The sequence below is a fragment of the Python bivittatus genome, unplaced genomic scaffold (genome assembly GCF_059951505.1).
Source record: "Python bivittatus isolate LINGU-HERP-01145 unplaced genomic scaffold, Pbiv_v1 ctg000850_np1212, whole genome shotgun sequence".
Lineage (NCBI taxonomy): Eukaryota > Metazoa > Chordata > Lepidosauria > Squamata > Pythonidae > Python > Python bivittatus.
In genome coordinates, this window is record NW_028277112.1 from 22818448 (window position 1) to 23106805 (window position 288358).

Genomic DNA, 288358 nt, shown 5'->3' on the forward strand with positions numbered 1-288358 from the left:
CGCTAAAGAACCAGTCATTCAAAATGTGGTAGGAATTACGAAATAGAAAAATGTTTGCTTTGTGGAACTGTGCATGAACTCATCCGACCCCATTAGCTGATTACAATAGGGGTTTTTCCATAGAACAGCATTACACTGGATCCATTTAGAAACCCCATGCCACTGGGGGTAGATTTAGAGTCATGGTTCATTCTGCGGGTCTAAACAGGGCTTTCTGATGACTGTTGCTCCTCAGCCCCATCCAAATTTCATTGGTTTCCCAACATTTTGAGCCAGGAGACACTTAAAATGGTGCTGAAAGACATAGAATTAGGCTGAACACATTTTTGAAAAGGAGGAAAGCTCTGTTGCACCAAAGGGGGAAAGGAAACTCTCAACTTGCCCATATGCATGACGAAATTTGAGTTTTTGGCAACATTAACCCCTCCCACACTATGGCCTTTGCCTCTGCCCAAATCTTAACAGCAGCTCCTGGCCTCTAAAGTATTGCTGACTCCTGATCTATGGGAAAGAAGTTCCACAGATATGAGCTACCACCATCTCTTGTCTTCTGTTTCAATTACTCCTACTGAAGCAAGTTCTGTAATTAATCTTAATACCAAGACAAGCTTATATGGGCATTCCTATGCCCACATCAGCACCAACTGTTTGAACTGAACTTGGAAGAGAACAGAAAGCGAACACAGCAGATACAGAATTGATGTACTACAGTATGTCCTGAGCACTTTGTCTCTACTAGCAACAGGATTGCCACATTTTACAGTCATGGAAGTTTCTGAACTATCTTCAAAGGCAGCCCCACATGAAATGCATGACAGTTTTCTTGTCTGGATTTGACACAGAAATTACAGTAGTAACTGAGACAAGGTTTGCTGTGTCCAGGTAGGATACCAATGTGTACATTAAAATGTGTATTAATATTTAAAGAAAACTATAAATATAACAGCTGCTTGCTGTGAATTTAAATCTCTGAATTTTACATTTGCTAAGATTCTGCTGTACCATTAAAACTGCCTTCCAGCTTCCTTCTGGTAAAGTATACAGAATACTGAGAAATATCAATATACACATCTCTGCCCACTTTGCAGATAAGTGCAGCACTATTTCTAAATACTTAAAAACAGGTGGGAGTTGAATGGAGCTCCCATTATGTTGGGAGGGGGAAGAAAGGGCAATAGCTTTTGTTTTTTTTAACATTGCTCCTCATTCTTTCTACTTTTGAATATATGCTATTTTCAGATAGAGGTTTAGTAATTAGATGGAAGTTTGCTTGAACTATATTAGTTCTCCAATGACAAAGCCATCTTTTTCTGGCTATTTCTGTGATAGTGCGGACATCCAAGCATCCTCCTAAAGACTGGCTGTTTAAAATGTTTGCAAATTACAATGGAAAACCATAGCTGATTTAATACAGAGTCCCTGTCCTATATCTACTTAAGCTGTCACTTCCAAATGACTTGTGTTTATAAATCACCTGGTACGTCTTACAATGGGGATTAAATACTTTTTGAAGAGTTTGGGTTTTTTAGATGATTTAGAGTTTCAGCTCATAGAATGGCAGACCCATCTCTCCATCTTTGGCCAGTGTTCTATATCTACCAATATATTTTCTGGTCAGGTCTGCATATATCTGAGTCAGACTGATATATCAGTATGATCTCTTCATACCTAGTAGTTATGAATAATCAGGAAAAAGAAACCATTAAACAATGACTGCGAATTGTTAAGTAATCTTGTGCTTTGCACTTCAAAGGTAATAAGTTGCATTGATTCTCATCATTCTGTGATAGATCTTTCCATCTCCACAAAGTTCATAGCTAGTCATCCGTCTTGCAGCAGCTTGAAGAATTCAGGTAATAAAGAACCATCTTTTAAGGCCTGCAATATCTAAGTAGATTTGAGAATGCCATTTGGGATTCTTTCAGTCTCCTCTTTCAAAGAAATGCCATCTTTAAGCATACTTAGATGGAAGTTTACTGCATGATTACATAGGAATGTAGGAAACAACCGTATGCCAAGTCAACTGTTAGTCCCTTTACCTCAGCAGTGTCTCTATTGATGGGAAGCTGTTGCCCAGAATTTCATGCAGGAGTCTTTTTTAGCACTTGGAAAAGCCTGGAGATTAAATCTGGCTTCTTCAGCCCACAAAGCATATACTCAATGTCTGATTTATTACCTCCCTGTTAACAGAAGGATGTCAAAGATACTGAATGGGCAGGCAATCCCCTCCCCCACCCCACATTCACTGACAACCAGCAGGGTGTGAGTCTCAGTACATATTTAAGATGACTGAAGCATGGCTGGAGATCACATATTCAGAGAGATAGCACAACCCCCTCTCTTTTTGCTAGAGGAAAACTTTTTAAAACAAAGGCAGAAGTTGGAAACCAACTCTGAAAAGAGATATGGGATTCATACCAGCTCCTTATCACCCTCAAAATTAATGGGCTGGAATTTCCAAGGATCTGGAGAAGAAGTCTAAGCAGAACTGAGACAAAGGGAAATCTGTTCCAGGACTTTTATTTGCTCTTTGTGTCTAAGTCTAATACTTTTTCTCTGGTACTGATATTTTCTCTGCAAGCACAGTAATTGTATGCTTTATTCAGCTTAGAATCGCTTTGCAACAGAGTTGTTTTTAAAATTAGGAGCAGATCAGCATGTTCTTGTGGTCTGCCCAGAGCCTATTCATTTGATAGGGGAGATGTTTTATAAGTTGCTATCTATGATTTGAGTAGCTATATATAATTTTTTTACTCCTTTTGCCATTGAATATTTTGCTTGGCACCACTTTTAAAGTCTACAAGGGATTTTTTATAGTCTCTCTTTTCCTTTTTTTTTTTCAAATAAAGTTTGATTTTATTTAGCTCTTGTGAGAGATTGGTGTATCTCTCAAATGGGAAAAGAAGGAAAAGGGCTTATTGCCCTAGCCTCATGCCTCAATACTACAGGCCCAGGAGGTGGCTATAGAATTGATTTTTTCTCATTTTCTTCTTATAAATTTTCTAGGTTAGTGGAGTTAGTGGGGAGGACACTAGGTAAGGTCTTCCCTAGAAGATAGGTAGTGGCAGGGGAAACTATCACACAAAGTGGAAGGCAGAGTTAGACTGTGTAGGCCAGCTAATTTCTGGGACAGGAAATTTGATACTTTCAACCTTTCTCCCTAAGAGGTCAGCCATGCTACTACAATGACATAATCAGCTATATTGCAGCTAGTACAGATATAGATATTTAGCTTTCTAATCTAAAAGTCTTAAAATTCTGCAAACTTAAAAAAACAGCCTTGTTAAAAACAAACTAATTTAATATTCTATTGGAAATTGTGATACTCTTTTTTAATGTTCCATTTAATTGCTATCTATCCTATAGACAACTCTTTCTCATTCTTTCTCTGCTTCTGTTTAAAGCTGAAACAAGGTGATTTTTAATAGGTACTGTCTATAATTTTTACTCCACATGGACTGAAACAGTATCATTCCTCTGAGCTTCCTCTGAGCCCCAAATACAAGAAGAAGGGATGTTAGTAAGGATCACAGAAAGCATGTCCTTGATTGTATTCAGAGAAAATGTCTGTTATACTAAATCCCACTGTGTCCATTGTCTGCTTTGAAATGTTTTCTTTAAACAAAGAGGAAAACCTGGACTTAAGAGTTGCCAACCTTTCCCTTGAATAGTAAGTCAGAGATTTATGCTTTAGTAAAACAAAGCAAAGGGGAAAGGTTGAAGGCTGATGTTTGGTAAGGAATACCAGCAAACATTAAAGAAGCACAACACTATCAAACTAGCTCACTTATTGGCTTTGTATCCTACAGGGATATTCCTTAACAGATGGCCTGTACAGCAGCTGTTCACCATAGTATATTGCAGCACCGTCTCCACTATGTGTCCAAATAACTTTCAGAACACAAGTGAGATACTTTAAATTCTTAAGTGAAAGAATAGCTCCTCCCATATACTTTAGAATGGACAAGGGTTAAAAGGAATGAGGATGAATATTGTTAAAAGGGAAAAGGCCAAATGGAGAAGATAGGCCTCCTGTTGAATGAGACAACTTAACTACTCAGCCCTGCATGATTTTCTCTGGCAGCAGGTGTCCAAGGTCACTTACAGAATTCATTTCTAGCTTTGTGATTTCAGATCCTTTTCAAAGCAAGAGATACTAAGGATGAGACTAGGGATCTTTTATTTGCCCAATGTGTATTCTACATCCAGTTACTTAGAATAGGAGCAGGAAACTTATGGCACTAGGATCACATCCAGTCTTGAACTCCCCCTCCCCCCCTTCTCACCTTCTGTGGCATCCTGGAAACCATTTTAATTTATCAGCATGGTTTTCTGTCATTTTAAGGCTGGAAGCACATAAAACCAGAAACATAGGGCCTCAAATAGGACTCTATTTGAAAAGTAAACAAGTAAAAAACAAAGACCCTAGTTGGATTGGTAGAGTTCTTTGGGAATGGTTTTTAGAATGCAGATGTTTCATTACCCTACTAGTAAACATAGTCAACAATGCAACTTGCTAAGCTACACATATCTACTACTATTTCAAAGACCTCAGTCCCCAAACTGGCAAATCCTAGCTTCTCTCACAAGTATAATGCTCACTTTATTGCCCCACTCATTATGTATTGCTGAAACCTCGCTGGGCGAAGGTGTGGATATCACCATCTTGGAAATTTGCTCAGCTGAATTTCAGTCCAGCACCAGACTCAGTTCCAGAATGGCAGGGTGGCACTGACCTCTTGTGAAATTTTGTCTGTGACCAGAGTCACTGTTGCTGAAATGGTGGGGTGTGATGTCTTGCATTAGGTTGGACTCAGGAACAGTTGGGGGTCCTATTGATGTACTGGCTGTCTGCTGGTAAGTTGGAACCATCCCAGGGCTCCTGGACCTGATTGCTAGGCTGATGGTTGAGTCCCCCAGCCTGCGGGTGTCAGGGGATTTTAACTTCCATGTGGTGGTGGCTGGGTCTGGGACAGCCCAGGAGTTCATGGCCTCCATGGCACCATAGGCTTGTTCCAAATAATCTCAGATCTGACATACATAGGTTGCCACATATTAGACCTTGTTTTCACTTTGGGGCAGTTGTGCGATCTGGATATTCTCATCAACCCTTTATCATAGTCAGATAATTTCCTGGTCGAGCTTTGACTGATGGCTTCCTGTGACCTCCGCAGCTATTCAGATGGTCTGCCCAGACACCAAAGGTTTTCTGGCAGATGCTTTAAGATTTTCCTGACAATATGATGGGTGAATTTAGGACCTGGCCTGTCACTAGCAAGGAGGTGATTTGGGCCTTTGAAGAAATCACTCCTGAGCATCCTCTATCTATTCGTCAATCCTGGGCAGATCCCTGGTTTTCCAAGGGTCTCCGGGAGATGAAGCAGCAGAAGTAACACCTAGAGTATAGGCAGAGGGGGACAAAAATGTCCCTATGGAACAAAAATGTCCTTAACACTTTCCCTCCAGAGATTAGGATGGCCTCAACTCTGCTGGCCTTTTGTAAGACCCTAAAGACCTAATTCTACGCCCAGGCCTGAGGCCCCAAGTGTGTGAAGGGTCCCATCTCCTGGTTGTGCTAACAACTGTCAATTGTGACATCTTTCATGCCTGCTGTGTATTTTAATTGTTGTATTTATGATGGGAATTGTTTTTAAGAATTAAACATTCACTGCCCAGAGTCACTTGTTGAGATGGGCAGCCATACAAATTGAATGAATGAATGAATGAATGAATGAATGAATAAATGAATAAATAAATAAATAAATAAATAAATAAATAAATAGTGAAAATTACTGAGCATGGGTAGATGCCCAGGTTTGGGCCTCTTCTCTCATATTACATCAGCAGGCTGTCATGCAGCAGCCATTTTAGGGTTGCTAATTCATTTTTGGGAAGCAGCTAATTGTGAGAGCTTCCCCCTGATGACTTGGCATAGCATTTCATTGACAAAGTTGTTCAGGTTTTGACTCTGCTTGGGTAGGATCTAGAGTGGATCCATTGTCTTGTCAGGTTATCCTTTTTTTTGCCTGGAATCTCTGAGAAAGTAGATAAGGTGTTCTCTGGGATTATCTCTGCCACTTGTGGTATGTACCCTTTCCCACATGGCTTCTTTGTATTGGATCCAGGTTATTATTAATTTGTCTTTGCAGGAGGAGATGTTACTGCCAGCCTTAAAGAAGGCTCTGGTGCACCCATTCCACAAGATGCCGTCCCTAAATCCAGAGGTGTTTGATCATAATTGCTCACTCTCCAAACTTCCCTTTTTAGCAAAGGTTGTTGAATGGTGGTAAAGGACAAACTGTGCTAGACAAAATGGATTATCTAGACCCTTGTCAGTCAAGATTCAGACTTGGGCATGGGACAGAGATAGCCTTGGTCGCATTAATGGGTGACCTCTGTTTGTATCTGGATGTCCAGAGGATAGTGTGTCTGTCCTGATATTTTTAGATCTCTTAGCAGCTTTCAATATCCACTGACTATGGTATCCTTCTGGGCCAACTTTGGGGTTGGGTAGTGGAGGCATTGTTTTACAGTGATTCTGTTCCTTTCCCAGTGGACAGCTCCACTTGGTGGTGGTAAGTATTGTTAGGTTGTCTCAGTAGCTGCTTCCTTGTGGAATGCACAGGATCAGTCTTCTGCCTCTACTGTTTAATGTGAAACTGTTGGGTGAGATAATTTGTTAGCTAGAGGTCAGTTTCATGGATATGCTTATGATACCCTACTTTACCCTTCTACTCTGGTGAGGCTGTTGAGTTCCTGTCTCAGTATCTGGATGTATTGAGGTTCTGTATGGGAGAGAACAGGCTTAAACTGAATCCTAGCAGATAGAAATACTGTTTGTCCATCAGGGTGCTCAAGAAGCTCCAGTTGTAACTCTTGATGGGAAAGCTTTACTCTGCAGGAACAGGTCTGCAATTTGGAGGTCCTCCTGGACTTGTAGCTCCTGCTGGATCAGCAGGTAGAAGCCATGGCCAGGAGGGGCTTTGCCCAGCTTTGGCTAGTGCCCCAGTTTTCACCCTTCATAGTCACCAGTTGGTCAGACTGTGGTCTGTATGCATAATTCAAAGATCATTATAATGATCATGTATGACAATATGCCATTAATGAGATCTTTTTTCATTAGGAAAGTATTACATTGCAACCATACTCTTGGAAGAAGCTAGCTCCTTGCAGATACAAGATCAAGTCTTCTAGTTTGTAATCCATACTTTTATGGACTCTATAGCAGAAGCAAATGACCCCTGACTGATGACATAATAATATAAATGTCACAAAGTATGGGACACAAGTACATATCAGAGCATTTGCATATTATGTCATCACACATGTCTTGATTTGGCATCACTGCAATTTGCTACAGATGCTGCTGCTTATTTTTCACCATTTGATGAACTGATAGACATTCAAGGTCAAGATAACTTAATCAATTGTTTGATTGGACTGTTAAATTATTATTTCTTTAGCGATCGCGTACTTACTTTAATAACTCAGGCAACTGTCTGCTCTTCTGCAATGTTCCCTGGGGAAAATAATGAGGTCCCCCCCCTCCCCGGATTTATGATTGATTGCAGATGTGTTATAAAAGTTTCTTCCCACATGGGGCAAGTTCCAAATATGAACTGATCTCCAGCTGACTGTATATTTATACCTGCCTACCTACCTACCTACCTACCATCTATCTATATTACTTGGTAAACAATTATTTGTATTCAGCCTGTTTCCAGAACAGCCGTCCCTAATCTGTTTTCCTTCACATATGTCGGAGTACAGTTCTCAGAATTCCCAGTCAAGTTGGTGTGGAGGACATCAGAAGTCTGATCCTGAATATTGTCAAAGCCTTGTAAAAAAAAGTGTTTAAATATAGATGTTGGAATGTATTTTTTATACAGAGTTTTTTCCATTTAGAGTTTTTTTAGAAAATTTTATTCTGGTGTTACTTAAGATAAAAAGATACAAAGCATTCCCTGTCAGGCAATCTTGCACCATTACAATTCCTTACATTTCTAGGTGTTTTGTTTAGCTAGTTCCAAGATGGATGAAGATCCTTTTGAACTGGCTAACTGAGGGCAAACAGAGAACACTTGGGAATAAAGAAGTGCTTTATTAAGTGTTAAGTGTTTTCTAATTCCTTTGCATTTTGGATGGTAACTGACCAGCATTACTACAAAATAAGCAAAAATCAAGCATCACCAGTAAATTGTACAAGCTTAACTTGTGCTAAATTGCAATTTAACGCGAAATGACTTATGCTGAGCTGCAAGTCTGGCAGGTATAAAAGAATGACAGTTCATTTTTCTTGGTCCCCATGCCTGGGTCAGGTCCCAACCCTGACCACTGAGAGAAACAGGCTTACCTTCAATCTGCAGATTTCTATGTCCTTGCCACAAGGAGACATGGGGCTGACGGTGCATTTATGCTGAGTGCTGTACACAACAGCAATATAGGAAAAGAACATTAATTAGCTCAAGTGCTGGCAGAAAAAGCTCACAGAATGATGTAACATTTTCATTTTGGCTTCAGTTTATGTAACAGTGTGAAATAATACAAAACAAAAGGTTCATTATGCATGTGACCTTCTTCTCGAGTATTTTTTCCTCAGGTCTTTCCAGAGGCCACCTTTTACAGTAATACAAATGGGCTTGTCCACTTTTATCATCACAACAGGATTGTGAGAAACATTCAGCTGAGAGACAGCTCAGTCACCTAAGTTTGAGCATCCGAGAAAGCACTCTGACCATGTACATCTCCTCTGAGTATTATTCCTGGCAATATTGTCTCCCGTGGCTTGATGGTGTTAGCCTTCCAGTAAAAGGCAGTGGCATCTACCGGGGGAGAAGGGGTAAAAAAAGTCAAGATGGCAGCTATGATTATGTGATTGAAGCCTCACCCCTTTTTATATGCATCATTGGTATGACACATAAACAAGGAATGGGACTGCCATACAGTCATGGCCTCTATCTTGATTTTATTGATCTCCCCTGGTCATTCTCTTCAGTCTAAGATATTTTATATTGTGCTAGAGTGGAGATGGAAAACATGTAGCCCAATGAGGAATGATGGGAGTTGTAGTCTGGCAACATCTGTATAGCTAACATTGCCTAGTACTAGAGGGAGCAATGTTTGTATACGTATGAGTGTGGGGTTTTCTCACTAAAGAAATGGGCTGACTGAATGTTGTCTTTTTCTGTCATGTGAATGTATAACTTGGATAATGAGCATTTCGCTGGTGCCACTTACTCCATTTCAGCACTATAGTATCATGGCACCTATTAATGGCATTCTATCATACTGTACGATCAATTTTCAAGGCCAGACCTTGGCAGCAAAAATTATTTTCCCCACCTCCACCTCTGTTTTTCATGCCAATATTTCCATCTAATAACTGAACTCTTTGAGGGAAGAGTTTCAGTTCCCCTCCCCTCCCCTCCCCCCCCCCGTCAAACCCTTCTTGCTTAATGCTGCCCTTGTTTGTGACCTTGGTTCATCATGGACAGTGTGAGCCTCATTCACGGGCCCCATATAAAAAGTGTTCAGTTCATGAGGAAGAAAAGCGTTCACAAGAGTATTGGGATTTTGATGTGAAAGAGAATTTATCAATACCAAGCAACTGTGAGTGAAAGGAAAACAGCTTCCAGTTCTAACCATTTGTGAATTGCCATCCCCTGGAAGACTGGCCTGATATTTGATGTTCTCTGGGGCCAAGGTCAAGAGATCTTTTTCTTAAAAAAAAAAAAAAATCCAGGATATATATTTTTCCCTTGTAGATTGTTTTATGATGCTGTCTCAGACCTGGTCCAGAATTCACCATAAACCTCCATCTTTGATCTAAGAAATGTGAGAAAATTACTGCAATGGAAATCACTTATCATAGACCAACTAATTTATCATCAATGGTTCTAGAATAAGGTATCATTTTTATGTATACTATATATATTAATCATCCCATTAATACCACCATAGTTGTCACCTATGGCTACTTTTTTGATGATGATTTGCACAATGAATCCAAAAGTATTCCTGAAGGATCTGCAAAGGTCTAGTATATCAGAATTCATAAAGCTCAGAACAACATTTCATAGATTTGCTGACTGATATGGAAGCCATGAAAGCTTGTGACAAAATGTGATAAATTTCTTAAACTGTAAGGCTATGACTGATTGATTGCTGTTGCAGCATGCTAATATAGGTACTTCAATGGGCAATTTTATTATACCTTTTATGGTTTTAATATAAAAACCATAAACTGTTGGTTTCTGTTGGGCTTGAGAAACGGAAGGATTAAAATACCATGTATCCGATAGGTCAGCACTTATTGATTACAATGATTAGCTATAATTATTAATTGAACAGCATATATAGTGCTTTCTCAGCTACCGAATCAACCCTATCACTAGCCTGGAAACTGACCAATAACCAAACTTTTGAGACTAGCATGATGTACTTCCAGCTGCAAGGCTCAATGAGGATTTCCATATTCATGATTTATAGCCTCATCCAGCCACCGCTGTGGTGATATATCCCTAATGCTGACAGGGTTCATACTGCTGCAGCAATGGCTGGGTAATGTTATAAATTGCTAGTATGGAAATTTTTAGTGTTTTAACTGCCAGATCAGGATAAATGGAAGTTCCCATATTGCCTTCAATGGCAGCTCCCTACAAAATGTATGTAATAATGAAGCTAAGTTGGCTGGTATATGCAAGCTATGAAGATCACTCTTCTTTTTAAGAAAAAGGTAAATCAACTGAAAAAAAGAAACTCAGTGTGATAGCCATCACCTAAAAATCAAGGAGCAGTGCTGATCCCAGGACACCTAATCTTTTGTGGAAGTATGAGCAGGCAGTTTTCTTGATGACCAATAACTATGCTTTTTGGATGAAGTTTTCTTTACTTTCATCCAGCCTACTGCTAATTTCAAGCACCTATCATTCATATGTATCAAGACCACTTTTAAAGTTTAAAAGGTTTTATACACAGAAGGCATCTTTCATCTCTTAACTAGAGTAAAACCAAGAATACATAGTATCCATGTGAAAACTACATTTCACTGATATTTACTTGGGTATATTCATATCATATATTTTCCTTTTCAAAACACTTTATGTGCTGAGAAGTTTTGAATACCTACTCATTTTTTAAAAATAAAAAATGATCTGTGATTTTCAGGATCCATATTGGCCAGAATCTGTGAAAGATACTGAGAAGCATAACTTTTGAGACACGATTCTGCCCTTAATATCTCTGTCTCTGCCTCTTTTCCTCTTAGGTACACCAAACTCTGAATGACAGCAGGTAGATACAAAAGATGAGACAAGTAAGTAGGAGCAAAATGGGTTGGGGGAGTAGTACTGCCTAATATACTGATACACACTTATTTATAGAGCAGGTACAGGATGATAGGAACACTCTAAACAATATATTTATATTTACAATTATTGATCAGTAAATAAACAATTAATATAGCAATACAATGAATAATTGAGCAAGGAAGGAGGGCTATGTAAAGTAACTGAGAAATGATTGTCTTTAAAAACAAAAATAGAAGATTAGACTATATGATGAAAGGAAGGAGGAAGGAAGAAAGGAAGAGAAGAAGGAAGGGAAGAAGGGATGGGAAAGATGGATGAGAGAATTAGAATGTTACATAAACTAACTCTAAGAAGGTACATGAGAATGGAAATGAACAAAATGAATTGAAAATAGAAAAGCCAGATTGTTGGTCTTTTAGAAGAGAGAATGCCATCAAACTCAGAAAGCCAGTAACAAGGAGTTGTGATTGCATTGACAGTGAATATATAGACATCTATGAAACCTACGATATTGCAATTCTTTTGGGAGCTCATGCTGTCCCCAGTGGAAAGTAAAGCCAACCTGCTGATTGTCTCTGCCACTCTTTGTAATCTGTTTGCTGGCAGATGGGGCTGCAATGGAAAATCAGTTTTCCAGTGACAAAACAAAGGGCAGGAGACCAACAGCCATCAGGGCATTCCTCCTGATGAAAAGGTACACAGAGGGAAAGAAACTCAAGTTAGATGTTTTGCCTCCTTCCAACATGCCTTCACTGGACTGCAGGTGGGGTTTGTGAGAACAGTTAGAGTTTCCAGGGGTTTATCCCTGACTGCACTTGAGTGAGCAACAAGACAGACCCGCTGATCTCTGAATCCAGTATTATTCCTTCTTCTCTCTGCTTTCCCTCCCCACCAAGATATTTTGCAGACAGCCCATCAAAAGTATTATTTCTAGTTTAAACTCCCTACTTCTCCTTCTCCTTCAGCATGTAGCACCTCCCTTTTCAACACCCTGAGCTCCCAAAATAAATAGAAGAGATTGAACTTGAGAGAGGATTTTGAATAAAAGTCAGGGCAATTTAGGCACCTCCACCCAACTCTGGATCATGTTGTTCAGGGGGAGGCAGGCTTTGCTCTTAGCTGCAGCACAGCCCTAAATGAAACTACCTTAAATTGCTGTACATTCTTATTCATTAACTAATGAGAGACTTTAATCTGTTAACATGTTAGAATGACATAAAAGAAAATAAAAATCCAATAATCAAAATAGAGCTAGAAGGGGCCATTTAAGCAAACAAGTCCAGACCCCTGCCCTGTGCAGGAATCCAGATGTAAGCATTCCAGGCAAATGTTTGTTTAGCCTTTGCTCTAACAGATTTAATGGAAGGGGAACCACTTCTCTGGAGAACTCATTCCACTATTCTGTTAGAAATTTTTTCCTAATAATCATTTTGGAGCCTGCCATCCTCTAATTCAAATTCTTTATTCTCTATCTCTGAAATGAGAGAGAACAGGTCTTGAGCTTCTTCTATCTGATATCCTTCCAGGTATTTCAAGAGTGGTATTACATCTCCCTTCAGTCTCCTCTTGTCTTCATAGTTTCTAGCCTCTGATCTTCTTTGTTGCCCTTCTTGAACCTCTTCCAGTTTGTCTGAACCTATTTCTCCTGTTCCTCAATCAATCCCTTTTTAAACACATTGATGGAAACCCTGTTAACTACTGAATATTTTGTAAGGATCGGTTACAAGTTCCAAAGCTGAATATTTTTTTTTTCATATCTAGATCTCATTGATCAGGGCAATTATTAGCAATTGATTTATTGCATACATTGTACATATATAGATTCCAATATTGGATATTGCATGTTACTTTAGGCCATAGAATTTTTTTAAAGTTATTTCAGTAAATTGTCTTTGGAGGCAATGCCCAGTTCATCAGTTGTTCATCAGTTCTTTTGATTGAAACTTTCTAAAACTATTGGAGAAATCACTTAGAAGTCTTTCAGAAGAACCTAGCTGCAGAAACTATCTACCATTCCAATAATCTTCTTTGTTAATTCTAAGGCTAGTTACTGTACCTGTTATTAGTGTGGTCTTCTTTATATCTAACTTTAGTTCCATTTTTAACTGTGCTCTTTGACTTTCATTATGAGACTTGGCAGATCATTTACATTTTCTGCTGGCAGAATAGCATCATCACCATAATATGGGTTAACATTTCTTCCTCCAATTTTAAAACACACTCATCTTCTTCCAATTCAGCTTTCTTCATTATATATTTTGCATATAGTTTGAATATACAAAGGGAATATATAGCCTTGTCTAACTCCTTTGCTAATCTAGAGACAGTCTGTTTTGCCATGTTTCATCCAGACCCGTGATTTCCTGACCTGTGTATAGGTTTCTCATGGGAACAACAAGATGTTCTAGGATTCCCATTTTTCAAAGTACATTCTACAGCTTGACATACTTGACATAATCAAAGGCCTTTCTTTAATAAATGAGGCATATATTGACTTCTTTTTGGTATTCTTGGCTTTCTCAGTTATCCAGCAGGCATCAGCAATAATATCTCTTCTTCCTTGGCTTTATTTAAAGCCAGCTTGGACATCTATTATCTCCCTTTCCATGTAGGGCTCTGCACTGGATGATCCTAAGCATGATCTTACTATTATGTAAAATTAAAAATATTCTATAATAATTCGTACGTTCTGTTATGATTCCTTTTTTTGGTATTGGTATGTAGACTGGTATGTTTGAATCTTTTGTCCACTGTGTCATTTCCCAGATTTGTTGGTATAGTTTGGTTAGAAAATTTCTGCAGCCTAATTTTATCTTCTAGTACTAAAAGTTCTTTTAAGTATGGAATATCTTCTAAGATACCTTGAATGTTGACACTGTACAGAATTTCAGTATATTCCTCCCATCTCTTGAATCAGTTACTCTCTGTCTACTGACTTCCTTTAGCATATCAGTTCAAGATTGGAACTGCCTGCTGAGATTGGAGATTCTTTAGAATACTTTCTCTGTTTTTCTGTGTCTGTTTCTTCAGTGTATTTACAGATACTGCTTCTTGTCTCATCTAACACCTGTCTGAAATTCTTTGTTTTTGTATTTCTTGGTTTTGGTTTCTCTTCTTAGCAATTTCCACCATTTGTTCTGACATCCAGTTTGCTTTCTTCTTTGGCAGTCTCTTTTCCATTCATCATTAAAAACTTATTTTATTTCATTCCACAGCTCTTTTGGTACCCTATCAACAAGGTTCAGATCTTCAAAGCAATTCCTGATGTTCTCCTTTAAAATGATGGGTGTATGATCATATCATGGAAACTAGTTGGCTTTGTTCTACTGCTTTAGCTTGACTTGGAACAGTTTATGATCTGTTCCACAGTCAACCCCTTGCCACATATTTGCTATTATAACTGAGATCTTCCACCTCCTTGAACCAATAATACGGAGGGAAGGAAGGAAGGAAGGAAGGAAGGAAGGAAGGAAGGAAGGAAGGAAGGAAGGAAGGAAGGAAGGAAGGGTAGAGATGGCAGAGAGAGCAGGAGCATGGAAAGATTGTCTCTCTGTTAGTTGGCTGGTTTAGCTGTAGCATTGGTGCCTGTCTGGTGATCAGTGGCTGGGAAGCATTGGAGTGGAAGAATGTTTAGGCTGACTCCTACCTGGATCTGGACCTCTTTAGGCCATATTGCTGGAGGACAGGTCTGCATTTGTTTGCAACATCTTGGGAGGACAACCCACATGTTTTCTCTTCCCCCCATGGTTTCTTTCTGTTGATCCTTGGTGAAGAAGGTGTTTTCCTGACCAGCGGTGGCATTTTCCTGGCCAGTGCCAATGGGAGACTGAGCATTTTGGGTGATGGCAGTGGCACTGGTGGCAGAGCCCAGTCACAAGATTATGACAACAGGTCTTTTGCTTGCTGCAATGGTATGTGGCTCTGTCTGCCAGAGCTGGGAATTGTGTCTCTTGCAGTTTTCAACTTTCAGCTGAAGGACCTACCAGGATTTTGGAGTCTGCTGGTGGTGGCTAGTTGGGGGAGGGAAAGCAATAGAGTGGCAGGCTACTATGGATCCCCCCCCCCAAAGGCCTTTTTGCCTTTTTTTTTTTTTTTTTACTAGGCCTACAAGGGGTGATATGACACAACAATGGTGTGGGCTTCATCTGCTGGACAAGTTGCCAATGGTTATGGACTGTGGATTGTGGGTTTCCCACTGAAGCACTGATTATCTCCCCTGGATGAAAGTTAGGGAAGGGATTGGTTGGGCTGGGTGTGAATGGAGAGGGAGCTCTGACCAGCCTGGTGAGAGTGGCTGGGAGGGGTGATTGAATTGTGAGTGGAAAGAGGAGGTAGTTGTTGGATACCCTGATGACTCTGAGTGCTAAGGCTGAAATGCCTTGGGGGACTCAGCTTCCTCTCCCTGGGATGGATGGTATTAATGACAGGGGGAGATCCCTGGCCTTGGGAACTGGGAGGGTTGGTTTGGGGGCTGCTGATGCCTTTGGGGGCTTGGGGCAGGTCAGAACAACATGGTGGTGATGGGCATGGGTAGGTATGGTGGGAGATTGGGAGTGGGGATCCTAGAAAAATAAATACATTTTCTGCTGTCACTCACAAAGAAAATGTTAAGGAAGGAGAATATTGTTCTAAGTCAGAGGGATGTGATCTCTTAAATGGACTCTTTCCTGTGGGTAGGAAGAGATATTCTTCAATACCAAGAATACGTTTCTTGGACTCAGAGATGGATAACTCTGTATGTGACTGAAAACTTTTGCCGGTACAAAGATTCATGTTATCATTAGTTATCAAGATTGATTGGGTTCCTTTCTCTTCCCCACATATCCTGGATATCATCAAGAACAGAGCCTGGGAAATAGGCGGCTTGCTCCTGAGCAGAAGCCCTACTCCATAACATCATCTTTTTCCTCAATTCAGGAAGAGACAGGAAGTGATATACTCCTGTCTCATCCAGGACAAGAGAAAAGCACAAAATACAATAGGATTCCATGTTTCCCTGCCTCATCCTTTATGGCTTTTTTGGGGGGGGGGATTGGAGATTGGGATCCTTGGGGAATGTGGGCCTGGTGTCTTATACTGGTTTCGCGTTCCAGCTTCCTGATCTCAACCTCTGTGCCTGGTCAGCAGACCTTCAGAGATTCTGGGTGCTTCAATCTACCTTCTCTGGGGTTGGGGTCAGAGGCAGCTCAATTGGGATTGTTGCTGCTGTATCAGCCTCCCTGCTGTGTAGCAACCTCCCTGCCTGAGCTGCTGGACTCCATTGCCAGGCTGATGGTGGAATTTCCCAGACTTATGGTTCTGGGGGACTTCAATCTGCCTTCTCTGAGTTGGGGTCAGAGGTAGCTCAGGAGTTCATGGCTATCATGACAGCCATGGACCTATCCTAGGTCCTCCAGAGCCCAACGTGGGATAGTAGTGATCTGATTTTCCTGTGCAAGCAATGGCAATGTGACCCGGAATTGGGGGAACTTCTGGTGTCCCCCTTGCCATGGTCAGATCATGCCCTGATTACCATGGGGTTCTCTGGTGCCAGAGATGCCTAAGATGTCAGTGTGTAGTTGATCAATTTTATTTTTTATTATGTTGAGCTTTCCCATGTTCATGCTTCTTGTGTTTACATTCCCACTGTAATTCTGTCTTTGCAGCTTCAGATTTTCTTTTCTTGCATGGCAAAATCAGCAAATCAACATTGTGAAGGTTTTAATCAGGCCAAGACATAAAACTGTTAGTATTCTGAAAGATCCTCAGCAGCATGGTGAGTCCATACAACCTGAGAGGCCTATCATCTGGCACATATTGTGAATAATTTTGTACTGCTTATCCATGTGATTTTCTTGATAAAGTGTAGGAGTGGTTTATCATTGCCTTCTCCTGTACAGTATGAAATGGTGCTTTTGCCATTGTTGCTAAAGTGATCACCCACTTCCAGAATCTTCCTATATTGCTACTACCCATTATAAGTGCCAATTACTTTTGATTCTGTTTCAGTGAGTGTGTACTGCCATTCAACACTCCCAACCTGGGTCACAAACAGCATTTCAAGATAAGTTGGAGGTGCCATCATTTCAGGTTTACAGATACTAAAAACTGAAACAATTGTAGGTCACAAAGTCCAGTTTCCCTATAGATCAAATGACAGGCATTTTGCTTTCAGTGATGCAGTGAACCTAAGACTTTGATTAAAGAACCATAAATGGTAGAGGCACTTACTTTTAAGTGTCCTTTTTGCTCTAAAGTGTCATCCAAATAGATTGCAATTTGTACAAATTTCCTGGGAATGTATATTATCATGCTATAGTACATGGGACATTTGAATAAGTAGAATTGTGCAACAGTTGAGTTACATAGGGGGTCCTTTATGAAGAGGAAGGAAGACCTCACATGTTTTTGGACTTTTTCTAGTTGGCATTTTAAATTATGCTTGTATACCATTTGAGGACCATAGCTCATTTTGAATGGCAAGTTCCTCATCAATGAGGCTCAAATATATTTATGTATATTAGAATATTTCAAGTTTCTGAAAAACCATATACTGTACGTGTATCTTTATCATATTGAGAAAACAGTAGCACACAAACCAACTAAAGCAAACAACTGTAATCAACTGAAGCACATCAAGTAAACTGTAATCCATCTAAAGCACATCAACCAAACTGTAATCCATAATCCAACTAAAGCACATAACCGTAACCAACTAAAACACACAACCATAATCAACTACAGTACACAACTGTAGCACACAAAATAACTAAAGCCCTCCAAAACATCTTAAGTAAACCAAAAGACCTAGTAGCCCAAGAAGAAAAAATAGGAGTGTAAGGGCTGTAACAGCCACTATGTAGGACAGACATGCAGAAAACTAGCAGAGCACACCCATGAACACTAACTAGCAGTCAGAAGACACAATGAAAACTCCTTAATCTCACAAGACATGGACAGACTCAACCATAGTTTCAACTGGGAAACTGTGAGCATCCTAGACCAAGGTAAATCCAAAAAATGCTAGGGGATTCCTGGAAGTTTGGCATTCATACAGATCAGCCATCAATAGATATATAGAGACAAACCATATTTACACACAATTCAAAAGAGACAATAAAAAAGCTAAGAAGGAAACAAAAAGACCAGAACACATCCTCTCCAGCAGCCTACACCCAGATACGCAGGGATTAACACCAAACAAACAATCAAGCAAAAAACAATACCCTAATCAAGAAACTACCAAAGAGAAAACCACACCCCACCAATACTGGCAGGGCAAGGTATGTATATAAACAGGGAGCAAACCCCACACTCACTAGCACTGATGATGTTACCTAGTCGGGTAATGAAATGTCTGCAAGCAAACAACCAAGCTCGGAGAGCACCAAGGACTCCACATATTGAGAAAGCCTCCATTTGGTGAATCTTAATGATGTATTCATTTCAATTATGATCAACACACCCACCACACTGTATTCAAAAGTTTCAAGAAGAGGACATGTATATTTTCTAATTCTATCAACTCTTTTACATTGAACATTCAATTCAAATTGAAAGTATCTCCACTCCCTACTTTTCTAACAGCAACAGCTATTTCTAATTTCCATTAGGATATTGGAGGCCTTTGCCACTGTTCTAGCAGCTGTTGCAAATGGAGCTTTATTGTTGATGTATACTGAAAAGCAAACAAATAAAGGTGAATGAACAAATCATATTAACTATGTGGAATGACACCTTGGTTATAAAGAAGAAAATGCCCAAGGTTAACCATAATATACTGTCACTCAGCGTAAAGAATTTTCTATAATAATAATAATAATAATAATAATAATAATAATAATAATAATAATAATAATAATAATAATATTCTACTCAAGAAGTTAAGGTTGGAGAAGTTCATCATCATGATACATCTAGATGGCAGTTTATGGTCAACATCTGCTTTGGATGATGGCTCACAGAGAAAATAGACATAAATTCAAATAAATAAATACCAAAAATTAGTTATCTCATTTCTGGCACTTCTCATCTCTTTATTGTTTTTATAGGTGAAGCCAATAGATGGTTCCTTAATTTGCAGAGCCACTAGGCTTGATTCATACCAGTGAGAGAGGATTGATCAAATCAGACTTCTATTTTAATGTAGTCCCTTAAAAATTCAAGTTCAAATCTAATATAATGTGATAATTTACATATTGTTTGCCTGTACATTATTCTTCATTAGCTGATTATTTAGTGCAAAGTTCTATATTATGTAAAAATAGGAATCTGATTAATATATTTGTCGCAGAAGTTATTAACCTGAAATTCTGATAACTAACTCCTATAAATCTAAACCAGCTAGCACAGCAACACTAACAGCTGCTTCATAGCAGATCAAACCGGCTCTCTGTTAGGTCAATGCCCACGCTGAGCAAGAATGAGGGGGGCAGGGGAAGACAACTGTATTATGGCAGTAACTCTCCGGCATTTCATATAGAAATCTTTCCCAATAATTGCTATTGCACATTGCACATATTGTACCAGTTGTCAAAGCTGAAGGCCAAGTATGATAATCTACAAAGGTTTGAGATTCTTAGACTGCAACAAATATGTGCGCAAGAGTTTTATTTAGCTTGGAGAGTCCCAACATATGCTACCAAACTTTCATCCATGTTCCTTGCTCTGTCACTAAGCTTTCAGCTCTCCCGTTCTTACATGAGCCACAGAAGTAGGGGTGGACAACTTTTGGTGGATAGGGGGTGGGGTGGGGTCTAGCCTTTAAAAAATAAAGGTGACAAATGGCCACCGTGGATGTGTGATGTTACTGAAGTAGGCAAGATTGGATTTCTGGCTCTTTTTTTCTGAAGGAGTATTTTCTCATGAAAAATAGTAGGAAATTACGTCCTTATATTATAGGTGTGTATAAAAGAAATTCTGGAGTTTCAGGAGTAACTTTGGAGGCCACAGAAAGAGCTTATGCAGTCTGCATAACCAGCCCGTTTCCAATCCCAGTTTAGTGCACTGAAGTGAAACAGAATGGTCTGAGAGTTGCCCTTTACAATCCTGTAAAAGAGAATTACTCTTAGATTATGGTACAGTAGCCACTTAAAGCAGCAAAGTAGATTTATTTGGCAATGCGGGGCTTTAGTCTTCCCTGTAGCTCCAATAATGAGCTTAATTGCTATAATAACAAACAGGGGAACAGAGGAATTATAGGATGGGGTGTAGGAAGGGCTAAAGGGCTTCCAAGTTAACACTGAGTATAGGTCTAAAGCTTAATCAGTTGGCAGTGGGGGATGTAGTTGGAAGGGAGTTTAGGCAGAGAAGAAGAGGAACATTTGATTTACATCAGGCTTCTACAAATATAGTACCAAGGTTTGGACCATATATGGGACTAGTCATTACTTGGATGGAAAACTGTTATATGCCTCCTTGAGGTAAGGGAGGTGGAGACAGACATATAGATATAGATTTGTAAGCCCATAGAGGTGAAGAGGAGATGAATGTTCAGAAAAAAATAGCAATAGAATCCAAACATGGAGTAAAATATATTCTTATTAATGTAAATATGATATGGTAAGGTGATTTTGTGTTTTCTAATGTTACGTCAGTAGATGTGACTAGAGCATGTTATATTGGCAGTTAAAGAACTCTGTTTAGAAATAGATTCTCCAGGGCTAACTATGTTGTCTATTTATGACTTCAGAGGTCAAGATGGTTTTTTTCATACTTTTGAATCTTTTGCACCAATTTCTATGCCTGGTTCAGAAATACAATACAGCTGGAAGATTCATTGTAGATGTACATTTTCCTTTCTTCTTTGTCTTGAAGATACACAACAGGTGACAAATAACTCCATTCTAAAGGAAAGATGGGGTACTTTAGAAAATGGAACCCTCTATTAGTTATAACCTCATTCTGGTGCATATTATACCAAGCCTATAAGGAGAGGGCTTAGAATATATGGATTGATTTCAGAAATGTGAATTTCTATTTTTGGCATTTTGATTCATCTTGGGAAATTTATCTGAATGCCAGAGGCAAATACATCATCCCATTATTTGAGCAATGTTCAGACCTATTTGTAAAAAAAAAAAAGTGACCATAGAAAGAAATGAATGGTCTTTAGATAGTTTAAATGTTAGGTTAAGACAAGAACTATCCAGGATGTTAATTGTAAAGGACAATTCACCAATTCAGTTGGTGGGTTGAGACTGATGGTTTATATGTACTTCGAGGAGAAGGGGGGAAAAAAAAGAGTAAATGATATTTCCCTTTGGTAGCTAGAGTTTGGAAATGAAGGGAAGGTCAAGGGCAAAATTCTACTGGTTAATTTCATTGAAGTAAATTCCAGAAAGGGTTAGATTAGATAGTTATTAGATATTTTGTATATTTTGATCCTATTTTGGAATATTAGTTTTTTTCGATCATTTGAAAATTATCACACACACACACACACACACACACATATATATATAATTTGCTTCAAAACTGATGCATGTGTCTTTGTGTGTGTCTAAAAATAAAATTGACAATGATATCCCTAATGTTGTATTACAAAATTTGTTTTGTCCTTATGTGATCTAAAGAGGGAATTAGACAGAAATATGCTATATCATAAGATGGCTAGAGAGATCCTTGAACTACCTCTAAAAACATCTTGTTTTCTTCTTTTTTTTCTGTGTTGCCAAGGGAACCAGTTTAATGTAAAATGAATTCTTTGTCTCCTGCTCTTTGCAAAATTGTTTGAACCATCCCATCTTATAGAAGATTGCTTCCTGGCTGATTCCAAGCAACATAAAGTCTGTGTTTCTTTCTTTCTCTCTGTCTAGAGTAAGAGAAGAATGTAATCTCCAATTTGATGCCTCAATGAATAAAATTCCATTTATCAGAACCTTGAACATTTTAGATTATATTTTTCTGAAAAATGATAAGATTATATTCTCATTTCTGAGGCATATATGAAATAAAGCCTGTTATCTTTCTTATATTCATTTTTTTTAAATAACTGCTCTTTTTGTGCACAAACCAATGGGCATGGAGTGGAGGAAATCGTTTAAATTTTCTCTGAAGGATTTTATCAAGACTTTAGTACCAGGAAAAGAAATACCCATTTATTTCTTCCTGCTTATCAAAATCAAACTGAGCAAGTGAATAGACGCAGTGAACTTTATTGTTTTATAAGTATGTAACTTATTCATGTAACTTCTTACCTGCAACAATAAATCTAGCAAGCAGAAATAAAGTAAAATTGAAGCTATGCATGACCTTTTTCTTGATTTCAGTGTCACCTGCTGGTAGAACATGCCCGATGAACCTATCAAGTCTGTATATAATGGCCACCTCAAGCTTTCAGGTTTGAATTTTTGTCATGAATGTTGACCTTCTAAAGGTATCTGTAATGCTTCTGATCCTGAAAGATTTTAGAATTTAGTGGTTTTTCTGTGTAAAAGATTATTTCTACACTTGAGGCTTTCTTCATGAAACTTGTGGATATGTGCACAAACCTGATTCTGAAAAACCTTTGCCGTGCTGACTGGGAATTGTAGTTATAGCACAGTTAGGAAGCACCAGCCTGAGGAAGATAGGCCTAAGGCTACAATGGTCAACTCTAAACTTTACCAGTCAGGCACACATTTCTTCTAGTCAAATTTGTATTTCTAGAATGGTCTCAAGCAGTTCCTAAATAAATTCAGTAAAAGGATTTACATGGAAGCAGGCAAAATGGTGCTATTTAATATAGTGAATAGGGTACTGGCAGTCATAGATATATTATGGATACTTACTTCCAAAATCAACAATTTGATTACATTCCCCATCATTTCCTTTCATAATAGTGTCTATACAAACATAGACGTCATTGCTACTGAGAGATTGAATGTGCTTACATACTAATATTGTGTGTATGGTAACCTACACATATGACTCATTGCTTGTGGTTGTCAGGTATAATATCGACAGTATAACCCTAGTTAGTGATATGTTCCTATAAGATGAACTTCTTAGTCTGATGGATAAAATATGGCAAAGAGATGACTAACCCAAAGTTTGCATATCAGTGATGAACTTGCCTAATTAAGAGAGATGCAGATGGCTGTGCTACCTAGCAATTTTCACCTCACTTACTCAACTCCAATTATAGCCCTTCCCTGCAGACTTACACTGTATAAATTATGAAGTCAGAAGGTACATGACGATGCACCTGTTTCTATTCATGAAGAAGTCTAACACATTCTTCTTCTTTGCAAAACGTGTGATTGTTGCTTTAATATCTCTCTGGAAAGAGCATAAATTCATTTTTAAAATCTAAGAAAAGAAAGAGATTAACAAAACTCAGCAGATAAACCCAGTAGCATAATGTTTGTAACATTTTATAGAACATAAAGAGTTCAACCTCCTACTGTGCTTTTTTGATCTACTGGAAATGCTGGGATGTTGTAATAATAAGTATACATTTTGCATAATTCAAAGAAATTGTGTTGACCCATACTTATAGCAACTGTGCTGCTTTAGTCAGGTTGACAAGTAGGTAGTTATCTGAAAACAACCACCTGTAGTGTCTTCCTCACATATTACTTCTTTGCCATAATTTCTAGCTCATTCTGTTCCTATGGTACAATTGTAGTAAAACAAAAGTTATACCTATACTCATCTCAGTCTATATCTATGTTTAATTTTTGTTGTTGCTGTCCTTGTATTTCTTTCCATATACATGCTTGTTTCTACTGGGTAATAATGAAGGAAAAGTATCCCTCCAAATAAAGAGATATATCTTGACAAAGGAACACAGAAGCCAAAAAAGAGGACATTTCAAGAAAAACAATTAGAACTGAATCTTGCCATTATTCAGAAAACTGCAGATTCTGACCCAAATCATTCCAGTTGTCTATGAAAGCAGGGAAGTTGCCATCTTTGACTACTCAAGCCTCAGTTCCAAATCAAATTCTTTCCCCAACAAAATCTAAATCTTGGCCAGCGTTGATATCTTTGCTTGTATGAAGATCATTTTCATACTTGCATTAAATGCTGCAAAATATATTTGGAGAACTGAGATAAATCCATAAAATACTGTATACTGTATATTTTTAAAATCCTGATTTGCATACACAGTAGCTCCATTTTTTTTTTAGATGGGTATTTCCTTCTACTTCTCCAACACGTGTGAGTGTGTGTGTGTGTGTGTGTCTTACTTGGCAGAAGCCAAAGTAAGAAAACACCCCCCCCGCAATGATGAGAGGCAAAAAAAACCACAGGTAAAATGGTGTAGACCCCTCCCTTTTTAAAAGGGAAAATTTTCTTGCTCCCAATTGGTTGCTTAGAGTTTGAGTTTCCCAGGTTTTGATGTCTCTGCCAACAGCCTAGATTGGCAATTTTTAATTTAACTCTTTTGTATCTGAACTTCTTGGAATGTTAATTCTTCCTTCACCACAATAATCAAACTCAGTTCTATGGAAGCTGTTTTAAAACTTTTGCAGAATTAAAAAAAGTTATTTGATGATTTTTTTAGCAGTAATTTATTCAACTCAGGCACTTATTAATTGGGTTATTTGCTCCAGATACCATTATTGTGTCTGGAATTCCATAGTGGTTGGATGCTTTAGAAAAATCAATTGTGTCTCCTAAATCAATTGTCTATTTTTATAAGAAGTTAATAAAAAATGATATTGTTTATTTAACATCACCGCTGGTTTAATGAGCTTGAATGCCCTGTCCTGGAAAATTACCTGGGAGCTGCTTTAAATTATATGGAATTAAAGAAAGGATGAGGACTTGTTTTGTGTGTATTCAGGTCCCCACAGAATGTTTAGTAAGGATTGGCTGCAATTGCCTTGCTGTTGGAGATGCAGTCCAGGAATTGGAGCATTAACTCATGTATTTGGACTTTGGGCTGAAATCAACAGGATTGTTAATGTGACTCTAGATCAGTCACATTAACAATCCTGTTGATTTCAGCCCAAATGTCAGCTCAAATTATGTGTTAAGGATGCATATGCTTTTCTTAAATTGTGGGTTTTTCAGGCACTAGCAAGTTGATGTCACTGGTATTCTTCTCTAAATAAGGACCCATCTAGCATTGCATAAGTAGTCTTTCCACTTCTGCTCAAGAACCTCTTCCTTCTAAAGCTCCGTACTCCTTTTCAATCTATTCCAGATGATTTCCTTATTCTATGGACCCAATTTTTGGCACAGTGGACAGGAGGGGAAAGAATCTGTTTCACATATGCTGTCCCTTCCTCTGGCAGATGAGCAGGAGTGAATAAAACCCACTGAACTGTGATTACTTAATAGCAGTTTTAGTATGTTAATACTATTATGCAAATGTATACTAGTTTGCAATGAGCATCCATATTTCACAATGACATTCTAAATGTGAATCTCTTGATGATGGCCATTAATACAATAAATCTTTTGCCATTGCATTGATTAAAAACCTGATAATCCCACTGTTTTTCTCCTGCTATCTTTGCCCCACCTGAAGAATTAATCCAACCTAGAACTGTTGAATAATTCATTCTTTGCTGTGATGTCCCTTTAGTTTTCAACAAAGAAAATGCTTCATATTTTATTATGTTCTCTTGATTCTCATTTATCTCCCCACTTAACTGGGTATACCTATGATAATTTGCAGTTAAATGAAGTTACTAAGACAGTGGTAATGTATTCTGGTGTCCAGTCAGAGTGGAAGGCTGATTAGGATGAGGAAGCTGGAATTTTCCCTCAACATGGGGTTTAAACTTGACTTTCAAATATGCATGTGATATATCTTCATTTCTACTCCAAGGACTATCTTCTGTCCATGAGGCTCTTGGACAAATAGGTTTTTAATGGGAACACTTGGAATGACCTACCACTGGAAGAGGTACTCAAGTGTAGTTGGAAGCTGCTAATTCATTGTTCATAGAGTGTTTGTCAAAGAACTGATAATAACTGACATACAATAAAAAGATCCAATTACTTGATAAGACAGGCCCAGGGCAGGACTCAGCTGCTGGGCTCACAATGGAACCACAGTGTTTGATCTATGATGCCAGATATTGAACCTTGTATTCTGTGGAGCTTGAAATGGTGACCCAGATAACTTTGCTGGTTGGTACACTTCTGCACCAAATATTTTTGACAAACTCAGAGAGAAATAGCCTTGGGCAGGGTGGGGGTGGGGGGAACACAAACAAAACCAGAAATTAACTGTTGTCATCATCTACTGGCATAACTCTGAGATGAAGTCCTTTCCTCACATTGGTTAGATTTCTAAAAGGCCCCCATCTGTATTTATAGAGCTTTGCCTCTTCCAACAGGTCAGAAAGTAGGGAAGCCTTCTTTAATGTCACTCTTCATGTATTATAGGTGCTATATTTATTTCAAGTGTTCAATAGATATCCATGATACAGTATAAGAGAGTTGCATTTTTTGTCAATATATATGAATAAAATATATGTGAACTCTATGCTTGATGTGTAACTTGACACTGCTGTGAAGCAGTTCTTAATATCATTATTCTGCTTATATAGTCTCTGATGTTGTTTCTAGCAACATTGTTTTTCCATAATATCCTGAGCAATGAGGGAAAACTACCTTGCTTCCTTGCTTCCTTCCCAAGCAAAAGCTATCACCTCAACTCCAAAAGAGCCCAGAAACACTTTGTGATAGCAAATATTGGGCTTTTTCATCTGATCTAGAGGGGGCAAAGTGTTTGGTAAACACAGAAGATTTGAAAACTGTGCTAGTTCTAAAATAGTCTAAATCCCAGGTTTTTAAGCTGACAGCAGATGTTGAATTAAGAGTATGTTTGGCCAGGATAAAACAGCCAACATGAAATGGATAACGTGGAGTATGAATTAGAATACTGGACAATTAACAGAGGAAACAAAATAACTCAGGTATGTAGTTAAAAATTGTTAGGATAAAATAAAAAAGAGGATTTTATAATGTACTACACTTGGAGCTTGTTGAGGAAATTCAAGGCATAAATGAATATATAGAAGTGTACAGAGATTACGATGTTAAGTTTGCTCTTAAAAGGCAATGATAGGGGGTCTGTAGCAAAATTATGTCAGATACTCTTACCTTAAGCATGGCCACAAAAGGATCACAACTGCAGTTTCCCCTTGTGTATGTAGTTGTTAATGGCTTCCACCACCCATTGCCTTATAAAAGAGATCCTTTAAGTACTTCCCAGTTGAGCATCTGTGAACCTACTGTTTTCCTGTAACATCTAAATGTTATACTCAGAGAGCTGGACAATGTCCCCTAAAACAAATAAATCAAAAATATTATGACATGTGAAGGGTGTCATGGAAATAAATCACAGATATCTTTTCCCTTGCGTGCACCTGCTCTCTCTCTCTCTCTCCAATATTGTACAAATGTTGAAGCCTTAAGTGTAATTTCTATGTACAGATGTGAATTGAGACTGTTATGAAATATGCTTCTTTTTCTAACTTATGTAAATGCCCTATGGAAATAGTTAAGCATACTCTATTTTTTCTTGGTTGGATAATTTGGAACACTAGAAATGTAAATTAATTGATGTTTATGTGGGACTTCAGCAAAGTAAGTACTTTGAAAAAAATCTAGGTACAGACATAATTTTGGGGTTTGCTGGTTTTGGTGTTCAGTGCTTCAAAAAGTAATCACAGATAGATCACAGTATGACAATTTTATATGTGAAGCTATTGTTCAGTTTCATTGAGAGTCAATGAATTAGAGTGAAAGCAGTTTCTTCAGGTAATTTTGCATATCACTACTCTACCCAAGGAAATGTGTAGTTTCAAATCAAGGTGACCGTAAGTAGCTGCACCTTATGCTACTTCGCTCATGCATTATTCATGCATTATGAACTTGAATACATTGTAAGAGGCATCAAGAGGAAAACTTTCATATACAACCTTGGGAAAAAGTCAGCTGTGTATTTTGTGATATTGCCCTTGAAAATGGAAAGCTATATCCTCCAATTTTCAATTCTCCCTATTCTTGTTAGTTAAGGATTTATCAAGGAATAATGTTGATGCCTCCAGAAACACTTCCTCAGTAGTGTGTGTATGTGAGCATGTTCACAGGCCTATGGAATGGGCTCACAATTAATTCTGTATTTGTACATTGTTACTGTGAAGCACATTCATCTAACTGGATTTTTAAATCCATTCCATGAAGTGTATTTATGTGTAGGAATATTGTAAGTGAGAAAAAATGTCGAGGTTTTCTAGGTCTCATTAACTATCATATTGATGGATTGTCCTGGAAAATATGATGATAAGATATTGCATTCATTAGGCCAACTGTTGAGGTACAAGACTGCAAACATTTAAATTTCAGGCATTTCCTTGCCTGAAGTAACATGGCTAAACATCTAGGGGAAAAAACTAGGGGAACAAAAAGGAGGAGACGTGTTTAACCTTTGTCTGAGTATTAAGGAGTAAGTATGCAAAGCCGGCCCTATCAGATGTTAGATTCCACCAAGAAATTTCATAGAGCTTTTTGGGAAGATGAAACAAGGAAATAATTGTTGGCTTCCAAATGTTTGGAAATACAATGTTAAAATGTTAAAATCAACCTTTCCAGCCTTTGTAAGACATACAGCTCCTTTACTGGGGGAAAAATTGAAGAGAACAATTGGACAGCCTTTATCTTAACAGTACTAGGAGATAATTTAACATGTACAAGACAAAATAAATAAGGCAACAGATAAACCAGGTAGAATTACCAGCTTAGGAGATGTAGCAGTTCCTCCTCCTTTATAGAAACTTAGTGCTGAAGGGTGAATGTGGTAACTAGGCAGCATTTGATTTGTTCCTATGGAGCTTTGTGTTGCATGGTTCTCTCACACTGTCCTTTCTCTGGCAATTTTTTCTGGTGATTCACTAACAAGTGGACATCTATTGGAGAACCATGGACTGTGGTGGTTACAAATTATTTCATAACCGTATCTTTTTGTGACACAGTGACCTGGTTCACATTTTGCCCACAACTAGGGTTTGCTGAACCACCATTTACTGAATAAATCACTATTTGCTGGGTTGGCACATCATACTGATCAGTAAACCATGGCTGGCAAAGCACAATTCACACATTAAGCCAAAACCAACAAACCATGTTATATCTTAGTGGGCTATGTGAATCCATGCAGTGAGCACTCTATTTTGATTTTAGGATGGGAAGCCCTGCATCTGAATATTTAGCACTTAATTTTTCTTCTAGCTGACCGGTAGAGCGTCTCTTGGGCACTACTGCCCTCTACCAGGGCAAATTATAAGCACTTAAAATAGGCGGGGTACAATTTTATCTCTTTTTTGCTAAGACTTCCATTGTAAATTTTCTGCTACTGAAAAAAAAACCCATCAGTTTTATTTATTATTTAAACCTACTTTTATTTATTTTTGTAATTCTGCAGGGTATGCTAATTTATGCCTTTTTTATGTGTAAATAAGAGCCGGGAGACTAAATATAAAGTAGAACAGTCTGGTTTTATTATTTTGTCATCAAGAGCCTTTCCCCCCCCCCTTTCCTTGCCATTTTATTTCTTTCGTAAACACTTCAACTCTTTCCCCCCTTTTCTTCTTCTTAATTTTGTTTACAACATACATTAAACTGTGAATCTGATGATGTTAGGAATTTGTGGAGATGTAGGGAAATTGGTGACAACACAATATTTTTTACAACTTTACAACAAAAGAGAGAGTCTGACTTGGTTGCATCTACCAGTGTATACCAAGGGTGGAAAGAAAAGGCACACGTAGGTCTAAGAACCTTTACACGCAGAGGGGTAAAAATGGGGCAAGGGGCAGGAGGAAAGACATGGAAGGGTCTGAACAGTAAACAAAACAGATTAGAATAAAAAATGGGCATCTCAAGGTGAACCCCGTCATTGGCGTGATGTATATTATAAAGGCAGATCCCTGAACAAAGCTGCAATAATTCTTCATTTCTACATTACAACAGGCTGCTTGGCTAAGATGTAGCAAGGAGGTGCCATGCCCTTTAGAATTTAGGGACTGAGCTTCAAGGAGGAAAAACAAAACTCTGGTTTATTTTTCATATGAATCCCTCGCAGCTTAGGAAGAGACCATGGGGTGGTGGGTAAGGGGAAAACAAATGAAATCCTGGAAAGAAGCATTGCTTTGACTTTGCTCTGCACAGCTCGCAGAGTGTGTGAACAAACAGTGAACAAACTGGTTTAGCTCAGGAGGCAGACCCAAAAGGAGAGCAGAAGCAGGTACCTTGGGTTCTGATCATCCTGATTTTCCAAATGACCATCTGTATGCTGCTACAAGCCTGAAGATTTTCCTTTCCAGGGAAATCATTCACAAATGAACTCCCCCCAGAGGCAGCAAAACCAACCCCACTGGAGTATAGAAACATCTTCTCTTTCAAAACCTTGTTCCTCCTTCCCAAACATTCTGTCCAGACAATATCAAACACGCACATCCATTTCTCTCTCTTTTGCCACAGTAGGTTGACGTAGGTATAATGACAGTTCAAAAGCAAAATCTATGCACAAGCAACCAAGATACTGTCAAACCACACATTCCTGCGCACACTCTGCCCCCATTTTCCCCACCCATCCATACAAATGAAAACAAATGAAAGCTGGATTTCTCTCTTACAACAAAAAGTGTGATGCACCATTTGTCTGGGTTTGCCTTCCTATTGCAGTCACTGGGAACCAGCAGGAACCAGCCTGCTTTATATTCATTTCCATTTCATTCCATGCGCTATACAGGTGTTAGGCTTGTGTGTCTGGTTTTTTCCTGCCAGAATGCCAATGGCACACAGTGCTTGACTTTGGTGATATGCCACACTGCTGGCAATGGGAAAGGATAGGTTTCCATGCTGAAATGATACCAAAATATTCAGGTAGAAGGATACGCTGTCACCAAACAGCATCTATACTGCCAGGATAGCACAAAGGTAACTTGAAAGCCAAGATGGGCATGGTTAGGATTCACACCAAAGCAACGGATATTGCCACCACCTTGTCTTCTTGTGGATCAGAGGGCTATTAGTTCTGCAAACTGAAACATGAAACTGTGCGTCCTCCAGTTCTCTAGGGGAGTAAGAGAGGGTGGAGATAAATATCTGATTTACTCTAAAGAGAGGGGAACGATTGTACATACTACAAGCTCACAAATATACACAACTGAGGGTGTAAGGCACAAATTTACATGTGGGAAAAAAATAGATGTATTCCCATCAAAACAAACCCTGTGTAGTAAAACTAAGTTACACATGGCAGTAACCAGTGTATGGATGAATTTGCACTGTGCATTTTTGTTCACTGGTTTGCCATCTCACATGCAAGGGTGAAATGAGATGGCAGAGATCAAGTCGCTGCCTTCACAGAAAGGATTAGCTAGCAACAAAAACCATGTTCATGGCAATGGGGCATGGAAGTGCAGTGTTCAGAGAGTTCTTACAGAATAGACATTACTTTAGGAAGAAGGGAACTTTGGGGAGAGAATGGCGTGGTGGGAGGTTTCTTCCTTGGTTTGCAACCTGACCTAAAGGCTGAAAGCCAGCCTGCAGAATGGACCAATATTGAAATAAGCATTCTCCTCTAGTTTGTTTTCCAGAAAGACATCAGAGAGTTCAAACACAAAAGTTCAGAATTTCATCTCCAACTTATTTAACTCAGTGAATTTATTGGAAAAATAAAAAGAGTTTTAATTACTCTAGTTAATGGGGTTTCACGTTAAATAGGCATAATTTTCAATGTATTTTGTTTTTCCTTCTGGAAAGAGTTGCTTGTATGATGGTAGGCAGAAATGATTTCCTTAGGAATTTAAAAAAAGACAAAAAAGATGAACAATAAATAATAAGAGTTATTTGCGTTAACAGTCACATGTTATTCATTAAGAGAGAAGAGTAGCAGTAACCTATGACAGAGTTGTTCTTGCCCAACATGGCAAATCTGCTATAATCAAAAGGTTGTAACACTGATGGGCTTTCACAGTACCTGCATATAGTAAGAGTCTGCCACAGTTCAGTAAGAGTTAGCTTAAACAATGGGTTCCTTTTTTCCTTTTGTGAGTTGCTCCTTTCTCAGGGCATTTTTGCTTTCAAAGCACTCATTTCCCAATTGTAGGATGCTCTGTGCAGTTAAAAGTGAAGGATCACAGTCATCTTTCGTGTAGTGTGCTTTTGGCTCAACGTTTGCGGTTAGTCTTTTGAGTGAAGAGCTGTTGTGTTGCGGGGGTGGGTCCTACAGTTGCAAACCATAGACTGTATGGCCCGATTCCTTAAAAATATTCCACTTTTCCCCAGAGCAGTAGGTCCTGCAGCATTGCCATTTCCTGGTCAGTTGAAACTAGCATTGCTGTTGCCGAATCCTGGTCTTTAAGGATATACTCTGATCACCAGCTGTCCCCCCCGCACCCCACAGTGATTATGTACATGCATCATTTGGCTTCATGGATGCTGAAAGAGGGGAAAAGGAGGGCTTGGGGGGTACATCTGGTTTTAATGATGGTGTACGTTTCAACCCTGATCTTGTCAGCGAGTTGTATGTGGTGAGACTGGGCTGCCTAGAAACAGTCACAGTCTGACCCTGAGCAGCATGGACTTGTATGGAGTCCACTCTTTGTGGGGCAGGAGGAGGGTTGTCTCCCCTGCCAAAACTCTGATTTCTTGAAAGGTGGGAGGAATTAGAAGAATTAGTGTTATTTCTTTTGAGCGTTGATGTTTGGTGATTTCTCGTAAGCGAGTTCGTAGGGTAGTTTCTCTTGTAGTCCACGTTATAAGCAGAAGAATGCATCTCCAAGCGTTTTCCTAGACTGCTTTGAGCAAGAGAGGACCCAGGGGGACCAAGAGAAGCTTCCCTCTGGGGGACTTTGGGTGGCATGCTATCCAGGTTTTCCACAAGATTCACCCCATGGTTTGGGCTTTTGCCACTGAGATGCTCTTTTATGGTTTTGTACTCAAGGGTGGCATTTTGGTCCTCCATGGCCATCTGGGCCACATCACTCATTTTAGGCTGATCAACATACTCATGCTGATAGCCTTGCTGAGAAATAGGCAGGACTACAACGCTTGGGATGTGGCTGGGGGAAGCCCTGAGAGGAAGGTCTGTGGGAATCACAGGTGATGCCATTGGGGGAATATCTTTTGTGCAGGCATTGATGAGATTCTGGTTTCTCTCCCAGTCTCTGCTGCCACGGCTGGGCTTCCTCTTTTGCTGCAGTGTTGGGGTGGACTCTGGAGTAGGTAGAGCAGCCAAGTCCAGATGATGTTGGTCGGCTTTGATGAGCATCTTGGCTGTGCTTCCTGGAGTAGCAAGTTTACCATTGTGCATGAGGGGAGTGAGAATGGCTTCAGGTTTTGGGTCTTTGGACTGAGTGTCTCCAAAGAGGCCACTGAGCTTGGTGACACTGTTCATTGAGCCTCGACGAGATTGGACCAGCTCCTTCTCTTTCCTCTGCACGATGGTCACATCTCGACGCCGATGGTCACAGATGCAGTACACTATGATCCCCGAGAAGACAGCTCCCATGACAAAGGCAAGAATGACTGCTATAGCCAGGAGGGTGACAGGCACCAGCTGATCGTGCCCTTTGAGATAACTCTCTCGGATCACTCCTGCAACAAATATCACAAAGTGGTAAGCAGAAAAGTACATGCTTACATAGAAAGAATCAGTTTAAAAACATACACTAGATGCCTCTCTGGTGCTCTGGCAGAATAATTGGTTTGGATTATGTCACATTTTGTCAGGTTCAGCCCAAAGAACTCCAAGAGACAATGCAAATACAGTTCTGTTGCATTTATTAGCTACAACCTCCAGACAGAAAATCTCCCCAGACTGAACCCTAGTTCCCAAGCCAGCCAGTCACAACACCATGAATTCCTTAGGGAGGTGCCAGCCTCATCTTCTTGAACTTCCCACGCTCCTGCTGGGGGCTAAGAACATGCTTATCTCCCTGAGCCTGGCCTTCATAAGTCCATTCCATCACACATTTTGATTGCAAATTCCTCAAATGGTGCTTTGATGCCCCAGTATGGACTGTGCCTCTACTATCCAATAACTGGCCAGGAACCAACCATGAGATTTTCAAACAAAGGCTGGATAGTCACCCATCCAAAATGCTTCAGTAGATCTGCACTGCCCAGAGAGCTGGACTGGATGATCTGTGAGGTCAGTTACAACTCTGTGATTCTAGGGCTATATAATGACAAACGTTTGCTTAAAAATCTCATCGTATTTTGAAGATCATTTGAATATGTGTAGTAAAAATCCACACTGCTGTAATTAAATGTAAAAAATATCCTTATGCAGCACAGCAACAATGAAGCTGATTGTCCTAGATGACAAGGCTTTACAGAAAACCCAGATTTTTCACATAATGAATTAGAATACTATTTTAATGGAGTTGGTACCTCATTATTCACCATGCAACAGAACTGTTGTCCTTTTATAAAAGTGTCATGCAAGATGCATGGTATATTTACATACAAAGTGAACTTTATGATTTTAGAAGCTGAAATGCTTTTCAAAATTTAAGGCTGATTTTAAAATTAGCTCTCTCTATGGAAATTATTATGCTGCAATAAGCAATTTACTATTTCATATAAGGAGTAAATAGCTAAGAATAAACTTGAAGAATAAACTTCCCTAACTCTCTCATACTCAAGTATCATCTCTGAATGCCCATTTTTTTCCTTAGATGTATGTCCTGGATTTTTGTTTATATTAGCACTCAGGAAGGCTAAAAACAAAACCAATAAAGACATAGAATGTAAAATACGACATTAAAATCAATACATTTAAAATCAAAGTCAGAATCAGTATCATTGCAATGAATTAATAGTCAAAAGTTTAGTCAAAAGTTTAGTCAGTGTTTTGGCCATTTTCCTAAATAGGAGGCAAATGGGGCCAAAGAGGTCTCCTTGAGGAGAGCCCTTCTAAGCCTGGGAGTCATACCTCCCAGACAGCCTTGTCAGAGGCAAGTCACCTCTTACGGAGAAGTGACAGACAGCCCTGGCACTTTCTATGAATGGTCTAATCCTCATTTAAACCCATTGCCACTCTCATATACTGTAACAAGTCCCGCCCTATTAAGTGCATAGGCATGTGGTGAAAAAGATCTTCGTTTTGTTTCTCCTGAGCCTCCTGCCAATCAATTTCATCAGACAAACTTGGCTTAGGTGCTTTGAGAGAGGGGAAAAATGTTTCTATCTGCTTCCAATGGACAAAGGAGGATCTCTCATGCTTTGTTAATTTGATAACAAAAAACTAATGTTATATTGAGGAATCCAAGCAGGCAGTTCTGCAGTATCATTTTAGGTTTTGGATGCAGTGGGGTCCTCTTTAGTGCACTACTTTTACATCTGTAATACATGATGAACTCATCATGAATGGATCACTTATTCATTCTACCAAGTGGGGCCTGGACTTTTGTTCCAAATTCCTGCTCTGTCACTATTAGTACAAGTGGATCTGAAAGAAAATGGAATTCAGGATTCCATGTGCCCCATTCCATTTTCTGTCCCCTCCCATTTTTTATTTTTGTCCCCAGTTGGCAGCTGGTATTCAGTTACCACGGTGTATGCTCAGTCCTTGTTAAGCTTTTTTCCCTAGTCCCTACATAAACAGCAGTACTCCAAATATGGATACAGGAAATAGATGCAATAATACTTCCTCTATCTCTCAGCTTCCCATGCTCAGCTGGAGGCTGTGCAGAACTTCTTGATCGGTGCTGGGGCTAAATCATACATAGGACTGATTCTAAGTATTACTTTAATTTATATCACCACCTTTCTGCTCTAACAAGAACTCAAGGCAGCTAAAAAAATGTGAAATTGGAAAAGTAAAAAAAACACATATTAAAACCAACAAATTGGCAACCTCTGGATACTTTTCAAAGATACCATCAAATAGAGCACCATGCAGTAACAGTAGTTAGTAGTTAAATATATATGAGCCAGTGTGGTATAGAAGCACCCACTATAAGGAACAGGGAAGTAGTCATCCCCGAGGCACAGAGGCCAGCTGGGTGAATTGGGCTAGTCACTCTTCTTCAGCGCTAGACTGGGAAGTCAAGAAACATTTATCTAGCAACCTGCACTAGACCAGCATAGTAGATTACAGTTCACAGCCTTCAATAGAGAGGCCTTCATCCTGCAGTGGACTGATTCAAACTGACAACGATTGCAACAACAGTAACATGCACACATACATACATACATACTTACTTACATACAGAGGGAAAAAGAGAGAGAGAGAGATCATCTACTGATAACTGAGGATGAAAAAGCACTTCTAGACTATGAACCTGGCAACCGACCCCCCCACCCAAACATCCTGATCCTTAATCGTCAAATACATTTGTTTATCAACAGTATCTCATCTTGTCTGGAAAAAAAACCTTCAGTTTGTTTTCTCTCATCCAGCCATTATGGGATTCAGTCAATGTTCAAATTTACCAACTGCTTCTTTGGAACTGGCTACTGAAGACAAAAGGTCCCCCCCCCCGCCCCCCGGCCCGGCCACCAAGTTTCATGTGGATAAAAAGCTTTGTAATGGAGAAGTTAGACAGCGGGAACAATTACCCACAGAGATGGGGAGCTTCTCTGGACTAGATGCATTCAAGCAGAGGGTAGACAAGCATATGTGTGGAATGTCTTAATTTGGATTCCTGCACTGGGCAAAGAGGTTGACCTGATGGCCTAACTGGACCCTGCAAATACTACAGTTTTAAGATGGAGCCCTCCAGATACCTTAGATCAGTGTTTCTCAACCTTGGGAACTTTAAGATGTGTGGGCTTCAACTCCCAGAATTCACCAGCCAGCATGAGAATACATGAGTTCATCATGTATTACAGATGTAAAACAGCAGTGCCCCAGCATCACCTTCCAGATATGACCCAACAAGAAAGGCTGGGTCCAATGTAAAAACAGTGCCCCAAGGCCCAATCCAACCAGGCAGTCCTGAAGGACAGCACAGCTGATGGTGTCAAAAGTCACCAAATGATCTCAGAGAAATGTCGCTGATCTTAAGGAAACAGCTGGCATCATGTACAAATCAACTGGCTGATCCAGCTGAATTTTACAATACGATGGCTTTGTTCACTTTGTAAAATGTCACTAGCTTCACTGTGTTCAACAATACAAAATATCCTGTGGTGCTTGACATTTCTCACTAGTCAAGTTATTAAGTTATTAACATAGTTGAAGCAAAGAGAGCAATGACTATGGGCTTTTCAAAAAGGATCTTTAAAAAAGACAGACAGACAGACAGCACTGAGAGGCAAACTTTGTTCAAACTCATGACAGACTTGCTTCTGAAATCATAAATAGAAATGGCAAGTTACCAACAGAACCCTCGATGTCTGGGTTTTCTAAAAACAGACTTTAGAGAAGAGCAGATGGGAAAGGCAAGCCAAGCCAAATGGAAGACCAGTTTGGGGTCATTCATTGGTGAATGAAAACAAACAAGCTTGTCTTTGTGAAATTATTATAACTATAGGACAGCTGACTGATATAAATGGGGACATTTTTGTGGGGCCATTTTCCCCAGCTAGGTGCTCTCCAAATGTATCTGACTTAAGCTCCCATGATTCCCAGCCAAGGCAACCAAAACACATCTGCATAAAGGCATCAGATTAGAGAAAGATGGCATTCATATTATGGTGGTAAAGCTCCACTTATCTCCACAAAAGGCAAATTTTGCCAGTTTTCTTTTTTTCCTTCCTTCCTTCCTTCCTTCCTTCCTTCCTTCCTTCCTTCCTTCCTTCCTTCCTTCCTTCCTTCCTTCCTTCCTTCCTTCCTTCCTTCCTTCCTTCCTTCCGTCCCTCCCTCCCTCCGTCCCTCTCCCTCTCCCTCTCCCTCTCTTCACCCTCAAGTTAGTGTTGACTCCTGGTGACTGCCTGGACTAGTCCCTGTAGTTTTCTTGCCAAGATTTTGGAAGTGGTTTGCCTGCTTCCTAGGGCTAAGAGAGAGTGACTGGCCTAAGGTCACCCAGCTGGCTTTCTGCCTAAGGCAGGACTAGAACTCACAGTCTCCCATTTTCTAGCCTGATGCCTTAGCCACTACACCAAACTAGCTCTCTTGCCAAGGCTTACTGAGAGACAAACAGAGTTATCTCTACAAAATGGGCACACGTGCAGCATAAATAACTATATATTATTATCAGTGATGTTTGATCCTCTTTGTTTCAGTCTAGACAAAATATTTTTATTACTTTATATTCAATGTTACATGCATGTCAACAAAATGGTGCTAAAGGTGCCTATTATTTTTGTGATCCCATCATTCACTAAGGGTAACTCTTTGTCTTCACAGCTACAGCAATCCAATGACCCCAGGGACTGCGTAAAGTGGCCACGGTGGTTTCCACAGTGGGGATCTGTCACTGTGTCCTTATTGTTGAATCTAATATGGAGCAGATGTCAAGGCAATAACTTTTTTTCCTCTCTGCAAATGCTGGAATCCATAGAAATGGGAGCAAGGCTTGGTAAGTGAAATACAATGGGATTTTTGGAAGGGGTGATGAGGAAACTTCTAATTAGTGTATAACGTTTCAGTAACTACAAGTGCTGAGCAGAAATTGTACGTGAAGAGAACATGGCAGCAATTTTCAGCTTCCCATCTTGGAATGATGCCTGCTGTGGTCGGCTGAGAAGTGTCTCCCATCCACTTCCCTTACACCTCCAGATCTGAAAAGATATCTTCCAGGATGTTTGTCAGTTCTGCAGCTGAGTGACTTGAGGCTAGTTATATTGCTCCTTTAGTTTATAATGGAGAAAATAATTCATTCATAAAGTGTCAGCTTTATTGTGTTAGAAGCATATCCCTATAGACACTATAATTTCATTTCTGAAATACAGTCAATGAAGGTTTTAGCGTATCCACTGATAACAGGATTGTGCTCCCATCACAAGGTCTGCCTGTGATTATTTTGGTTCAGGAAAGTGGTGTATTAATTTGGAATTTTTCACACTTCTCTGCCCCACCCCAGGATTTTCTATAAGTGTAAATTTAAAACAGATTTAAGTCTTATTATGGAGAGACAGGAAATGGAATTGGATGTTTTAGTTAAACTGAAAAGTCTGTAAAAGCTTAATACACATTATAAGACCTTTCTGATATGGCTGGGATAAAATAAAACATAGTCAGCTATTTATTTTGGGAGAGCTAAAGGCAGCTGGTATTCATCAGATTTAGATTTGAATATGTGAATATGGTTCATTGCCATTTCTGGATAATTGTAGTTCATCTCAGCTTCATTAGTTCTTTTCAGAGTATGGTATTCCTCTGACAGTATAAAACTAAGGCAGTGCCCTTAGTAACTTTTCTGTGCAAATGTTAGGGCTATCAGATATGGCTAAAAATCTGGATGACCACTAGATGAAAACAAAATATTTTTCCAAATCTCTTTGTCACCTAATAGTCAACTGGAGTTCTGCCATTCAGAACTGGTAGCCCTAGCAAATGTAAAAAATACAATTTCTGTATGCTGGATTTCTGCATACAGTTTTAAGAAAAAGTATTTACCCTCTTTCAAATTTTCTGAGTTTTTGTATATCTTTGCCACTAAATGTCATCAGAGTTTCCTGTGGACCCTACTGATTATTAAGGAAATCTGAGTGTACTAATGACGCTAAGGGTAAGGTCCATTTATTGTTTCCTGCACTTTGTAAACAAAGTAATCCAACATGGAATGTGCCTGTGTGAAAAAATATTTGCTCCTTTAGATTTAGTAACTTGTAGGAGCAACCACTACAACCAAGCTCTTCCCATAACTGATGATCAGTCTCTCATATAACTGCATAAGAATTCTCACCCATTCCTCCATGGTGAATTGCTTCAACTCAGTAACATTTGAGGGCTTTCTAGTATGATCCACTTGTTTCAGGTCCTGCCCAACATTCTTCGAGCTTTAGATCTGAACACTGACTTGGCCATTCCAAAAACCTGCATTTGTCCTTATTCTCTTACAAAAGGGTTTGCATGGGTGGAGATCCTTGTTTTGCTAGATGATCCATTTTTGCTTCAGCTTCAGGTTAAGTGGACTGATATTCCCCTGTACAATTCTCTGATACAAAGCAGAATTCATGCTTCTTTCAATGATGGCAAGTCACTCAGGTCCTGAGGCAGCAAAGCATCCTCAAGGCATGACATACCACTTTCATGCTTGACAGCTGGTATGAGAGTCTTATTGCATAATGTCTGTTTTCCACTAAACATAATAACATCCATGTGGCCTGAAAAGTTCTTCTTTGGACTTGTCTGTCCTAGAACGTTCCTCAAAAAATCTAGAGGGTCATCCTGGTGCTTTTCTGGCAAACTTGAGATAAGCATCATTGTTCTTTCTAGGGAGAATAGTTTCTGTCTCACTTCTCTCCAATGTATCCCCTTTTTACCTCTCTCATGTACACAGTCTTTAGCTAAAGTGAGTGCGTGCTACAAATTCCTGGATGTTCTTCTGGAATCTTTTATTACTTCCTGGATGATTTTATACTGAATTCTTGGAGTAGTTTTACAGTATAGCCAGTCTTGGGAAGATTCACCATTATCCACAATATTCTCCCTTTGAAGATTATGTCTCTGACTGTGGATTGGTGGAACCCCAGAGCTTTAGAACCTTTTTACAGACATTTCTTGGGAGCAGCTCATGAAACATCTCTAGAATCTGCATGGTGAGAATTTATTTGTGAGACTTATTTAAAGCAGGGCTGACCCAAATCAGCTCTGATCAGTGAATGATGTGCTGGCACAACTGGCCTTGTTTTCCATTTAAATGAATTGATTGAAATAGGATGGGGAATAATTTTTTCACAAGGGCTCAGAACATGTTGAATGACTTTGGGTGTGAAGTAAATGAAACAAACACCAAACTCCAGTGTTATTTGTCCACTCAGACTCCCTGGATAGATCAAGAAGACCTTCATGGATTTCTGATAATGTTCAAAATCAAGAAATGCAAAAATTCAGAAAATCCACCAAAGGGTGAATATTGTTTCACAGATCGGCAGTATTAAGAAAACTATGGAAAGTTTGTTGTAGAACCTATTTATTTTATTTTAAGAGGTACCAGAGTGAATGGATAGGGGATTATTTCTTCTATTTGCTTGTCCCAGGTATGAAAAAAAGATAGAAAACAGGGTTGATGTAGAATGCATTGGGATGTTACTAGCCAGTTTGGTGTAGTTCTGCAAACTGCTTGTTAACTTTTCCCTACACAACTCAGCAATTCTGGATTGAGGCTAGCAGCTGCCAGCAGCCAAAGTGAGGGTGCATGAGCTGCTTGCCACATGGGCCCACCCAGACCCATCTTTCTTCTCCCTCTCTCCTTGCCAGGCAGGCATGCAACCAGTTTAGTGGTAGTATTGCCACCTGGTGTTCCAAGCTCCTGGCAGCAGTGTTGATTCTGAAACTGCAAATATGCACAAGAATGAGAGAGAAACAGGCACTCCTTGAGAAGCTCTCCAAAGCAAAACTACATGGTAGATTAAACAATGTGATGAACAAGCAAACAAACGAATGCATGCTTAGAACTCCTACTTTTAGGACCAAAGCACAGGTTTGAATGATACACTGTTTACAAAGTGTGTTTCAGGAACATACTACGGTACAGTATTTAAAAAGAATGCTTATCATTGAAGCTTTTATTTGAAGGAAATACCACTCTCACAATACTACTCTTCAGGAGACCAGGAGAGGCAACTAATAGTGGGGGTTGCATAGAAAACTCTCTTTCATTCTCCTACCTTGCAATGGGTTGGACTGAAGCTGAGAAAACCCTTTCCTGACAAGCAGGAATACCCCTGTTGTGCTTAACCTCTTCCAGGCTGCACAGAGAGGATGGGGTGGAGATGGGGTATTATCTAAATTAGGCAATATATCGGGCTAATACAATAAATTAACACTGACAGATTCATACATACATTTATCACTAACATGATAAATCAGTACACTGAGACACATCTGTAAACAGCACTTTGTGCCTGCCATACTTGCTCACCAGGTGACACATAAGCGTAGCGACATGAATCCATGTTATCCATTGCCAAGTATGGCCACAAAAAATCCTACCAATAGATACCTCTAAATCAGTGTTTCTCAACCTTGGCAGCTTTCAGATGAAAGTTGCCAAGGTTGAGAAACCCTGCTCTAAAATATCTTTATCTTCTCTCCTCCATCATACTGAGCCATACAAAATGAGAACAGATTGAACTAAATATCTAACCTTGATTAAATAACTCAGATAGTTACTTAATAAGGCTGGACCCTCTTGAGATTCTTGGAAAAGTATTAATATGCTCTCAAGAAAAAGAAAATTGAAGGACAGACCCTTACTTATGGCATTAACTCTCAAAATATTCAAAAATGTTTGATTCATAGTAAATGATGAGTGATTTATGCAGTCTAAGAATGAAAAATCAAATGCACAAAACATGCTACTGAAGATATTTGTTGGGTATTTGCAGACAGATAGCATGCAGGGTTGCTGAGAGGTTAATCTGCTTTTCAGGCACCATTATGATAAAAAGACAAGCTCTCTTCTTGGATGTGTGAGTGTATCTCGGGGCAAGTCAGAAATAAACCCAAAAATTTGCATTACTGTGCAGAGGAAAGGATGACTGAACTTGTATATTAAAGGGCTATGCTTTGATTTTTTAAAATTCTCTAAAACATTTCCATGACTTCAAATGCATTTATTGAATCCACAATAAGTAAAGCTGAGAGCAAAACACACCGAAGGATAACAAGAATATAAGAAGCTGCTTTGTAATGAGATGGCCCATGCACTGTTAACATTGACCAGCAGTGGTTCTCTGGGGCTTCAAGTAGCAATTTTTCTCAACCCTTTTTGGAACAGGTGGGACATGAACCCAGGGTTTTTTACATGCAACTATTCAGTCTGCCACTGAGTCATGGCTTCTGAAGTGTGGAAACAGCAACAATATGCACATCTTCAGGGCTTAAGTATTTATCCTGAGATGCTAAGTCTTGTACACAGCAGACAATCACAGAATCAATGCGTTCATCAAAAGCAAACAGATGCAAAGGAACTGGCTTTTAGCTAAAATTACTAATCTGTTTCACTTATACTGGAACTCAATGAAAAGTATATGCTTTGCACACAAAATCTCCTAGGTTCATTGTCTAGGTTCATTCTCTTTAGCTTGGTATTGGGACTTTGGCCAACTGCTACTTGTAACTGTAGACCAGTCTTCCCTAACCTAATACCCTCCAGAAGTGTTCACTGCCAATCTGGTTTCTGATTTGGGAGGTTAGTTCAAGGCATGTGGAGGTAAATATATTGAGGGTAGATAATACTGAATAATACAAGTTAAAAATCAGTTTATATATCTCTATAAAAAAAAAATAAAGAGGGCATCCTGAGTGTATACTTATCCTGAAGGTTTAATTATGACTTGAAAAAATGAGTAAGGAATACTGCTGAAACATCCTAGAGTTCTAAGTAGTTGTCTCTAGAAGTACTGTAAGTCCCCTGAATGCTTAAGGGGCTCTGCATGTTTCACACAGGATTGAATTTACTGCCCATGTGCATAAGTGCAACTGATTCAGGATAAACCTTCCACTCTGGATTTTATAAAATTAAGGATGAGCACATGTTGTTAGAGAAATAAAGTGTGATTAAGCTAAAATATCTCCAATGAGAGGAGGGAAGAAGCACATCTTGAAATGAGCTTTACATATATAGATAGACATATTATGATTTTATTTCATAATTAACTATTCTTAGATACATTCAAATCATCTGACAAGAAGTTTATGCATCTAACTGTATAGGCATCTATTCTTTCAGCTACTTCAGGCTCCAGAAGTACCTTTAAAAATGAAATAAGGTAGAGCTGGAAGCCCAGAAGGTACCAAGGAAGTTCTCCACAGACACATGGCTACTCAAAGGCCTAACTATTCTGAACTCTGATTCCTACATCTGAGAAGAGTTAAAGATTAAGAGCCTGGCAGAGGATGGAATTGTTTCATGCTTCTCCAAGAGAGTCTGCATGCACAAAACTATGGAGTTGTAGCTAGAAGATAAAGCTAGAAATTAAATTTCTACTGTTTTGTTAGCAGATTGCTCAAATGCCTTTCTTGCATCTAGTGTCAGTCAATAACTGTGCTGTTGGCTTGCTTAAAAAGTTGTTTGTGTTTGGCAAATACTTTGAATAAAAGCCATCTTTGGAACAAAGGCCTATTGGTTTGTATAAATGAGTTGGAGTAGGGCTGGAAGAACAACATTTGCCAAGGCTTTTGTTATCACTGTGTTTCTGGATTAGTTAATGACATTGATAGTATAAGCTATTTTATCTTAGGTATTTATTTTCTTTCCTTTTTCTCTGTGTTTTTGAAAGTACTCTCATGTGTTCAAAGAAAAAAATAAACAAAAATAAATGATATAATCCTGGAAACTATTTTAGAACTTGGGCGTTAAATAGCTCAGAGGAAAGCGTAAGCCAGAGACTCATTGGTGCATTAGGTTCTGGATCACTTTTTCTGATGAACACCTTTAGCATTGTTCACAGAGTATGACTGCATATGTGCTGAATATGCATAAGGGGGATGATACTGAAGGGGAAACTCCTATCCCCCAATTCCCCAATCCCCCAGGTCTTAAAATGTATATTGTAAGACATTCTACCATCAATAAACATAACTAGATGAGAGATGGATCCCAAAGATCCTGATCTACAGGCATTTATTTTCATCTCTGAAATGAACTTAAAAACATCCATCTGATTGGGAAACCTACACACACTATCTTGTTCCAGATGGTGGAGATACAGTCATGGATCTCTGTGCCAGCTGGGACATTAGAAATGCAACAGGTTATAGGCAGACACAGCTCAACATCTCAATTGTTAGCTGGATGACAGTTACAGAAAGACAATAGAACCCCCAGGGCAGGGCAGTTAAGAGTTCCAGAAGCTTTGTAGGCACATACTTTTCTGCTGCTTCTCACCAGCTCTAAGTATTTTAAAGATTCTACCTGAGTGCAGGGGCATGTCCTAGAAATAACAAATGTTTAATTGTTAACCATATTTACTGCTCTTTGATCAGGAAAAATCTTAAAGAAAAGTACAGTGACAGTGTTAAAATCCATTTTGGTAGAGGCAATTTACTCTGCTTTTGCAGGTAAAACCAGCAGTTTCTTAATCTGAATCTATTTTTGGAATAATAAAAAAAAAGAGATTTGTTTTGTAAAATGTTGACACTCTATGCACAGTTTTTAAAAAATTTTCTTCTCAACCCAAAAACTTCATTTTTCTAGTTGTTTTATGATAGCTGGAAAACTTCAGAATGGATCACAAACATCAGGTGAATATTAACAAGCTATAATTGCAAGTAATGCATTGATTGACTGTTTGGCCTTGCAACAAAAATGTTATCATATTTCTGCACCAAAATCAGAAAGACTTGATTTGGGGTATAGCAACTCAGATGGTTACAAGTATTATGGCATCCCAACACCTTGAGATTGCTCTGCTAAAATTTGTGGCAAAATTTGAGCAACATGATTTTAATTTTTTTTACCCAGTGTTACAATTCCATTCAAGTTAGAATGGAAGATGTTTGCCTTTGAGGGCTATCCCACCCCACTATGATTCTTAACTCCTACTCTGAAAAGTGGAAAGAAATAAGACACAGAACTTCAGCTCCACCCCTTCTGGTAACATCACTACATCAATGCGGGGCCTCCATCACCCCTTGGAAGATCTGAAAGATGAACTACAGCTCATGATCCTTCAAATGGTACCCATCCATAGAGTGTACGATCATCTGTATCATCTCATATATGTTTGGGTAATATGATTAATGGCAGATGCGACAAATGCTGCACTCATAACTATAATTTAATAATTGTGATTGAAGTGTAAATATATATTATACTGTTATACTCTTTGGCATAAGAGATGATGAAAAACAAAATCAATAGCCTTTCTTTATGAAGCTGCTATATTCTTGAGAACTATCTGGCCATTTACCCATTGTATAAATCTGCTGTATTACCATGTTTACCTGAAAGGAATACAATCTTGAATTTAAGACAATCTCTCAATAGGAAAGAATAGATAGAAAACATTATAAACGGACAAAAGTCCTGTGCAATGCCAATTTCCCCAACCTTGTCAACCTAGGATTCCTACTCCAGATGAAACAATCTTGTAAATTTCATCCTCCCCAATAAATATACACGTGCATGCAAACATGCATATATCTTCCTGAAGAAACACTCTAAAAAAAGCACATGGCCAACTGCATTACAATTAATTACCTGTAAATAAAGGTGTTTCATTTATAAAATTAATTGAACCCATTGCACATATCAACCATTTATTCATACACTAGCTACTCTCAAACATAGAAATTTTCAAGTTCACACAGTCCCTTCCTTCTAGCAGAAACAACAAAAAATAAAAGAGTACAAAGATGGAGGGATAGTAAGGGATAACAGCATGGGGGGGGGGGGAGGGATCAGATGGGATTGCTGCCAGTGTACCAGCCTCCTTACCTGAACTGCTTGATGCTGCAGCTGGGTTGATGGTTGAGTCACCAAACTCAGTATTGGGAGACTTCAAGCTGCCTTCTCTAGGTGCAGATTCAGAGGCAGCTTGGGAGTTCATGGCTACCATTGACCAGATCCATCTAATTGAGGACCTGACTCATAGTGGGGGATACACATTTGATCTGTTCTTTGTCTCAGAGTAGTGGTGATGTGATCTGAATTTTGGGGATCTTACCATCAATCCCTTGTCATGGTAAGATCACCCAGCTTGGAGTTCTCCCTGGCTGCACTCCACTGCAGGGAGGACGGGCCTATACAATCAATTCATCACAAGTGTCTAATGGACCCTGTTGGGTTCCAGAGGGAACTTAGGCTTGTCCTTGAGGCTCTGGTGCACACTTTGGCTGAGACCTTAATTGCTGCCTGGAATAATGGGATTATGACAGTCTTGGACTGCATTGCCTATCTGGTGGCTATTTATGTCATGGATTCTGGAGCACCCCCTGATTTTCAGAGGAACCTTGGATGATGACGTGATGTGTCCTAGAACACTGGAGGAAAAGGAAGAGTGAATGTGACTGAGCACAGATAAGAGCCTTTAAGAATTACCTTACAGCTGTCAATGGTTCTCTGATTTACAATTATTAGAAAGATTTAAAGTAGACAAAAGAGTTTATGGTTTTGAACACTGTAAGACTGAGTCTGAAATAGAATTGAATACAAATGATGAACATGTAACTGATAAAATGTATAAACTTCTATTGACATTTGAAACAGAAGAACAAGTGAAAGTATGTATGATAAAGTGGGCTAAAATATTTGGTTATAATATACAGATGGAACAATGAGAAAATACGTGGTTGAAAGGATTGAAATTTACACTATGTTATAATCTTAAAGAGAATTTTTATAAATGATGTACTGTTGGTATATGTCAACAGAGAAATTGTCTAGAATGTATAAAGGAACTTCAAATTTATGTTGGAAATGTGAACAAGAAGAAGGGACATTTTATCATGTTTAGTGGATGTGTATAAAAAAACTAGAAAATTTTGGATTCCAATACATACACTGATTCAGAGGATTTTAAATATTATTATACAATTGAGACCAGAGGTCTTTCTTTTGGGACTGATGGACAAACAGTTGAAAAACAATTATGGAACTTTGTTTTGTACATAACTGCAGTGAGATTATTGTATGCACAAAGATGGAAAGATTTGGCATTACCCACAATGGAGGAATGGTTGGTGAAGAGGATGGAGCTTGCTGAGATGGCTAAATTGACTTTTTTGATCAGAGAAAAGACAATATCTACATTTATTGCTGACTGGAACCCCCTTATGGACTATCTGCGTAAGACAGAAAAAAAAAGAACTTATGATTTATGATTTTGATGATTAGACAGGATATATTATAGAAAGAAGAGAGTTATGTTGTAACCATAGAGTAAGAAGTAAATTTATAATTGTACTTATTAACTGCTGTAAAGAAGATTGGAAGCTACTTTGTATCCTTTTTTCTTTTCTATTTTTCTTTTACTTTTTTCCCTTTCTTGCACTTTTAGCTTTCTCTTTGATTTCTTTCTTTTTTCTCTTTTTCTTCTTTTATATTAGTTTGTATTAGTTCTTATCTTTCTTTTAAAAAATCTTTAATAAAAATAATAAACACATGGAATTACCTTGTAGTGACAAGGACGGGAAAACACCTTTATTGCATCTGCAGAGAGCTGGCTAGCTGCCCTGTTTAAGGTGACTAGGGCCCTTCTAGATTAGGAGGAAACAGAGGAACATTTACAGGCCATTCTGAGGACTATTCTAGGTATAAATCTGTCAGAAGTCATTTGGATTTGCTGAGAGTTAGACTTCAGCTGGCAGGTCCTATGGAGTTAACTGAGGCACAGTCATGCTTGGTTGCCCAAAAAGTGTTTGAATCTGTTAGTCCTGATGAAGCGGGCAGTGTCCTCAGGAGTGTGAGTTTAGCCACCTGTATTTTAGATCCAGGGAGAGACATGTCTCTCCTGGCTGTTAAGGTCCCTCAGGAGATGACATGTGGATGGACTCATGTGGTGGTGCTTCTCTGAGGGAGGGAGTAATTCTGCCAGGTCCGAAAGAGACTGTAGTCTACCCCCTCCTCAAGAAGCCATTGTTGGATCCCACAGATCTGGACATTTTCCATCCATTCTCCAATCTTCCCATTTGTTTATTTTCAACAGCATCTTCTGTTCTTCTAAGGTATGTAATACATGCCTTGCTCCCACTCACTCATAGTTTGGGGAAACCATCTCTTTTTTAAGTAAATAAGGATACTCAACAAATAGGATTTGGTGCTTATTTACTCTGCATGAATAATTTTAAAAAATGGGGGGAAAACCCACCTTGAATATAATCTTAACCAGACAAATCTTTGGGATTTCAAGTACTTTGAAACAACTATCAATTATTACACTGCTTTTAGAATTTGCAAAAAAAAAAAAAAGTGATTTTAATTAGATCATCAAAATAAATCATAACATTATAAACCCATATTAATCACTCAGACTAAACACAAACCACAAAAATGCTAATATAAAAATACAAATTATTTAAATATCTTCAGGAATATGAGTTGGAAATGTGACTAAGTACTTTTTATTCTTTTTCCAAATAAGTCTGGGAGCTATGGTTCAGCAGAAAGAGCTTGATAGTCCAAACAGCCTAAGTAAATTGCGTCTACAAATAGATCTATTATTGTGTATGTGAATGCATGTAAATCAGTTAAAGTTAAGCATATTTAAAACTCCTTTATTTATGTACTTTCAGCTCCCTCTCCTAAATGGGACTGAATTATTTGCTTTTAATTTTGCTAATTAGAAGCCACATGCAATGCTTTGAAGACCACAGACAGTTTACCTTTTTATTTCTATACCCTTTCTGAGATGTAAATTGCCTGGTTGAAGCTGCTGCTAACTCTGTGGGGGGAGGGGGAAGGGGGAGCAAGTATACAAACTGTTGTTATGTGTGGAGCAGAATTAATAATTGCTTTGGAAGATGGTTAAGCTACTTTTTCTTCCTGATACTCAAGTATGCCATTACCGTTTATAAAAATCTTTCATGACTTATGGTTTAGTTCAAAATAATTTCTCCAGTGGAGCTGGAGGCATAGATATATGGAAACAAGACCATGTCTTATGATTCCCTAATAACTTTTAAGCATCTGGAGGCTGTAAATGGTGCATTCTCTTATGGAAAACCTTGACTCTGGAGATCCAGAGGGCCTCTTCTCTTATAGTTTTTTGAAGGGCTTTCTTAGAGCATCCGATTACTGATGAGGGAGACTCACTTTTCTACCAGAATTTGTTTTGTTTTGCTAAAATGGGGTTGCCTTAGGTTTTTGAAGGATTCCACATGTTTGTAAATGGCTGGAAGTCTGTATGAGGTTGATGGTATATAAATACCATAAACAAACAAAATGGTAGGAATTGTATCCCACTGTGGTACAGCAAAAGGGAATAATAAAAGAGGAAATTTCAGTACAGGTACCCACAGCCAAAACCTAGAAAAGTTTTTGGCTCACTTTATCTCAAATAACAGATGTATCCTTAGAGCAGGCTCAGCGCTCCAGTGCTTGTATCTCTGCCTATGATCCTTCACAAACATGAACTACCTTAAATTAGAAAGGATATTAAATGCTGAACCTCAACAAAGCCAGTACAGTTTGGCTGTCAGTACTCAAAGAAAAATGTGAAGTGTCAGCAATTGCCAATAGCTATTATCTGAGTTTTTCTAGATTACCTGTGGTATGCCTTCTAAAAATTAAAAAAGGCTATGTGAAATTGATCTATACATGTAACGACTGTTTTTGCTTATTCTAGTTCTGCATCCAGATGTCAATGCAAGTCAAATAACTAAGTAAAAATAAATATATAGGGATATAATACAATTTAGCATTTAAGATGTTGGACTATGGACACCTATTCTATATTATGATGATGCTAAGTGACAAAATATGCATTGTGATATCATGATGGAAGCTCTGCCCTTTAATATTAAGTTGCATTGACACAAGCAAATACTTGAGTGGAGTTGACACACATTTTATCACTTGTCTCTTCTGCTCCTTTGCAGACTCTTATGTGTTCGGTCAGATCTGGGGAGATCCAAATTTTAGATCTCACTCAGTCAAGCAGCTAACAGGATGACTTTGGGACAGTCATTTTCCCTCAATCCAACCTACCTTATAAGAGCTTTTATGATAGAAATAAAATTATGGGAGACAGATACATACATACATACATACATATATATGATGTCTGTTTGCATATGTATGTTATGTGTGTCTCCTCACCCTAAATATGCTGACCCACATATGTTAGCTTGCTCAATTTGAATCTGGATTGGTGGTTGATGGAATGCTCTGTGATTGTGTAGCCTGCAGTAGTATTATTATTTAGTCTTTGTCTAGTTTTCTTCATCTCCACAAAATTTGTATGGGTTGTCTTTCTGTCTTCTTCACAGTAAAGCTACATGTACTGTTGTAGAATACTGCTTTTAAACAAGATTTATGTCAGTTTTGCATATTCTCAAATTTAACTGTTTTCCTACTGTTTCATACAAATGTTTTGTTTCAAGTCTATCTTTCCACTTTGGCTTAAATCTCCTACTTAAAAATAAACCTTTTGTGACACACATGAAGGATGTTTACAAAAATCAGACTATCATTCATCAAAGAATATACTGAGAAAAAGAACAGTATAGGGTGTTATTTAATTTAAACAAACTTCTGCTTCATTGCAAAAAGTAAAGACATTTATGTCTCAATCTGAAAGAGGATGCAGCAGGTTAAATATAAGGCAGTTCATGCAATTCAATAAAAAACCAATATGTATGAATTATTACTTGGATTCCAATTACAGATCCCTGCCAGATGTTGAAGAAACAGCGGAAATGGAGAGAGACAGGACTAATTCTGCTCGGTTATGCTACTTGGAAACCCCAGCACCCCAAGCGTGAGAAACTCATTGCTGTAAAATCCGCACAACAGAGAAGAAAATCTGCTTTCTTTTTTTAATGTCACATACTCAAGGGTTTGCTTTTGATGTTGGTTGTCAAAATGGTTTATAAAATGAGAATGACTCCAACCACATGCATCTTAAAAAGAGTCCTGGTTCTTTGGCCTTCAAAGATGGAATTGATTATAAAGTCGCTACTTGGCCTGACAGATTTTTATTTGGTCATTTATCAGTTTTACATATCCTAAATGGGCTGTAGAGTATTCAGATGACCTTGGAAATGGTATTTCCAACATCCTTTTAACTGAAATCTATAGTGACTTTAAAACCATAAAAAGTGAAGGCATTAATACAGAAGACCTTGCTTAGCAGTCATTAACAGATGTTATGCAGAATTTCGTTTAATATCCTTAAATATATTAATGAAAGTGAAATTTATGAGTGCAAAAACCCAAGCACACAAATGCTGGAAAAGGAATAAGAAATACCTTTTTTTCTCTTTTCAGGTATACAGCTGTTTGGAGGATTTAGCTACCATCTTTTTCTGCTCCTTCATTAAAACCACTTTTGCTTCTTTAGTTCAGCTTCCTTGGCACTATAACACTTTCCATGCAGCTTTAAGAGAGGAACTAGAGTACCACCAAAGATAAGGAGCTGGTATTCTGTGCATGTGCAGATATAAGTTTGAACACTTCCAACTTACAGATTTTTTTTTTAAGTTGTGCTGCTCTCATCACACACATACAAACACACACATTAAGGAGATTGTGTTTCCTCTTGTAAGTTGGAGGAGTTTGATTTTAAGCTGCTTTTTATGTTTGTCAATATTATATTCACAATATTGAAAAAATGGGAAAAGGATTAAACAAGCTTTTTGAATTTGATATAAACTTTATAGTATTTATTATTTTTATATTTATGCTCCATTTCTCAGACCTTAAACACCCAAGGAAATTCAAAATGACTGCAAATAATTTCAACTTAGCTGTGAATTTACCCCCAATTGTGCCATCCTTTTAAAATTAGTATCTTCATGGGACTGCTGTTAAAATATCAAATAAGACTGAAGCTCCAAAGTAATTCCACTCATGAATATAAACATCTGATTTGAGCTAGCAGAGCCAAATGTGAGAAACACGAAGACTATTTAACACCATGCTTTAAAAGAAGTTGTCAGGATTACTTTCACCAAAGATCATTTTTCTTTAATTAATTTCAGAGATGATTTTTCAGCCTGTGGAAAAACCCAAGTCATTTCTCTGTTTTGACATGATGGGAGCAGCACAACTTCAGAAAAAATAACAAAGTTGGACCTGCATCTATGCTTAAAGTTCAGTTTCTGGCCTAAAAAGAACACCTTGAGAAGTTCTAGACATCTGAGTAGGCTGAAAACAGCAATCGGAGAACACAGAATATATATCAGGAATTTCTAATGAAGAAAAAGAGGTAACAGACAAGGAACAGGAGGCAACAAAACAGCAAGGGCTTGTTATTGCCAGAGAATATTATTCTATTTTCTTCCTTTACATTCTTTCAGTTAGTAGAATATTTAAACACAGCAGTTAAATACTACTTTATAGTAAATAGAGTTGAGCCTTGGAAATTCCACAGGAAGGGTTTTCTATTATGGAAGCAGGCAGGGGGAAAGACTGTGTACAATGGTAGCAGGAGGGAGGGTTAGACTGCAATGTGAGAAATACAAGCTTTAATAAAAATGAGAACAGACAGAAATAAAAGGACACTACAAACACCGCAAAAAGCAAAAACCAAACCAAAACAACAAACAAACAAAAAGCATACTCCGGAAAAGTATGTGATAGCAAAAGCTGCACATTTTTGCCAATTCAAATGAGCAGAATTGTTGCATAATGGGGGAGATTTTTCAGTGGTCAAAATTCAAACCATAAAGAAGGAAGGCAACACAGAGATTATATGCTATGTATCACACTCTTTGTTTTTCATCTTGCCAAAAATTGTGAGGCCTTCTCCCAACAGCACTTCTGGAGTATATTTGGTGACTAAAGCTGCAGTGTGCACGAATGTCACATTCCCATGCGTAAAACCCATTTAATTAGCCCCTCCTTCTCAAGATATTCCCATAAGATATTTGCGTAGAATTAAAAAGATGAACATATGGATGTGACATCATCAAGGCATCAGTGGCATTGGAAACAGAGCAGCAAGTGACTGAAGAATTAGTACAATTAAAGGCAAGTCATTTTCGAAGTGTGGGAAACAAAGTAAAGGAAAGCACCTTCCACAAGAATAACAAAAAAATCACCCACAAAGCATTTTGCAAAACAAAAATTCAAGGCATGAAAAAAAGTATTTGCAAGAAAATAAATCCACAACCAAACTGAACACACAGAAGATTAAGCATAACACTCTCTTTAGAAATTGCTTAACATCTCTTTCCTTTGCCCTTGAACAAGTACGAAGCTGCAAGTGGGTCTGGGGTGGGCAAGATTGTTGGTTTGTTTTGCTGAAGGTGGGTCTGGGGTGGGCAAAGGAAGGAGGAATAGCACAGAGATATGTGATAATGGTAAACAACCATGCAGACACCTCTGCCACCATTGTTTGCTTGCTCTAACGTGTACAGACTGCTTCCAGCTTTGTTAATATTCCTAATTAGACCCCAAAGATTCCATGACATTTAAATAAGCAAGTCAAATTCTGACAAATTCCCTCTGGTAAATTCATTTGGAGAATTCCAAGTCAAAATAATTATGACCCAATCAGCTTTTTACTTATGGTAAATTCACTAAAGACTTTTGAAATTTGGAAGTGAAAGGTAGACAGCCTGCCCATTAAGACAACTGCTGTAACGTCTAAAGAAACCACATAGAACAAGAAGACTTTATCAATTTCTAAAACTTTATGCTTTAAATTTAGAGCTTGATCTACTGGTTGAAGGTGTTTGAGTTGATCCATTGTATGCCTTTTAATAAAACAACTGAGTTTCTTTTAATATAATTGTATGTAATTAAAATGTGCATTGCTTCTAGCTCCAGCTTTGTCCTTGAAGTCCTGGGCAGCATGTGTCACAAGGACTGCCTTTCTAGAGTAATCTTCAGCTCTCAATGGACAGAGCTAGCCTGATCACATGCTCTAGAAATGCTCCAGAAATACACAGGCTTGATGATATAATGCACTCTATGTACGGCTTCCTTTTGAAGATTGTTTGGAAAGCTGCAATGACTTTTGATATCAACATCTTTGACAAGAACTTTTCTTGCTTCTGGACTATGTCTAAGACCTGTATACTATAAAACTGTTTCAGGTACTGAAATCAAGCTGCTATCAAATCAGCTTGATTATAAAACAAGTTAACCTCCTTAAAGTGTTTGCCTCTTTGAGATAAGGTGAGTGAGAGCCAGGGAGTAGGTAAATCAGTAACTCTTGCAGCCTTAATTTAAATATGGTAGGAAAATGGCCCCAAATTTTTCTACTTTCCTCTGTAACTTCCTATTCTTTAGTGTGGGGTTTGAACAGAATTTCACCTCAGCCTTACTGAAATTCACAAAAGCTGTATGGGAGCAGTAATGCAGGAGATTATATTCTATAGTTATCTTGAGAATTTCTTTTACCAAAAACGAGCAGAGATGAAAGCATATTATTAATTCATTAATGCCGCGAGTTCAGAGAGGAATTTATGGAACTCTTACTGAATTTAGGGTACTGGCTGTAACCAAATAAAGACAAAACAGCTGAAGCTGCCTGTTGAGAATCATTAGAGGAACTGGACTGAATTACTTTCATGATCTGAGCATTTATGATAACCATTCTGTATAAAAATTAGCAGACTCTTTTCAATAAGAGTAAGATTGAAGTCAGCAGTAATTTATGCATCCCAAAGCACCTTTTCTCTCTAGTTTTAAGTACAGTATGTACTCTTTTATGGCTTGGTCCTATCCCACTCTAACTTTTAATGAAAAAGGAATACTAATTACATATAAAAAATACGGCTACCTTATGATTAGCTGCTTGAAAGAGAGTGTGCTAATATAGCTGACAAGGGGCGCCAAGCCTCTTAATGGAGAATTTAAAGAGCTTAGAAACTTAATACAACTCTGAAACTGAAATTTAAAAAGCCAGCAGAGAAATGACCCTCTCCACTATCAATTATTACTTTTTTTAACTATAAAGAAAAAACCCAACCAAGGTGGCATTTTGCGGTAGCCATTCATCAGCAACTGTGTCTAATTCCTTCAAACACAATCTGCTCAGAACATTTGTTTCAAAATGAATTGAGCCACCTCCAGCTGAAAGTCATTTCAGTTGAACTTGCATAGTGGAAGCCCTTGCAGACTGTACCTTTAATTTCAAATGATTGTTCTTCAATGTTACTTCATGGCTTGAACGTGCTGCTTAAATTAATTAAACATCAAAAGTACTTTTGTGCGCTCTACTCCACTGGAAGTGCAAGTGGGGATTAATGTGAAGCCAAGGCTCATCTTTTATCATCATCATGGTTACCATCTGAGATGAATTAAACCTTCCCATCTTGTTCTCAGACATGCTCAAAGTTTATAGTCTTGCATTTGTTCTGTGTGGTTTTTCATTGCCACTGAATGGCCAGAATAGATTGTATTTATTTTTTTAAATTGCTTAATTTGGGGGAGGTGTGACAAGATTTTAGTTGCGGGATAAGACTTTTACTTCATGATGCTGTGCAGTAGCTGGAAGCAGTTACACTGAAGTCAGTCCCCCTCCCTTGCCCCCCCAGGAAGAATGATTTCCAAGGCCTTACCCTTTTTCTCTTGGTGATTATGGGACGAGACAGCCACATACGGATTGGTATTCTCAGATGAGCCAATGTGATCCTTCCAATTTAGTATGCGCCCTCCAGCATCATAACCCTGTTGGGCTGGAGAGTCTGAAGTAGTCATGCTGGGAAGTAGGGAACTGGAGTGTCCTGTTTGCACCATAAATACAGTTAAGGAAAATGAGAACAAGCAGTCTGGCAGCAAGCAACATTTCTAAGCGTATTTGTACATCCAGGATCAAGAAAGGAATGTGTATTCTTATAAATCAAAGCTCTGCACATCTTTTATTTTAAACATGCAGAATAACATCTGACAGAAAGATAGGATAATCTGTGAGCTACATGAATTAGTTGAAAGCTGCTTTATGCAAAAATAAAATGTGTGTGTGTGTGTAAAAATAAAATGTATATGTGTAACTCCTGATTCTGTAATAATCGTACAATTATGCAAAATAAAACAGTGGCTGAAACCAGCAGAACATTCTGATATAATGGATATGAGCAGAGTCAAATGAAATAAAATAACATGGAAAAAAAATGCGGCTCTTACAGACTTTAATATCATTAAAGACTGACTTACAGTCTAGGGCAGTGTTTCTCAATGTTGGCAACTTTAAGATGTGTGGACCTCAACTCCCAGAATTCCCCAGCCAGCCATGTTGGCTGCCTATTGCCAAGGTTGAGAAACACTGGTCTAGGCAGAGACAAACTTTTCATAGCTTTCAAACTTTTCACAGGCCACATTCCTTCAGGAGTAATCCTCTGTGGGGCACAAGGCAGGCAGGACTGAATCAAGCAATGGGTGGGCACAGAAGCCAAAGTGGAGAAGCAGACTTGTTTTCTCTCCAACACTTCTTTTTCTTTTTCTTTGTCTTTCTGACATCCCATATCCCAAGCCATCCCTGACTAAAAATTTGGCCATCATCTTTTGCAGAGGGATTTTCAAATTAAGCCAAGGGCTACAAAAAATTCTTTTTGCTCCATGTGCTTGGTTTGGACATAAATACTGCAATTGATATACTGATTTATATTTGATTTGATTTATATCCTCCCTTTCCATGCTATCAGGTGGATTATATGTTTTTGGGATCATTACACAAAGTAATATTGAAAAGAATTACATATTTATGCATACATATGATTAAGAAAGTGCCTGACTCCACAGAGTTCTGGGTGGCTTACCATTTTAAAATCAGGAGACAATAAAAGAAGAACATAGACTACTTGTGTCCTGAAGGAAACTATACACAGCAGACCAAAAATTCCACAGGGCTCACAAATCTCCCTATCCCAGGGCCTGGGAGAACAGCCAAGGTGGGAACTATTGCACAGATTTAAACAAAAAGTAATCTGAGCTATACCTTTAAAACAGCAAACGTGGGCCTTACATGGTCCTTTCTAAAAAGTGGGTTCTAGAGCTGTTGCAGCTGATCACAGAAAATTAAAGCTGCCTTCAAATGAAATGTGAAGGAAGATTATGCCAAACAATCTCATAAAATACAAGTTGGGAATAAAAACCCAATCAATGTAGCTAGACTCTATTTAAAAATAATTTATGCTCAGAAAACCGCAAGAAGCCGGTGCATGTCTTATGCCTTGGGCCCACATATCTCCTTTTGCCAACTATCCTCCACCCCACTGGAAGCCAAATGCTGCATTTGTATGAAAATGGATACAAAACAAAATTTTCAAAGTTAGCCTGCTATGTTTAGAGGATTACATCTGCTGGCATAAAGAGTTACAATGGAATGTAGAAAATGAGATTTTATTTTGCAGACTAGACAGAAACATGTATTACAATCCTGGACATAAACAGGACTTGAAATTTCTAGATTTGGATGAATTTGCACATTTGGTGCAAAACCATTCATTTAGCTAATGTGTCTTGCTTCTAAGGACTCCATTAACCTCAGTAATACCAAGTGATATGGCTTGCTTTGGGATGATCAGGCCCAGCAGGGATTCTGGAAAGTCAAGTGGACTGACTAAGTAATATGTGGGGAAAGGAGCAAAGGAGGAGAGCCTTTAAGTAGCTAAAGGAGGAGGAGAGCCAAACCAGCAGGATTTATAAAATGTGAGTCAGGTTCCCTGGGGTCTTCATAGCTTCCAAAAATCCTTTGGCTGAAGCTTGTACTAATTGAAGTCCAAAATATCTGAGAAGCAGCAGATTGCTTATCCCTGCTCAATGCCAGAATTTACAGAATTGATATTAATGCTTCTGATATAATTCATATAAGATTTCTCTCTACAACTAAGGAACTCTTGCCATTCCTGATTATTAACTAGATATAGGAAAACAGGTCAGATTCAAAGAGTTTCTCTTTAGCTGGAATCATCAGGAACAAAAGCTAATCCCTGATATATCTGGATATATCCTTTATCTGGAAATCACACTGGCAAGAGCACTATATTATTCTTTATCATAATAAGGAGTCTAGTTTCATCAGCTCCCCATTAATAATGAAATCTAAGGGCTGATAATTGGAGTTTTCGGAATATTAAATTATTACATAACTATCAAAATTATAATTCCTTAAATGTGAAGATGGGGAGATACAGAAAATAAAGTTCATATTATTTATCTACAAGTCATTTGGAAACATAATTCCAAAGATGACTGTAAAGGAGAAACTGAATCTTGGCTTCAGGCCTTAGCTACTATTAAAAAAATTGAAAACACGTGACTTCTATAAATGGGATTACTGCAACTAATATCCTTAAAAGTGAACCCCATAGACATCCTTGGGGAGGTATAGGTAGCATGTGATGAAACATCTGTCACGATTGCATACAAATACAGAAGGAGCATTATTTTGATCTCATAGAGGTTAGGAAGGGCTGCTTATGCTGAATACCTATCAGTTTCATGTTCCATAACCACAGTCTTAAGACCAAGCTCTAAGATCATGATTCGCCATAAAAATGTGTCATGAATTTTTCACTCAGCCTTCTCTGAAATAACTCAGTGCAGTTCTAACATTTGTTTACATCTTATCTATCTATAAATGGGATGTGGTTCTCAGCTCAAGAAAGTAATTGTTTCCAAAAGAATTAGAAGTGCATGGGGTTATTGACAAGTAGTACTTATATTTTATATCTGGATTTGATATGTATTTTGCTCCACATTCATACAGAAATATTCAGTTAGCTGAGTTCTATAGGCCATTTTATGTTTAATCAGTACATATAGTTAAGCAAAACCTTTTCTTAATGTGATAATCTAGAGGAAATATTTGCCCAAGGGACACATTTTGTGCAATAAATGTCCCCAAACCATATGCTTCAGCTATATGCAAAACTCACTGATAATGGAAAGCTATAGATATGTAAAGAAATTAATGAGTACCAGATGGTAGCAGAGCTAGAAAGAGTTTCACACAAATGTGGAAATTCAGGCTTTTCCCTCTGTTACTAATGCATTAGGGCCTAGTTGTGTAACACCTCTGAAATCTTGGCAAGTTTAGGGTCCAGGTACACTAAACAAGGATCTTCATTTCCAGCCTTGGAAGCTGCCAGGCACATTTGGTTATTAACAGGTAAGTGATTACATTTTGATCCTGAATCACACCAGAAACAGACACTGTGGAATAACCCAAATTTGAAAATAGTGTGGAAGATGTTCTACTGGAAAACCTTTGAGAGACTGCATGTTCAATATGTTCTATAATATTCACTTGGCAATATATGCAACTGAAACATTGTAAAAATTTTGATTAACCAGATGGCCTGGATGCTCTAAGAGACTCCAAGCTATCTGCAGTTTTAGGATGCAGTGCTTGAATGGTAACCAACAATTCAATTTTATAAAGAATTTAAAAAAATAAAATGAAAGTTAATATTAGTTATATATTTCAGTTGTGGAATGAAAAATTGAAATACCGAATTTTGGAGAATCAGTGGAGCTAGGTGTGAAGAAATGTGAAATATGCTTCTTATGATTTTAAAAATGAAATTAATTCATCAGAAAATATTTCGTATTTACTGGATCCCCTCAAACAATATCTGAAAAGGCATGGACATTAGATTTTTTAAATGTTGGTTTTATAATAAATTTGAAGGTTCTTTAACTCATATGATCAAGTCTTGTTCAGCTACAGCCTTATTTTGGTTTCAAAGTACTGCATAGGTCAGTATAATTTTGGGAATAAATATTATAGTTAGGGAGCTTAATGTGATGTTGAAAAATAATCTTAAAATATGGAATTTGTCATTTCATGAAGAACTTTGGCTCTACTGAGTGTGGGACACAACTTTCTAATTTTAGATATACTCTCCTGATTTTAAGCAATGGATCCAGAATATGCGCTTATCTATTTCTGAAAAGTTTCAGTGTTCTAAAAATGAGAATATGATACAATATGTTTCTATATGGTCTAGATTTATTGATAAACTTAAGGACTGAATTCATTTGATATCATTATCTGTAGTTATTACATGAGTTTTTTCAGGGGCATTTACTTTATTTTAATCATGATAATTTAATTAGATTTTCTTGGTCCACCATCTAATCACTTTCTTTTTTTTGTCGGTATTGTAGTTTTTTAAAATTTCACTATTAAAAATAAATAAAAAATAAAAACAATGCGTTAGTACACTGCACACTGAGAAATTATTCTCTACAGATCTTATTGGTAATCAAGATAAAATCTCCTTCATCTTGGTATGAAATGAAGAGCCAGAAAGAGAAAGGGAGTGCGATGAGACTGGATTACACAATTTTCTTTTCTTCTTTGGACTTATGCAGTTTTATAACTGGCCACTACTGATCTTGAGTTGCATTAGCAACCTACTTATTTTGGTAATACGTATCCTTGGAATATTGGGTTAACACAAAACTGATATTCATTATTTATATGCATTTCTATGCAGCATATAAGAAATTACTTAATGCCAAGTCAGATCACAGTTCACTGAGCAAAATGCTGATAACAAAAACAGCTTTCTAGGATTTTAAACAAAGATACTGGCTAAGAGTGCTGCCTGAGTTCTTTTAAATGGCTTCACATATGTTTGGCTACTGATTTATGCTTTTGTACCTTTTATGATGCAGGTTCATTGTATACATTTCAGAGTGTAAAAAATAATCCCTCTGTAGACTAGTTATTCACTGCAATGGAATTACTTGCAACTTTCAAGGTTGTAGCTTGAAAGGAGTCTAAGGAGTTCTTATTATTGTTTATTAATTATTTGTGGAAAATAGCATTAGAAATTCAGGCACAATCCATACTTATATTAAACAACTGGAAATTCCTTCAGTTTAATTCCTTTATGGACTTAAACACAATTCTCCTACAAATAATTAAAATGTACTATATTTGAATTTTTACAAAAAAGCTATTTCAATGCGTATCAGTATTATTTTTCAAACATCACTGTTCTCAATGTCAAATTTTAAAAACGCATGCTTTAAGAGCTTTTCAACAGTCTGATTTAGAAGTTTGTATCATATATTGTGTTATGACAACAACAAGGTATACAGTTCATTAGTTATAGCAGTATACAAAAAAGAAATTAGATTTTGTTAGAGCACTGAAAGGTAAGGATCTGGAAAATTTATCTGTAGGTAGTTACATGTTGCAAGATGGCAGGTATTCAGGTGCCCAATGCATCATTTTGTTAAGTGATTACAGCAACCAACAGAAACAAGAAAGTTAAATCATCAGTGCAGAGGGAGGGGGAATGCAAATGTAGCATGGAGGCTTGGTTCACTAAAACTGATGAAGATAAGAACAAAGTCTTACAGGAAGAAAGCCTGTTGTATCCTTCAGTTCATATGCACATGCAGTTGGCTTCTTGACAGAACAGGTACTTTGACTAGTTGGCATGGTTAGTCTGCCAATCACTATGCAAGAAAGATCAGATGTGCAGCTTTTTTACTTGTATCGCCTGTTTTATAAACAACTATTGGAGTTTGATCTTCCAATGCAGAGGCCAAAAATATAGAGCCTGAATAAGCAGGGAAGTGACTACAGTGAGCAAAAACATCTAAGGGCAGAAAAACATTTATTTGCTTGGCATTTGGAAACATACTATGGCATGCTCTTCCGTCACTGTACTTGGTTCCCCAGCAAATAAGCCAAAAGAACTATGTGAATGCTCATTGAAACAGACATAATTTCTTTATGATTTAAATATATGTTCACTTTCACATGGTTGTAGGAGAAAAAAATAAAACAATTGCATATTAGGCATCATAAATGGATTTATCTCATGAAGGGTTATACCAACTGACGGGAAATAAGCTAATTGAATTTAGTGATATTTACTTCTTATTAGATAGCTATAGAATTGCACTACTGAATGATTGTCAATATTGTGATATTTAGCTTTATTAGTAATACAAGAAAAGAGCTTGTCCCTGATCAACTCAGAATCTGGCTTGACAGGAATATATTTTCTGAAGTACTTTCTGTGATACTTATTAGGGCTGACATGCTTAAAAATGATTCAGAATAAATGCTGTAAGAGCCTGAAAAAAGATGTGGTTGCTTTAAGAATTGGGATCAATTCAACTCATTAAAGCAGCCATGTCTTTTTTTCAGGCTTACATGGAAGCCTGAAAAAAATGCAGATGCTTCAATGAGAAGTGCTGAGCTTGAGTGACAAAGCAATTCTTCCAAATTGTTTTTGAAATGTGTACAACTAATAATTTTAACTTCAGCAAGTGATCAAAATAGCAGTTGAAATCTCATCTATTGCCAAACAGTTCAATGGACAAAATTAAAAACTACATTGTCTTTCTTGATTGAGGAGTTTCCTGTTTTAGAATTTTTTTTAATATATAAAATTCTAAAACAGGAAGCAAATATATATATTTGTTTCAACTGATTGCATACTATGAATCTTGTAGCTAACATACTGCAGACAGCAACTCTAAGAGAGATGAATTGGTTATTTGTGAATAAATATTTATATAATGTTTAATAAAAATATGAAATATTATCCATAATATGATATCTAGGAAGTACACTTCTAAAAGGGAAATTGCAGATTAAAAAGTGATGATAGTTAGAATCCAGGGTGAGGAGGAAGATGTCCATTTGGATAATAAGAATTATCCTTAGTCTTCTTCCCCCTTCCCTTCCCATATGTCTCAACATTTGCTTTGCAGCTCTGGGAGACACTCTGGAAGTACTTCTGACTTTGTGAGCATTGTTCCCATCCAAAGCTGTGAGTAGTAACTAATTCTATTGAAAAAATGAATAAAAAATGAATAATTTGATTGCACTCTGTGTTCCCTGTGTCCTTCAAATACTCCCAGGACTGTGGTCTTTTTATTGGAACTACATTGAATTGATTGGTTCCATCCACCTAGTTGTATTATTTTGCTGCTATCTATTGGTAATCCAGATGTTTCCAATCCAGATGTTGTACCCCTCCCTTTTTTTTGGTGCCTTCGAGTCAGTGTTGACTCCTGGAGATTGTCTAGACTAGTCCCTGCAGTTTTCTTGGCAATATTTCTGGAAGTGGCTTGCCATTGTCTTCTTCACAGGGCTGGAGAGAGTGACTGACCCAAGATCATCCAGCTGGCTTTATTTCTAAGGCAGGACTAGAACTCATTCTCCTGGTGCCTCAACCACTACACCAAACTGGCTCTCATTGCTAGTACTAGTCAAACAAATAGCTTTCATAAATGGCTAAATTATTTGTGTATTGACTACAAGATTATCTACAAGAACATGAGAAACAAAGCTTTTGGGTACAAGGGTTTAAAAGCTAAATGGTATGGATGAACTTCTGCTTTCAAAGCTATAACAGACTCACAATCTCAAACTTTTCTCCTTTTCAACACTCAGTGTTTTGATAATGCTGCTGTTTGAGCACACAATGTAGAAAAAAAAAATCCTTCACAATGATAGATTGATCAACCAGTATCTAGGAACAATTGTATCTGTTCTGCGCCATAATACCTCTCCCATACATATGAATCCTTTTTTCTATACCATATAAAGGATTGTAGACCAACATCTTTATATATAATGTTCTGACTTGGCTCCATAAATCGTAATGGTCTTAATTGTATCAAATTATAAATTCTGGCCATTGTTTGTACACTGAAGTATATTGTATTTCTAGTCCCTAGACCTTAGTCTGGGGAATAAAGTTGCCACACTTTTTAAAGTTCTGTGGTTGAAACATCTGAATTTCTACAGTACTTGGCTTGAACCTGCATTAAGTTCAGTGGAAATTTTCCCATAGGGGAATGACTGAAATAATTGTAACAATTCAAGGGATAATGGAATTTTGTATCAGTTTAGTGAACAAGGCCACAAAATGGAAATGACGCTATCAGCTTTAGGACTGAAGCTAACACTATGACAAGAAACTGAGCAAAGATTATTTGAAAAATCCGTAAACTGACCATACACTGTAGTGTAAGACATTTCATGGTCTGAGGAAGGAGATGAAATGTCTATGAAAAAAAATATGGCACAATATTAAAACAATTAAAACATGGAAATATTTGACAAGATTGTAAACATGATTCCTCTGAAACTGATCTGCACAGACAGGTATCCATACAAAATTACTAGGGAATTTCCTTACCATTCAGTGCTACGAACGAATCTGAAAAAAGAAAAAGGAGAGGGGAGGGGAAGGAAAAGGAGGAAAGAGGAAAGAATTATTTCTAACATCATTTTAAATTCTCTTTCCACAGTTACTAATTTACACACATCCTTGCTATTGTTTGGTGATATTTTAACAATAGCCAGTCTTGAGAACAGCCTATCAGAATGGATTATTTCATAACGTTTTAGAATATTTTTGTTGTTGTTCAGTCGTTAAGTCGTGTCCGACTCTTCGTGACCCCATGAACCATATCGCACCAGGCCTTCCTGTCCTGTCCTATTTTTACTGCGTCTTAAATAAAATCTTGGTTTTTTTTTATTTTTTGTTTTTTTGTTTTTAAAGAAGTGTAAGGATCTTGAATCAAATAATGAATCATGTATTTGAGGAGATCTTGGTTCTATCTGAGGGACTGCAGCCAGTGGGAAAATCAGTAATACTCCTTAATCTCAATAGAAATATTTTAGGAAGATTTGGCTCAGTGCCTCGTACATGGTATACATGTCTTCTTGGATTGATACCTAAAAGCTCTTTTCAGTAATGCCTCTTGTTATTTTATATATAGATCATTATATGATCTATGGTTAGCTTCCATGAGATTCTGTACTAAGGATTCTCACTCTTAACACTACACATTTCTTTGTTAAAATATTTAATATTAAAATATTGAAATTGTCAATCTTGCTCATTTTACAATTGCTGTAACAACATCCTCTTGGCATGACCAAAGTACAGTTTATGAGAAACGGCACCTGTGATGTAGCAAATCATCTGAATATAAAGGGATGCTTGTACAAGACATTGTGGTGACATTGGGTGGGCCACTTAGGCTTTAAAAACAAATGTACTGCTTTTATACTCATCTCATAATTCATCCTAGTTAAATTATACAGTGTAATGCTGTGGTACCTAAAATTTAGATATCCCCTACCCCCAGGAGAGAGAATTCTGTTCTCAGATAACCCTTTTATCCCATGAACTTTGATAGTGGCTGATGTTCCAAGAATAGACACACTCTAAGCATGGTAGAAATACATACCAGACTGGGTTCCAATGAAGAAGAAATTGAAAAAATAAAGGGTAGAAAAATAACATATGTTGTACTGATCTTTCCTCTCCATTGCACTATTGTTCTGAGCCTAGAAAGCTTTCAGTATAAGGCCTTAAAAACAAGAACTAATTCTGAACCACAAGCAGCCTTTCCCATTAAAAAAGCTGTGTTAGGTACCCTAATAGCTATAATAGGCTAACTTCTTCCAATGAGTATTAAAAAATGGGAGCCTATAGTGCTATGGGAAAAGACATCTCTTCAGGTTAGTCATGTTCCTTACATGGCTAAATATCAAGTACTTTTCAAATAATCACATTCATTTTCATGGAATTTATAGTAAATTTGGAAGTTTGAGTAAGTTTGGAATATAAAATCCATTTAAACTTGTATGCAATGAAAGAAAGGTATGTGATGACAATGTTTTTGTCTCAAATTCCAATGTAAACAGCTATGAATCCCAGGAAATTATTCAGTTTTCATTTTAAAGTATTAGATAAACCTTACATGGGGGAGAGAGACCAGGACCATATACAAGAATAGTCCAATTACATATATAGCTATCAAACGGGATTATCCCAGTATATGAAACCTTATTTAGAATTCATGAATGAATATTTTGCAAAATGCTAAATGGCTTCCAGATTCCTTGACCTGGAATAGGTTGATGACAAAGAGACAAGTTCACTCTTGAAAATCAATTTGTAACAATTATTTACAAGATAGAATATACAATATGAGTGCTAGTGGTATATGTAAAAAGTGACATTGGCTATGAGTCATTGTCTGTTAAGGATTTAAGTTTTATTTATCCAATGATACAAATAGGTTTTATAAAACAGATTTATCTGAATCCTGACAATATGCATTATAGTTCACTTAATAATTTGAGAGCTTCTATGTGATTATTTGAATAGGGAAATACTTGAACAGAGCAAACAATGCAGATATACAGTGGTACCTCTACTTACGAACTTAATCCGTTCCGTGACTCTGATCGCAAGTCGAGTTGGTCGCAAGTCGAAGTAAATTTTCCCATAAGGTTCAATGTAATTACCGTTAATCTGTTCCGGCGTCTGCGGACCACGCATCAGGGGCGGAAAAACGGCCACTGACCATGTGGCAGGGTGGAAAAAATGGCCGCGGACCACGTGGAACGGGTGGAAAATGGCCGCGGACCACGTGGAATGGGCGGAAAATGGCCACGGACCACGTGGAACGGGCAGAAAATGGCTCGTAAGTCGAGGCGAATTCGTAAGTAGAGGTACATTTTTGGGGTCGGAGCTGATCGTATCTCGAAAATTTCGTAAGTAGGGGCGTTCGTAAGTAGAGGTATCACTGTATAGCATGGCTTTAAAGATGACAAACTCAAGTGGGATGACTGGGGATGGTGAAAAAGTCAAGATGGTGGCTGTGACCATGGCATCTAAAGCCTACCCCTTTTTATGTATGCTGTGATGCACGTAAAGAAAGGATGGGGCTTTGCACAGATGTGACCATCATCTTGACATTTTTGATGCAGCCTGCAGACATTACTGAACTCAAACCATATTTAAAGTACTCCCATGGACATCAGTAGAATCAGTTTGGTCAATTTGTGGATTAATGTGCTCAGGATTTGAATGAAAGGTTTAAATCTCTAAGTAAATTTCCCCAAATCTTCATATACTGCATGCTTGTTTAGGATCAGGCTAGATGTATGTCAAATGTATAATGATTCATTTTTTTCTCTGTTAAATCACATATTATGTGTCTCTCTTTCCATCTTAATTAATTAAAAACAATGTTATGAGGGGAAAAAATTAAAATGATATCATAATGTAGCTTGAATTATCCCTAATTGCTGCCGAAGGAATTAGGAAATGGCTGGTTGGTGAGAAGCCTTGGCACAGGAGCAATAATTTAAAAGGCTTCTGGCATATGCACCTCTAAATGTTTCTTTTGAGGTTAATACCAATAGGCCAATTTTAAGGAAGAGTTTACTTCTTTAATGCAGTTGATGAGTTTTGAATGTTAAATAACTGCTCATTTTTTTTAAAACGCCAAGGGTGTTTTCTAATCCGTTTACATTATCTTCATTTCCTTATTCCACAACAGGACTACTGTAGATCTTTTTGTGGCTTCTTAAGAAGCAGGATATTTTCAAGGCTGGTTAAAGACAGCAGAATAAATTCATATTTAGAACACTGTAAAGGGAAAACTGGAACAGTGAAAAAGCAGAAAGGGAAAGTGCCAAGTAACTCTGCATAATCTCTGCTCTAAATTTCCCTCTTAATATGCAACAGACTTTCTAACTGGTAGTATCATCCAGATGGTTTGAACTGTAACTTTGAGAATTCATAACCAGCATACATATTGATCATACAGACTGGGATTTCTGGGTGCATAAGTCCAACCCATGTGGAAGGCACTAAGGTGGGGAAGTAGGGTTTTTTTGTTTTTTGTTTTAGCATTTAATTAATCTCAGAGAATACTTATGATTACTTGCAGTTGTACATTTATTTTTTGCAATAATTCAATTTTATTGTTTGTAAACAGACTATCTGATCTTCTCAGGGACGTGCATATTGGAAAATGTCAAATATATATGCTCTAATCTTGCCATAATGTCTAGCTATAGATGTATTAGAGGTGTGTAAATTTCAAACTTCAGCTCAAGACAGCTGTTCTGACCTGACTAGAAGTGTTCTGGTACTCTGCCAGCCTGACTGGAAGTGTTCCCTCCTTGAACTGTTCTTTTCCCATTTTAAGGTAAAAGCAAGCAAGCAAACAACAATAAACAAACAAACAAATAACCTTGGGTTATTTTGAGGTTGGTATACTTTTGCTAAAATTAAAACAGTGCTGTAACACTTCCAGTAAAGTTGAACTAACTTGTTTTGAAGGTTTGCATTTAAAACAAGTTGCAAATCTCTAAATATTCATAAATTGTTTCAAAGATGTTAAGAGAAATGAAGCAGCCATCACATAAATTGAAATTGCTTTGAAACCCAATTGTCAGTTTTCTATCCTTTGTACTCTAAACATATTCCCTCAGATAAAGATCATTATTCTATCATGAGTGTTAAGTTAAACAGTCAATAGACTATTACTTAATAGAGTTCTTATTTTTGTGCCATTTCCTTTTCACCCATATTTAACCCTATTCACTTAAACATAAACCTTGGCTCACCCTCCAACTCATTCTTCCAATTCAACAAACCTAACTGGTATACTATTTTTCTGCTGCCATGAATGCAAAAATCGATATAACCACAAACACAGAAAAAACACTAAAATTACCTCAAAACATTAAACTACAGTATAAGATAAATACAGCTAACATAAAACTTTAGCATAAGGAGACATGGCAAACTACATTTCTCTGAGTAAAAATATAATCCAAGTCAAAACAAGTCATTTATTTGTTTAAATCAGCATTAAACAAATGTACATTTGCATTAAACATCTGTAGCTGGAATCTGACTCTGAATACATGTTTATTTCACTTTCACAGGGCTGAACCAGAATGCTTAGAAGTGAGCAATTCTGGCAGGAAAGGGAAGTTTTCAGAAGATCCAAAATACCTCCCCACAAAACATTTCAAATTTCTTTGTTGTGCAGGAGGTTGAAGCCCCAATCAGGGTCAGCTGCCCTTCCGCATGAGAATTTGCCCTGTGTTGACACACAGCCGAAGGGGATTGGTTCTAAGAGACCCAGGAACAAAATGCCATTCTCCCACCACTATGTCCTATTTTAGGGCCACTTTTTAAAATAATAATAAAAAAAGAAAAGAAAACAATATACCAATTATTTTTATATTACAGTTTTCTTGTTTTGATTCGCCAGGATTGAATGACATATAGATGTCCTTTGATTTCTCTCCAGTAATCTGGAACACTGGGGGGGGGGGGGGGGGCTAATAGTTGCCAGAGAATGGTAACCTCATGCTTGGTGGGTTTTCTCCTGCAAAAATATGAGACAGTGTTCTTTTTCACCCACAGTATTTGAGAATGATTTAATGTCAATTCCAGAAAATTCTATAGTACACAAAATGATGGGCCAAAAAGGATAATGATGATCTTTTAAGATGATGATAATAATAACAACAACAATGGTTAACAACAATAACATGGGATCCATAGCAAATGCCAGAACCTCCCATTCTCTTAGTCTGCAACAGCTGCCAGAGTATGTCTTTGATCTAGAGCACCACATTGTTTTGTACAATGTCACAAGCACCCCCCAATTTTTTTTTAAAAAGTTGCCAAAATATGAGACTCCAAATTAGAACATAAAGATCTTAAAAGATTTGATTGCCACTATTGTTGTTGTTGTTGTTGTCGCTGTCATCATCATCATCATCATCATCATCAAAAAAAAAATGAAGGTCAATGGATGAAATCTAGGATCATCATGGATGCCTATATTGCTGACCCATTGTTTAAGCTAAATCTGATTGAATTTTGTGATTGTATTACTGTTGCTAGAAAGACAAGTATATTTCAAACTAAAGATAGTATTAAAGTATATCTTATCAAGTTTTAAAGAGCTCACTGTCTCCTGTGTCATAATCTGCATATCAGGGATTCTGGTTTCACTCATACATAAAAAATAAAGATGAAAGAGCTATATCTGTTTTGTTAAATATGTGCTCCCCTTCCTGATGGCTGCATAGCTCTACTTTCTTGTTCAAACTTCAAAAGCAATCACCATTATTAATTCATGTTTGACACACAACTTAAGGGAAATCTCTAAATTTTCTTCAGAGCTAGATTTTAATTCCAAAATGACTGCCATCTGAACATATGGTATTTTTGTAAACCCCATTTCCTTAAATGTTTCCTTTTTAAAAAAACAAAGTAAATTGCCTTGTGCTGTTTCCATTATTGCTATGGATTTCTTTTTTTATATATTTTTCTGCCGTTGCTGATTCTGGGTTAACAGCAATGAAACATTTATACAGCTTCTCTCATGTAAAATTAAAATAAATGAGTAAAATGCTTTTGCTTACTTTGGCAGTCACCCAAGCCATCAGTATTGCCATGTTCTATGTCCTGCTCAAAGGCCAATCTAAATAACAGAAAGAAACAAAGAATAGTGTAAATTAATATACATATGTGCTCCACCACATAGAATTCATAGAAACAACAAATGAAATAAGAAAGAAAGTTATGTTTTTAATAGTTGCACAATGCAAGTGCAAAATAATTCATTTTGCTTTACTCTTCAATTATTCCTTTAGGAGAACATTTCTATATGAATGTTTTTCTTTAAAAATACAAGATTGCATTAAGAGCTTTTTCTTGCCACCAGGACTATTCCCAAAGGCAATGGAGAAAAGGAGAAAATGTTCTTCACCAGTTATATTTCTCAATGTAATTCACTCCCAATATTTTTCAAGGTTCTCCAAAGTTAGAGATGAGCAGAGATACAGGAGTCTTCAGAGAGAGGGAGAATTAGTGAAGCTGTTATTCCAATAGAATGCATGCATGGGTATGTGTGGAGAAAGAGATGGAGGGACAGGTAAATGTTAAGATACACAACTATCCTTTAACATCCAAATTAAATAAGGAACCATCCACGTACTTCTCAGCTGCTATTTTCAGGTGATATTTGATATGGCTGCTATGTTAAAATAATCTAAGTTCAATACTTTAGACATTCACAAATGAAAGACAAATGATACCTGCCTAAAAGGAGATGGTAACATAAGCTCTCTTGAAGCAGAGAGATTCCTGTCCATAACTTTTATTCACATGCCAAACTTCTTTTTCCAGAGAAGACTGTCTAGAAATTGGTAGTAAATCAACTACAAAGGATACTAGAGCAAATTGATTATCTGGATCCTTGCCAGTAACAGGACAGAAACAGCATTGGTCACTCTGGTGGATGACTTTCATTGGGATCTAGATGTAGGGGTAGTCTTGGTGGCATTTGATACTGCTGCCTATGGTATCCTTCTGGACCTCCAACAAGTGCTGGGGGTGGGAAATCATTCCATGGTGGTTCCACTTCTACCTAGTGGGTGATTCTAGGAAGTGGTCATGGGGGGAAAATGCCTGAATTGATGGACATTCCAGTATGACACCTGTCAAGGCTCTGTGCTTCTCCCTGTGCTGTCCAGTATCTGAGAGAAGTCATGCATTGGCTCAGAGTGAGGATGATCCCCAATTATGCTTTGCTACTCTGGGGCAAGCCAGAGATGTTATGGAAATCCTGAACCAATATCTGGAGGCTGTGAGGATCTGGATGGGGCAAAATAAGTTCAAATTTAAATCCTAACAAGATTAAGCTGCTGTCAGTAAACATCTGAATGATCTGACAACATTGACTCTAACAGTTACTCTGAATGGGTTCATGCTCCCCACAAAAGACATGGGTTGTGACTTGGGGATCCTACTGAACTTTCAGCTCCTTCTCAAGCAGCAGATGGAAGCTGTGGCCAGAAAGGCCTTTACCAAGCTTTGGCTGATGCACCAGTTGCAACCCCATGTGGACCACCCATGTCTTGATCACCAATCAATTAAACTATTGCAACACATTCTGATGCAATCTTTGAAAACAAGTGGTGCAAATTGGGGCTAGACTACTGGTAAAACAACTTGCCCATATGAATAATATCAATTATAATTTTATATTACTCCCCATGTAAATGTCTCCAAGTAGCCTAGAAAGAACAAGCATGACAGGTTTAGGGTTAAGGTTAGACTTTATGATGTTATAATTTTTTGATGAAACTTGGCAAACTTGAAATGAACACAGCAGCACTTATCTTCCAAAATCATAGGGCATCCAAGGCTCATTTTATGGCTTACGTGCTCCAAACAGGAGACAGGAAATGTTAGAGACTAGCAAGTCAGTATTAGTCTTGAGCTGGAAAAACTGAGAACAATCTGATTTATCATGAGAGGACCTTTTAAACTAGATGAAAAACCCAAGCAACAAGCCAGACTAGGTCAATCCTATGTTGAGCTAATACAGCACTAGTTTCTTTATAACAATGTTGTAATGATGAAGATGTAAGAGGAACTTTCTAATTCTTATCTCAGTTTAGACTGTGGTTTAGTTTTTGTTTTTTGGGGTAACGTTTTTTGATTAAAAGATGCAGAACTTATTGAATCCAAAGCACTGCACAGCCCTAATATTTATGTATCTTCATCCTTAATCAGAAAGAAGTCTGTGTGAAATACTACTCTGGAAGCAGAGACAATAAAAATAATACAAATATTCCTTCCTTTTTTCCCCTTTTTTGTCAGGCACATTTCTGTGTAGGTTTTCAGTGAAGCTTCTAAGTCATGTTCAAAAGTGTGTTGCTCAGTATTATAACTGAAATGTATACATTCTCCCAAGGCCAATTAAAACTTACGTTGCTCCAGGTAGAAGCTGCATGCATGCTCCACTTTCTTTCATCCATCCACAGTATGGGTCCCTAGAAGCTATGCAGGCCCTTAATGGAGGAAACATGTATAGATCATTCTAGACATTCTTTGCTATTACTACTTCTGTGTCAGCATCAACATGTCAATGTATGTATTGAGGAGGAAGCGATATCAAGGAATACATACTTTTTGCACTTGCCATGACGCTCACATCTTCCCAGAGGAACTCTTATCAAACAGTTTGAAAATGCTACATAGAGGGCACTGCTTTGCTTGTCCAGTTGCATACCCATAATTCTCTTGTCTTCCACCCCATCATAGCTGCACCTAATTTGGATGAAGGGGAAACGGTCATTTCCATCACTCTTGAAAACTGTGATTATAAAAGAAATATTTCTAAGAAAGAATAAAATCAGTTGCATACACATTTTCCACTTAGAATAATACCTTTGGATGACCTAATTCAAATCCTTTATTATATGAGCCAATTTTTTTATTTGAAAATTTAAAGAAATCAAATAAATGGGAGGCAATGTAAATTGTTAGAGAGCCACAGATATGATTTGTCTTTCCCTTCTGGTATCGATCTGGGACAACCTACGGAAGAAGGTGCTGGGGAACAGGTAGGAGGAAAAGGATCTATTCCTCACCTTTCACTCTGCAGCCATCATATAATTGAGCCATATTTTGAGGAATATCCTAATAAACTCACAGCGGTCATAAACTGAGAAAGGGAATGGCTTTGCTTTTCATTCTTCTACATGCAAAGGAAGCCTTTATGAACCATTTTGGCATAAAAAAACAAGGAGCAAAAATATATGTAGTCTTTATGCATGGCCAAAATCTCTAGTTCACTCTTTCAGCCTTCACTCTAAGAGCTAACTTCACAACTATATGCAACAGTGTTTATCAGATCCCTGGGAAGAAGGGACAAAGTATAGCACTGATGGCCAGTATGAAGGCAAAATGCAGAATGGGAGAGTCTTGAATGGAAATTTGGATCTAAAATAAGAGAAAGTGTTTATACAGGCTGACTCCAAAAGTAGAGGACAACAGAAAAGGAGCAAAACAAAATTCTCAGAAACTTTTTGGACATGTTTATGTATTGTTTTAATCTGTCAATTAAATAAACTGGCTTTTCAAGTCATCTCAATGTTCCTTTTTCTTATTCAGGCCAAAAAGAATTAGTCATGCTATTAGTAGTTCTTCGTAAATTTGGAAGCACATATACCTTTTTTCCAGGAAATTATCTATGGTTATTGAGAATTGCATGGCTGTGGGTATATGGGAGGAGTTGAATGGATTGATTGTCACATAAATGAAGGCTTTGCCTCCTGACAAAGCTAATGACGTACCCTGACATATGACATATCTTGAGGCCCCCTTAATACCCTCAAATTCCCCTCTGGCCTTAATGGGTGTTTGTAGATGCCACTTGGTTTGTAAACATTCCTTAGCAGTTTAGGCATTTGTTTATATCCTGTCTTTACCCCAGGGACAATTTTGTTTCTCACAATGACCCTGTTGGGCAGATTGAGCTAAGAAAGAGTGACTGACTAGAGTCAACCAATCAGCTTCCGTGGTTGAAGATATACTTGAACCTGAGTCTAATCCAACACCTCAACCAAGACACAAGTTTTGCTTTCTCTTCAGTTGAATACATGGCATGAAAGGCAGCCTAAAATATATATATTTTAAAATAAATACATTTTTTAAATGGAAGTGGAGACAGGAAGCAATATACTGATGCCCAGTAACAACTGGAGTGAAGTTCAAAGAAAACCCAAATAATTTTCTCAGGGATGAGAAGGAATCTCTTTGAATGCCTCACATTCTACTATTTGCATTTTACCTCTATATGTATACACTCATTTCTGTAGTATAATTATTTACTGGGAAGTTTGCTTTAAACCTTTTTTTCCATAAGGAAATTAAAGTCTATAACAATACAAAAGAGAATAATGTATTTAAAATTAAATCATAAAAAATAATTGCCCTAGGGATTCTCCCCCTTGAGGATAAAAGCAATAGATAAGGAATTCAGGACTATTTTGTTGCTAAATAATGTAATGAAAGAAATAACCATTGATACGCACTTTTCAGAATTGTATATGCTCATCTCCTCCAGAAAAAGGCTGTCGTTTAGAAAACCACTGTTCCCTGTCCTGACCAAGAACTTCAAAATAATTCCTTTCTCTGATCCAAGGAAAACCACAGTATGATTCTGATTTGGGCCAGCAGCATTATCTACAGCAATTTTCGTCAAACGGTATCTGGAATGACAGCATTATAGTTTTAATTGCCACAATAGTCTCTCTTGAAAATCTACTCAGACATAAACACAATTCTACACTTAACATGGATAGAAATTCTTTTCCCAGCACAAAATCAGGTCTAGCCTGGGTCAAGATGAAACTATCACAAGATTGATTTATCTATCTATTCAGTGCTGTACAACACATCTGAAGAGTGTTGTATTATAACTTTTGACTGTTTCCAAGTTTGACTGAAGTTTATTGCATGGATTTTTAGACACACAATCTCTCTGATAAAGGTGTTTTGGATCATGCATATACACCTTCATTTTATCAGTCAGCAGCTGCTTGAAGGAGCAATGTGCAACACCTTTGCCTGGTTTGAATCAAAATGCTGCACATCGTGGAAATACAATATGAAGGGCACACGTATGTGCAAAACTATGCTTGTGCTTTACAATGTGAAAATGATTAACATATTTTTAATGTTGTTGGATTCTTAATCAGAAAACCAGTTTCTTCAAACCTGTATAAACACCCCCCCCAAACTATCTTTAAACACTTTCATATATGTGAATGTGTATGAATAAAGCAATGTGTAAATCTACTTGTAAAATAAAGTTTACATATCAGTTGGTATATTTTCCAGATATTCTAAATTACAGATTCTGAAGGCTGCTGGCTTATATATCCTTGAAGGAGGAAAGTCTTGTTTTTTTCCTTATGCTGACACAAGACTATTTGGATGTCAACAACACCCTCTGAACATTTGTGTAAACATTGGAGCTTCCTTAACATATCCTGACAGACCTTAGTACATCCTGACAACATCCCACCAGAAATTTTATATCCGGCCAATGTTCCCTTCAGCTACCTGATCGTTTTATTCAGAATTTTCTATTTGAGTCATTTAAAATTATGACTCAAATGTAAACACAGAAGTTAGTGTTTCCTTTGAGATATGGTTTGAGGGAAACCTGGTAGAAATTAGTAACATTTTTCTAGTCACTACAGCTTATCTAACAGTATTATGACAATCACCTCATTCCTATTCTAGCTCATAAAAACTTGAAACCTGTCATAATTGACTATTTCAATGATCCATCTATTTCAGCATTAGATTTCAAAATATAGCCAGTTCAGTTGAGAGAGATTCTATTAGATCTCTTTGAAGGCTTCATGGGATTCCAGCATCCTGAATAATTTGATCACATGTATATACTTACTTTATTGACTTCAGATTATTTTACAACAATATTTTAAATCATATTGATCTCAGAACTGATTTTTAGGGCTTCCACCAGGAACTGCCCTATTTGCTTAACCAATTATCAATTAAGGTCCTAGATTAATGACAGACATGTGGGAGTTCTAAATTAAGAGTGCAGTCTCAGATTTGGGGGTAGAACAGAACCCCCAGTGAAAGAAATAGGAAGGAAAGCTATTTACCTGACCATTGTACGCAGAAACCATGGCTTGTTGACAATTGATGGTACTGCTTCATCCATGAGAGAATGTGTTTTGATAAAGTTTAGTGTGTCATCTGGGAATTCATTGGAAGATGTGTATTTTTCAAGTGATGTGGAGCCTGCACAGGAACCTGGCCTAAATCAAAAACAGGTTGGGAGGAAATATGATTATGTTGCCTCTTAATGCAAATATTCTGCACAAACTGTTTTCGTGAGCATCTGCTATTAGCTGAGAATATGCCAGAGGCTTTGTAGAAGAAACTGAACAATACATAAGGCTTCCAGTTGAAGCACTCTTGTATTTCTCTTTGGTCTAGACCAGTGTTGTCCAAACTTGGCCACTTTAAGATGAGTGGACTTCAACTCCCAGAATTCCCCAGCCAGTATGGCTGGCTGGGGAATTCTGGGAGTTGAAGTCCACTCATCTTAAAGTGGCCAAGTTTGGACAACACTGGTCTAGACATTCCATGATGCTAATTTAGCATTCAGCAGTCACTTCCATGAATACTAAATGTAGGACTATTAATAAACATATCTTTAACAGATTATGAAGTTTGTAAAGATATGCTCACCGTTCATCCATCTATATGGAACCCCACAAACATATACATAGTCTGGTAATGTTCTGCTCACTTTTAAAGTATATTTCAGATTTATTTCTGTAAAGCTCTTGGAATTAAGATTACTATGTTGAATGTAGAAGGGAAATTTTACATTTTTTTACTGGAAGTGTAAAATCAAGCTGCTTTAAAAACACAGCTTGAAGGGCAAAGGGAAGAAAAGAATCATCTTTTCTATGGTTCCCAAGAACATTTTATTTTTGATGCTTATGAAAACTTGAGCCTTGGAAGCATTAATATGTAGGGCCTTTTAAGAAGGCACAGTGTTATCTTGGATTACAGTACAAATGTGCTTGGTTTATTACGGGAATCTCCCCATACTTTTATGGCAATTGAACCAAAATAGTGATACGCTGGCAGCAGAAGAATCTGTTTTCCTACCAGTTGGTTCCCTGTTTTGTAGTTTCTTCTTGTTTATAGTAATGCTGATTGTCCCGACTTTGAACTGCGGGGGTGGGACGGTGGGGAAACCCACTGCAAATCCACCCATCAGACTAACTACAGATACATTTGAATTAAATATAAAGAACTTGTCTTCTTTATAAATTATAACTGTATATGATATATACAGTTGCAGTTTTACAGAGATTGAAGTATTGGATCTCTCTCTATTATTACACAAACAAAAAGTGTACGTGCATGAGAAATCTGCAGAGGTTGTCACTCGAATCAGTGAAGGGCAAAACTGAAATGACTCAAATGTAAATATCCTAAGAAGAAAAAGAAAAGGTGGAACAAAAAGAGCAGTTCCTCTCTGTAGGTCAAGGATAAAAAGCAACACATAAAAAAATTGTTTCTGCTTGTCTGTATTATAGTATTGCTTGTTTCCCCTTTTTTATAATGAACCATATTAATAACAATAAAAATGATTAAAAATTAGAAGAAAAAAGGAGTAACCTCCTCTTAGTTGACAATAAGAATACATATGTAATCTTAAAATGAATTGCAAAGATTTTAAACATCCCGATTCAACAATTCTATGCAAAATGACAATTGTTTATATAAAAGCAAATACTTTGTTAATGTAGCTAAACACGGATATCAAATTTGAACAAAACAATCCTTAATAGAAGAGTTCTTTCACTTTGGATTACTCTCCAGTACAAGTTCCCTGATCATCTTCACTGCCCTTCTCTGAACGTAATCTATTTTGTTCGAATCCTTAAAATGTGGTACCCACACTTGGACATGATATTCAAGAAAGAGTCTAACCATCACAGAATAAAATGGAATTGTTATTTTTGTTATTTGGAAATTATACTTCTAGTGACAGAGCCTAAAATTTCATTTGCCTATTTTGCAGCCTTATCACATTGCTGACACACATTCAATTTGTAGTCAACTATTCCAAGACCTTTTCAATCAGTATTATTGACAAACCGATTATCCCTCATTCTGTACCTGTGCATTTGACTTTTGTTTCCTAAGTGAAGAACTTTGTATTTGTCTGTACGATTTCTTTCAGCTCATCTTGGTAACATATTTTTTTTCAGCCCATGTTTCTGCCCTAGCAAAATAATTTCTGAAATGTACTTCTATCATTTAGGGCATTACTTACAAATAACTTAGTAATACTTAGTATTACTAATTTATTACTAATTACTTACTAGAGTATTACTTAATTTTGTGTCACCTGCAGATGTGATAAACATTCCTTCTACCTCTTAATCAAAGTCATTAATATAAATGTTGAAGAACACAGAACCTAGAACTTAACCTTGATGAGGGACCACTTGAGAACAAGCTATACATCTACTTTATTGTTATGCCATCAAGCCCAAATTTATCTAACTTGTAATCAGAATGTGATAAGGTACTTTGTCAAAGGTTTAACTGAAATCAAGATATATTGCAGTTATAATATTTAAATAATCTACTAAGGAGGTTAACTAATAAAAAATTAAGACTAGTTTGACAGGGCTTATTTCTGACAATCCATGCTAACCTCTGGTAACGCCTGCATTGTTTTCAATAATATGCTCTAGAATTTTCTCTGATACTGACATCAGACTGATGGATCAGCAATTCCCTGTATCCTTCTTTTTCCCCCTTATGAATAGAGACAACAAATAATCTCCTCCAGTACTCTGGCTCTTCATCCATTCTCTAGGATTTCTCAGAGATTACATCAAAATTTGGTCAGATTAGTAGCAAGTTCCTTCATTACTTTAGGGAACAGTTCACTGGTCCTTAAGATTTAAACACATTCAAAATAATGTATCCTCTAAATATCACCTTATTGATGAGTTCTGGTAAGTTTAGTAAGAAGTAGCAGGGCTTGTATAATTTGAAATCAAGTTGGAATTTGTGACCAATTTTCCTGCAAATAATCGTATTTCTGATTCTATAAATTTCTCTATCTTCCCATTGCATGTAGTTTTATTGATTTATTTACATGCTTAAATCAAGCATCAGGAATGAGAAATTGTTTCCAATTTTCTTTAGATGTATATCTTACAGGATCCAATGCTCATTCAGTTTGTACTCATTAAACATTATTTGTATTCCTAAAAATATGAATTTTCATTGAAAAAGAACTGTTGAGGACATGATATATCTGATGCGTGTCTCACCAATTTTTAGTTGTAATAAGGGAGAATGTTTACCCTTCATGAAAAGCATAGCTATTCCTATGGGATGCATACTTAGAGGGCAGGTAGAGTGATGCCTAGTTGATAACATTTGGGGAATTATTCTCAGGTAAAAGACCATTGGAAATGCTTTAAGATTGAACTTAAAACAAACTGAAAAATAACTCCTTCTTTCATGGAATTTGAACCATTGGCCTGGATAACAGAGCCTGGTTACTTAAGGGACTGCCTATCCTCCATAGCATCTGCCCAGCTGTTTTGATTCTGCAGGGTTGGTTTGCTCCAGGTTCCTTCGATTAAACAATGTCATCTGTCAGGACCCTGGAAGTGTGCCTTCTCTGTAGCACCACCTGCCCTCTGGAATGAAGTTCATTCTGAGATCTGGATGGCTCCTACTCTGCTATTGTTTAGAAGAAGTGTGAAGACCTGGCTCTTCACCCAGGCCTTTTGTGAGGGAGAGTGAGACCCCTTGCTTCATTGTGCTTGCCATCTTTTATCTTTTATCAATTTTTATTGCAATTTCTTTGTTTGATTGTTGTGAGCTTCCCAGAGTTGTTGAGAGTGCAGTATCAAATATTACCAGTGGTTGATTCCTCTGATCATGAGGGAGTGACTGAGATTAGTGGATTTTATAATTTATTTCACTCCCCACCACTAATATTTTTCTTTGGGGCATAAGCTTAAAGATAGCTGCATGCCTGGGACAGTATTGTTTCAATAAATGCTCCTTGAAAAGATTTTTACTATTGTTGAATCATATCTTATGACATTCCATGTATTGGCATTGTCCCTTTCCTAGAACCTAAGCTGGGGAAGAGCAGTGGACAGCCTCATAAACAAAATTTGCTGTTGGAGGTAGATTGCCTGCAGTGCTGCTAATTTGTTGCTTTGTGAAGTGCTACCAAGATAGTGAAAGGACTTGAAACCAAGTCCTATGAGGTACAGTTAAAAGATCTAGGTATGTTTAGCTTTCAGAAGAGAAGGTTGAGAGGGGATTGGAAGGGTTGTCACACTGTAGAGAGTTCGGACTTATTCTCACTCGCTCCAGAGGGCAAGACTAGAACTAATGGGATGAAACTTCGAAGATGTAGATACAGATTAGAGATTAGGAAAAATTTCTTGACAATAAAAGCTGTCAGTGGAATAGGTTACTGCACAGAGTGGTTTCTTCTCCTTTACTGGAGTTTTTCAGACAGGTTGTATAGTCATCTATCATGGATGGTGTAGTGAATCCTGCAGTGTGCAAGGAGTTGGACTTGATGACTTCTTAGGTCCCTTCCAACTCTATGATTCTACGATATGGGAGTAAGAATTGCTACATGGGGCAACAATAGCAGTAGTTTGCATCTGCTCTGACCTCCTTTTGCTTGACTGCATATGAATGTTAAGACCTATGCAACAGCATAAAGTGGCTATGTTTTAAAGCACGTGCAGTGGCAGTGTTTTGGGGGCAGACATCTGCACAAATAATAAACTGCAGAGCTTGAAAAGGGGAAAAATTTCTCTCCCCATGAAGCAACAGGTTTGCAGACCATCCCTTCTATTGCTAAAGCAATTAACCTATTGCTTCTGCCTATTAATGAGGATGGCTGAGAATAACCTACACTTGAGGCATTGTTCTTACCTTTATATTTTTCTTAGGAAAATACTGAACTTTCCTTTATTTTCTAAAAATGAATTATACAGATTGGTTGCCTGCTTACCATAATTTTTCTCACTTGCCTGACCGAATCCTTTATCAAGGGTGAGAGGTCTTAGTTTTTGCCTTTGTATGAGTCACACTTTGATTGCTTTTGCATTTGCCTCCACTTCTTAACTCTTGTATTTACACTATATATTAAATCTCCCATGAAATGAAAACCAAAACCAAACTTCTAGCCCTTGCATCGCTGCGCGCTTAGCAGAGAAATGTACCTGGGTTTCGGCACTCTTTCATCGGGAACTGGTGTCCATATTGAATCTGGAGACTTCTGTTCTTTGAATCTCCCAGTAAATACACTGGCAATGTCGAGAATATCGTAGGCACAGACAGCAGAGCCAGGGATGCTGCAATGTGACATTTCCAGAAATAGTTACTCATTCTGAAGTTATGCATTTTTCTTTTTTCTTTTTGGTCTGAGAAACATGCAGCATAGAAGCCTTCCTGTCATAGGCCATTCAATTCTGAATCTTGCAACCTCTGGGTATTGACAGTAAAAGGCTGCTCCATGAAGACATTTCTACTGAAACATTCAGCAGGCAGCCAATTTCTATCAGTTTTCTTCTTCAAAAGATTTTTTTTTTAAAAAAGTAAAAGCACACAACAATAATTTTGATGACTCCAAAGATGTTGAGATATACTTCTGGTAACTTGAACTAAGAAATTACTGTATTATCAAGTTATAACCCTCTTTCTGGAAGAACCTCATGTTGAAAATTGAACACATGCTCAGTGTGATACTTTCTGAGCCCCCAGTGGTTATCTAGTTGCATTCTAGAAAGCATTCAGGTGTTGGAGCAGATATATTTTGCAGAGGGATGCACATTGCTCAGTCTCAACCTATTTGGTTGTTGAAGTTGTGAGTGTCATTCCATTTTCCTGGATGTTTCTGGTTGAATTCCTATGAACAGGGATTTGCTTAATTCAGTCAACTGTAAAGAAGCAAATGCAGTTTCATCTTACTCCCAGTCCAATTTAAATTTGGATTTTCTGATTATTTGCATGTAACATAATTATAGTAATCATCAAATATAATTACAATCTTACACAAACACTTCTGGAAAAGCTTTGTTTTTTTGGTCAATGGTTTTCATGTATGAATTATTTATTGATCTGTCTTTATTGCTTACACAATCTACTATATTAGTTTTGTGTCTGATTTAAGCTACATACTGTACTTCTCATCAGATAATACATACAATCTGGCTCTATGTCAAATAATTCTTATTTATGAAGGTGAGTTAAGATCAAATATCCAAACATCTATGTAATTTATAAAATGTGACAAAATGCTGGAATCCAAAAGTTTACAAATACAATAGTGGTTAGAAGTCTACTTCAATAATAGCTGGTTGCAACAGCTCCAGATGGAAAGCAAGTTCTTTAAAAGCAAGAAATCAAGGGAAAAATGACTTGTCTGATAAGTTGCACTGAAGAAATAATATTACTAATGAAACTCTGCAAGAATATTAAATCTGTGATTAATTAAAGATGCAGCAAGGAAAACATTAAAGAATGTCAGACCCAATTCTACCAAGTCTTTTTAATCCTTCTTCTTTTCCCTCTGCCCTCTTTTGGCTAAATACATTTAATTTTGAACAATGATTGCCTTCCAAACAAAATATGTGTATTTCTTGTGTTTGGCTGTATTTTCAATTCTTGGCTTAATCATTCCCAAAGCAGCTGCTTTAATTAGGTTGTCAATAGGACCTATTATGCTGTGTTGCCTGAATTTCCTCCCAATGGAAAATGACAGGAGATCGACCATTAACTTTGCTGAGGTCATCCTTTGACTTCAGGTAGCCAACATGCAATGGTGTATGAGTACACCAACCCCTCCCTTTTCCCTCAGATGTCTTGTGTAATAGAAGACATGAGAAAAGAAAGAGATTTGATCTCAGCCATAATTTACTTTAATTAGCTAAAATTTTCCAGAGAATGTAGGAACAGGAGATCTTAGTATCTTTCCATAAATGAAAAGTATATGGTAATATACCAGTGCTTACACAATCTTAAGTGATAAGGCAATGCCTTCAAAGCCTTTTATTACCTGATGTCAGAATCACTTTCATTTATTTTAATTTTTTGGTTGTACTATGGCAGAAAGCAAAGGACATAGCCACATTCAAGCCATCTGTTGTGCTGGGTGTTGTACAAGAAAGGCATATCCATTAGCAGGAAGGAAACTCATGTCCATGAGGAAGGAGAATGATTTTCCTTGGCATGCTCTATTTCCCTGTGATTCACAAGGAGTACAATCTGCTAGAGGCCTGCACAGGAATGCATTGTTCTGTCTACAAACTCCATTTGTTTTTAATAGTGCCTGAGCAGAGGATGCTCGCAATGAATTGTGCCAGACATGCTTGAGAATTGTTTCACACACTATGTAAAATGGTTAGAGCTGAAGCTTCAGTGATTCATGCAATTTAATTCTTACACATCACAAATTAGCATATCTCCTTTGTGTATGATACATAGACTCCAAATGTAGATGCAGCTGGCACAAGAAGAGGTTCACAAAGATTCTCTTTCATATTTAAGAAAAAAAACCCAAGATGCATAATCATATACATTTTTGATCTTGCCATTATTATAAATTGTGAACCAAATTATCCTGAATGAAATATATTACTGATCCAATTTAATGAATTTAAGGGTCAACCTGTAATCCATGGTTCAGATGCTACTTCTGCAAACTCCCAAAGATAGTGCCATCCAAAATTGTAAGAAATCACCAGTTTCTAACAGTACAATTTTTTTTTTTTTTTCATGAAGAGCAAAAATATGTGCATCAGGGTTGCAGTATGTTTTAGCCACTATTTTTCATTTTAGAAACAGACTGGGAACCCTATTGTTTGGAGTATCTGGAAAGGATGAATGAAACCATGATATATATTTTGGAGGAAATGGTTACTGTGGAGACAGCTTCAGAAAGATTATGAATCTGAGGTGGGATCCTCAAAGGAAACTCTGGCTTCTCATGGCATCCCCCCCCCCCTCCTTTTCATATGCTGCCAGTGTTCAAGAAGTGGGTTAAAATGATTTGAAGTATGGTTGCATGAAGAGAGACTAGAATGGTAGAACAGATATCATCTTATGAAACAATGGGATCAGATTTTTTTAAAAGCATGTTTTTTATTCTGGATACATATACTTCTTACTTTACACCCTTGTCAAAGGCCCCATACAGCTTTTGACAAGCTCACAAATTTTACATGTGTCAAAGTGAAAATGTTGTGCAGCTCTGCAGCATCTGAATGAACTTCCAGTCTCCTCTCTCCTATTTTAGGCACTAGTAGACCAACACAACAGGCTTCCCATGACATTTAATTTGTGAAAGTGTAGTTTGTTTAAATTTTAAGTAGTGAGAACCAATTTCAAACAAGTAGTAATCTGTGATCATTACCTATTCTAATCAAGGCTTAGCAAACCATAGTTCTTAGAGCCTTAATGTCACGCAAGATGGCCTGTGATTAATTCAAATTTGGAAGCAGATGTTATCAATTGCCTTCTATGGTGTACAAAAGATAACAATACAGGAAACAAGGAATATGTGAGTTCAAAGCTTATGCAGCCTGAGATTTACTTACAGACTCCCTATTGACAAGTAAACAAACAAGCAGGTAAGCAATGCAGTTGAAGATTTTGACAAGTACTGTAGAAGTATTTTAAATAATAATAATAATAATAATAATAATAATAATAATAATAATAATAATAAAAAGAAACCACTCCAACCTGGATTACCAAATACTTTTTCTGGCTTTTCAAATCATTTTGAAATGTTAGGAGAACAGGCTGAAAACCCTATACTCAACAATAAGAAGAAAAGGAACTATGCAAATTAGTAATAATAGAAGATTTTTCTAATGGGTACAAGGAGAAACATGCATTCCCAGTGGGAAGGAAGCAAACAAGTCTTATATGCTGAAAGATAGACTCGCATTCATTTATTCTTCTCAACAAATTAGTACAAGTTGAAAGCACACAAAATTCTTGACTATAAAGTAAAGCTGAACATGCTTTAACTCATATTTTATGTGAGTTAGTATATAATAATCTGATTCTCTTTATTTATGGCAATGTTATCAAGTGGGTTGAAAATAGCCACCCTCTATTAAAATGATTACCTGTTATAAGGGGTAGAAAAAGTTGCTAAGACAATGTCCCGGCCATTAACATGGATAACATCGGTAACTGCCTGCAGTATGTTGAAATAGAAGTGCGAATCACCAGGTACTGAACAGTTCAATCGTGCCTTCAGAAAGGAAGTCCATTGCTTTTCTAGCACTCGCTGAGATCCACCCATGTCATTCTTGCAAACCCGAGCTACTCTGGGGAAAACTACCTGCAATGCGGAAAAGGGAATAAAAAATCTGTAATATATTTTTACAAGAATTCTGTTTTTTCCTTCTTTAAAAAGACAGAATTGGCAGAACTGGGTGCTTAATTGGATCTCCTGTTTCCTATAATCTGTGACAAATAACAAACAGAACAAAATTCAGCTTTGGAACTGTGTGCTATGAAAGATAAGCTTCTGACATTTCACATCCAGCCATAAATCCTTCAGGAGATTCATTCTCAGCCCATGTAAAACTCATTTCTATGCAGGCCACTCAGCTTTCTCTTCCTACAAACAAAAGGACATTCTGTATTTGCAATCCATGTGGCCCATACTGCCAGCCAGAGTCCCATATCCCCAGCATATTTTATTTTAAAAAATATGGAAGACTCATCAAGCTTTTATTCATGCTTTCTCCTTTTTAACCTTGTAAGCCTTTTTATACATTTATTGTGGAAATATTCCTTAAAACGTCTTTTCAGTAAAGGCTTTCATTGTGCTTTATCACATGGCAAGACTGGAATTTCTTCTCATTTACTTCTGTTGCTCATATGAAGGTCTTTCAAATGCAGCTGCTCCCTTGCTTTAAAGTCAGTCTTGTAATGATTATTTGGAGCTTTGAATTAAATCAATTTGCCATATGTTTTACACTTTAATGGGGTACTTTAAAAAAAAAAATTGTTGTCATCACAAGCCAGAATGTTTTATATTAGCCTTTCCCTAATCTGGTGCCCTTCAGATTTGTAGAACTCCCACTATCCCTAGCCATTATGGATTTGTACTCCACCACAGAGAAAGGTGTTTTATATCAAGGTAACACCATGCCTCATTTCTAACAGCAGAATCTTTCTTACAACAGTGACCTTGTCATTGTGATTTATAGCTCTCATTTCAAGGTTATTCCCCTTACCTTTCCCATACTGTGATATTCCACTGCAATTTCCCGAAAGAAGAAGTAGATATAGTTACCATAATCTACTGCATGAACAAAATATGGTTCTGAAAGAAAGACAACATGTGCTCATAAATATGAAAACCTCTATCATACAACAAAATCAATCTAATCTGGGATAGTATTTATCTTCTGTTTTTGTAGGAAGTATTTATTTTACATTACAGGCCGATTATAAAACAACAGGATCTAGGCATGAGACTGGTCAGACAGAAGCAAATAAGTTAGTTTCATGCAGGAAAAGAAAGAAAAGAGCATGAACACGGATACCATCTATCACTCCAACTTTTAGTTATGTATTCAGAAACCGAAAAATGCCTCATTTGCTTAGATACCCTTAAGAATTATGTTGGCTGTAATGAAGCAATGAATATAATATTCAAGTGCAATTCTAATTTTGGCAGTGAATGGGTGACCAAATGAAGGCCGGGCCATTAAATATCCTATAATCTATCTAAACATTCACTTAGATCCACCTGCTCACCTATGTGTATCTGTGTGCACCACAGACATACAAACACATACACACATGTATATATGTACATGGTGTTGAAATGATTATATGATTGAGAACTAGGACAGAATGTTCTAAATTTTGCTTAGTTCTAAATTTCTAATGTTCTATTTCTCACATGATTACCAACACAATCACCAGTTCCAACCAACAACTTGTACACCGCCTCCTTCAAGTTACTAGAAATGACTAGTAGGGAGTTCACAAGTTACTGATATGGTAAACAACTAGTACCAGACTCATGGATAAGAATTTCACTCAATAGGGTCTTTTCTGGAGGATGAAGCAAATTAATCTCTGTCTAGAATGAAAGAGAGGACTCCTATTGCCCAACCTCCAGGATACTGTATGGTCCAGAATGAAGACTACAAAAGACTCTAAATTAAGTGCATTGCCTTGACAAATTATTAACACAAAAATGATTAAAATGAAATATGAAAAATTTTGAGGCTTAGTAGTGTATTATACACAGGAAGATAGTAAAAATAGAAACTGGTGGGAATTTAGAAAAACACTCACAAGGTTATAGATATCTTCTTTAACTCTTATAAATTTAGGGAAGAAATTGGAAACATGTGAACAGTGTTCAACATCTGTAAATCGTAGCAAGATAAGCTGAAAAACCCCATTCCTAATGGACATCTGGGGATCAAATGTTTGCCTTGCATTTTCAATGGCATCTTTTCTTTATTCTTGTCCCAACTGATCTATCCCCAAATTATATATTCTTCTTCCCTTGTTTGTCCCCTGTCCATGAGAAAAAGAATCCTTAACTCAGATGGCAGAATAAATTATGCAGACCTATAAATCAGAGATACAAGTATTTCATTTGCATAATTTACTCCATAGATGGAATTCCAATTCTCCTTATTTGCAGACACAGGGTTATTCTTATCAAAGAGAATTAACAACATGGTCACAAACTGAAGTCATAAAAACTCACTTGCCTATACAAATGCAATAATTTGAAAGAAAAAAACTGGAAGTAACATCATTTGCAGACCGTGCCCTTTCTCTCTCTCTTTTGCATTTTTGTCTACAAGCAAAAGCCCCCCTTTTCACAACAACAGAATGCTACGTGGCATTCATTCATAATGCCATGGGAAAAGAATGAATGGCAACATTCTTAACAATGAGGTTATTGAGAACATACAAATTGCCTAATTCAGCAGCACTCATTCACTACTTCTTGACAATAAAATGGAGGTTTTGATATTCTATTTTTTATTGATGTATCTTAACACTGCAGAACAAATTCTCTACACTCCACAAAGCCTTGATTGCTACCTACTCCCATCAGAGGGAAGAGCTGATGGTGCCATCACTGTTCTAAAATAACTTGTTACCCATTCCTTGTCCTCTATCTTTGGTGAAATATCTAGCCTTTAAAAAATTAATTGGATGCTATCCATTTTGGTGGCTCTTGTGATTTTGTATGAATACCTAGTAACTCAAGAGAAAAAAAAAATCAGTGAAACAAATGTACTGTAAAAAAAGGCAATTTAGTGCCTCTACCTGCCAGAATGCATTGCAAAAATAAAGTATGGTTTCTTTGTGCTTTCAACATCTTTTCTTTGAACAATCACTAAAGGACTAGATTCTGAAGAAGCATAGTAAAAGTAAGTAAAATAAGACAGCAAGGTCTACAGAGAACCCAAGAGTGTAATCCAAAATGTTCCCCTTCTTCTTGTAGCTCTTTATTTACCTTTCAACCACTTTGAATCATGTTTGACTGTCCGCAGAGTTGGGCTGTCTCCAAGGCTCCGGTAAATGACCGCATCTATTGCAAGGAAGTCTGTCACAGTGGCAGAATACAGCTTTCCCTCTTTGGGGGTGAAATTGGAAATGGGGGTGGGGAACAAGAGAAAGAGTAGTATAACTCTATCTGCTAAGTAATCATGGGGTCTTATGGCATGAAAATTCTGTCAACATTATAAAAACCACACAATAAAATAGTTCTCATTTGCGAATGTAAACTAAAATGCAAAATTGATTAATCCTAGATTAACAAGTTGATAATTAATTAGATGCATAGACTATTTAAACATTGCTCTGTTTTCAGCAACCTAAGCAATACTACTTTCTGATGCAAAAGCTAGTGGTCTACTTTTAAATAAAGAAATACTATTAAATGAATATTCTTCTATTCATTACACTTTGATATTCACAGGCAGTTAAAGAGAGGGATGACTCCACATACTCTGGAAAGGTGTGGATGGAAAATGAACAAGAGCCTTATTATCCTTGGCCTGGGAGGATGATATAAGAGATGGGAGTGGGGTCGGGGGAGCTGAGAGGGCAGGGAAAAACTCCAGGACAGTGACAGGCAGAGGAAGATGTGGCAGGAATCTGGGGGTAGGCCGCACTGGGGGACATTGGGTCTGCTGCTTGAAAGTGGACCTGTTGTCATGCCCTTGGTTTCCATCTGAATGCCTAGTTATTGGATCTGTGATGGCCCTGGGCTCCAGCTGCTGCTTTGAAATGCCAGTTCAATATGTAATAAGCCTGCCCTCATTCATGACCTCATAAGAGTTGAGAATAGTGACTGGCATGCCTAATCAGGACCTGGCTGGACACAGAGGGGTGTGTGCCTCTCTTGGAATTATGACTACCCAGGTTTCAGGATCTGCATCAGCTGAGAACCCCATGGGTGGGGGGAGGACACTGTTGTAGGGCGCTCTGGTTGAAGTTGGGCTCCAGAGAACAGTTGAGATTGCTGCTGGTGAACTGCCCTTCCTGCTGCCCAGCGTAATCCCTGCCTCCCTGCCTGTGCTGCTGGATTCCATTGCTGGATTGGCAATAGAGTCCCTGAAGCTATTGGTGCTCAGAGGTTTCAATTTGCCAACTGGTGGTGTTGAGTTTGGCAATGTAGTAGTCCTTCCATGGCAACCATGGATCTGTTCCAAGTAATCAATGGCTTGATGCATATCAGTGGCCACACATTAGATGTTTTTGTCTCAGGGGAGCTGCAATGTGATCTGGTAATGGAGGACATTAACATCAGTCCGTTGCCATGGACAGCTCACCGATATCATCCTCTCCCATGGTGAGATAGGGCGCAAAGCATTTCCAAAGGGAGCTTGGGATTTTCCCTGACAATCTCATGGGCAGCTCAGCTGAGGCCTTAGTCGCTGCCTGGAATACGTAGGCAGCTGGTGACTTGGACTGTATCACCTCTATGTGGCCTTTGTATTTCTGCCAATCCCAGGGCCCACCTTGGTTTACTTGGAAAATGAAGCTCCAGAAAAGAGGCCCAGAATGTTGTTGGAGGAAGACTCAGAGCCAGTCTGATTGAACAAGGGCTAACAGCTCATATTAGGGATTATCTTGTGGTGATAGGATAGTGAAACATCAATATATTTATCTTACTGCATTTGCTGATAGTGTAGAGGCCTTATCTGAAATCTGGGTCCATGATGTGGTGTCAGGCTCTTTGAGGGAGGAGGTGGCACCTCTGGCTTTGAAGGAAATGGTGGTATACTCTCTCCTCAAGAGGGTGTTCTGGGGCGTAATAATTTTAGATAACTATCATCCTGTCTCCAACCTTCTCTTTTTAGGGAGGGTTGTTGAAAAGGTGCTCAGACTGTACAGTAAATGCACAGAACCCATTTTAGTTATGTTTCAGGCTGGGATACTGTACAGAGACAGCTTTGGTTGCACTTGTTGATGACCTATGGTGGAACTGGGATGGAGATAATACATCCATTCTTATACTCCTTGATATCTCATCAGCTTTTGATACCACGGACTACAGTACTAAAATCATTTAATAATTAAAAGTCTGGCTGAAGAAATACATCTTTACAGAGCAGGATCCAAATGCAACTCCCAAAGAAGAGTATCCATAGCCTGGGAGCAATGTAGGACAGGCCCTCTCCCATGTGCAAAAAGGATGGGCCTCTGGCAGCAGGGCAACTTCAGAAGGACCTCTTCTGCAATTTAGCAGGTATGTAACAGTCCTTTAAATCAGTGTTTCTCAATCATGGCAACTTTAAGAAGCGTGGACTTGAATTCCCAGAACTCCCAGAATTCCCCCACCAGCATCCTTAAAGTTTCCAAGGTTGAGAAACACTGCTTTAGATAGCCAGGCCCTAAACTGTTTGGACTCTGAAGGTCAATTCCAGTTCAAGCAACATACAGAAATATGAGCTTGAAACACTTCTGGAATGGCTGGAACCACCTGTTTTGAACATGAAACAACTGTTTCAAACTTGAAACTGAGTGTTTTGAGCCTGAAAATTATGTATTTGAAGTATGTTGCATACCCTATTTTTACATGCAGTCAGCAGCTGTCTGGATATCAGAAGCCCTTCCCCTTCTCAGCACTGAGAAAGGAGGCAGAGTGAAAAAGAATATATTCCTTGGGCCATATTCCACCTGCAGGCTGCAGATTTCTCATGCCTGATCTAATCATAACAATAGAATGTATCAAGATATGTTCCTAGTAATGCAACTAGATAATTTGAGAATTGGGACTTAACACTCTTATGTCCATCTCCTTAAAACATAGGTCTGAATTCGGTTGTGAAGCATAGAACTAATGTTGCATAATTTTGGCTGGAAAAAACAATACATTTGAAAAGAAAGTGAATATAATACAATGAATATCTGTATAAGTATGTTCTTACTCGACTATTATTTCTAATTAAGAAGAAATAATGCAGCATTGGCGACTTATGAAACCTGATAGGTCCCAGCATATACATATGCCAGAGGTGTTTGCTGCTTCTCCATCATGTGCTGCTCCCTGGTTATTCACCCATCTCTGCCTACATCTATCTAAGCTTCTATTCTGGAGTCCATCCCTGCCTGCCCTGCTGAATATCACCCTCCCTCCCCGCTGCCCCAAGCCTATCTTATATAACCAGCAATGCTGTGCACCAGCCTTTTTCTATTTGGTGACTTCCAGGAGTATTGAACCAAAAATCCCAATCTTCTAACCAGGATTGCCACTGTTATGATCTGTAGTCCAACATATTTGTGCCAGGCTGAAGAAGGTCATATGAGCAGTTGAGTAAATCAACCTGGCAAGACTGGGAGTGAAAGTAAAGTTCCTGCTTTACTTTTTTGTGACTTAATATACTTTTATGAGTCAAGTGCATTTTTATATGAGCATTTATATATTAATACAGCACTGGCTATCCTAGAGCAAGGGCTTGTGAAAAATAGTCCCAATAGTTATTTGAGGTTATTTCCACAATGCTACTGAATATTTTATGGCTATTTTGAGATGGGATCATAAGGGTTGATGCTAACAGAATTTCAGTAATGAGACAATTTAATCTAAAATCTATAAAGAACAAAATTCTAAAATGCCATTCTATAATCAATGGCCCAAATTAACCCCACTAACACATACTCATGTTTTTAAACTACTGCAAAAAAAATTAAGAGTTAATTGCATTTCCTTGCATGCATAATACATCATGATTAAATCCACAGTTGCCACTTCAGTCTCCTCCCTTGACTCAGCTGGTGACAAAACATCAAGAAGCTTAATCACACCAGGATTCTCCTTTTTTCTCCTTTCTATTTTAGCCATGAAAGAGTAGAAGCCACATATAATAGCTTGTTATCATAACAGCTAAGATAAAGCATTGTATCTTATAAAATAAATTTCTGCCTACTCTGATTCAATGCTACATTAGTATGCTTTGCCACTGTAAGCATACAACAGAAAATAAAATCATTTTCAAAAGTGAGAATCCCATGTTTGTTTATTTATTTGACTATAAACTAATTAGTTCAAGCCATGTGATGCCCCATAAATGGATAATTTCACCCCCTACCTCCCATAAACGTATCTCAGGAAGGAGCGTAACTGAACTACTCTAAGCACCTCATTATAAAAGAGTATATTTTTCTTCTTTTCTATTACCTGCGAACAGTGCGACATTGGCATGCTTTGCATCATAAGGACACCTAGCCATTCCACTGAATTCATCTCCCAGAAACTCCAAAGTATCCATCTGAAAAACAAAACAGCAGCATTTCTTTACAAACTAATAGGGCTGGCAGTAATCTTGCATGAGAATTGTTTGAAGAGTTCTTTTTCCACCACTATTGTATCAGAGAGTCCACCTACAAGGCTGTATCTAACTGACCTTGGCTATTTCAAGAAGCTAAGCAGGGTTACACCTAGTTATTACAGGTAATCTCCGGTTTAAGAATGAGTTCTGTTCCCACAGTCTGTCCTTAAGTTGAATTTGTATGTAAGCTGGAACAGTATTATAGTATAATACTGTATAAGTAGCATTGTGTAATTAACTCGGAACGTTGTGCATTTAACTCGAACCACTGTGTATTTAATTCAAATGTTGCTACAATAAGTTCCATTCTTAACTATGGGTCATCTGTAAACCATGCGTTCTTAACCTGGGGACTACCTGTACTTGGACAGGAAATCATGAAGCAATTTCAGTGCTGTCAGCTAGATTGGAAGTTGAAAAAAGTTCCTGGAAGAAGGTCATGGCAGACCATTTCAGAAAATTACATGGATGTATCCATGATGTTATAAGGAATTAAGTCAGCATGAAGGAGACTTACTCTTTACCTATGCTGTGTAAGACCATTTTAAAACTACAGTAATAAACTGTACAAACATTGAGAAAAGGTTCATTGATTAGAAGTTGCTACCTTTATAGCCTCAATTCCTTGGTCAAATAACCTAGGTCCCACCAAGATAATTGGTGCTAAAGCAGCATTTGCCACTTTCAGTATAGTCTTCCCCTAAGCCCAATACCAAAAATATATCCAAATAATTAGAGATACCCATCTTATGCTAAGCTGTGGGGTTTATTTTTCCTCCTAAACTCAATAATTTCAAAGGCTGCTTGGATTCCAGGAAACATAATACTGAGATAATCAGTTTGTTTTATCTCAGTGTACTCCAGTGGATATTGGCTGCTTTGCTCTCCTCTGCTCTTCTTTCTCTCATGTGCTCTCTCCTAATTTGGGGAGGGGAGCCGTGTCTCATCTGAATTACTACTGCATACTACCAGTGGTATAAATATGCCTGGTTGAAGAACAGTGTTGTGTAGCAGCCCTTTAACTTTCAGAATTCAGGTATTTGTCACATTGTGGGGGACAGTTCCTCAACACTGAGTGATTAGAAACTACCGCTGTGCAAGGCTCACAGGTGAGAAACAGAACAAACAAGCAGTGGTCAGATAATCTATCCCAACAGATATACTGAAATTAATCAGGGAGAAACAAGCACAGGCATCACACTGCCTTAGTTTCTATCCACTTTTCATTCCAATCCTGTACATGTCTGGAAATACCCTGTGGAATTCTGAGTCTAAGAAGATTGCCCAGTGCAGTTTTAGCGTCTTTCTTGAGCTAGCTTGTACTCTGAGTAAAGAGGCTTGGCTAACATTTTGCTATGAACATTTTTTGTTATTCCTGCTACTGAATTGTAAGTGAGACTAAGCAAACTGTGATTGTGGCAAATGATCAAGCTCTTATATGATGATAGGGGAGGCTTGTTCATCCCAATACTGCATGCAGGGCTTATGACCAAAAACAACAGCAACAGCAACAGCAGCCCTATTTTTTCATGGTTCCCAATCATTGAAGGTGCACCCTTCTTCTTATTCCCCCATATAATTTCCAATGAGTCTTTTTTTTTTTTTAATTTCTCTTTCAGGGGAACATTTACAGTATTGGTTTGAACCAGTGTCATGTATAAATCATCTTTCCGTCTGTCAATAATTAATCTGTGAAGTACTTAAAATCTCAGCTTTAAGTGCAACCCCTGGGAAAATAATATTCTCTCAAGCAGCAATAATTATACAAAATAAGCAGCTCAGTGCAAAGCAGGTTTACAGTGGAAGCCACAGGGAAAAGTGCAAAGCCTACAGGCTTAAGATTCAAGTGTGTTATGATTACTCGATGGTGACTTTTGCTTTACTTCAGTTCAGATCTACCTAGCAAATTTAATTTACTTCAACAGAGTAAAATATAAGATAAAGAATCTGAAAAACTAGTGTGGATAATAAGGCATCTAAGCATCATTAGTCTCATCCAATAAAATGCCAGTCCCATGGGCTGAGAGACCTCTCTCAAGCACTGGATGATTTGTCATCATTTGTTTCCTGTCATGTATCTTCTCTCTCTAGGCTTTCTAAATGGAATCATTTGTGTTTCTGTTAGAATGGAAAAGTATTTAAAGGGAAGGTAAAAGGGAAGGAGCTTTGTATAGTGCATAACATTCCAGGCCCAGCTGTGTCTTCATACAGAGTTCTGAGACATGACAGTCATGTCAAGGCCTGCAGATCAAATGTTCTAATATCTTAGCTTAAGTATTCCATTGGCCTTCTAAAACCTCACAATGTATTACTGGGCAAACTCTCTGACAGCATGGCAGCAGGTGAAGAATCTAGCATGGATCTATTTATAAGGGGAAATGAAACATCTGCAGAAATAATGAAAAGGCTGTTAATATCCCTCACATTATCTTTCCATCTCCACCATCCTCCTAAAGATGTATGTAGAAAATAGAGTTTCTCCATTGGGAGGCTGCCTGAAATTTGTCTGACAAATTTATTTCATAGAGCACCAAAGCAGTTTCCTGAACTATATGTGCAAAACATTTTGAGCTTGAAACATTCAATGGTCAGAATAACTATTCAGAACTTGAAAAAAATAAATGGAGTAGTATTCCACATTGAATGTTATTACTTCCCAAACTTCAGAAAAATTGACCAAAGGAAGAATGGAAGGAAGATATATCTATATGTGTATCTGTATCTATATTTTCACATAGCAAACAATGGAAACAAAAGTTAAGCATAAAATCAGTCAGGTTTCTGCCACATGAGTACGTGTTTTTTTAAAATAAACTTCTTGACCAATTTTTTTAGAGAATGAATGGTAAGTAGCACTCAGAATGGACTGCCACCCACCTAAATTTCTGACCCTAGGACAAAAAACATGTTTCCATTGTTTCCAATGGGCAAATAGTAAAAATATTTCAAATTTTGCATTAGTGGAATACAGCTGATTTAACATATAGAGACATCATATTTTGAGTTAGACTGTAAGCACTTCCCTATCCATTCCCTTTAAGTTCCTCAAAGTTAAAACAAAACAAAACAAAAAACCCTAAGCACCCACAAGATCTCACATGGAAGAGATAGACTTCGATACATACTCCTATGAACAACCATTTGCTAAAAGAAAACAGAACAGCTTTTATGGGTCCACAATAAGCTTGAGGATGCCAGCTTTTTTTTCCCTTGAAGAGAATGTATAATGTGGAGTCCATGGGGTTCTCTGAATACTGTGATAATCAGGCAAACCCCATTCCATTCTAGCACTGAAGATGTTACCTAGCTGGGTAACAAAATGTTTGCAAGAAAACAACCAAGCTCAGAGAATCCCAATGACTCCACAGTTCAACCCTGAGCTACAGATATTCTCTTCTATTGGTAGAATGTGTAATGCCTGATTATCACAATATTCAGCTGCACTGACAGTCAGCCTAGATTCTAATTTCAGGCTCACCCAAGATGTATTTTTCAGAGGACACAGAGGATAATGTAAAATCACTTCTAGGAATAGCCTGCACTTTTCTTTCAGGATTTTACTTCACATTTTTAAGAATCTGAGGCCTAACATTAATTGTATAAGCATTATTTATGTGATTTTAGAAAAGAGTATTAGTTAATGATTAAGAGAATTAGTAAACAAGAATAAAGAAATATGTTATGCCATATGAACAAACTATTCTGTCTTTTATCACCATGCTTATTTCCTGCCTCCCTCCCTGACAATCAGTATTATGTGGCCATTGAATGCTCAGTATACTCACTCCTTAGTAGATTAATTTGGGAGTTAATCCCTGAGTTTTTTTTAAAAAATTTTAAAAAATTTTTTGCAAACCATGGGGTTTCTATGGTTACCCCATTCTGATTGTAATCCTTTTTGTATTCACCAGCTGAGTTCACTGTTATGATATTCAAGCTTCTTACTCTACGGAGACAGGCTATAGGCTTTTCTTTAGAATCTGAAATGTTTTAAACAGTGTGTTTTTTTTAATTTCTCAAATACTGAACTGGGTGATCTCTAGGAGCCTGATCCTGGAAACAGCCTCAATCCATCACTTGTTATAAGTGAAGGAAGAATTAATTCAATACTTGAAAAGCTGAGATTAAATAATAAGAGGCAGTAACAGAAGAGAATTTTATTTGTGTTGTGAGAAAGTATTATTCTCTGAAGAGGAAAGTGGCTGGCTTTATTATGAACAAATTTGGATAACTGACCAGTATTGCTGATGAGTACTGACTTCTTCACTTTTGAACAAGCCAATTTCCTGTTACACTGTCTTCTCTGTTGGCTATGTGCATGACTGCTGGGCTGGGCATAAAGCCACAATTAGCCTCCTACTTCCATATGTTTGGGTTAACTGCAGATCCTTTGCTCCAGGCATCTACTTTTAGGTCTCTGCATTTTAATTAGCAGCAACCAGAGAAATAACCTGAGTGTACTAAATTGCAATATTATGTTTTATGAGACAACCAAACATGATCTGGGTTATACTGCATTAAATACAGACTCCAAAAGGATTGTGAAAAGTTTTTCAATTCCTTCAGGCAGTAACTTTCCTTTCAGTTCAGGATCAAACATTTATATATCAAGTTCCATGCAAGCACACCCCTTTTCCTTCCTTTCTATATTGGAGGGTCCTCTCCATGAGCTGAAACTTCCTCAACCCTGCAGTGCATGAAAGCAATGGCTCAGACTGGGAGTAGTTCCACTACAGCAACCTTACAAAGTCTTGTGTGACTTTCTCTGTACTAACTAGTTGAAGAAACAACATTCTGAGGGAGTAGGAATTTCACTGAACACAGTTTCGGGGATATCAGTGCTTTCTGGCTGTCTTGCCATTATGAAAACTAATGGCAAAATCTCTCCAATTACTTATACTCTCTTATAAATGCAATGCCTACCTTATAATTCCTGCAGGAAGGACTGAAGGCATTTGTCCCACAAATAAATAATGTATCATCATTTCGTTTTAGAAGAACTTTAATAAAGTTATGACATTCATCCTGCCAAAAGGATTAAAAAAAAGGAAAAGAACTGAAATACTGTTTCAGCAATTAACATCATAAATGTTTGATACAATTAAATAAACTATACCAATTTGTTTGTTTCAGCAAATTTCCCTGCCTTTTGAAAAGCAAGGTAGCAATGGATTTCCTGCTAGTGGTGTTAAAGCAACTTGGCTTTGGCTGTCAGGGATTGAGGGATTATGCTTGTCTTTTTCTGCTGCTGTTTATTAAACAAAATATACTTTAATGATAGTCATGAATCAAGAATAGGACCTCAGTATGTATTTATGCAGTTTATACACTAATGGGTCCTAGGCAGCTTACACATTCAATCATTAAAACTAAGAGGGGAGACTGTTCCAGAGGAGGGGAAATGCCACAGAAAATGCTCTCTATTGGGCCCTTTCCTGCTACACCCCCGTTAGGCAGGATCTCTTTTGCAGATACTGAGTCTACATGGGAAAGGCAATCTCTCTGTTACCCAGGCCCTAAGCCATATAGGACTTTAAAAGTAGCAACCAGCCCCCTGAATTGCACTCAGAAACACACTGGCAACCAGTGCAGCTCTTGCAGTAGCAGTGTGACACAGCAATGCTGGGACCAGTCCGTAAGCATGTGTAGGCAGCTGCATTCTGTACCATATGAAGTTTTGTGATGGCCTTCAAGGACAGACCCATGTAGGGTGAAATACAGTAATCTAATCAGGAGATGATAAGAGCATGACTGACAGTTCTTGAACATCCTGTCCCATGTCCTACCTAATAATCTCTAGGTAGAGTGAAAAAGAAAAGCCCAGAAACTACATCTAATCTAGAGTTATTCATAGTTAATTATATTTTACATTGCTAAAACATTTTCCTAAGATGATTTGTTTATCTCCTATAAAGACCCAGTATTATGTCAGTTCCCAGTGGAAAATGAGCAGGAGTATATTCCTGCAGATTCTAATCCCTTCTGCATTTCACAATATTGCGCTTTCTTTTGTCATAATGTTTCATTACATTAGAAGTAAACTATTTCTTGCAAATTAAAACCTTCAGTAAACTGTTGGGAAAAAGCAATGACTAGCTAAGAAATGAACGGCATGATCCAATCTGCATCACAGAGTGGTGTAAGATAACAGTCAAGAAACTGAACAAAAGTGGCAGCTGCTAGAGAAATGGAAATTGCCTACCTTATGTTTTCCCTTCATTCTGCATGTGTCTACATCAAGCTGTCTGGATTTCCATGTCAATTTCTGCAAGGATCAAGAAAGAAATCAATTAGAGCCCAAGGGTGGTTGGGTTTAATTTCAAAAGAAAGAGCCCCCCAGGAAAACTAGCTGCTGGATTATAAACTTATCAAAAACATTCTATACTTGTTCTGTGCTTGATTTACTCTAGCACAGGAGCCTCATGGATGTTGAACAGCTACTTAGATTTGACTGCTATTTAGTAATCTCTAATTAGATATCATTTTCTTAAATGAAAATAAGAAATTGGCTAACAGGGAAATATTACGAATTGATACATGCTGTTTGTTTTTATCTGTTGGAATCAACTGTGTATATGTGTGAATATTTGGAGAGTCAGAGAGAGGCAGAAATGTGTATGTTTATATGCATATGTCTGTACAGATCTGTGTGTACGCGTGCATGTGTACACACACACATACACACACACATATATACAGAGATAAATATACAGACATACACATATAGACATATTATTCTCTATTTTGTTTTAACAAAAATTAAAACATACAGTGGGGAATTCATTCACATAGATAAAATATTTCCTGTTGTTTTGAAGTAATATTTAGTCAAATAAAGTATTTAGTGAAATAAACACTACTGAGTTAGAAAGGCTCTTCACTGATTCAAAGTTGTGCCAGCACGTTATTTGAGCTCATTCTAAAGGAACAAAGAAATCTGATCTAAGTTATCTGCTAATTCAAAACTGGAACACAGTCTAACAGGTTCTGATATGAGTGCCAGAGAACAACTTTGCATGTGAAAAAAACCCACATTCACAGGTAGGGTTGGAAAGACCACGGAGCCATTGCTAGTCATTATAAATGGTCCTAACCTAGAAGGCCAATGGTTTTGCTCTGCCTAAGGCACTTTCAGTAGATTTCACCTATAAAGAGAGTTCTGTGGAACTCTAATAATGAGTCAAAAATTTCATGCCCCTAGACAAAATTGCAACAGACTGTTTGTCAATGGATTCTGAATGAGAAAAAATAATTAAGAATTGGATCAAAAAGTATCTACCGATGGTGTTTTGCCATCTTAGTCAAGAAATGTATACCCTTGCCAGTTGTCACTGAAAAAACAGAGCAGTATCTGAATCTCAGTTAAACTGAACATTTCATATACTGCTCTGATTTTCAGCAATGACACATTTCAATGCAAAGGACTATCACAAATTTACAATAAGTTTTAACATTTATCTTACACAGTCCTTGGCCCCAGTTCCCACAAAAAATGGGGAATAGAAATAGCAGATACAATATTCTATACAGATTTAACTTCTCACAAAGATATGCATTCCTGGCCAAGCAAGCAAAGCAATGTTAGAAGACTTTTTCCACTGTTTTACTCATGCATTTTTCAATCAGAATCCATTGCAAAACTTTTTTTTTTCAATTTTGCTGGTTGGCTTTAAAAATCACTCAGATTTTGTATACTATTATGCCTGAAAATAAATTTCAGCCTGGCTTATTTATTGCTGTGCTCGATTTTAGCTCATGAGCACAAGTTTTATGTTACTTGCTTTTAAGTGAGAGAGAAATATTGAAAACTGGAGCCATTTATAGATACACAGTCTGAGTAGCTTGATGTAATAATGCTGAACAAATGATGTATAAAATGCCATTAGAGCCAACAGTTATATTAAGCTTCTGGACAGTATTTCCACCCAGATCTATAATTCAGTGGTTAAGCAATTTTTGCAATTAAATATTTTTCAGTGATATTGCATCATCCTTCTTCCCCTCAGCTGTGTCATTTTACCCTTAGTTTTAGCTGTAGCATCTATCTTGAATATGATGTAATAGATCACATCTAGGATACTAAGAAGTGTTCAAGTACTGAAATGAGGGGTTTTCTTAACCTTTCCCTAACTATGGCACATGTACATATCCTATCAGTTTTGGAATACAGTATTTAATGCAGCATACTAACAGAAAAAAAATGTTATGGTTTCCTTCTTAGTTTATCTCTGATGTAGTATCTGTAGTCTTGAGGAAGAATTATAGAAATAATAAGATCATTTTGTTTAGTATCTAAATGTCTATCTATCTACTTAATTCCTTATAAACATGTGATCATTAAAGTATTTAAATAGAGTTTATCTAATGCCCCTATTTCAATATAAGAAACTTGCCTGTGATCTCAGCTAAATTATTAATCCAAAATTCATAATGAAAATGGCAAATGTATGCACTTTGCTTATATGATTAATATACATCCTCTTACATGATCACTGCAGTTTTGAAAGCAGGTCTGGAAAACCTGAGGAACAAGGTATTTTTTTCTGATTTATCTTCTGCTTTTTTATTTTGAGTGTCCTTGACTTGTGAATAGCAGAAACTACTTACTTTGCTAAAATAAATCTCTTCGGTATGTGATGAATCCATATCAACAGTATAAATATGGTCCCTGTAAACAAATGGGAAAAAGAATGCCAAGATAAACTCAGATGGTTCATTTCTCACAGGAAGAGTGCTTTGTGATCAGATAAGTCCTTGCCCCTTAGTCAGGAACTAAGGATAATATCAAAGAACACCAGGCAACATACCTTATGTTTTCTCTGTGCTATAAAAGAGAACTAATCAACACAAATTCAATATGAATAGTTCTTTCAATTACATGTGCTATGAATGAACAAAAGGTGTAAAAAGGAATTATTTATTTATTTATATTTCAAATTTAGATACTGCCCATCTCACAAAAAGTGACTCTGGGCGGTTCAAAATAAAACAGCAATAAATATTAAAATACAATAAAACAATATAAAATACAATAAAAATAGAATAAAAACCAACCACATAAACAAATAATATCTTTCAAGATGTTGATGGTCAGTAAGATGTTAACATATGAGAGCATCTTCAAGGTGCTAGCCACCCCCAGGGTTGGTTGCCCTCTTATGTGCCCCATGCCAGTTGGCAAAGCCAGGTCTTGACTGCTTTCCGGAAGGAGAAGAGAGTTGGGACCTGCCTCGCCTCTGGGGGAGAGTATTCCATAGGGCAGGGGCCACGACAGAGAAGTCTCTCTTTCTGGGTCCCGCCAGTCGACAATCTTTCATCGATGGGATCCGCAGCATACCCTCCCTGAGAAGACTGGGGTTCCCTAAAACCTTTTAGGTACATATGATGCTTTCTGTATCATTTTTGCAAGTACAGAACAACTCAGCCTGGAATATAAATTAGGATACACTGCAAGATATTTGTAAGGTCTGCATGGTTTGGCAAAATATTTGACTCTTATAATACTTCAACAATCCCATCATCATTAAAAAAAATCTGGGATAGATATTCCTATAAAGAATTGTGGCTCCTAATATGAAAACGTGTATCTGGACTGATCATGTGTTAATGGACATCCTGTTCTTTAACTTTGGGTCCCCGCTCCTTCACCTATTCTTTTGTATTATAGTCCAGTAAGATTTGAGCAGGTGGCAGATTTAAATGATTTTGTCTAAGTCTGGAACCTAAGCAAACTCAGGCCTGGTTAGTATTTGGATAGGAGAACAATGTGGAATTCCAGACCTGTCGGCTAATTTGGAAGTAAAAAAAAAAGTCCTGGGAGTGTCAAACCACTTCTGTACTACTGCTGAGAAAATTGCATGGATGTATCCATGTAATCAGAAATCAAACTTAATTCAAGGGCCAAGTCCAGTAAGTAGATGAAAAACAAAACAGTTTTCTGCAAGCTGATGACTCTTCACTTCTGTTGTTTTGTAACAGTGGGATGGGACCAAGTAACTGGCACAAAAAGATAAAACTTCAAATGGTCCAGGTTCCAATAAATTTCTTTCTTTCATAAGAAAGAAAACCCCATGATAGGGTCCCAAAACTTTTTGGCCCAGTGGTAATCTGTACTACTTCATCTTCCTTTTGCAATTTTTTTTCTGGGCAGACGGACATGGTTCCAAAGTACTGAGTTGTACCAGCCCTCACTTTTTTCTAACAAAGCCTCTGGGGAATAAATGAATGAATGAATGTTTGTATTGTGTGTGTGTGTATGTCTCACTCATGATGAGACATATATGAAACATATACTGTGGAAAGTAAAGGCCAAAGTGGCCCCAGTGGTGGTAGGAGCACTGTGGTAGGAGCACTCAGGGCTGTGACTCTTAAGCTGGGAGAGTGGCTCCAACAGATCCCAGGAACAACATCAGAGCTCTCTGTCCAGAAGAGTGCAGTGCTAGGAACAGCCAAGATACTGCGCAGAACCCTCAAACTCCCAGGCCTCTGGTAGAGGACCCCCCATAGGGGTGAGAGGGGATGGATGGATGGATGGATGGGTGGATGGATAGATATGGATATATAAATTCCCCTCTCACCCCTATGGTTGGTACGTGTCTTCCTCAATCTCGGATCCTCTACCAGAGGCCTGGGAGTTTGAGGGTTCTGCACAGTATCTTAGCGGTTCCTAGCACTGCGCTCTTCTGGACAGAGAGCTCTGATGTTGTTCCTGGGATCTGTTGGATGGATGGATATCTATATTTGTATCTTTATCTATATCTATATCTATATCATCTATATTTATCTATCTATGGATATGAATAAATATATGGATATATATAAAACAAAGGCTATACATTCTGAGCTTTCCATTTAATTTATTGAATCTAAAAAATAAGTGGGTCATGGTGCCTGGCATGTACCAGATTAGAAATCAAAGCTATATGGGGATATTTTCAAGTCATTAATTCTATAGATGAAAAAGGAATACAGGCAAAATGCATATATACTGTAACGAGCAAATGACGTGTTCAAGCGCATCTTTTCCTCTTTCACAAGTAGATACTGTGCACATAGTAAAGCATTCTGGTACATGAAGAACTTTGAAGTGCATATCATCTCTCTGCCGCAATAGATCACACAGGTCACACAGATGTTTATTTTTGTTCAAATTCTTGAAGATCTTTTGTCAGATCTTTTGGGTGGCATTCAGTGAGCCAGAGTTGCCCATCAGTGTATACAGTGAAGCTGGGGCTTTATTTTTAAAAGATCTTTTTCCAAATTCAATAGAAGTATTATTTAATCTATAATATGAACAGGGATAAAAGCTGACAATATCCAATTTTTTTTGTAAAAACATTTTTCTTTTGCTGAATTAATAAATGAGTTAAGCTTGAAAAGTTACCCTGGAAACATAAGAAATTTTTAAAATGTAAGTTGCTTGTGTTCCCCTTTTTTCTTTCTTTGAGAGTTAAGTTTCTCAAAAATAAATAAATAAAATTAACTCTCAGTTTCTCCTTAGAGACAGAAATTAAGATCAACAAGTATAGGTGTGATATTCTTATACAGCCTCTTATATTATGTGAAATACAAGGGGAATATCATCTTATGAGATAGGAAACAGCATTAGCATAATCAAATCTTGAAGGATCTACTATGAATTGGGAACAAAGAATAGGAGAATGAGATTGATAAAAAAAAGAATAAACCTGTAAGCAGAATAACACTCTCCCTACTATCTGTGCAGGAAAGATCTGTTGTTGAAATTGGGGATCTGCTATTTTAAAGAAAGATCTTGACAGAAGAATATACAATGAAATCTCTTCCATTGATACTAGCTTTTTAAAATCTATTTGGAGGAAGTAAGGTTACCTTCTGACTAAAGCAGATTCAAAACATTTGCAGCAAGCCAAGATACAAACAACATTTTCCCCACATAGAGAAAAGGGGTGTGTTAACCTGATTAACAAAATCAGGTTTTCATGAATTTTTTATGAGTTTCCTCCCTTTCGGAAGCAGATTTCTTTCTAAGAAGCCATGCTAAGAAACAAAGGGGTATGTGTGTGTTTATTTTTATACATTCCTCAATCTTCTGCAGAAACTGCCATTTACTTTTAGGACAAGCTTAATGCTTATTATTTCTTTGACTCCATTGGCTGAACTTTGATCCAAAGTTAATACAGAGCTACTCTTTTGTTTGATGCTTATTTCACAGATGAAAACAGTGTGTCCTCTTTGTGCTCATAGATTTTCATTATTGTACAGCTCTGGCAAAATAGACCAATAAGTTAAAAACAAAAACCTGCCTTTGAATGGCAAATTAATAAGTGATTATTATCCTTCGACAATCTCTAAAAATGTTTCATTTACCCTCAGTTAGCAGTTATGTATATATTAAATGCCAGGAGGAAAAACAAAGAAAAAGAAAACTGTAAGATGCATCATAGCATTGAGTTTAATTCCCTTTTAACTGAGGAACCCCATAATGACTTATGACAAATTTGCCAGTCAATTCTTAGAAAAAGGAAAAGCCAGAATTCTGTATCTATGTGAACTCCAATTTCTAGAGAAGTGACAAGCACTTCCATACTTGTTACTTGATCCACAGCTGTTCACATACAAGACCTGCCAAGTACTAGTTAGGTTCTGCTAAACTAATAATACAGGTCTGTGCTGTTTTGCTTTTGCTGAGGCTCTCCGTCATCCTGCTCTTGCTAATTCAGGTTTTTTTTTAAACACAAATAAACCAATTCTAGCACTTCTGTTTTTCCCACCTCCAGTTAACAGTGCCACAGATTGTTATTATGGCACACTTATGTATGGAAAGAAAATTTTAATAATGCTGCCTCTTTTTGACCCTCAGCCACAGCTATGGGCATTAAATGGATGTTATGATTCTGGTGTGCACCTGGGAGGTATGATGAATTACCAAAAGGTGTTGTGGGAGAGAGAAAGGCAAAATGCACACCTGAAAAATCAAGTGTTTTTGTGAAGAAGGCAGGAGGAAAGAAAAATCAGTCTCCTCATGTAGCTATTATAGGAAACATTATTTAATTATTCAAATTCTGCTTGTCTTTCATGTACTGTTCTCTTCAACACTTGCCTCATGCCATCAAAATGATCTAACCTCCCTATGACAATTTTTAAGCAATAGCATATAAAGAATATAGAGAGATTGCTGCTTGGCCCTTGAGAGTTTAGATTGTAATAGTTTTGTAAGGCTAACCATCCAGGGCCCTTTGCAGCTTCCATTTAATGACATAAAGCGCTCCAAGGAATCACTACCACTTTAGAAGATTTCACGTGGGAACTATTAGTACATGTTACCAGCTTGGAGAAAGACACGTTTACTGGGATTTCTTCAAGCTAGCTAGAGCTTCTCCGAATTTTATATTTAAAGATTTAGTAGTGCTTGTTTTAAGCCAGACTGCAACCTGGCAATCTAGCATCCTAGTATAAAGGATTGTCGTGGGTAAACTTGTATGGGATATAGCCATGGTCCTGTTACATATGCAAGTCTCAAAGCTGAGAAAGAATGAATTGCCTTTGAAAATAATGAAAAAGGAAGGAAATACATTGAAGTTTATCTTTTCTCAAAACAAAATGTGCATGAGCTAGCAAAGCACTAATCAGGGAAAACTGGAACCTTGCAGATGTTTGGCACTCCTATTTTAAAGGAAGGGATGAAAGCTCAATTAGATATCTTAAGATTATATATCTTGCCTACAAAAACACCCATGTTCATCTTCCCTCTCCAGCTAAAAGATCAAAGAGGAAATTTTCTGCAAGACGCTGGGGAACAGCTACAATCAGTGTAATGCAATCAGAGCTAGATGGACAATAATATAGTCATATAAAGCAGTTTACGTCTTGATGGCTCAGATGTACCGATGGAGAACCAGAGATTTTTCAGATGCTTTGGAATTACAACTTATAGCAGCTCCAGCCTGGTCAACTAAAGATGAAAGATGCTGAAGGCTGTACTTCAGCAATATCAAGAGTTCAGCAATGGGTTCCCATTTCTGACCTACTACAAGGTGAAGCTATGACTTTCAAACATTTTATCCAAGAAACACTTTCCACATTATGTAGTCTTGATTATCATCCATCTGCTCCCAGCAAACTGCCAAGGATTCTGTCATCTATTCTAAGATGAACATTAAGTTAATTCATGAAACTGGCTGATCTTTAATGCCTTTCCCCTCAAGTTGGAGTAGGATGCTAATTAACAATGAGTACATATCTTTCTGCAGTTGCACAGGGAAAGAAATCATATTTAACATGATATTTATCCTCAGTAGATGATCCTTCCATTCAGTGACTCCTGATAAGCTGTTAAGCAGCCTCAGGGTTTGTTACAAAATGCAAACAAACAAAACCTACTGGGTTAGATTATTTCTTCCTCGGCAGAATGGTGGTCTGGCAGGAAATGTTCCATTGCTTAATTTAACACATTGAAATCAGAGCTTGATGTGTCTATCATTAAGTTTTATGCAAAATATGCCTCTGAAACACACAGACAGCCATGCTCTACACAATATTCAAATACACTAGTAGAGACACAAAAACTGCATTTTCATGTAGATACATTAATGCTTTTGAGCAAGAGGAAAATGAATTTCTTGCCATGGAAGTGCAGTAGAGGAAAGGCTCTGAATCATTGGTCCAACAAATGGGTAAATGGGTATACTTTTATTACTCTATGAACCCCTTACAGTTGCAGTCAAAATTATTCAACCCCCATTGCAAATCAGGTTTATTGTCAAAATGTACAAACTTTCAGCTCTTTGCAATGAGGAAATCAAACAAAAGCAATTGAAATAGCTCAACACAACGAATGCTTCAAGCGGTTTCCCCAAATTCAACTGGAAATGCAACTTATGACTTCTCCAGTCTCAAAATTATTCAACCCCCTGAATATAACCCCTCACAACAGCACAAATATGCAAAACAGGTGTTGTCTCAAGCACACCTGATACAACTAATCAAGGGCTTCATTAGTTGCACCAGGTGTACTTGAGCTGGAACACATGAAATACCTGAACTGGCTAGGGGTCTGGAGTGTCATGTTTGACTGCAATGTTAGAAATATGGCTAAGTCAAAAGAATGGTCCAAAAAGCTAAGAGAAGATATTGTCGCTCTTCACAAAAAAGGAACAGGATACAAAAAGATAGCGAAGGCACTGAATGTTCCTAGAAATACCGTTAGAAGCATAGTTTGCAAGTTCAAAGTTAAAGGAACAGTGGTTGCACTACCTGGACAGGGCAGAAAAAGCAAACTATCAATGGCTGCAACCAGATTTCTGAGAAGGCAGGCTGAGAAAAACCCTCCAGTGACTGCAAAGACCTGCAGCAAGACTTGGTGGCAACAGGCACAGAGGTTTCAGTGAGCACAGTAAGGCGTGTACTAAATGCAGAAGGTTTCCATGCCAGAACTCCAAGACGTACACCACTACTGACCCAAAAGCACAAGAAAAGTCGGCTCCAATATGGTCAAAATCATATAAATAAGCCACAGAAGTTTTGGGATTCTGTTCTGTGGAGAGATGAAACAAAACTGGAACTTTTTGGCCCGATGGATCAGCGGTATGTCTGGAGGAAGAAGAATGATGCATACACTGAAAAGAACACTCTTCCTACAGTGAAGCATGGTGGTGGCTCAGTGATGCTCTGGGGCTGCTTTGCATCCTCTGGCACTGGAAACCTGCAGCGTGTGGAAGGCAAGATGGATTCATTGAGGTATCAGGAAATCCTAGGAGAAAATGTCATGCCATCTGTGAGGAAGCTGAAGCTTGGGCGTCATTGGACCTTCCAACAAGACAATGATCCCAAGCATATCTCAATTCCACCAAGGCTTGGTTTCAGAAGAAGTCCTGGAAGATTCTACAGTGGCCATCACAGTCACCTGACTTGAACCCCATAGAAAATCTCTGGTGGGATTTGAAGAAGGCGGTTGCAGCACGCAAACCCAAGAATATTACTGAACGGAGGCCATTGCTCATGAGGAATGGGCTAAGATTCCTCAGGAACGCTGCCAGAAGCAGGTGTCTGGCTATGCATCTTGTTTGCAGCAGGTCATAACAGCAAAAGGGTGCTCTACTAAGTACTAAAGATGTTTGCCATGAAGGGGTTGAATAATTTTGAGACTGGAGAAGTCATTATAAGTTGCATTTTCAGTTGAATTTGGGGAAACCACTTGAAGCATTCGTTGTGTTGAGCTATTTCAATTGCTTTTGTTTGATTTGTTCATTGCAAACAGCTGAAAGTCTGTACATTTTTGACAATAAACCTGATTTGCTATGGGGGTTGAATAATTTTGATTGCAACTGTATCTTAAAAGCACCTCCTTTTGCTATCAAAGAACAAATGAGACTCTCGGAACATTCACATAATCTGGAGCACAGATTGTGGCTTTCCTTAGGGCCTGTGCAATAGCTGCAATTCTGACATCACCAAGCACAGCACCTAATACACCTTCTGCCAAAAAGAAAAGGAATAACACTTTTCTGGGACAGACTATCAAAGGATGAGAAATAAGAGATGTGGCTATCTTTTTTTTTTTTTTAATAATGGCAGTATTGGGTATATCTACCTAACAAGTAACCATATAAACCTGGATCTACCCAAAGCCAGTAGAATAGAGGTAAGTTTTAATAACTATAAATATGTAACATTAAAATATACTGTCTACTTTAGGTAAAGAAATACAGTCTACTCTCTACTAATTTTTAGGGCTATGTACGGTTTTAGATTTGAACAAGAGGCCAATATCACTAGCAATTCAGTTTCTGCTTTACAGTCACCTTGGGACATTATGCTCCCAAATGCCATGCAAATAAATTGTATGTAGTTAATTTTCTAGGACATGCGTCCCTTCAGACTTGAAAGGATGAAGATGCTTTGGAGTATGCATGGGTGCGCACATGACACTTATTGTCAACCATTGCAGCTATTGAGTGATCCTGGCAAAGACCCAGCTTCTTTAAGGTATTATAGACAGATGCTCTGTTCATGTGTGCTCCAAAGCATCGTTAGGGTTCAATCTCCATTTCTATAAATCAATTTTGGCAGCTAAGAGGATGATGCAATTATAATTTCTAAAGTCCTAATTATTCATGCTTTTTTTTCTGAAATCCAAGGAAATCTAGGTAAGTAAGTTTCAGTCAGTCACAGTACTGTCACCTTCACAAATGTTAGTAAATTGTTTTTATTGTTGTCCTTAATTGAGTACAAATGTATATTTAATATCACTTTATTCAACAATAGGAAAAAACCCTCAACACCATGGAAAGGAACATTTAATATTGTAACTCAAGCATTTATGCCGAGAACAGTTTCAATTAATGCCTTTATAAAGTTGTTTGATAAAAACTTTTCGCTGGATTCATATTTGCCACTGTGGCTTTTACACCAAACTGCCAAAGCAGTAGCTATACATTTTCATTCACAGTACTTATCAAAAGATGATTCACTTTTTTAGTTTATTATCTAAAGATGAAAGTGACTTTTGCTCCATTCTTTCCATGTTTAAAAAAAAGAATAACTTTTGGAATGGAAAAGTTTTTGTGTAATTTCAGTGCAGAAAAATGTGTTTTTGTACTGACGAATGTTGAATGGTCTAAAACCTTCACTTTGACATCTTTCCAGGTGATAATCTTCTTGACCTCTTCTTCTGACCCAATCCCCATAAGTGCTCAGAAGAATAGAAGAAAGGATGTAGAGAGGGCTCCTCCAGAGCTAGTGGGATGGTGTTCTTGTCATTTATACTCAGAAGGAGAAGAGAAATGACAGTATCACAAAGAACAAGAACAGGGCCCTCCAGTGATCAATAGTGGGCCTCTTTACGGAAAAGGGGGTTTAGGAAATGATCAGTTATGCCAACTTTCAATATTGCCTTTCTTATAGGACAAAAAGTCACAACCCAAACTCTCATTACAGAGCGCGAGAGATGGAATGCTAGTTCTAAATCATAGAAGCAGATTCTAAATGAATGCCAGAAAAAAAGTTCCCAACCATAAAAGCAGAGGTTGGACAGCCATCTGTCAGGAATACTCTCTGAGCAGCTGTTGGAGTTTTGACCTAAAAGGCCCTTTCCAATTCTATAAAAATACAATTAGTCTAAACACAATTTAGACACGGTCGAATGCTGATTTTTCAGTTAATATATGATGTTTGCATTTTCAGTGTAATTAAATACTCGATACATGATTGGCTTATCATAGTTGAAAATACTCATTAGGTTTCTTTAAAAGAAATTTATTCTACTGAATGATACCCAAAGGTCCAGCATATGACAAGAACGTGGGATAACTTTTAACCTACCAACTAACATCTTCACATATTTGAGTTATTGAAACAGCCTTTCAGCCATTTATTTATTCTAGTGCCCCTGGTTTTGAATAATACTGTTCTGGAATAAATTTTTTACTAATTCCATTTTCAGTTGCCATGCCATGTAACTATTTTAAGCTGGCTCAACTAATTTTTAAATAGAAAACCATGTTAATTCTTCTGTAATCAAATACAAATTAACATATGCTCGCATTCAGCTCTGGAAGAGGTTGCTGCTAGAAATCCTTTTGAAATAATTTACCTACTTTTCCATAATAACTGGTCATGGGAAGTGATCACTAGACACAAAGTATTTGCACGCAAACTCAAATCACCCTAAGTGAGTATTTGTAATGAAATGTGTGGTGAGATGTCTACTGCACATTAGTTTTCCATGCACAGAAAGGAATGTACACAGTTATTTTAAGTGACTGCTGCTTGTCTCCAGATAGTCACACAAAACAGTCCTTATACGGAAGCTCTTGAGTTTTTTGGGTTTTTTTAGCACGGTAAAAAACACACTTTGAACTAATTCAGAAAACCCATCTGACATGTCAAAGAAGAGTGTTAATACTGATCTGTTAAGCAGTTGGCTTCTTAATTCAAGGAGGGTGGGGGCTACCTGCCCCAGGTGCAGGCAATAGGGGAGATGCTGATGCTGGACATACAAGGAGGCCAGTGGTGGGTGTGTAGTTGGGTTGTTGCTGCCTGCGTGGCAAACAGCTATTTGGTGGTCAGTGGTGGCATAGCAGTGATGAAGGGGAAAAAAAGAAGTGCCTTCAAGTCAGTTTTGACTCCTGGTGACTGCCCCCTGCAGTTTTCTTGGCAACATTTTTCAGAAGTGGCTTGCCAGGTCCTTCTTCCTAAGACTGAAAAAAGTGACTGGCCCAAGGTCATCTAACTGACTCTGTGGCTAAGATGGAACTAGGACTCTGAGACTCCTGTTTCTAGACTGGCTCTTAGCACTGAAGCGGGGGTGGGGGTGGGGGTGGATCATGAAAAAGGATCTGCTCTGGGTGTCAAATATGCTAGCTACACCACTGCCTTTAGGAAGTTAGCTACCTGTGACTGGTCAAGATGCCGCCTCTTATATGAGATTTTGAAGATAAAACAAAACAGTTCGTTCATGATTTGTACAACACAATGCAGATAAACTTCAAATGTGCCAAATATGAAAATACACATATTTTCCACTCTTTTCTGTCTGGCTCTTTGTTTGCTATAATTTTAAAAATAAATGGTTGATCTCCTACCATCATTAAAATTTAATTCTATGAATTTGTGGAATGTGGAATGTTGTTGCTTATTTTCCATAACGGGCAGTTAGCTGTGTCTTTAGAACCAAAAATTATTTTATAAACACAGGAGATGATTCCAATATTCCTAATAAATGAACAACTATTATGACTATTTACTGCCTCTAGGAATCAGAGGCAGCACACCTTACATACCAGCTGCAAGGTAGCAACAGTGAAAGAGAGCTACTGCCTCTTGTTCAAGTTGCTAGGCCTCCTGAATTCCTAAAATGGGCCATTGTCCAATACAGAATACTGGCTTAGATTGGCCCAGTGGGGCTCTTTCTAACTTCTTATGTACTAGATAAAAATGTAAGCTGTGTTGGTAACAGCTGAAGCTATCAGCTAGTGCCTTCCGATCAGCAGTATTACTGACTAAGGCAATACAAGTAAAGGCATACAAATGCATTCTGACTAACATACCAAATGCTTGAGTTGGAGGGGGAGAGCCTGATTTTTTTCACTTTATAGAACAATTGCCAATTGTTCCTATCTTTCAATTCTGAGGAAACATTCTCCTTGCACAGGATTAGGCAACTTGGTACTTTGCAGATTTTTTTGGACCTTAATTCCCATCAATCTCAGCCAGCACAGCTAATGGGAAGGAACTGTAAAAACTTTCATTAAAAACATCTGGAAGGCCAAGAGTTGTCTGCTTCTGCCATCATAAAACTAGTGCTACTTTTTCTAATATTTCTAGCCATAGGCAGATCTTTTCACTTCAGATACAGATTAAAATAAGGATGGGCAACCTGCCATCCCCTTTTCATAGCCCATGAAAGACCCAACATTATGCTATAGAAGCAAACTGCTAAATAATTGTAATGCAATCTTCCTTAGCTTGGGAGTCAGAGGAATGAAACTGATGCACTAAGCCTTCAATGGCCTTATTGCATCTACTTAAAAACAAACCTAAACAAAATGAAAATCTGTTGGCCCCAGTTTCAAAAGAATATAAAGCAAAGCAAAGAATGAAAGGCATCTTACAATCTGGCCCAGGAAGCATTCACTAGTTATCTTGATCCTACCAACTGGTACTGGAACTAACAAGCTGTTTCTATCTAGGTCAGCCCACCTGAAGTTCTCCAGATGTGCTGGACTGCAACTCCCATCTCATCCCCAGCTGAAGATGATGGGAGGTGTAATCTAAGCCATGTGGAAAATGTCAGGTTAGGGAAGAGTATCATAAATCAGTGGCTTAGCTCTTTACAAATAATTTCTTAGCACATATATCTACGACTTAACCCTGTAGTGAATGGGCATGAAAGAGAAATTCTATGCACTACCATACTATTTCACTGTGAAGGGTTAGAGTCCCCATTTGTCCACTGTAACATGCAGAGCACTTCTCATACTACAAATCCCAGTAACATTGACATCAAAATCTTCTCTCTTCAAGGAGTATTCATGTGAGGAACTATGATATATGGTATCAATGCTAACAGAAGCACAGAGAAAAAGCAGCAATGTGAACCTAACGTGTAGACTAGGTCTGAGTTGGAGGTAAGCTTGAAAACACAGGATATGAAGTTGATTTATGCAGTGATTCGGGAACAGCTCCAAACTATTCTATCCAAACACAGGAAACTAGAAGACTTCATATCGTCTGTCATATATACTGTTCTTGTTTTGAGTTATAAAGAAATCTAACGGAGCATTGTGGAATCCAGCTACATGATTCCTTTAGCAAATGTTGCTTGACAGAATAGATTGGTTCAATTTTCTTTCCCTCCCAAGGCCACCACATCCTCAAATTATGCACTACAGAATTCTTAAATCTTATGAAAAAAAATGTGGCCCATTTACACAGGTGAATATTGAATTTATGTAAGTGCTGCCCCCAGTGCCGTGGGGCTTGGGAGAAGCTTGGGAAGCTGAACCAAGTCCCAGAGGAAATACCATGAATACATTTTTGCAGTGTTTCCTTAGGAAGTATGAGGCAAACAGCCTTCCAGTGGCCAGAACTCCCTCCTTCTTGCTTTAGGGGTCAACTCCTCATAAAGAAAACAGTTGCCATCCCCCTTCCCCCATAAAAAACAAATGTAGGGGGGGAAGGGAAGGGAAGGGCAAGAGTGGGGCTGCAGCTGACCTGCCATTTTAGCCAGTTGAAGAGGGCTTAGGCCAGCAACTTGGGAAAATGGGACACAGGCTGAATTATGTGGAGGGCTGTGTTGAAACACTGCTTTAGAGCATGTGAACATATGAGGGAAATTAAAAAAAAGGAGAAACATTCAAATTTTGCTAGGTGTTGGATATCACCCAAAGAAAACATTAAATGAAGCCAATCCCCAAAATTCTGCCTGTATACATTATAAAAAAACAAGGCATTATATGGAACAATACTGACCTAGCAGCAATGTAGAGGGATCTGTCCATTATCATGAGCAACTGGATGTCCAGTCTGTGCCTTTGTGGAGTGTTGTGTCCTGGTTTGTGACCCACAAACACTGGATACTGTTTTGTATCTATAAAAAGCAGAGAAGATTGAAAGAAAAGCCAGAAAAAAATAAGGACAGTGATAGATTCCTAGTTGCTATAGTTAATATGGTTTTGATTATAGTTAAATCACACAGCAATAATCCAATTGATCACAGTCTTCTGATTTGTAAGGAGAGTGGCTTTTATATTCTTTATCATCATCATCAACATCATCTCCTTCAGAAGACAATGCCCTTCAGAAACTCTAAAGTACATCTCCTATCATTCTTGACAACTATCTATAATGCCTAGGGCTGATGGTATTTGTAGCTCAACACATCTAGAGTGCGTATGTTAAGAAAACTTCCTTTAGGCATTTCAATATTTAACACATTTGGGTTTCTTGTCAGTCTTTGCAGCATTCTAAATAGCTAGATTTGGCTTAGTAAAGTTGATCTGTCAGGATAAGATGTCTTACAGGAATCTATCAATTACTCTAATAGCCACTCTGTCTTGTGATTAGAAGAAATGGACATGACTACAGGTTGCTTGCACAGGGTGACATACTAACCATGTTTCTGGAAGGGATGAGAGGGACTCATTCACTGAACTTCTCAATAATTTCACAGTTCTGTACCAGTAAAGACAATTTTTTTAAAAAAAATTCTTTGCAAACTGTCTTGTAAGGTTTATATTGGAAAGTTAATTATATTCTTTTTTATTTTATTATTTTCTGAAATGTCTGAAGTGCCCTCAAATGGAGGCTAACCTTGTAAAGTTTTAGAAGCAGTAGATAATCTGTCCAATTCAATAGGTTTGTGTTCATACACATGGGTTATGTACACAATAACAAAAATAAATCCTTTTTGGCTACTAAAAAAAAAAAACCCAAACAAAACCAGAAACCAAAAACATTTTGATGACTGTTAATAACTCAAAATGCAAAGAGATGCCTGAATAGTGAATAGAAGTAAAAGGGAGATTGGCATGACTGATAAAATAAGGGAACTAAGGAAATTCCCCTGCAGTTCAGTAACTTATTGGTTCATGCAAGGGTGAGGTACCTGCAAACACAGAAATGATACCAGATCATACCAGTCATGACCATCCAATAAAACACTAGGCCTAGTTTCCTACAATTCTTAGCAGAAAACAGTTAAAATTGGTGTGCAAGGTTTGTTTAGGTTTAATGCAGAAAACACTCATTCACCCATTCTCCCCCCACCTCAAATCCTAGTTCCATTCCGATGTCACTACATTACCTCTCTGTATATAAAAAAGTAATCTGTAGCTGAAGAAAAATTTCCCAAACCTGATTTAATGGATTTATTTCTTGCCCTTCTGCCTTAACACTGAAGTACAGAATCAATAGAGCGGAAAACGTCAATTCAACAGGACCAGGATTCATTTCTTTCTTACACAACAGTGAAAAAGTTTAGGATTTGACTTGCTGTAATGCTGGTTAAAGTTCAGTGAAATGTTTATGTCTGGAATTTGGGTGAAATGTGGATGCAGGTACTTTGAAAGAGTTGATTTCCTTAATTTAAAATACAACAACTCAGACCTCCATATGGATTGTGTGCCTTGAATTAGGATTAAATAAAATGAGTTGTGCCTATTCCTTCCTTCACTTGGTAAAGGTGACTGCTGGCCTGATTAGTAAATAAATTTGATCTAAGATGCACCATGCCAGAAGACAGCAATCAGCTATAACACATACTCAGTTATTCAAGCAAATGAGTTTGGTTACCCAGTATAACATGCAAATTTTTTTGAATAAGCAGACAATATGGTCAGGAATACAGTTAATGTTTTCTCAAAAATTAATCTGGCAGATTATTTCCCATCACATCATTCAAATGAAAATATCCTAAGCAGAAGTAAAGGCAGGAAATAAGACAAGCTCCAATTAAATATTATTAATACATTTATTTTAATTATTCAAACTTAAGATACAGAACATTAGCTTGTTTCTGCATCCCTTCCTTTTGTAAATTAAGCTAGAAAATTAAGCTAAGCCCTTTCACTTCTGTCTTCCAGCACCATATCTCACAAATCAAATTCAGTGTTCGCTTTTAGGACTTGCACCAAATACATCCTTATGGGGAATCCTTCAATCTCTAAATCTGAGAAAGCCCAGGACAATGTCAAACTAAGTCTAGTTTGGTGGGTCTACTGTGTCTTTAAAGGTCAGTTAAAGATTGTTTCTTCAAAAAGAAGTTTAAATCCATGTTGCCATGATGAAATAGAATCTTCTGAGATCTCCAGTGTCTGTCTGCGACTTCTCCTGTATTATTTTATGTATATCAAAGTAAAAAACATTTTTGACCCTTCATTTATTATTTCTCTGGAGTCCTTGGGGTTCTCTGAGTTTAGTTGTTTTCTTGCAAATGTTTCGTTACCTCACTAGGTAACATCTTCAGTGCTAGAATGGGATGGGGTTTTCTCTCTGTTTATATATTGTGGCATGCCCTGCCAGTGTTGGTGGGGGTGGGGGTTTTGTTTTGTTTTATTTTTTCCCTGTGGTAGTTCCTTGATTATTGTTTACTGCTTGATTGTATGTCTGGTGATAATCTTGGTGTTACTCTCTGCTTATCTGGGTGATGATTGCTGGTGAGGAAATGTTCTGGTCTTTCGTTTTCCTTTTTATTGTCTCTTTTGAATAGTGTGTCAGTACTAGTTGTCAGCATCTTAGACCAAGCTAAATCCAAAAATGCAAGGGAATTCCTGGAAGCTTGGTATTCAGACAAGGCAGCCATCAACAGGCACAGAGATAAGCAAGGACTCCACAGTTCAACCCTGAGCTACACATATTCTCTTCTGTTGTATTTATTATTTTGTTTAAGACTATGAACTATGAAATACTTAGAAACTCCTCAGTGCACTCCGGTGCGGTTCCTAAGTACAGTACTTAATTTGTAGTATTTACTGAGGGGGTACTCAATTTGTAACACTTGTGACAGTGAAGTTCTACATTAAGCATTTTATGACCTGCCTTTTTAAAGCTAGACATTGCAAATGCTTTCTCTTTGACGCATTTGAATCCCAGTGGGGAACAGAATGGTGTACTAACCTTCTTCTTCCAGGCAAACTGCCGCTTTCACATGGATTCAAATGGAAACTATTTTGTTTTCTTTAGTTCTGTTTTACATTATAATTGCAAAGGATGAGCAAGTGGTATGTTTATTGCTATTGTGAATAAATAAATAAACAGCTAGATAGCAAGTTAGTTAAATGAATAATCATTCAATTCTGAGTAGTATGTTCAGAATTGTGCTGGTTTGGATCAACAGCAAAGCTTAATTCTACTTGTTTCAGGGAATGGAGCGCTTTTGTTTTGACCCTCTCATTTTGGTTATGAAAGAAATGTTGCCTAATCCTTTTCAAGAAAAAGATGTGCCTGGAAAGTTTAACATGCTGAGAAAGAGTGACATGAGACTGAAGAAGAACAAGATTTAGAGATATAGACAATAACTAAAAGTTCTCCATTCATAGACTGGCCCTGAACACAGCGGTTTTGTGAATTGCTTTGCACCAACCAATCGGTAAGGTTGTGACTAGGAAGGTGAAAGAGTCTGGTTGTTCTGAGGGGACGCAGAGGAAAAGACAATGTTTTTGTCCTGCTAAAGCTTGCAGCCCTTAATCTTGCTCAGCAATAAGCTATGACCTGATACTGGGAGGGGAGGGGGAGAAAATATTCCTGCTATTTCCCTGCCTCTCCTACTTACAGTTGCCATGCGAAATACTGATTGGCTCAGGATCTTCTGGGAAATCAGCCCCAGCAAAGTGTAGCAGTGTGAAATATAGCAGCAAGGCTTCTGACCTCATAGTAGTTCAACTGGGAGACTATTCCTTCACTTCACCCTGTGAAAGACAAACAAGAGAATAAGAGCTTTTTTATCAGCTGGTACTTAGACACTATAAACAAAGATATATCCCCCAAAGCCATTAAGTAACAAAGGGGAGCTTCTCCTGCCTTTTGGATATGCACAGTAAAATATTACATATATTCATTTTAAAAGAAAAAGACTGGCCAAACAGTAAGTATTAACACAGAGCAGCAAAGGCATCTTCTCTGCCCCTAGAAATTGCTACAAACTATCAGAGAATATTTTCTGTCTGCCATTGGTGTTTTAGTCTCCAGTAAGAAACTCTGTCCTCTGAGGGTTAGTTCCCGTAGCTAGTTATAAAAGCCAAGTCAGCTCTAGTCATTGGATTAACCTAATTATCTTCTACTTAATGTATTAATTTTAATTAATTTACTTAATAAAAAAATACAGGGAGTGCTTTGTTACACAAATTCTCATGTCTAAAGTGATACTATACAGAGGTTTATGTGCCTCGGCAAACTTCATGGGGGCGCTGAACCAATAGGATAAATCAGTATGGGAGGGGTTTTTAGTCCCATTCTGTTCAGTTTTCATTATTTTCCAGAATTTTAAAATTTTAAGGAAATTTTTATTTTTTTCAAGAAAGTTGTTTTAGTTTGTGCTTGCCTGTCATTCCAGATTTATGGAAAGAAAATTAAAGCTTTCTAACTAAGTTTGAGAAAGTCCATTTGGCACATATAAATTGCTAGCTTGTCCCTTTGAAACTCTATCTAATATTAATACACATGTGTCCTTTCCTTGTGTCAAAACAAGCATTAATAAACTCTGCCTTATTTCAGAATGAAATTTCACAGCCAATATTGGCTTATTTGTCCAGTTATAAACAGTGATTAATTCTGTGATTCAGGTATATACTTTTAAATTAAAACACCTTATATAGTCAAGGAGAAGAGTTGGATATTTCTTAATACTCTGTGAAGAATCTTAAATTATGCAAGGGAAATTATATTACTTTTAATTGCTTATGTTTAACCATAGACAGTTTTAAAATTACCAATCTAGGAATGCATGTAAAGGAGATATGTGAGTGGGAACACATATTTTTAAAGTCATGTATGTTCACACCAGAGGAAAGCAGCTGTGTGAACAATCACAAGAAATGAATTTAAGCAACTTAAACATGCACAAGAGTCACCCATTCTTTGCACGTAATTAAAATAAATTACCTTTATACTTAGAACTACAAAATCTGGACTGCAAAAATCCAGATAATCACAAGAGGGCAACAAGAAGTTATAGTTTTGTGGATTTCTTTGCTGTCAACTAGTTGATGTCTTGGTTTTTGCAGCCTAGATTTGTAGCTCTACACATACTGGGAATAACTCATAAGCAACTTTTCAGTTTTGACATTACATCAGCAGACTCCTGCTTCACAGCTCATACATTTTCAGCTTTCCTAACCTAATGTCCCAAACTGATTAAAGTCCAGCAGACCTAGAAGGTTCTGGGTTGGGGAAGGAAGATGTCTATCAACATGAGTAGAAAGTCTTATTTATATATATATAAGTTGGCAGTTGCATAAATAGTGCCCTCCAAACCCCTGTTCAGAAAGGGGGAGCAGACCTCCAGCTCAAGCTACAGTTCAAAATGCTTTACACTATTTATTTAAGCATGGGAAAAATATTGCTAGCAGTAATTCCACCCCACTGAAGTTGGATTATGCTTGAGATCTCACTACAGTTCACGTATGCTTTTGCTCATTTATCAAACTATTTTTCTTCCATTACAAGTGTAGTAAAGTTTCAGAATAAAAGGATCACAAGAGTGTTCATACTCATAGGAGCACAGCAGAGACAGTGGGACTCTATAGAATAAGTGACCTATTAAATATTAGAACAATAATCACACTATATTTATTTAAACTCTTTATGTCCTAAGAAACAATAGCTTGCTTTTGCATAAAAAGTTCATTTAAGAAATTAAGAAATAAAAGCAAATACGAAATATCACACTTATATAGTTTAAACTTTTTTTGGGGTGACTTCTGTGAACACATTTTAGAGTAACAATTTTTTTAAAAAAAGCTTTTCAATTTTTTCTCCCTTTGGACAAATATCATACTCTTCTGGAAAGCGAATAGAAAGAAGGATGTTTATCCAAAGAAAATGAATCAACTCACTGATGTTTTAATTATAAACATTTTCACTCACAAGATTAAGCTGACTATTAATGACTATTAATTCCTATTAACATGGGATATAGGGAGCCTCCAGAGAGAAGGACAAGTACTTTATGTTGATTTTGTCAGCCCATGAGCTACCTAACTACATGCTTAGGAGAAGTATGAAGGTACTTTAACTCTTAAAAAAATAAGGTAGAGCAAGCATGCAGAACATGGCTTCTGGAATTGTTTTGAATCCCTTAATAGCAGGTTGATTCTGAGACACATTATCGGGATGGAAGAGGGCTTAAGAATGGAACTGTTGGAAGCATTCCAAATCACTGGCCAAAACCCTTTTCCATATTGAGGGAATTATTTTCTGTGCAGTCCTCAGTTTTAGGCTCATTTTCAGACTTGACCCCCCCCCCCGCCCTGCTGGCTTCTTCCAGGATAGCCCTCCAAAATCATTTTGATTTTGGAGGGCTATCCTGCTGACAGATAAATGGTCAGACAGAGTCCTAGGCCTCCTTACATAACTTCTTCCAAGCATTTGGCTGAGTTGGAAAGAATAAATTAGGGAAACCATACAGAGCATGACTTCTAGAATTCTTTCTAAACCCTTACAATGGCTCAAATTCAGCCTTTCTTTTGCTGCTTCCTTTTGTCATATGAAATTTGGTCCCATTCTGTTCAGTTTTCAGAGAATTCTAATTTATTTCCAATGTCCTGTTGGACTGGGGGAAAAAAATCTGCTGTATGATGCAGACTACTTCTTCCTTGCTGGACTTTCTGTATTGTTCTAGGTAAACATGGTAAAGACAATCTTGAATGGAAAATGTCATCGTCATCGTCGTCGTCGTTGTCATCATCACCATCATCTAGCTTATCCTGTTTCTGGAATCATTTACGTTAAACTATTTCAAGCATTATACAATTTCTTCATTTATTTACTGTCAGTATTTATATGCAACTCTGCCTTTCTTTCTAGCATTCCCCTTTCTGTTTCACCCTTAAAACACCTGTATGTATACCAAGCCCTTCAAGACAGATAAATGCAGGAAACAAGAATAGACTTTTGAAAAGATTGTTATTGCTAGCTGAAAGCCTGTCAAAACCATTCCCCAGCTCAACTTATACCTAGCAGAGTCTCTTTCTCATGCTTCTCCCTCCTCTGGCTGAGATCTCCCCTTTGCAACACTCGTTTCCTCCCTGTATTCCTAGGGCCTGCTAGACATTCCAGCACAGTGTATATATAATACTCCTCTCTCAAGAATATATTACCTCATGGTGGACTGTGGTTCACAATAGTGAATCTGGAAATAAAATCACTATCCTATAAGATGCTGCAAGAGTTTACTTCTATTCTCCATATGTCACTATTCTATTATTTTCCCAAATCCATATTTGACATGGCATGGTTCCAATCTATTATTCCTAATCCAACTCAGTCAGAAGAGCAAAGAGAGTTGGTAATGTATATCACTATCAAGTGTATCCTTATATTTGCCTTCAAGATATATAGCAACTTCCTATGGATTCTTTTGGAAATAGCTTGGGTATAAATTTCCAGTTCCTATAAGCACAAGAATTTTCCACAAAAAGATTAACATGACATTTTGTTACTGTTCTAAAAACCAGCACTATAAAATCCAGTGGAGAAGTGCTGAAGACTTTGGACAAGTTATTTGGTCTTTTAGTACATTGTTCAAATATATTGTGTTTTGGAAAGTCAAAGCAATTTAATGCTTCTATTCCAAATCAATCATTGTGACTCTCACAGTTTTAATACTTTTCTTTATGTGCTTAAATAGGAAGAAACTAGTGATGGAAATAATACAAATGCACAGAGAACTAGACAGATAATATATTTCAGACTAAGCAATATATATTGTGGTAACAAAAAAGTAATATTAGGCTTTGAGGATGCTCAAGCAAGGCTTTTATTGACATTTACACGTTTTTATTTTAAGGAAGAAAAACTGTTTTGAAAAATCCTCATCATAGCTGGATCTATGACAAAACCTGTTTCCAATTAAATGTCCCCCCACCTGGCAGAAAACTCAGATAAAGGTCAAACAGTAATTTTCAAGTGTTATTAAATAATTTCTTTGCAAATATGTCTGATAGATTGTACAAGCTAGTTATTATTTTAAATGTACATTTAAAAATAATTTCTTTTACCTATTTTTTATTTTAAAAAAGCAATTTCCAGACACAGAAAATCTTTTAATGAATGTGCATTACAATCTCATACTTGTTTATTCACAAAACACATAGAGTTTTAAATGAACCTTATTTCTGAATCAATATACATAGGGTTTTGGAGAAAGGTTGCAATCCTAAAGCATATTTTCTTATAATAACTGCCTTGGGATTTATTTCTACATAACCAGGTATAGGATTGCACTGTATGTTTAGGATGTCAGCTTCCTAATGCTAAGACAAACATTAATAAAATATTTTGCAGATTTATTCTGTATCTTCCTCTTGAAGCAAACAAAATGTGGATAGTCCTTAGCATTTTCATAAGAGGTTGGTCTGAAAATAAAGACTCACTTTTTATCACAATTATTATCAATTGATAGGGCTATCTTCTTTTACTGTAATTATTATACTTCTGAGCTAGAATCATACATCTTTTAACAGTACTGTAAGCTGTATGTGGTAATGTATGTGTTGCATGAAAAAAGAACTTATTTATTTTTTCTAAGCCCATTTCTGAGCAATTTCACTGGATGTGGTCAAGTTCTAATGCTTTGAGAGAGTATAATTTCTACAATTTGCTGTAGTCTAAACCATTCTAGATCTAACGTTTATTTTAAAACATAAGTCCTTTTGTCCATAAATGTACTTTCATTAGAGAGGTTGGTATGGGAGACTGGGAAAAAATAAAAAAAACAAAAAACATATCCAGCTGTTGGAGATAGATCAGAGACAACCATATCCTTCTAGATAAATTTGTAATTCAGTTATCATCTGTGCAAAAGGAGTATTTAGACAGGTGCAGGGACAGCTGAATAGTTATGACTATCAGAATGTTCCTTTGCATGATGTGATGGAATGGTATATATGGGATTCCAAAAACCTAACCAGATCAACAAAATGTAATGGCTTCTTGGCATACTTTGGGGCTGATTCTTTAGATTTGTTTAAGTATTGCCTGGTGAGTTTAGTTAATGGCAGTGCTCATCATTGTATTCTCTAAATTCTTGATAAGAAACATTACAGCTTTGTTTAAAAACTAGATCTTACTAATAGTGTTTACAGAGCTGGTTTCATATTTTTGCTGAGTATGAAACATGCATTTCCTTTAAAGCAAATGTTCACTTAAACAATGTTTTGGCCTCTGAATAGTCCATGATATCTCAATGCTGGCATTGACGAGACTCACACATCCAGCCCATGTTTGGCTTACAGCGTTTGTCATGTTATATAAACCTAACCAATGTGATTTGTATAACATGATTTATGACTTAGTATGATATATGGACTGGGCCAATTGTGGCTTATGTAACAAATCAAGGCTAAGTAAACCACAACTCAGCATGCAATCCATAATGTATTTGGTCACACACAATGGTCAAATTATGATTTAGGAAGTGAAAAGGTAGATTGAAGCAAGGGACTTAGATGTGACTTTTATGTTGAAAAGCCATCATGTGGTAAGTGTTTTGGACTATGAAGCCTTCTTTGAATGTTCAGGTACAAGTCACATTAACTTTAAGGAGTCGACATCTTAAAGCAGAAGCTTCTTTTGGGGGGATTTGTGAGAAAGACTGAAAAAAGACGAGTTGCTTTAATGAACAGCAGAGAGATGTTGTGCTTGTATGAATTCTACATCACTTCTGCATCCTTTTTGAAGCATACTCAGTCCTAAGATCTCCTCATTAGCTATTTTAGTTGGAGAGATACACAGGGTCTGATCATCCAATTCTTAACTCCCTGTTCCAATCGTGAAATATGCAGGCTATGTGCTATCCTTAATAGTTTCTTGGAACAATAACAGCTGTAGACAGTGAATGTAAAGGATAATAGGCCTTCCTATGATTGTTAACAAAGTCATTTTAAACTAAAATTTAAGATAGTATGACAACTTATCCCATCAGCATCATAACAACAGAAATTCAGATAACTGAAAAAGCCTGCCTATTATTTTATTTTAAGATAGCTACTCCATAGCTTTTCTATCAAGTCACTGATGCCATTTCTCCATTAGCATTGTTCATTCATTGGCACTACAGCTGGAAGCTCTAAAAGGTTGTGGCCAGAATCAATAGTCCAAAGTCCTTAGTAACTTTGGTTCTATTTGGTAGGTAGTTGTCAGCGATAAGTCATTTCCTATTATAGGAATGATACTATAGCTTTTAAAGCTGTGTCATATTCCTACAGTGATTATCTGGAGTGCTATCTCTATTCTTGCAAAGATAACTTCTGCTCCAGTTTTGACAATTTCTTTTTAGTTTAATCTGTATTAACCATGCACGCACCACTATGATTTAGTTTTTGGGTTAGAGGAATTAAATATCAGAGGCTGAAATATCTTTATAATTACTGAAGTCACATTTATGCAGATATAAACATACTGTATTACTAGCAAATCCCAGGTTGTTTTGACACTCCACTTTGTGAGGAATTTGAATTATTTTTTTCTGGAAATAAAATAGTTAATTTGTCCCTTATGCTGCTTCCATACTGATAAGGTACATTTTCTAAATAAAGCAAAATCAATCCTAGCATAGTATTTCCCCTAAGGATAAACTAGTATCTTTAGGAGCAACTCATGGCAACGGTGAAAACAGTAAACAATCCAATGAAAATAGTAGCAGAAGATTCTTAACTTAAATCAGTGCTAAATCCTTTATTTTGTGACCATTCATTGCATGTATGATCGCTGGATATACCACACATGTACAAAGATACAATGGAAGCAGAAATAAAGGCCAGAATACATTAAAAAAAAAGAGCACTGTTGTTCACTACTCTCTTAATTCTTAAAAAGCTGATGCTCCAGTTAATCTAAGAAGTAACATGCATGTTATCTAGAGATATGCAACTTGATGTTTTGGGCTGCATCTCCGATCATCCTAAAAATGGACTATGGTAATTGAGACCTATGAGAATTTCAGTATAGCACATTTGGAGGGCTCCAAATTGTCTACTTCTGAAAACAATATGCAAAATATTGCTTTATTACAGGGTGAGCGTTCATGTTGGGCTATACTTATTCTGACATACTCAAATATTGTTTCATTGCTGGCCATGACTTTCCAGAATCATATGGCCTAAATCTATCCTCTTTAAAAAGTAGCTTCCTAAGATTTGATCTGCTGGGACTTGGCTTGGCCTTAGTCTAAGTGCCAGTTAATGCAACCCATGGGCTATATGCTGTCTGTCAGCACTCTGTTATTGTGCCACTGAAATTCAGCAGCAAAATAACAGAGGTATAAACAGAAATGAGAGACTTCTGGAAAGCATAGCAGTTCCATATCTCCCTTTAATTTCTACCCATCTATTCTCACAAAATGTCCTGAAACTGTGTTGCCAAGTAAAGGTTTTTTGTTGCTCAGTTTCAAGTGTCTCCCAGCACTAGAGCTGCCTCTCCTGATAGGCTGGATATATAAAGCTTGGTATTATCAGCATACTGATGGTATCTCACCCTATGCTGATGAATGACTTCCCCCAGTGGTTTCTTGTAAATGGGGAAAGTATTGAGTGCTTGAGTGCACTACAAGGAAGTACTAAAGGTTTTATCTCCTGGATTAAGTTCTCCTCCTGGAACTGCCCACTCAGAAAGGAGAAGAACCACTGCAGCGCAGTGCTCTCCAATTCCAATCTTTGAGACAATCCAGAAGGATCCTATGATAGATGGTACAGAAGGCTGCTCAGGGGCTCAGCAGAACAGTCCCATTTCCCTCTATCCACCACAAATCATCTACAACAGCAACCAGTGTCCTAATATCCAGACTACAAAGAATCTAGATAATCCACTTTATCCAGAGCCCAGTTGCTATCCTCCACCTTCTCAACAACCTTCCCCCAAAAGATGAGGCTAGAGACATTAATTATTTCAAACAGCTGAGTTGAGGGATTTTATCTTGAGCAGAGGGTACACCACCACCTCTTTAGATGGCATCACCCCTCCTGCAAAGAAAAGTTCACTGCAGCTTGACCTCCTTTTCTCCCTATATCTGTCAGCTTTCACAAGCCAGGTACAACAGAGATAAACTCCACAGGTGGCAAAGCTGGCCTTACAGAAGTCCCTGTCCACTTCCCTGAGATCCACTGGCAAGATGTCACCTCTAGAGAAACTGTATGTTTGAGAGTATTTAATTGCCCTAAAATACTTCAGTAGACGAACTCTGCCAAACATTTAATCTCTTTCTCCTCACTATGTCCAACTGGAACTGCACACTCAGAAAGGAGAAGAACCACCACAAAAGCTCTTGCTGACAACTGCCTCCTTCGGAGATGGAGGAAGGGGCAAGGGCATCAGATTTTCTTGACTTGATTCTAATCAATAAAAAAATTACTAAACTAAGTAGAAGAGTTGATTGAAGACAAGACTGTAATAAATACAGAGCAATATTAAGTAGCATTCAACTGTAGGAGAAGCTGATGTGGAAAACAAGTACTAAAAACAGAATTCCAAACAATTCCAACAAAGAAAAAAAAAGAATACAACAGGAGTGGCTGCACAAAAAGAGTAGCGAAGACCTGAATGACAAAAAGAAGGCAGATAAGAAGTGGAAAAAGGAATCATCAAGGAAGATTATCTAAGAGTAACTTGGATTTATAGAGATACTATAAAGCTAAAACTGAGAAAAAGCTGAGGTTGGCGAATAACAAAAAAGAACTTTGGATATCTTCAAAACTAAATGAAAAAAAAAAGAGAGAGAGACAGAGACAGAGACAGAGAATACCAACACAAGCAATGAAGGTTATTATGCATTAGGTTTGGAGAAAAGATGGCTGAAACAGGTTATGAAAGCGTTCTTCAGGTACATGATAGGTTGTCAAACAGGAAAATGCCATGACCTGTAGGATGAAAGCATACATGAACCTTTGGGACAATAGGTTTTAATTGTATATTTATTTATTGTTTTAATGTGTTGTGAGCCACCCAGAGCCCCCCATTGGGGGGAGATGGGCGGGGGACAAATTTAATAATAAAATAAAATAAAAATAAATACATGTATGGTAGTGAAGTATCCATGCTGTCTCAAATTCCCAACTAGTGTTACAAGAGATCACAGGAGAAGCTCCTTCTTCACCATTGAGCCTTGGCCTCTTCTAGTAATTATACTAGGCTATGAATATAGAATTCTTAGCTATACTTCTTCTGCCTTACTGGAGATAAACAGACAGCTGAATTTCAGATGTATGACCAATCACATCACTATTATGATTTCATAGCCCTAGAGGGGATTTGATTTTACCACAATAAATTGCAAGTGGTATTGCGGAGATAAATGTAAATGGATCAGAACTTAACTATGAAATTATTGTCTGAAATTGTTCAGCTGACATATCTTCTCTTACAGCCAGAAGTTTATATTAACCACAATAAGGCCTCACTCTGTGAAATATCTGGAAACAAAAAACAGCAACTGTTGAGTTTCCTTATTCTGCTGTTTTTAGCATTCATTATTCAGTATACAGAACCAGAAGTGCTGAATAAAACAGAGTAGCCATATGCCAGCTATTTCCAAGCGCCGCTATCAGCTGCAGATCTGTGAACTGCATTTATTTTAATGTTTGGGCCTCACTTTTCAGTTTCTACCAAAAGGGAAATATGAGATTTGAAAGCTGTTGATTTCTAACTTTATCATCTGCAGCATATATACTTTATTCTGACCCTCATAACATTCCCTAACTTCTACTGTCATCATGATATTACTTTGGATCCAGATTTCTTAAATCACTTTCCAACTTCCTTATTCTGAAGAACAGTGTGAAATTTGTGGTTCTAAATTGGTCACTTCTCCAAAATGGTCCATTGATTCTCTGGTCCTCTCTAACTAGATAGAATATAGAACATTGGTTACTGGAGATACGGAAGACCCCATGAAATGCCTATGACCCACATCAGAAACCACAGTGGGGTTCAGACTTTATGTGGATGCACATAAACTAAAAAAGCTTTGAAGGGTAGCAACCAGTGACTAAAGGGGAGGGGGCACGCCAGCACTCCATATAATTATTAATAGGAGCACAGACACTGTTTGACTGAATTAAAGTGCAGCAAAGAAACTGCATAGCCAAACTTGTGCTGGTGCAAACCAGAAAACACTACTCTGAAGTGGAGCAGGAAAGTACAACTCCAGGCTGCTTCTGTGCCAGGATGGGGTAACCTGAGGGTGACATCATCCATTCACATACTCTCAGTGTGAAAGCTGAACTGCTGCCACCCACAGTTAACAGATTATGCAAAAAAGCCCAGTGAGGGGTTCACCCTTTGGCCCAAACATGAGTTTGTTGAATTAACCTCAACTTGCTTGATTCACACATTACAGTAAGCCCAAAACCATGGTTTACAACAAAACAAACGAAAAACCAGATGGGTTCACAGAATATGCTAATCCAAAGCAAAACCTCATGAGGCCTTAGGCTTCCAACCAAAATTACATACCTGCAGTGTCACCTCCACTCTATCTCCATGCCTTTCTCACAACTCAATCAATTATCTATCCATCTGCCTTGGCTCTGTAGAAATCCAACTAAAGCATTCCTATCATTGCATCCTCTCATTCCCCATGATTTAGATAGATTACTGCATTACCTCCAGCCTCTCATTCTCCATGCAGGGATTCATTTCAGAGCTTTTAATGGGAAATATATTATCTCTTAAGTATGCATATAGTTTTCAAAACAAAACTACAAAAAATTGAGCTTTATGAGACATTTTTACCTGCTGTAATCCAAACATCCTCAGCAGTTCACAGCAACAGTAATCAATCAATCAATCTATGGTACAAATTAAAATAAATAACCACAATATCATTAAGAACAGGGTTGTAATTGCAATAAATTTAGACATCATCAATAACCGAAAGCTCTCTGAAACAACTCTGTTTTTAATAATGAAGGCCAGCATTGTGAGGGCCAATCTCACTTTGAGCAGGTGGCTATTTCAAAGAATAGGAATTGCTACTGAGGTGGAGCACCCATAAACCTCCATGATACATACATTGTGGAAATTGGGGGTTATCAATCTTCCAGGACAACCTCAGCAGGTGGTTTGAACAAGACTGCAAACCATATAGTTTACAATCTGCATGTTGGATTGTATTTGGAAGTTTAATTTTAATATAAGGCCAAATGTCTCTGTCCACACTTAGAGTCAGTTCTTCAAATATACTAGAAAAGATACATGTTTCCTGAAATGCAAACACCCACCCCATAATATTTACTTAAACATTATTTAAACAGAATCTTAATTTTACGTTCAGCACATTGCATGAGACATCTGGTCATCACATTTACTTGTGATGCGATCCACGGTAAACACAGTTTACAAAGATATCACAATAATTTATCTTGATTCCAAAAATACTGTGATGAGCATAAGGTATATCTTATATTTTGCATATTGAGTGTCTGGAACTAGAAACTAAGATAAGACTGTCAGAATGGCATACGATGGATCACTCCACCATCACCATCAGAAATATAATAAAATCTTCCTATTCTTTAGACTTTCATGAATGCTGCTACTGAGAAGGATTTATCAACCATTCTTTATAATGGAAGGATATAAAGATGAGAAGAGTTGTGTTAGGCCTTTGCTTTCTTTAAAGAGGTACACTTAATGTGTAAGTTGTGTGATTCAAGAACAGTATTGACCAGAGAACATCACTCTGAAGATTTGAACAACTGTAACCAGTACTCTGTTGAAAAGACTATTCACAAATGGCTGTAGGAAACAAATGTTTAGGGCCATCACTGTGTACTAAGCCCATGGGTGCTTACTACAACAAGTCCAGCAACAAACTATATGTAAGCATAAATGAATTGTTGCCAGAAGCAGTTACATTTTTTTCCTGGAAAAGGAATTACAATGTCTGATGCTAGAGCAAAAGCTATCCATTTCTTTCACTTAACAGGAGAGACACTTATAATGACAAAATCCAACTCTGAAACAGGCTATATAACCATGGAGTCCTTGGTGCTCTCTGAGCTTGGTTGTTTGCTTGCAGACATTTCATTACCTGACTAGGTAACATCATCAGTGTTCGTGGGTGTGGGGATGCAAGCAAACCCCACACCCACTAGCACTGATGATGTTACCTTGTCAGGGAAATGAAATGTCTGCAAGCAAACAACCAAGCTCAGAGAGCACCAAGGACTCCACAGTTCAATCATGAGCTACATATATGCTCTTCTACTATACAACCATTATTAAGATGCCTGTATAATTCTGGGGGAAAAAGAAGAAATGCTTCTTCATTAAAGAGATAAAAGTAAGTCTACTGATTACTTGTGGGGTTCCACAAGTTTGTCTAGTTTTTCAGTGGGACTAAGCACCAAATGCAGCAGTAAGTGTTGTTTGTGACAAGAGAAAAAAAATATATACAGTTGGCTGTTTCATTGCAGCATCTTTATATAAAATAGACAGACTACTGGTCAAAATAGTGATGTTTTTCAATGCTATAATTGCCTGGGAAATATTTGTGCTACTGAAATGACTTTCTATACTCTCCTTTACCACATGCATTTTTTAAAAATACAAATATAGATGTATTTGTATACCTATGTCAAAGATAAAGTATAACATTATGGGAGGAATTGTTTGTTTTAAATAAGGGAAAAGCAGGAACAATGAAACTTGTTATGCGTTTTAGAACCACATTGCTCAATTCTACTAATTAAGTTTCAGAAGATCAATCAATACTTTCGCATGCCTGCAGAAAACATGGTAACATTTTCTAATTATAATTTCTTTACAATGTGTTATGATTTAGGCCAACTTCTCCCAGATGCACAGCGCAGACCTTCTTCCTCTCTTCTTATGGTTCCATCAGCAGATTTGCATTTCTTTCTGTAATCATGGAGTCTCAGCTAGGGACCACCATGGTTTAATTCAGACTTTCTTTTCATTGCCAGGAACCTATGACAAACTAGTATTTTTCTGTTTTCTACTGCATAACACAATGAATCATCAACATATACAAGAATAGGAAAAAAACAGTTTTCAAAACAAGGACCGCTAATGCCATAAATATTTAATTCCATTTAATAAATTGATAAACACTCTCTAATAAACTACTCCAAAGTTTTTTAAAAATATCTATCTCCATTCCAGGTTCAAGGAGAGCTGACCTTTGCATATTTTTGCAAGTTCATCTGGTATCTTTTTAAAGGAAGGAAGTTTTGGAGGCTTAGGAGAGGGAGAGACTTTCTAGGAGCCAAATCTATGAGAAATGAAGAATTTGCACAGAGGTCTGGCTCATAATATACCACTAGATTACAGCCAAAATTTTAACATGATTCGAACATTTTTAAAAATAGTACTTTTCAAGCCAAATTGGAGACATGTGATATCCCTTGATTTTAAGGATCTTTTTGTTTTAAAAGATTTCTGTAGACTTCCATTAAAATGAATATAATAAATAAATGCAAATATTCATATTTAAGTTGATTATTGAGTAATAAAAGTGCCCAGCCCATCTTGTTGTAATTATGGATAACTAATGTTGGCTTGTGTTGGTGCAGTTTATTGAGAAACCAAGCTCATCAGCTTTGCTTGATTTAGCTTTAGAAAAGCAAGTTTTTATAGCATGCATTTCAAAAATAATCAGTGTTCTCTTATAAATTATTGAAACTTTCCATGTATTACAACCATCATCCAGAAAAACAAAAAATACTGATCAAAGCTATGCTAACCATCCAAAAATGCTAATCATTTTGAAATGTAAATTAGAACTTGATTACACTAGTCACTCATGCAGTATATCCTTTCCCTGTATTTCTACCATAGTCACAATAGTGGCAACATTTTAAGAGTGTAACATTCAAAACCTACTCAAGCAGAGTGATCTTGCCAATGAAATAGCAAATTACAGGTTCAGATTCTATGAAAAGTACCGTGGAGCTGTTGCCCAGGATTCCCAGAAGAGGATTTTTTTTTCTTCTCATAATAACTTTTTGTGGCGGGTTGGACTGAGAAATAATTATTGGTGCGAAGTCATCTACTGAGCTTTCAAGGTTAAAGATGGAATTGAACCCAGGTCTCCTTGATATTACTCCAACATTATAATTATTATACCATACTGGCTCAGTAAAACACAGAGATTTAGAATAATGGCAAATGTGAGAATACTAGAGTTGTACTAAGTAGTCTCTTAATTGCTGAAATAGTTAGCAGAATTCCTCTGGATGTAAAAAAGCTAGGTATTTCAAAAAAAATATTTCTCTTCAAGTAGGGGCAATCTAAAGAAACTTAAAAGTACAATCTTGAAGATGCCACCTCATAAGGCCATTAAAAAATCTTCTCAAAACAGAAAAGTCTACAGGACTTTTTCTAGGCAAATTGTTTATTATTATTATTATAACATTATAAAAGTTGTATATGATGTACAGGTTGTCCTCGCTTACCAACAGCATTGTTTAGTGACTGTTTGAAGTTTTTTTTTTTTTTTTTTTTCAATCTGCGCTCAGTCGTTACCGACTCTGCAGTGACTGCTTGGACGAGTCCTTGCAGTTTTCAAGGCAATTGTTTCGGAAGTGGTTTGCCAGAGCCTCCTTCCTAGAGCAGAGCCCAGCTGGCGAGCGCAGGAGGCGGAGTTTCCGTTGCTTTGCGCCCTTTTCGGGCGAGCACGGTTTCGTGCTTACCGGCAACTGCTCCTGACTCCTTTTGCAAGGCGCCGCCAGCATTTTTCCTCCCACCGGAGTGAGAGTACCCATTTATCTACTCACGTGAGTTTTCGAACTGTTGGGTTGACAGGAACTGGGGAGGAAACAGGAGCTCACCCTGTTAACGCGAAGGCTGGACTCGAACCGCTGAAGCGTCGACCATTTCTGGCTGGCAACTTTCAGCGTCATTAAGCCGCTGCACCACCATGTCCCCCCTGTTTGAAGTTACAAGGGTGTAAAATATAGCTTTGTGACCAATCCTTGCAGTTCTGATCGCTGCAGCATCCCGCAGTCACGTGATCACCATTTGCAACTGGCTTGTGACAAGGAGAGTTTATAGAGAAGGCAGAAGTAAAATTTTAAGTTCCAGTCACATGATGTTTCACTTAATGATCACGGTGATTTGCTCAATGACTAAAGGGGAAGTGAGATCATAAGCCCATCATGGTCACGTGATGTTTCACCTAGTGACCATGGTGCTTAGCGATAGAGTGCCTGGTCCCAGTTGTGGTTGCTAAGCAAGGACTATCTATATTTGTATAAATACTTCCAAGACTATGCTGGTCATAGATTGCAAGAAATGAATTCCAAAGCAACAAGACTCCTAACTAGAATTGAATTTATTCTCAAGTAAATTACAGGATGAATATCATATACATTGATCTACGTGCAACTTCAGTAATTGGCGACTTTCAAAAATCATTTTAGATCAGAACGGTTGAGAATTCTGGCAGTGGAAACAGATGAACAAGCCACATGAACTAGGCCTTCTGTCTTTTTTTAGCCACTCCTGCTGGCTGGAAGGACCCAGGGAACTTAACTCAGCAGCAATGAAGCAGTACATCGGCAGTTCACAAGGGCAGATTCTCAACCATTCTAGCTTCACAGTATTTCCCAATGTGGCCACTGTCAGACTTTATTTTACTATCAGAAGATTAGGTCTTCTGTAAGGCTCTTTCACCCAGAGAGTTGACATTATAACCATCAATTCATGTTTACATATCCATCCCATAAAGTTCACGGGAGTTGTGCTTATGCCCAAAGCACATTTGTCTCTGAATTCCTTCATCTCTTTTTAAAATGGTGTGTCTCCATGCATTGTAAATATGTGGACATTAATGAAAAATGCACCAAGTAAATCAGGATCTAAAAGGGAGCATAGCTATATCGTTAGCTGCATGCTCTACTTTCAGAAAGCTTTCAGCTGCTGCAAGAAAGACTGTAAAGTTGCAGTATATGAATATATGAATTGGCAATGATGGATGAGCTACCTTTTGAGAAGGAGAAACTGCTAATCCACTTGCTGAATCATTGAAGGAACAAGTCAAAGTAATTCTTTCCTGTGCAAGAAATATTCCCTGCCCTTTCAAGCATAGACACAGGGTTTGGGAAACAGCATTAAAAAAAGGTCACCCCAACGAATCAGCAGAATGTTCCTAGGCAACATAAAAGGGGCCACTTGGCTATTTAGCTTTCTAATGTTCAAATAACACACATTTCTTTGTCATCCACTGCTGTCACACTTCTGAAACAAAAAGTAGCCTGTTCCAATATCCCCTCCCCCAAATCCCAGAATAGAAAGGGAATACATGCTAAGGGTTTGCAGTTTTGATTTTTATTGGGATGTGGAAGATATTATTAAATGCTCAAGGCATAACTGTTGGGAATTGTAAGAGACATCAGAAGTATCTCTTTTTTGTTAAGATAATGAAGATTACCATATATTAGAAGAAAAGCCTTGGACAATTAGCAGTCATGAATACAGGTGGGCAGTGCTTTTTCCCTGCAAGAGCTGCAATCTGAGGTGAACCATGAACCAGAAAGTAGGAATCTGTAAAAAGCCTGATCTGTAAAAGAAGTGCTTACAGCCAAAGGAGACAGACATGAGAAGCAAAATTAAAGGATAACCTAAGATTTCTTTAGCAAAGATTAATCAGCTTCCAAAGCCATCTTACAATCCTTTTTGTCCAGGAGGATCCAATAGTCAATATGGGTGGCAAAATCAAACTAGGGTCTAAGAACTGGAGGTTTCAGTAGCCTCTCATGGGCCACACTCAAGTGGGCAGAACCACGGGCCATTTTGGTAGAAGACTCAGGAGTTTATCTGCAAGACGTCAACACCTCAAAATACAGAAATGTCCCATAACTTTGGCCCTCTCGGGGGTGGTGCTCTGGAGATCACAAAAGGGATGTTGACAGGTCACATGTGGAATCTGGGCTATACTTTTTATATCCTGGGTCTAAGATACTAAACTTGAGAGATGCTTCACCATCATCAACGTTAACCACATGAAGATGAGGTGTACAAAGTATGAATTAGAATAGCTTCTGATATTTCCCATGCATTAAGTGATTACCATATTAAAGGTCACAATCTTCATTTACTTTCTGCCTCCATCCTTACTTTCACATTGTATACTACATTCATTCTTCAGGAACTAAGTAGAATTGGTCACTGACTCCTCTCTCTTTTTAAACTGAAATTATAGAAAAGTTATGCTTCTTCACAACTAAGTTGCTCATAGGAAGTCATCAGTAATTTGTGACCATTAGGAGAAGGTATATTTCAGTATTTCAGTATTACATTCTAGAATAGTTGACTCTGAACATTAAGTTATGAATTAAGTCTATAATTACAACAGATGACACAGAAAATGCTATCAGTTGAATGGCTCGATTGCTGAAACAGAATGTAATCTTCCTGCAACACCCCAAAAGATAACCAGTCAGCACATTCCAAGAGGGCACAGGCAACCCTTTGGAGAGGAGTATATCAGTTGGTCAAAACTGAAGCAAAGTAGATGAGGCTCTTTCAGCCATATGGACAGGGCCAAACTTATATTTTCCCTGCTTTTTTTGAGGGGTGGGTAAAGTGACTAGGGTTGTCTTTTTTTAAAAAAAAACCACTATGTTAAATCTGTTTTAAAGCTTGCACTGTAATGTTCATGGGTTTCCCACCTAAAAATGATGGTAAACATATAAATAACTTTTAGAATCTGTGATTGGCATGGATTCTGGGAAAATGCATAAAAGAGGCTCAGGACTACACACCCTGGTCATCCACTTGTGCTGTAAAAAGTGTCAATTTCTAAACAATATAGGTTATGTGCCCTAGATTCCAGAGTAGTTTACTCACAAGTCCCATTTTTCTGAATGTTCCTTATATAAATTTTATCTGAGTTCTATCTACTTGTTATGATAAGCATAAGACACTAGCCCTTTGATGCCACTGAATTTGGCTTCCTCAGCAGCTGGTCCTAGTTTTGGAATGTAGGTTGAAAATGTAGGAATCAGGATGTAGCTGAACTTGAAAACACACTTTCTACATATAACTTTTTATGGGGGACTTGTTAGTTTTTAATGCCTATCCTACAAGATCTGGCAGGGTGAGCATGCTCCAGATCCCCTTGGTGAACCAATGTCACCTGGTGGACCCTTGGATGCATGCCTTCTATGTCATAGCACCTGCCTTATGGAAGAGACATGGATGGCCATGATGCTGTTGACCTTCAGGAAAGCAGTGAAGACCTGGCTTTTCCTCCAGGCACTGGGGCCAGGATGTTCATAGAGCCAGCTGGTGGATGAGTGTGAGGTTTATTAAGGCCTCAGTATAGTTTATTGTTTTAAATGGCTGTTTCATTGGATTATGTTTTTATTTTGTTTGCCGCCCAGAGTTCCTTTTGGTAGATGGATGGCTATACATTTAATAAATAAATGTGCTTCTGAATGATGTTCAAATCGTGCTAGTTTAGTAGTTGTTTAGCATCCTGATTGTTGTACTCCTTCACCAATTTTAAGGATGGGAATCTTTGCTGGAATTTAGCCTAGCAATTAGTTCTTCAGGATAGTACTTTTGTTGACTACTATAAGTATTCTACCTATAGTTAGGAAAACTTTCTTGCTTAAAAGAAAAAAGATACCTTTGTGAAAGAAGTAGTGTTTCAAATATGCAGATGGCTGCCAGGAAAAAGATGTGAAACACTTTCCAGATAAGAAAATCAAAAACTACAGTTTGCAGATCCTTGACTATAAGTTCCAAACTGATTTTAAAAAAGGCCTCCAGAAACCTACTATTAAAAAACCATCTTGTTATTTCCATAAGGAAATATTTGTCAAACAAAGCATTTAATATGGGACTCAAAATCTCCTGAATGATTTGGATTAAATCGTGATCCTGGTAATTTAAATCTAACTTCATTTTAATATCTTATCAAACTGAAAACAAAAATAAAAGAAATACCATATAAAATTATTAAGGAGTCTTTTTAAATGAAAATGCTATGGCATACCATCATGATCCTGGATGATTCCATGGTGTCAGATTCTGCTTCCCACTCAACAGAGAAACTGTTTCATCAGACTTTCCCATGAATTTTTAATACTAGATTTCCAGCTGCTTAGCTGTATCCATTGTGCAAATTTGAAGCATAAAATGTTGGCTCTTCCTTGTATATTTTTTTTTAATGCTTACTGGCAGTTGGAATGGATCCCCCTCCCCCCCCCATTGTATATAGCTATTTCATTGAATATATCTTGATGTCATAAATGCCCCAATTTTGATGAACATACATATGTTGAATTTTGTACCTGGACCTTCTTGAGACCAAAGCTTCTTTGTCTTGTTTCAGATGTAATAGAAAACTAAGATTATTTGCTATGTCAACAAGGCTATATAAGCCTTGTACTTGCATGCTTCTTCTATTTTATGTTTCTGAAAAGATCATCAGATGTTTCTGTTTCTCATTTTAGAACTCATCATGGTTCCCCACAACATCTGAATCCAGGCTATTGTGCTTTATTAGTGAAGTTAATGCAGACAAAGTTAAAATCAGAGACCTTAGCTTGGCCCTGTTTATTTTCATAGATTAGTTGGTAAGAATAAAAAGGAATCTGGACATAATGTATAATCTTGATAGAAGCTTTCAATTTCCTATTTTGTGCATAAAGTGGGAAGAGGAATTGTGCAAACCAAAGATTTATCACTTAGTATGAAACCAGTTATCTTTTATGCCTTTATGTTTGAACTGATGTATTATCCCCCAACTACATCCTCCACAAAAAATGTGTCATCAAGCCCTGTGGCAACCTATTCACTGCATATACATTTTGTCACTTGATTTCTGACATTATTGACCTTGTCTTTTCTCATGATTGTAGAGGCTCCAGTCACCCTTTAATAAATTCACTGAAAGCTGTGGAAGATATGGATATTTCATTACATTGATGTTATGATAAAATTCTAGAAAACTTATATTTTGCAACAGACACTAACCATTTACCTTGCTTTAGAGTAGAGGGTAAAGTAGGCTTAATAGTGTGTAGTCTCCCTGAGGAAATTCTGCTGAGCTATTTTATATATCACCGCTGAGTTTGTGATTTTCCTGACTTTCAAAGTGGGAACAAAAACACCTGAAAAAGATTGAGTAGCTGATTATCATCACAGTGATATAAAGGTGGCTAGTGGAAGCAGCCACTTAAAATTATTCTTTCAAAAATAACTCTGGAAAGTACTGGCAAGGATGTAATGAAGTTTTTTAGTTGTTGGAAAAAATAAAAATGCTTGCAATCTTGTAACAATTTAACTCCTCTTTTGAAAAATCATAGAGACCACCTGCCTTGCAAAAGCTACTCCCTATTTCGCATAGGACAAGTGGTTGTGCAAAATTGTGTGTGTGTGTGGGGGGGGGAGGGAAATTCAATTCAGTTATAGTTTGTATGTGGCATCTTCCTGGCAAAATGCATAGCTTAGACATTTTATGCATATCTTGGGTTATATGTCAAAGCATTGCACATTCATATAAGACAACATACACCACTCAGTTAACTAGGAGCCATTTGTAATTTTTTTTCACATAGTGAATCCCATTATTATGTGATAATTAGTTATTCAGAACTACCGTATATTAGCTTTTTGTAGCCATTTGTTCTCAACATTTGTTCTCAACATTTTATGGTTGGTGGTTTGGTTTATGGTAAGGGTGGTAAACATGGAACATACATTTAAAATATGTCTCATTGGCTGATGGAATTGGGTTAGCTCGATGATATATTCCAAGACTCACAGCAGATGAGGCAACTGTGATGAGAAATTAAAAGGGAAAATGTCCAAGCCCTCTATAAAATAGTATACCCTGTAACAGTATAGCTTTAGAAACAAGAGCTCCCATCTCCCTTCCTGCTCTATATACAGAATTCATTTTGTTCAAGTACGTCTGTATTAAATATTCATACTTTTTTTTAAACTAGTCCCATGAGATTTGCTCTAGACAATACATATTCAGGTTACGCCTTTATAAAAGTCACAGTGAAGGTCAAAGTTTAGCAATTTAGAACAGGAGGGAATGGATTTATGAAATAAATTTCCAATCCCCTCAGAATCACTGCCTAATCATCAAATGTATATTAATATGCTGAGGCTACATTCAGTAGGTAAATCATTTTGGCAGCACATCAGTGACTAAAATGCTACCTTTTCTTCTTCAAGTAGATATATTCTGAAAAAGGATAGGATGTGAGAAACATCTGACAGGCAGCAGCAAATATTTCCATGATTGTTTGCAAACCTTGGATTAAGGTTCCCAGCAGAATATATTCAGCTCCATTGTAATATCCAGATTCCATGATATCCCACATTTTCTATGAAAAAAAAAATTAACTGAAGTTTCTCACTGTGCATTCATCTGGTGAAGGGTTATTTTAGTCCAGGAAGCATCAGAAGAGATGAGAAGGGAGTCCCTGCGTATATGATGTCCATATCTTCCTAGGACCAAAGACCAACAGATGCTGAAAACTTTACACTAAAGCCCCATTCCATAAAGAAACGAACATGCTCTTTCTTTCTTCCTTCACCAAATTAAGCTCCACACCTTCCTTTTCCTATTCCCTTTCTCTCCATAAAGCTCTAAAAGCAGCTCTTTACTGCAGAAACTGAATATACATCCCTCATTTCCCAGGGAGTAGGTGTGGTGCCAGTTTTATGCCTGATTGGAAATGAATGCAGTGACAAACACCCCCCCCCACCAAAGCTCTCATTTGTAACATCTGCCATTTCACTTCCCCCCAATTCACAACCCTCTTTTGATTGTAATGTGTGTTTATAGAACTATAGAAATCATACTGGAAAAAGCTGAAGATGAGATGCACACTGCTCTTAAAAACCCCCCAAAGAATTTGTTTTTTATTGGATTGCAGAACTTGTTAGCAGCTTATTAACAAACACTGAAATAAGAATTTCAATGCAGACAACTACTTAAGAATTTGTTGGATGGAACTGATATAGAAATCTTATAAGCGCTTATTTTTTAAAAAGGTTATTTCCTTTGTTGCAACTGTGTGCAATTCATGACCCACTAAGTCAAATATAACCCACCAGGATCTCATTCAAGGCACCCCTGTACATTGTAGAAAAGGAGGAAATGCACAGTCACAATCTATGCTAAACTTGTCTATACTAATTCATAGGAACAGATACACATTTAAAAATAAGTACTATAATTTAAATAATATAGCTTCTGGAAAAGACTGTGACAAGATGATCTGTTTGCCAGCTCAGTCTAATGTTCAAGGATATTATTGGTTCTTTGTCCTTCTGTTTTTGGTCGTCCCTTCAACTGGAGTGCATCTTCAAATAATGTGTGGCATATGACCACCATATTCTTATTATTCTATTTTGAGAGCATTGTTTTTACTGTCTCATGTAAGGAGCAAAAACCAGAGGCTTATCCATTCTTTAAAATAATACCATACATAGATTTTGGACTTGCATGGTATTAGACAGTTGAAAAAGGGATAAGTTGCTCATATGATCCTCCAGAAATACCACCTTAGGCCCAAGGAATCTCATGCAGTAGATGATTTTTGTAACTGTAATTCAACATCTGGAATGCCACAACATCCTCACAGTATTTTTAAAATAACAAGATAACCAAACTATATAGCATTTAAAAATGATTATCTTGAATTAATATTAATATCTGTATAAAGTCCATTTGGATTGAGGTAGCAGATCAAGCTCATAAATAAGCTATCTGGTTGTGCATATTATAATTTATAAATTAAGCTCAATTAATTCTTTTATTCATGACATGTTAATAAAAGTTAAGTCCTTGATTTATTTCCAAACAGATGTGTACAGGACAAGCTTTAACATCCAATACTGTTCTTCAATTTGGATCTGCATTGAAACAAAATTAATAAATAATGGTTTATCGTACAACAGCACATGATATCATAGTTCACGACTAACAGCAGATACCATTAGGAGTGTAGCAACACATGTAGTTATCTCTCCTTTTACATATGAAAAGATAGTTGATCAGAATTTAGGCATCAATAGTTTGTTGTTATCTATCACAGGCCAAATAAATAGAAAATACAACTTTGGATATAAATAGAATCTAAGAGCTGCTTTTTAAGGCATCTTTTAAAAATGGCCCATGATATGAACATCTTTCACTGGAAATTCTAATTTCCATTTAATACATTTCCAATTTTTTTAAAAAAATATTTGTTCCTTTGACGAGTTTTCAAATGTTAAAACAGACCTTATTCCCACCAGTGTTTTCAGAAACAGACTGAGCTGTGTTCAGATTTAGTTTTGTTTAGGACAGAGCCAGTGAAGTCATGGGGCAATATCTGAAATGAATATCTGTCTTCATTTCAATAAGTTTACTTTAACCACTTTTGAATCTTGATCCAAGCACTTCTCTGAGAAGCCATCATTGCTGTATTTTGCAGATTGCCAATTGGCCAATAATGTTATACAAAATAGTTAATAATGCTGTTAATAAGGCCTACAAAAATAAGGCTGCCATCACATAATTATTCTGAACAGTTGTCATCAGAATAATATTTGAATAAGAAATTCAGTGAAAACTCCAGAAGCCAGAAACAGGTATGGTAGAACCAGTAGACGTTAGAGCAGTGTAGCACTTCAGATCTGATAAACAAAATCATGCTTGGGAACATGAACCTAGCATCTGTTTGCAGTACCTAAAAGCAGTTTTATCTTTCCCATAGTTATTTAAAGGTGTTGCAAGATAGGTGCTGCACAACCAGTTACTTATATCCTTAGTGAAGCATCAAAGAATGCTAATTCCATGTGGCTTTTAGCTGTTCTACTAGTTTTCTTCTGTTGAAGCAAATATGTTAGGCCTAAGTTATTGCTGCCTAAAGATAGAGAGAAATAATTCTGTAACCAGAGTTTAAATCAATTTCCAATTACATTAATGTAATTTACTAGCTAATACCTGATCTAAGGATATTATCTGGGAATAACTCTCACTAATTTCAAATGATTTTGTTTCCTCATAACGTTTTAGGGTAAGAATAAGGAATGCAATCAAAGACAATGCCAGGTCTAGAAGAAGAGTTGGGTAACAGATATGGATAGAGAAACATAGCAGTTACCAGTAGAGATAAAGCTGATAAAGAAATCCAATGTCCTCTTTCAGATGTTGTAAATATGTAGAGTAATGAAAACAGTACCTGGCCTTCAAAAGATTAATTTTATCCAGGTTTTGTACATGGTAGCAAAGTACTGAGATCTAATATGTAGCACTGACTTCTGCCAGGTAGAAAGAAAGAGTTGTCCAGCAAATGCCTACGTTCAAGGAGTTTATCAACTGCTAGTAGAAATAGGTACAGTTTGGGGGTGGGTGGGGAGATTAGGAATCACATAATTAATGTTTTTATAATTTTGTTTCTTGCCAGTAGGGAAAAGAGGAAAATGTGCTCTCTGTTACAGTAATAGAAGAATCTTTCATATTGTGTGTGTGTATATATATAGCTGCAGTGACTCTCCTAGGATTATACAGTTGTGCAAGGCTATATACAAACCTTTACCACTGTCTCTGAGAAGCCCCATGAGAACCAAAGATTTACTTTAGCAAAGCGTTCTAGTCCTTTCATGAAAAATACCACTATCTTTGAACATCCAGGTTTAGAAGAAACCTAAAACCTGCCTTCAGGTCAGTTTTCTTTGTAATCTTTTGAAGAGTGAGAAGTAAAATAATAATAATGAACCAACTTCATTTATGTTCTACTAAAATCTCTGAGATGTACCTGCGATGTATAAAAGCACTTTCATATACAGTCGCCTGAAACAGAAAGCACACCCTCTTTGAGTTCTATGGTTTTACGTATCAGGACATAATAAAAATCATCTGATCCTTAGCAGTTCTTAAAAGTAGGTAAATACAACCACAGATGAACAACAACACATGACATATTACACCATGTCATCATTTTACAAAAAGAAAGCCAAAATGGAGAAGCCATGTGTGAAAAACTAAGTACACCTTATGATTCAATAGCTTGTAGAACCACCTTTAGCAGCCAAAACTTGAAGTAATCATTTTCTGTATGACTTTATCAGCCTCTCACAATCTTTGTGAAGGAATTTTGGCCCATTCTTCTTTACAACATTGCTTCAGTTCATTGAGGTTTGCGGGCATTTGTTTATGCACAGCTCTCTTGAGGTCCCGCCACAGCATTTCAATTGGGTTGAGGTCTGGACTTTGACTGGGGCATTGCAACACCTCAATTCTTTTCTTTTTCAGCCATTCTGTTGTAGATTTGCTGGTGGGCTTAGGATCATTGTCCTGTTGCATAACCCAATGTCAGCCAAGCGTTAGCTGTCGGACAGATGCCTCACATTTGACTCTAGAATACTTTGGTATACAGAGGAGTTCATGGTCGACTCAATGACTGCAAGGTGCCCAGGTCCTGTGGCTACAAAAGAAGCCCAAATTGTCACCTTTCTATCACCGTGCTTGATGGTTGGTATGAGATGTTTGTGCTGATATGCTGTGTTTGGTTTTCGTCGAACGTGGCACTGTGCATTATGGCCAGACATCTCCACTTTGATATCATCTGTCCAAAGGACGGCGTTCCAGAAATCTTGTGATTTGTTCAGATGCAACTTTGCAAACCTAAGCTGTGCTGCCATGTTCTTTTTAGAGAGAAAAGGCTTTCTCCTGGCAACCTTTCCAAACAAACCATACTTGTTCAGTCTTTTTCTAATTGTACTGTCATGAACTTTAACATTTAGCATGCTAACTGAGGCCTGTAGAGTCTGAGATGTAACTCTTGGATTTTTTGCAATTTCTCTGAGCATTGCACGGTCTGACCTTGGGGTGAATTTGCTGGGACGTCCACTCCTGGGAAGACTGGCAACTGTCTTGAATGTTTTCCACTTGTGAATAATCTTCCTCACTGTAGAATGATGGACTTTAAATTGTTTGGAAATGGCCTTATAACCCTTCCCAGATTGATGGGCAGCAACAATTGCTTCTCCAAGATCATTGCTGATGTCTTTACTCTTTGGCATTGTGTTAACACACACCTCAATGCTTGAGACCAGCAAACTCCTAAAACTTTGGCTTTTACAGAGGTAGTCACACTTGCTGATGATCAAGGGCATTTGATTAGCAGCACCTGGCTGCTACTTAGCCTCTTCATACCTATGGAAGCAGTAAGGGTGTACTTAGTTTTTCACACATGGCTTCTCCATTTTGGCTTTCTTTTTGTAAAATAAATGATGACATGGTGTAATGGTGTTGTTCATCTGAGGTTCTATTTACCTACTTTTGAGAACTGCTAAGGACCAGATGATTTTTATTATGTCCTAATATGTAAAACCATAGAACTCAAAGAGGATGTACTTTCTTTTTCACACAACTGTAACCAAAGTGGCCCATGAACATCTAATATGGCTTTTGTGATCTGGCTGTTAGCAAGCTACAATATATTGAAAAGTGACACCTGAATAGTGAACAGACATGCATATACACCTCATTTTCACCCCAGATTACTCTATAATTGCCATTTGTTTGACATGTGATTAATGAATTTATACTGCATGAAAGTCTCATTAACACAAATATTTATCTGAGGAACAATCATTTTCAAAACCATCCTTTCTTCTTCTTCCACCTTCCCTTCTGTACCTGTGAGTCAAAGTATTTGTTTAACCTTTCTCCATAACTGTAGTTTAGCAGTATATGCTTTTGCTTCTTGCTGTCCTCCAGTGGCAAGGTAATTGCTAGCTTTTCCTTCTCTTTTTGAACTAGAAATTAACTAGTCATAATTATTCAGTATTATTTTTAAAGCTAATTTAAAGTGGGCTTCACTGAAGTAAGCCACCTTGTAGCAAACACTACAAACATGTTTTTTTCAATACAACTAAGATTAAATTTGGTTTATAGCTTGGATGTAATGCTAACTGAATTCAAAAAAGGTGGTTTATATTGTCTAAGACTCATTCACACAAGCCTAAATCATAGTTTAATGAAACTTCTGATTAATGGTACTCTGTAATACTTCAGTAATAGGCTGGGGAGAAGAACAATTCATTTACTTCTATGAGATGTGTATTTCCATATTTTAGTCCCGTGTTTTATTTGGGAGCAAATTCTCTCATAAAGAATAACAATTAAAGAAAAGATAACTGTAATAATAATTAGATCAAAGTATCTACTAAGAGCTGAAAGATTTTGTGAAAGGATACCCCTCCACCATGATATCTAGGCAATTTTAAAATTCACATATGCACACACTTTGCATTGGCACCAATGAGAAATGTAATATTATCTTAACTGCCAGAGTTGGGGTGAGACAATCTATGGTCCCCACAAGAAGAAAAAGAGGAGGAGGAGGAGGAGCTGCATGATATATATCTAACACAACAAGTTGTCTGACCCTGACACTGTTTGTTATTTGAATATATATCAAGGAATATACTACAGATTATAAAGAGATTTTAACTCCACTGTAGAGTAGAAATCATTGTTAATTATTCTAACTTTTATGCTAAGATATATGCTTGATATTGCATTGAAGCTGTATCCTTGGAATTCCGTATATATGGGCAGAAAACTATGGAAAATGGAAAATACCTCAGTTTGATGGCTGGTCCCCATGTACAATCCCTATAGACTTCATTGAAAAATTAAGTATGAAGAAGAGTTTCATCAGCTTGTTACCTTCCCCATCATGAGAGCTCTTCATTGGATTTCAGGTTTGCATTTGCTTCAGCTGGATTACTGAGTGTCCTTCATTTTAATGAAGAGATGTCTTTCAGAATAACAGTATTGTGTAACAGGGATCCTAAGGGGAAATGGCTTGTGATATATTGTTTTCTATCACTGGGTTCACATAGTGCTGTATCAGACCACTATCAATGTTCCTGCTCTACAATGTATATTCAGCTGACTACATACACATAGATCCTGTTGCACAGAAATAATAAGTTGTAGGAAGCTTTTCTTTTTATACTTTTTATAGTATATACATTTTTCTTATAATTTACAGACTTCTGAAACATTATAGCTAGATCACAACAGCAATGTGCACAGACCAGATTTTTCTTTCCTTAAATTTACTACTTGTTTTGTCCCATGGTTTCCCATTTATTTTTCTTGCATTAGTCCATACAGACTCCTGTAATAGTAAGCAAGTAGGCTGTTTTCTCCAATCCCAACAGGCATTCTTGCACAACCAAAGATCCCCACACCAACAGTACAGCTACAATAGAATTTGTTGCACCTGCCAAACCACTTCCATATGTTCCATACAAACTGTTTACTGATTTTGACTTGAGGGAATTATTAAGATGGTAATTCAGTCTTCAAGATTCTTGCCCAGAATATACTGGATTCAATCTCTTTCCTTTAGATCAAGCTTGTCTACTACATGGGTACTTATGATTTGAGGATATTCGGAACTCATTTTTAAAGGCATCATTTATCTCTATGCATCAACAAAGGTTTCCTTTTCCTTTTTTACATTTCTGTGTAATAAACCTTCCAGAACTGTCAAATGTGCATATTTTTGTATAGTACAGTCCTTTTCAATTAATGTATCACCCTGAAGTGTATGTGACAGATCATTTGTTTGAAAACATTCTTACGTAGATATTGTGCCCATCAAATATAAGTTCTACACTTGAGAGCGACAGGAAATAACATTGATAAAGCAGAAATACATTCTGTGTGCTGTGGGACTTTTTTAAAAAAAGTAATCAAATCCACAAAATATTCTCTTTTTTACAAAGCTGTAGAGATTAATACTCATCATCATGATTCCAATATAAACTCATGTTTCCAGGAAGTTCTGAAATTGCATTTCAGCTGTTCCAAATCAAGTTGGACTGAGAAACTTTGGCAGCCAGCAAACTCAGCCTTATTCCAAAAAATTAACAGATTTACTAAGCCTATTTCATAGCAACAACAATAGCAAACAACATTGGAAAGCACTGTAAAGTTTTTGGTTTTTCTGTATGTAGCTTAAAAAAAACAGCAAAGAAAGTTTTCTACTGAAGAAATGAAAGTACTTCTCCCCCTCTTTCAAAATTAGTCCAACTGTAATTACAAGAACTGAAAAAAATATTCTTGTATTTCATTTAATCAGAATTATATGCACAAAATGCTATGGCTAATTTTTAAAAGGAAAAAATGAGATGGATATAAATGGAACAGCAGTTATGAAAAAGTAGACAGATTATTTATTTCCCACAGATGTTTTTTATATTTCACATTACTCATTTGCCAATATTAATTTTAAAGAAGTTTCAGTAAAACACCATTTATATCACTGTAATATTTTATATCTTTGCAAATGTTAATATGTTGTATTTTAAATGTCTAAGGTTAGAGCAAATAGATGTATAATGTTCCAAACTATTTCACAAAATGCTTTGTATGGAAAAGGATTGTTTTGCCAAAACCGATTCTGAAGATTTTAGAATAGAATATGATCTAGCTAGCTAGCTTATTGTGTACATGGCAATAAACCTTGTTAAAGATTTAAGGGTAAAGATTTCACATGTCACCACATTTCACATTCTCATAGAAAGAGCATCCTGCTTATTCAAGAGATTCATTGCAGACCACCTGTAAACCATAAACTCCATTCAAGCGGCTCTTGGAAAGGTTATAAAACTGTGAATTATTTTTTTTCTGATGACAGAAAAACCTTGATCAGGGCAGTTTAGAAGAGCTTGGGATTTTTATAACATGCAGCAAGTTATGTGACAGCTTTGTTATGCAGGGTGATTGAATGGTCTGCCAAGATCCCTAACAATTTCAGTACAACTTATGCATAAGAATGTGACTATTAGTAAAAAGTTCAAACTGCTCTAAGAAATGTCTTCCTCCCAATTACTTCTGGATTTTTTGTGGGTTAAATCCAAACATCTTAAATTAAAAAGTTTTTTAATGTAGCAATTCAGAACAGCTAGATCTCTTGTACACAATTCATATCAAATGAGAAGTCTCATTAATTAATGACTGTTAGCAGGAAAAAAAGAGCCAAGTCTGAGTTATCTGGTGAAGAAAGGGCCATTGTCCTAGGATGTCTTCATTTCATGAGAATTCAAGTCAGTTCAGTGTTTTATTTACAAAATACGAGAATCAAAATTCTATTCACAAACTCAAGAAGATCGATTACTAAATTTATCATGAAGTTTTTACAGAAATAAATATCTGAAGCGATTGTTGACAGGCAAACTGAAACATGTGGATTATTTAAAAGGACATTTGGATATAATGAAGATTTAGAAACACATACATATAAACATGCGCACACATAAAAATAATCTTTGACAAGGGTCCAAAGCCATTTTCACTGAAAAAGCTCAATGTTCTTTCAGGTACTTCATTGTCAAAAGCAAGATGTTTTTTTAAAGTAACAGCATAATGCCAGCAGCCAATTAAGTCTAAAGAGGTTTTTATGCACACACACACACAAAGGATTGTATGTGTGTGCATGTATGAGTATCAGAAATCTCATACATTCTGACTCCTAGAAGAAAGAAGAATACATATGACAAGAAAGGAATGTGACATTCTGGAAGTGAAATACAGTATAGGGTTGGAGCACTGTTACAGCCTTGGCCGCAAGCCGGGTGCAGCTTTTTTGTCAATTGTAATAGAAGATAGACAGCATGTAACAATATCTCTTGGTGTTACACATATTGATGTAAATGAGGTGCAAAGTGAAGGGATGGTGGGATTTTTTGGTCTCTTCTCTTTGCAATTCCCAAGAACAATATCTAACAGATATTATAAAAAGCACTGGAGAAATATTTTAAATAACTGTCCATCCCCGTGACAGCCAACATTAGAGAATGTAAATTCTAAATACATTTTGTCTAACAAAATCATCACTAAAAGCAATAAGCAGCTATTGCGTACTTTGTCTGTTGAAAAGTGGATCACAATACGCCCACTTCTGAGTGATAACATTTTTAAAGTAAAAACTACACAATATATTTCCAAATGGCAAGAGATCAGGACACAAGACAGAACAATCTTGTTTAATTTTGCTTGTAAAATGTCAGGCCAAGCAAAAGTGTTTTCTTTGGTAACTGTCCAGAAGATGGAACATGGGGATGGCCTTGTATTATTTCCAGGCTTGGACATGGGGGCACTTGGGGGAAAAATAAGTTTTAGAGGGGTTGCACAGCCAAGTATTTTCTACTTGCCCTTTTCATTCAATCAAGGACTGTTCCTGTTAAATGTCAGATAAGTACTTGGGGGTGGGGAGAAACACTCCTGAAGTTCTTTGGCATGTCCTGAAAGCATCTGCAACTCAGTCCATGAAACACTGCTGTAATAAGATTAATTAGAGTCAAGGCTGAATGCAACAGCAAGCAACAGCACTTCATATCCAGCCGATGATGGCTAGATATTCACATTCTTGATGGTATAAATTATGGTTGCTGACAAGGGCTGAATCAAGAATATGAGACACTTTTACCCCTTGAAATTAAGAGTGGACTAAGGATGAGCCCATGCAGAACACACTGAAGCTATTAATTGCAATTAAACACTGATGTTTTGTCCAGGAAACAACCTGCTATGAATACTTCATTTTTTTCCTTTAATCTTAACTGCCACAATGCTATGAAAAACCTATCCTTACCCTACTACTATCCAGTTATTCACATTAAAGTTACCCAACTTAGGCCTCAGTAGAGACAAAATTCAATGTAGCATTTACCCTACAAAATAAAAGTTTAATCTGAAATCAAGTTCTCAGGCTGCTTGGATTGTAGCAAACTAAGGCTGCAATTATAATGGATTGTACAGCATGTAAGAGAAGAAGGTGTAATGTAATGTTGGAAGGTGTGGAAGACGCTTCCTATCATTATTCTGATTCTTTCCTCCTAAGAACAAGTAAAGCCACTTTGAGAGTGCTCCCAGGAACATCTATCAAATCACACAGTTACTATAGCCAACACTTCACAATCAGTGGTATTAAAGGCGGCTGAAAGGACTAGCAAAATAAACAAGGTGTAATTTTCACTATTACTCTTGAGGCAGGAAGCATCTGCCAAAGCCACAAAGCGGGCATCGTACCACTGTTAGGCAATAATCCAATTTTTGGAGCAAAGAAACTCAGAAATACCTCACTGGGTTCAATTTTGCCAAACGATACTTTGAAGACACAACGTCTAAGTTGTTTATGTACTTTCCCTAAATAATTTTTTTTTTTCATTTTCCACAGATCCATCAGGGTGTTACATGCCATATGAAATACTCTAGAGGCCTGCAGACCCTGATGAGAACTGCAGCTTTATTCCAAAGGTAACTGAAATTTTCCTCAAAACTCCTAGTTTATCTTTACACTTATATCCTCTACAAAACCTATGTATGCAACAGATGGACTTTGCAGAAGAGCAAGAGGAAGAAGATTGACTCCCTTGAGTTAAAGTGCTGCAGAAGACTGGTTTGCACTCCTTGGACATCCAAGAGAATCAATCACTGAATTCTAGAGGAAATCAAACCAGAATGTTCAGCGGAAGCAAGGTTAGGAAACAAGAACTATCATACTTTGGGCACGCCATGAGAAAAAGATTATCTATGGAAAAAAATTGTAATGCTGGGCAAGGTGGATGACACAAGAAGCCAGTGGTGCATGAGGTGGATAAACAGAGCGTTGGAAGTAACAGAAAGGGAGCTGCAAGAATTGCATAATAGGGTGAGGGACGGAATGGCTTGGTGCGTTTTTATCCATAGAATCCCCAGGAGCCGCTATGAGTAAATGGAGCACAATGACGAAAACTGCAATCTTGTTTTGTTTCAAACTGAAGAGCAAATCACCAGGATGGAATTAGCTTTCAAAACTTTTGTTAAACTCCTTTCTCACTTTTCTGTAACTCTAGAATACTTTAATATTCCAAGTGGTTTAAATCCAGCCTCTTAGAACCTTCCTCAACTATCGATGGTCCCCGCCAGGCTTGTGTAATCATTGCCTGAGATCTCAGACTGTAGCGATATGCTAAATCTTCATTTCCTAGTTATTTTTCTTCTTAAGTTTCTATTGTAATAATTTAATCTGTATGCAATAGAATGCGGTCTGAGTCCTAGATACTCTTCTGGAACACCTGCAGTACGGTAACAACTTCCACCAGTTCTACTATCAATTTTTTATGTGTGTATTGGCCACTACGTACATGTAAAATGTAAAGACGTGATAATGTACTATAACAGCCAGGTATTGGAATCTATTTCTTAGCAGGACCTAATATTTGAGTTTATTTTCTCTGAATTCAGTCTGCCTTTATCTAAGACAACTGCTTATTACTATGCCTTTAAACCTTGGCAAGAATATCTTGAAAGCAAGATTTCTTATACTAAAACTGAATGAATAGCAGAAGAATGTAAATATTTTACTCCTCCCTATAATGATTCTTTACCTTTTTCAAGAAGGGGAAAGAAGGTAAAGTTCTACTAGGTTAGTGTCAAGCCTACTTGTATAGTCTTATTAATATTGATACACAGCACACCAAAAAAAACCACCTCATAAATTGTCACTGGAGAACTATGAATTGATATCCTGTTCAGCATATCATATTAATTCTGATTCTAGAGAAGATCGAGTGGGGAATAGACACGGTATAAACTGTTCCCTCTACAACTGTGATTGTTTATTTGTTCTGACCCACGATGTGGATCTATTGTTTTGTTTGTTGTCAATTGTTTTAATCCTGTTTAGATATTTTAATTATGAAAGCCTGTCATAGTTATCAATTGGAGTAGCAAAAAGATCAGTAAAATAAACATTTTCTGTCTATACATATTATTTCAAATGTAGGGAGAAAAGACATGTGAATGGACTATTGTAAGTCGATTTAATTCTACCCATCCAGTTTCCAGTCTTCTGTGGCTGCTGAATAGGCCCAGTCCTTATAGTCTGTTATATTTTTGTTGTAGTATATGCTTGTTGCATATAGTGATGTAACTGTTTGTCCTGAAAAATCTTGGGGTTCTGCTCAGCCTGGTGATACCTTTAAGCATATGTGGGTGTGGTTTTGGTTGTAGTCATCTCAGAATCAGTCTAACCTGTTTCTAAATTATAATCATGAAGCTGGAACTCATAAAATATATCCCTACTAGAATATATGGGCAATTTGAATGGTAAGCAATTGTAGTAATAAATCTTCCAGATAAATATACAAGGAGTATTTGGCAAACATTGAAAACAATGCAAGAAGCTCTTCTAGAGATCCTCAGCTATTGCACTTCATTTTGCATACTGCCATGACATGTTTCATGATCCTGGTTCCCTCCCCACCTAAATCCCAGATTCAGTCTGTCTCAGTCCACCAGGCTCTAGCATGGCCACTTACACCTTACAAAACAGAAAAGAACTACTCATCCCCACAAAGAAGAAAGCAAGGAGATTTGCATAATCAATAATTATGTTATATGTATAGATAAAATTGTATAAATAAACTACTGTAATGTAATATATTTCTACCACAGTGAAAAAGATCAATCAAGTGATCTGTATGCTTGCTCTGATTGCTATGTACACGTTGAGGGGTAATGCAAGGTTTCCTTATTGTGAAACTAGACTTGGACTGGACAGATCTTCAGACAAAGGACACCTACAAATACAAGACTATTTTCTGAAAGTAGAGCACAAGACTAATATATTGGACATTTGTCCTAGCCAGGCATTTATGAATTAGGCAAAATCATCTTGTGAACATTCCAGATGCTTCCAGTTCCAGAAATGTCACTGATTATTCTTCATCCCAAATTGGGCATATTATCTGTATTTAAGCTAATACTAATTAAATTAAAAGTAATGTCCTTTTTAATTTCTCAGCTTGCATTCTTTTTTGCTATGCAGCCCATAATACAACTCAAGAGCCAAATATATTCTCAATTGAAAAAGGCTACCCCTGATTTAAATAATGCCTCTTATATTCAGGAGTATATCTTATTTAATAGTGCTAATGCTAAATAGAACATGATGGATGTTCTTTGTTCTCAAGTAATCTCTTCCGAATTAATACCCCAACTAGTCACAGAACTATTTTCAAAATTGTAATCTAGCAGTCCTAGAAAGAAAGAAGTATTGAACAGAGATACTGGTAATTACAACAAAAAGCTAATAAATTCCTGCAAATATATGTCTCCTAAAAATAATCCACATCAATTTCCTCTAGCTTCACTCTCCTGAAGCACTCATCTGTCTTTACCTTAGAACAGTGTTGTCCAAACTTGGCCACTTTAAAATGAGTGGAGTTGAACTACCAGAATTCCCTAGCCAGCCATGCTGGCTGGGGAATTCTGGGAGTTGAAGTCCACTCATCTTAAAATGGCCAAGTTTGGACAACACTGCCTTAGAATGAAAAAATAAACTCAAAACCCCATAGGAGCAAACACACACAATCTAATTATTATAGTTTTCCCTTGAACTATTAACTAAAAATGGTGACAGACTTTTATTATTTAAACATATTTAAAAGTTATTTTTATTGCTTTGTTTTTAATAGTTAATGTTAGTAATCAAAGTTTTCAAGTGTAACCACAAATATGAGAGCTTCTGCCATTTCTACCACTATTCTCCCCACCACCACCACACCCCAACTTGTAATTAATAATTGGCAAGTTAAGACAAGCTAGTAAAAATGAGCTGTCATAAATTAAGTTATAGTACAAGGATATAAGTTTCAGACAGACAGCAGTTCATGTGGTCTAGGATCAAAAAAGGGTTGTATAGACAAAAACAAAAGAAACATCTGCATTTTTAAGCAAAATGAACTATAAATTACTCCCTTTCAAAGGCAATGAGCATAATGACAGGTTTGACCAATTGCCTACAGTAATTGGAGCATGTTTATGGAGTAAAACTCTTTCAAAACTGTTTTTCAGATGCATACCTTATTAATGAAGTTAAAAACTCTACCTTCAGCAGTATTCAGTGAAACTCTGCTATAATTTATGTACTACGTAAAGATTATTTGTATTGATTTTCCCTTCATTTTACTGCACAGCTTTGTCCTTTTTTCTTTATTTTTAATCAAGAAGTTGCTCCAGTTTTTCTCTTTAACTTTGGTTTCAGTTAAAAGCAATAGGGTGTTTCCAGCTCTACAGTTACTATAGGCAATAGTTAACTGTTCTGAAAAACTAAGGATCTTGTAGCAACGACTCCTGTTCTTCAGATTCTTAAAATTAATCTCTTCATTCAGTAGCATTTTTGAATAAATCTTTGATGAAAATTCACTCATGGAGAAAAGACTGTTTCATTCATGTGAATGGAGTTTTGTCAATTTTTTACTTAAATCAGAGTAATAACTCATCACAAGTCACAAAGTTTCTCAAACGTCTTGTTTTATAATATGGATTACTATTAAGATATGGGCAGTCATTGGATGTGGAAAAACAAAGACATCAAGCAGATAAAAGCAATACTTCATATTAAAATTTCAGTTGGAGGTACCACAGAAACTTTTTTAAAAAAGTAGAATGAATAAAGTTACTGTGTAAGGCAAAATGTAGACCAATTTCCCCCACTTTTTATCCCGATAAGGCAATGGTAAGCCACTCCTGTATTTTACCAAGAAAACCATTGAGCAGGCAGCCCCTGAGCATGATAAACAATATAGTGTCAGATGATGGGCTCCTCAGATCAGATGGCACTCACTATGCTACTGACTGACAAAGAGGATCTTTCAGAATATTAATGGCATTTATGACATGGCTAGATTAAATCCTCCTAAATGTCTAGTTGATGATCCATGCATGCATGCATGCATGCATGCATGCATGCATGCATTCATTCATTCATTCATTCATTCATTCATTCATTCATTCATTCATTCATTCATTCATTCGACTTATAAAGCTGTCCATCTTATGTACCATAACCCTGGGTGGCTTATAATCAACAATTAAAAACAGTAAAAAACATAAAAACCATCACAAAAACTCCTGGCCCCCCAAAAGCAACACACATCCACAGAGAACTTTACTGGGCTCCAGATTCACACTTCTCCAAAGCTTGTGGGAAAAGCCAGGCCTTCAAGGCTTTCTGGAAGGCTAGGAGGGCAGGGGCCTTCTGGATCTCAGGGGGAAGGGTGTTCCAAAGGGCAGGGAGCACTACTGAGAAGGTATGCTGCTTAGGTCCTGCTAGATAGCAACATTTAAGGGAAGGGACCCTATTTGACCCAGTTACTAGACTAGATGCCGACACTGGGATGCACAAAAGGAAAATCCAAAACTGCAAAAACAGAATTAGAGTAGGAATGTGTAACATAAGAAGCATTTTATTTATTTATTTATTTATTTAATCAGTTTGTATGGCTGCCCATCTCAAACAATGATTCTGGGTGGCAAACGATCATAAAAGTCAATTAAAAACCGAATTACCATTACAATACTAAAAATTAAATACATATAACAGCTGAGAAAAATATTACAACCCATAGATGTTAACATAACCAGGAAACAGGGCCCTTCACACACACTCAGGACCACTTCACACACACTCCAGGCACATATCCAGATCTTCAAGGCCTTACAAAAGGCCAAGAGGGTTGGGGCCAACCTAATCTTCGGAGGGAGGATGTTCCAGGGCAGGCACTATGGCAGAAAAGGTACGCCTCTTGGTCCTTGCCAGCTAACATTCCTTGGCTGATGGGACCCAGACCATGCCCATCCTGCTGGACCAGATTGGATGAGTAGAAACAACTGGGAGAAGACAATCCCTCAGGAGTCCCAAGCCATGAAGGACTTTAAAGGTGACAACCAGCACCTTGAATTTCATCCGGAAACATACTGGTGACCAAAGCAGCTCACGGAGCATTGGTGTTACATGTACCAAGTAACTGACACCATTTATTACCCATGCAGCTGCATTCTGGACCAGCCTTTGAATGCTCTTCAAGGGCAGCCCCATGTAGAATGCATTGCAGTAATCCAGATGGGAGGTCACAAGGGCATGAGTAACAGCGAGCAGAGCCTCCTGGCCCAGGAATGGATGCAACTGGCGCACAACCTGAAGGTGTACAAAGAGCCTCTTAGCCATAGCTGCCACCTACTCCTCCAGCAGGAGCCATGAGTCCAAGAGGTGCACAGATTGTGCACCAGGTCCATCTGAGGCAGTGCCACCCCATCCAGGACCAAAGATGGAAAAACTTTGACACCAGAAGGCCCAAGCACCCAAAGCAACTCAGTCTTGCCTGGGTTAAGCTGAAGCCCATTGAGCCCCATCCAGGCCCCTATAGCCTCCAGGCAGTGGGAAAAGATGTCCATAGCATTGCTCAGGCACCCTGGGGTGGAGAAAGAAGGATGGGTATCATCCACATACTGATGATACCTCACCTTAAACTTTTGGACCACCTCACCCAGCAGCCTCATGTAGATGTTAAATAAGAGGCGAGAGAGGACTGAGCCCTGTGGCACCCCACAAGTAGGGACCGTGGGCTGGACCTCTCCCTCCCCCTCATCAACACTGACTGGAACCAACCATGGGGGAAGGAGAACTAGAACACAGTGCCACCTACCCCCAACTCCCAAAGCTGGTCCAGAAGGATACCACGATCGACGGTATTGAAGGCTGTTGAAAGGTCAAGAACAACAAGGATGGATGCACTATCCCCATCCCACTCCTACCAGAGGTAATCCAATAGCACGATCAGTGCTGTCTGAGTCCCATACCACGGCCTGAATTCTGACTGAAAGAGATCCAGATAATCTGCTTCATCCAGAGTCCTTTTAAGCTGCCGTGCGAACACTTTCTCAACAACCTTCCCTAAAAAGGAAGGTTGGAGGCTGGACAAAACCTGTCTAGATTAGTTGGGTTGAGTGATGGCCCCTTAAGGAGGGGGTGCACAACCACCTTAAGAGCCAGTGGGACCGCCCCTCCCTTAAGGAAGAATTAACCACTGCCCAAATCCAATCACGCATCCTCTTCCAGGCAGCCTTGACCAGCCAGGAGGGGCATGGATCTAACACAGAAATGGCTGAACTAACATCTACAAGAATCTTGTCTGCTTCCACAGATTCAACAGAATCAAACTCCTCCCAGATAACCATGCAAGACTTAGCCCTCGTAACCTCCACTGGCCCTGCACCAAGGCTGGAGTCCAACGCGGAGAATCTGAGTGACTTTATTTGCTAGGTGCATAGCATATTCCTCACAGTGACCCTGGAGGTGAACCCTAGAATTACTCCCTCCAAGGAGGGTCCAGGTCACCCAAAACAGGGCTATCTGCAGATGTAATAAGGGTGGAGAAATAATTACATTTTGCCACCCTTACTGCCATGGGGTAGGCTCTGATAGTGGCTCTAGCTCATGTTTGATTGTCTTCAGTCTGTCATTCGTCAGTGGTGCTCTAGGCATCTCCTCGCCTTCTTCATCTCCCTTAGCAACTCCATAAAATACAGAGAGTTCTGGGATCCATGGGTGTGGAGAAGCTGCCCAGGCGTGATCCAGTCCAAAGCCACAGCCACTCTCCCATTCCAGGCAGCCACCAAGGCTTTGGCCGGATCATGTAGCAGGCCTATTGGTCCTTATCAAGTCAGAAAGCTACAAGAATTAATGGAATATCTACAGAAATGCAGCAAGTAACAGAAAAAGAATCAGTAAAGGTTATATCCAGACTATGCCAACAAATCTGGAGAATGATAGTCATGAACAGATTGAGAGAGGTCAGTCTATATAGAAAATAAGGTAAGACTCGAAATAAAGGAGATTTAACAGAGTGTGCAAACTGTTACAGAATATCCTTAATTTCACATGATAGCAAAATAATGCTTATTATCATCCAACATCTAACCAGAGGCTTAAATGGAAAGGAAAATGTCAGATGTTCAAGCTGGCTTTAGAAAAGGTACATAAGACATTATTGCTGATGCATGTTAGATAATTGAAAAAAGCCAAAGAATACCAAAAAGAAGTCAATACATGCTTCATTGATTATAGAAGGGCCTTCAACTGTGTTGATCATGTGAAGCAATAGAATCTGCTTAGGAAAATGGGAATCCCAGAACATCTCACTGTATGAGAAACCTATACACAAGTCAGGAAGCCACAGTCTGAGGAAAACATGGCAAAACAGATGGGTTCAAGTTGGCAAAGGAGTGAGACAAGGCTGCATAAATATAGATATATCCTTATTTATTCAACCCATATGCTGAATATGGGTTGAAATTCATAAAAAAAAAATCCCCTCTGATCTCTATGGGTGGTATGTGTCTTCCTCAATCTTGGGTCCTCTACCAGAGGCCTGGGAGTTTGAGGGTTCTGCGCAGTATCTTAGCTGTTCCTAGCCCTGCACTCTTCTGGACAGAGAGCTCTGATGTTGTTCCTGGGATCTGCTGGAGCCATTCTCTGAGCTTAGGAGTCACAGCCCCAAGTGCTCCTGCTACGACTGGGACCACTTTGGCCTTTACTTTCCACATCCTCTCTAGTTCCTCCTTCAGTCCCTGGTACTTCTCCAGCTTCTCATACTCCTTCTTCCTGATATTGCTGTCACTTGGCACCGCTACATCTATCACCACCATCATCTTCTGGTCCTTGTCTACTATCAAGATGTCTGGTTGACTGGCCAGAACCTGCCTGTCCGTCTGGATCTGGAAGTCCCACAGGATCTTAGCCCTGTTATTCTCCATGACCTTCTGTGGAATCTCCCATCTGGATTTGGGAGCGTCTAGCCTATACACTGTACAGACGTTCCTGTACACAATGCCAGCTACTTGGTTGTGCTGTTCAACGTATGCTGTTCCTGCCTGCATCTTACACCCTGTCACTATTTGTTGGACTTCCTCTGAGGCCTCTCTGCACAGTCTGCACTTTGGATCCCGTCTAGCATGGTAGACCCCTGCTTCTATGGACCTGGTGCTTAGTGCCTGTGCTTGTGCTGCTATGTTCAGTGCCTCAGTGCTGTCTTTTAGGCCAGCCCTTTCCAGCCACTGGTAGGATTTCCCAGTGTCAGCTACCTTAGCTATCTGTTGATGGTACATCCCACGTAGGATCTTGTCTTACCATGGCACTTCCTCTGCTTGAACCTCCCCCATGTCTGCTGCTGCTTCAGGCATTCTCTCAGCAGCTTATCTTTGGGTGCCATCTTACTGATGTACTCCTGGATGCTCGCGTTCATGTGCTCTTTCTCTCTCTCTCTCTCTCTATACACACACACACACACATGCACAAAAGATCTTCAATGTCTAGTAATAAAAGTCAAGGAGCATAGTGAAAGGTGGGACTAAAATGAAATATAAAGAAGATCAAAACGATCACAAGAAGTACTGCAACCAGCCTTAGAATTGATAATGAAGGCATTAAGTGGTGGATTGTTTCTGCCTTTTAGGATGAACTATCAACAGTAAAGGAACCAGCAGTCAAGATATATGTCACAGACTAGAACTTGGTAGGGTTGCAATGAAGGCCTTGGAAAAGATATTCAGATGCCATGACATATCTGTACCTGCAAAGATCAGAACTGGATAGGCAGTAGTTTTCCCTGTGGCACTGTATGGAAGCAATTTCAAGAAGCAGGATATAAAGACTATTGATGTTTCTGAACTTTAGTACTAGACAGAATCTTGAGATTACCATAGATAGCCAGGAAAACAAACAAATGGATCACAGAGCAAATCAATCCTGAATGTTCACTTGTGACACAAATGACCAGGGTCAAAATATCATACGCTCCTTGGTAGCTTCTTTTAAGGAGTAGTCAGACATTGAAAAATGTGGTAAAAAATATCCTGCAAAAAGTGTGGCTTGTTCCTTCATTATTACAAGTGGTAGCCTAGTCCCTCATTAATAGTTTTATTTTCTATCTTTATTCCTTATTTCAAATTACAATCTTATTACCTATGCAAATATAAATGTTCTGATTAAATTTTGTCTTCTCTCTTCTTGCCTACACTGGAGGTTGCTTTTTCCACTGGTCTCTTGCAATACAATCAACCTGCAACTATTTTACGTAGAAAAGATGACATTTTCAGTAATATGGGTCCTTTGTGTAGTTGGTGAAAGAACAACATCCAGGAGATCTTATAATTAGCAGATTATAGGATTACAGAATGAGTACAGCATTTATTAAAATTGACAAATACAAACTATCCAGATCAGAACTTATCCAACTTGGGGTCCTCCAGCTGTATACATCAACACTCAGAACTCCACAGCCATCATGGACAAAGCTGAAAATATTGAGAGTTAAAGTCCAAACGTCTGGAGAATGCCAAGGTTGGGGAAAGCTAAACACAGACAGAGCATAATGGTTTGGAATCTGCAAGCACCTAAAAGATGTAGACGCTCTTGTAAAGTAGTCCCTTGTCTGAATTTTGCCTCTGTCTTAAGATCACTAGGTATTCTTAGATGTGACATTCCATTTCTAACATTATATACTATCTTTCAATATCAGGGAGGCCAAGTCTGTGTTGCAAAAATCTAGATGGCCACTACATGACAGAGTCCATTTGAGTTGGGCAGCCAATAAATTTAAATGTCTGTTGTTTTCTGTACTTCCATAGTGTCTGGATTTTTGCAGCCCAGGTAGGGTATCTGAATTCAGAGTATACATATTTTTCCAGGCCAAGGGAGGTGTATACTGTAAAAGTAGCAAGTGGGATGAAGTCAAGAAGTACATTTGGTTTTATTTCATTTAATTAAAATTAATACAGTTAATATGATTACCCTCTAGTCATATACTGAATATTTCCCCCTTCTTTCACATTAAAAATGGCAACTTGTGCAATTGCTGCAGATCTGAACACCTGGTAGCATTCAGCACCTGAAATCAATGCTGGGAACCCATTACCGCCCCCTTTTTTTTTGCACAAGAACTGATATAGAAAGCTTGTGAAAAGGACAACATTCTTATACCTTAATAGATTTGCGAAAGCAGATTTTTCAGGCAGTTAGCTTGTTTGTCAAGCCAGATCTGCTGACCTTCTTTTCTCTAAATATATATATAAAATGTTCAAAAATTCCATTCTTTTGTACTTCGATCAACTTATAGAGAAAATACTGAGAAAATACTAAGAAAATCTAGATACACTCCATCTAAAAATACGAGCTCATTTGCAAAGGCCACCAAGAGAATGATAAACCTGGCTGGGATAATGAGGAAGTAGGCAACTGGTCATTAAATATCTCTTTATTTGATTTCCCTGTCTTCACACCTTTGATGATTGTGGCACTCCATTTAAGTTGCTTTGTTCCTTTTATTCAGATTTGTTTTCAGAACTGCATGAAGGCACTTGCTGATAAGCAGTCAAGATCCCTTTCAGAAGATCTTGCTGCTGAATATTGTAATAAGAAAAAGTTAATTCAAGCAGAGTTTAATCCAGGGCAATTCTTCCTATCACATCCAGTCAGTAGTGGCACCAATCTCCTTTTATCTTTTTGTTTTCAGATGCAGTCCTATCTTAAAATTCTGCTTTCGGTTGTGCTGGCGATGTTTCACAAAGCATGTCAAACACTGAATTCTTGCTCAATCGCATTAAGGATTTGAAATGAAACATATCTAACAAAAACAGGTTTCTGCAAAATAGATGAAAGCAGCCCATGCTGAATGGAAAGTCTAGAAATGACAGTGCCAGACTGAAAGGAAGTGCCAGATTGAGTAAGACTGGACTAATAATAATAATAATTTTAAAAAGAGCAGAAGCTAAATTAAGCAGTATTTTTCAGTTTTTGCCTTGTTAAAATAATTCCAGGTGGTTTCCTGGTGTATTTTAGTTCTATTTCTTCACACTTTTTAAATGTTTAATACTCTTTATTCAATGTCTACCTTGCCTTTTCATCCTCCTTGAGGAAAATTCATCATACAATAAAAATAAAATTATTTAAAACAATTTAAATGGTAAAAAGTTCCATCTTACCATTTAAATGGTAAATGTTGTCAGTGGTTTCAGAGACAAAGATAGTTCAGCTGCACTTCTGTATGATAAATCCGCCTAGATGGAAATAGGTTCTGCTTCAGAGGTATTGACTGATTTCACACATCAAGCTAAGTTATATTGGCTTTACCATGCTTTGTCAAATAAGCTCCACGAGGGGCTGCACTGATACCTGTGCTAAGCCATAATTGTGGTTTACAAATCACAATGGTTGCATTAATACGATACACTAAGCTAAAACCCAACAAACCACATTCCTGGTTAAGGCAATGTGTGAATTCAGCAATACCAGTTGGGACCGCTATCCAAATTTCATCCAATTTGAAGACCAAAACAAACAAACAAACAAACAAACCCCTGATAAATCAGAAAGTGAAGCATATTATTATAAAATTCAAAGAAAGGAGGGAGGGAAAGAAGGAAAGTATGAGTCAGGGCATGTCCTGAATAGATAAAAGATGGTTGAGCTAGCATACTGGTCCCAGGCCAAAGTCATAACATCCCATTGCTACATATAATGCTTCTGAAAGAGGGAGATAATTCAGATATGCTGTTATGAGGATACCCACCCCCCAACCCTTATGCCAGACAAATTCAGGTTCAGACATACCCAATACCTAACTTTCTCTAAGGCACTGCCTTTGTGACACAAGCAAAAGGCAGGTTTATCCCACCCCCTCCCTCTCTAAGAGGAAGAAGCTTTGTTCTTTTGTGAGACTACCAGCAGAACAGAGAGCTATGTGAGAGACGTGGGAGAGAGATTTATCAGCCTCTCTTCCAGCCTCCAATTAAAGGGGAATTTCCATGAATACAGTAAAAGGATTTTCCAGGTAACAATGGAATCAAAAAGGAAGTCTCTTCTCTAGAGAAATAGGAAAAGTTAGCTAGAAATATTAAATAAGATTTTTATTTTGCATGTTTAAAGTCCAATATTTTGCCTCTTTATTTATTATTACTATACAGCTAAGTAATTTTATTTTTTTTTCAACCTAGAATTCTTTGCAACAGAAATGTCTCTAAACTGGAGCAGACCAACATTATCTTGTGGCCTGCCAGAACTTTATATTTCTCTTCGATTTTTTCCCCTGTTGGAGATTCTTTGCAGATACTGTCTGTGATTTGATTAACTCTATATTTTGATCTCCTTTGCTTCTCAATATTTTTGCTTGTGACTAATTTAAAGCCAAAAAGGGGTTTTACATTCTCTTTTCCTTTTTCTTAAAGTTTGATTTTATTTATCTCTTGTGAAATTGGTCTATCTCAGCATGAAGGAGAGGGAGAGATTTCTCTAGCTACCTATACCAGTGTTACAGAGCCAGGAGTGGCTATAGATTTCTTTCTTTCTTTCTTTTTCCTTTCAAATTGTCAGAAAATTACCCAGAGCCTGGGGGCACCCCCTCTCTCACACGCTGGTATTAGAGGAGGACACTGCATGAGGTATCCCCTGGAAGACAGAAGATGGCAATAATAACTACCAAGCCACTACCAAAGCAGGAGGCAGAGCCCGGTAGTATAGACTCAGAAAGTTTCTGGGAGAGGAGGTTTGAACACTCAACCGTATAGCCTAACAGCTCAGCCATGCTACTACAATAGTACAAGATACAGTGGAGGGAACTACAGTCATGGCAGATGAGCAAGACAGCATCATATACATGGATGGGATTTTCTGGTGGCTTTTTCCTCTTGCTTTAGAATGTTTTTTTTTTAATTATACTAAACCACAGTTTTTGTGGGCTTACTATCCGAGAATGGTTGGAAACTGTTCTACCCATTAACTTGAGGCTGCCAAAAAAAAAAAAAAAAGTTCAAGAGCACGATGCAGCTTTATGGCAGCAGCGTGTCCATCCCTAGTCAACAGCCTCTGCATGTGCACCAATGAGCCCTTGGCAATTATCTCCAGCTGTGTGGGGAATAGCATAAATGAACATTTGCTGAGGATGCAGTTTTCAATTTCAATTCACCAGAGAAGGTACAAACACACAGCCATAAATATCCACAGGACAGTAAGGTAAGGGCCCAAGTTACAAAATGTGTTCCATGACACAACTCTACACATTATATAAGGGCATGTGACATCATGATCCACCTGTAAAAAGGTGGAGCTTGTGTTTACATCACGATATTTTGTCATTTTAGCATCATTGTGGCTAGCTGCAGATTTCTATGCACACAGTAATCCAAAATATAATTCCCATTGCTTGAAAGTGGAAACTGGAGAATTTGATCCACTGCCTGCCCCTCATTCGTTTCTTCATGAAATAGCTGTCGGTGAAGTTTTTCTATTTTTAACTCCATTAAATAATTTAAGCATGGAAGCATTTTTACCTTTACATTTTCTTAGTCTACTTTTATAGCCAAGAGCTAATGTCACAATTTTTAGAGTTCCTTTTTCTGTTTTTGATGTACCTGATCATTTACTGAGTCATCTTATTTCTTCTTAAATTGGTTATCATTCTTATGAGATACTGAACAAATTCTATTTGATTACTGTCATGTCAAATGACATGAAGGAGAGGTGGTATCCTGAATATTTCCATAAATCACTTCACTTGTTTGCTTGAAGAAGTGCATTTTAAGTGAAAGCTGTAGGATTATTCTTTCTTCAGCAGAGAAAATGCAAGTACATGTAGTCACCAAGGTGTTTTTTTTTTTTTTTTGAGCTATAAAAAGTAGTTTCCCTGTTAATGGAGAATATATTTTCAACAAATATATGGAACCTATCTCAGCTTCTTTATTTTAAGATTTGTATCCTATAATATGCTTCAAAGGAAGCTTTAAAATAGCCTTAAAGACAATAAAAACAAGTACCAATAAAATACATTAACATACCTCATTAAGCAAATCCAAATGTTAGCAGTTAACAACATGAAACAAATGAGCAGTAGCCACTTCAGCAGTTTAAAGGTTAAAACCTTGCCACATCCCCAAGCCCTTGTTGAATGACTTTTTAAGTGATTATAATTTTCACAAAAGTTTCACTGTACTTGAACCAACAGATTTCTCTGAGGAGAAAGTGTTATTATAGAGGCACCATTACTGAAAAGATCCTGTGTCTTACCCCTACCATTTTAATTTCATTAAAATACAGGCAGTCCCCAGGTTAAGAACGAGTTCCGTTCTTAAGTCTGTCTTAACTCAGATTTGTATATAAGCTAGAACTCGTACTTATGAACAGGCTGCCTATTACTAAAAATAGCAGATGACATTCTGCTATTCCGTGAGCCAATGAACCACTGAAGCCACGCGATGTTTTTATGAACCACTGAAAACTGCTGAAAAACAGGCTGTATATTAAAAACGCATGGCTTCAGCTTCATTAGCCCTGCCCCTTCCATTTATATTATGTCATTGGGTGACCTCCTGAAGGCCTGGGAAGCTAAAGTTTAAGGTTTCATTATCTTTCAGTATGTTATTGGAAATACTGGTACAATCATATATGTATGGGGTCCAGAATATGACTTGCAATATAGAAATACACTTCAGTTTTACTTTTGAAATATGTACTTTTAATACTTCTAGTATTATACAGTTAGATACACTCTATTAGACATCAATTCTGGGAATTAAAACATTTTTCACTGACTGTAATAGTGAGAATTTCACTGATCAGAGAGGGTCAAGAATCTCACTTGATGTTTGTAGGATAATGTGCAAAGCCATTGTATAGTATATTTTTTCATTTACCTAATATAATTTGTTAACTGTACTCCAAGAATCATTTACATTATATCTCTGTGTTTTTATTGCAGTTGAATAGAGTATATCTGGTAATATCTTGTATACTTTTATCAAATCACAGTGGTCTCATAAAAAGTATCTCATCTACACTGGTCTCATATAATAACCGTACCTGAAACCTGCATTTTTAATCAACAAAGCAGTGAAACTACAATGATAACTCAAAGCAGTTTGAGATATAAACAACCCAGTGTCTCTAGCATAGCATATACATTGAGGAAAGCATCTGTATTCCTGGAAGCATACTTTTCAGAAGTATTTAAGAAAAAAAAAAACCCTGCATGTTCTCTGAGTGTACATCATTCATAGGGGTGTACAGAAGCACCATACATACAGGGGAGGGGGGGGCAGGGGGAAGCACACTTGGTATTTTGTTATAACCTTATCCTATGCATATTTACTAAGAAATAAGTTCCACTAAATTCAGCTAGTCTCACAAAATCATAAAAGGGAGTGTGCAAATTTGCTAATCAGTTTTAACAGAGCAGGAATTGTATATAGGTACTGCTTGTAGGAAACAAGATCCAGGACTGTTAATAAGGCCATTGTACTTTACATGCTTGCTCATGGAGAAAATTATATGGGACTCACCAAATATTTGATCCATCTGACCCATGAAATATTTTGTTTAACATGCCTCTTTCATGCTGGCTATCATGCTGTACTCAGTATATGGAATAACTCTGCTTTTTTCATTCATCAATTCACTGTGCAGCTCCATTCTATTTCTCATTTCTGGGAGCCAAGTTTCACTATGGTCCATAGGGCAGTTTTTGAAGTAAGTGTATGCAGGACCCCAAATTTAATATTTTCTTCTATTCCTTCTGGACTGCTTTTTATAAACCAACAACACTTCAGATTTTCTAACACTCCACTAGTTAATATTCTTTTCTTGCTAATTCATTATCAGTTGTCAGCTGGTGCAAAATTGCCAACTTTTTTCATTCTTGTGCCTCTCACAAAAATATATTTTTTTTAGCAGGCAAAACTTCCCCAATGCTATGTCTCCTGTGCCAGATTAAGGTTTTGTACTTCAATATCATTTAACTCACCCAAAAACAACATAGCAGTCCTTTCCTAATGTCCATTGGTTGCATGTTTTTATATATATGATAGAAACTTCACTGTGTTTATGTAGTCTTACACACTAGAAAGCGTGTTCAGATACTGTCACCTTACTGGTACCAAGTAGGCTGTATAGCATTTCAGATTTGATCATGAGAAGGTGCTTTGAGCCCACAAGGGCACTAATCTTAGCCTTGTCTGCAACTCCCTATAGCACATTTTCATGGGATTGTTCAAATGACTTAGCTGCCACACAATCCTGGGAAAAACACATTTGGTTTAAGGTAAGTGCTATGTCTTGTGCATTTCAGACTACTTTATTCTTAATCCAAAGTGTTGCACATCCCAAATATTAAGGTCTACCAACCTCAATATAATTTAAACCTGTGCTGCATGCATATTACCTTCAAGAATCCTCTACAAAATAAATTAATTTATTGTACCATGTGCAGCAAACCATTACTACTAGACAAGTACATAGGAATAACGTTAACTGTATTACTAGTCATATAATTAGATTCAGATTAAGGTAGTTATGCTTACATTGTACTGAAATAAATATAAAATTAGTTATGGTGTAACTTCAAATAGCTTTAATTAACAATGTAATTCTATATATGTATATTCAGAAATAATACACTTTCTAAGTAGACATTTATACATTGCTGTGGTTATCTAGATCCAGCTCTCTTAGAAAGACTGTTCAATCTGTTGAAATATATTCATGCCACGTAGGGTAATTTTATTTTTTTATCATGCTGTTATTGCATCTATTTAATACCACTACTATCTAAAAGACAACTAGGTTAGCTTTTGCTGTGTTGTATATCAAGCAACTGGCCCAGAGAAAAGAGTTACTTGAAAAGTTTTACAGAGGAGGTTTTTTTTCCCAATAGCCTCTGATTTTGTTGGCAGGATGGTATCTGACAATCAATGAGTGATGAAGAAACAAAAGTATAATCTCCCAGCAAACGCTGATTGCTCAAGGTTTGCTTAATAAGCTATAGCCAAGGTTTTTTTTCCCCTTGATATGTTTTACAAAACCTTTGAAGAAGGTGCTTATTAAAACCTCTGGCGCGGCACATGAAAGAATTTCAACCGTTGGTCTGTTTTCTTTGTTTCTCGACACCATAATGGAGGCTGCTCTACTGACACAGTTAAAGGAACATTTGAATATTGCTGACATGTGAACAGCAATATTTAAGTGGCAGCAAGAAAAACTGTGATATGATCTAAACTCAACAATTATCACAAAGAATAATCATGCTTTAACATTTTCAAACTTGTTGGGACATGGATGCTGATGTCTTTTATATTTATACATTGGGATAGCATGTGAAGAGAAAGAAAAAAATTAAGATTACCTTAGGCTGATCTGTGACCGAAATAAAATTGGTTGATTGATTAAGATTACCAATATTGGAAAACAAAATTGAGGACATGGCTTGCTGTCAAAGTTATACTGAGAAAATTAGGGAGTTTCTTGATATAGAAGTTACTGTTCAACAAAATAAATGAATCTGAGCAAGAGGAATGTTGGAACAGATTTGGAAAAAACTTTAAAAAAGGAATTACATCTTCAACTACGTTCTGTGATAGGATCCAGAATGAATGTATATCCAAAAGAAAGAGGAAACAAAGGCAATTCCTAATTTAGGTACCAAGAATTAAAGAACAGAGTGTAGATTAAAAGATGCAGAAAAAGAGAAACAGCAAGGAGAATAGTAATATTAAAGCAAGGTAAATGTAAAATGCATTGTAATTGAATTTAAGCATAAGTAGTAACTCCATTATAATGGCCTGATGGATCAGAAATCATGTTAAAATCAGATGCTTCTCTATTCTTTCTCAAAGAAAGATCAAATGTCCCTTAAAAACTTGTACAATAGATGATGTGACACAAGATGCTATTTTCAGATCCTCTCCATAGTTATATTAAAAAGGTAAAGACAGAAGACAGAGGAGTGTACCACTGACCTAGCTGCTGACCTCTGCAGTTGCATACAGAGTCTGCAGAAGGGTGTGTACACACACACACACACACATATGCTCCATAGGTATATATCCCTGACTAGAGGCATCCACAGGACCTAACACTTTAATAAAAATGATGAAAGCTTTTATGGCTTAAGTGCCAACCCTTTCATATGTGCACACAACATTAGGACACATGTAAAAATGGGGTGGAGCTTCTATCATGATCATGATTTCTTCATTTGCTCCCCTTGGCCTCCCTGCAGATGCTTCTATTCCTAACCATTTGAGATCCTTGTTGTCACTGAAGCTGTATCTGAACTGTTATCTGCATATAGAAGCTTTTTTGTAGACATACCATCTGTACTCCAAGCAGTGAAAGACAGGAAAAGTAATATATGCAATATTAGTTGCAGGGCCAAATTAATGTTCTTCCTCTCCAAGTGTCTGATGTACTTGTGAAGGTAGATCTGAAATGAGACACTCTATAGAAGGGTGTCACTGTATTCCAAAGAATTTGTTTCCAGCTGGGTGGAAAAGGTCTGTTCCCTGACATTTTCTTTGTTTTAAATCCAAAAAGAAACGCAGTCTGAAAGCTTGCAATATTTTAAATAACCCCTTAGTTTAATAAAGGGTTCAGATCTATATGTATGTGCTAAATTGCTTCTTGCATCAAATGAGTAGCTAAGAAAATGCAAAGCAGTCCTAGATCTTCAGAAGGTTATACAATTTTGTAAAAGGTGGGATTTCATGTGAATAATTTAATTCCAACACCATGGATTTTATTTTCAAGATCATCTCTTTCTTATGTCATATGCTGTAGATAAATTGCTTGTGTATAATTAAGCCGCATATTTCTGTCTAATCCATACAGAGAGAGATTATCCACATTTCCATTTCACTTTACAGAGTTTGTATCAGTTTTGCATACAGAGAATGTTAATGAGATGCTGAAAAGTAATCAGATGCTATAGGATAATACACATTTATCTTTTTGTTTCATGGTTATATTTTCATAGCTGCTCCCCACGGTGGAATCTTAATTCCAATTTCATATATGGCTGTCACCACAATCAGCATCCCATAATAATTGAACAAAAATAATCTAGAAAGATAGAAGGTTGGCTGTAACATTTGTACATTGTCAGCAGTATTCATACGAATTGCAGAAAGGTCAGAGAAATAATTTTTATTTGAAATGTTACTTGATACTATTACAGCTTTATTGTTCCTGGGTTGGGGACTAAAATCAGCACTAGGTCAAAACAGTAGCAGAACTGCTTCTGTAAAGAATGCTTTGCTGAATATAGGAAAGCAAGATTACAGGATTTGGTTACCAGTATGGCTCCTGTGTTCTCTCAGTCTTTTCCTATCAGATTTGCCAGCCTACAGAGAGCCAAAGTAGCATTATTCAGCTTTCCACTCAACCAGTTCTCCAGTTATTTATGCTTCTGTTTTGCAATATAATACAAAACAAAGCACTGCATCGTGCATGGATCTTTCTACTGAAAGAAAGAGTGTATTTCAACTCCCACTGATTTCATATTTTTTGCTCTTTTGAATGGAGCTGACTTAAAAGCGTGCATAGTTTTCATGTGCAATGGATCATGATCATGGTATCTCCCCTGCCAGGTAAGTAAGTGCTTCCAAGGATCCTGATATATCTTTCCAGGTTGCCTGATTCTGTGCTATCATTTGTTGTATCTGTCCTATCTATGGTTGAAGTTTAGCACAGAATTTGGTGATTCCAACTAATATTTGTACTACAGTTACTATAATAATGTATTTTATGTAGTTTTATTGCATTTTTTAAAGTTTTATTAATAATTACAGGTCTGTGTATGTTATTGTTGTGCTTTCTGGACCAAAGGCCATAGTAAAGTTTTTTGTTTTTGTTTTTATCACGGGAACACAGCCTGAAGTGTGAACACAGTTCACACAATCACTGATAGAATACAATCCATAGTATCCCAGATTCAAATGACATTGTAAACTTATTATTTGCTGTAAACCACTATAAGGAATTTCTAATAACTTTCCTTGAACAAACAGGAAGAGGGAAACATATGAAGAAACATCGGGCTTCTTATACTTTGTAACAGCAAATCAAATTTTGGAATGGATTCTTACAGTCAATATAAAAGTATTTTTTCAGTGTGTGAATTTCTACATGCTTATATCTTATCTTATAAGCAAATCTTATCTGCTTATTTATATGAATGCATTTATGAATGCCAACTATAGCAAAAGGCTCTGGTTTGGCAGAAGCCCCTTTAATACCAGTACGAAAAATGAATGGACATATTTGAGGTGACTAGAGTAAGGCTTGAAAAATTCGGAAAGAATAAAGCAGACAATATGGCATGACAAACCCAATGGACAAAAACTGAGAGTAATTTCAAGAACTGTCAACCAAAATGCAATGTAAGACTACAAACACCATGCTCCTTTAGCTGGTTCTGGACAAGAAAATGGTACCAATTAGAAATAAGAAGGTCTGCACAACTGCAGTATGAAACCAATCAGAATCAGGAAGTTCTGCAAGGATACAATATGATGTATTTGTCAACACATACCAATCTACAGTATGGAATGGGCAAATATCATACATGAAAAGGGGAAGGTAAACAAAGAATATTTCAAAACATTCTGGGAAAAGCAATGGTAAAATATCATAATATGGCAAAATATTAATAACGTGCCCAGGGTAGTTCAAACAATCAATGAGAAGTAAGCCTGGTATCTTCCTAGGCATGCAACCAATCTAGTTGCAAGATAGATAAGTGTCAGCTGGCTGGCCTGAAGTTAAAAAATATATAACTTACTTGAAAATTATCCTTCATCTTCTTGGACTCTCTTCCTCTTTTTTAGTAATGTTTTTTAAATTTTTATATTTTATGTATTTATATGTATTTATGGTTTTAAGGTTTTATGTGAACCGCCCAGAGTCCCCCACTGGGGGGAGATGGGCGGGGGAGAAATTTAATAAATACATAAAATAAATAAATACTGGTTGGTGTGCAGCAATTTTAGGTTGCATCAAAAAAAATATGGTTCCCAAGTCATAGGAACATTAGTTCTATTTTATTCTGTGCTGCTTAGATCCCAGTGTTGGGCATCATGTTTTAAAGACCAGACAAACAAGAACAGGTTCAGAGAGGGGCAAAGAGAATGATCAGAAGATTAGAAACTACATTATATTAAGAGGGACTGAAGGAAAATGTTTAGACCTGAGATGATAGGAGATGGAGATAAAATAACACTCTTCAAATATCTGAAAGGAGGTCACACAGAAAGGCAAGACCATTTAGCTTTTCAAACACAATCACTGATTGTGATTGAACATTACCAAAAAAAAAAAAAAGTCTTAATACAGAAAGTTCACAGTAGAACTGATTACCTAGAAAAGTGATGGGTATGTTAGAGGCTAGACAGGCATCTGTCTGGAATGCTTTAACCTGGATTTCAGCACTGAACAGGAGTTAGACATGATGGCCTAAATGGGCCCTTCCAACTCTTTGACACTGTGATTGTGTAAGAACAAAAAACTTATTTTCAAGCAAGGTAGTGTATAAAAGGTAGTGTAGAGGTACACACTAAGGTAGTGTAGAGATAGTTAATGGATGCATGTTTCATTCTTTTGGGAGCTGACAAGAAGAGAACATCAAATTAAAGCAGCAAAGCTCCCCAGCTCCAGATCCTGCAAAAGGGCACCTTGGGTCTTTATGTGTATACAGTATAGAGAATCATAAGGAGTATATCTCTCTTGTAACACGTGTATAAACAGACTGCATTAATAGTGTGTAAGCAGTTTTTCATATTAAGCCATTTTAATCTATCCTTTAACAATAAAACAGTGTGGCATCATATCTGGATATTCAGCTTGCCCAATAACCTCATCAAATGATATTGCCAAGCACACATAATCACCTTATTTCACACTGGGAATAAAATCAGTTAAACAACATTGTGTTTCTCATAATAGCAAATGCTAAAGCCAAATCCACTAAAAAGGCTTTTCATGTAGTTCAGAGGTAGGCAACCTGATATCCTCCTGATGCTTTGGAGTATAATGCCCACGTTATCCAGCCATTGACTATGCCGCTGGGACTTACTGGAAATGTAAAACTTGGGAAGCATATCTTTCAGGCAGTGAATTTGTATTATATGTATAATATACAAAAGGCCCACATCCTATTTCTATGATCCAGCTTATAAATATCCAGCATACAGACAAGTATATTCAATATCTGGGTTATAAGCCCTGTATGTAAACACTACATGCATATTGTTCGGGAAGTAAGCTAAAGCACAGTTAAGTTACACTAGCTATACTATGTCCCTATATTAGTCATTGCTTCTGTGATCCAGGTGTCATTGTTGCAATGTTCCAATTCTCCCTTTTAGGTGAGGGGGACTAGGACTATAAACCTAAAAAGAGCAAGTATTGCTCATTGTAGGAAGATATAAGATCTCTGTGTGCTCCCTGCAAGTAACTACCTATAAGCTGGAGGTGGTTCACTGTTCAACCGGCACATAAATTTCAGTTAAGAAGTTTTGTCTTTTCATGCAGCAACATATGCTACCTGAAATAATTCTTTGGACTTTTCTAAGAGTTAGTAAGGGAAAAAAATAATGCGGTACATAAAGTTGAAAAAGACTTCATCCTTCTAGATATGTCATTGTCTCCATGCCTGAAATAATTTCAAACATTTACAGAGAAGGGCTATGCAAGAAATGGAACAGAAACATTCAGCATCATCCCCATCATGTATTTTACAAAAGGCATACACCTTTTGAATTTCATGAAAATCTCAAAGTGACTCATAATAATAATCACATGTAAACTTCATGTCTATAGCAGTATTTCTTAAAGTGTGATCCTAGGACCTCTGGGGATCCTCCAAGATCCTCCAAGACTCTCAGGGGTCAACAAAATCAAAATTATTTGCCAGCCTATGCTGAAAAATAATACAATATTAAAATCTCACCAAGCAATTGCAAGAAGTGGTGGTGGCAATGAACGGATCAATTTAAAATTTTAAAATAGTAAATTTTGATAAATATAACCTACAAACAAAAGTTCTTTTGGGATACTCCATAATTTTTAAAAGTGGGGAGGGGTCCTGAGAGAAAAAAGTTTAAGAACCGCTGCTCTATGCCTTTCTCAAAATTATGCTCAAAGCAACTCATGAGAATAACCACTCAGCCCTCTTATGTGTGTGTTCTGTTCTATCCCCCATTCTCCATGGGCAACTCAAAGGTGAGATGGTGAAAGTGAGAGGGAAGGACTTGGTCTGTAATTTTTATTTATTTATTTATTCACACTTACTCTTTTCTTTTCTCTTAGTACTCCACTATCAAAATCAGATAATGGACAATGTATATGAGAATAACAATTTAAAGCAGTCCTCTCCAACATGACACCCTCTAAACTTCCAGAATTCCCCATAAACATGCCAGATAAATTGGTCCCATGACATAGTATTTCAAATTTTGAGTCCAAGATAGGTAATGGCATTAGGCCTGCTGCTACACCAAATTAAATGTCTAGATCCACCTAATTTGAAAACAATAATACTACATTTATACAACCCATTACAGAACTCAGATATGTAATCGTTGAGGGTTTTTTTTTTTTAAGAGAATCATCTGTAAAATGAATTAGAATCATAGAAGTACAGGAGGTAGTCCTCGCTTAACAACGTTCGTTTAACAAGAGTTTGTAGTTATGATGGCCTCGGAAAAAGTGCTTTGCAACCTATACTCGCACCCACAACTGTTGCAAAACGTCGCACCCCCCCCCGCAGCCACGTGATCCCAATTTGCAACCTTTTTTACAACAGTCATTAAGTGAATCACATGGTCATTAAGCAAATTCCAGGTAAAAATGCACATTGGAGAAGCTGGATTTGTTGAAAGAGCATGTGATTCAATTAATGACCACAGTGATTTGCTTAATGACTGTCATAAAAATGGTCATAAAATCAGGTCTGGTGACATGGTGACTCGCTAAATGACTGCCCCACTTAATGACCACAATGGGGACTGGAAAATTGATCATTAAGTACTACCTGTAATCCAAAAAAGATGGATAAATGTGGCAAGTGTGAGTAATTAGGATATTTTTTGCACATATTCACAAGGTTTGCATTATAATTAAAAATTACAAGGTGCTTCCAAAACATACAACAGCTTCTCTGTTAGTTTCTGAAAATATATTATTCTGGCTGAATCACAGATGTGATCTTAATGTATTGTTGAAGCTATAATAATGCTTACAAAGAAGTTTATTGTTAGTTTAACAAATTAGTAACTTTTGTTCTTCCAGCTACCACACACATACCACAAATATTTGTCAGCAGCTTTCTACTGAGGCCACCCTGGAACATTAAACAAGATGAAAAAGACAGATTATAAATGAGGAGCGGGGAGAGAGATGCAGCCAACAGAGGCTTCAATCTCACCCCTGATTTAAAGATACTTCATTGCTATTTATTTCAATAAAACTTAAGCATATAATTACATGTAAGGCGGCACTTGTTGGGATAGCTCAGTAGCATTCATAGTCTTTGCTGAATATTACGATACAAATAGTATAGCAAAGATAGCAACAGCAATAAATGGAAAAATAGAGAAATCAGTGAAAATTCAACCACACACTGTGCCATAAAACCAAATTTAGCTTTGAACTATGAAATCCATTGTTTAATTCTTCCCCTATAGTGCAGAATGTTCCTTTAATTAGGGCAGCTTTCCACAGGGTACAGGGAGAAAGCTGAAGGAGTGGTCTGACAGGGGAAAAACCAAGGATCTTACATTCTAAATGCTGTCACGTTCCAGCATGAATACACCAATTCAGACATGGGTCACAAACAACTCCACATCCCTTTAGAATACATATACATATATACACATACACACTCACACACACTAATGTATGCACATAGCTGTGCTAATGTCTTGAGATCTCCAGTGCAGCAAAACAGCATGCAGTCAGGTCAAAGTCTGGCATACAGAATGTACCTCATAGCCAAACTAGATTTTAGCACTTGCTCTCCACATGGACAGCTGATCAATCTTAAAAAGTGCTCACAAAGATCTTCCGGAAATAAAAACAAGTGTTAGAACTGAAGACAAGTGTAGCCTTTCAAGAAGTAACAAGTTCTCCAACTTATGAAGGGGAGGCTGTCAAATGCATCCACAGCATTTTTCATTTTTAGATGTTGAAATAAATATATTTTTGATTTTAATTTACAAAAGTTGGGGGAAAAACCATGAGTGTCATCAGTAAGTTGTTTTTATAAGACTACCATAAGTGTGTTATTTTATTTGCAAGTTGATAATCAAAGCAGAGTTTAATCTTTTATAAAACATTCAATTAAGGGGATTGCAGGCAACCTGAAGCTATAGTTCCTTATCTGGAAATTGTATCAAAACTCTAAGATCAGAGTAAGATTTGATCCACAAGGTCTAATTTGAGAGACATTCCCTTTACACAGGGGAGTCAGGCAATGATGTATTTTAGCCCCCTTTCTGTTCAATTTATACATCAACTCATTAGCAAAAGAACTCTCAAATCCAAACTTCCATCCGCCTGGAATAGCAGATATGGATGTTCCTCTTCTGCTAACCCTAACCCTAATCCATTTCCTCAAGGACCCCAAATGGTCTTAGACACCCCCCCCCCCACAAAGCCTAGTGTGCTACTGCAGTGAAAATCACCTTGCCCTAAACTTCCAGAAGGCCAAAACAATGGTCTTTGCTAAAACATTCAGGAAGCTTCACTGGGTAACAGAAGATCAGGAAATTAAGCAGGTGGGGGGTTTCAAATATTTAGGTACTGCCTTTCAAGACTCATGGAACACACACATCAATGTGGTGGTTGCATGGGCTCAAAAAAACTCTTCAGCCATTCTAAGATTCTTCCATACAAAAGGTAGAGAATGGATCCCTGCAGCCCTCGAATTATTCACAGCAAAATCCCTGGCTCAGCTGCTGTATCTTTTCCAGCTAGGCCCTTACAGATGGAAATTGTACAAACCAAGCTTAGAAGAGCAGTGCTCCCAGCTCCAAAATGCATATCTAATGCAATATTGAGATTAGAAACTGGTCAGATGAGGATTGAGGTTAGAACATCAATCTTTAATTATGGCTTAAATGCCATTATTTTCCAGCTGGGCTGATTACATCCCTCCTCTCTGACAAATTTGAGTCCTCTTGGACTCAAGGAATACATAAAAAACTTCTATCATGTGGCCTTTTCCTTGACTCCTTTTATTTTCTTCATTTTACTCAGGCTAGGAGAGTTATTAAATAAAAGCTTCTAGATGCTGAGTCCCAGAATGAAAGAAGACTCATCTAAATTTGGTTCAACCAAGTCAGGTGGCAACCAGCCAACCACATCAACTCACTCAGCTCTCCAGCCCAACAAAGCTTATTCTTCAAATCCAGATATGATAGTCTACCCTTAGGATTTAATAGTGCACCAAATTATTCTGAGAAACTCCAAGATAATTTATCAGACAAGGAATGTTTTATCATCCACAATGTAGCAAAGTTTTGTATAATTGCTGTGAATGTGCACAAACAACTACCACACATACCTGATCCAGTTATCTTCTGTTATGTAGAAATGAAATACATTAGAGTAATGTAGAAATGTAGTATTTCATTTCTACATTACTCTATTACTCTAATATCTTGTTTAATAATTACTTCAACACCTTGGGCTTTAGAATTAACAGTACATTCATAGAAAAATTCATCTTTTCAATTTTTGATCATTATGTGGATGCTTTTATGCTGTATTTAGTTTATATATGTTCTGTTTTATCTGGTCATCTGGTTATTTTACAGAAATAAAATTTGTCTATCTTCCTAGAGATGAGAAACAGTAGACTAGCCCAAAGTCACCATGCTAGCTTTCATGCCTAAGAGAGGGCTAGCAGACTTTCTCACTCCAGCACCTTAATCAAACTGGCTCTCAGTTTATAACACTTTTGTATTATATTGTATAATATTCTCATTGAGTATTATAGTTGTGTGGGTATTTGATCCTGGGTTTTCCCAATCTTAATTTAACATTCTACCAAATATACCACATTGGCTTCCAGTTTAATCCTAGGAAAAATACCTATTCTACGCTTTATTAGCGGGTCTATATCAAGGTACTAGCATCTCTTCAAAAATAACTGTAATTGTTAGATTCGGCATTACCCACAATGGAGGATTTTTTTTTCCTTCCTAGCTTTTTGGCTGATGAAAATGATGGAACTTGGTGAGATGGCTAAATTCACTTCTTTGATCAGAAGAGAGACAATATCTACATTTATTGCTGACTGGAAACCCTTTATAGACTTTTTGTGTGAAACATAAAAAATGAACTTATGATTTATAGTTTTGATTATTAGACAGAAAAGATTATAGAAAGAAGAGTGGTATGTTGTAACCACAGAGTGAGAGGTAAACTTAAAATTGTATGTATAACTGCTGCAAAGAAAATCAGAAGCTACTTCTTTGTATCTTTTTTCTTTTTCTGTTACTTTCCTTTTTCCTTTTTTGTACTGTTAGCTTTCTCTTCAATTTCTTTCCTTTCCTTTTTTTCCTTTTTCTTACTTTATATTAGTTTGTATTAGTTTTTATCTTCTTTTTAAAATCTTGAATAAAATTATACCAAACAAACAAACAAACAAACTGAAATTGTCCTTAAATCTTTAAATGTGTGATCCAGAGAAAAGACCAGGATTGGTTTAAGGAGTTGGAGAGAGATGTCTTTCTGTTCCTGTGCTCTACGAAAGACATTTTACCTTCAGGTAGAAAGCACTTCACAGCCCTAATCATCTTATGAATGTACATAAGCCACCTTCCTCAGCCACAAGCCTATAGAAACTATTTTCATACTTCCTTCAGTATGTAAATAATACAGCTGAGTTCACACAAACCCTAAACTCAGGTTTACAAAACACAACCACTATGTTCTCATTATCTGTTATACACAAATAAATAAGCCCTGTTATGGCTAACTGTGATAAGCTGGTTTACCCAAAATGCCAAGATAATGTTCAGTAACAAACACCCCAATCTCATTTTAGCCTACATTACTAGATAGTGTTAACCTTCCTTATGGATCACGTTAACCTCCCTTGAAGCTGGTAGTTACTGTACTATTCCTCAGCTGGAAAGAAAACATCTAAAATGCCTACAAGGTAGAAGTTATTTTTGTTTACACACATACATATAGTAAAACCTCATTTTAATGGACTAACTAGGAGAAGGTATCTATTACTGTCCACTGAATCAGCATTGTGCAAATGACATGGATACCATGTCATTTACATAATGTTATTTATGCAAATGAGATAAATCACAATGGAAATTTGGCCCACTGTATGCAAAGCCTGTTTGGTAAATATGAGATTTTAATATATGTGATACACACACATATACCTTTCCTTTGACCCTGCCATCTTTTTAGAATGAGCCACTGGCATGCTATTCAGAGAACAAGCACAGGCATTGATCCAAAAACAAATATGCAGAAATTCCAAGATCATAGCAATAAAAATAGCTTCTCTCCCACCAATGGTTAAATACAACTTTCAAGTTTAAAAATTAGTATTACATATTGAAACAAAAACAGCAGTAAGGAGAATGGAACGGTGATGAAAACTTTAAAATATTCTGAAAGCAAAAGAAAAAAGTAATTAAATTATATGGAAGCAACCTATTTTAAAATGATAAGTTTCTTATCAGTTTTTGGAAAATCATTAATGAAGAAACAAAACTGACATTCTTGGAAGGGGATTTGAGAGCTCAGTTGGAAACAGTTCTCCAGTATTCACTGATAAAGACATTTTTCATTTACTGGTACCTGCCCTTTTAACTAAAAATACCATATACTGAACCTGGAATCTCTGTAGGCAAAGGAAATATTCTTTTGTTACTCCTGTTCCCAGCAATCATAAAACTAAATTACCAGACTTTGGACTTATAGTCTGGAAAGATAGTTGTCCAAAGTGTTTATTTTAGATTTCCTATATTTCATGAGGCCTATCTTCTGTCAACCTTTATCTAGATAAGATGCTGTTCACATCCTATTTCTAGTCTAGTGATGTTAACAGACTATACAACAGGGCAAGAGCGGTGTTGCCTAGGGCTACAGAGTCAATGGTTATAAAGGCTTTTGTTGGCACTGGGACATGTTTCAGACTGCATAATTACTGTTCTTAAGCTTTCTCATGTGCCGAGATTATTAATTAACACATCTTTCAAATGTAAACAAATGAACTGCTTGACTTGAAAGTCTGGTTTCTAGGCAGGTAAAAGGACTGAGTGAAGTTTTTTCACAAACAGACCCAGATACAGGTACTTGCTATGGAACAGTATAACAGAACCTGTGGGGTTGGTATCATGTTGACTAGTAAAGCTATCCCAAATACAGATAGAATAATTAAAGAAAAATCTGCAAATCATCTTGTAACTTTGGACAGGGTTTCCCTTTTAAGACTAATCAGAAATAATTGTGATATTATGAATGAAAGTTTTTAGGGCCTTTGGCTAATACTTTGATATTATTAAAATATTTTATTATTAATTTGCATATATATTTAAATATATAGAATGTCCACAGTTTCCCTTTCACTACTCTCACAACAAATCATAGGAATTTAGGACCATCCAGTGGCATCAAAACTGAGAATATGTTTTCCTTGCCAATCTCCAAATCCAGTTTTATATGTAGAAGAGACCACTAGATGTGTTAGGGCTACCAGATCTGGTCTGCAAAAATCCAAATGACCACTAGATAGCAGCAAAGGTGCATTGATGAACAATTTCAACTTAAATAAAATACTCAGAATTGATAGTTTTTGCAACATGTTTTAGAAGTATATCTGTGAAAACTCTGCAAGCTTTGGAATGTAGAGCCTCTACTTGTAAACCAATGGGACTTTACAATGGAGGCAGAATAACAATCTGTGTGTGAATGTATCTAGTACTGATTGAATACACTGCCCTTTTTTAACACTACCAGCTTGTGCTGAATCCTGCTAACCAATCAGGATTCACACAAATAATTGACCAGGTTCATATATTCCACTAAACCATAATATGATTTGTTTTTCTTTGGCCTCACTTATGTAAATACATGCCCATCATACTATTATTCCCTTTTGGGGTAAACAACATTATACAGAGCACAGGAAAGAAGTAAAAGAAGATAAGCCAAAGAAATTAAAGCCCTGAGATAAGGAAAAAGAAAACTTAGCTAAAACTACTTTTCATCAACATCATTAACATTAGCTGATCTCTATCCTTGCAAATTATCTTTGCTTCCATTAAGTCCATATGCTGTTTCATACACTGTATTTTTGTTCTTTAGGTTACATTTGCACAACAAATGCAGTGTTGGTGTGTTATAGACAGCATGTTATGCAGTCCCATTCTATTTGGATAGTTCAGATTGAATGAATTATGTGAATCACAGTTAATGAATGAGCTACTGTATAAGAGAAAAACTACACTGCTGGCCATCACAGACAAGATTCATACAGATTTTTGTACCGTAAGAAATAATCATACGCTTCTTTTTACTGGGCAATTGTTTTACATACAGTACTTGAAAATGTTCCTACTTCTCTCAAACAAAAAAGGATTTTTTTTTCCCAAGTCAAGAACGCTATGCTTTGTTTCAGTGAGAGGGAGAATTGGGAGTTTTTCCAGGAACTGTTTAATATCTTAGAGTAATTTTTACCCTCAGGTGTGCCAAGAAAATTGTTATTTAAAGGTTGAGCGAGCTTTCCTGTGGTGTCATTCTTAAAAGCATTTGACTTTGGTTGAATTTAATTTTCAATCTTTAATGAGAATCAAAAACCTAGAGATTAAATTGTAAAAATTCTATATTAATATTAATGTTATTGTTAAAAAATATTATATAAGTTAACCAAAGGGGAAAAACTTACGTTGCACACTTCAACATGCATAACCAAACATTTTGCTCAAAAAGTTTAAAGGCTTCCTTCTTTAGGTATAAACATAATAAATGCATTACAAAAATACTGAGCTTTTAAAAACACTTTATGCATAATTTGTTTATTTCAACTGTTTTCCTAAACATCTAGCTTGTAAGAGAAGTTGCAATGAAACCAGTTAACACAAGAGGGCAGACAAGAGAAAGAAAGAGAAAATTGATTTTTCCCCCCTGTCTTAAATACTGGACCTTCAATAAGTAATACCATATAATTAGATAAACATTGCCCAGATGGTTGTTTCCTTGGCAGTTTATATTACAGCAGTCAACAAAATGCAATTAAAGTTTGCTAAGTTAAATTTCACCAGGAAAAGGCATACAATAAAAGTGGATATGCGCATTTTATAATCTAAAGCAGAGAAAACTATATTATAAATAAATTATTGATTCTAAATTGCTATTACATCAAGCAACTTTAGCCTAGTTATGAACATAGAAAAATATTGCTGAAAGTATAGTATGATTCTCTTTGTTTCCTTAAATTAATCTTAATTTAAGATTAAGATACAGCAATAGCCATTCAAGTCCATTCACGCCAAGAAGAGTTTCAAAGAGTACTCAGACTGCAACTTCTATTTCCCTGAGGAAACAACTTAACTGACAGTTCAAATCTATATATATTTTCTCAGAAGTAGATCTCACTGAGTTTAATTAGCCTTAATAATAACTATAATAAAATAAATAAAAATAAATAAATAAAAATAAATAAATAAAAATAATAACTTTTATGAAAGTGAAGGTAAAGCTGTCCCCCGCTTCCCGGCCCCCAGATGATCCAAAGCTCTTTTTTTGACTGCTACTAAAAGGTGCCTTCCTATCATAGGGGCCTTTACTTTCTGTTCAGGGCTGAAGTCATTTTACTTATTCTGCATACTGCCTAGCAGGCAAATGTCCTTGAGGAAACTAACACACACCAATATATCACGAATATGTTCTCTTTAATATTTTCAATCCCTACTTTCCTTAATGCTTAATACAGTGATATTTAAATATATTATGCTATTTATCACAAAGTCCCCAGATTGAACCTCACTTCATGACATTAAAAAAAAAAACCTGACTTAAAAAAAAAAGTCAAATTTGAGAGTCAGGAGATATCTCAGAGATGGAGCACACATAGAAAATTCCAGATACAATACCTGGAAATCCAGACAGGGCTGAGTAAATTCCCCAATTGGCTGGATTTGCCAACATTTTATGCTAAAACCAAGCAAACCTCATTATGGCTTAGTGCAATTGAACCTAATCAATATAAGAAAGCTTCCTAATTATACTAAAACCCTAGTATAAAAATTGCTAATGTTACACCAATGGATATCACCCACATTTTCCTAAATTCATACTGCATTTCTTTTGCAAGTTATAGGTCGTATAAATTATAATATCCATCATGTAAAATGGTTTAAATCCATCAACTGATATCAAGACTTATAAACACTAGTGTTCATCATTCTCTCACTATAAAAGGCCCATTAATTTTCAGCACCATGACACATATAAAAAAGCTACCTTGAGGTAATGCTTTTCTCCAACACCAACAATACTTGTGTTAGGTGCCATTTATATTTCTGCAAATGATGTCACCTTCAGCACTTCTCCCACAAGAATGGATAAAAATATCTTTTTGTAAAATATATGGTAGATATAGTTTTAAACCATTTGCTAAAGATGAAGCAATACGGCTTGAGTCCAGGAATGCAGTTTCCTTTATAAATTTATTTAATAGACTCAATCTAAACGAATTCCTCTTTGGACAAATTTAGCAAAGTAGTTTCCACTGTTTTCCCACCTTCTGTAACAAACAGCATGGCACACAGAAATGCAGAAATAAACGTTTTTCCTGGTATAGAGGTGTACACTTTTTCCATGGGTAGCTACTTTTAAAAAGTCAATGACGTGACATCTCTGTCTTTCCGATTCACCAGACGTCCCTATCTCCTCTGCTAGAGGAATTTATAACCTCCCTCTATACTGGGAAATTATATACCCTTCTAAGCAGAGTAGTATGAAAATGATATTTTGAGTGAGGCAAAGGAGAAACAGGAAGTGCACATTAGTAGCCCTTCCGTTTTCCTCCACAACTTCTATATCTGTGACAAGTAATCCAAAGGCTCTGTGAGTTCTTCAGAATGCACTTGAGTTATTTAATGAAGAATTCCGGAAATGCACTTGTTTTTGAAAGGAAAAAAAAAAAAAACACCCTTTTTCCCATTAGGGAAATAAGATAATTTGGCAGAATGTCTTGCATTTATGTGCCATTCAAGGTGAAAGGCTGGGACAACAACACTCTTATTAGATAAGTGTTTTCTAAGGAAATATAAGCAGTGCAGGCAAATATGCTGGACTTCTGTTCATCAAAATAAAAGAAACACCTTGAAGATTATAAAATTATTGCAAACGTTTATATAACAGCTTTTTGCTTTTGCTAGAATGGCCTGAGAAGAACTCATCCTTCAATCCTTACAATGAAAAATACAGAACTGCTATAATTTTAAAGCTAGCTTTAGGCAGAAATAGTCATTATGACAGAAATACTGAATTTTCTGCTACAAATTTGCACATTGACATAAATATAGACTATATCACTTCCCTTTCATGTTGTTTCTCCCCTTGTTGCTGGAGTTCTGTTATATACAGAACTGACTATCAAGGGGAACACTTTTTAGTTGATTCACAAATTGCTTTTCTCTAATATTTCCATTAGTACAATATCACCATGGCAAATTTGAGTTAGGGATCACAGTAATGTGTAAAGCTTCCCTTTTTCTCATTAAAAGTCATAATAAACACAAAAAGGGGCTTCAAACTATTTGACATTAATTACTACTCGGTTAAAATTAAAGCTATCTCCTCCCTTTATTCAAATCCATGGCCAAAAGCGGGGTGGGGGGGGTGGACAATATGATTGCATTTCTACTAAAAACCAGCCTTATCAAGCAATCATTCTGGAATTATGTTCCATAGTCATTTTCCTAGAAAAGTGAAGAACAAATATTAGATCAAATTAACTGAGGTAATTTCTCACTTACATGATTAAAGGTCAGTAAGTCTGAATTGCAAAAGTTCATTATTTGTAAGTAGTAAGTCAAATGTTTAATTTATTCCACTATACCACTGTTGGGATAAATACAAGCAGTGCTTTGAATGGTTTTAATATAATTTAACAAATAATGGAAAGATGTTTCTCAAATTATAAATAAATTTCAAGGTATTGATTGTTATAGTTACAGGTCCAGCTTAAATGCAGATGGTGCAATGCTCGCCAGGAATAGTGAACCCATATTCTCAAATTAAGCCAAAAAGAATGAGTAATAAAAAAAAAGCTGAAAGCCCCTCTTCTCAAACTTTAACAGCATTTTATTACTCATTTACCTAGTCTGCGCAGGGAACTCCTTTTACAAAAAAAACCACACACACAAACAATTTTATTGCAGAAACAAGCATAGAGTCAGAAATTGTTCAGTACATTTTTAAAAGCTTTCTCTTAACAGATGTTTGCCTTGTTTTTGATACATGAGACCATATTTAAACTATGTCTAAACAACAATTGTTGAATAACTGCATTATATAAAGCACTTTTTCAGCCTATAAGATAACTTTAGTTAATATTAATTGTCCTTTGAAGCAAACTAGCTCCACCCATGAGAATGCTGTATAGGTGTCAGACATATACTTTTTAGAACTGATCCATCAAAAGACTGTTTTTATTAACAAATGTGTGTTACAAGGGTTCCAGAATCTCCCTGTGCTGCCCTTAAGGCAAAAATATTTGTTCCATCCAAACCTATGCTACACAGTCTAAAAGTTCTTAAACCACAAAAGCTTGATGCAACAAGAAATAAAGCAATAAACAATTCAACTACACTTCTATGTAATTTATATTATAAAGTCTTAATAAAAAATATTCCTTGTGACAAAACGCAAACTGAGAACTACCTGACAAAAATGCGCTACTCAGATTGTTGAAATGTCAAAATGAAGCTCCAAAGTTCATCCTTGATTGAAAAATAACCAATTTAACAATTCTGAAAGTTACTATTTCTTATTAGTTCCACGCCTGAAAAAATGAAGTTGTCCACAATACTTATGCAAAGCTTTGACTATTATGGCTTCCTTCTCTCTCTCTCTCTCTCTCTCTCTCTGTTTGTCAGATTTGGTCTTTTGGATAGCATATAGTTAGATGAAAACCAACTGAAAACCTGCTCATGATGAAATCATACCTTCTTCTCAACTGAGAGAAAAGCAAATCCTTTACTTTGCAACTGACAAAAATGTATACAACTTTTAAACAATGTTACATTAAATGCAATTCACACACAGTTCATATAGTTTTAAGATTCAGTCCTATACATAGTTGATACATACTTGATTTCACTAAATTAACTGGGGTAACTTCAGATTAGGCATTGAATCAGTTGTGCAGCACTTCAGATTAGAAGGTAAAAAGGTGCTTTGGAGCACACAGAGATGCATATATTAAAGAATTAAGTGAAATTCTTTAAAGCAGCTACATCTTTTCTAGCATTGTGAAGCTGCTATGCAATTCCAGAAAAATATGTATTTGGTTTACTGAGTTGCTTATAAGTGCTGAAGGCACTCTCCTGCACATTCTGAAGCAGCTTCTGCATTCTCATCTGAAATGCTGTACAGCTCTAATGTACAGGATTGCACTGTTAATATTTATTTTGTAGAAGAAAGAAAGTAGCCAGACAAATTTTGCTTGCAGAATTTCCATGTATTAAAACATATAATGGCCTCGGGAACATAGAAATGTAAAAGTCCAATTCTAACAGCATTAGAGGCATGCAGGTGAACACTTCCTTCTCCTGCTGTTTCCTCCTCCGTAGCTAGTCTCTCCCATATAATTTTCAACCAACCAAAATCACCTCTATTACTGAAATTCATTGAGGAAAAATGAACTCACAGGGAGAAGCAGTGGAGGAAAGTAGTAAGTATAGCTCTGTGCCCCTCAAATATTCATCCTCTTTGCTGTCAAAACAGGATGCCATTAACTATTTTGTACAATATGGTGGATTATGGGTGGCTCACTATATATTGTTGGATGGCAGTCACTATCCTTCATTATTGCCTATATTGTCAAGGGCTGACAGGAGCTGAAGTTCAAGAGGACCAGTCGTGAAAGCATATTTTGCCAACCCTGCTGGACATGAATGGTGCTGTTCTGAATGCAGACACAAAGATCTACTGCTATTTAGCATTTCTTTTAAAATAAATGAGATTTTAGAAAAAGGACCTAAACTAAATCAAACATTCTTTATTTGTGGATCTTAATTGTTTTAAAAGATTCAGGAATTACTATCTTGGGATTACCTCTCCAGATTGATCTTCCTATATCTAAAACAACATTTTCATTATAAGATAGTGTCTAAGCTTCGGGCAGCTCATACATTGAAAATGAACATGCAGAAAGTATGAAAGAATTGATGGATGAAAGAATCTTTCCAATTAATATAATATCTTTGGATATCAGAAGTTCAGTTTTTCTTTCAACCTTGACAAATAAAATGGCCAAGGATGCCAGCCAAATGGTCTTTGTTGCGATAAAATAGTTAAAGTGAGCTTAAAATCTGCCTTATCAAATCATGACAGCCTGTCGTGCATAAACAAGCATAAAACCTCCTGAAACAAATTACTGAGATCACCTGGTAAGCCCCAATTTATCCAAATACTCATTAACACTCCTAATTAAAAAAAAAAAAAAAACTTTGCTCTTCTTGTAGCCCATAAAAGCAGCCATTACTCTCTGAACTGATAAGAAGCAGATCCTGATGTAAATATCAGCTGGCTGTGCACATAACAAGGTCCAGAGAGACAGACACAGAAGTTGCCTCTTTTAATCCAACACTGAATTATGTTAGAAGATGTTTTCTGTTCTTTCAGAGCCATACAGCTGCCAGAACAACTGCAAAGCTTGCAAGTCTTAGTAGCTGTTCAGCCTTTCCCAAGGCACCCCAACACTATTGGAGACACTGAAACTATGGCAACTGAATAAGAAAACAGCTTCCATGATTAATAGATGAAGAGGCCAAGGACAGTGTCAAGACAAACCATAATTTAAGAATGACAGAGGAATTATCATAGATTCATGTCAACCTGGCATTAAGCAGATGATTTTGATAATAAAAAGGCATATGCATATATATATATATATATATATATATATATATATATATATATATGCCTTTTTATTGATACATATCTATATCTATATCTATATGAATAAATGATCAAATTACACCAAATTATGTACTTCCTTATTTCTATCTTCCTTAGAAGATGCCTCCCATGCAAATGGCTAGAAAGGCATAATCAAGACTCAAGTATTATTGGCAGTGAAGAGATGTGCAGTTTTGTGACATGTGACACTTGGAGGGGAAAATTGAGTTTTCTGGTATTAAGGCATAACCTTTCATTATTTTATTAAAAAGTCAAAAACAATAATTTCCTTACAGTAGCTGCAAAAATAATGCTTATTTTAATTGCTGGAAAGTTTTTGAGTTATCGCCACAGAGCAATCATGGAATATGTATAGAACAAATCCTTTTTTTAAAGGACATAATCAATATGATTATCATAATTTCACCCTACAAAAAATTCTACCCTTATGTCCTTGGCCCAAACTGGCTGAATCCCTGCAATAATTTTTTTTTTTTTCTGTTTCCTCTGAAGTATTTGGTTTTTCGCTGAAGGCAGCTAAAACCAGAATCTATAGGGTAATGGGTTGCACACAGATACAGACATAAACTTTTTAAAAGCATGCTGGATGAACCCTTAGACTGACATACATACAGAAATAAAAACACCACACATTTCATCATGGTATGACAGATTCCGTGTCACATAAGTTTTGCTTTGTAGCTATAGAACAGAATTGGGAAGGCCAATATATTCATTGTGAATTCCAAGTCTGTGCATTGAAACCCTGTATATAGAAATAGCTACTATTAAAAATACTTTTAAAAGGAAAGGTCAATATTGAATTCAGTGAGTTACCATATGTCTTCTCTCTTGAGATGCAGCAACTGTCAGCTCTGTTTATAGCTGGCTTATCATTTTCCATTTCTTTTTCAGTCTGCACAGTTACAGCTTTGGATTTTGTTTTAAATAGTCCACGGGGGGAGGTGGGAGCAGAGAAATTACATTATTCAATACATCAAACAAATACATAGGGTGGGGGTGGTAACATTCCATATGCAATTGTTTGAAGATTTCAGGAAAATGAAATTGTTGTGCCATTTCCCAGCAAACTAATAATAGGATGAATCTGTCCAGCAGGGCTCAAAAGTGCCTAAGACACTTCTGATTAAACTTTAACTTGAATTAAATTTAAAATATGAAAACAGACTACTTGGAAATTTCATTTCTGGTTATTTTTTCCATGTATTTGCTAATACATAAATGAATGCGTGTTTATATGTTTATCTATATACATATTATGTTGCCTCTAATTCCTGCTCTGGTTCTTAATTCAACATTAGCAGTTTCTATGCTCCAGGCCAAGATTTCTAGACAGTATATACATACAAGCATTTATTATCCTCTGATAGTCTGAATATCTCAAATGTTTTATTTTCAGTTTTCCACATCAAGTTTCAAAAGCCTAGGACAACATCAGATGGCCTGACACTGATCTGTGTCGGAGCTGAAACTGTCTCTGTTAAGAGTTCCCCAAATGCTTTTTCATTAAGCATGAACACTAGATCATGTGATATCATCTGATATGCAGCCCTTAGTAAAAAATTAGGCCTGTGCTTTAATTTAGTGGTAGATTGTAGTTGTTATATTTACAATGCTAGCTCAAAAGTGGGATTTAAATAATGATCAACAAAAAATATTCTGCAATATGTTATATATAATTCAGTAAAGACATCTTGGTCTCTAAGGGGCTAACAGTATTAACATACTACTAAAACTCTACTAATAACTACACTAAACTGATTCAATAACCCAATGGAAAATTACAGAAATCTGGATTAAATGGATTTTAAAAAGACAGTAAATTTTTAAAATTGAGGATTCCACAAACCTGCCTTTGTTTTTCAGTACTGGGATATTAGACATGCAGTTTTAGGAACCCGTCAGAAAAACGGAGATGTTAATTCATTGTTTGAGGCCAAATTCCTGATCATGTAATTAAGTACTGCTGACCTATCTTTCAGTACAATCTGTCAGAGTTCTTGGATTTAAGCCAATTAAGCATCAGTGAAATTGACTGTATAATTCAGCTTAAATCCAGTTATTTTAGCTTACTTTATGATCAACCAATTGACTAAATTTAGTTATATAAACAGTATTACTGGCATCAAATAATCAAACCTTGACATATTTGTTCAAAGCCAATTCCTAATTAAGAGAAACCAAGCATGTATCATGTCAAATGTTCAGACTGACAAAGCAATGCATTGATGGCTTTTTGTCTACACTGTTGACACAAAGATGCACTAAAATAATGTAGCTGGTGAGGACATACTAACAAACAACAGGAATGACATACTGTTGAAGTTAATGTCAAAAAAGTCAATAATGCCTACAGAGGTTAATGGCTAAACCAGTGGTCAGCAACTACACAACATCAGACTTTGGAACCACAATCAAGCAGAAAGTTCATCATATATTAATGAATAAATGATTGTTCTAAAACCTCATCAAATTCATTTAAACTTGGAGCTGATAACCCAATGGCAAATTACTTAGGGAAATGACTCAAAACTGTAAAACTGTTTACTTTGCAAGGTGTCATATAGATTACGAGACATTCAGATAATTAGCAAGGATTTGTTGAGTTTAGGCTTCATGGGTTGATGTGAAAAATTAGCTAAAGACTAGTCAAGTAAGTTTGAACAGAAGATGTTGTAACTCTAAGAACAGAGAAACAGGATTACAGGTTAGAATCCAGAAGGCTCCAGGATCTAGTTTTACAAATCTGATTCCTGTTGTTAATAATCATGTTGCAACCATGGGTTGAAAGAGCAGCTGCCGACCCACAGGCAGCTGTATCTTTGTCGGGAGAGTTGATCACAGCATATCTCTTACCTATCTTTGCTTTGAAATGTAATTAGTTAATTACTGAAAGCATTTCATGACCCACCAATTAAAGACATTGCAGAAGAGACTAGCTTCTAACTTGTTCTGCTGCAATGGAGAAAATGTTGGGAAAGATGCAAATGAGGAGCCTGGGCATAAAGACAGATTAACAAAGGAGGAGGTGACCAATGTCCTATCCTTTCTATTCTGTCAGTTTTGGGTTTTTTTCCTCAGAGAATGACTTACATGTTAAACATACTCTAGGAAATAGTCTTTGCCTTGACATATGCTGGGTAGCGCCATGAAATGGTTTGCAGTCACAGTGAGTACAATGTTCCACATGCTGCAAAGACTATCAATATTTTAAATTACATAAATTCTTGGGACCATAGCTTCTATAAAGTAACCAGATAACAAGTTGTAAAATTGTAGTCCATAACACAGAAAAATGCTCTGTAGCTTTACTAAGATAATTTTATTGCTTTCACACTAAACACTAAGGCATAATTTGTTAAATAAGCCATGGTAGCTTGGTTCACTCATACCACAAGTCGTAATAGATGACTTTGCACATCACGCTAAACTGAAAATAAAATATATTATGGCTTACTGTAATGTGCGAACCAGGGCTTCTATCCATTCCTGACTGGTTCAGATTGCATAGGGCAGCATAATTTAGTATTAGATCAAGGTCAGAGAATCCAGAGTCATCATCACTGTGTTTCCTCCAGGACATGATTCTCTCATGGCCATGTCACTGTTCTAAGCCAGGGTTCAAGTGAGAGATGCTGGGAAAACCAGAGGTTTCCCACTTCTATTCTAAACCTTCAGTTTTGTGAATTTTGTTTTATTTCATCCAGATGATCCCATTGATTTCAATGCAGCCAGTCTCCTGAACAATCCCATCTGTTTTAGCCTTTGAAAGATCAAACCCGTCACTTATTATCTGTCTTGTAGATAAGAAGCAAATGGATTACTTTTGTTTCTAATGCATCTACTATTGTTTCTGTCCATATTTAATTTGTCTCAAGAATTTTGAATGTTATAATAATTCATCTGAAATTCCAATATTAAACTGAAGTTGCCCTTTAACTTTTCAGAAAAGTACTTGTTTACGCAGTTTACATGTGGCACAAGAGTATATTGCTGTCAGTAGGCAGGATGTAATATATGTGTTAGGCGAGCTCAGATCAATCTCTTTTATGTCCTCTATTGTGGAAAACCATGTGACTGCCTTCCTGTTGCATTTATGTAAGGTTCTTCCTACTCTTGCTGAAGTAACAGCTTTCCCCCTTCCCTTCCCAAACAAGGAAACAAATAACTTTACAACTGCCCACTTCCTTTTAATGAACAGTTTTCCTTTGAATTTATCACAGGTCATTAATTTGCTCTCTTTTTAAAAAAAATCAATGAAGGCAGCTCCTTGCCTTTAACCCCTGCTGCCTCTTTTTTCCAGAATTCAACAGGCATAACTTCAATTGCTCCAATTATATATCCTGTGTGGAACATACCATCTATTTCTGTTATCATTAAAGCAGCTGGGGATTTTTGGTAGACCTGTTCTTTATTCCTTTAGTGCCAGTAATTTCCCATTCAGGAACAGTGGATTAGAACATGAAGTACATCTCTTTAATCATTAGGGGGAAAAAAATAAACATTTTTTTCATGGTGGAAAGCATGAGCAGCATATGCGGATGTTAGGTTCTTTTTACACATGGTTCAGATCTTCTTTGATTTGTTGCATAAAACAATGGAGCTAACTATCTTCTATTATATTTCCTTCCCCACCCTTCATGTTTCAGTTTTGCTGGCAGGATGTTCTCTCCTCAAGAGCCTATGTATATTAAACTATTATGGAAGTCAAGAGATTTTCATAAAAAGAAAGCATTAAGGAATAATGGTCTGTATGTTGCTTTCTTAATCCTTATTCAAAAGACCCTGGATTTTGATTTTAAGCTTTCCTAGTAGCAACCAATGTTCCAATCAAAAATAAATTATACCTTGTAGAGATATACCCTGGTAAAAATGTTCACTTGAAAAGCATTTCTCATGCATACATATACAAGTGCATGCGTGTATGTATGCACATACTGTTTCATGCACAGTTTAGTACATTTGGTTAATTCTTTTAAAATATTGTAAAGGTTTATAGATCCACACTTCCCTGGCTCTTTGCCAGATTGTGGTAAGTAGCAGGATTCTTTTCTACTGAAAGCTATAAACATATATTTAACATCACTGGCCCAGTGCAAAGACCACAGTGCTTTCACAAGGACAAATAATAACATAAAAGGGTAACAGTTGGAGAGAGGATGTTGCCATTTTTATTTAATTTTAGGTCAATAATTAATCTTAGTTCTGAAATATTTGGCTTAGTTGTTTCTATTTAACAGAAATTACTTAGTACTTGCGGTTACCTTCAAGGTATGTTTATAATTACCTAAAGTCCATTTTGCTCTTACAATGTTGTGGATAACCAAATATTGGTCCTTGCTCACAATATTTAAATCAGTGGTTAAGTTGGCATAGGTCCAGATTTTTTCAAATATAAGTGTACACTAATTTCCTCCAGCCAAAAAGGTGGACTGATTTATAAAACCATGACTACAAGTGAAAAACACCACCACCAAACCAACAACTTAATTCCTTAAGTCCCACAGATTTTCACTTCTTTTTCAATAAAATTTTTTCAAAACAATATTCTGGGCAAAACAATGATCTCTGCAAACATATTTCCTATGTAAGAAACCAAACTTTTCAGCAAAACTTTCTGGAACCTGACAATACCCATAAGCACTTCTTAGATCTGAAATCAGGACCCATTCATTATTTGGATTACATCTGCACAGTAACTGTTCTGCTTTGAATATCCCAAGGAAGGCAGTGATCCAGCAGCAGTTCTCAATCCCACCCCACTCACCCCCCAAGTACACTCCCCTGCAATGCCCAAGTTCCACTCCACTTCTCCAACAGACCAGCAGGCAGGGAAAACAACTCATGGGAGACTGAAACCTCCCACTTTCACTCATGCAAATTCACCACCAGGGCATTTAATACACAAAACTCTCAATTAAAAGCTGTTCATGCTGATATAACATGCAGCACACAAACACGATCTTCCCAACAGCACCATCTTCTGCCATCAGCCTCAATTTCCTCTCCAACTGTCTAAAGACAGTTGTTGGTATGATGGACAGATTTCTTTGACAGAATCTAGGTAGCACTGGGAAAAAGTGAGGGCAGTTGGAATCGCATCTTTCCCAGTGCATTGGTAACTTGCTTCTTTTAACCCTTTCTTTCTTTAGACTTTTGAACCAGCCCAATTCCTTAGGGTATTAGAGAAGAAAAAATTACACACACCCCAATCCCTTAGTGTATGCTGTTCTCTTGTGGGACCCAAGGGAAAGGGAACTGATGGGGTTCAGAACTGCCTGGAAAGCTTCTTCTGTTGTTGTTCTGTTTTGGGCTTCTTGTTCACTGGTCTCCAAAATGGGGTTTGACGGATTATTCCAGGGGTCAAGGAAAGTCACTCTGCATATGCTTAAAGACACACCCTTTATTATTATTCCGAATGATGTCCTGCAGTTGAGAAAAGGTTCTTCCTTGTACCTCTGATAAACCTCTATTTTTGTTAACCAATCTTAAAGTAGCTAAATGCAAGGTGTATTTATACATATGCATACATACATGCACAGAGAGAGAGAGAGAGAGAGACCCCTCCCTCTCTCCCTTTGCCTTTGGAACAGCCTGCACTACCTACTAAATATTCACACAAACTAAACAAGGAATTTCCTTTCCCACTTTGTGATTGTTTCCTTCCCCAACCCCTTTACCTGAGCACGGAATACTCTCTTCTCTGCTCCTCGTTTCCATTCTTTGTCCAATGGAAGGAGTTCCCCATCACCTTCAACCACACCTCCTTCCACTGTTCTCCTCTCCCTCCTCCTACGTTACCCTTCCCACCATTCGGAGGGATCCTGGGGCCGCTGAGCCGCCCAGATAACTCCTCTGCCTCCAAGCCCGGCTTTGCGAAGCCCTCAGCTATGGGACTTTGGGGGTGGCGGTGGTATGGAGATGCGAAGGAAACATGCGCCCCGCCCCACATGTACACTTTCCAAGGAAGCGAATAAGCCAACATGTGGCCCAATTGCCCAATTAATTCTCCCTTCAGCGGAGTTTGCAGAGCGTGTGCGTATGTGCGCGCGGCAACAGTAGCTTAGTCGCGCGACCCCCTTTTGCTCCAGCGACAGGAGCCGAAGGAAGGGCGGGCGGTAGCAAGAGCCTAGCACGCGCGAGAGCTGACGGGCTCTGAGCGACCAGTCACTCCCTTCCCAGACACATCCACTAATACCCCACCTCGATTCCCTTTTCCTCGGCTTAGCCCATTAGTTCTCCCGAGACTGACAGCACCTCGCACGCACACACCCCGCTCCCCTAGGTAGAGGGTAGAGTAGCTCCGAGCTTGCGCCAACCCCAGTCTCCTGCCTTGCAAACAAAGCCAGAGGCGGGCGGCGGCAGCGCCAATCGACACCAGCACCCCAGAGACCAGGGTGGGCACTAAGCAGAGCGTCAAAGGAGGCGGAGAGGCGTTGGCTGAGAGAGGAAGAGGGGGCGACTGAGCCCCAAGTTCCCCGCCTTCACGAAAAGCAAGCCAACCTGCCCCACAGCCGCCTTCTTCTGCCACATTGTCTCGGAAACAAAGACTCCACGCCCAGCTAAGCCCCCCAAGGAAGCCTCGTGTCAAGGGATGGGCAGCGCCGGCCAGGAACGCGACGGCTGCGCTCCCCACCGGGAGCGCATTATGCGCGCCTGCCGCTGCTTCCGCGGAGCAACCGCCCCCTCCGCAGCGCCCGGGCGGACAGCGGGGCAAAGTGGCCCAAGCTGCAAAAATAGAAGGACTTCGGCAGCGGGGAAGGGAGAACGATCCCGGAGGAGCACTTCCTCGGCGCTCGCGGCACATGCAAAGAAGAGCGTGGCAGCCGTTCTCTTCCCCCACCCCACCGGCAAAAATAATTCTAAAAAGGGAGCAGCGCACGCAGGACCGGTGGGAAAGTGGCGTCGACATAAAGCCGCCGCAAGCCTCGCCTTCCTGGGAACGCCGCCGCCGCCACTTGCTCCTCATTCTGCTGCAGCCTTGCAGGACTTCGCAAAGCTCCTCGCCTCGCCGCGCAACCTTTCCCGACTCCCGAACAATGCCCCGCGCGGATCCAGGCGCGCAGACAAACGGTGCGGAAGAGTTCACATACCTCGTCGGTGTACGTATTTGGAGGCTTAAGAAGGCAAGACTAGCTGATGGAGCGTCCCATTTAGTAATCCAGTTAAGGGGATCGCTCAGCGAAACTCGATCCACTCTCGCCTTTGCAATCCTTTGTCATTATTACGTGGGGGATTCTTGGGGAAACGGAGAGGGGGAGAGAGGCTTAGTACGCGGACTAGTTTGGGGAACGCAAACGCGGTGTGTTCATCTCTACTGAAGGGGGGGAGGGGGGAAGGGTAGGCGTGGGGAGAAGATACAGGCTCTTCGATTACTCCTCGTCCAAATGCCACTCTGATTTCCACTCCAGTAAGTCCCCTTCCGACCGAACGGGGAAGTCCTTTCGTTGTCTTATTCTGCCCTTCCCCAAAAGTGTTCCTGGCTGGCGAGATTGGTTTGTGAAAACTCCTCCAAGGGAAGCAGCCTCGCTCGTGCGCCGGCAGGAAAGCGCGCTTTTCCCAAGCTCTCCTGGTCATTGAAATGTGTTTGGGGATGACTTCGGAGCAGCGCCTCTCTCTCCCCCTCTCTTTCGATCTCCCCTGCCCTGCCTCTTCTCACGCCAGACTCCGTCCCAACACTTTCTGTCACTGGAAAGCAGCTTGGCTGGAGGTGGAGTCAAATCCCGGGATGGATTCCGTGGAAACGGACCGGCCCAGTAATTATTTCCACCTACACCCACTTCTGCGCATGAATGAGTGTATGCCGATTGGGCGACAGAGAGGGTTAGTTGTGATGTGTGGGTGGGAGGTATGTGTGAGGTGTGGGCACTGTCAGATCTCTTTCAGAATTAGTTCACCACCACCGCTGCCGCACACACACAAACACAGTCAAAAGGGTAATAAATTGGTACCTTTCTATCCCACGCTCTTGGGATAAGTTTCTGTTTAACTGAAAAAAAATCTGGGCTTTTAAAGAAAGGAATAATGCTTAAATTAAAAAAAAAAGAGTTTGAATAAAAAAACATGGAAACGTTTCCAAAAAAGCATACTGTACCGAAGCTTGAGGAAATCATCCAAAAGAACAAGAAAGCGGAGAGGCACGTGTAAAAGCAATGACGATCACATCGTAATTATTTAAGTCAAACAGTAAACTAAAGCCTTTGCAATATTATACATATACATATACATATATATATATCGGATCCCACGCACGCACGCACGCACATGAACTGGTATTTCCTTGACTGCCGTGAATAACTTACCAATAAGGGCGTGCAAGACCTCACGACATAAAGATCTCCTCTGGAATAATAGTGTGGCTGACCATTTCGCCTTCACCCCGATCAAAAGCTTCTGAGCTTAGAAGCATCCCCGGGACATCCGTGCGTGTGTGCGCGCGCGCACTGTTGAAATACGTACAAGAGAAATAAAATGCACAGCCATTGTTCTTAAAAACATCTATTGACAAGGCAGCAGCACTGCCTGTCCTAAATAATCTTAGAAAACTGGTCCATAGCCGTTAAAAATTAACTTTCCTTTCTTCCTTTATCTGACCGTGCCGTAGTTACTCAACTTTTTCTTGCCTGTATCAAACTTCTAGAGGCTCAGCGCGATATTGTGTCACCAAAGGAGAAAGAAACGGAGCCTAACTCATTGTGCCTGCGAAGCAGTTTGCCGATGGAAAGGCCGTCAAAAGAGGCGCGCGCCCTTCTGAAGAAATACAACGTGGGAGCCCTGCGTCTGTCCAGCGAAGGATCAGCGGACGACAGAACCCCAGCTAAAGTTGCTGAAGAAACTCGAAATACAGTGAGGAAGTCCAGCAGCTTTCTGCCGCAATCTGTTCCCGTCCCGTCAGGCTCACTCAGGCTATCAGAGATCATCAGCACGTAGCGTACTCCTCTATTTTCATCCTACGTAACCACGGTGGTTCTACCGCGGAGGGAGAGAAATAGTAATGTTTGCCTCTTGCAATTCGCCGCCTTTGCCAGAAGGGGACGCTGCGCCAGTGATGCTTCAATCAATTCGACAAAAGTTTGGCGCCTACGATGGTCCAACTCTTGACTGAAGCCTTAGTGCGACTGGGAAAACATGCTGCTCGGCTCCCAGGACGTCTTTTTCTAAGGAGCAGGATGGGCTCATCACGTAACTAGGAGCCGACGTGCCGGAGCAAGACCGTCCTTGGCTAAATGCTTGGTCTCAGCCGACCCTCCTGGCGATGCCGATCAGCGCGGGACAGGCATTGCCCTCGCAGGCAAATACCAGCTTTTGACGACATGCCAGCCCCACTGGCTATACGCAGACGATTGCGTGCATGGAGAATGCTAATCTAACGCGTCCCGAAAAGGCTATCGCGTTGCAATCTTTTCGTGGGAATCTCTGGCATATCTGTCTGAACCTTCCCATTAAGACGCCTTCCTCCCCACTCCACTCTACGTCCCTCCCCACCTTATACCCAAATCGTAGCCTAACAGCTACTGGCTGGGTTAATCCGTCCTTGCCTCGGAGCCAATCAGCCCAGCGAACAGCAGGAGCAGCAGCGGCGGTAATAAATTAATCCTTCAGCATCCCAACCCCCTCCCGCCAGGGAGACCGACTGGTTGCCGCTTATCTGAAGCTGCTCCTTCGAAAATTCGTGTCAGCGGCGCCCCTCGCGGCCAAGGAGGCTCAACGCAAGAGGAAAGAGACTACCTTGCCCTGTTTTCCATTCTTGTTTTTCCCGTTTCCTTCCAGCGTGCCCCTCACTCCGCGGCTGATTTACATGTTAATTGTGTCTGAGAAAACTTCTTTAATTGCCAGAATTAAGCAGAGCAAACGGATTGCTTCACGAGCGGAGCCAAATTAATTCCGGGTTTAGCTCCTTCCCTTAGAGAAACAAACAATTAAGCTGTCTTGTTTGCTCTCTATGGCTACATTTGCATGTCAGACACATTGACTTTTTCAGTTAGATGGGTCTCTTCTTCTTTGTCCCTTCTTCTTGTTGTAATTTGAATCTCACCTTCCTGTCATTGTTCACAGAGGCATCCGGGTGAACTGAGGAGCCTGCCAAGTTTAAACATACAGACCCATCAGTAGATTCCAACAACCACTTTTTAAATTCAAGTTCTAGATTAAAAATAAAACAATAGAAAGACTTTCATGTGTAGCAGCATGCAGTTATGTAACCAAACTCTAATCTTGTGTTAAGCATGAGTTCCAAGACATATGAAGAAGACAATTCAGTGCTTGGTCATTTTCTTTATTTCTTTTGCTCACCCCACCCAATACATCCAACCTTTCTGGCTGGTTGATAGGCATCCGAGTGCCACCACCTTCCTGCAGAAAACCCTGAGGATGCCAAAATGACATCCACACAATGACATCATCATGCCAATGCTGACTTTACATACTTACGCCTGGCATCTGATGCAAGTACATGAGTCAGGTCGTATAGGGGATGATGTCATCATGTACGTGTGATCATTCCCCACCCCCACCCCCACCCCCCATGGATGCCCATGACCACCATTCCTTTATCTCTGGCCTTAACGATCTTTGTCTTTTCTAAGGTTAAGCATGTTGTCTGACTTTGGATCATCCCCACCACATTGAGCGAGAACTAACTGAAATTTGAAACCAAGAAGTAATCATGATTCAAACAAAGAAACATGCTTAACCTTAGAAAAGTTTTTTTGGTGTTGCTTCTCCTTTGTTGGGTCAAATGTGCATTCATATTAACCAGTTAGAGTAGTTCATAATGCTATAAAAACAAACAAAAAAAGTCTACCTTTCACAATTTTATCTTCAGTGCAATCTTGTGAGACAGGTTAGGCAAAGGGAGAGTGCCTGGAGTAAGATCTGGCAAGTGTCAGGGCTGCATGCAGATTTGAAAATTGTGTATTCATTACTTTATATACAGAATTTATTTTTATTATCTCACTTGACTGGGATTCTAGATGATGTATCATATCCATATTAATAAAGCAATAGAATAGTAATATAATATATATATTCTAATATTGAGTAATAAAATAATTCTGGTGCTCAGGACTCCAGGCTGATCAATCCCAAAGCCAAATTTTTCAAAGCTCCAAGATGATTATGAGAGTGGGAACCACTCTTGCCTGGAGAGGGGGGGGGGGGATCTACTCTGAAGGAGGGGAGCCCTTGCAGAGAACATCTGCCATCAGTTCTCTCCAGTTGTCCCTGATACCTACACTAGACTGGCTTCATATTAAGGGGTTCATCTGATTGCTTTACTTGTTTATCAGATTTGTATACCCTCTAATTCTTAACAGACCCCTAGCAGTTTACAGCATGGCCAAATAATAATACATAGAAGGCACAATACACAAAACATTTTTTTGTTCCAAAAATCAGTGCTAATGTAAATAAATCAGTAAATAATTCTATTCAATTAAAACAGAGCAAACCAATAATAACCAATGGCAGCTCAATTTGTAGGAAGCTGCATGAGACAGTTGCTTGGAGGACCCTTCCACACACAAAAGCAGCACTGGTTCCATGTCTGAGCCACCCTTTGGTTTCCCATGACGCTGCAGGGTTTTTGGCAGGCTTGACATGCTGAGCCAATTAACTTTAATCAGTTCAGCTACTGCTCCACAAAAAAAATAAAAAATAAAAAATCAGAGAAGACAGATTTGCTGCATTTCCTCTGAAGCTGAGCTGCAGGGAGGTAGTTCCTCTTTGGCAGAAGCCCACATTCCTTCCTGACTCCTGAGGTTTCTTCTCAGATCCTGCCACAAGGGCACTCTGACATCTTTTTGCCTTCCCTCTGCTGCTTTCTAGCAACTCGCAGGGGTGGATTTGCCGCATCTCTGCGCTGGGCTACTTTTTAATTTTTCTCCAGGGTGAAACAACAAACACAGGGAGGGAAGAACAAGGAAAGGGACAGGATGCCAACTCTCAGCCCCACACAGCTGGGCAAGATCAGGGAAGCAAGAACTACGCCCAATTTAGAGAAGTATCTTTAAGGCTGGCATAGTGTGGATACTGAATCTTCGAAACTGTAAGAGGAATTTCCAACCTTCATTTACAGTGAATTTAATTTAGAGTCTAGCTAATCACCATTTTTAGCCATCATCTATCAGCCAGCTAGAGAGAATATCAGTCAGCTTAGGGGAGTATGAAGAAGCTCTATGCAGCAACACACAAATGCCAGTGCTGTGAAAGCAGTGTTGTTTCCCTGCTTCTCCAGTCACAGTCTGTGCACCATCATTTTTTTAAAGAGAGAAAGAGGAATAGAAATGCCATTTGAATTTCAAAACCATCCAATGCACTGTAACTCTAGAGCTGAGGAAATCACTTCTGGTATAAGATGTGAGTTGAGCGTGAGATGAAGCATCACAAGGCCAGTTTGCCATACCCTAAGTTCTGTAAGTAGGTAGAGGGAGAAGCCAGTCACTCTGCATCTCCATTAAAAGATGCTTCTAAAAATAAATCATGTCTATTAAGAAGACTCATTCTCTATGGATACTGTAGATTCTTTATGTAGCCAAAATAGCACTATCCATGCACACAAGATAGAGATTGGCTGGCTGGGGAAGTTCAGAGATTTGCAGACCTACAAAATACTTTTTAGAGAGGGAAAAATAACCTGAATGGAGAAGAGGAAGAGCAAGAGAGAGGAAAACACAACATTGACAGATGCAAAGTGAACTCATAGTGTTGATTAGCTGTTGAACCAGGGAAACTATTGGAGTGAAGTTTCTTTTTCCTGAAAAACAGCACACTAAAATGAGATTCCCCATGAAAGTGTTCCATGCTGCAATATTTGGATGGCAGATCTCCTTTATATTTCTACTGTATGTGTCTATTTATTTAAAATTATAAAACTATACACATCCCTTTCCACTTTCCCTCATTTCCCATTTCCCATTCATGATCTGATAACTTGTTAGAGATTTTTCAAATGTTGGTTGCTGATCTACACACACACACTCACACACACAGAGGCATCAGGGGTCATGGATGTATAAGCTCTATATTGGGCAATTATGCCAACTCCTAAAGCAATAACATGAACATTATATGGTATAGTTTTTGCCTCCTCTTTTTCTTGTTTGGGTTTGCTTCTCCAACTGCAGAAAATAATCTATCTGCTGATTCAAATCATGTGTTTCACTTGCTTTTGTTAAACTTCAGTGCATGTGCCTGTACCATAACTGAATCAGAATGCTTGCTTCACTAAGGAACACTAATATTGAGCCATGCCAATGATTAAATAAGGATCATGGAAACAGACAAACCAAGCATTTAGTGGGCATGACAAGAAGACCTGGTGTCTGAGGGTAGGGAGGTCACGAAAAGCTAGATGTAATTTCATTAGAGGGTTTGAAGCCCCACCCCTTTTGTATGTGCATCAACATCACATCCAGGATTTAGATGGCACTGCTGTGAGAACCATCCTGCCTTTTTTGACACACAGACCCCAACTCTGGGCAATGACACAATGACATAATATATGGGATTGGACTGAAATTTTCAACTCTTTCCCATTCCTTATGTTTGGGAAATTTCTTCCTCTTCTTTTTTAAGGTAAAATAGGTACATCATACCTATTTTTCTTCTTAATTCTTCTTTTAAAAAGCTGAGGCTGGGAGCTCAATGCAGTCTATAGACTCCATAATTCCCAACCCTTGATTAAAAGCATGGTAACAAGAAATACATATGCATGCTGTGAGCAGGGCATCTTTCTTTCTTATGATTTTTTTCCCACTTGCACCTAACCATAGCACATGCGTGGCATGATCATTTCTTTTTTCTGTTATGTCCCCATGACCCTTACTTCATCTCATCCCAACCCATAAGTGAGATGGGCTTAAGTTATCTTTTGTTTATTGGAATTGAAGTAAAATTAAACTAGTATTTTCCCCTTATTCTGATACTGCCTCAAGGTATAAAATCTGTTATTTTGAAAGGAATCAGGTGACTGGCATAAACTGGGAATAAGACAATAGAGGTAGGGTACAGACAGTACATTAGATGCCTGTCTAGTTTCCCTCCAGCTCAAGGGTTGATGGAGAATATTTTAACAAGGTAATGGGGGAAAGGTTTTATTGTGTAGCCTTAGACTCTAATCCTATGCATACTTACCTGGAAGTAAGCCTTGCTGAACAAAGTAGAACTTATGTCTGAGTAAGTAGGCATAAACTTTCTTACCCAGTAGGAATTTGGGAGCAAAGCTGTGATGGAAGCTGTTAGTCAATGGATGCTTGAAACAAAGTCTTCCTGGCAAGGATGAACCAATTCAATCACCAGGGGGAAAAAAACTCAATTCAGAACAACACGTGGGGACTTCTTAGTAAATTTAAATTGGGACAGAAAACATAACCTCTGAAATCCTGGGAAGGAGCTCAACTATAATCTGAATTCATGTGGGACAAAAAAGGACCATCTCCCTCCTATTTTGCTTGTACTAATATGCAAGTGTTTCCAAACAGTGCCTTCAGTGTATCTCTGTTCCATGAATAGCTCCTTAGCTCTGTGTTATCCTTTGTATTCAACAATCATTCTACTGTACTTTGTTAAATCCTTTCATTTATTCCTTTTGGCTCAATTCACTTTTGATATGAAATTATCATTAGACAAATTCAAAATTATACTGGAAAAGAATAAGGCAATATAAATTCAAGAAACCACAAAAAAAAAAAAAAAAAGGAAGCCTTTAGATTTCTTAAAAAGGACCCTTCATTTTATTAAAACCCTCTGATGAGTAATATGGGCAAAGAATCACCCCACATCTCAAGCAGTATTCAATTCTCAGCTGACTTGGTTTTACAATGACATGCTCAACTCATTTTATCTTGGAAGGTACCTATTTTCCAGTGGATTCACTCACAAGGCAATTGCCTTAAAGATGATTTATATTTTCAAATCCAGAGAAGTGAACAGATTGAAAACATTCAGGCAATTTACTATGTGGCTACAAGAAGCATGGCATTAAAATTAAAATAATTACATGGTGCTGTATGTCTGCCTTTTGCTTCTAGATAATGAAAGGACTGTTAGAATGTGGAGTTGCTTTGATTTTCCAATCTAAGATACACATACATTCATTCGCTTCCTACTATGTTAGATTATAAGGAAAAGCTTTCTTCCTGGATCAAGCAAATATTTTCCTCTTGATACTTTAAACTCAATATGTATGCAGGGTAATTTTTCCAACAGAAAGAAGGAACTGAAAATTCATATATTGTTTACATTGCTCTTGATTGAAAATTTTAAACAGAAATTATCCAAAAGGACAATTGTTGAGGATGGGTGCACTTCATTAGCTGGAAGATTATATTCAAAAGGGGGAAAAAAATCATGCAATGTCATAGCAAACAGTTTTACTTTGTACTTTTTCACATCCAAATTTTTAGAGGAATGAATATTGTATGCATTTTTTCTATGAGTTTTGAAATCTTCTTCCTCAATGACATCTATTCTAATCATAATTTGTCATCTACCATATGGATGGTTACCATCACACTGAGAGATTCTTTGTTTCATCATGGTGTTCTTGGCAGCTCCTTTTAAAGTTATAAAGACTTTCATCAGGATATGTTCAACTTGGAGTAGGCAGTTCAAAGAGTTATGAGAAATATGGTTAATTTACTAGATTAGTTTTGATTGTGTATGTAAAATTAGTGTAATGTGTCTAAAATATGAATGAACCAGAACTTAGTGAAGACAATAGAAGCATCAGAAAAACTGATATAGGTCCTCATCACCTACGCTAGACAGTATCAAACTACTAAGCAGCACAAACTGTCAAGGCGAACACTGAAGGTTTATGAAATTTCAGCATCTCTACCAAGCTATACAAATTTCAAATTAAGCTGCAATTGAAGGTTGCTTTTATATCCATCCAAAAAATGTCATATAACTGAGATGCAAATACCCTGGATTGAAGCCATGAATCACTACTGCAAAAGAAGCCACTGTTGGATTAGATGGACCAGTTATCTGATTCTCTTAAAGGCAACTTCATTGTTCAGGCAAACAATCTCCCAGAAGACACTTGTTTTAAATTTATTTGGTCTCAGGGTTCAGGAAGTATTTAAAGAAAGGGTATAGCTTAATGGTAGATCATGTGGCTTGAACATAAATAGTTCCCAGATTCAAATTTAGACATTCCCAGAGACAATTAGAAAAAACTCTTATCCAAATCCCTTTGGATAGCCTTTTCCTATAAAAGTAGATGGTGGAATTGATTGTTTTGGAAGAATGCAATTGACAGGATTAAAAATTGGTAACCTGCCTGCAGAGCAGAAATGACTAATTAAGGTGCTAAGAAGTCCAAGTCAGATTTCTTCCCCTTTGGAATAGTTAATGATTATTTCTTTCTTTCTATTTATTTATTAAATTTGTCCCTGCCCATCTCCCCCCAGTGGGGGACTCTGGGCGGCTCACAACTCATTAAAAACAATAAATAAATATACAATTAAAAGCCTATATACACAGTTACAAAAGATGAAGGAAAAAGTCCAGGAGGCTGATGGTTCAGGGCAGCAACACCAGGCCTCTAAGGGGCTAGTTAACCCCACCCTTGACTACTTCCCTCCCCGCCCCAGGTCTTCAAATCCCTCTGAAAGGCCAGGAGTGAGGGGGCCAATCTCACCTCCAGGGGCAAGATGTTCCAAAGGGTGGGGGTTACAGCAGAAAAGGCCCACTTTCTGGACCCCGCTAGTCAGAGCTCTTTTGCTGAGGGAGTCCAGAGCATGCCCTTTCTATGTGATCAGGTGGGACGGGTTGAAGTCATGGGAAAGAGGCATGCTTTATCTTAGATAATCTTCCTTGTAATGAAATGCAAAACCTTTTTAGTCTAAACTTGTGTTTATGAGCCCATTCCAAAAGTTGGCAGTTCAAAGACAAAATGAGCATGACCAAAAATATGAGACTTATTTTGATTAAGTAGACAGAGGTATTATCACAGGGCATTTCAAGTGCACTTATTAGCCAATGAAATGAATCAAACAAATTTTAAAATTTATGAAGCTGTAAAGCAACACCAATTCCAAATTGGAAGCCCCTACCATTACTTAACAAAACACAGATGCAGCACAAATGATCAAAGTCAAAGAAAAAGCATTCAAAAGCATTCAGTAACACAGTAAAGATCAATAAAAATTAAAGTTCTCTGCAGCTACTTTCCAAACAGATTGCAGCGAGTAGTGCTACAGAGATCCAACATCAAACTCTCTAAACCAGTGTTTTTCAAACTTGGCAACTTTAAGATGTGTGGACTTCAACAATAATGCTGGCTGTGGAATTCCGGGAGTTAAAGTCCACACATCTTAAAGTTGCCAAGTTTGAAAAACATTACTCTAAACAGAGATCCAGTGACTTCACAGCTAAATTCCAAAGAAGACTAAGGAGTTGCCATGAGCTCTAATAAAGAAGGAAAACCACCAAAGGTGAAGGAGGATCTAGATATAGTAAAACATATTGTTTCATGTTTCAGGCCTTTTAGACCTGGTTTAGTTGAGAACCAAACAAATAAACAAACAAACCAGTAGGCGATCCAAGATAAGATAAACAGTGAAAAGATATTAGGGCAAAACTGAATAGAGAGGACTGAGGCTGGTGGGAGACCATGATATGTTGAAGGAGAAGCTTGGCATGCCAAATCAGGCCCACAGGCCAAATGTTTTCCATTGCTGTGGTAATGTTTAAAACATTCCTAAGAAAACAAAACCAAGAATAATCAAGTGGATAGTTATGTGATCAATTCCTTTACCTGCAGCTATAATCCCCCAAAGGTATCAGACTGTTTTATACAGTTACACCTCCCCAAAAAGGCAAACAAAAACCCTCTCTCTCTAACAGCAAAAACAGGGAATCTTGGCCCCATCCGTATTGCACCATAACCTCATACCTGCCAAAAGATGGACCACTCAAGAGTCTACTGTGGTCATGCTGATTTAGCATCATGAGTGATATAGTACAAAACATCTCAAGAGCGCCAGACTGAAAATTTGGCTAGTTTCTGCTGGCAAGGAGGAAGAAATAATAACTATACTCTTCTGGAAAATGGGTACTTCTCTTTCTTTTCATTTAGGAACCCAGTCAAAAGTGTTTTTAAACATTAAGAATGAAATGGTGATAAAAGCAATCAGATGGTATGAAATGGATTTACAGTAAATATTTGTTCTCTGGTTTGATAATAAAAGCCATCAAACAAAATAATAGTAATAATAATACACTTCAAAAATAATAATAAACCTCATCAACCAGAAAATAATAATAATACCCATCAAATTTAATAATAAAGCTCATCAAGCAGAAAATATATTTTTTTTTCTCCAGAAAGTCATTTTTGAACGTCCAGGAAATAATTACTGTCTTGCAAAGATAAGTATCCTTCCGGAAGAATTTTCAGAAATTAGCCAGCAGCTTACCATTCAATCAGCAGATAATGAAGCCTGATAATTACCATTTCTAGCAGAAATAACTGGGCAAACATTTAACATTAAAGTCAGTTCTAAAATCCTTGCTTGACAATGAAGGCAATGAGAACTCTTGTTGAATACAAATTTGCACATGCACGGCTCAAGGAAGATATGTTTCTGGGTATCTTCCTCTTTGGATTTGTACATGTGTTTCTGAAGTTTAATATGCCCAATATTTCCTGGACATTCTTTTTTTCCTGGGCAATATGCTGGTAATACATATCTCAACTCTGGGCCAACCAAGTGATGCTGTCCTGGGGTCTGGAGGCTATGCAAATCTGGATGGGGAGGAACAGACTTAGCCTAAATCCTGACAAGACTGAGTAGCTGTGGATATTTGGGCACCCTGAGACTGGAAGTTTTCCATCTTGGATGTGGTTGTACTTCTCCATTCAAAATTGGTGCATGATCTGGGAGTAAGCTTGGATTCAGTTCCTGCTCAAAGAGCAGGTGGAAGCTGTGGCCAAGAGGGCCTTTGTGCAGGTACATCTAGTGCTAGTTGTGTCATTTCCTAGACCAGAGGCACTTCAGACAGTCACTCATGCCTTAGTTGCCTCACAAATGGGCTACCATAATGTGCTATACCTGAGGCTGCCTTTGAAAACCACTCAGAAGCCTCAACAGTTCCAGAATGCAAAGTGCAGACCGTGGTAGGACATTATACTCATGTCACCCCACTGCTCCTTGACCTGTGCTGGTTACTTGGAAGTAGGCTTCCAAGTGCAATTCAAGCTGCTGGTTATCACCTTTAAAGCACTTTGCAGCAATTTATTTGTTTGTTTGTTTGTTTGTTTATACATCATATTTATATAGCCACCCATCTCACACAAAGCATAAGGTCAGGTTAAGGACAGTTGAGAGACCACCTGTCTCCATCTGTTTCTGTGGATTTGGTGAGATTGGGGAGAGTAGATGCACTTCAGGTCCCATCAATTAAGCAATGTCATCTAGCAAGACTCAGGAACTGTGTTACTTCTGTTGTAGCACCTGCCCTGTGGAATGATATTTCCCCCAGAGATCTAGATGGCTCCCACCTTGATGACATTCAGGAAGCTACTGAAGCCTGGCTATTCTCCCAGACCTTGGGATAGATTGAGGGTAGAGCCCCAATTAGATGGGTTTTTGTTTAGATGCTTGTCTTTAGGGTTCTTGCGAATGTTTTTATGTGTTTTTGAACTATTTTCTGTTTTTCAGTTGTAAAGCCACCCAGAGTCATCAGGAATCAGGTGGCTTCCATATTACTAAATCAATCAACCAACCAACCAACCAACCAACCAACCAAGCAACCAAGCAACCAAGCAACCAACCAAGCAACCAACCCACAAGCAGCCAAAAATAAGCAACAGTACAAGTTCCACAGATACGTTTAATTAATTAATGATAACAATAACACAGTCCACCACACCCGTTCCCACCAAAATACAGACCCTGTTATATTTACAAATCTAGGCACTGGTCTTCGTGTGTAAATGGGATAACATCTGTCACCTGTAACAGGAATACTTGGCGTATCCAATGGTACTGATGAACAACTACTCGTGTGTCTGCTTCAGGAGTAGGTGCTACTGGTAGTAATGCAGGAATTATAGTTGAGTTTCCAAACATGTCAGGTACAACTTCTTCATTCTGTACTACTGTTCTCTTCACTGGGTCAGTTGATCATATTTTAGTGCGGGAAATTTCTTTAGTTTGTTTTAGCTGTTTTTTTCTATATACTTCTCAATTTATGTTTCAGAAGGTCCAGCCTTGAATGTAACTTACAGTGTAAGAACATCACTTGCATTTCATTTGTTGCTTGGTTACATGTACTGCACTGCAATATGCAAATAGAAAAAAAAATTCAAGCTTTTGATTCAGTGTGCTCTCTTCTCCAGACACTGATCACAAAGCAGTCTTGAAACTTTGAGCAAAACTTTCAGTCAATCTATTTGTAGCTAGATGATACAACACTGATTGCATTTTTTCCAGAAATGTCTGAATTTTTTTGTCTACTATTTGTGGTCCTTTACACTCACTAACTGTTATGGAACACCTGCTGTCACAAAGTTTTAAAATACATCTGTGGTTTGCATGGCTGTTCTTGAAGTCATGGAAACACTCCTGGCCACTTTGAACATGCATCCTCCCCAACTATAAATATTGGGTCCATCAATGGTCCTGCAAAGTCTGTTTGAATTCTTTACCATGGCAAGGCAGGGCATAGGTAAAGGAGTACTATTCTTGGCAACTTTGGGACGTGTTGGCAATCTGAGCAATTCATTGCAAGCTGTTTGATTTGCTGGTCTATTCCTGATCACCAAAGAACTTCAAGTAGGACCTTCATCTTTACTAATCCAAGATGTCCAATGTGCAGCTCAACGCTGAGCTTTCAGCAGAATAGAATATATATAACTCAGGGTTACAACATCGCATTGATGATGTTACCTAGTTGGCTAATGAAACGTCTGCAAGCAAACAACCAAGCTTAGAGAGCACCAAGAACTCTGCTTGAGCTCTCACCTCGAATAGTATAATTACTCTCAGTCTCTACATAATGCAACTGCTGTCAAGTATAAGTTTATCACTATTACTATTCCTCTGTTATCAAAGACTGGTTTCAAAAAATGGGTAATTTGTCCATTTTGAAATAGTTTTCTACTAATCAAGAAATGATCTGATATGTTTCCTTTCTGCATATCTTTCATAATATTTTACAAGAATAGATGCATTTTACATTTATACATTGTTATCAGGTGATTAAATGAACATGTGATATATTTAGGTGATTTATATCAATTTAATATGCTAACTTTTAACGGGTTTTTTTGTTTATTTTATTTTATTATTTTATTTTTGTTCATTTTGGTATTACAATTTCATAACTCAATAATTTGTTAGATAATACTGTTTTTCTTTTTTTAAATATGTTTTGTATATTGTTTTATTTTTATTTCTCTTTTAAACATTACAATATTTTTTAAAAAATATGTAAGTTCATCACAACACTGATAAACTACATAAACTGAGATTGAGATTGGTGAGATATATTCCAGATATTCTAGACTGTTGTGTAGACTTGAGACAGTATTGGGTCTCTAGCTTTTGGAATATCTCAGCTCTGATGAAAATCAGGAGGAACCTGGTGGTACCTTTTCAGACTAAAAATAATTATTAAAGTTTGTATTAAAATTGTGAACTATAGCTCAGTTCATCACATGTACAAACTTCATAAGATCCATGCACTTCATTAGATCTCTGTATCTGAAGTTCACAAAAGCTTATACATTTTAATAAAAATGTGTTAGTCTGAAAAGGTGCTACCAGATTCCTTCTAAGTATTGGCTATAACAGGCTAACATGTCTCTCCTCCCACATTGTCAGCTGTGATGGGAAGACTTTCAATCTTTGTGAGAGAAAACATGTCAAAGGAATCTCTACCTGTTGTGGATTACTCAGACTGTTTATTCTATAGCGGTAAACAGGACAAGTATGCATGATTGTGTCTGTATACTCAAGAAACAAAGCTCAATGCTGCATTTGAGTAACTCCTATAAACATTCCTTGGGGGGGGGCATTGAAGATTGACAGTAGTGCCTAATGAATAATGATGAGGCTAAACTCTTGTCCATATAAGTATTGGTTGAAGTGCAGTTCCTCAAACCAAGTCCAGCACTTCCCTATTCATGGATATTTTTCTCTCTGCAGCTGGAGTGAACATGATGTAAAACTTGCAAGCATTTGCTGTCTTTCATGATGTGTGACATAAATGTGCTGATGCCATATTGTGAGGCATCACAAGCCAATTCCACTGGTAAATAATGTGTGAACAGTGTGTCTGACTTTACCATTTTCTTTGTTTCTGTGAAGCTTGGTTTCATTGTTTTGTTCATGGCATACCCTCCCACTTTTAGTACTGTACAAGGAATGTATAGCGGTAGCTACATTTGGCAGAAATTTAGCTAAAAAGCATAATAGCTGTGACACATTTTGTGGCCTTTAGGCATTCACAACTGCTTGCATTTTCCCTGCATGCTTGTGATGCGACTCTAATATGTAAGGCTAGGTTTGAAGAACTTACATCTATCGTGTAGTCTAGCAATCTTTCCAATGCAGTCTTAAGGTTCTGCAGATGAAATGCATCATTTTCTCCGGTGACAATGATGTCATCTAAATAGTATTGGATGCCTGGACAGCCTTGTGACACATGGTCCAGGGCTCTCTGCCAAAGCACTGATGCAGATGCTACTCTGAAAACAAGTCTGCTATAATGATTTATGTGTATTTATGGTGAGAAAAACTTTGGAATCATTGTACATTTTCATTTGTAAATAAGCTTCTGCTAGGTTTAGTCTACTGAAAGGTTGTACCTCAGTAAGGGTAGCAAGAATGTTTTCACTTGTAAGCAAAGGTAATAGTGGATTAATGGAAACTTTAAAATTACAAATCCTGACAGGTTGTTGTTTTTTTTTTTGGCTACTGAAACAAGAGATGTCACCCATGGACTCCAATAAACTTTTGAAAGAATTTCCTTAACTTCCACTGGATTCAGTTTAGTTTCTATCTTTTTACGCACAGCATGTGCAATTGGATGTGCCTTGTAAAACTTGAGCATGGCGTTCTTCTGTATCACTGTTTTACCTTTTGTTGTGTTTGAATGTGCCAATGCCATCTTTAAACACAAGTGCAGAATCATTCAATACTTTTTTTCAGTTTACTGTTGATGGTTTCCATGATAGGAAGTGTAATGTATAGCTTGTTGAGCAATTGGCAGGTTCCTCAACCAATCATGACCCCAGAGTCTGGTCCCTCTGTTTTCACAAACACAACATCCTTTGCTGGCTATTACATTTTACAAGTACAGATATCATTCTGTTGGGAATGATATTTTCTCCAGCATATGTTTTAACTGTTTTTATGATGGCTTTAGTTCAGCGTCTCTCTGAAATTTGCTCAGATCATATGGGACTATAGCCAGTAGCACAGAGCCAGTGTCTAAGTGCATTAATATACTTTTGTGATTCACTTTTGCTGTGAGCCATATTGTTGGTCTGATCCTACTTTTATGCTGTAGAATTCCTAGCTAACTGTGCCTGTTTCACTTTCTTTATCAAATTCTTTATTGCATGGATGCCTGCAAATTGTTTATTTTTTCCTGAGTGACAAGCTCCCTGAATATGTCTCACTCTAGTGCATATTTTGCTGATTTCTCCTTTAAATCAGCATCAAGATGATGTATGAAACTTTGATATATGAACTTCTGCCACAACAATAGAATAATTCATTTTTACCTCTTATACTCTGTATGATATTGCAAACTTATTTATTCTTGCTTTCACTCGGGACAAAGTTCTATAGTACTTCTAGCAACAATTTCTGTGGAGATAGCAATCTGAAACACTGTCTTAAATATTAGTTCTTTTTCTGTTAAGATATATATTTTTAAATGTTTTCCTTCAGAATTCTACAGACAGGCTGATCTCTCAGTATATCATTTACCAAATCTGCAACACTCAGACAATTTTTAAAATCCAGCTTTATATGCCACAGTGGACTCTCCCTCCTTGTTTGAGCTCCTGAAACCTAAAGCGGTCAATAATGGTTTTGCCACTGATTGTTCCTGCATTATTTTTACTAGTTCTGCAAAGATGAATTGTGAGGGCTTTTGTGGGGCAGTTCAGCTTTTTAATAAAGGCTTGCTCTGCCTCCCATGTTGCTCAGTAACATTGGCATTACTTTTTTTTTTTGCTACTGTTTTGTTTGCCTCAAAACTTCCTTCAAGTCTTTCCATATATACATGTCTAGTCATCTGTGATACTGTTGAACACATCCACCTCTCCAGTGAAGCTAGCCATCCTGCTGTGCTTTATGCCTCTGTTTCTTTGCTCACTGAAACCAGTTCAGTGTTCTTCCCGTTTGCTTGCTTCATGTTTTTGTTTTACAGCCCTTTCTCCCCTTTAGGAGATAAAATGAGTCTTGAGAGCCTTTTTAAATTATCCCACTTTATTTCTACTGTTGTGTCTTTTCTACTGATAAAACAAAAGACACTAGAGCCAGGCTCAGGTGTTATGATGCTTGGTTTACTGAAACATTTTGAAAAAGTCCTGTAAATCTGTAAGAATGACATCATATAGGCAATAACAATACAAGATCACTAGCATGCCTAATCAATAATAACAATAACCCAATTTATTTATGTATTGTTTATTTCATTCAATTTATATGGCCACCCATCTCACAAACATGACTCTGGGCAGCTTACAAATTAAATCCACGAAAGGCAAAACTCATATAAATAAAATTAAAACAATTAAAACTAATTAACCAAAGACATTAAACAAAAAAAATGGGGAGAGTATCAACCAGCAGCTCACAAACAATACAGCCATTTTGCGGGCTCCCCACCTGCATGGGATCCCCAGACCTGATGGCACAGCTGTGTCTTCAGGGACTTCCTAAAGGCCAGCAAGGTTGGGGCCAATCTAACCTCAAGGGGGTGATGTTCCAGAGGGCAGGCACCATGGCAGAAAAGGCTCTCCTCCTGGGTCCCATCAGATGAAACTCCTTTGTAGACGGGACCTCTTCTGCTGGATCTGATGAGACAGGTAGATCTATCTGGGGAGAGGCGGTCCCTCAAATAACCCCACACCATGCTGGATGGGGAATTCTGGGAGTTGAAGACCACATATCTTAAAGTTGCCATGGTTGAGAAACACTGTTTTAGCTGTTGTTTTCCTTCCTTTCCTAGACTGGGCCTGTACTCTAACTTTCTGAGTAAGTGGAGCCTGGCCTTAGCTTATTGCTGTCCCCAAACTGTCCGTCTTGCCCTGAGCAATGACAGAATTGGCTGCAGAATTAATATAGTTCCTCTTAGATTTCATCCTGCGATGCGTTCTATACAGGCAGTCGGAAGAAAAGGGTGAAAGATAGGTATAAGGCTAGATATAAATATCTGAAGATGCAGAGCATCAAGACAAAAAAATGCCATCTCCTGACCTTCTCTCTCAAAGGACAGAGTAACTCAAGAGATTAGGAGCAAACATGTTCAGTTTTAAAATGTAGTTAGCTGGGGCAGATTTTACTAAAGAACAGCTCCCAGCAGCCTCAAGCAGCCTAGACAATACAGGGAATCGTTGTTTGGCAATATTTGATGGACCACACTTTCCCATCCTTGGCCTGTGAAGAAGAAGAAATGCTGGCAGGTCAAATAATTGATGATGGTTTCTTTAATAGTTTCCTTTTATGACCACAGTATATCTTGCCACAATTTGTTTCCAGACAAGATATATAGTCCTGGTTATTATCTTTAAAGACCTATATGACTTGGTCTTGATTTCCTTTTTCTAAAGTCCCTTTGAGGAGGTCTGCATCTCACAGCAAATCAGGATTTAGCTTCCTCCATTGCTGCCCCAGGTCCTCGGAATGCTCCAACTTCTTTGCATACTTTTCAAAAGGCCTTGAAATACATTTTGGACAGGCATGGCAGATGATAATTTTAATTCATTGCTCATATTTTTGATTTTAACCATTTGGAAGCTAGTAATCTAATAAATAAATCTTTTGGGGGCTTACTATGAACTAAAATTATGCTTATTTTTTTCTTTTATTAAGGAATTAGCTGTACGTCAACCAAAGATATCAGATAAAAAAATATCAGGGTAATAAGGTGCAATTTAGAACAGGACTGGCTGTGGAGAAGAACTGAGTGCATCATTTGAAAATCCACATCAGAATGAACTGCTTCCACAGCACGGCTCAGTAATGCCAGCTCTGTTTACTTTGGCTGCAACAAGGAAATGAAAAGGCGAGGGACAGAGCAGAACTCTCAGACAGAAGGCATCACTATGTTGCCAGATCAAAATTAACTGAGTGTTTATTAGCATATGAGCTTGTCAGATGCACTTAGAAAACCTGACGTACATGGCAGAACTCAGAATTTACTTTTAAAGTGTGATCATTCCAAGATAAATGCAGGAACAGGAACAGAAAGCAAATTCAGGAAGTGACCACTGCATGTAATGTTGATCCTATTTACTGTCTACTTATTAGAGAGGAAGTGAGAAGAAGGGAATGGAGGAAGAATAAAGACAGAAAACAATTCCAGTTGAAGAGCTTCTAATGCTGCCAAAGAAAAGGGATTGTATAGTTATTCCATTGACTAATGGGAAATGGATATATTGCTGATAGGGTGTAGTGGTTGAAATATTGGAATGGGATAGGGAAAACTCACTCAGGGCATTTCTGCATTGCAACCGAAATGGATTCCCTCCCATCTACGTCTAAAGCCAATTTCAGAAATTCCAGTCCAGATTGCAGTGGGTGCTGGGCTGGTGTCAATCTGAGTTTATTTATTTGATTTATATGGCTATCCATCTCAAATGCATGACTCTGGGTGGCTAGCACCAATTAAAAACATCCTAAAACACATAACTATACACATGATCAACAGGCAAGGTAAAAAGCAACATCAACACAGAACCACAAAGAACATAACCATTACATGGGCTCTACCACACATCCAGATCCCTGAGCCCAGTTATAAAACCATGTAGTTAAGGCTTTGCAAGAGGCCAGCAGGGTTGGGGCCAATCTAATCTCTGGGGACATGATGCTCCAGAGGGTGGGTACCATAACAGAAAAGGCTGTCTTCCTGGGTCCGGACAGATGACATTCCCTAATAGATGGGACAGGAGCATGCTTCTATTGCAGGCCAGTTGGGATGGGTGGATGTAATTGGACAGAGGTGGTCCCTCAAGACCTGACTGGCTATACCCCTGCTTCTTTCCCTTCCCATCCTGCAAGGAAGGCAAGCCTTGCTGTCTGGCTTCTGTAGGGACCAGTCTGCCAGGGTCTGCTCTTTCCTTTTAGAGATTGTACCCTCCCTAGTAGTTCCTGTGCCTTGCCTTTGCTTTCCCCAATGTTTGCACTCATGAATGCCTTTGCATCCCCTTCCCACATATCTGCTTTGACACTAACATGGAACCTTTATTTTTTTCTGGCTTTCCCTTATGGTTCCATCATTTCTGTGATGTACAATAATTAAGGCAATGGGGAACAGGTTGTTCTTTCACTCCTATGTTCTGTGGCTCCACTGAAACTTTGCAATGAGGAAGAAATAATCGTTCAGCTTCCTAGGAACAAAGTAACAACGTTCCTAGTTACACCTGAAAAATGGGTAAGGTAGGGAAAGTTTGTAATACTGTGGGCAGGAGATGGGAAAGCAAGAGGAGCGTGTTTCACCCAGCTTGGGCAGAAACTGTCAGGATGCCCACTAGGAGATATAAAGGTTGAATGGAACATGAGCTTCTATGGTTGAGACATTGACTTAATGGGCCATTGTTGGATCAACTGCAACATTATTAAAAATGCAGAGAACATAGCATCCTGGTAGCCCAGGATAAAATGAATGCACCAGGCAGCAATCAGCTGGTGGAGAGGAGGGTAGTGCTAATCACTGCACCCAATTCAGGTTGGGGCTGCTACTAGAATGGAAGGAAGGCCAGAGACCATCCTCTCCAAAGGGCTTATGGCAACTGAGGTTGGAAGACAGCAGTGTTGAATGAAAGCTGTAAAATACAGGGGCAGGGCACATTGCAATGGGCCTGGGGATGGGAAGAGATGACATCATCCATTCCTGCACTCAGGAAGCAATGACTGGCTGTTACTGGTGATGAGCCAAGCAGAAGGGTGGATCTATCTTGAGTGACTTTGGGCTGGGTCATTATCATTCAGTCCTGCCTATCTTGCCAGGTTTTTGTGGGGATGAAATGATGGGAAAATCACTTGTGTGTTACCTTAGACTCCTGGATGAAAGACAGATTTTTAGATTCACTGGATAGATAGATAGATAGATAGATAGATAGATAGATAGATAGATAGATAGATAGATAGATAGATAGATAGATGTGAATTAAGGTAATTATACTGTATGGGGGAAATCAGAATGAATCCTTTAGTCCATACTGTAGCCCTCCTGAGTCAGTTGCTTTCCATTGAAGCATTTATTTGCTGCAGAGGAAAAAATATACTGGCATTATCACTGACATTATGCTTGCCATGGTATGGTAGTAGCAATTTGAGATGGCACTGGTCAGGACCACTGTGTAAAAAGGAAGGCTAAAACCAGGCTATCTTTTACCTATAAGAGTCTGTGTGTCACCAGCGAAGAGAATCATTTCTTACCTGAATTACACTTTAATTTCTTAGCCCTTGTTCAACTGACTACTAAGTCCAGGCAGTTGTTTGAAGTATACCCCATCTCACTGAGATTAGATGAAAAAGAAGAGTTGAACTGGATTTCAGTGTACTGATGACACTTCACTTTAAATTTCCAAACAACCTCTGACTTTAGTTTCATGTTGTTAGTTGTAATCCTTCATACATCCAAGCTCAGTTTCCCATCTGGAATAAATCATGAAGCTGTTGAGGTAAGTGGAGATAACATCAGTTCAGAGAACTAGCAATTTTTTAAGAGCAAGTTGTTCTAAGAACTCTGACCTAATACAATTCTGAAGGATAATATAAAAAGGATCTGTAGAATAGAAAAGAAATACCTTACTGAAAAAGCTGTAATCTAAATCAAAGGGTTTTGGATTTTTTTATTTTTTTGCCTGAAAGTTACATTTCAGGTATTTGTAACAGCCTTTTAGTACATTACATTTTAATCTGAGGGGTGAACTAGGGATTTTTTTCTCCTTTACAGTGAGAATTAATAAGTAGGGGGAAAATTTCCTTTGAAAATCATCTTGAAAACCTATGCACTTATAAACTTATAATGTTATCATAAATAACATTAACTTTATGTCCCACTAATGGAAAACATATTATGGAAGTTTGCTGTCATAATTTCCAAATCACTTAGAACCAGTATGGTGCTTCAGGTAGAGTGCTACACCTGAATGAGGAGGGGGGAAAAAAGCTATTAGACCCCCTGAGCTGTGAAACTCACTGGGTGCCTTGGCAAATCACTACCTCACAGCAAAATGTACTTCTCCAGAGAGCTAGGAAGCTAAATTGTAACCCTGAGCAACTCAGAAGACAGGTAGAATACCAGTGTACATAAATATATAAGATCAGGAAATTCTATATAGATAGATATTTGTTTGAATATTCTTGTTGTTGTAGATCTAGGATTCTAAATTATGTTCAGATCCTAACTGGACAGATGAGGATCTAACCTGCTTTAACTTGTAGAATCCTAGATAGGCTGCACATTCTGCAGGCAGAGCTTAATGCATGATACCAGCTTTTTGGTGTCTGCACTGGAGATTCTGATAAAGAACTTAAGGATCTCAAGGGCAAACCTTGTCCCTGGAATCTGATGAATTGTTCTCCAGTTCTAGGCCAGTTTTACCAAGTCTGATATCTTTGAGATGTATTGGATTTCAGTTTCCATAATTCCCAGCCTGCGTGATTCATGCTTCATTTTAAACATTTCATATTTTAGTCTTTGTGTCCTCCAAGTCTTAGAAACCGTACAAGCTCTTTGGAAGTTTGTGGATGCTAACCGAATCCCAGTGTGAACTAGGGGCACATACAAGGAGAATCTCATCAGAAAAAGGCAATATATTCGGAACAAACTAGAATCTCAACAAATTGGTTGAAATTTGGGGGAAAAATCCAATAAATCTGAATACCAGTGATTTGCTTTATGTAAATTAGTTTAAGAAGGAAATGCTTTAAATAATATATACATATATCTCTGTGCAAGCTCCCTGAGAAACTTTATAAACAACACTGTTTGGATGTTTATTAAATCAAGGAGACAGTGAAGATTTTAGGGAAGATGGTGAGATAAAAACCTTACATAAATTATATCTCTGCTCTTGCAGCAGACAATCATGGTTTAAGGAGATTGTTATTGGTTACAGTTCTCAAAATAGCAAGCAATGTTTTAAATCCAGCTGTGGGTGGTTAAGAAAACAGTGAAATTATTATAATTGAATGGAGAGTATCACAGGATGCCAAAATAATAAGTCTGTTTTAAATGCCACCACAAAAGCAAAATAAGAGCAGATCCAATCTGAAAACACTGTGAAAGAGAAGTTAGCTGAACAAATTGGAATTAGTGCCTTTAAATATTCTTGCAGCTGAAAAGATTGAGCCTGTAGCAGTTGTTATTGTTCAGGACTGTTACACATTGTTTTAAGATGTGAGCTAGGGATATAAAATGTTAAAATGTTCATGGGACATTTTATAGGAAGGATGGAGAAAGACTGTTAGGCGTGTGTGTGTAAAAAAAAAGTCAAGATGACGTCTGCCAGCATGTCACTGAAGCCCCACTCCTTTTTATGTAAAGGCATTAAGCAGTCATTTGCTGGAATATTAAAAGCATGTACCATGTTTCTTCTTCACTTAACCAGCTCCAGTGTTAAGGGTAGAACCAAATACTCATTTGGAGTATGGAGAAATTGTATATACTGAATACGTGTCAACTATTTTCAAGCTGCAGTATGTACCAATTTCTTGCTAGTGTTTTAAAGAGCCACTTATATTTTGGGTGGTTTGTTTGGGGTGACTGATTTAATGGAGGAAATTGATATGCTGTCAGGCAGTATCATATCAATTTATCAGAATATTTTTGCCCAACCCATGCTAAAATGGTAGAATTTCTCTTTATAAGCAGCATCTGGTAAAATGAACCTTCAAATTAAGGCGATTGGCTAGAATTCCTTGAGCAAACATCGGTATTCCAACTAAAGCTTTTTCATGATCAGCTGTGATGTCACAATAATTTGTCCTTTTCTGCCTTGCTTTGAATATAAATGTGAATACTGGATTGCCTGTGTAGAGCTATCTGATGGTAGGTGGGACTTGCCTGCTTTGCCAGCCAATATGTTTCAAATTGCTGATGATAAATATTCTTTTTTAAACATTCATAGTTTGGGACCAAGATATTTGAAGAACTGCCTATTTCTGAGCAGCTAGCCAGCCAGCCAGCCACCTAGGAAAACTCCTTCAGAAGATATTCTTTAGGTACCTCAAGTTCCTGAGAAGTGACCTTATTTGGGCTAATGCCATTTGGAAGGCTGGGCTCAGATTCAGAAAATGCCTCTCAAGGCAAGAGAATTTTTGCCCCTTGGCCTTTTATCAGGGGACTAAAACCTTGGAGACTCTTGGGGATTTTGGAATGGTTTTCAACTGCTGTACAGTTCTTTTCTTTTTTTAAAAAAACTTGCTGTATTATACTGTTTCACTGCTGGCAGATATTTGATTATTTGACTATCTGCTTTATATTATTACTATATGCAAATACTTTTGCACCCTGCTGTTTTATAATAAGGCTGAAAGTCTATATCCACATATTGAGCAGTAAGCTCTATTTCATTCAGTGGAGTTACTTCTGAGTAGACAGGTACAGAATTGCATAGTTAATTTTGCTTCATCATGTCTGATTCAACTCTGTAGCCTTCTTTGTATTGTCATTTGTTGAGATCTTTTAAAGGAGAAGAAGCATATAAAGTTTCAGACAGATAACAATAGGTATGCATTGTACTCTGAAATGCCTACTTTGATCAAATCTATATGCTCATTGTCAGTCCACAAGGAACTGGGATAGCTGCTAACACATCATTAGAGACAAAGCATCCTCCCAAAAGAGGACAAAGGAGAGATCTGCACAAAGCCAGCCTATGCCAATTTATATGTATAAATGCAAATCTTGGAAATATGATGAGTACAATTTAACTAGAAATATAATACAGCTTACTATAGAGGGGAGGTCAGTCTGTTCTCCGTATCCCAACTTCTGGAAGGACATTCCCCTTTCTGCCTTTGTCATTAATGATTTTTAAACCAGATTGGATCTGACAGTTTTTCACAAACCAGATTCTTTCAAATTGAGGACTGTCAATAAAATAGGAAGCGAGCCCACCTCTGTATTGAAGATAATTCTGATTCAAGGCTTGGGAAGTTAATAACAGCAGCAGCAGCAGCAGCAGCAGCAACAACAGCAACCCCCTTCCCCACCATTCCAAGTGGTCTGCTTTTTCTCTTTTTTGCTTTGCTGTTGCTGCAGTTGCTCATTTACTTGTCTCTTTGTAAGCCCAATCCATACCTAGAAAAAGAGATGAATAGATACGGATGACGTAGGATTGGCAGTGATCCCAACTAGGTTATTAGCCTCATTAGGTGCTCAATGATTCTGATGACTGTTCTGATATAAAGTCTTTTGCATTCACGAACAAAAAATGTGGAAATAGTTCCACATACAAATCTTGGAGCTTTATTCCTACATACCGCAAGAGCAGCAATAATTGCTAGTACCTGGTGGATAAAAGCCAGCATGATGGTCTTTTGTAGGGGTCCCCAACTTTTTGGGGACCAACAAGCAGCTATGGCCATTCTCACAAAAAACCATGGTAAGAGTGCCAGACTCAGAACCCCATTTATTAGAAGGCAGATGGATGATATGTTTCCCTATAATTTTCTGTAGGCCCCCAGGAAATGCTATTCTGCTATTTTTACCTATTTCTTTTTTTCTGAGCATGTGCACATTTCCAAATATAGCACTGAGTTACTGTTCCTTTTTTTCCAAGAATCTCACTAGGCTGTATATAAGGTCCAGAGGTATTTTTGGCAATAAAGATTATGCTTATGGCTGGCACTTTGCTTTGCAGTATTTTTTTTTCCCGAATTAAAACATCTAAATAAAATAAAGATGGGTGCAACAGGGAATCTAAGGGGTGCCAAGAAAGTACTAATAGGCACCTTAATACTCCCAGCCCCCATATTGGGAACCCAGAATACACAGAATCACCATCTTCATGCACTGCAGTTCAGCATCAGAAGAAAGCATGAGGCTTTTAAGGTTGATGGTCAATGTGGAAGTATCTGTTTTCCTACATGGTATGGAGCTAAGATGTATTTTGGTAGCTTGTTATCTATAGCTGTATTGAAGATTGACATGTTTTATTAATTCTGAAAATGCACTATTTGGCATTATTTATATGACTGGTAATTGGCCTTTAAACGTATGAATTATATATGAAAAGAACTGCTTTCGCTTGTAGTTGTGACCTTCCTAGGATACTGTTTTGTCATTGCATCTTGTTTCTGGCAAGTCAATATGGAAAATTAAGGAAACAACTCTTGGGGAAAGATGTAATAAAACTTTAAACCCCTCTCATGTCCAGTGGCTTGGGGATTTGGGGTTCTATCAACTCTATCTTGCACTCAGTATCTGGTGTGTATTGCTGATCTCCTAGCCTCAGTGATATTCCTTTTATGAAAGAAGTTTACTTTATTTGTATGCCACCTACTGCTTTAACAGCTCAGGGAGGCTTACAGAAAAAAATTAAAGCAAAAGTATAATTTAAAACAAATATTAAAACATTATTAAACCAATAAGCAATACATTATAAAACAAATATTGAAACAATTAAATGGCCCTGCTTTTTTTTTTTTTTTAGAAAAAACTACTTTGAATACCCTGAATTGTAATAAGAAGGGGACTTGCTTAGTTTCCACTAGCAGGCTGTCCACTGATGATCTAAGAGTGCAGGAAGCTTTGTAAGTGTCTTGCAAGTGGGTTGGTCCTAATCTGTTTAACTGTGAAGGCTAGAAAGATGAAAATCAGATGCAAAAAGCCCAGGGTCAGGCAGATCTGTTAAAATTACAATTCCGTAGATGTCAACTGACCCCATGCTCCAGAGAAGCAACCAGCTCTCAGTCTGTTATGATGCACAGCTGGGGGGGAAAAAAGTAAGATTTGAACCTGGGGAGAAGGATGGCTTGAGGCTTATAGTTAGCAAGTTCTGGTGTACTTTCTGCTCTAATTAGATGTTGTCTAATATCTATAATAAAACTATTTTATCAAAGAGATGTGTTGTTGAATCTCTCTCTGCCAGCCTTCAGGTTTAAGTAATGGTCTAATGAAGTCCAACAATATTGTGAGTACTTTGAATTGGGCTCAGAAGGCAGCTGGCAAAGTGGCACCTCCAGACCCCAGCTCCATCAAGTTCTCAAGAAGATAGCATGATAAATGGGGCTGGAAGCTATTGAGAGATCCAGGAGTAACACAGTTGCATTCTGTAACCTAAAGAGAATTTGGACTGCTTGAATATAATTGGACAATTTAATAAACTGAGAGTAGAAAACTGCTCAGATGACCTTGGATTGCTTCCTGTAAAAAATGTGGAGCAACTATCCAGGGTCAATTATGTGTTTAACAAGAAACACATGTGAGCTCAGTTATGGAGTGGTGTGTATTCAGGCTGGTGATAATATACACATCAAGAAAACAGTTTATTTAATTCTTCAACTATGAATGATAAAACTTCACAATTCTTTAGCTACTAATAACAATTACTTTACACTATTTCTTTTAGCCTCCCCCCCACCTTTTTTTTTTTTTTTTTTTGGAGAAGATTGTAAATTTCCCTGGAATTCAGGAGAAAAAAAATAACAGGTAATGATTCACATCAGATTTAAAACCAGTTGTTGGTAGTCTGCATGGATCCTAAAATGTTCCCTCCTAGACTTATACTTCTGGAAGGAAAGGGGTTCATAATGAAAACTCTACTTTACCTACTGAGGTTGGTACATAATAATATGAAGATTGTTGAAAAAGTCTGGCTAATGACTATCAGGATAACGGAAATGATAGAGACATTTTTTAAAATTTCCATGCCCATGATAGATTTATATTGCTAATTACAGTGACAGTGCAAAAATCCATGGACATTGCCTATTTCGCCCCCACCAGAAATAAGCACAATCTCCTTATTAATTAAATTAAATATAGAACAATATCCATTGCACAGTTTTTATTCCACTCATTTCACACTATAACTACTCATACATACTAATGAGGATGAGCTTCTGGAGCTCATGGGTTGAAATCATTTATTCAGTAGTAGGAATAAAAGATAACTCAGGTTTCACACACACACACATATACACCCTGCTGACTTTACACACAGTTTGGCAAGATTTATATTGGGCTACAAATAAGTAACAATATATTAAAGAACAGGCTTGTCACTGGAAAGTTCACAGGCTTCTTCTTGTTTCGCTTCCATGGGAAGGCTTGGAAGGGGGATTAGGGAAAACTGGCCTACTATTTAAACTTCTTCCTTTTGTGTTGCATCCACTGATTCAAAAAGATCCTCTCCAGACAGAAACTAGGGCAAAGTTCTCATCAATCATTAAAAGCACTCAGCAATTATCAACCAGCAGATGCACAATGTATCCTCACAATTTGCACTAAAGCACAATACCCTATACTTAGGGGGCTTCAAAACAATGTGTGGCATGACATCGTCTGCATGCTAAGCAAAGGCCCACACCTATCTTCCTCCTCTCCCCCTCCAAATCCTGTGAGAAACAAATCCCACCAGTTTTGTGCAAGAGAGGCTCCATTGGACATACTGGCAAGTTCTCTTCAGTCCAGGCAATCTCATGCTGGATTAATTGCAAGGCAGAAGAGCTGAAGAACAATTCAGACAAAATTAAGCATGTTTTAAAGCCCTGTGAGTTTCAGTGAGAACATGAAGCCGATGTTTTAAAATCCTCTTCCACTGGGATTTTTGAGATCAGTGGGACTTGAAAGTGATGTTGTGTCATCTTCTTGATCTTCAGAGACATATATTTTATGCAATGTTACATATTTCATAGGTGCTTGAACTACAATACAAAGCAATACAGGAGCAGACAACCTCCAAGAGGTATGGACTGCAGTTTGCACAGTCCCTTTTCTTCACCATCCTGGTTGAGACTAATAGGAATTATACAGGTAGTCCTTGACTTATGACTACAATTGGGACTGGAACTTGTGTCACTAAGTGATGTACTCTTAAGTGAGTCATGCCCGATTTTTGCTGCGGTTGTTAAGTGAATCATGAGGTCATTAAGCAAATCTGGCTTCCTCCAGATTCCAACTTTGCTTGTTGGAAGCCCCCTGGGAAGGTCGCAAATGGCAATCATGTGACCCCGAGATGTTGCAACCATCGTAAATACATGCCAGTTGCCAAGTGCTGGAATTTTGATCATGTAACCATGGGGATGTTGCAATGGTCATAAGTGCAAGGATCAGTCATAAGTCACTTTTTTCAGTGCCATCATAACTTTGAACAGTCATTAAACAAATGGTCATAAGTCAAGGACTATCTGTAATGCAAACATACCACTGCAGCAATATATAATATAGCCATCCAGTGTTGTAATGTGAACATGGAATAATGTCATATGTATCCAGTCTTATAACTGAGAGCCAGTTGGTCTAGTGATTAAGGTCTGGTTTAGGAGCAAGGAATCTATGAGTTCTAGTCCTGCCTTATGTACAAAGCCAGTTTGGTGATTTGGGGCCAGTCATTTTCTCTCAGCCCTAGGCAGAAAGCAATGGTAATCTGTTCCAAAAATGTTGCTAAGAAAACTGCATGGACTTGTTATTCTCTATAACTCTAACAAGAGTTATTCTCTATAACTCTAACAAGAGTTACTTGAAAGCACAATACATTAGTTTACTAAACTGAGGAAAATAACGACTTTTTTTTTTTTTTTTAAACCTTTCCAAATAATATTATGAAAAAGACTCAAGCTGGTCTCCCTTACCTTTCCTTAAAATAGTGCCTTGAAGCCTTTTAATTCTGCAAGGATTGTGCATTTCCTGAAGGATTCCTTTCACTATTAACAAATCTCGCTCAAGGAGTGAAATGTGCAGATTCAAGCCAGTTTTTCCACAATGACTTATTGTAGACATTAAGTTAAAATTCTGATTTATCACCATGGGAATAAGTCTAAATGAGCCCCAGACTTGTCCTTTCCCCATAACAGTCTTAAGGATGCTTAAACTTTCATTTCCATTTGTTGAATGATCATAATTTCATTTCATGTTGGGTGAATTTTGATGTTGAAATGAGGTAGCTTCATAATGTATGCTCTGAATTTAGTTGGTTTCCTGCAAATCATTGTTAAAGTTTGAAGGATGCAATAAATGTGATCAGTCAGATATGGAGAAGTCTTCTGAAATCCTTCTCACAATTATCTCAAAGTAAGAGAGGGACCCAGTGACTCATTGGGTTCATTTTAACTCATTCCTGTTAACGGATGAGGTGTAGCATTTAAGATTAAAGAGAGGCAAGATCTAAATTGAACAAATGAGCAAACAGTAAATGTTGAGGTACGGCCAGTCATAGAAAAAGTACTCACTGTTCTCAGGAATGAAGAGATGTTTTCAAGTAGTGGCTTTTGAATTTGACAGTTTTAAAAATAAGCTATGGTATGCCAATACCAATTTCTTCTTTGGCAGTCCAGGCAATTTTGCTTATAACAAATGTAGTTCATTTTACTTTAACTGTAAATGGCAAATATAATTGTTTGTGCCCCATGCAGTTGCTCGCAAAATAGGAATTCCAAAGTCTTTTCATGCAATAATAAACCACAGACTTAGACTATGCCATGTACCTGTGTAACAGCCAGATATGTGGACTATATCTTTGCAAAGAGATCTAACAACATAATTTTGCATTTGTTCAAGATCCTCAGTGAATACCATATTCTAAACTGGAAAGGACTATAGCCTGCTAGCTGCCTGGGCAAATTTTGGAATGACTGTTTCACAGTGAATCCTACTGTTTTATTTACACTGAGTGTAATTCCTTTAGAAATTGTTTGCCATTTTTCATTTTATTTCACTCAATCTCCCTGGCAATATTTAATGGCATTTAAAAGCAAACGTAGTTCTGTATTGGAAAATACTGTAATGTCCTTATTTCAAGTCCATGTATCATTCCTTCAGAAGACTTATGTTCTTTGGAACCCCAGTAGGTGTCTCTGTAAACATTGACTCAAGTTAGATATCATGCTGAAGCCCAAGAAACGTGTCTGTAACTAGATGTAATATAGAATTGATAAACCATTATTACCAATGGCTATTAAATCAGAAACCATGGCTTCAGCTTCCAGGAGTAGCCGGTCTTAACGATGACCATCAGAATAAACTGTGCCCTCTTGAAAGCGATCTATTGTTTCCTCCCTTCACATGAATGTTTAACAACCTAGGAAGGGGAGAGTTTTGTGCCTAATATAACTGATTAACTCCATGTAAACAAAGCAATATCGTAGGCTAGCATTAAATTTGGGTTTGTTGACTTGTTTAGCTTAATCAAACAATCGCAACCTCAGTTTTGGAGGTCACACAAAGTTCTGCTTGCTCGGATTTGTTTACCTGATCCTGAAGAATGAGGGAGTTCCGTACGTTGTACTTCTGTACATCTCTACTTTGCCTTTCCTTCAAGAATTTGCAACATTCTCTCTGTCCATCTTTTCTTCATAACTAGGGATGTACTTTAGGGGGAATATCAGAATTTTGCTAAATTTAACATTGTGATCATGAGGGTGGTAAGATAATGTGGAGACAAGTGCTGGGGAAGGATGTGTTCATAGTGACCGGATCCACCAAGTAATTCATGCAGGTGCTGCAATTGCTGCAGCATAGATCCCACATAAGGAATACCCAGTCAGAGCATTGGAGGAGCAAGACAGGGCAGTCTTACACAGTGTTTGGCATAGCGGCGGCATTAATCGCCCTCATCTCTCAATGAACAGCAGGAAAGACAGAAACTAGATGTCTTTGCCTGGATCACCAAGTAAAGCCTTTCCTCCCCACTCCTGCCCCCTCATTGTCCATGACTGAAAAGTCCTTTGTTAACAATTGGGCAGCACCCCCTGTTTATAACAAACCTACAAAGTAGGTTTGGCTGTGAGACAGTAGCCCAAATCAGCCAATAAGCTTCCTTGGCTTAGGATGGACTTGAATCTTGGATCTCCCTCAACTTAGTCCAGTACTTTAGCCACTGTAGCATGAACTATATCATGGATCAAATTCATTCACTTTATTATTATTTTTTTAAAATGTCTGGATTCTGGGACTGGCATTATGTTAACTGTGGCTTGAATTGAATCTGATCTGTATACTACTAAAACTCTCCTGTCTATAAGCTTCAGCTGGGCAAAATGCTGTGTCATAGGGCAACAATTTCTTAACCAAGGTACCTCAAATGGGCTAAGTTACAGAACGTGTCCAAATTCCAGGACCAGGGAAGGAAGGAAGGAAGGAAGGAAGGAAGGAAGGAAGGAAGGAAGGAAGGAAGGAAGGAAGGAAGGAAGGAAGGATTTCTGACAGCGTCCCACTAGCAAAGTCAGTGGGGAAGCTGGCAGCAAGTTGTTAGTCGCTCCCACTCCCACTGCCTTTTCACCCTTGGTCATTCTGTTTCTCTGTTTAAGTAAGGAAATCTCTCTGAAATGATGACCCAACGGATCATGGCTTGTCTAGCTGATAACTAGAATTAAAGCTGTAATTCTAGTTTTTGGAGGCCTTGACACTTACACTGGAGTAAAAAAAGAAAACAAACTACCTTAAATCATAGCTTGCCTGTGTATTATACAGATGTATTGTACTATTTTTCTTAAGGAGGTGTCATTTCTTAATTCCTTTATATTACATATACATACATATACAGTACTTCCTTTAAGACAAACTTGGTGGTTACCCATATAAAACAATAAATAGATCTATAACCTGAAAGTGGCTTTAATTGGTTAGCAGAAACAAATGAAACAGTGTTTTCTATTTCAGACTCAGGACTTTGATACAGTATGTATCAAACATGTAACAAAACAAGTTGCATTGTTTGCAATGGCTGCAAGGAAGATATGAAAGATGATGTTGACAAATAGTGCTGTTAATATTAGAGGGGATGTATTGAACTGAAATTTTATACAAATTTTGCTAAAACCTATGGTTCCAAATAAATGTAAAATTTTTTAAAAAAGTATTTCCAGTGCTGTGACTAATACAGACCATGAATCTTATATTCATGTGGGAAAATGGGTCGAGCTGGACTGTGGCTAGAAACAGCTTACAACAAGCCCTGTGATGTAGTACACTGCTATTATTGCAAGCTGGTAGTGGGCTAAAAATCTTAAATTAAATTAAATTAAATTAAATTAAATTAAATTAAATTAAATTAAATTAAATTAGTGGTCATCAGCAATTGAATACTTACAACAACCCGATCCCAGAAGCGTATGTGCACTATTAGTTAATAACTCTAGTTCCTGTACACTGACCAAACAGATGGTCAATTTAGTCACTACCATTTTGCAAGATCCTCTTTCCTTCTCTGCTTCCACAGCATGAGTGTGCCTGATTGTGCAGAACTCTTCACTCACATTAGCATTCAACCTGTTCACCTGCCTGTGAAATGGGGCTGATGACTTGAACTTCTAGGTGCTGACTTTAAGTTATTGCTTTTCTCTGGTTCCCGAAAAGGCAAGCTGGCTCCTCTCTAGAATTCTAAATATCAGACATTAAAGTAAGGTGGTTGCTAGGCAGATTTCTTGACTTTCATAGGTAATTGCTTGAAAAAGTCACTGTGTCAAAAAGGGAATGAGAGAACAGAAGCGAACAAGGGAATAGGACGTGTCTTCTCCTCTCCCTCCTGCTCCCATTTGGTGACAAAGGACAGTAAATTGTCAATGAAGGGCAGGATGTTTTGGCTCTGCTTATTCAGAGTCTTGTTAAATGCTTCTGAACATTTGTCATTCATATGATAATTGGATTAAAAAACAAATAGGAACAAATTACAGGTTTAGTTTCAAAGGGATTCTGTTTTTTTCCTTGTGGGAAATGTTCAAAGATACAAGTTCATGTTGTTGTGCAATCAAATAGTCCCACTGAACTCTAGAGACTTCCGTGTCCTAGTTTACAATGTTGGTTATGCTTCTTTCTTTTGAAACATGGTCTCAGATCTTGTTTTTAACATTCAGTTCAGCCTTCTCCAAGACAATGGCTGGATCTATACAGTAGTTCGACACTTTGTAAATCCGAAGAAAATGCTAACCTTTGCTGTGAACAGTATGATAAAAGCAGCATTCTTGCCCATTCTCCCTGCAGAATTAAAACACTCTCTCAAAGGTTTTTGTGGTACTAGGCTACTTTTCTGTTTCCCTTTGATAACTTTTAGCTGGCATTGTGCATTTTCTTGATAGAATGCAAACAAACAAACATTTCACTGACAATATAATTGAGGGGGACACAGAAGTGTGGGAGCAGTGAAAGAAATTTCCACTTGGCTCCCATCTCCAAATGTTCAAGTTAATTAATGGGACTTTTTAGTGAAGCCCAAAGTAGAAATCCACATGGCTTTTGGTGGAACAAGTTATATATGTATGCTTTACTTCTGAGAAGCAGATATTGTGGTTTAATGTTTTGTGTGAACTTTGTCAACTGCGGTATATTAAATATAGCATAATTAAACAAATCATGGCTTAGCGTGGCATGTGTTTGCCTTTGTACATGCTGTTTGTGTTTGGAAATGTGGCTATGTGCTAAAGCAACACCATTATTTTATAAAAGGGCATTTATCATAGCAATATGTACATCTTTCTATACAGCATTGTGTGCCTCTTTTGGAAAATCATTGAATGTGCTTAGAAATGCTTGCAGAACTAGAATTAAGTTTGTTTAAAGTTTACCTTGTTAATTTTTAAATTTGCTCCATTCTTATAACTTAAAACAAAGGTAAAACATGGTAATCAACAGCATGTAGTTTGTAAAAAAAATGTGTGATGTATTTGAGTATGAATTCATATTTCTCTGTTCTTGCTTAACATTGACCATTAAACTGGGATCTTGCTTCTTACAAATTATTTTCATCCACTTGAAGTCAGGGATAGTGATGGTAAAAAGAGCTACAGTAGGACAGATAAAAATGTTTTCTGAGTAAATGTTTTTCCCATATATATTCACAATCAAGAAAATGTTTTCTGTTCTATCTATGTATTGGATTTGTGAATAGACAATTGCTAAGCAACAACATAGATAATCTATCCATACAAAAATCAAGGAACCTTTAAACATTTAAAATTTAACTTCTCTGATCTTTTTTCCTCATGGTTTTATTACCAGTCTGGTAGCAATTAACCTGATCTAGCAAATGAGTAACCATATTTGGATAAAAGTAGAAATAGGTGAAATGAAAATAATGCATTTTTAAAACAAATCTAAATATTTCCTCATATATTTCCCATATTTTCTGTTGCTTTACTTGCTGCTTCACCATTTTAAGCAGCTTTAAACTCATGGATGAATATCTTGATAAGACTTCAGCAGGTAGAAACATCTGGCCAACTTTGGTTGATCAAGAAAGCTAAGCAGGGTCAAGCCTACTTAATAATGGATGGGAGACATCTTTGAAGAAGAGTACAATGGGGTGGACTGGGAACTTGGACAAAAAAAAATCACATGCCCCAGCCCACAAATGTCAGTGTCCATCAGCTCTAGCGGCTTCTTTTTCTCTCTACGTTTAATGGCATAGGTCTTTTGGCCTTTATATGACATTTTGTTTATTATTTATTTTGTTTCATGCCCATACTGACCAGCTGCCTTCAATTGTTCTTTTATGTCCTTTCTTAAAAAAAAAAAAATACAGATTACCCATCTTCAGGTTTCTCAGTTGCTTACCCTATTCCATTGGCTCCTCTTGTCATCTGCGCTTATGGACATTTACCAGAAAAGAGCAGTGGAATGGATGCATTTATTTATTTTAATTCTAAACTCTCCTATGTCCAAACAGATTATCATACAGACACAATACTAGAAAAACAAGCCATGAGAAAATAACCTTAGTAGAAATGTCAAGGCTAAGGAGCGACCAATTAGAATTCAGCATCTGTGTTTCAACTGTAAAGTTTCTTGTAACACTTTTGACACTTGAGAAGTAGGGCGCAGCTGCTGCACCCAGAGGCACACAATAACAGACACCTAGTCAGTTTTTAAAGTTGTGGGGTTTTCTTTTAGAGCTGACAGGTGCATAACTACAGCATCTGTCTGTTTAAACGAAGGGGGGGAGGAATTGTAGATGTTTGTTTAAATAAAAGTCCTACCTGTTGGTGACACTGGCAACTGATTCATTACATCAAATTCAGATGCTCAGTATTCGAGTAAGCTGCTCATCCTTTCCTCGATGCAGTATTAAGATGAATACATCTCTTAGATTTCAAAAATATGATAATGAAGGGTTTCTGGACAGACTGGCTGAAGTATTCTGCTGCTGAATAATGTACTCCACAATGAAGCTGTAATATTTATAAACAAGATATGCCTCAAGATGGACAACATAAAGTACTCACTTGTCATGGTGAGCTGTCATTAGTAAGAGCATTACTTTACACATGCTTTGCTTGGCCAATGCCGATTATAGTAAGGACTTCCTTTTTTCTTTTTTTAAAGATCACATTGAACAATGTTTTTCAAACTTGGCAACTTGAAGATGTCTGGACTTCAACTCTCAGAGTTGCCCAGCCAGTACGTAGAACATTTTATTCTGATTTTCATGTGTCTAGATTCTCAAAGGAAATTGACATGTAGATACTGCAAAGAGGTTACTGTAGTTTTATGAAACAGTAGTTTTGTTATACTTTTCTACACTTCTCTACTTAATTCTGAAAGTGACATTTTTACCAGTTCCTCACAACTCTAAAACTCCATCCCTTCTTTGCTAAAAGAGGTTGGAACTGCAGCAGTTGTGGGTCAAACTGGAATTTACCAGCAACTAGGCGTGCACAGGATGGCTTTGATTTGCCTTAATTGTCTGATCCATCTATTTAAAGTGCCAGAGGTGGCTGTGGAGACTGCAGAAAAAAAAAAAAAGCAAAGCAGAGCAGAGCAAATGAAGCAATATGTGGTCACTTCTTTTTACTCTTAGAAATGAGCAAGACACACTGCTCTCCAAAGCAATCTCAGGAGGGTGCTTTGCACAGCTCTACTTATAACTATAATAAAGTAAGTACATACTAGGCTGGATCTGGAGTTGAGCCTTCACAAATAGAAGCATTTCATCCATTTATACATGTGTCATTAATCTGAATCACTGCCACAGGGATTTGTATTGGCTAAATTTAACCTGTTTCCCAACATATTAATGTGTGTGCCCTTTTCTAGCAGGATGAATTCCCTGCTAGAGCCAAGATCCAACTCAGGAGGATTTATCCAGACATTATTTATATATGTGATACTCCTCCTTTTTTATTTAACTCTATTACTAGAAAATAATTAACAAGAACCAGAAGAACCAGATTAATAAAAAAGAAATGATAATGAATTGAGTTAAAAAAATCCACAAAAGTCTCTAACTTATGTTGCACATTGATTCATTCTTTAAGGAAAATCCATTTTCCAACTTTTCAAGTAAGCAAATGCCAAGATCACTTTCCCTTCTTTTTTATCCTTCTTTCCATAGGTCCCCACAAGGGGCAGAAGAGTGAAGAAAGATGCATTTTGATATCATGATGCAGAGTCCATGATTTGTGTTCTTGCAACTGATGTTGGGACATAAATCTAAAAGGGAAGGAGTTGTGTTGTGATGCCACTGCATATATGAGATCATTATTGTATTTACCTATGAGGGCCTATCTGCTATTCTGCATCTTTTATTAGAAGGTCAACTTGAACCTTTCTCCCACACCTTTCAGAGCTGAGTTTATCTTATTTTCAAGTTTAAGTTTAATGTTATAAAAAATATGAACAGCTCCCAAGGGCTATTATAATTCAGGCTCCCATTAAAACAACATGCAGTTGAACTGACTCTATCCAACCTTGTAAACTCATCATAAAAATGTCCTAGCAACATCTTTTTTTGTGCCCTGTGCCCATAACATTGCCATCATCTTGTCCCCAGCCCATAAGTAAGACATGCTTAAGGGGTCCTTAGCAGTTACTGCTGTTAAAATAGTATTTTCCCTTCTATCCCATCCAAAAGTAGCCTCCAGTGTGTAAAATCTATTAACCTTTGTTACTCATTATTGGAAGGAAGTCTGGTGACTGGGAATAATTGGGAATAAAAGCAAGAGGAACAGGATAGTGATGGGCAATAGGGACAGCAAAGTTTGTGCCAATATAGTTTTGTGCCAACTTAAAGTTGAGTGGATAGCACTGTGTATGGGAAGTGATGAAAGGTCCTAAGTGTTCAGTCACAAATTCATTGTGTTCATTTTATTTCCACTTATCTTATCTTCCAGTGCAGTGAGCAGTGAGATTATCAGCCAACACTACATGGACTTGATTGACTCACAACACAGAGAGTCAAGACCCAGTGCAGCTTTCCTATTGGAAGAATGGTTGATGATTTTCAATTCAACCTCACCTGTAGACTAAACATCATCTTCCACTTTATATCCCAACCTTCCAGAGCAGATTTTCAAGGGGAAGGAGAAAGCGAAATTATGGAAAGTCACCTCCCCTCTTTCACTTGTAGGATTTTTTTTTTTTTGGCAGACTTTGCTCTACATAATTGTGAATCCAATTCATAGATCTTGTAGAGGTGCAGCTATGGGGGGAAATCAGGATCAGTTTTTGACTTATCTCTATTTTTATCCAACTGCATTCCCATCTGTCTAGCAAGCTTGAGCTACAGTGCAAAATCGTATTTAAAGCTACGATTAACTGCCTCCAGGAAAGTATTACTAAAATTAATCCACGCAAAAATTTTCCACTGAAATATGTGTCAGCACAAAGGAGTTTTATAAAGTGATATCCTGCAATGACAAATAGTATTTAGTCTGTAGCAAGGTTATATTTTAAGTACAGGAAGAAAGTAACTTCCTGAGTGGGAGTAGAATACTGAAATTATAAAACACTGAAAACTAATTTTATCTAGGAGACAAATGTTTTATTAATCTTAGCAGAATAAAAGTTAAAAGGGTATAGAATTTAAAAGAAGTTTCAGTAATAAAGAAAAAGTGATTTTAGGGTATAATTTAAACTTTGATTAATGAATATGATATCGTTTCTCAAAAAACTAAATCACAGCTTTATTTTAGTCTAAAGAGTGTATTGTAAAATCACAACACATTTATCAACATAGAAAATTGCTAAACAAGCATAGAAAAGTGTTGATGAAATAAGAAAATGTCAGTAAGTCAAATATTGAGGTAATGTGTTAAACTAGTTTCCTAACAGCCAAATGTTTCTGACCAAAAATTCAACTGATGAAAAATAGTTAATTCCACAATGAGCACTATTTCTCATATGTCCAGGAATGAAATAATGATTTCTAGACTCTAACTAAATGTCATATTTGAAAGACAATTCAAAATGTTAAATGAAATTAAGAGTTTTTTAAATTAGCATCTTTATTCTAAATTCATTATTTTAACATAAAAAATCATTCCAAGGAATATTCTAATTCAGCTTAGATTAGAGGAAAATCAACTTCTGAAGGGTTTTTTTTTTTTTTAGTAATAACCAAGAAGTAATGTATTTATTTTATTAATTAATTAAATGTAAAGGCTGTCCAACTTCAGAATGACTGAGTATCATACATTTTAAGAGTAGAAAACAAACAAAAAGAATGTGAATTTTGAAGCATATCATAATAATAATTTGTAATGAAATAAGAGTTAATTCCAAACATTTGGTGATCCTCTACACATGTTATAGTTCAGCTTCTGAGCTGGACATTATACACACAATTCATGCACACATGGAGGAAGCAAAGTTTTGACTCAATCTATAGGAAAAATATGGAAAGGTAAATAAATATTTGGGAGTCATATGCATACATATTTAGTAAAGAGTGAAGGAACTAGCAAGTCTATTTAACTTTGACCATGAGCACATTCCTACTTATGGGAAAGTGATGACTTGAATATTTCTTTCAATAAACTAAATATGATGAAGTAAAATACTGAGGAGCTGATGATTTTTGTAAGAAACTAAAGATCTATAACACTGATTACTCCATCTGATTTGTCCAGTTTATTCAAGAAGCGCACAATGAGAGGACCAGGATTACATATGGCTCCTGAAAGCCTTGGATATAGTCTCAAGAACCCTCAAAATTTGTCCCTGAATTATAATCCTAAATGTGTATTATTAAATATGTGAAGAATGACTGTGTTAATTCTATTTTATTTAATTTGTAATTACACTTACTTTTAAATTAATTTAAATTTACTTTAATTTTTAGCCCAAGCCCACCTCAGCAAGGAATTGGCCCCAGCATGCATCCCCCAAAATGTGGACCTTTGTTTTCTTTTGCCATAGCTTTAACATAGTCACACATTGCTTATAGAATGGAATACTAATAACATGTGAAACATCCGTTGAAGTCAAGTTAAACGATGGAAGTGGATTTCCTTCCACTGTGAAGGAAATCAAAGAGGCATAAGCAAGTATAGCCATACAATGTTATGATGCATATTTACTTTGGAGTAAGCCCCACTGAACAAAAGAGGGTTTACTTATAAGTAAACATGCACGGGGATTGTATTGTAAAACCTTTCCATGAAAAAATATGCCAATCTGAGGTCAGAGGCATTCTTTGCATTCTCACGACATCCTGGGATTCACTTGGAAGATTTACTGACTAACTATCAGCCCGGCTTCTACTCCAGAGAACCCTTTGCAAATACAGTTTTGCAGTGCTTTCTCTGGAGCTGCAGAATTCCCACCACATATATCCTCCTGGCTTCTGGGATTCCTTCTCTTATTCTGTAGCCAAAGCACTAATAGGCTTATTCACCATTCCCCCTACCTTTTTTCAGTTGTTCCAACAGTAGCTTTGCACATTGACCATTTGAAGATGGTTATCCTTCCTCTCTCACTCTCTCTTCCCCTCCCTCTCATCTATAAATGGCAGCTGTAGTGAAGGAAGAAGTGAGAGCAAGGGTGAGATACTGGCTGGCTGCTGTTTTTTTGGCACTGTTCTGTTGGGCAGCTGAAGGAAATGGTAGCTGGTTGTATAGGAGGATGGAACCCAGTAGTGGTGGCCTAGTTCTGGGCGAGGCCCATTGCTGGGTTTATGTGCCATAATTTATAATTTATGGATTTCTGATTTAAATTTCTAGGAGTGTCCAGTTATCCATGACTCTGAGCAACATACAGGATCAAAACAGAAAACCAATGTGTTAAAAACAACAGCAACTGTAACAACAACAACACAACAACAAACAACTTATCTTTCATCCTATTGTCAGATTTCAGGTTACCTGTTTTATGAAAACTACATTAATAAAAATAAACTTTGGACCTATCAAATGTAACTGAAAGAAGTACTTCAAGAAATTATTTTAAATTTAAATAGGTACCTCAAGAATTTTTTTAAAAACGATTGTTCTTATAATTGAAATATGTTATTATTAAATTTATACCCCACCTTCCCACTTATCCAAGCACTCAAAGAAGCTTATAAAATGGAACAAAATTCACACTATAAAACAACAGTAAAATTGAGACAGTCAAAATAAAAATTAAAACCCTTTTAATTAAATTATCCCTGCCACCCAGATTGTGGTTTTAGGGCTGGGGAATAAATGGAACTGAACCTAGTTTTAAAACACAAAGCTTGTAAAAAAATGTTTTTTATGGTCTATCTTGGAATTAGAAATGCCAAGGTGTTTCAAGAAATACTATGTATTTATTTATCTGTATTGTGTTCCCCAGTGAACTCAGCCAGTTGAAAGTATCTGAAATCTTACAAGAAAATCTGTTGCTGCTTGTCACCAGTTCTGAAATGAAACCCTGTACAATTCTCACATTTCAGATAACATTTAGTTCAGTTTGGCAATCTCTTGGCTTCTTTAGTTGATCTAAATCCATGTTACCCTAATTCAGGGTATGAATTCATCACTTTGCAGTCACTGAAGCAAATGAAAGAGTAATCTTTTGCATAAGATTATAATCAACCTGTCTGAGTAGACCAACATTCTGACTAATCCAATACTGCATCTAGCATAGACATTTATTTATCAGCTAGGCAGTCATGTAGACCCAAAAACATAGTATAGATTACTCTGGAAGTTCTAGAAAATGCTTCCACAGTATAAGTTCCAGAAATCAGATGACTTCTGTCTTTGAATGTACTCTTCTAGCTATATGACCAAGAACAACATGATTTAATAGTTGAGCAAAAGTTGTGTAAATGGCCAGGTGCTTCAGAAGTTCGTTGCTTCAGTGTATCTCCCTAAAGGATGCAGCTGTTCACAAGGTTTACAACTGAAACAGATGGAAATAGATGTAACTAATTGGAACTGTTGACACAGAAGGTAGAAGATTTCCTACAGTCGTGGTATCCTCACTCTCCTTGTCTTGAGGCACGGAATTAGCATTCCTGATGGAGGTTAAATTATGTAGATTTTGAAGAGGAAAGTCTCTTCTAGTTGATGAAAACTGCTTATAAAATAAATAAAGTCTGCTGAAGTGAGGACACGTTATCTCTTTCTTCAATTAGCTGCAATGTCCTGGTGGTCCTCTTAAAGAACTGTGGGGATTCTGATGAAAATATTAATTATTTTTTAAAGATATCAGTGCTGTATGGAGAGAAAATAGGATTCCCCAGGCTGTCCCATTAAAATACATCTCTGCAGATGGCTAAAGTTCTGAGAGTGAGGTTTTACTATAAATATGTTTAATGCTGTATCTGAAAATTCATTCTCAGCAGGTTCCTAAGAGATTATTCTAATCTGCAGGTTGAAAGAAAAAAAAAATAGATAAGTTGATTTCACATGCAATGGATATAAGCATTAGCTTTCATTTTCTCTGTGCTTCTCTTTCTTTAAACAAAGAAACAGATATACTATATTCAGGGAGTTTACTTCTAATGAATTTCTTAATGGCATGAGAACAATATTAATGCTAATTAATTCAAAAAGATTGATTAGCAACATTAATGTTAATTAATTTAAAAGAATCAAAGTATCTGGATTCCTGAGCCATTCAGTATAGAAAATGAATGCAGTTGTCATTGCATGAGAGCTGGCTGGCTTAGGCCAGCCTTCTATAATGAGGACATCCTTCAGATGTGTGGTCTTCGACTCCCAGTATCCCAAATCTGTGTGACCATTGCTGAAAATCCTGGGACTTGAAATCCACACATCTGGAGGGTACCCACATGGCAGAAGGCTGACTTAAGCCATGATGAGCCATCTGTGGAAGATCCTAGCATGGCCTGCCACAGGTCCTATGCTTCTAACCTACAGTCTCATTCAGCCACTTATTAGCTGATAGTGGGCAACAGGGACTGCCTTTCACTGGGTGGAAGGGAAACGATAGGTTCCTTTCCTGTAAAAACGTTATGAATCACAAAGGCAATAGTAACACCCACTTCCTTTGTTGGGGGTAAAAAGTAAAAGTTTCCACTTCCAGTTTTCTCCCAGCATTGAAAATTGCTGGGGATCCCAAAGACCCTGACTAGCAATTGGTGCAGTTTTATGAAAGCTATTTCACAGTAGAGTAGTGTTTCTCAACCTTGGCAATTTTAAGATGCATGGACTTTAAGATGCATGGCTGGGGAATTCTGGGAGTTGAAGTCTATGCATCTTAAAGTTGCCAAGGTTGAGAAACACTACACTAGGCAAAAGCTTGCAGTGGAAGACTGTTATGACTGTGATGTATTTTATGTAAGGAGATTTTCCTATTCCTTTCTTTACCCATCAATGTTATTCAGGAGAGGTGCCATTCTTTTGGAAGATTGTGCTGGGCAAGTTGCCCTGATGATGCAATGGCCTCAAGGTTAACTTTTTTTCCCCCCTGTAGATAATGAGAAGCTTCATACTTGATTAGAACATCTGGATGCAGTCATGTCTTAAAAGAAGTAAACATATAAAGGGCAGAAGTGTTAAGGAAGAGAGGAGGGGGAGGATATTGGGCATTCCAGGAGTTGTTTTGGCATGGCAATACTGTGTGTATCAAGGAGGAAGAACCTAGTTGGAGATCCAGCAGGATTAAGCATGATCTGAGTGAGAGATCCACAAAGAGAACTGGCTCGTGGAAAGGACTGCAGTTTTCAGAGGTAGCAAGATAACTCGACAAAGGTGCTAGAATCCAGGAATGGATTTTTTTTCCTCTTCCCATTCCCCTCCTTAGCATAGAAGTGAGCCCAGAAATGAATAGAAAGCTGTGTGTATGTTTGGAAAGTTCTGTCCCTTTTTCTTACCCTCCAATGTGGATGTAGCTTTTCAGGGAGGTAGATGGCTGCAAGGAGGGGAGGTTATACAAAATCCTCAGTTTGCAAATTTCCTTCTGTTTCCTTATCTTACAATCCAGATCAGGTTAGTTCTAGTCAAAGATGAAGACATATCTATTTTCACTGCACATGCTGAATGAATTACACATGCAATTCATGCAATTTCTCCCAGTGAATATAACTTCTGGGTAAGAAATTTATCTTATAGTATGTAATAGAACTTAGATCCAGTTCCAGCAACTGATATTATCCGTGTGTACACACACACACACACACACACACACACACACACATATATATATATATATATATATATATATACACACGCTTAGGGCCTGTAGATTATATGCTTGCCAAAAATTAACTCTGAACCTATTGCCTTCTACAGCTCCACTTCCATCACCTCTTTTGTTCCTTGGTGTGCTGATTCTGGCTAGCTTAATTGTGGTAGTGGGATGTTAGTTTAATATCTCTTTACTGACCAGGAGCCTAGCTATTAAACAGACATTTAAAACCCTTGTTATTAAGCTGACATTAAACTACAGTTCTTCATTGGTTCATAGTACAGAGCTATCTTTAAGCCAACCAGAGTCAATATATCAAGCAAAGGCAAAGAAAGCATATATGTATATATGTCCCTAACATGTATTTCCAGCTTGATACAAGCTATGGTTTAACAAGATGGGAATGTCCAGCCAAAGTAGGCCACTATCTGAACGGCAATGAAACAGAGTTTCAGCCATCAATGGAACTTCCAGAGTAATTTATACTAAGTTTTTGTCTATTTGACTGCATAGATGATAAATAAATATCTTTACTAGATGCAGCGTTGGTGCTGTTTTCTCTACAGATTTTCTAGGGTTTTCTATTTTTAAAGCATGCTTTTATTACATATGCAAACTACTAGCCCAGGATATTGGGGAATATAAGCTCTGTGACAAGCCAGGTGATATCTGACAAAATGGTGTGCCTATTTACTGAAGTAGTTTCCAGTTTAGAAACAGCTATCAGATGGAAATGTATTATTTTTTAAATTCAGAAGCAAAAGCTACTGAAGTTAGACATTTGGCTGCAATGACAGACTGGCAATCAATGTTTGAGTAAGAAAAGTCACGCAAGTGGTCTACTTATTTGCAGTGTAACAAGGGCATTACTGACTTACTCAAGAACTCTCACTGCATCTTTCTTTTCTCTTTCTTTTCTTATTTCTTTCTTTTCTGACTGTTTTCTTTTATTTCTTTCTTATTAACTTATAACTTTTTTCTACTTTTCTTTTCCTTCTTTAAATTTGCTTTGTTTTCACTCTGTAAAACATTCTTCAATAAAAATTAATTAAAAAAAAGAAAGAACTCTCACTACTGTTCAGGGAAGATTGTATACATACATGGATAATCTTTGCCCTTAAACCATACAAAATATCATAGCTCATGTTTTGAAAATACAGCTAGATGATCTTTGACAACTTTCACTGTTCTTGTTTTGTGATTGGTACTCAAAACACAAAATCACTGTCTGAAATGATATTTTCCCAGGGATTTGTATGGCCCCCACCCTAATTTCATTCAAACAACCCTTAAGACCTAGCTTTTTCCCCAGGCCTTCAGCTAGAATGTGTGGCAAACCCCTTGTGGGGCATTGTTTGTATTTTATTCTTTTAAAACTATACTGTAAGCTGCCTGAAGTTGTGATGGAGGGGGCAGCCTCATAAATAAATAAGAGTACAAGCCTTCCAAAATATTTCAGAACCCTTTGCTCCTATACAGGATTTTTTCTTTTCCATCTTTCAGTGTCAAATGAGGCTGTGCATTGTATGTTTAGCCTTTCTATGGTGTTTTTTGGATGACTAATCTTTTCTGTCTTCCAACCCTTGTCAACCCAGTTTAGAACCCACCTAGATTGATCAGATAGGCTTCTTTATTTGCTATTTTCCCCTGACATTTAAACATTTTGATTAGAAACATACTTATATACCTATGGGATTTCAGGACTTGAAGAAAACTGTCAGTAAGTACTCATCATTTCTCCCAAAGAGCTGGCCAATAGCTAACTCAGAGAACTGCCCCCCCCCCAGATTCACTCAGTATCATTCCCAAATGATTAATAGTTGAGTGTCTCATTCTACCCCCTCAGATTCCACTGGGTTCATGAATAAACAAACATTCTTTGTTAACAACCCATGCATTTCTGTGAATATATTTGTATACATTGCTTTTTGAGCCAACCCCCCCAAAAACAAAAACCCTCAAACCCCAAAAACTCAGTGGCAGTTTGAAGGAGAAGAGGTCAGTTATAAAAAATATAAATGAAAACTCTACAGTTTCCAAGTTGCCATGGCACCAAAATTCTATTGCATTCCAACCCAACTTGTAGTTATGTCAAGCTCTCATTTTTGCATTTGGCACCTTTCATAATAATCCTGCATGCTGCTATGACAGGTGAATTGAGGTGGGGGAAAATATAACCGATAAGTTATACACATAGGTACTGGAAATTCCAGGAGCAAAGTGCTGAACCTTTATAGAGCAGGTAAGGAAAGATGCATTCTTGAAACCAAAAAGAACAAAAACAAAAAACCCTCAAACCCCAAAAACTCAAACTGTTTAATGACTAAACATAAGCTCGAAAGACAAGGCAAAGCAAGAATTCCCTCTAATGGGAAAAGCGTCTTCCTGAGTGACGCTGTAAATATTGCATTCTCTGTTTACAAAAATGAGGGAGAGCCAAGCACACAGTTTGTATCTGCCATCTGAGATGGAATCCCTTCAGTGTCAGGAGAACAAACAGTAGGTAGGTGTTCTTGTGGCAGAGTAATACTGCAGTGTGGAAATCCTGATAAACCTAGCTTGGGGCATAGGTTTCTTTATTTACTCCAATCAAACAGAGGTACATTTCTTGCATATCTTTGAGATACAAGGGGGACGCGGTGGCGCAGCGGCTTAATGACGCTGAAAGTTGCCAGCCAGAAATGGTCGACGCTTCAGCGGTTCGAGTCCAGCCTTCGCGTTAAACAGGGTGAGCTCCTGTTTCCTCCCCAGTTCTTATCAACCCAACAGTTCGAAAACTCATGTGAGTAGATAAATGGGTACTCTCACTCCGGTGGGAGGAAAAATGCTGGTGGCGCCTTGCAAAAAAGGAGTTGGGAGCAGTTGCCAGTAAGCGCGAAAAGGGCGCGAAGCAACGGAAACCCCGCCTCCTGCGCTCGCCAGCTGGGCTCTGCCCTAGGAAGGAGGCTCTGGCAAACCACTTCCGAAAAACAGTTGCCTTGAAAACTGCAAGGACTCATCCAAGCAGTCACTGCAGGGTCAGCAATGACTGAGCGCAGACAAAAAAAAAAAAAAAAATATTGCAGTGTGGAAATCCTGATAAACCTAGCTTGGGGCATAGGTTTCTTTATTTACTCCAATCAAACAGAGGTACATTTCTTGCATATCTTTGAGATACACCTACTTTCTGGCTCTGTCATTCTTCTGTCTGATTCATGAAGCTCCTGTAGAAACATGTAGCATTTATTTTTATAGATTAACTGGACTTTCATTGTGCTCATGGCTGAAAACTCCTGGTAAAAACATAAAACCAGATTAAAACCAAAGGAATTTTAAAATATTAATTCAAATTTGCAATATTTTAATGTTTATTCCAAAAGTGTTTGAAGGTCTAGCAAAAGATCAGCCTCTTTAACCTAGAGGGCAGAGCATTCCAAAGAACTAGGGCAGCTACAGAGAAGGCATGTCCCCAAGATACAACTGCAACAATAGTAAATGGACTGCCACAGATGATCTCAGTGGGTGTTGGAAAATAACTCTGGATAATTTCCAGCTTAGTTTGCATCCAATGTACCCCCAGTTAATCCTTATATCCAGATCAGATCAGAGCAAGCACACACACCACTCAGCTCAGCTAGCAAAAATGTAGCTGACACATAGTCCATTAAATTTCCATTCCCTGATAATTTCAGAATTACTAGCTTTCTGTACATCACAGTATTATTGCTTATTTCTGAGCATGCATTAATATGTCTGTTGCTTATTCCAGATTTCTCTTTCTGAAGCAGTTTTGGTCACCTGACAGTTTTTCAAGTTCAACCTCAGAATTATTTCAGATTTTAGGAATCTATCCTTTTTCATTCAAGCTATCCTGGCTTGGGTTTTTTCTGGACATGGCACCTCCTAAACCTCTGAGAGGTCCAGCTTTTCAAACAGAGTATCTTCATGCTCCATAGGCTATATTCTTTCCCATTTTCAAGCATCAGATTTTCCAGTCCTGATGTCACTACATTTTCCAAAAAACTAATGCTAGCTTTTAGGTATGAAAAAGAAAATGTTTTAAGTCCTAATGAGTTTTTATGATGTAGGGACATTGAAAGTTGACTTAGCTGCATGCTTGACCAAGTTCTTGGAAATAAAATGGGAATGTTTTCTGACTGGGGTGCTTTGAGGCACTCTGAAGTGTTCAGGGTTTAGTTCTGGCTTCTTGCTGGGGCCATAACCCTTTTGTTGGAAAATTAGCTTGCACCTCCCAGTCAATCCCTATATCTATATCAGAGCAAGCACACACACCACTCAGTTCAGCTAGCAAAATTATACCTGATGTTCATGAAAAATCAGCAAACAACAAAACATTAACTAGCAATATGGAGCAAAAAGCAGGCAAAAGCAGGGAGAGAGGGGCATGAATAACAGGCAACAATTTTTATCATCTCTCTCTCTCTCTCTCTCTCTCTCTCTCTCTCTCTCTCCACCCATCCATCCATCCATCCATCATCTATCTCTATCAAATGACACAGAACTTTCCAGAAGAATACTGTGAGGAATTAGCATTACCAGTCCCAAAGGGAGTGGCCTTTAATTATTTCAGCTTTAACCCTTTTATGTATATAATCCCTTTACTTACATAGCAAAGTAGAGATGAGAGGACACCAGGGGATCCCTCCTTTATTCTGGACCATAAAAGGAACAATTTGGTGGACAGAGATTATATATTCCATAATGAGAAGGGGAGAAATAGAGAATAGACTTAATTCTGCCTCATTGGATTAATTCTAAAGGATTCTTTGAACTGAAAAACTAAAAATTGGAAGCTGATATGTGACCCAAAAAAAGTACCAGTCCATAGTATTATATTTTATTTTTAATTTTGCTTTTGGGCCTCACAAAGTTCCCACTGGAATAGTAGAAAAAATCTTATGGGATTAATTTTCCTTCTAGTAATGGATGTTTTATGATTGGCCAGACACATCACAGCAGCCATTTTGTGAACAGGTAAATTCTTACATGATAGCCATTCAAATTTTGAAAATTCCCCAGCCCCCAAAAGGTGTCTATCCCCCATTTAAAAGAAGGAATTCTTTAAGATATGAAGTAAAGCTGTGTTGGGTTTTAAGGTAACAACTAATACTTTGCATTTTTTTAGGAAACAAATGAGCAGCCAGTATTATTCTTCTGTATAGGAGAATCTGATCTTGTTGAAATTTTCCAGAGATCAGTCTGGCTGCTGAGGTCTGTGCCAATTGAAGTTTCTGGACCAAATACTGAAACAGTCACAAGTAGAACTCATTACAGCAGTTAAGATGGTGGCACCATGAATGTATGACACCATTTAAAGATAATTTTCATTCAGAAAATGGTCTAGTTGACAAGGGAATCAGAGACAGATCTGGATCCAGAAGCACTTCCAAAGGTCTATCACTTGCCTGAAAATCTGACTTCACCAAAGAACACCTACAGTGATTCAACTTCAATTTATCCAACTCATTGACAACTACTGGCAGCACTAATTACCTGAAAATCTCCTACTAATCTCCTCCAGTGGTTACATATGGAACATTTTTGGAGACAGAATGAAATCACCATGACTTTAATAACTTTATTTTCAAAGAGCAATTGTCTCCAAGTGTGACTATTTGAAATCTACCTGAGAGATAGGAGTGGAATAGCTGCTAAGCAGTTCCTCCTATTTCCAAATCTCCCAGACGTCAGTAATGCTATACTAACAATGGCACTGAAAATCACTGAGGGCTCAAGACTTGGATTGCTTCCCCATCCTTATATCAGTTTTATCCCATAAACACATTCTCAGAGATCATGAAAAAGATTATAGCATTGCAACATAGAGGCTTGCCTCCCATCATGTCCCCCTTTTCAATTCCGTGTAATGTAATATTTAGTCTTAGGAAGAGTCCCACAAACATTTGCTGACAATTTTATAGTATCTTGGTTGGCCCTAAATATTGGCATTTCTTAATCTTCAGAATGTGTTCTGCTCTTAATGCTGTTTCTAGTTGGCTTCAGCAAAATTCATAAAGTTTGGACAAGAAGCACAAACTCAGAGTGACTATAAATATCTACAAATAGTATTTACTGCTCATTTAACCTCAGAATTTTCCTTACCCTGCCCTTCCGCAGACCTTCAAGGGTTGATAGTGAATTTCTCCCCATCACATTTGGAAAGATCAAGTCTGCCTTTCCAACAACAGTAGGACTGGATGGGATTGTGAAGCTTTCCAGAATTTCAATGTTTTCTTTCTATAATCTTTCAAAAGCTGTCCTTTTGAGTTCACTTACATGGATTAGAAGACTTTTCCAGATGCCAAGCATGAACTCACTGAGTAGAACCAAATCAATGTCTGGGAGAAAGCCAAGTGCATTTTGAACCATTTTGTACATTTTGTTCATATTCAAGCATTAAATAAAATGGCTAACAACACCTGCACCTTTCTTTAAAAGAAATAAACGACAGCTTTCAGGTTTATGGAATCTTCATCTAAGATATAAAAGTTAGCTAATACTTGGACTTGAAAGGGGGGGGGACCTGACTGGTTTCTTGCAAAGGTTTTCTGCAATTGAATATCAAAAAGACCAGTTTTGTATGGTAATTAATTTTTCAAAGTTGTAAGGGTAAGCATTTCCCCCAATTATAGATAGTCTGAATATTTAAAAAATTACATATTTTAGTTTAACTTATTCAAATGTGCCACTAGTCACTTAACAAGATCAATGTCACAACTGATATAATTACCTTTTAAAAAGATTGCTCCTGAATGGGGAGGAAATGCATTTGAATTTCCTTCTTAATCTCCCTGGGATATGAACAGGCAAGTTCCACTATTCGGCAGTGAGTACTGGACATACAGCCGCAGAGTGATTTAAGGAAGTTGCCAACTCTCCCTTTTTCTGACAGTCACAGATATATGGTTATCACCTGTGGAATATCTTACACAACTAGAAATCCCAAAACACAGAAGACCTTTTACTTTAGTGCATGATAATGTCCTCCCCTTGAAACACAAGCAAGAGAGTCTACCTTGGTTATGGCCTACTTAAAAAAGACTCCATGCTTTGCTAACTGCATTTTCTGCTCCTCCTGAGGATCATTCATATTCTGTCATACCATTCAAATAATAGCAGTCAGACTTTCATTACTGGATTGGGATTTGGGGAAATGCAGTGCAAAGCAAAAGAAGAGCTGAATTTGCAATTGTTGTTTGTTTCAAAGTTCTCTTCTGTTGGGGTAAGGAAGTTATCAATAGTAGGACACAGTGTTGTGAAAACATTTGGAAGGGAAGGTACAAGAAGTTCCCGTCCCTGGACATGTGTTGTGGGCATGTTGAGTCTAATGGACACGTTGAGTCTTCTTCAGTGTTCATTTGATAGACCCATTTCCCAGGACTCATAAGGTTGCCAGTTGCACAGGTCAAACCTGTGTCCATTTATTCCTGTCAAACAACAATGTAACATACAAAGTCACCATGTTTTGGGTTGCAGTGTGTAAAATCTCTCAGGAATTGACTACAAGCAAGAGCCAGTAGATCAGATGAGGATCAATCCTATAATTTTACATATTCTGTTATTTTATTTTATATCCTATATTGTGTTTTTTACTTCATAATTGTTATAAAGTACTAACATCAATCAGTATTTGTATAGAGAGGCCCTGGTGTTGTAATGTTATAGCAATGTGTTAGTAGTACAAGCTCTTAGGTGTGTTTCATATTTTATATCATATGTTTGACTATTATTATTGGAATGACTATAATTCTTACTGTTTTTTTGTTAGCTTATTCTGGTATATGACCAAAAAAGAAAAAAGAAAAAGAAAAAGAATGACAACATTTGGATCTCTGACCCATTAGAGTTTTGTGCTCGGCAATGTTAAATGTTAAACATTTGATAATACTCCTAATATTTGCTATGATAAAGACCCAGTTGTATCTGTGACTGGTATTCTTTTTAATAGCTGCTCAAAAATTATGTTTCCTTAATCTACAGTTATTTCCTCACTAGCAATTTATAGTGGCTTTATTGTATCAAAACTTCAGTAATGAGGACAGGGTTTATCTCACTTCAGTGATGGCTGAGTGATGCTGCAAAGATGCTATAAAGTGCACACATTATCTATTATACACACACACACACACACACAGATATACGTACATACACAGGCATCCTGTGACTATGAAGATGGTACCAATAGGCTCCACCCAACTGGGTCCACAAGCGAGAATCAAAAAAGGCAAAATGGCAGAAGACAATGCAAGGCTCTCCCTTTGACACACATACCAAAGGGGCAGGGCTTGTACTCTGTCATGTCTTCCTCCATCTTGTCTTTTACCCCTCCCTGCTGCCTTCTCAAGTGCAAACCATTGTCTTTTTTGAAAAAGGGAACACCTTCACACATATAATTCTATCTATACTCTCATTCAACAACCTTGGAAAATCAGTTTCTGCACACAAATGAAAAGAACCTGCCATGCAAAGAGCTGTTTATGTAGCAATCTTGGGTTTGCACAGATTACAACACATACGCAAACATTGGAGAATGGGAACTTAGCGGGGTTAGTTATATGTAAGAAAGGGTCTGACTTACCCATCATTCTAAACCATGATTTCTTAAATAAGCCACAACTCTCAGAGTTCTGGACCAAGGGCTGCAGTTGGTCTTTGATGTCATTCCAGAGATAGATAGATAGATAGATAGATAGATAGATAGATAGATAGATAGATAGGGTGACATCACAGACCAACTGCCTATATATATATATACACACACATACTGTATAGGGTTAGAGGTTTCCAGAGCCACTGAAAACAGTACTGTGAGTATTTAGCACGGGCAGCCCCAAAGCATTGGGTTTTTGGTTATTCCATCTTTAACCCTTTTATGTACATAATGGTAGCAGATGGACAGTAAGGTACCAGGCAATCCTTCCTCTTTTCCCTGCCATTAAGGAAACAATCTGGTGGATGGGAGTAATAGCTGGTGGTTGATCTTGACTGATTTCCAAATTCTAAAAGAATTGGATCTTTTAGTTCTTGGGTGGGAGACTATGAGGGAATCCCTGGAGTATATGTTAGACTGGGAAGCTGAAAAAACGTCCTAGAAAATGGCAGTGTCAAACCACTTCAGCTGTTGCCGAGAAAACAATATGGCAAAAGCTTTATGGATGTGAACAGGAGCTGAGCTTGACTTGAAGGAGGCTTTATCTTTTACTGCTCCTGTTTAGCTGTATCTTATGATTTGGTGCCCTTTTGCTTACCTGATTCAGAGATGTCTCCTTCATTCCTAACATTTTCTTTGGAGTGCTGTCATGCCTTTGGTTGTGGGTGAGATGAATATTAAAATACATGGAGAATCAAGTGGGCATTTTTTAAAAAAATGTTCTTTTGAAGACAAGCAATAGTTGTGTCAGTATAACTGGCAAGCATAAAAAGTGGGGGTGGGGTGTGGGGAAGCTTCTTTCAACAAATTTTCTTGTTTCCAGGCTTGATATTATAATCCACCCACAGGAAGGGTTGGAGGAAATAAACAACAACTTGCAAATTTGAAAATGGATACATAGTGAAAATCCTTGTTATTAAGAATTGAGGATAGCTTAAAAAAGCATACTAGTACTGTACTTCTAATTTGCTAAGTGCATTACAATCTTCATTAGGTTTACTGAGACGACAACCTTTTAAGCAGATCACGATTCCCATTTAACAGATGGAATTACTGCTGTGAGACTTGGTTAGGGTTACACACTTAGTCCATGATAAAAGTGGAACGGAAACCCAGGCCTCTCAGATTCAAAGCCAACACATTTCTTTTTATAGACATATTTGCAACTGAACACATCACTTTTCCATGAGGTGATACCACATGCCTGGGTTGTGTCATTCTTATGACCAGCCTTTTCCATGGAATGTATACCCTACAACAGTGTTTTTCAAACTTGGCAATGTTAAGATGTGTGGACTTCAACTCCCAGAATTCCCCAGCTAGCATGCTGGCTGGGGAATTCTGGGAGTTGAAGTCCACACATCTTAACATTGCCAAGTTTGAAAAACACTGCCCTATCAGTGTGGTGTAGTGGTCCATGTGTTGAACTAGGACCAGGAAAAGACTGGCTCAAGTTCACCCTTAGCCATGGAAGCTCACTGGGTGATGTGAGAGGAGGAAATAAGGCAATAATATCCATATAAGGGGAGGGAGGAATGGCAGGCACAATAGCTTATTACAGTCCCGCACCTTTGTATATGCATATAATGCTGACACACCAGTGGAGTTTCGACCTGTGGTTACGCTGCCATTTAGGCCCCTGTGGCACCTCCATCTCCCCATTGCGAACAGCTCTGGATTCAAGGTATCCAAAGTGCCTGCATCCTTTCTCATACCTAGAACTGGTTAAGGGCCTACCCTTGTTGATTCCAGAGAATCACCCTTAAAAAGATGCCTGGTGATTGGTGGTGACTTAAAGAGGCTTGTGGCTTATTCTGGAGGCACTCCGGGTGAGAAGAGAAAGTAAAGGGGAAAATAAGAAAACAAGCTGTTCCAAAGATGCTGAGGAACTAATGGTGGGGTAGCACGGGAGAAGATATTAGTGGTGGCAGCTGAGCCAGGAGAATGTCAGTCAGCATCCAAGAGTGGCACCCAACTAGCAAAGCCAAGAATACAGGAGTGGCCCCCAACTAGCAAAGCCAAACAGGGCAGGAGGTCTTGGTGAGAGCACTAGCAGTCAGTGGCAGAAGCAGCAGCAGAGCCAAACCAACTGGCTTGGCAACAGTGAGAAGGCAGGGCAGACTTGGTGACCAAGAGCCAAGGGATTAGCTGTCACCCTGCATGCAAGAAGGTTCTCCAGGAGGCCCAATGTGCTGGCATTTGGAGACTCAAGGCATTGGCAGGCAAATGGAGCCCTGTAAAGGGGACTCTGGTGGCAAGCTAGGAGGGCCAGGAGAAGGGAGACAGCCTCACCATTGTGAGGAGCCCAGGTACCGGCAGTTGGAGTGGCATGAACTGGCAGAAAAAGCGAGGACACCTGAAGGTAGGTATAGCAGAGCTAGGAGAAGCAGTGACAGAGTCAGGAAGATCTGGAATGCCAGCAGCAATGCTGCCAGTACCAGCAAGAGCCAACCCAGAATGCCAGCAAATGCACGCCAGGTAAGGGGCATCCCACAAGGCAGAGACCTGGCATGTGTGACTGCCAGTGAAAGGCAACCTAGCAGAGAAGGGGTCCAGGGTGAAGTTGCTGAAGAGGTGGGAGGCATTGAGACCAAGTGTAAGGCCAGAAGCAGCCTAGGAGATACAACCATGGCAGTGAGGTGAGCAACACCAGCAGCAGTCCCAGCACTGCAGAGGTCAGCTGACAGTAGAGACCTGTCCCAGCTGCAGAGGCAGACATGGAAGAGAGGGCTGGTGGCGCTAGGAATTGGGGCAAAGATAAAGTTAGGCTACAGCTGAGAAGCCAGCAGAGTGTGTAGTATAAAGATTGTAGAATAAGAGAGAAGTAGAGGCTAAGGGAAGACTATTTGGGAACTATAGACGGAAAGTAAGAGACAGTTCAAACTTCCATAAAGGTGGAAAAGAAAGAGAAATAAATGTAAAGTAGAAGAACAGTAAGACAGGGCAGGAAACAGAGGCTAGGATAAAGCTAAATAAGGAATATAGAATAAAGCTTAGAAGACTAAGATAGCTTATAGAAATACCAGACACAGGATAAAGCAGCTTATTGTAAATTGGAAGCGATAGGTGGCCTTTCTTTTGTAATCAAAAGCATCTGTAATAAAAGTCCTTTTCCAATGGGAAATGACATGTGTGTCCTGCTGGGTTTGCACATCTCAGAACTATAGCAGGGAACTTGGGACAGTTTTAAGATTCTGAAAGTCCAAAGATAGGTAATTCATTAGCACCTACTCTCCTTCTTGTCACTACATTGTTAATATCATTTGTTCATCAAAGTCAACAGCCCAGTAGGCAGGAATGTTTTGGGAAATCCAAAGTGGAATAATTGGGAATCCTCTTTTAACTGGTAAGGATTACTGCCTCGAATGAAAATAGCAATTCCTTTGATCATTTCAAAATCTGAATCATACTTTGGATGGCACCCCCATTCCATATGTGAGGTCTAGGCAGTGCCTCCCAGTTCTGTTCTAACCCCCACCTCCCAAACATCCCATCTCTAAATGAGACTTGATCCAGTGCAATGCCAATTCCAAGCCATATATTTGTATGCTAAAGTGTAGATGTCAAACATAAGGGCCCTTCTGCTGTCCCCATCTTATTTGTCTCCCAGCGCTTCAGACTCCAGATGAAAATACATTCAACATTGATCCAAATGGGTTTGACTATTTTCTCATCTATTCAGACAACAGGACTTGATCAGCATGGGAAGCATAGGAGGGAAGTAGGGGTACCCCCTACATTTCCTTTGCCTCCCTAATTTTTTCTGGTTAAATTATAGTTCAGGTGGGCTCAGGCAAAGAAACCTCCTGGAGATTTCCCTTCTGTGTGTGGCTGTGATTGGCAGTTCCTGTCCAGAAACTCCAGCTCCAGCTCTCCTTTTGTTTGCAAAATGTGCATGCCCAACCTGCTTTAGATCAGTGAAACTTACACCAGGGGTAGGATCTTGTGTTGCTGTGGTCTGCTCTATTACAACATGGAGGTTAATTTTTGGAATAGAAACTTTAACCCATATGATCTTTTATCTATCAGCATTATTGGAGGGGGAAGAGAAATAAAGTTGTTCTGAATCATTGTATTGCGACGTATGCTGTGTAAAATTTGTAAACATAACAAATTTTAACCAGAATGCCACATACTGTTAACTGGCCCGTTGCTTTTCTGCAATCACTTTGAATGCATTTACAAGCCTTGAATTAACTAGTGATAAGCATGATTTATTTTAGTATTTTATTTCTAAAGTAGGCTTACTTTTTTGGAGAAACTGCTAAGCTATAATAAACTCTTAGTTAACTAGAGAACTATCCAGTCAATGTGCATATTGGATAATTGGACCGTTTGATGAATTGAATTTATTTAATACTGTTTTACCTTTTTTGTTAATTGAGTCAAGAAAATAAATATGGGTTGATAAAAGTTACATTGTTAAGTTAAAATGTTTCTACAGCTCGGTTAATAAGCGATTCCCTCCCTTCTCCAATTCATTGGCTGCTCTCCCAAGACTTTTAGGATAGCTACAGATCTGACTGCTGGCATGTTTATATGTTTGTGGATCTAGAGCTTGCAGAAAATCATCAGACATTCAGCACTTGCTATTTCTGGCCAATAGTTCTGAGCAAACAGAAGTGTTATCCAGTCAGTGCTGAATTTATGGCTTGTTGGCTAATAAATGAGTTCCTTGTCTGTATAGTTTAAGATTCAACATTCACCCCTTCTTGTCCTTCACAAAAATGCAGGTAATGGTGCATGTGGTAAAGATCAGGTAAAGATGATAACCTGTTCTATTCCTTCTCTGTCATACTAAAAAGGCTAAATGAAAGCCTTGATTGACTAAAATTATGAAGGGAGTGATGGTCAATATCTGTTGGCCCATCTTGTAATGATCATGGGCATGTGGAAGATTGTGACAAAGCTTGAATCAGTGAAGAAGATGAGGGGAAAAATAAATGTGTTTTATGTTTGTGGGAATTGTGCAATACTTTAAATGAATATTAACTTCTATTTGGTGAGATGACTAGATGGGTGGAAACAAGATGAAAGGGTTTGGGAAAAATTGATTGGGCCATTTTAAACCCAAAAAGAAATGAGACTTTTTATAAGTATTTGCTTAGAAAAAGATCTTCTTGTTTTGAAAATGAGGTTTAGGTGTATATGCATTCAAGTATATATGTGACAAAGGAAGGAATTTATATTTAAAATGCATGATTTATTTGATTATTCATGATGAAAGATGCTGAGAATTATTGAAGAATAAAAGGGAAATGAGACATTCTGAATGTGAGATAGGCCATTTTTGGGTAGGGTCAGGAAAAGATCTCAGAGAAAAAATGAATATGAAAGAAATAAGAAAGAACATGCAGTGAAAGTAGAATGACTTTAGGAAGAGAAGATATGACTCCTGTATTTAAAAGTATTAGAAGATAAATCAAACTTCTACAAAATGAATGGACAGTAGATGTGAGGGGAGAGGATGTGGAAGCTGCTTGGAACAATTTTGGTGGAAATAAAAAAGAAAATGTTTCAGAAGTGCTTATAAATGGCTAAACAAAAAGCCTCCATCAGAGTGAATGTAATTAAAAATAAAAATAATTAAATGATTTGGAATAATCCTGAAATGTGGGAATGCTGGAGAGTATTGTATGGGAATGACAGTAATATATCAAGCTGAAATGAATGCAATATCATACTCACATATATGTAAGTGTCCCAGAAAGCATGATAATGCTGAAAAATGGTAAAGCTGCAGATGTGGTTGGTGCTGTTATGAAATATTAAAAAATAGTAAACCCTGTGGTTTGCAAATAGAGTTGCCATGTGACTTGTTCAATAATGTTGTTATTAAAGTTGTTATTATTCCCCTATAGAAAAGGAATGGTAGTAAGAGTGGGTGCAAAAACTACAAGGGAATTAATTTTTTAAGTGTGCCCTCTGGCTGAAGATATTTGGCAGATTGAAAGGGGTAACTGGGCAGAATGTAGAAGGACAATAAAGCCTTATGCTGGGCAGAAAGTGTGTAGACTAGATATTTGCTCTTCGATAGGTCCTTGAAAAAGAATCTTTGTTTAGAAAAAGGCTCTTTGTTTAGAAAGAAACTGTATTGTACCTTTGTTAACTTAAAGAAGAATAGGTTAAATTACAGAATGTTATGCATGGATGGAGAGTTGAAGGTTCCTGAAGAGCAGTACATGATGGAAGAAAGCAAGCGTGAGAATAAATGAAACACTTTTATTGAGCAAGGAGTAGTTCAAGGATGTAATGTCTCCTTAGTGGTTCATGATATTCCAGAAATCCCTCAAAACATAGTTGTGTCAACAGGCCTGGGAGTTGCAAGTGAATGGTGATCTGATGAGATAACTCAATTATTCATGATATTTGGTACTCTTTCCTAGCCTTTTAATAATAATTTAAATTTTTATATTTGTTGAATGTTTTTTAAAATTGTTTTTATGGTTTGATTGTATCCCACCCAGAGTCATATTTCATGAGATAGTTGGCCATATAAATATGATGCATAAATAAATAAGAGTAAATATATAAGGGATTATGACTGTGGTGATATAATGGTATATTGATTTGGACCTGAATGAATGTGTACTTCTATATGCAGGCAGTGCCATGTTGTTGACTGAGAACCTGAATAATTTGCAGTGATATTAGACAGACTGTATAATGCAATAAGTAGTATGGATCTTAAAATTAATTTATCAAAGACCAAGACAGTTGCATTATATAGGAAAAACAGAGTGAACGTTAGCAAATTATACAGATGAATTTGATTACCAAGGTATAATATTTACTAAACATGAGAAAATTGATGGAGAAATATTAAGATGCACAAACACTGAAGGAAAAGTAGTGGGTAGTGTCTGTTACGAGGAATGAAGATTTGTTTGAAGAAGCACAAATGACTGTGTATGAGAATATACCTCTGCCCATTTTGTAATATGGAAGTGAAAGTTGTGCATGTCAGCTGAATGTAGTAGCAATGAAGATGTATATGCAGTAAAACAAGAAGTAGGAATATGAATAAATGAGTGCTGAATGTAAGTAGATTGAAAAAGAATGAGTGATTAATACAAAAGAAGTATGCTGAAGTGGTTTGATTGTATACGCAGAATGAATGAGAATCAAATTGCAGAACAAAGATATGAAGAATGAATGGGTTGAGAAGAAAGGGAAGACTGAGAATTTCATGGATGGATAGAGTTGATGAGATCCTCAAAAAGAGAGATGGGAGAAGTTTAAGGAACAAACGGCAATGTATGAAGCAGTGTGGGGATGTGGTAGAAACAGAGTGGTTTGCAAGAATGGATTGTGAATAGTACAAGTTTTAGCCACATTTCTCTTCTCTTATCTCATGCCTTTAATTTCTTTTGCTTTCTGTTTTTTATTCTTGCATGACCTTTGCATGATATTGCTGTCCCCCAAAGAGAATAGTGTGATATGCCGAACTGTATAAATTGCTAGCATTCTTCCATGTTTTTTCTGCTCCCTCTGGTTGTAAATCTCTATCGATTGCCAAACTCGTGATGCTGGTGTATGATTCTGCCTTGGGGCTTCCTTTTGTAATTATGCCAGTGTGCTACTACAACAGAATATCATGAATGGGAAGATGGGGCAAAGCAAGAATCTCTTCCAAAGGGAACACATTGAAGTGCCCCTTTAAGCACAGGACAGCAAAATGCTGCCATCTTTGAAACAGCCTTTGTTTGTTTCAGAAATGTTATTTCCTTGTCTGCAGATACAACATCATGGAGACCAAGAAGTCCTGACTCATGTATCAAAATTGCTTGCAACTGCAAGCTCCTGGCTACAAGGTCATGTGAATAATGGGAGGCTCATCTCATGCCACTGCTAGGATCATGACTTCATGTGGAAGATCAGATGGAATAGCCCCTCAGAAAAATGCTTCCCACATGGGGCAGGTACGTCTAAAATAGCCTTTATTCCATACTAAACCATGTCAGCTGTATATAAAGGCTATTAGCAAATAAATTGCTATTCATTTAATGCAGGGTATTCTGTCAGCCCCAAATATAAATTATAAACAACCAAGACACTTGCATGGCATCTTAAAAATAAACACGTGGGCTAGATTATTGTATTACTATACATAATGTGTTCTGTCTGCTTGTGGCTTAGTGTGTTATGTGAACCCAGATACTGCGGTTAGTAAGCAATGATTAGTGCTTAGTGTGATCTGTGAATTCAGCCAGATGTGATTTAATCATGGCATGGTACTGTTGTCTAAACAGTCAATCATAATGCTGAAGTTATCATTTTATTAGTTACTGTTTTTTTAATGTTGGTTTATTGACTTATATTTTTGTTTTTGATTTTATGAGCCTTTGTGGAGTGTGGTGGTATAAAAATATAGCAAACCAACAAGCAGACATAGCTTACATGGGCCATTTTGGCAGATCTATGAAACATTATTGTGAGTTGGTGAATTATCTATTAGGGCTTTGGATTTGATTCCAAAAAGGATTTTTAGAACTTGTAGGATTGTGACGATAATGCCTGTTTACCACTCTTTAAACTCATTTTGTCTTTTTCTAGGATCATGTTGCAGATGCAAAATTCCAGGGGAAAAGACATAGCGATTTTAAAGAATTGCAGACAATTGCTGCCTTTGTGCTCTTGTGCATTTCAAAGCACATTTCCCTAATTATTTCAGAAGCACTGCACTGCCCTATTATCTGTTTCCCCAGCTAGCAAGCCACATAAATGAGAAAGAACTAGAGGGAGAATGATATAAAAATGTGACCAGAGTGCTAAGTAATATCCTCATACTGCATGGCACAAAGACTGACCACATGTAGGCAAAAGAATTAAATAATCAGAATAGATGCCACCCTATCCTGACTTAAAATGAATTGACTCAGAAATAGGTACCCATTGATTCTTGCATCTTCAACTCTTGAACAACAACAACAGATACATTCTGGCTCACCCTGCTCACTTTTTATCAACTCTGCAAACAACTGCATCTACTTAATGGAAATGAAAAGGAACCTGAAATAGTCTGTTTATTCATTTTCCAACAATGTCTTCATTTTATATGGATCCAAACAATCCCTATTATGCTCATTGTTTTGAATTTATTCCATTGCCTGGTACGGTAAAACACTGCTTTCAGCATTCTAATGGGATTTCATGGGGCTGCCATCCCAGGGCTGATTTGTAGCAGGAAGCTAGGACAACTAAGTCTTTGAGGAGGATTAATGTGAGAAATGCATGCCTCTGTAGAGGAGCAGCCATGCAAGAGGAAAAACAACCCTCTCTTCCATCGCTTGTTAGTGCCATCTCATTTTCATCAGGCTCATAGTGCAGTCTGTCCTCTACCCAGATGAACAAAGGGCTTTCACAACAATGAAGGACTTGGACTTAAATGATTCTAAGATAGTCTATATTCACCTGCAAGCTTTATCCTTCCCATCCTTTCTTTACACGCAAAGAAATATACCACTATTAAAGGATCCCTCTTCTTTTAAAATGCATTTTTAAGCCTTATGTTTGCATCTTGATAGCAAAGATTATGTGCAAAGGGAGTGGTTTACTTACAAGGCTTGGATGAAAGTATCTAGTATGAGTCATTTCTGGCTTTAAGAAAATAAGCTTTTGCCTTCCCATTTTTGGGTTATCAATTAAGATTATTCATAATGTGATAAATTAAGAGAATGCATTATTACAAAACGTAATTGGATGTCTAGCTGAATGCTTGTCCAGAGTGTTGGGAATATAAAGTGTTGTGTCATTATTATTATTATTCATAATGACTCATTAGAAATCCAGTGATGGTGAATTATTTCTAGAACGTGGAAGGGCAGGGATGGAGAAAAAGAGAAAGTGTTTTCCCAGAAATCACCATGATCTGAAAGCTGTTCCTTTCTATGTTAGGCCAGCTAAAGAATATTTCCTGGAGAATCGGTGTGTACGTGTGTGTGTGTGTGTGTGTGAATCTACATCTCTCTATCTCTTTCTCTATCAAAGGATGTATTGACAAAGGAGCACACGGAAAGGCTGATGCTAAATTTTAATATTTATTTTCATTTTTAAAATTGTTCTTTAGATTGGATTATTGTTTGCATTCACTCATGTATTAATATGGAGGCTGTATTAATGAGCATGAGGTGTGCCCTCAGGCTCATTGTCAGATCTGTGCTCACAGAATGATCTTCTGTGAATTTAATTCTCATCAGACATGGTAATAAATATTGGCTCACCCAGAACTCTACCCTGCATTTAATAATAAGCTGACAGCAGAACCTATACCAATAGTATCTACAGGAACTTGCTGCTTTCATCAAAATGCAAAAAAAAAAAAAAGCATTGCAGTGTTTCATCACAAGCTCTGCCACTTTCGTACATGTGTATGATGTCACAACAGATGTGCAAAAGAGGCATGGTTTACATCATGATGCTGCATTGCTGTTTCCATCATTCTGTCCCCTCACCTCTCTTTTGTCATTATGCTTTATAGACTTAACACAGCTCAATAGATTGCTTTATTGCAGACAAGAAGTAAGCCATCTCTCCATCTCTTTTTCTCCATTACAATTATTGATTAATCCAAAGTAAAAACAGCACAGAAGAAATAAATCATTATTGTAAGACTTATTACTAAATATTTTAACAATTGTACATTTCTCTTAAAAGGTCATAAATATACATAAAATTTGCCTACTACAGAATGCAGGAATTAAGCCTTTTTATATGTCAGTCCCAGAGTTTAAATCTTAAACCTTTTCTTTTGCTCTTTTGAGTCAATGGACATTTGGCTATTCTTTTTCTGACCTTGAACATCAGAGGCCTCTGTTTACACAACAGTTTTGTTTGGCTGGAGCATTGTTGGTTCCCACCTAACCAGCTTTGGATTTATGGGTTTTTGTCCCCCCCAAGTCAGTGTCTCCATTTTACATGACTGACATATAATGGCAGTGGCCCAAAGGCATCCCCAACCCCCATCAGAAGACTTGATTTTCTGAGCTTAACTAAGAACTCAAATAAGCTAGGGAGAATATGCTATAGATACCATGGGTATGATGTGAATTCTGTCCTCTTCATTAAATATCTCTTCAGTGAAAATCATGGAATTAAAAGAAGTCAGAAAAGGATACATACAAGTAGCAAACTGTTGAATATTACAAAGTCATTATTTCAGAGCAGGCTTCCACATCTGGTGTTCTCCTGTCATGTTAGATTTCTATTCCTATCAGTGTTAGCTACATGACCATGCTGTAAAAAAAAAAAAAAATGTTGCCACAAAGCCTATTTTATTGCTTCTATAAAAGAATTAGTTCATCATATTATAATGGCATTTTATATATATATATATATATATATATATATATATATATATATATAGAAGCAGTTTTCTACAGCTTAGCACACTTCAGTTGTCTTGAGCTGTAACTCTCAACATCATCAGCCAGAGTCACAATAAAATTATAGCCCAATAGAAGTAGGACATCAGGCTGGGAAAAGCTGAACTTCAGAAAATTGTTGAGACCTTTTTGTAAAGAACCCAGCATAGAAATGTTCTCATATAAATTAATTATATATGACTCTGGTGTTTATGTTTGTATACACGTATGTGTGGTTAAAAAATCAAAACCAATATTCTCAAACATCAGCTTTTCAGTAAAAATAACAGTTACATTAGGTAGACATTAGAACACTTCTAATTCTCTCTCTCTCTCTCTCTCTCTCTCTCTCTCTCTCATGTTTACATACTACCAAATTGAACCAACTCATGGTGGTTTACAGTAGAGATAACCCTAAAACTAAGCACAATTAAGTACATTTCAAACATAAAATTAAAAAAAAGAAATAATATTAATAAGATAATAATAGTAATGGTATCCATGGTAATCCTAGTTTACCTGGCAACAAATTAAAACTTGAAGGTCCTTCAGAAGAGTTCCATTTTAGCTGCCTTCTATATACCTGTAACTGGCCAACCTGTGTTTCATAAGATGGGTCCACCATGAAGAAATTGTTTCTGGCCCCTCACCATTCTTAATTAATATAAATGGGAAACTGTGAGCATCCCTACCTGGAACAAGCACATGGGACAAGCTAGCTCTATCTGGAAGAGGCAGGAGGCTATTTTTCATCTGGAGTTGGGAACAAAGCCATGTAAAACCTAGCACTTTGAACTATATCTGGAAACGTATTAGAAGCCAATGCACCACCTGCAATACAGCTGCAATATGGTTGCTGTGCCTCCCATCTGCCAGCATGTGAGCTATTGCAGTCTGCACCAACTTCAGTTACTTAGTAGTCTTTAAAGTAGATTTCATTGAAATAGCCTAGTCTTTGGGTAGTGCACCAGTTGTAGTCTTTTGTCCCACTCCACATAGAACTACAACTGGTTCAGTACCCAAAGGTGGGTGAAGATCTCCCGGCCATAGCCTCCACCTTCAAATCCAGCATTAGCCATGAATCCAGGAAGACTTCCAAGTTCTTATGTTTCTGTGGATGGGTTCACAACTCTGGGGAAACCATAGGAAAGTTTGTTTAACTTTGGGGTGAACCTAGCCATGTAAGAGTTTCAAAGTTTCAAGGGGATAAAGCAGGTTATCAGTTTAAAGAAAAAAAAAAGGGGAGGGGGGAGTGGAGGCAAGGAAGGATACTGTTTTACTGAATAGTGATTTTTTTTAAAAAAACAAAACCTCCAAACAGCAGCAACGAAGAACTTAAGGTTGCATTAATTGTATTGCCTTGTACTGCCAAGTGTTCTGGTTGCTTGCCAGTTTGTTGCCAAGCAATAGCTGATGTATGCATAGTCAGGGAATGGTGAGAAAAAACACATCAATGTTTGGCTGTCCCATATCATACAGTGCTTCCCATGCAATTGTTATTTTTAATCTGGAAGCAATTATTTATGTAGCTTCTATATCACTTTATAGATAATATTCTGCCTCTGTAACATCAATGCTAATAATATAGCACTGTCTGAAGACATAAATGGGGTCACTTGGTGCCTGAGAGAGAATTTGTATGGTTAGCTCAATGCCTTTATAAGACTAATTCAGCAGTTGCAAAAATGCACCCTCCTAGGCTCTGTAAATCTCTTCATCAGGCAATTTTCAAACATTCTTTTTGGATGAAGAGATTTGGAGTCTGTTTCAAGTTTGCACACTTTTGTGGCATTTGAGTGGCCTAGTAAAGGTATTTCATTTATATGAATTTTATAAGGTTTGGGTAGCCAAAAGAGTGATTTGTGAGTGTGCGTGTCTGTAAGTCTGTGTTTGAGATTATCTGTTAATTATAAACTCTTCTATAGCCTAGGAGTTAATGATGAACTCTTCCAGGCTCATTGTCAAAGGTCTCTGTGTTTTGATTTCATTGTCTTTTGGTTTTGATTATCTGAAATCTATTAAACCCAGCTTCACATTTGAACTAGCTGTGTGAGCTTAAAGATAAGCAGTGATGCAGAGGTCCCTTTCTGAAAGTTATGTTGCTTTTTGACTGACTACGTGCCTAGTAAGTGGCTGCAACTTTTTTTTTCTCATACCGTGTTTTCCTTTGCCACATTTACTGTATTTCAGATGCTTTAAGAGATGGATACATAACACCTCATATGCTGCATGTATTTTGTATCTTCCATGGCATAACTATCAGGGCCATGGTTTAACCCTGGATAATTGGAGTTCTTTTGGCATGTTTGCACTCTCTTTATAACAAATTATCTTCAGGGCACCTTACCAAAAATCAGCATATTACAATGCAAAAGGGAATAGATGCTGGGGAATATGAAGTCATAGCATCTCCTGGCCACTGCTATGTTATCCTTCTGGTGCCTGCATTGACCCCATAGAACATAGAAATGCTCTTCCAAACAGTCCTGGATGTAACTGGAGCCTAGACATTTTATTTTCTAAAAATCAAATACTTTTCATATGCTAAAGTGATAGATTTCACATATAGGGTGTTTTAATCCCACTAACTTCAAAGGCCTTTAAGCAAACTAATTGGCTCCAGGATTACATCCATAGCTTTCTCCTATTAATTTTCGTGATCGAAGGTATGTTTGATATAAATTACAAGAAAGGCACTTAGTTGATGATTAAATTTAATGACAAAATTAAATACTCTTTTTAAAATTTCTTTGATGAACTGTATCCCAGTCAGCTAGCTGTCGGCAGCGGGGTGTCCTTCATTACTAAGCTAATGAGACAGACCCAATTTTTGATGGCCTTATCAAGTTTAATCAAATATCTCTTAGTTTTCCCATGACTGTATCAGTTGATTTCTAAGATACTCCAAGAACAATCTACAGTGGACTGGCAGGACTGGCTACTTTATTCTATGGATGGATTTTAGTTCATTGATTTTTGTGTGTTTGGCGATCGCAAATAATGCTAGTAGAAATGTAATTGGAAGTGTTCCAAATAATGCAAGAGAATTGTCCACATGTATATCAGGGATATCTATGCTGTGGAGGACTTCATGTATAGCTATTTGTTTACTAGATTCCATGCCAAGTCCAAACAATGATAATTTGAGTTTTGTGCTCATGTAGAAACCACCATCTGTACAGCTTGTATAGAGTTCCATGCTCTAACAGCAGATGTTTGTCCTGGATCAATATCACATAATATCACATACTGCAGGGCACCACATTATACTAACCACCACATTTAAGTTGAATATAATTCATTTTGTAATACCTGAACACAGAAAGGGAACAGAGTGTCTAAAATCCTGACTAGCAACAAGCCTGTGTTGTATAGGCATCGTGGCATTTGGCCTAGTATCTTTATAGAACAAAACAAACTCAGCTCATAGCTGCCTTAAAACATATGGTGCTGAGAATGGAAGTGAAACCACACCATCCATTTAATTAGAAGAAAAAAGAAAACAGAACCAAAGTCCTGAATGTCATCAGCCTTCCTAAGAATCAGGGGATAATAACTTCCAGGCTATGTAAAAGTCAAAGTTTTTTATCCTACTGCCTTTCCAGGAATTACTTATTCCCTCATGAGCTACCATGTACCACTTTTACAAAGGTCATGTTAGAGGCACCTGTTCTTTTTCATGATGGAAATTTCAGACAGGATTTTAATCCATCCAGTATATCAGAGGATGGTCCTTTCCTTTCCTTTCCTTTCCTTTCCTTTCCTTTCCTTTCCTTTCCTTTCCTTTCCTTTCCTTTCCTTTCCTTTCCTTTCCTTTCCTTTCCTTTCCTTTCCTTTCCTTTCCTTTCCTTTCCTTTCCTTTCCTTTCCTTTCCTTTCCTTTCCTTTCCTTTCCTCTCCTCTCCTCTCCTCTCCTCTCCTCTCCTCTCCTCTCCTCTCCTCTCCTCCCCACCCCACCCCAAATTTTGCCACCCATGGCATAAATCATTTTCCTGCAGGAGGGAAGAGATAAAATGGAAGATTAGAAATTGGCTTATATCTTATTCAGATCTGCAAAATACAGCACTTTGGGGACTTTATGCCATAAGATCAAATGGTGAAAATATGAGGCTCAACTTACCAGAAGCCAAAACAAATGATCTTTATTTTAACAGTGGCACTATAAGAGAGTACCTTTTGCTACATCTCAAAGTCAAATAGGGATTGAAAGGAAGACTGTGTAGAACGTATAGCTTGGCCACTAGGCTTATCCACAGATCATATATTTATGCTAGGAATATATGATCACCACACTGAGTGAGAGGCATGAACTTCTGCATACTTCACTAGAAGAGATGGTCAGAACACTGGTGAAGTTTAGTGGCTGTTCTCCAAGCTTCATAGATTAATTAAGACTATCCATCTCAGGAGATTACAGAGCCTAAGGGATTATGAAATTCTCTGAGAAATCTCCTGGTGAAGCCCTGTGTTCACTATATACTGGTGAGAAAGAACTGGCTATTGACATGAAAACTCCCAAGAATGTTTTCCTGTCAATGAAACTGATTAGTTCCCTAGTTTTCTGAGGGTTTCAGGCTACGAAGCAGACAGGATGAAGATGGGGCAAAACTTGGAGTAAACAATAAATTATTGTGCTGAAGTGGTCTCTATGATTAGGCAAGTCTTTAATTAGCTTTGCTATACATTCGTAGATCATGATAAATGATTCACAATGGTTCATACTCTGGTAATTTCCCAGCTATATTATTGTAATGCACTGCATTGCAGGCTGCCCTCGGAGATCACAGAATTTCATATACTACAGGAGACTTTATTAGGATTGTACTTTATATAACCAGTGGCAGTCAGATCATATTGATTCTAAAATAGCTGCACTGACTGCTTATTTACTCATTTATTATTCATTTATTTTGGTCCAATTCATGGGGCTAATGCATACCTTTAAAGCCCTCAGAAGCTTGAGGCCCAGATATCGCCTTATGATGTTTTAATACAATCAAAGAGATTCTTCTTAGAACACTTGCAATACATTATATAATATATAAAAGGCTCTTCTGTAGGGTGGAACTCCAATTGGGAAATAATATTCTCCTTGGAGATATGACTGGCACTAATATTACTTTCTTATGCACATTAGATCAAAATCAATTTGTTTGCTCAGACATTTAACTTGTTCATTTCTGCTTCTTGTATGTCATTTCTGCTGTTTGTTGCTGTATCCTGATACAAGGCTTAAAAGTTTGTTTTATTATAGTTTGCAAACTGCTCTGGTATCAGAAAATGAAGGGTGACATAAAAATATTTTGAACAAATAAATCTAATGAACATGTATTGGCCCCAAAGAGTTTTCCAACCACAGAAGTTATCTGAGTAATTTTAAAATCAATCTGATATTTGATAAATAGCCAGCACAGCTCTCTGTAGATTAGCATGGCATTCTGAGGCTGCTCACTTTGAGTTAAAGTTCTGACAGCAGCATTTTCCTCATATCGGATGCTGTGCAGCAGAAGCATTTTCTTAAGATAGGCACCAAATGACAATGTGCAAGGGCCTGTCTTTGAGCCTCATGTACCATCCTTTCGAATCCTTTGGATAAATGCCAACCTTGATGTAGTCTCAGACAGGGAGAACCAGATATCCATTCACTTGTTATTTTGAAAAGCCAAAGTAATAGATTTGATTTCTTAAAACACACACACACACACACACACACACACACACACAGAGAGAGAGAGAACCATGACAATCTGGAGGATACTGAGAATCTCAAGAAGTAGGAAACCAGAGAAAGGGGAGGAAGTAGATTGGGCTGGCACAATCTTCTGTCAAAATGCTGAAGTCTTACATAATGATTTGATAGTCATGGAGGAACATGACTGATTTACAGTGTGCTAGCAACACCTCTTTTTCTTTTTTGCCTTCATCTTGTCTCCACCCCGAGAGTGAGAAGGGTCCTATAACTAGAACTGTACTGACGTTTTAGTATTTACTGTCTTATTCCAATGCTGTCCAATCAAGGTAAGATAGGCATCGACAATAAGGACCCTAAGATTTCATGACAGCATAGTTTTTGGCTGACTCAGGGTGAGAGGATGGTGTTATAATTTGCTAGAGGGGAAAAGGCCTAAATACAGTATAGGCAGCTCCTCCACATATGAATTCCAATGCCCATCACCATAGGGTAGTGCTATCAGATCTGGGCTACAAAAATCCAGATGATGAGTAGATAAGCGCAAAGAGGTAGACTTTTTTGCATATTCCTTTCTGCCATCTAGTGGTTATCTGGAGTTTTGCAGCCTAGATCAGGTAACACTACCTTAGGTATATGAACAAGAGGGAATAATGGTACTAGCAGTCCAACATTGTTTGGAAGACCACACTCTGCTTACCCCAGATGTATAAGACACCATTTGAAATAACGATCACAATGCATGTTATTGTTTATGACAGTGAATCCATTGCTGCTGTACTCAAGTCCATCCACTTTGTTGTTGGTTGTCTTCATCTTCTCTTTCCTTCTACCTTTCCCAGTGTTATAGATTTCTCAAAACAGCCAGGTCTTTCCTTTGTCCAAAGTATGATAATCTGAGCCTGGCCATTTTGCCTTAAGTGAGAACTCTGGTTGATTTGTTCTATGATCCATTTCTTTCTTTCTTGGCTATCCATGGTATTTTCAGGAGTCTTCTCTAACACCAATCTTCAAAAGGGTCAATAACATTTCTATCTTGCTTCCTCAAGAGTGTCACAGGGAAAACCATTATCTGCATGATTCTGATAGTTGTAGGTATAGATACATCATGGCATCTGAATGCCTTTTTTGAGGCTTTCATTGAAACTCTACCAGGAGCTAGTCTGCAGCCTATTTCTTGACTACTGGTTCCATTACTGTTGATAGTTAGTCCTAAAACCTAAAGAGATCCTATTAAAGAGATCATAGAAATTAATTAGATGCATTTTCATATATTATTTCACATGCTGATGAAATAAATTTATGTATCACTTGAATTCCTCCTTGATGAGGAACTATTTTAGCAATGCAGTTCTTGCCAGAAAAAAGGTGTATATTCATATGTATAGACCTGTAAGAAGCTCATTAAGGCTGAAAGAGACAACAACTAGGGAACAGCAGAGTTAGCACATTAAAAAAAAAAGCTCCCATATCCCATAGGGGATTAAAAGACCATTTCCGTTTGACTTAGTATGCTAGAATTTGATCCTGTCCTTTTTTTTAAACTGCTAGCACTGAGTCCTGAATACATCTGTTTATTCTTATATATGAGGGACATGATTTCAGAAGTGTGACTCAGTAGGTAAAGAGTAATTTGAGAACAAATAAGTCAGCATTCACATAACATAACAAAATGGGATTATAGGAAGAAATACACAGATGCTGTTCTGGAAGAGCTACAATGAAAGTAATCATTAGCTATGCAAACAGATTGCCTAGTTGAAGGTATCAGATGGGGAAAGCTCAGTATCTACTGGCAGCCTTTACTACTGCTTTTAGTGAAATCATTTATCAGAGCAAAAGACATCTTGTTATGCTATGTCAGGCTGGTTCAGGTCAATGTTGTCATTGTTGTTGTTGCAAGGATGGGAACCACTTTGGTTCTTATGTCTAAGGTTATAAACTTGCAAAGATTTTCATATGATGCTACTTCTGAGAGCCTCTTCATAAAGTCTTCTGTATTTTCAGAATTTCGGCTGCTTTTTAAATCTTGGCTTTCCTTCTTTTAACATTTGATTATTGTTTTGTAATCTTTTAAATTATTGCCTTAGGGTGGCTAACCTTTGCTTAGGAAATGGAATATAAATGTTTAAATGCATGCACGTACTATACACACACACACACATGCACACACATGCATACAGACACACATGCACGCGCGTGCACACACACATATATATACACATACATACACCAGGATAATTTGAAGAAGGACAAGATGAGCTTTCTCTGAGAGTGAGTTCAAGAACCAGAAACAGCTGTTTTTGGGTGAGAGGTGCTTGTTTTAAACTAACATTCTAAACTACTTTGGGCAGGACTATCTAAGGGGCCACCTTTTTCAGTATGAACCTCTTTGGATGCTAAGATCAGTAGGTGGGGGGTCCTCTTAAAGGTTATCTCACTTTCTGAGATCTGTCTGTTGGGCACTTGAGAGAGACCTGCCTGCATCTGTAATGTTCCTAAACTAAGGAATACGAGAGACGCATTCTGCCCACATTATTTCCACTTTTAGAAAAGGAGTACAGCGAGCTTGTTCAGGTTAGGTTATTGAGATTTAAACTGTCTCCATAATACTTTAAAACATGGGGATGGTGATAACGATGATTAGATGCCTGAAGCACCATTAGGTAGGAAGGTGGAATCTAAGTAGTGAAACAGTATACATAAACATACTTCTAGGGATGTTGGGATACAAATAGAGGCCTCCATAAAAGACTATCTCATAGACCAAGGATGGGTAAACTTGGCAATGTGGCTTGAGGTGGATTTTAATGGTTTTTGTTGGTGGAGGGATATAGTAGGCAATGTGTGATGGCACAAACTGACTGGGCAGGATCATGTTTTTTTTTTTTTTTTTTTAGCTTTCTTCCTGGTTTAGGAAGTGTTTTTCTTTTTAACTGCGCTACATTTATTGGGGGAGTACATGTTTTATATTTTTCAAGTGTTTCACACCTGGAAAAATAAAACTAAAAGTAATCAGAGTGAGCACTGGATGCTTCAGAAAAAGGGCTTCAGGACTTCAGATTCAGAAAAGTATCATTTTGAATGCAAAACCAAGAACATAATTTGTGAAAGTACAGCATAAGCAAACGTTACTCTGGAAATTCTTATGAGATGTCAAGTAGAGTAGGAACTATCTTTTATACAACTTGGTTGCTAATTAATGGACATAGATGGTCTCTTGATGGTATTTCAGTTATATGTTATTAAGATGCGTAGGTGTGGAAAGGCTTTTTAATTTCAAATATAGGGCTTTCAAATCTGGACTGCAAAAAACCAGATGACCATTAGATGGCAGCAAAGACACGAAGAAAACACTACCTCTTTCCTGCCATCTACTAGATTTTCTGCAGGTAGTCCTAGCAAGCTAATCCTCTTCAATTACTGTCCATAGTTTTGAGTAACTATTAGTTATGTCATGCCCATATGTTTGGATGGTAATGGGAAAAAAGACGGTGAGGACTGGGTTATATTCATTGAAGAAAGTAAAATAAAATGATTTTTGCAGCTGAATGGAAAGAGGAAATATGAGGGCTTCTAATCAATTACTGTATTTTTTTCTTCAGAAACTCCTGCTTTAAAGATAAGGAGTGTCTTTTTGTGCCTCTCTCTCTCTCTGTGTATTTGTAAATAAATGGACATCTCAAAAGTATTAGAATACTGTTTCTTCTCAAGAAATTCAATGCCACTGAAACATCTTCTGCTGGGAAAGTTGAGAGCTTGGAAAATAATATTACTTTGGATCACAAAGGATAGCTGCTTTGTTTGCGTGTTTTAAATGAAGCTAAAAAGCTGAATGAGACTTGCCCAATATGTGTACTGTATGTGTGCATGTGGTTGGATTATTAAAAAACAAACAAACCCAAACTCCTAGAGGACAACAGCATTTTATATTTCAAGTTAGAATCCAAGAAAAATCAGGTATTATTTTATTATTTATTTATTCAATTTTTAGCCTGCCTTTCTGCCAGAGGGCAGTAGTTAATACATGTGTCAGAACATGAAATCTTCCACACAATTAAAACTGATCAAAATCTTGGCTTCATATCCAGATTGCAATGCAGAACTTTGTGTAATTAAACAAGGAAAGGAGAACTTTAAAAAGGAGAGGGGAGGGGTGGATTTATAACAACTTGCAAAAAACAAAAGACAACTTAAACTTGGGTTTATGTAATATGTTTTCATCTCTCACTAGAAATCAAGTGAGATAGTAATTCCATCAGTAGTACAGCTAGGAAACACTAGTTTTGGGGCTTAACGGTCTTAAATACCCACCAATTTCCCCCAAGATAGCCTTATATTACTTTGTTGTGGAAAACTCACAGTTCATTTTTCTCTCCTTCTTCATACTAGCACACTGATGTGAGCAATTGAAGAAAAAAGGAAGGAAGAATTTATACACTTGAAACAGCCCCTTGGTGGTGTCAGAACAAGGAGGAAAACATTATTTTACACTGGTAAAGCTAAGGATGACTTAAGCTTTTCTCACTCATGGAGGGAATGAGATGAAGAAAATGTCACGGAGACACAGAAAAAGCAACAACAACAACAACAAAAAACAAAAACAAACAAACAAACAAAAACCTTTCTAGGGCATGTTTGTGTTCTGATTATGTGCACATGAAGACATGGCCAAAGTTTAACTTTACTATAACTACAGGAGCAAAATACAGTTTACTGTGCTGTTCTAATGCTGAACACTGTTATCTGATAAAAAGCACCATTTTGTTGTTGTTGATATATGCATACACATAATAACAAGAGCATCTGTGAACTTAAATACATCCTCCCAACCTTCTTTGTCTTAATAATCCATTTTTTAAATAGGAAGTTAAAACCTTACAGTATTTGTCCCACTAAATTTTGGTAAGCTCATGCCAGCCTGGATGGTCATGTCACATCTGTTTGCTACTTCTGTAATTAGCTGATAGTAGGAGCAGTCTAATAGTAGAAACAGTACAGTAATGTCACATATACATAATGCTCAGAGACCAGTGTGCCTAAAGAATGATGTAAATACAGTTGTCACCCATTAAACTAGGCTGGCAGAGGGCAACAAATGCTAAAGCTAGGTTGATTGTTCAGGAAAGATAGAGTTATAGGTGGAAAAAGTAAAGCAAGGAGTGGATGGATGGTAGGGAAAAGTTAGGAGTGCAGGAACATGTAGCTTCCCTAAAGTGTCCTTCCTTGAGCCCTACCACCCTGTAAAAGCCATGGTTGAAATGGTTGAGTATAAAGAAGGCAGGGATCAAGTATGTTTTACCAAATCATATAGTCACTTTCATAAGCAAAGAACCCCGTGGATAGTCACAGACAGAAAGAAAAGGCAAGGCATTTACATGAATTTCTAGATGATGCCTTCACAAGTTAAACATTTGTCTAGAGCAGCTTACTGAGTAAATGGAGCCTTTTCCAGGTCCCCAAACACACACAAATATCAGCTGCATGTTGAAATGTTATTGTGTGAGCTGCCAATATCACCACATCTGTAGCATACTCAGTTCTCTCCATGCATTCTCTATGATGACATATTCTGTTGTTTTTCTGCAAGTTCTGAAGTGGCCACCTCCAGCCTACTGTTCTCCAGATGCATTGGGCTTCTCCTAAGTAATGGTCACCCTTCCATCTCTGAGAAATCTTTCACATCTTTCTGTTCTGCTTGGAGAACCCTTTTATATAACCATATCATTTTGCTCCAGTTAAAGATATTAGCTTTCCCAGACTTTAGTCCATAATTAATTTAAATGTACAGTAGTCCTATTAAAGTAAATGGAATTTTGCCTTGGCGTCATCACATTGCATATTGAAGTATCCTTCTAAAGCATCTCTTTTCCAGGAAAGTGTTCCCACTAGTGAATGAATTCCTGGCTCTTGGTTCAGCATACATCCAGGCGAAGCTCATGCTGAAAACATTGTTATACAAGTCAGTGAAAAAGGCACATTTCTGGAAGTTATTCCAAGACTTATGGCAATACAAGATGCTGGCAGACAAAGGAACCCCAGTTAATCCAGAGTTTGGGTTGGAAACTGCATGCTCTGCCAAAAGCACTATTGGCTTGCTGTGACAAGATCAGGAAGGGAATGTGCGAAGTGAGGAAGGCATTACCTTTTTTATTACTGTGCATATGTAAGCACACCAGCACAGCATTCATAAGTTGAAAGGACAATATGAAGCATCAGAAACTGAGAGCTGACATTTCAGCCAATTACTAAAAGGAGATTCTTCCAAATGGTTCCCAGTGACAGCTGCTTACGTATAGTGAACTGTATCACTGCAGCATTTCTAAGCATGCAGAGAAGTGATAGTAGACAAAGAAAGCTTAACTCCACTTAACATGTTCACCCTACATTCATTCATTCATTCATTCATTCATTCATTCATTCATTCATTCATTCATTCATTCATTTATTTCAAGCATTCCATACTGTTTCCCATTAAAAAAAAAAACAACTCCCAAAGAAGTTGTCTATTAAACTTTATGACCCCAATTAAAAATTACAGGTTAAAACAATCAATAAAAATTGACATTAAGATATTTTTATAAAAAACAATCCAAAAATACAAAATGAAGTCAACAAGAGAAATATTAACATAGCAATAAAAAATAAAAGCAATAATAACTCAAGGCCTGGGAGAATAAAAATGTCTTTGCCTGATGCTGGAAAAGGACAACATCCAACATACTTCACTAAAGGGGGCATCACAGTATGGGAGCTATCTATGAAAAAGTCCATTCTCAGGTTGCCAGTTGTTGCTCCTCAGTATGGGGGTAGTGGTGCATGGAGTACCCCCTCTGAAGATGATCTTAAGGTATGGGTAGGAATTGGAATCCTAAGCCATGAAGGGCTTTATAGGTAGAACTGCCACCTTGAATTGGGACCAAAAATGAACTGTGATTCAGTGAAGACCATAAAGAACTGGGGTATGTGTCTATATTGCCCAAAGTCTGGCAGTATTCTTGCCTCAGCATTTTGTTCTAGGTGATACCTCTGAACTATCTTCAAGGACAGTCCCATGTATAATGCATTGAAGTAATCTAAATGACACCTTACCAATCGTTACCCAAGTAGGGCCGTAACTGGTAACCACTCTGAACTAGTGCCAAGTGCTTTGTACCACAGTGATCACTTAATGTCTTTGGTGTCAAAGATGGATCCAGAAGTAATCCCAAGCTAGAAACTTGACCTTTAGAGAAAGTATAGCTCCATCCAAAATGTGCTGAACCCAGAAGTAACCCATGTGTTACCAGTACTTCTGTCTTGCCTGAACTGAGCTTGAATTTGTTGGCCCTCATCCAGTCCATTTCTGCAGCCAGGCACTGATTCAGCAATTTCACTGGCTCACCTGGATCTGATGAAAAGATTGCTGGGTGTCATCAGCATACTGATGACATTTTACTCTAAACTTCTGGAAGATCTTATTCAGCAGTTATGTGCAGATATTAAACAGCATGAGGGGGGAAAATGTAGAGCCTTTAACATGTAAGATCTATTGCTAGTAATTACAGATGCCAGGTTAGGGGTAGTTTGATTTTTTAAAATTAGTTTATATATTATTATAAGTTGCTATATTGTAAATTGCTTGGAGTCCCCTAAAATGTGTTGAGAGATCCAGGAGAATCAACATGTTGCGCTCTCACTCTCTCTTCTGCAAAAATCAATCAATCAGTCAATCAATCAATCAATCAATCAGTTCAAAGGGCAACTGAGGAAGCTTCAGTGCTAAACTTAGAACTAAACCCTGATTGAAATGGGTCTTAAAAATAAATTTCATCCAAGACTTTCTGGTCTGATCAGCCACCACAAACTTAAGCACCTTGCCTGGGAAGGGATAGTAACTCCTGGCCTATAATTATGGAGATCTTCTGGGAGCATTAATGTTTTCTTTCAAGAACCCCTTTAAGTAAGGCTGGGGTCATTCCTTCTCATAGGGAACAATTTATAACCTCCAGGATCCAGCTGAATGCCCCCTTTCTACTAGATGTAATAAGCTACAAGAGTCAAGTAAAACATGTTTGGCCATACTTGAGCAAGCATGATTAAACCTTAAAAAGTTGAAATTCATCCAAGAAAAAAAATCTGACCAGATGGACCTCTGGACATTTCTACAGATTGAACTGCCCTGGATTTGATCCACTTTTGCTTCAAAGTGTCTAGCAAGATACTGATGGTTCTATCTGGTCTCTGTCTGGACCAGATCCCAAAGGTCCTGAATTACTTGGAAGAATTCTGCTGGTGACCTAAAGAGGACACAGTGGAGGAGAAAAAAAATGTCCTTTTCACTCCATTTCTGCCTTAGGTAGGCTAATAATATGTTCTTACTAATGTTTGATCAAATTTGAGATGAGGTTTCTTAGACCTACGTTCTAGTTGTCTATCAGTTGGCTTCACTGCCCTCAGCTGAACAGTTTCTACACTGTGATATAGGATACACAGGAACAAAAATATCAGTTGTCCTGTTCATCTCAGTATTCCACAGAGCAATGAAATGCTCAACAGGAGCACCAGCCATAGTAGCCAGAAAAATAATCTTTCAGAATCCATTGCAATATATCATCTTATAGATGTGAGCATCAGGTTTTCCTCTCTTTGTAGAGAGGAATAGTCACTGCAAGCCTAAATCTCAAAAGGAAGTGGTCTAAGCGTGACAAAGGAATAGATGTAAAATCATCATTTTCCTGCCCAGTAGAAAAAGCCAAATCCAAAGTCTGACCTGCTCATGTGTGGCAGGCCAGAAGCAAGCTGAGATGGATGCGTGGTTGCCCTTGGCAGCTATGAAATCCTGAGCTTCCCCAAATGAGGCAGTCCCAGCATAAATGTTGAAGTCCCTGGAACTAACACTCTAGGAGTTCTCAACACCAAATCTGAGTTTACCTCCATCAACTCAGGTAGGAGACAGTTGGACATTATGTCCTGAGTGCCCAACACAAAATAGAATTAGTGTCACTTGAAGGAACAGGAAGCTTGGAGAGAGAAAGAGAATTGCTTTAGACTACAGTCGTTTCCTTTCCCTAGCCTTTCTGGTTCTGTACTGAATGTCCAAGGAGACACAGCTAGGAGAGACTGACACCTTCCCTCCCCCAGGTCTCTAACCTGATCTTGGTTATACAGTATATGCCAAGTAGACTCTCTCATCCACAAACAAATCTTGGCACTCCCTCAACTGGTTCTGACCCCAAACATGTGGTAAGTCATACCCTGATTCACCAACCTGACATTCAATAACAGCCCTTGTAGGTCAGAGGGTAAGCCAGTATGGTTATCATCATCCATCTGACTGAGGAGTGACCAGAAGAGGGGATAGGCACAATAAGTCTCTTCTTACCTGATATTTTACTCTCCCAACACCACACATCCTTTACCCCTTATCCTTCCCCCTGATATTATTGCAGAACTCACCTGTGTGCACAGAATAGCCCTTTCTTTCATTTCAACTATGAAGTGGTTCCCCACGAAATGCAACCTTTCTGGGATTTACCTCAGAGGATTCAGCTTGCCGCAGGTGCTCCAGGCCACCTACCTCTTTAAATCCATTTCTGGGCATGATGGAAAGAACAGCCAGGTAGGTGGGGTTCTTCTTACCCAGGCATGTGATGTATTTGATAGGATTCAAATAGCAGCTTATAAATATTACTAGTGAGACAGTCTTTGAATTCAGGCTTCCAATTTAAAAGGGATGGTATACAAGGAAGATGATCAAATGCTTATGAAAAACTGGGTTGAAAATGGTTCAAGTAGCATGATGGAATGACTACCACATATGTGGTAATGGGGAGATAGTCAAATTTTAGCTGATGGCTCAACAGATATGATAGAAGCAGTGAACCTGCTGGGCTAGAGGGTGGGGGGAAGAGAGAGATGATGGGATGGATACATCAGCCAATGCACAAATTTAAGACCTGGTGCAAATCCCAACTTTTCTTTTAAAAGACAACAAAGAAATTAAGTCTGAATGTATTCAAATGTTATCCAGTTCTATTTTCTACGTTAAAGCAAAATTCCACTGAAGTAACTTAGAATCTGAATTATAAACTGGAACAAGTAAGAAATGTTTTGCCATGGGCTTACATGGAACAAGCCAACATGTATGTTCAATAACTACTAGATTTGAGTTCAATAGAAAATGAAAGAAATCCATCATGTTCATCAAGAAAGATCCTAGACTACATAAGTATTACCTAACATCTTACTGTATTGTGATGATACAGTAAAGTTTGATTTTCCCCACTATTTCTTCACAGTTCATTTTAAAGTATTTTATGCAAGAGAGTGGAGAGAGAGACAGAAAGAGACAGAGACCTGCTTAAGGTGAGAAAACATGCCCCATTAATTCAGATTTCAGGAAAATCCCTTGAATGGAACAAGTGTTGTTATTCAGGCTACGTATGGGAGATAATCTTCCCCTATAATTGCTTTAAACTAGGTACCAGAATTGTGGTAGGAGGTGTTCAACCCAAAACAGTTCTGTATTGTTGGTTCATTAGTAATGCTTTATATAGATGAAAGATGTAGATTTACTAAGTGTTTTATGTTTTCAGCTGTATGCAGTACATTCTGGGCACAGCTGAAGGAAGGCTACAAAGGAGATGTTCACTTGCTTTTGATCTAAGTGTCAGTTTCATTCAATGTGTCCCAGAACAGTTGACATCAGCCTTAGTTCTGGGATATCAGTTGGAGATCTGAAGACTATATTGACTGCATGTGTGCTCAATATGATCTTTAAACCTCAAATATCATGATACCTGACAATCAGCCAACACACTCTAAAGGCCGAGGGACACCAAGAGAGACAGTACGTGCAAATAGCTTCTTTTCAAAGCCAAAGATTTTGCAAAGACTCAGTGCTGATTCTATTTGGCATCACATAGGAAGGAAGGCATGGGATCACAATAGCTGGCTTAGGATCCAAAGTGTTAAAAGATTTATTTTTTTATAGTTATAAAGCACCCATTCACATATGCAACTAGGTTATTCATAATGTAAACAGAATAATAGAACTGAATACAATAATCTTAAATATTTCCCTAAATCCTAAGATATTTAAAATGACCAAATGGATTCTGCCAAATCTCAACATGGATAATGTCCTATAACTGTTCCCAGTATACCCAGCAGTGTGCTCATTTCAGCTGGGGTCTTAAAACATATGTGCGTTTGACTCTTCTCTTTCACAGAGCAGCAATAACATGATGCTATCCAGTCTGGGAGCTGTATCAATACGGAATTGGGACTGAAACTGACTTAGGGCTGCTGGTTGACAACTTGACAGGGGTTTGATTGATTGACTCCTGGATGTCTCAGAAGTCTTAGCTACAAAAGCCTTTTTGAGATGCCTAGATAGCATAGGTTTTGTGATGATTCTGGTTCAACCAGACAATCAGCAGCAAAAAGTAATGCTGACTTTCTGATATTCCACTCTCTGGGAGTACTCTAAGTTTTCATCATGTCACTAATACTTTTTTTAACAGATATGCTGCTGCTAGAAAGAGTAGCCATACTCTTTCAAGAGTAGTCATCATTCTGGGTAGATTATTATCAGCATATCTTTCTTTTGGGTTGAGCTGAGGTACAGGAGATGAATCAGGGAAATGCAAATGAAATTCTAACAAAACAGAAGGGGTTTCTCAAGCTTATTCATGCTCAGGGAGATCTCCGGAGTTGTTTGAAATGGCTTCATGATTTAGATGTAGATTATGGGTATTTCTGGACCCAGCATTGTTAGAATTCACTATGGGAACCAGTGACTTCCTTAACAAGCCACAGTGATTCAAAATTGGATAAATGGAATAAATAAATAAAATGATGACACATGTCATAATTTGCAACAAATAAGTCACATCATGATGTCATGATACACATGTCATCATTTGCCACCTTATGACCCCCTCCAAAGGAAGCCCATGATGACCAAGAGCAACTTCAAACATCTTAGGCTGCTAAACAGATTACATTCCCTGCTGAAGAATAACAACTATATCACAGCCACTCTTATCAATATCTATCAAGAGCTGGTAGGATCTGTGAGCAGATGCTCTATGTAATGAGCCACTGAATTATAGCTGGAGCTTTGGAGTATTTTCAGGTTCTGGACTGCTTCCATCCCTCCAGGCTGTCTGTTAGATAATCCAGGATAGGAAGGACATATGGGTTGAGATCAATAGGCATGTCAGGATCACAGAGTATCCTAAAAAAAATAAAAAAGAAAGAAAGGAATACACCAGAGCTCAAGGGGGAAAGAATAATATTCCTTTACTCAGGTGTGACAGACAAACTCTTAAAATTCCTACCCAGGCTGGTCTGTCTTTGATGAAATTATACATATTTTGTGATATTAAGGAAGGCTTAATTTTGGCTATTAGTCTAAATGCTGTGGTGCTTAAGATATGACAATACTAAAACTCAGGATCATCCAATAAAACCCAAGTATGGGAGATTCAGGACAAATAGCATCATAACAGTAATTCCTGAAGAAACAGTGAGATGATCACCAGTTTAAAATAAGCTTCTAGGAGGCATCTGGCTAGCTGACGTGCAAACAGAATGCTGGATTAGATAGACCTTTGGTTCAATCCTGCACCATACTCAGGTATCTCAATTTTGTGGCACAGCACAAAAAACTCTACTGCTCTACATTATTATTACAGTTCAGATGCAGAATGAGAATCTTTTTCTCCTTTCAATATTCAAAGTGAAGATAATGGTGTTTTTGTTGCTTTCCATTATTTGTTGCTTTTCACTGAATTTCAGTTGTTTTTTGATTCTGAAGGTTGAGTGTGTTTTGGGTAATGTTTAAATTGGGTTCTTATATCACTGTAAATCTTGGCTTGTTTATTGTTAAACTGGAAAGGCAAACATTATGTGTAGCACAGAACAAATGTGTAGCATAGAATGAACATTCTGAAGCATGAGTTTTTCAATGATGAGTCATGAGGTATATGAGAGGCCATGCCTGATGCTCTGGTCCTATTGAATGATTCATCTGATTATCAGATTGTACCTAAAGAGCAACTAGTCTCTGTGCGTGCGTGCTGTACAATGCATTACATAACAATAAGCAGCTGAGTTAAACTCTAGGATTCCCCTCCCTTTTTGTTAAGAATTTTATATAAAATGACTAGAACATATTTCCTATCTTGTTTCAGGGACCACAACTTATGTCAATCATTGACTTATTCATAAACTGGTATGTTAAGTTAAATGTTACAAGTTGTCTGGTAATAACACTGTTCAGCCTGTGTGTGGATTGCAGATCTGAATCCAGGGGGACCTCATATTTAATTGCTGGCAACCGTCAAGCCACCTTCTGCAAAGTACAGGTCACATGGAATTTACACAGAATTATTATATAATCCCAAGTAACTTATCACTTCGTTTCATAGGAACATGAAATGACAGCTGCTGTTTAATTATAGTCTGGGGGCATTTTTGTGCAGCACTACTACACTGAATCACATTTTTTAAAGTTTCATGATACAATATGTGATGGGTTCTCCATCTTCTGGGAGACATTTCCAAGTTATTTTCACATTTGACAAGATCATGGGACTGGAAGTTAGGAAGGGGCATTGAAAAATGTAATACCAGCAGCTCCAGTTTCTTGAATACTAAGCACAAGCTAACATGTAGTAGATCAAAATATTTCTTTTATAACTTAACCTATATCTATAGAAGCAAACAGGATTTCTTCAGAGTTGATGTTCTGTCAAGTGGAATGCCTTTCCCAAAGGTACTTGCCAGGTACCTACAATACCATACAATGCATACAATACCATACCTTTTTGATCCACTGTTTTATGGCCACTTTTATTGTTGTGACTTTATGCTGTATTTATTGTCAGTATTATTGCTGATTCTGATTTTTATATATATTTTTTGTTGGTTTTATGCTGTTTTAAACATTTTATATCTTTTAACTGTTCTGTACACTGTACGGTGAATTATGATTTTGGAGCAGTCCAGAAGGAAAACAAATAAATAGATAACTAAGAAACATAGTTTTTGTGTTACTGATTTTGTGTTACACTGATTTTTTTACTTATACAATCTAGCAGAATTGTTGCAGAGGCAAAGCAGACCAAAAGACAAAATAGGACAAAAGAAGACATCTCTGCTAAGGCCCACCAGGTGTTTGACTACAGCTAAGCATAATGCCCATTTAGAAAGAGGGTACTGTTGTGGGTTCTAGACTAATGTCATATGACAGCACCATGGATGAGGGGCTATTCTATATAATGGCTGAGAATTATAGTTCAGATTAGATTTATGGCTAATATACTTCATCTAAAGTGCAAATTATTGCTTTCTTTCAGATTAGTACTCAGTTGGCCACATCTAACTAACCACTGATGGTGGTTAGTGTGGATGAGCCTTACAATCTATCACAACTAACCCTAATGGTGCTTAGTGGTGATAGATGGTAAGGTTCGTCCTCACAATTCAACATACATAGTACTTATTCCACAAACTTATTCAACAAACTTGACAAAGGTTATAAATCTATAACCTAGTGCCATGTTGAGAGCTGCATGGCAAAGTATTGCCTGCTGGTCTCAAACATTTCCATCTTCCCATGGGCTTATGGCAAGCTATGGCAATGGCTGCAATGCTATAGTGCACAAGAGGTAGTTGTTTTAAATGTCCCTCTAATGTATCAACATAGTATCTAGTGAGTTATGACAGAAAGTGCATATGGAGCTGTGAGCCAGGTACAGAGAATAGTTGGAAGAAAGCTGAGTAAAAAGATTCAGCTCAAGAACTATAATCATGATCCTGGCCCTATAAAGTTGTGAAATGTGTAGTATATACATCATAATTGTTTCAAAACATATTGCATGGCTTTCTCAAACTGCATTTTCCATATATCAATTTCAATCAAGTTTAGTGTGATTCTAAAATTTAAATCTATTTTCAGCTCAGAAATATTTAGATCTATCTGCATGTTTTCTGTCCCAGTGGTTGCAATACAAACCCAAGTTTTCCTGGGGGGGGGAGGAGGAGGAGGAGGAGGAGGAGGAGGAGGAGGAAGAAGAAGAAGAAGAAGAAGAAGAAGAAGAAGAAGAAGAAGAAGAAGAAGAAGAAGAAGAAGAAGAAGAAGAAGAAGAAGAAGAAGACCACCACAACCACCACCACCACCACCACCACCACCACCACCTACTTTTCATTTTGCTTTCAAAAAGATAATATTTACTGTAAGCTTAACTCTTGATTATTATTAGGGACATGCTTTCTGAGCCTCTTTTATTTCTCTGGACTCTTGCGGGCTGCAGGTTGTTTTTCAGTCCCACAAAGTGCATGATCGATAAAAGTGCTTTTTTAAAGAAAGACAGAAAACCCTAGAATGCAATAAAGCAGCATCCTCCTTCTGCGTTAACCACTTATGTCTGATGATGGGGAACTAATGCAGTCCTCCATACAGACACTGCACACTAAACAATCATACCGCGCAGAATTGGTTTGGGGGTTCTCCGCAGAGGGAAAAGTAATGGGTTCAGCATTGTGAAAATTCCATCTGATTCCTGGTGACTTTATCAGAATGAAGAATCACTGTGATCTCGATTTATTAGAAGAGCAGTGTGGACGTTTGAAAGGCACCCTCAGACCAGCTCCTCCTTTTGTAGCTCTCTGATTTCTCATGACACTTATTGCTCTGTGCTGAGTAGGCACAGCATGTAACCACTGCTAACTGCAAAATTGTAGGAATGGTGGGAATAGTGGGGGTGGAGTGAGTCCACCCTCACTAGGAACTCTATTTTAATGTCTTTCTGGGGCTCAGACAACGGCCTCATCTATTTCAGGCAGCTCTGTGGCTTGCACGTTGTCTTTGCTACTCACTTTGGGCAGTGATGAGGATATAAAGCTGGGTGTCTGGATAGCAAGTGCAGCACAGTGAGAGTGATTCCAGCACAGACAAGAATGCTGCTTTTGTATGCCACTGGCTGGGATGTCACATCCCCTTATAGACATAAATATATACATAAATAGGTAATTTTTTTTTAGAGTGTTGGGGTTTTTTTTCTTTTTTTTCTTTTTTTACAACAAGCTGCAATAACATCCTGGCTGGTGATGCCAAGGCATGCCAATAGTTGATAGCGTGATGTGAGAGTCACTCCACGGAGATTGTAGTATAGTATCGCTGCAGGTATATTTACAAATGGAAAGCAAAGTAGTTGATTTGAATGATGAAGCATTAGCCTCTTAAATTCTGAAAGGCACTGGAGTCAAGTACTTTCTAGGAAGGCTCTGAAATAGGTCAGTTCAATCAGTTTTTTCTTAAATGCTTTGCTTCAGAATGGCTCCATCCAGAAGTAGAGCCATCTACTCAAAGCATTCTCTGTGAGATAACCTAAAACAAAAGTGGAGCACCAGCCTTATGAAGACCTGTTGTCTTTATTGATATTCTACTGTTTATTGCCTGAGCAAGCTGAAAGGCTTACAGCTGATAGAAGCAAGTACAAGTAGAAACTTATCTTTATAATTCCTTTAACTAATTAAAAATCATTTAATGAATTGCACCTTGTAGATATTTCAATATCAAATAAATTTGCTTTGCTTAGGCAAATTCTACTTTATATGCTCCTGGCTTAGACAAATGTTTACTTGGAGATATGTTAGAAATTATTTCATTCAATTCAGTTTGCCCCTGACATTTGCAAATGAAGATGCTGCTGAATACCCTTGTCTGATCTCTACAAACTCCTTTTTTAATTCAGTGTCAGGTAGAGTTATTGACAGAAGAATATTTAAAATCGAAGTGTAATTCCAGAATTGGATTCGCCGCCCCCCCCGCCAAAGCCCTGAAAATGAACCCAAGAACTGCATTTTCAAAAGCTGAAATGTTGAACTTAACATAAGACATGAGGTATTAATAACGTTACCTATATTCATCTAATTACATTTACATTAAGTTTTGCTCTGGCTCCACTCACTTTTTGGATCTGGCCCCCCAGGTTTTTAGATGTATCTTCCAACACGCCATTGATAAGCCAAGTATAGCCCTCAGTGACCCAAACGCTGTACCATTTAATGAAAACTAAGTCACTGGCTTCATTACCATGGGCCAAAAAATGAAGGTTCAGGCCCCTGCACCCAAACAAGGCCCAAAGGTGTGTTAAGAAAGTTTTGCTTCTGTTGCTAAGTTTGTAGCTGCACACCATTTTAATGTAAATGATTTCTTGGAACACCTCCAAACTATTCTGGCCCTGAAGTGGATATTCAAAACATGTTGGGCAGCTGGAAGTTGTCACCCTGCTATAATTTTATTTGGTGCCTAGTAAAGCTAGTATTTCTGCTTACAAATAAGTCAGTCTGTCTTCTTACAATTGATTAGATGAAAGCTGGTCTCTGGATTGCATTTCTTTTCCCTTTCTTTCCAACCCAAGTTTAGAGCTTTATAATTATTACTATAATTACAGGTCTCCTTCATTTTCCCTGCGTGTTAGCCACCAAATACTTAAATGGTGCTTGGATAAAAGCAACCCTTCAGATTTTTCATGGGCATTGTGAGAACAACTTTTATTATGTCAAGAGACACCAGCAAATGCAGCTAAATATCCTTAACCCATATTTCCTACTTTGCTGTGAAGGTTGAGTGTTGCCTTTAACATTGCTTCTAATGGAAGTACAGTTTGATATCTAGCTAGTGCTCGGTAGTAGCCAGAACAGCCTATGAGGGCAGGGGTAACAGCATCAAACAGACATGGCATTAACCAGGCACACACATGGATATAGATATTCATGTTATGATTTTATCTACCACTAAACAGTGCTTCTCTCCTAATTAATGCACTAAGAATTAAAACAGCAGAAGCAAACTCCACTCAATTCCTGTAATCAAGATAATATATGATTTAAATCAATGGCAGGTTACTTTTTTTCTCCTTGGACAGCAGCTGAATGGTGCACCAAGGCACCTATTGCTAGAATATTTGGCCTTTTTGCACTTTGGTTCCCCCCCGCTTTTCTTTTCTTCCTTTTTTAAAAATAACAATCCTGCAAAAGAAGAGCCTGGGAAGACACTTATAAGTAAATAAATAAATAAATAAAATTACATAATACACTTAAAATCCCAACTCATTGATGTGTTAATAAAAACCTTGTTTTTATAGCCTTAGTTAAAAATCTGGCTGTTGCCTCAGTAATTTTAGGATTTTCATCTGCAAGTTAAATTTTAACATATTCAGAAGTATCTCTTCCTGGTTTTGATTTTAAAATAGACCAGATAACTTCTTGCTGAAGACTCTTATAAAATTACAATACAATAAAATATGATTCACTGTTTCAAGAACCCTGAGAATTAGAGAAATATTTATTTTATTCTGGAAGGAAACTTTCAGGACATTGGAAGGATATTGTGGTATTGCATTGCTGATTTTCATTCTCATCTGATTAAAAAATGCCATCAGCAACTTGTTTTTTGCAAATAAACATTATCGTATTACTATCCTCTAGAGCAGTGTTTCTGAACCTTGGCAACTTTAAGATGTGTGGACTTCAACTCCCAGAATTCCCTAGCCAGAATTCTGGTTATCAAACATCATAGGAGATTTGGAAGGGAAGAATGAATGAATGAATGAATGAATGAATGAATGAATGAATGAATGAATAAAAACAAAACCCTTTGCACATGCTGCAATGTGAGATCTAATGCTACTGACTTGATCTAATTTTGGATTGTGCAGGAAACTTTTTTACAGGCTGTAATTTAGTATTTAATAATGGATTTATAAAGATTAGAGAAGGAATCCAATCCACTTGGGAGCTGTTACTGCTGGAGTTGTGCTGAATGTTTCATTTTCTCTCCATTTGATTGGAAATGTAAATCATTTCACATTTCAAGAGCAGGAGAGCTTCACAAGTTAGTAGTTTATGGCCTCTATCTATGACTTGCTATCTTGAAGGGAAGAAGTAGTAAAAATGAAATTAAGGCAAACAGATAAATGCCAAATTCCTATATGGCTCATCTTGTAATTATCACATCTGCTGCTGTGGGGGTGGGGGGGGAGGGAGGTGGGCAGAGTGATCCTGGAAACCTGTCAGGCAGCAAAACAGTATGCATAATGAAGAGGAGCAGGACAGTAAAGAACAACTGATAATGAGCTTTTTAAAAAAATACAAGAAGCTGAACCCTGTAATTCACTTACTCTTGCTTGTTAGTTCTTTTCTGGGTGCTTTTATGTTGATTATCATTACAAGCCATCAAGTTTCCTTTTTCCACAGTGCTGTCTGAGAGAACATGGGGTGCTCTTTCCTATTTGTATGAACAAATGGGAACCGACTAATTGATGAGAAAGGTAGAGCGAGGGTCATGTATACACTCACACACATACATACTTGGGGCCTTTCATCAGAGATGAATTATATTTTGGGCAAATTAAGCAAAGTCCTAGCTCTCTGGAGAAATCTATAATGCTGGGAAAGATGGAAAAAAAGAGGAAAAGAGGACAACCAGCAGCAAGGTGAATGGACTCACTGACAGCAGCAATGGGTGCCACATTGGAAGACCTGAAGGACCAGGCTGGGGACAGATTACCATGGAGAAGGCCTCTGTATGTGGCTGCGAAGATTCAACCCTGACTTGATGACACATAATCAATGAAATTTGCTCTCCCTGCTACTGCTCTCTATCTTGTTGCCTTTGTTTGAAGTCACTGAAACCATCTGACTTCCCTCCAAGGTATTATTAAACAAAAGCAAACAGATTTTATGCACTTTGGATTTTGGATGGTGCAAGAATAAGGGGAAGAATATTATTTTAAAATTGAAATGGCTATAGATGACTTAAGTCTCTTTCAGTTTTGGGCAAATGTGAGGTGAAGGCAATTTCATGGAGATGTGGCTGAAAAAAGAGGTTGCCATATTACGTCCATGTGGGAATACAGCCCATAATAAAACAACTCTAGAAGCCTTGTCCCCGGAAGAGTACCTCTGAATGCTACTAATGGTCTTTTG

At 37.7% G+C, this 288358-nt stretch overlaps 2 protein-coding genes across 6 annotated transcripts; one reads left to right on the plus strand and one right to left on the minus strand.

Moving 5' to 3' along the window:
* Positions 1 to 29715: 29715 nt before the first annotated feature.
* Positions 29716 to 199620, minus strand: SEMA6A (semaphorin 6A). Of its 5 annotated transcripts, none has more exons than XM_088129845.1 (20): positions 199273 to 199620; positions 119695 to 119830; positions 115896 to 116013; positions 102552 to 102612; positions 100147 to 100209; positions 98868 to 98969; positions 93794 to 93884; positions 89621 to 89740; positions 87360 to 87448; positions 86238 to 86455; positions 82323 to 82454; positions 77178 to 77333; positions 75570 to 75746; positions 73660 to 73800; positions 73461 to 73541; positions 71106 to 71164; positions 65044 to 65064; positions 64859 to 64909; positions 56482 to 56646; positions 29716 to 33842 (listed from the first exon to the last, which is right to left on the minus strand). In XM_088129845.1, the coding sequence occupies exons 2-20, from the start codon at positions 119792 to 119794 to the stop codon at positions 32653 to 32655; spliced, it is 3135 nt and encodes a 1044-aa protein (XP_087985971.1). In that variant the 5' UTR covers positions 119795 to 119830; positions 199273 to 199620; the 3' UTR covers positions 29716 to 32652. The 5 variants fall into 5 exon arrangements, with proteins under 5 accessions (XP_087985971.1, XP_087985970.1, XP_007426764.1 ...); XM_088129844.1 differs by lacking the exon at positions 199273 to 199620 and adding an exon at positions 198064 to 198649; XM_007426702.3 differs by lacking the exons at positions 64859 to 64909; positions 199273 to 199620 and adding an exon at positions 198064 to 198649.
* LOC148213790 (uncharacterized) lies at positions 197451 to 199900 on the plus strand. Its single transcript, XM_088129846.1, has 2 exons — positions 197451 to 198043; positions 199611 to 199900. Exons 1-2 carry the CDS (start codon positions 197776 to 197778, stop codon positions 199898 to 199900), a joined length of 558 nt encoding a protein of 185 aa, XP_087985972.1. The 5' UTR covers positions 197451 to 197775.
* Positions 199901 to 288358: the final 88458 nt, after the last annotated feature.

What these genes read in the sequence shown, in the direction of transcription:
- SEMA6A (XM_088129845.1), bottom strand. Translation starts at nt 119,794, where the DNA reads ATGAGGTCAGAAGCCTTGCTGCTATATTTCACACTGCTACACTTTGCT. An exon ending in TCCCTCTACATTGCTGCTAG is followed by an intron (nt 102,613 to 115,895) that starts GTCAGTATTGTT and finishes ATTTGTTTACAG; the next exon opens with GGACCATATTTATACTGTTG. An exon ending in TTTCTGCGTACAATGGTCAG is followed by an intron (nt 75,747 to 77,177) that starts GTAAATAGCTTT and finishes CTGTCATTCCAG; the next exon opens with ATACCGTTTGACGAAAATTG.
- LOC148213790 (XM_088129846.1), top strand. Translation starts at nt 197,776, where the DNA reads ATGCAAAGAAGAGCGTGGCAGCCGTTCTCTTCCCCCACCCCACCGGCA. An exon ending in TCCAGGCGCGCAGACAAACG is followed by an intron (nt 198,044 to 199,610) that starts GTGCGGAAGAGT and finishes TCAAACTTCTAG; the next exon opens with AGGCTCAGCGCGATATTGTG.